The sequence below is a fragment of the Besnoitia besnoiti genome, chromosome II (assembly GCF_002563875.1).
Source record: "Besnoitia besnoiti strain Bb-Ger1 chromosome II, whole genome shotgun sequence".
NCBI classification, from domain to species: Eukaryota; Apicomplexa; class Conoidasida; order Eucoccidiorida; family Sarcocystidae; genus Besnoitia; species Besnoitia besnoiti.
Genome location: NC_042357.1, coordinates 3,764,538 through 4,035,342, shown reverse-complemented (window position 1 = coordinate 4,035,342; position 270,805 = coordinate 3,764,538). Strand labels below are relative to the sequence as shown.

At 56.7% G+C, this 270,805-nt stretch overlaps 31 protein-coding genes across 31 annotated transcripts; 14 read left to right on the top strand and 17 right to left on the bottom strand.

Annotated features, from left to right (window-relative positions):
- Window positions 1-1,641: 1,641 nt before the first annotated feature.
- BESB_039250 (uncharacterized protein) lies at window positions 1,642-2,713 on the top strand (the record flags this gene model as incomplete). The annotated part of the gene is made up of 2 exons (XM_029362511.1): window positions 1,642-1,725; window positions 2,300-2,713. 2 exons carry the CDS (start codon window positions 1,642-1,644, stop codon window positions 2,711-2,713), a joined length of 498 nt encoding a protein of 165 aa, XP_029221476.1.
- A 4,513-nt stretch (window positions 2,714-7,226) lies between these two features.
- Window positions 7,227-11,176, bottom strand: BESB_039240 (zinc finger protein ZFP1; the record flags this gene model as incomplete). Its single annotated transcript, XM_029362510.1, has 3 exons — window positions 7,227-10,335; window positions 10,646-10,848; window positions 10,973-11,176. 3 exons carry the CDS (start codon window positions 11,174-11,176, stop codon window positions 7,227-7,229), a joined length of 3,516 nt encoding a protein of 1,171 aa, XP_029221475.1.
- Window positions 11,177-14,734: 3,558 nt separating this feature from the next.
- Window positions 14,735-17,564, bottom strand: BESB_039230 (zinc knuckle domain-containing protein; the record flags this gene model as incomplete). The annotated part of the gene is made up of 5 exons (XM_029362509.1): window positions 14,735-15,006; window positions 15,406-15,487; window positions 15,889-16,073; window positions 16,658-17,449; window positions 17,534-17,564. The coding sequence occupies 5 exons, from the start codon at window positions 17,562-17,564 to the stop codon at window positions 14,735-14,737; spliced, it is 1,362 nt and encodes a 453-aa protein (XP_029221474.1).
- A 3,772-nt stretch (window positions 17,565-21,336) lies between these two features.
- Window positions 21,337-47,800, top strand: BESB_039220 (uncharacterized protein; the record flags this gene model as incomplete). Its single annotated transcript, XM_029362508.1, has 42 exons — window positions 21,337-21,499; window positions 22,180-22,533; window positions 23,124-23,159; window positions 23,660-23,980; window positions 24,369-24,400; window positions 24,495-24,677; window positions 25,386-25,473; window positions 26,131-26,248; window positions 26,951-27,045; window positions 27,649-27,885; window positions 28,422-28,457; window positions 28,902-28,996; window positions 29,478-29,676; window positions 30,166-30,284; window positions 30,915-31,071; window positions 31,406-31,549; window positions 31,925-32,016; window positions 32,455-32,800; window positions 32,953-32,985; window positions 33,603-33,806; window positions 34,395-34,418; window positions 34,724-34,816; window positions 35,313-35,411; window positions 35,602-35,759; window positions 36,226-36,450; window positions 36,924-37,769; window positions 38,440-38,581; window positions 38,983-39,150; window positions 39,492-39,713; window positions 40,047-40,170; window positions 40,653-40,948; window positions 41,610-41,954; window positions 42,465-42,550; window positions 42,922-42,985; window positions 43,486-43,671; window positions 43,998-44,429; window positions 44,803-45,177; window positions 45,525-45,572; window positions 45,902-46,095; window positions 46,583-46,697; window positions 46,900-47,031; window positions 47,310-47,800. The coding sequence occupies 42 exons, from the start codon at window positions 21,337-21,339 to the stop codon at window positions 47,798-47,800; spliced, it is 7,917 nt and encodes a 2,638-aa protein (XP_029221473.1).
- A 2,777-nt stretch (window positions 47,801-50,577) lies between these two features.
- Window positions 50,578-55,784, bottom strand: BESB_039210 (zinc finger (CCCH type) motif-containing protein; the record flags this gene model as incomplete). Its single annotated transcript, XM_029362507.1, has 5 exons — window positions 50,578-52,585; window positions 53,001-53,095; window positions 53,373-53,453; window positions 53,934-54,066; window positions 54,448-55,784. The coding sequence occupies 5 exons, from the start codon at window positions 55,782-55,784 to the stop codon at window positions 50,578-50,580; spliced, it is 3,654 nt and encodes a 1,217-aa protein (XP_029221472.1).
- A 3,379-nt stretch (window positions 55,785-59,163) lies between these two features.
- Window positions 59,164-66,538, bottom strand: BESB_039200 (WD domain, G-beta repeat-containing protein; the record flags this gene model as incomplete). The annotated part of the gene is made up of 12 exons (XM_029362506.1): window positions 59,164-59,193; window positions 59,935-60,095; window positions 60,397-60,754; window positions 61,090-61,890; window positions 62,105-62,416; window positions 62,639-63,318; window positions 63,704-64,063; window positions 64,249-64,472; window positions 64,586-64,868; window positions 65,026-65,268; window positions 65,751-65,987; window positions 66,310-66,538. 12 exons carry the CDS (start codon window positions 66,536-66,538, stop codon window positions 59,164-59,166), a joined length of 3,918 nt encoding a protein of 1,305 aa, XP_029221471.1.
- Window positions 66,539-69,735: 3,197 nt separating this feature from the next.
- On the top strand, window positions 69,736-74,367 carry BESB_039190 (putative eukaryotic porin; the record flags this gene model as incomplete). Its single annotated transcript, XM_029362505.1, has 9 exons — window positions 69,736-70,337; window positions 71,168-71,267; window positions 71,536-71,723; window positions 72,169-72,317; window positions 72,464-72,540; window positions 73,008-73,077; window positions 73,411-73,496; window positions 73,911-73,982; window positions 74,173-74,367. 9 exons carry the CDS (start codon window positions 69,736-69,738, stop codon window positions 74,365-74,367), a joined length of 1,539 nt encoding a protein of 512 aa, XP_029221470.1.
- Window positions 74,368-75,887: 1,520 nt separating this feature from the next.
- Window positions 75,888-76,781, bottom strand: BESB_039180 (uncharacterized protein; the record flags this gene model as incomplete). The annotated part of the gene is made up of 1 exon (XM_029362504.1): window positions 75,888-76,781. The coding sequence occupies one exon, from the start codon at window positions 76,779-76,781 to the stop codon at window positions 75,888-75,890; it is 894 nt and encodes a 297-aa protein (XP_029221469.1).
- Window positions 76,782-78,685: 1,904 nt separating this feature from the next.
- On the top strand, window positions 78,686-79,096 carry BESB_039170 (histone H3.3; the record flags this gene model as incomplete). The annotated part of the gene is made up of 1 exon (XM_029362503.1): window positions 78,686-79,096. The coding sequence occupies one exon, from the start codon at window positions 78,686-78,688 to the stop codon at window positions 79,094-79,096; it is 411 nt and encodes a 136-aa protein (XP_029221468.1).
- A 1,444-nt stretch (window positions 79,097-80,540) lies between these two features.
- On the bottom strand, window positions 80,541-87,631 carry BESB_039160 (TAP42 family protein; the record flags this gene model as incomplete). The annotated part of the gene is made up of 13 exons (XM_029362502.1): window positions 80,541-80,588; window positions 81,110-81,157; window positions 81,672-81,738; window positions 82,274-82,328; window positions 82,825-82,882; window positions 83,391-83,485; window positions 84,203-84,248; window positions 84,678-84,720; window positions 85,036-85,160; window positions 85,676-85,730; window positions 85,986-86,146; window positions 86,739-86,826; window positions 87,186-87,631. 13 exons carry the CDS (start codon window positions 87,629-87,631, stop codon window positions 80,541-80,543), a joined length of 1,335 nt encoding a protein of 444 aa, XP_029221467.1.
- Window positions 87,632-91,074: 3,443 nt separating this feature from the next.
- Window positions 91,075-95,838, bottom strand: BESB_039150 (uncharacterized protein; the record flags this gene model as incomplete). Its single annotated transcript, XM_029362501.1, has 2 exons — window positions 91,075-92,001; window positions 92,368-95,838. The coding sequence occupies 2 exons, from the start codon at window positions 95,836-95,838 to the stop codon at window positions 91,075-91,077; spliced, it is 4,398 nt and encodes a 1,465-aa protein (XP_029221466.1).
- A 2,760-nt stretch (window positions 95,839-98,598) lies between these two features.
- On the bottom strand, window positions 98,599-100,377 carry BESB_039140 (putative histone lysine methyltransferase, SET; the record flags this gene model as incomplete). Its single annotated transcript, XM_029362500.1, has 1 exon — window positions 98,599-100,377. One exon carries the CDS (start codon window positions 100,375-100,377, stop codon window positions 98,599-98,601), a length of 1,779 nt encoding a protein of 592 aa, XP_029221465.1.
- Window positions 100,378-105,358: 4,981 nt separating this feature from the next.
- BESB_039130 (putative cell-cycle-associated protein kinase CDK) lies at window positions 105,359-108,430 on the top strand (the record flags this gene model as incomplete). The annotated part of the gene is made up of 6 exons (XM_029362499.1): window positions 105,359-105,497; window positions 106,110-106,253; window positions 106,509-106,668; window positions 106,963-107,096; window positions 107,774-107,943; window positions 108,275-108,430. 6 exons carry the CDS (start codon window positions 105,359-105,361, stop codon window positions 108,428-108,430), a joined length of 903 nt encoding a protein of 300 aa, XP_029221464.1.
- A 10,498-nt stretch (window positions 108,431-118,928) lies between these two features.
- BESB_039120 (uncharacterized protein) lies at window positions 118,929-123,754 on the bottom strand (the record flags this gene model as incomplete). Its single annotated transcript, XM_029362498.1, has 5 exons — window positions 118,929-119,157; window positions 119,486-119,574; window positions 120,002-120,125; window positions 120,540-120,755; window positions 121,026-123,754. 5 exons carry the CDS (start codon window positions 123,752-123,754, stop codon window positions 118,929-118,931), a joined length of 3,387 nt encoding a protein of 1,128 aa, XP_029221463.1.
- A 3,652-nt stretch (window positions 123,755-127,406) lies between these two features.
- BESB_039110 (putative Chromosome-associated kinesin KLP1) lies at window positions 127,407-133,103 on the top strand (the record flags this gene model as incomplete). Its single annotated transcript, XM_029362497.1, has 6 exons — window positions 127,407-128,025; window positions 128,724-129,022; window positions 129,593-129,829; window positions 130,314-131,579; window positions 131,943-132,094; window positions 132,650-133,103. The coding sequence occupies 6 exons, from the start codon at window positions 127,407-127,409 to the stop codon at window positions 133,101-133,103; spliced, it is 3,027 nt and encodes a 1,008-aa protein (XP_029221462.1).
- Window positions 133,104-135,766: 2,663 nt separating this feature from the next.
- On the bottom strand, window positions 135,767-139,987 carry BESB_039100 (UDP-sugar pyrophospharylase; the record flags this gene model as incomplete). The annotated part of the gene is made up of 8 exons (XM_029362496.1): window positions 135,767-135,972; window positions 136,313-136,392; window positions 136,597-136,937; window positions 137,184-137,270; window positions 137,612-137,761; window positions 138,040-138,142; window positions 138,413-139,205; window positions 139,897-139,987. 8 exons carry the CDS (start codon window positions 139,985-139,987, stop codon window positions 135,767-135,769), a joined length of 1,851 nt encoding a protein of 616 aa, XP_029221461.1.
- Window positions 139,988-148,267: 8,280 nt separating this feature from the next.
- On the top strand, window positions 148,268-148,936 carry BESB_039090 (uncharacterized protein; the record flags this gene model as incomplete). Its single annotated transcript, XM_029362495.1, has 1 exon — window positions 148,268-148,936. The coding sequence occupies one exon, from the start codon at window positions 148,268-148,270 to the stop codon at window positions 148,934-148,936; it is 669 nt and encodes a 222-aa protein (XP_029221460.1).
- Window positions 148,937-156,189: 7,253 nt separating this feature from the next.
- BESB_039080 (zinc finger (CCCH type) motif-containing protein) lies at window positions 156,190-157,155 on the top strand (the record flags this gene model as incomplete). The annotated part of the gene is made up of 1 exon (XM_029362494.1): window positions 156,190-157,155. The coding sequence occupies one exon, from the start codon at window positions 156,190-156,192 to the stop codon at window positions 157,153-157,155; it is 966 nt and encodes a 321-aa protein (XP_029221459.1).
- A 1,555-nt stretch (window positions 157,156-158,710) lies between these two features.
- Window positions 158,711-162,109, top strand: BESB_039070 (uncharacterized protein; the record flags this gene model as incomplete). Its single annotated transcript, XM_029362493.1, has 6 exons — window positions 158,711-158,866; window positions 159,306-159,533; window positions 159,983-160,142; window positions 160,847-161,100; window positions 161,404-161,495; window positions 161,923-162,109. The coding sequence occupies 6 exons, from the start codon at window positions 158,711-158,713 to the stop codon at window positions 162,107-162,109; spliced, it is 1,077 nt and encodes a 358-aa protein (XP_029221458.1).
- Window positions 162,110-167,035: 4,926 nt separating this feature from the next.
- BESB_039060 (uncharacterized protein) lies at window positions 167,036-169,377 on the top strand (the record flags this gene model as incomplete). The annotated part of the gene is made up of 4 exons (XM_029362492.1): window positions 167,036-167,167; window positions 167,489-167,583; window positions 167,870-168,003; window positions 168,941-169,377. The coding sequence occupies 4 exons, from the start codon at window positions 167,036-167,038 to the stop codon at window positions 169,375-169,377; spliced, it is 798 nt and encodes a 265-aa protein (XP_029221457.1).
- Window positions 169,378-170,720: 1,343 nt separating this feature from the next.
- On the bottom strand, window positions 170,721-171,143 carry BESB_039050 (pantothenate kinase; the record flags this gene model as incomplete). Its single annotated transcript, XM_029362491.1, has 1 exon — window positions 170,721-171,143. One exon carries the CDS (start codon window positions 171,141-171,143, stop codon window positions 170,721-170,723), a length of 423 nt encoding a protein of 140 aa, XP_029221456.1.
- Window positions 171,144-172,174: 1,031 nt separating this feature from the next.
- On the bottom strand, window positions 172,175-181,818 carry BESB_039040 (uncharacterized protein; the record flags this gene model as incomplete). The annotated part of the gene is made up of 13 exons (XM_029362490.1): window positions 172,175-172,456; window positions 173,254-173,577; window positions 174,163-174,234; window positions 174,671-174,769; window positions 175,019-175,159; window positions 175,588-175,750; window positions 176,308-176,378; window positions 176,837-177,001; window positions 177,462-177,833; window positions 178,248-178,390; window positions 178,756-178,862; window positions 179,081-179,298; window positions 179,755-181,818. The coding sequence occupies 13 exons, from the start codon at window positions 181,816-181,818 to the stop codon at window positions 172,175-172,177; spliced, it is 4,221 nt and encodes a 1,406-aa protein (XP_029221455.1).
- A 1,640-nt stretch (window positions 181,819-183,458) lies between these two features.
- BESB_039030 (uncharacterized protein) lies at window positions 183,459-184,316 on the top strand (the record flags this gene model as incomplete). The annotated part of the gene is made up of 1 exon (XM_029362489.1): window positions 183,459-184,316. The coding sequence occupies one exon, from the start codon at window positions 183,459-183,461 to the stop codon at window positions 184,314-184,316; it is 858 nt and encodes a 285-aa protein (XP_029221454.1).
- A 2,306-nt stretch (window positions 184,317-186,622) lies between these two features.
- On the bottom strand, window positions 186,623-195,054 carry BESB_039020 (uncharacterized protein; the record flags this gene model as incomplete). Its single annotated transcript, XM_029362488.1, has 7 exons — window positions 186,623-189,761; window positions 190,063-190,133; window positions 190,399-190,908; window positions 191,338-191,680; window positions 192,014-192,091; window positions 192,590-192,663; window positions 193,186-195,054. The coding sequence occupies 7 exons, from the start codon at window positions 195,052-195,054 to the stop codon at window positions 186,623-186,625; spliced, it is 6,084 nt and encodes a 2,027-aa protein (XP_029221453.1).
- A 2,590-nt stretch (window positions 195,055-197,644) lies between these two features.
- On the bottom strand, window positions 197,645-210,782 carry BESB_039010 (uncharacterized protein; the record flags this gene model as incomplete). Its single annotated transcript, XM_029362487.1, has 9 exons — window positions 197,645-198,346; window positions 198,753-198,832; window positions 199,177-203,179; window positions 203,722-206,010; window positions 206,075-206,305; window positions 206,886-208,132; window positions 208,610-208,713; window positions 209,118-209,209; window positions 209,655-210,782. 9 exons carry the CDS (start codon window positions 210,780-210,782, stop codon window positions 197,645-197,647), a joined length of 9,876 nt encoding a protein of 3,291 aa, XP_029221452.1.
- A 3,655-nt stretch (window positions 210,783-214,437) lies between these two features.
- On the top strand, window positions 214,438-217,494 carry BESB_039000 (uncharacterized protein; the record flags this gene model as incomplete). Its single annotated transcript, XM_029362486.1, has 3 exons — window positions 214,438-216,762; window positions 217,079-217,140; window positions 217,308-217,494. The coding sequence occupies 3 exons, from the start codon at window positions 214,438-214,440 to the stop codon at window positions 217,492-217,494; spliced, it is 2,574 nt and encodes an 857-aa protein (XP_029221451.1).
- Window positions 217,495-219,635: 2,141 nt separating this feature from the next.
- On the bottom strand, window positions 219,636-226,614 carry BESB_038990 (putative methyltransferase MTA70; the record flags this gene model as incomplete). The annotated part of the gene is made up of 11 exons (XM_029362485.1): window positions 219,636-219,826; window positions 220,354-220,439; window positions 220,997-221,214; window positions 221,520-221,600; window positions 221,876-221,996; window positions 222,560-222,652; window positions 223,133-223,244; window positions 223,852-223,885; window positions 224,047-224,229; window positions 224,576-224,861; window positions 224,945-226,614. 11 exons carry the CDS (start codon window positions 226,612-226,614, stop codon window positions 219,636-219,638), a joined length of 3,075 nt encoding a protein of 1,024 aa, XP_029221450.1.
- Window positions 226,615-231,673: 5,059 nt separating this feature from the next.
- On the top strand, window positions 231,674-242,255 carry BESB_038980 (uncharacterized protein; the record flags this gene model as incomplete). Its single annotated transcript, XM_029362484.1, has 11 exons — window positions 231,674-234,619; window positions 234,799-235,017; window positions 235,580-235,789; window positions 236,257-236,507; window positions 236,789-237,038; window positions 237,262-237,420; window positions 237,771-238,085; window positions 238,456-239,431; window positions 239,799-240,106; window positions 240,575-240,975; window positions 241,283-242,255. 11 exons carry the CDS (start codon window positions 231,674-231,676, stop codon window positions 242,253-242,255), a joined length of 7,008 nt encoding a protein of 2,335 aa, XP_029221449.1.
- Window positions 242,256-244,226: 1,971 nt separating this feature from the next.
- BESB_038970 (uncharacterized protein) lies at window positions 244,227-247,547 on the bottom strand (the record flags this gene model as incomplete). Its single annotated transcript, XM_029362483.1, has 1 exon — window positions 244,227-247,547. The coding sequence occupies one exon, from the start codon at window positions 247,545-247,547 to the stop codon at window positions 244,227-244,229; it is 3,321 nt and encodes a 1,106-aa protein (XP_029221448.1).
- A 2,129-nt stretch (window positions 247,548-249,676) lies between these two features.
- Window positions 249,677-259,206, bottom strand: BESB_038960 (uncharacterized protein; the record flags this gene model as incomplete). The annotated part of the gene is made up of 18 exons (XM_029362482.1): window positions 249,677-250,122; window positions 250,281-250,471; window positions 250,726-250,759; window positions 250,868-250,928; window positions 251,453-251,829; window positions 252,487-252,683; window positions 252,866-252,902; window positions 253,125-253,185; window positions 253,506-253,750; window positions 254,559-254,752; window positions 255,107-255,140; window positions 255,389-255,446; window positions 255,683-256,071; window positions 256,240-256,433; window positions 256,864-256,897; window positions 257,211-257,268; window positions 257,905-258,284; window positions 259,002-259,206. The coding sequence occupies 18 exons, from the start codon at window positions 259,204-259,206 to the stop codon at window positions 249,677-249,679; spliced, it is 3,195 nt and encodes a 1,064-aa protein (XP_029221447.1).
- A 5,575-nt stretch (window positions 259,207-264,781) lies between these two features.
- BESB_038950 (uncharacterized protein) lies at window positions 264,782-270,327 on the top strand (the record flags this gene model as incomplete). Its single annotated transcript, XM_029362481.1, has 8 exons — window positions 264,782-264,887; window positions 265,393-265,571; window positions 266,083-266,188; window positions 266,559-266,726; window positions 267,239-267,304; window positions 267,895-268,109; window positions 268,411-268,876; window positions 269,312-270,327. The coding sequence occupies 8 exons, from the start codon at window positions 264,782-264,784 to the stop codon at window positions 270,325-270,327; spliced, it is 2,322 nt and encodes a 773-aa protein (XP_029221446.1).
- Between the last annotated feature and the right edge of the window lie 478 nt (window positions 270,328-270,805).

Here is a 270,805-nt window from a genome sequence, read left to right as displayed (position 1 = left end):
CAGGATCAACAAGAGCAAGCTGGGACGTCGTCAGGCGCGCCGAGTCACAGAGAACAAGAAGGCAAAAAGGTAGAATCTTCGCAGGGCCGCTCGCGGTGCATATTCGTCTGTTCTTGGGCAAAATGTTCTGCAGGCGACTCGTCTGAGCACAGACTCTCACGCGCGATCTCCAAGGCGCCAGCGCCACGCGGGAAAACGGATGGACTGAGAGATCTGCGCGTCTTCGGGATCGCGCTTGAGCGCCCAGAATTTCTCTTGAAGCTGCTCTTCAAAGAGGCAAAATGCGTCGCAGTTTACCTCGTTGCCAACACGGGCGGGCGGAGACCTCGTCGCGCCAGCACGAAGCTCATCGCGGGCTCCTGCCTGTCTCCTGGCGCGCATTGCACACGGCGAGTCGAGCCAACGGGCTCGAAGGGAACAAGAGACTCGGCCGCATTCGTCGAAGCTCGTGGCAGATTCGTCTCTTTCCCAGCGAGGGCGTCCGCTCAAGGCTTTTCTGCGCGTGTGTCAGCATCGCTACATCGCCTCCGCGGCTCGCTCGACGCGAACATCCGCTGCAGTCCGCGGCCCGCGGTTGCAGCCTCACACCCCCGAGCGCGCGAAGCAGACAAAATGAAAGTCGGGGACGCCCAACAGTGTGTCTACGAAGCTCTGTCGAGCGTGTCTGTGGAGACCAGCAAACGGGAGTGCGGATTGTTTCTCAGAAGATGTGGGAAAGCGTCGTGCGCCGGCGGCCTCACGGTCGCCCTTGAGCCTGTCGCGACGCATGCGCGCGTCCTCCAGCAGGGACGCGGTCGGGGAAAACGGCGACGCTCTTTAGCGGAGACCTCCATGGGTAACCACAGCAGTCAGGGAAACGAGGACGAGCGTAAAAGTGAGTCTGTAGAAGGGCACAGAGACGAGAGAAAGGGGAAGGGGGGGTGCGCGATCTGTACAGAGAGCATAGCAGGACGCAGCGCAGGCGAGTCGCAAGGCCGCCAGCAAGACAAACGCGCGGAGTCCTTCTCTGTCTCTCACCGTGCATCTGGGTTGCGCGCTGCGGCAAGGAGCGGCACTTTTTTCTCCTTCCATACGTCCCGTGTTTTTTAATTCTGTCTCTCCTTCTGTGTGACAACACACAGGCGTCAGTCGTGATCATCTCGCACTCCTGGCTCTGTCTCGGAGTCGGCGCCGATGCATGTACGCCAGCGCGCGGCCTGTGTCGCTTGCCTTGCGCTATGAGTTCCTCTCTATGATTCCCTCTCATACTAAGTTATCGTGGTTTTTTCCTTCCTCAGGGGACCGCTAAAAGCTGTCTGAGGCAGTACGCATTCGGCCTGACCAACTTAAACCACGAAAAACTACCGACCGAGTTTGTTCGAGGAAACTGTCTGATGCAACGATCCACGCATTTCCGGTCGAGAAGACAGGCTACGTGTTGATGCCGCGTCTTTTCCCTCTCTCAGTGCACTCGCAGGCCAGTCCTCTCACCCAGACCAAGAGACGTTTCGTGTGTTTCGATGCAGTTTCGTGGAGGCTCGAGAACGGAAGGGCGCACGCATTCGCCTCCACTGCGGTTTTTGGAAGCCCCTCTTCTGCGTTTCTGTGCTGCACGACGTTTCCTGTTGTAAGCCCCCGCATTTGTCAAAACGCGCTTAGAGCATGGCGGGACAAGCCGACAAGAAGCGCCAGCAGAAGGCTGCGGCGTACTTCCAGACGCACGCGGCTGGAGTCCTCATTGCCACTGTACGTCTGCTTTCACAGCAGAAAACTTGTCTGTATGCGTTGCCAGGTGTCGCGGCACAGCGAAACCGAGATTATTGCAGAATTCGATGTCTCAGATCCCATGATTCCCAGTCACGGTTACGTGCAATCCACACAGAGGAAGCCCGCTGGAGTCCATCTCATAGACGTTCTATATAGAGTATATGTATATATATGCATATCCTTAAGGGGACAGGATGGCGGGAGGTAGCCTCTCGTCGAAACTCTGCTCTCTTGTTGGATACGTTGTGCTTTATTTCGCTCCCAGTCACGGGAATTCGTTTCCCGGAGGTGTTTTCCTGCGGGTAGTTGGGGGGGGGGGGGGGGGGGGGGGGGCCTGCGTACCTTCCTGTTACAGACAAGCATTTTGCGTGAAAGTGTGCGTGCGCATTTGTGGTGAGTAATGCCATTGGATATGCTTTGTAGTGTCTATATCCAATCGTGCACCGGCGATCCCTAGAGGTTCATCCTGCGTCAGCCAGCTGTGCGTAGTTTCGGCCCCCCCGGCACCCGAACCGTCATTGCCTTTGTCTTCTGGTTTGTTGTTTCGCTTCAGGTGCTCTTCCTGATTTTCCGTCTCTCTGTGTTTTCGGGGAATTTTACTGTCGCGCTCTTGCCGCTGCCGGAGTTCTGGGAAGGCTTTTTGCTCTCGTGTACGTACGCGCTGTACTACGGCACATACAATTCCATCGTGGACAGCTTGAGACTCGGCGTCTCTCACTCGCTTTCCACGGACTTTTTCATCGTTGCGTGCGCGGCCCAGGTCCTCGGAGGCGTCCACCCGCGTGGCTGGTTTCTCTGGGCGGTCGTTCCTGCCTACGGAGTCTACAAAGTGGCGAGGAAGATTCTCGACTGGGTCTTCACGCCCGAGGGGCCTGAAGAGGGCAGCGCAGAGGCCGCCGCACTTAGAAAGAAGGAGGAGAAACTGCAAAGAAAACTCAAGAGCGGACGCGTCGCCCTCATCAGATAAACGGGGACGAGGCACGAAGGGGAAGCCCAGATGCTGAGAGGCGGCCGTGTTTGTATATGTATACATATGCATAGGCATATATTTATGTGTACATCTAGGCAGATATAGTTGGGTGTGCGAACGACCCGGCTGTGTGTGGTTTGTTTTTTGCCGTTCCGTCCCTGCATCCACGTTTTCGTAACCGCAAATTTCTCGAAGGCTGGAAGTTTGTTTTTTGTGGTTCATCAAGGAGAAGCGTGCTCCTCCGCTCGTGTAGTAGACGGGACGGGTATTCGACGACGTCCAGTCGTTGCTTTCTTAGTCACTTAGCTCACGCGTACTTGAAGATGAGATGGAAGGATACCAACAGTGCACGGTTGCAGAAATCCCGAGCGCGCACGTGATACTGCGGCTTCCACGTCTGCTGCGGGTGCAATACCTGCTTACAAGCGCAGAGTCTTGCGAATCTCTGGTTTCAATATCGCTAGAGGCATCCGTACACCGCTATGCGGTTTTCAGGTCATGAGAGGGACAGTCCTACTCTGGCTCATGACGGAAAGAAGCATCCTAGCCGGCGAGCAGCGCAGCGCTTATTTTTCGGGGAGCGTATCTGGACATGAACATCTCCAGCGGAGCATACGCGCACACCACATTCTCCTAAATCCCCTGTATGAACAGCAAAGTTTGTGTCGTCGATCTGATGTTGCGCTATTTGGTCTACTCTGGGTCTGGGCACAGTTGGCAGTGCCACACAAAAGGGTTGAATGAATCGGAAGCATGTGGCTATCATCAACGCGGGGCTGCTTTCGAGGGCGTGCGGTGTGAAGACGATGAGCATCCACACTGCTTGTAGATCGCAGGTGGGCGGGTCGATAGGATAAGGCGGAGAAGGCTATGTGAAGCTTCGACGGTAAAATAAGAGTTACCTAACTTCTTTTATACGGTGCCTTCGGGAGTGAAACGTCGGTTTAATGAAAACTTTGGTTCTTTTCTGGCACGCCGATATGTAATTATTTGGTCGACCGCCTGGTCGCGGACTGCGTACAGGCAGTGCGGAGTTGCGGCCGTACGCGTCTGCCGGAACGGCGTCTACAGCACAAGTCTGTCGTTCCTTCTCTATTTTACCCTTTACATTTGGTTTTTTTCTGCCGGGATGACCTCTGGATTCAAAAGGCTTTCAAATGTCTAGATGTCTCAGTGCCCCAGACGCAAAGACATCATAAAACGGCATGCACAGACTCAACACAAACACGGTCGCTCCCAGACGCCGAGAGGAGAGCGCCAACGCGTAGAGCCAAAGAGGGGATGCTGCATTTTAATCAAACCGTCGTTGCGATAATGCCGATCATTTACCCTGCATCTAGGGAGTCTCGTCTTCCTCAGTTCTCTGAGGTCGCTGTCTTCGTGGATATCACCTACTTGGTAGTGTGACCTCGTTATGTACAGTACGGTTTTAGATTTGTTACGTGACGAACGGTGTGTTTAAGACTAGTTAAACTCCAGTCCTCATGCTGAAGGCGCGTTTGTGTACCCAGTCATGTGGGGGTTTTCGCTATCCAGATGAACCGGTGATTGCTTCTCTCAGCTGTTTCCCGCTTAGATTGCAGCTTTCCTTCCCCCATCTCAGCCACGTCTTCCTCTTCGAAGTCGTCCTATTCGCCTTGGAGCGTGAGATGGACGCCGCACGACGATTCACACCGCGTTCGAAATGCGCCACAACTGCTGTACGCTCTCAGTGAGTCTATCTCGCTAGAAAAGGCTCGCTTTTCTGTCACTCGAATATATCAGTGCCGCTCGTATCTGCGTGCATCTAGATCGTTTTTGGTCACGCGCGCCAGGGAAAAGAGGACTGTTACAGCTGCAGACAAAAAAATCTGTGTTCATGCGGGAGATCGAAAACCAAAAACTCTGCCTTGCATGGAAAACAGGAGCGAGGTGCAAGAAAGATTACGAAAAAATCAGCACGCACGGGCACACATGAACATACACATGACGAGTACGTATGCATGTCCCTGAAAACAGACAGCAGAAGTTGGGAATGAAAAACCGGTCGGTCTAGAGGGCCAGAAGATTTTCTTTTCATCGATCAGCCTCGCTTCCACGACGTTGAGGAAAATCTGAACGGTTTCACATGTTCGTTCCCTCGCGCCTTTTTCAAGAATACTCGGGACGTGAAGTTACCCGACAATCGGGCACCGCTGCTGCAGCCCTATCTTTTAAAGGGTTCTTTGACTTGCGGTGCCGTCTGACTTCTTCACGTGGCGCGCCGGAGCAAATGCCAGCGCAGAAGGGCTCCGAGTGCGTCTCTTCGAACAGAAACAAGGTTGTTGACGTTGAAAATGGATACTTGTGGACACTCTACAGAAAAAGTTGTCGCTCTTTTGATGTTGCCCCTGTTACCCGCCCCACCCCCCCCCTTACCCTCTGCTCGTTTTGCACCGCACCGCCCATCCACATTGCCCAATCATCGAGTTTCGCTTATTCGTCTCCTCTCTGGTTTTCGCACCGGTACCCTTCCTCCTTATTCCGGGCTCCCGCTGCTTTCGCTGCTGCATCTCTTCACTGAAATTTCTGGGAGGTAGTCTGTCGTCCGCCTGGGCCTCTCTCGTTTCTGTCATCCTTCAGCCCTAAGGTGATCCGTCATCCCCAGGGGCTGATTCGGCTCGCGATTCAGCCACCGAAAAAACACCCTGCGAAAACTTGATCTTTGCGAGATCTCGCAGGGAGGACGCGAGTATTTAGCCTGTGCCGACTTCGGGCACAGCTGCCTCGCGTCTTACATCCACACTGGTGGTTTCCTCCACTGTACAGAATGCTTCAGAAAAAACGCGCTCTTTTTCAGCGTACGCCTGAGCCTGTACTTCGCCACACTCGGGCTTCTCCGGGCGGCTCATGCTGTCTGGCTGTGAACGCGGAGCCTAGTGACCTTGACAGCAAGCCCTCTTAACGGTGGTCGCTCCACCGGCACCTTCACACTCCCCCCCCCCCCCCCCCCCCCTTCCCCCGGGTCCCTCCCCCCATCAAATGATAAAACACGTATTCCCGCTTTTCCGTTTCACCCGGAGCATCTCCCACTTTTGACGAGAGTTGCGACCCGCCACCGAAGTACGAACATGCGTATACTCAGAGATGCGCATACAGTTAGCTACGCGTGTCTTTGGCGCTGCGTCTTACTTGGGGGCGCGAGCGTAGAGCAAACTTGCTAGGCCGCGGATTCTGCTAGAAACAAGCAACACATGCCGGCAGCTGCCTGGCATGATCTGGAGCCACTGAGGGCGATGGCGGCGGGGGACTTTAAAAAAAAACAATACAAGAAGGCCTTTTTTCCTCTCACAACCACATGCACGATTTCCACAAGGGTTCCCTCCCCGTACTCCACTCATGGCGCCAGGCTTCCAACACACTGTGCACAGCCTCACCGGCGCGCTCGGAACGACGCGTTTTGTATCTCTGGCGGTATCCATCGCCACCTTGCCGACCTAACCGGAAACCCGGGTGCGGTGCAGACTCAATGTGCACGCTGCTCCCGTGCAGCTGCGCAGCTGCGGCCCTGGAGGGCGGAGCCAGACAGGGAGTGGGTTTCAGAAAAAATTGACGAGACGCCGTTTGTTGGCCGTCGGATATTGCTAAACTCGACACAGGCGGTGGACGCCGGCGCCCGCGGGAACGCGCCGCCGCGTTAGTTCACCATCCTCGGCTTCTGTCGCTCGCGTCCGGAGACCCAACACATACGTCAGAGAACGATGTTTAAGCAACGCTTTCGCCCGTACGCAAATCGGAGCTGAAACAGATGTCGACACGCAAAGCCGTTTCATCGCTCGACGCAGCTTCCTTATCGAATGCAATGCACGTACGTATACGAGAGATGCACAGATGTTTAGCCAGACAATTAGGGGAGTTCACGACCTTTGGTGAGCCCTGACTCCAAATGGATCGAAAACCCAATGCGATGAATGCCTTGGAAACAAGAAATCTGATTTTGAACATATCACCAGTCAAGCGCACGTATATTCGCTGTGAGGCGCAAACCTTCCACTGTTCGGAAGCATCCCGGGACTTCGCTTTGGAAGCGCCTCCCTGAACACGTCCGGAAGGGCTTTGAAAGCCCTCCCGACGCTGCCTACCTAACCAGTTCACATGCCCAGTTTTTCCGGTGTCATCTCTTGACACTGAACAGATATATGTGGCCGCTTGATACACAAGAGCTGTCAACCAAATTTTTGCGCCGGATTTGATTTTTGCTGACGGGAGCTCCACACCGGCGCGGCAGGCGTGGCCTTGACCAGCTATGCCGCGGAGGAGTTTCTTGCTCATAGCAATCTTCACTCGCGCCTGAAAGGCAGTCTTTTCGGCCTCCCAGAGCTTGTCTCTTTCTCCTGGTCCTGCCCCTCCGGTTCTCTTCTCTCCGCTTCCGTGTGACGCGCGTTTCCGCACGGCACCACTCGTAGGGATGTTTCGACGAAAAAAAAGGAGGAACGCGTTCTCTCCAGCCCCAAAGAACGGACCCGACCGAGACCCCTGCGCGTCAACTCTGTCACACTTCTTGATCAAGTGCGCGGGATCCGCTGACGCAAAAATCAATTTCCTGCCTTGACGAGAGTGAAAAAGCGCTTCCCTTTTCCTCCTTCGGCAGCTCTGCGAGGCGACCTGCCATCTGCCCTACGAACGCAGCCCAGAGTCCGCGGTTTCTCGGACATCTCTCTGGGCCCTGACCGTCGTGCTCCGCCGGGCACTGGTAGCCTGCGCCGCCGGTCGGGATGTCTCCACCGTCCCGCTCCTCTGCGAAAAAAAGCGACCCGTTGTCAGTGAAATCAGCTCCTCTCAGGGCACTCAGCAAGTCTTCACTCGAGCCTGAGCTTCCGCAGGTCACAAGCGGAGGCCCAGGCTCTGTAGTCGTCACAGTGGTGAGGAGGGATGAGCAACGGTCGAAGTCGCCTTTGGTGGCTCCCTCCACGGAGCCGCCGCCCTTCGGCTTCCCCGCGCCCGTGCCGTGCTTCGCTGAAAGCCCCAGCGAGGCGACAGAGGCGAAGAACTCCGCCAGCTCATCGGCGGTGACTGAGCTTCGCCCCTCGGGTTCTCTCTCCTCCGCCGTCGCCTGCCTCAAGAATTCTTCCAGAGGGACTCGCTCTGCAGCAGACCTCGCGCGGGGGCCCTTCACGTGCTCCCCGACGCTCTTGCGGGAAAGCAGTGAAGACTTCAAGTCCCCACAGAAAGAAACCTCTGAGCCGCGACGGCCTTCTCCTTCGCCCCCGCCTGCAGCGGTCTCCTCATAGCTCTTCGGAGAGCCCACTGAGGAGGAAAAAAAGGACTGCGTTCGGGGCCCCAGCGGCCAAGGAACACTCGACAATCCTGAGAGAGATGAGTCTGCGTAAGAGAACGACGACGGATTCGAACCCGCGTCGGAGCTGTCGTCTGCTTCCGCGCGATGCGCCGAGGCGCGTGGTAGATTCAAATACTGCCGGAGCTGCTCCAAGTGGTGGAGCGAAGACGGCCCCCCAGTCGCATACGGCGCATGAAGGCCCGAAACTGCGGCGAGAGGCGCAGATGCGAGACTGCCAGAGTCGCCTGCCCCCCCCAGCCGCAGGAACCGAGGGAGCGAAGCCACGACGCTCCGCGTGGCCTCAGCCAGGGAAGGCGCAGCGCAACTCTGGGCTTGCTGAAAATGATGCGCCTGAGCCGCCAAGTAGTCGCGGAAGGCAGGATAGTCATGCGCGGCGGGCGCTGCAGGAGTGGGCGCGACGGCGGGGAGGCGGTGACCTGTCCACGTCGCCCCTTCCGGGGGATACCAATCGGCTCCTTGCGCCTGTGGTAAGCGCATCGCCGGAGCGGAGCTCGGAGGGACAGGCGCCGCCGTGCCGTGTTTTGCCAAATGAGGTGCCATCGCCAAGAGGGCCGCGGCCAAAGTGAAAATCGCGTTCGGATTCGCGTCTGTCTTCTCCTGTTCGGTGCGCGTCGCTGAGGCAGCGGGCAGCTGTTCCGGCGCCTCAGCGTGACGGAGATGCGTAGAGCCGCCAGCGAGAGAAGACAGCGACGAGCACGAGTGATAGAGATGCGCCACGCCTGGGGGGTTGATTGGTGGCGGAGGGACTGGCGGCGGAGGGATTGCCGAGTGAGGGACTGCCGGCGGCGAAAGGAGACGTGAAACCGCAAGTAAAGCCACCAACGCGGCTGCTCCCTTACTCTCTCCTCGCTCGCCCCCCACTGAAGTCTGGATGCCTGGAAAGAGCGCACTGTCCACCCCGGCGCTGCCTGCCACGCGAGCCGCGCCTGAAGCGCCTGCAGAGCCAACGTGGCTAGGGCCCAGGGCAGCGGCGGCCTCGCCGAACTCGCGGAGAAACGACTGCAGAAAGCGCTGTCCCTCTGGCGAACCTCCGCCAGAGAGAGCGGTCAACGTCTCTTGCCGGAACCGCACGAGTTCGCCAGGACTCAAATTCCCCAGCGACGCAAGCGAAGACACAACAGGAGACGCGCGGGCGCCCTGGCTGGCAAAGCCCGACGACGTCTCCAGAGGGACGCGGGAAGGCAGTCCTCTCGAGTCGCCGCCAGTCGCGCCGAGCGGGGGGGGTTCGCAGGATCCTCGCTGGGCTCCAAGTCGCGGATTCGAGGCGCCTGGGAAAAGAGATGGCACAAACGGAGCAGCCTCCGGATTCAGAGAACTGTTCAGGTTGCTCAGTGAGCAGTCGCTGCCTGACGCGGCTGTCATGTCTTGGACAGAATGGGCGTCAAGAGAGTCCATAAAGTCATCGGGCGAGCAGACTTGTAGAGCGGGAGCCACATCACCCTCGGAAGGAGTCGTTGCCCTCGGCGAGTCCGGACAGTCGCTGGCGTCGTCTTCGCGAAGGACTGCGGCAATCCGCACATCGGGAAGGCCCCTTTGAGAATGTCCAGCGCCCTTCTTCCTCGCTTTCTCCATTGCCTGCTTGTACGCCAGAAACGTCATCTTCGATACAGCCACAGGTGTGTTGGCGCGCCGCCCGCGGCATCCCTCCAAGCTGTCCCTCCGGGCTCCGCCGTGTGCCTTGTCGCCGTTCGCATCCTCGCTCGAGTGGTCAGTTCCACAAGGCTTCACTTGCCATACCCGCAGTGCCTCTCTTTCTGCTTTCTTCAACGAGGACTCGCGCACAGGTGTGTTCTTGAGCTGCGTCCCAGCTGCAGGCTGATCTGCTTCGCGTGCCGCGCCGCAGCATTTTGCAGGCCTCTCGCGCCCCTCCGTGTCGCTTCCGTGATGCGGCTCTTCACGCGGAGCGCCGCGCGAGCTCGGCACGAGGTGCGCGCCCCCGGAAGGGTGTGGCTTCGAGACGTGCCGCGGCCGCCGCTGGGCGGGGCGGGCATGAAGCTCGGAATCGCTTCCCTGCGTCGCGGAGACGACGTCGGCGCCTCCGCGATGCACGTCCTCCTGCTCACACCGCGGCGCGGGTCCTTTCGAGTTCGCCCTCGCCGTCTTCTCCAGCGAAGCGAGGGCGGCACGCAGGCCGGACGCCACCAGGTCGTTCACCGGCGGGGACTCGCCGCTGTCCGCAGCCGAAGCCTCGCTGCGAGTGCTGATAAGGCTGCCTCGTCTGGTGGCGTGGGTGCGGCTGTCTTCGCTGTTTGTGTTGAGCTCGTCGGTCCCCACACGCAGCTCCGCCATCGTGTGAGCAAATCTGAGGGGCGAGACAAACGGACGGCAGGGAACGGTCGCGGATAAAGCCAGCGAATGTCCTAAGGCGGAGGCGCTCGGGCGACACGCTAGGCTCCACACAGCTCCCACGTCGATTAATATATATATACGACCCTCGGCGCGACATCAGACACCTCAGACGCACTCACGCGAAGGCGCACAGGGCACCCCTAGAGGCTCCTGGTGGAGACGCACACAAGAGGCTTCAGGCCACCGCGACTTGCACTTCAGCAAGGTCACAAGGCAACGGAGTTGATCCAGCGGATGGACGAATGCATAAGAGAGGTGCTTACCGGCATTTTTTCCCGCTGAGGCAGGCGCCCTTGGCGTGGAATTTGCACATTGCTGTTTTGAAGGTCAGCAGCTGATGGCCGTTACAGCGAAGATCGTCTTTGCTGTGGGCGTAGGGACACTCCGGAGTATCGCACACTTGTCCGCGGAAAACGCGACGACACCACTTGGTACAGCGGAGGTCGGGTGGCGTCCGTAGCTCCTCCTGAACATCCACAGAAAAAGCCCATTGGTCGTTGCGCGCGCTGCCGCGTGTGTCGCGTCTCTAAATGTCATGTCGACTGCCAAGCGAGATCTGGCATCTCTGAGCGCCCTGAGTGTGCGCTTACCTTGGAGTGTGCGAAGCTGCAGTGCTCCTTCCGCGGGCACACGCCGGTGGCCTGGAACTTGGGGCACAGCTGTGTTTTCCAGAAAATTTTCCTCGTCAAATTCGACTGCTGAGCAGAGGCGGCTGCGCAGCTCGCGGGAGACGAAGCGGAGGCTCCTCCATTTCGTAGCCGGGTGCGGTTGGAGCGTTTGACGCGAGGCTCCATCTCGTCTGACTTTGCAAGCTTCGCCCGACCTGAATGGCCTCGCACGGGACTGGGGGTTTCCGTTTGAGGTGCTGCAGGTGAGGCGCGTGCACAGCCGCACAGGGAGAGAAAATTGAAAAGTATAGTGGAGAAGTATGGGCGGGGGTCACGAATACCCGTCCGGTGTACGTACCCCTTCCAAGCCCGAATCCGCAGCGCGCTCGCCTCCCTCAGACTAGATGTCCTCCGCCATGAGCAGAGTCACCCTCTCGGCGTTTTCAAGTCGGATGTGCCCTGGTGTCTCGCTGCAGACGTTCTTCCGTTTTTAGAGAGGAAACACTGCACACATTCAGTCCATTGGTGGTGGCAAGACTTTGCCTAGAGACAAGTCTCCGCCTCCACAGACGACGGCAGCTCTTACCGTAGGGGTAACGATGCGGTGCTACAATGGGCACGTTCACTCCGCGGTAAAAAATTCCAGCGCTGTGCGCATGAGGTCCCTTTAGTGCTGTATACCGATCGATGATTGCTGTTGAACAGAGACCGGAAAGGCATTGCGGACAATCTCCAAGACAAGACGACATAGATCGCTTTTATGGATCGCCCGCGCGCGGGGCTTCCTCGGCTCTTCGCGCAGCGGACTCGGATGAAATGACACGGGAACGAAACGAAGCGACACCCACAGAAATATTCACCTTGACATGTGGAACCAGCTTAAAAATAAACAACACGAAAGCGTCTAAGGCGTCAGGCACTTTGTCTCCCCGATGGTGTGTAACGGCGCGAACGCTACAGCGGGCCTGGGCACGTCAGCGAAACGCCCTTCTTTTTATGGATGGGACTCCCTCCCTCCAGAGACTGCTGTCTCTTCCCGTCACGGACACCGACAGCTGTGCAGAAATGGCCACTTTATGCGACCAAGGTTGCTCTTCCTGTCGGGGCCGAAGGAGTTTGGCTGCACTTTGAAAAGCACAAGGCCGAAAATGACGGGCCGGTGCAGTCGATCTTCACCACACCACCACGAAAAGGAGCACGGGGTTGATCCCGGTCTAAAGTGATCCCGCGCTGCCCCGGAAGGAGGGGGTCAGTCTGCGGAGCCGGTAGGTGCTGCAGTGTCTTCTGTTGCTTCCGTCACATGCGTCGCGCTGCAGGTCTGCACCGCGACATTGCGCCAGTTTCCCCTCTGAGCAGTGCAGGCTGGGTAAGCTGTGGGGGCGCTCGGGGTGGAGGAGGAGGCAAATGCGGGCTCGGAAGACAATTTTCGCCGTCTACCCTCTCGGTCGGGGCCTCATGCCTCAAGATCTGGATACATGTGCTTTTTTGTCTCCGAAAAACGTGCGCAAGCCTGCAAATGTGCACGCGCGTGCCTTGTATTGGAGATGCCGGCTGTGTCGCTGGTGGAGGGTACGCGAGTCTCGACTGGAGGGGGTGGACGCGGGGCTGGGCAAAAGCTGCTGTGTTTTTGCACGCAGACATCCGCCACAGGACGAATAACAGAACTGTGCGTCTTTTAGGTAAAAAAGAATCTTTGGCGGAACACTAAAGGGCCACAAGGCCGAGCGCTGGTAGTGAGACGGGAAACTGCATCGTTAGTCCAACACGAAAGGGCATCCTCGAGAAACTCGAGTAGAAAGGATCTCAGAAAAGATCCTTTCTTGACAGTGACCTGTCAAGTAGAACAGCGGGAGAGAAATCTTTGTCTCGCACACAGTTCTTGCATTTAGCCACATCTGCTTTTCCTATTTCGTCACCGGTGAGAGTACCGGAGACCGTGACGATTATGGGTCTGGCAGCGAGCGTGGGAGTCGTCCGAGACAGCGGCGACAGAAGTCGAGTCTGCTCGTCGAGATTATGGGGCCCCCACTGCTCTATAGGACAGACCGCTCAGTTCAAGGATGCAGCAGCATCACGATTCCTACCTCTGCGAGTGGAACTCACCGGGCAAACTACGCGCTGATATTTGTGGAGGCCCCTGCCCCGTCCATCTGATAAAGACAGCATGTTGCCGGAGGAACTCCCAAAACTTGATGGCGGTCACGACAGGGGCACGTCTGCCGCCGCATTCCGGCGTCTAGTACGTGCACCGCTCTTAATCACAGGGTCTGTTGCTTCCGCTCGTCGTCGGTCCAAGTCACGATTCGGCTGTCCATGGTCACTGCAGGGCGGGATAGACTCTGACATTTTCTGGGCTCAAATGGGAATAGTGTTGTGTCACTGTCTTTCGTATATCATGTATTTTCGCTCCAGCGTAGCGATTTCGGCAGAGAACAGCTGAAAAAAGAGGGGAAAACTCCGATAGTGCGAAAGAACGTTCGAAGCCAGATCAGTTCAGAGACGGAGCACAGGCAAGAAGCCCTCTCTTCTGCCTGCCGCTGTAACGCTCAATCAAAAGAAGCGGCGGGAGAATCATCTGTAAGACGCCTAGTTAAACACTTGCACGACACAAATGCAACTGCACAGAAGTCATGCTTGTTTCCTTGTGATCGAATGGGGCTTCAGGAGGCCTGCAGGTCTTCGCGGCCTTCCCGTGGATCCGTTCGAACCTGAAGCTCACAGATGCATTGCTGATATCTCAACAGTAGGCGATGTTACGTAAACAAGCTTCATACGCAAATGGTTCGACACAAGTGGATGGTTGTCCTCTTCCCTGCAGAGGTTCCTGTGTTCTGCCGAATGGGTCTTAAGATCCCGGTGCTCACCACAGAATTAAATTTGTATGCCGCGTCGTTCTACGCCGCCCCCCGGCCCCCCCCCCCCTCCCCCGCCCGCCCCCCCGCAACCCCCCAATCACAGCTTCGTATAACAGAGTACGCCGAGTCCTCTTTCCCGTCTGGTTGCACTGAACGGCCTTTACCTTCATCTGCTATAACAGTACGGCCTTACCTGGTGTTGTGGTGGTTTTCTGCGCTGTAGTGGATTTAAAATCTGCCCGTTCCAGTGACTTCTCGGGCAGCAAGGGCGGGGCTTCACGCACGAGGCTTCCTACCTGCCAGTACTTCGCATTACCCAGTGCACCACACAGAAGCTGCTGGGTCATTACACCATCTCGCGACAGTTGCATTCCTCAACTGATTGTGACAATTATTGAATATGATGTGTGAGGCAGACGTGTTGATACATTCTCTGTTAGGTGTAAACACTGTATACTGCAGAGTCACCTCTTTCCTTTTTCCTCCGAGGGGTGAACTGAACTTGCATTACTGGTCTAGATTTTGACGGTCTTTTTCTCATCCGATCCAACAGCCCATCTGCATCTGCTTTTCATGACGCAGGTAGTGAGCACAGTGAAGTGATATTCGGCAAACATCTGGAAACGCAGTGCTTGTAGCTAAGCTTTTCGGATACCCCGGCTGCACTGAAGCAGCCGCCTTGATATGTTTGCACGACAACAGCAGATCAATTTCTTCGTGGTCCAGGAGCCGGTTAGTAACAACATGACGCAAGGGCGTCATACGCGACTTGTTGCCGCACAGACCGTGAAAGATGTTCACCCCTTAGTTACTGTTAAGTCACCAGTTGAGGAAGTATACAACCGCACAGAAAAGAAGCCCCACTACAGGGCGTATGCAGTTGCAGTGACTATGCGTTCTGCCAGTACTCGTCTGGATCGGCCTCCCGTGTCCTTTGTGGCGTCTTCCGTTCAGCCTTATTCCCACTGAAACTGCGTGGTTTCAGTCGATCTCCAGAGTGCTCCTTCCCGCCGTCAGGCCTACTACGCGAACCTCCAGACGCGCCCCCCAGTTTTTTCTGATCAGCAAGCTCTTTCTGCTGCTTTTGGAACTCGGGACATTCGATCTGGAGGTGATAAATTGATCCGCACGTGCGGCAACAGCCGCCTTTTGGGTATTTTCCTGCAGCACAACAGGGAGGAGACTCACCAAAGAGCATGAGTATTCCTCACAGTCTATAAGTTCTGTTGGGCTTGAAACATGCAGACGAAACGCGAACCGACGGCGAGCACAGTGCTGCACCGACAAACCGACGGCCAGCACAGTGCTGCACCGACAAACCGACGGCGAGCACAGTGCTGCACCGACAAATACCACCTGACACGCGCTTTCTTGAGCAGACTTCGTCCCACACTGCAGGGCCTGTTCTGCTCGACGCCGTCATTTATTTCTCCTCGAAGTTTCTGCAACTCTGTGGAAGCCTGCTGGCACACGCGGAGGCTGCTGCCGTACGCAGACACAACACGTGCACCCTTACGTCCTCACACAGAGATGAATACGGACGCCAATTGCGACTCCTACCTGTTGTAGACTGGGGGCAGCCGGCCGAAAGGTGGCCCTTCGCGCCGCAGATAAAGCAGAGTGCGAAAGGCAAAGATCCGTCCTGACAGACACAGACACACCAGACAGAGTGGAAGTCTTGGCGTGCGCCGGCCTCCCAGGTCGAGCGCCGTGAAGTTCAAGTCCCTCAGAGGGCTCACGGGAGCGGCGATCTTCCCACCCAGGACTGCTCTCTACGCCGGAAGCGCGGTTCTGCCTTGTGACGACACTTTGAAATCAACTTGGGTTCAATTGCAGATGTCAGAACTACAGAACAAAACGTAGTGCGAGTCGCAAGCGGCTAGCTGTAATCGCCCACAGAATCCTCAACAAGACGCCGTCTCTGCGCGCTGCAGACCAACGCGAAAGGCAGCCTCAGCCCAAAGCGGCCCATCCCCCTCGATAGGAGCCTCCACGAATTCGTCGCCCCGAGTCCCCCCGCCTGCATGAGCCGTGTAAACCTACGGGTTTCCGTTTCTTTTTGCAGTTTTTCAGCGTGTGGTCGGTCGCGCCACAATTGAAGCAAACGCCACTCATCATCGGGCGAGCCTTCGCCTCACCCTCCTTCGCTGCGGCGTCGGGAGAAGCCGAGTTCGGACCGGTCGCCGTCGCCAGAGGGCAGTTCTCGAGGACATGGCCTTTCTCGCGACCTGCAGTGCAAAATACACGACACAAGGCTCCCTGGCGGCTGGCTGCCATCAGCTGACCCAACGACGTTTTGGCGCTGCAGGCGAGGAACCGCGACGTGCTTTCGTCACCGCGCACTCCCCTCGCCTTCCAACGGCCCGCTGCCGCGCCCTCCCACGCACGCTTCAGCCTCAGAAGCGACAGGACAGCCCGGATCCCGTCGCGAACGCATCAAAGATTCGCTGGGGTGGCGCACTCAGCCTCACGACCCCTGCGCTGCCTCCGCTGAAGCGGCTACACGAGAACTCCAACAGATACACGCATCCATTTGCTGCGGCTGCGAGAGGGAGCGCCACGCGGGTGAGGTCGAAAGAGATTGCAGCCGCCCGAGGACCCAGCAGTCTTGGCTAGAATCGCGCCGGGCGGCGAATGGGTGTTGGGTACCTGACGCAGCTCACGCTGCAGACGGTGAAGCACAGCACATCCTGAGAAATACTCCTTTTGAGCGGTGACAGATGCACTCCGGCATCCATGAGACGGGAGGTGCTGCGGGAGGGGAAGGAGGCACACGCGCGGAATCTGAAAGCCACGACTCAGCAAGACTTACAGCGAAGACAGATCTTGTTTAGCTTTTTCTTCTGAGATCCGGTAAGCTTCCGCGATGACTTGCTCGAGTCGCGCCTTCCTCCTGGGGGCTTCTTCCGCTTCTCGCCCTCCCCCTCGCTGCGATCTGCGGATCTCTTCTTCTTTTTCTTCGCCTTTTCAATCTGGCCCCCGACTTCGATCTCACCACGCTCGGCCTTCGCCAGCACTGCGAGTCGTGCGCGAATTCGCTTCAACCTGGACTTTGTAAGTTCATCGCGTTTTTCGAGTTCCGCCACTAGCTCTGCCATCCTTTCACGCACCTGTTCAATCGTCCAGCATTCCCGCCGTTTCCGCTTTCTCTTTGTAAAGGGCTTGTCTTTCGCCTCTTCACCGAGCGGCGCGTCTGCGTCCTCCGCTTCGAACGCATCACTGTCGTCCTGCTCGCTCTCGTGAAGTGAAGCCTCGTCTCGGTTGGCACAGTTTTCTTCCGACTCATGCATTTGCCCCCTGCGTGCCTTCGTTGCGCAGACGGGACTAGCATCCTCATTGAGGGCTCGGCTGCCCACTCGGGTATTATCCTTCGAAGTGTCGCCTTCCTCAGCCTCGGCGGTGGCGGCCCGCGCGTCGCGAGAGTGCTTTTTCGAGGACTTCTTTGCGAGCGCCCCTCCAGACTTTCCCGTGCTGGAGCAAATGGCCTGCTTTTTCATCTTCTTTGTCTCCGCGCCATCAGCGGTGCTACAAGCTTCATGCGTCGGAGTTTCGGCGTCCTGATCGCGCCTTCGCCGTTTCTTGTGGCGAACAGCCGCGTCAACGCCTGATGCGGACGAAGCGGCCCGCGAATCGAGCCCGGGGGCGGCGCCATCGCTTGCGCGTTTACTCCCGTTTCAGCGGAAATTACCTCTGTGAACATGCGAGGAGTAGATCGTCATCTACTCCCAAGGAGACTCGGCGAAGAACTCTCCGCCCGAGATGACCGAGGTCCGTATCGAGGCGGCCCACAAGCTTCCCTCACGATGACATGCGAGTTCGCGGCAGGGCCAAGGAAAAAAACGCGTCAACGAAGCACGGACAGAGCAAATACATTGGGCGTCGGACTCGGGGCTTCGCCACCTTCGGTTGCGCATTCAAAAGAGGCCCATGCGCGAGACTGGCGCCGCGTACACCGCTGCAACGGCCCTCGACTGCACCACGCCGCTCGCGCGCAGGCGTCCAGATGGAAATAGCCCGTCGCCTTGCCAAAACAAGTTCGAATAAGACACAGATGGCGCAAACAAACGCGGCTTCCTAGTGGGGAGGGCCGGCAGATGTGAAGAATCGAAGCATGCGAAGACCGCGTGGCTACCGTGGTCCACAAGCGGGACTTCGCTGCATGCAGTCGGCGCGCCAGCTCCTCTCGACCTTTGTCTCTGCCCTCACTGGAACGATTCACTCGATTCACCGCGTCCTCTCGGCTCCGCGAAACTGGTACTCTACGTTGTCCAGCACAGATGGCAACAAGGCGAGCTATGCTAGTTGCAGGGAGAGCTCCGGCAGGAGATGTCTTCCAAAAGTTCCTCGACGCTCCTGACCGGGGCTCCACTGCGGCAGTGTCTGGCCCCGCGGCGAGGCACACTGCCACGCCGAACCCCCCGATTGTATGCGGGCTCAGTCGAGCCTGTTCTCGCTCGCTGTCAGACCAGGAAGGCCTAGGGGACTTTGTAGTGCAAGCTGTGTGGTTCAGAAACTGAATACAAGCGAACCGTATCGGTGCGTTAGCCGGGGGCATGTATGTCGGCTACAAGCTGTATCCGGTTCTAGTGCTGTCAGAAAGAGATAAGGCGTGCCGGCGCTCTCATTGAAGAGGCGCGTGCAACGGGTCGGTAAGCAGTCACAGAAAAGGGAAACCCTTCTCGAAACATGCTATTTTTTTTAGGTATGTCTTCCTCCTTGGGCCGTCAACTTTCGTGAGGAGGTCCTGCCGGAGCATTGCGACCAAAATAACTCCCCTTGCTGTCATCTGTGCGGGGAAAGCTACGGTACTCCATCTAAGCCAGTAGTCCAACTCGTAGTATATGCTCCTCAGAAAGAGCTGACTGATACTAATCCCTCAGATAGTGAAAACAACTCCTCTGACACGACGGGGATCACGAACCCACATAGAGCACGGGCGGGTCGGCCGGCTTCTCGATCGCCCGCTACCTTTGCACGCTTATCTTTGCCGGAGATCCAGTATCTATCGTCTCCAACACGGAGCCCTCGACGAGGGCAGCTTGAATGCCAGGCAGAGCGGATTTGCTCGGCGGCGGCGAGGCACTCGTAGCAGGGGAAGCGGGTTCGCCTTTCGTTTAGCGAAAACGCTGGTGTCTCTTTATACATGCATGTGGTGAGGTTTCCCGGGTTTAACGGAATTCTACCTGAACATCGCATCATCGAGAGGTGGCTGGAAGCGAAGGAGATGCCGAGCCTGTGGAACTCGTGCGACTCCTGCGCTGAAAGAGCTTTTCAGCGTGAATCGGAAGACATTGCCTGAACCCGAATGGCCATTGACACGCCGGTGTTTTACGACTCACGACAGACGAAGCCACGAGCGGCATGTAGGACGATGTACCGCACCTAGATGACGTAAAGTGCCAAGCTCGGCGCTCCACAGGTGACGCCAGTTCCGCTAGGCCCCACGAGTAATGAAAGGGAGCCTCAATTGGATGAATCAGCGAAGCACGACAGAAAAAGAAGATCTCTGGTGCACTGCTCCTCGCAGCTCTCCATGGGAGCCGGGCGTGATTCCATGGGTCGGGCAGAAAATGCAGCATCACAGGCAGTAAAGACGTACCCAACGTGAATGCCAAGGGGACCATGAATTCGCCGGTCCGGATAGCGCGTGCGACCAGAAGTAGACCTCTCACCAGGACAACTTAGGAAAACAGAACTAGCAATCAACGGAGGCACGACCACTGTACGAGTGGAAGTGGTCAACTAGATTCCGAAGGTAGCCTGTGGCTGGACAATTGAACCAGTCTCCCGGCCCGCTTCACCGACTTTGTTAGTACCACCTGTCTGCAATCGATTACTGCGCATTCCCGTCGAGAGAAAAAGGGCCTAGGCGAGTGCTAACACTCCCTCTTTTCTATGAGCAGGTACGTTCTAACAGCTTCTTTCCCAGGGCCACACGGACTGTCGATAGGTCTCCCCCTTACCACTGGTACTGCTGTCATCAAAGCAGAAGTAGCTCTTAAACAGAGGCTGCAATGCCGGTGGCAGCTTGATCTGAGCCATTAGATTCACTAGCTGCTGTGGTTTCTCGGTCGGACTGCCAGCTGTCCGGAGATGTACCGAAGCCTGTCGACGGGCGGTGCGCGTCGCAGTCTCAGCATTACACAGATTGATCGTGCCCGCCACCAGTGACCTTCTTACTCTACTTGAACCCGGTAAACAAAGATTGTCAAGGTCGAAACCCGGATAGAACTGCAGCTGTTGCTGTGTAGAAGCGGAAAGCACGGCCGTTGCTCGGGCCGCCACCAGTGAACAAAAGATCGCACCGCTATAAGGCGAGCAAGAATGCATTGCGCCCCCACGAGAATACAATATCGCCAGATGAGTACAAGCGGGAGATGATCCCGTCACTTCAGCCGTCTTGCCTTGCCAGTGCATGCGGTTCAATTGGACGGGACTGTCTGCCAGCCGTGTTTAGGTATCATTCGTAAGCACAGATGCCTACGAACTACAGAGAGATGGTTGCTTTCTGTCTTTGCGCGAGCTCCGTTCCGCGGACGTAAGCAATTCTAGTATTCGTACGCCCAGAGGTAACCCTCCACTTGAGGACGGCGTGCCTTCTTTCATGTGCAGCTGCCTAAAAGACCTGTCAGGCCTTGTCTTGGGCTCGACGACCCCGGCTCACCGGCCTTGCCGCTGGGGAGGGGGCGCCGGTCCCTGCGCGCCATAACGCACCAGAGGCCAAGGGCCTAGACCTCCTGGGCGTTCGACCCGCATGCGTGCGCGCCGCCGTTGGACCCTAGACCCGAAGTGTGCCAAACTCAGCCGCGTGCCCCGTAGTGATATTCGTAGGTTGGCTAAATAGTGAAATTGGCCTGGCTGGGCTTTTGCCTCTCCTGCATGAAGCAACGGCGGGCGAGCTTTGGTCTCTGTCTTGGGGCCGTAGGCCTACGGCTTGCCGATCTTCCAGCGACGGCGCCCTGCCCGTCTCTCCCAGAGTTTCTTTGACGCAGAGCTACGTGCCTTTCACTTGGGAAAACTTCCCTCGTCTCCTCCTCATGTGGAGCTCGTTCGGTTTGAGCTTTTGTCTGTGGTGCCACTTCTGACTGTTCGTTGGATCCCTTGCTTCCCAGGTCCGCACCTGACGCCTTGGGCACAGCTTTCTCGCTACCGCAAGAACTTCGTTTGTCAAATGTGTCTATGGAACGCCGTCCAGCCACGGTCCACGATGAGCGATCGTCACTAGCAGACTGCGCCTGCGTTCGGCTGCTTTCCTTTTCGGAACCGCCTGCTCCCCCATCTCTGTCGCGCTGCGACCTATTCTGCACTGCGCGACCATTGCGGTGTGCTCCTTGCAAACAAATCTATGGCTTTCGGGAGTGAGAGAACTGACCAGGAACTCCTTGCCTTTTTCATGAGATGTGTAGAGCCAATGGGTTCCCAGAATTAAACTTATCGGCGCCCGTCCTGTGTCTAGGTTACGGCGCGAATTGGTTACAGCTTGTCGCCTCGATGGCAGGGTGCGGCGCACGGCGCAGCGGCCACGGGGGGCGGCGCTCCCAGTTGGCGCCCCTCCCCCGTCTTGCCAGGATTTTAACCTTCGCGGTCCTTCTCTTCGCCTGTTTGGGCAGCGGCGCAGCGGCTCAGCATTCACTCTTAGAAGGCTCACAGAGGGGTAAGAACTGCCCGCGCCAGCGTACATCGTTCGTCGCTCCCGTGCCGGACGTGTGATCGTGGAGGACCATTACGGAGAACGATTTGGTTTGGGCTTGAAGGTGGCAAGACTTCACCGTGTTCGCTTCGGACACTCCGGTTATGCCGCGCGTTCCAGTGAACAGTGCCGCCAAGTTGCGCGACTGTGGCGCATCCGAGGATTCACACGGCATGTTTTTCAGACCCGGCTAAACTGTAGAAGAGTCGAGTACTATCCATGCATACCAGGTGTAAAAGGCGTTCATCCAGTCACTAAACGCCAGGCCAACACTAAGCGTGTGGTGCCCTGCGCGCCTTTGAGTGTCTCTGGCGCCAGCTGTCGTGCGCGCGTTACCGGACTCTGCGCCACACGTTGGGCGCTGGTGCGAATATCGCCCGGTACTCGAACTATGGTATACGAGAAATAAATCGCTGACTTTAGCGCGCTGCGCCCTCGTAATACCGGCCGGACTCAGTCTCTCTGAACGGGCTTCGAGCGAGGTACTTTACGATGGACAGCAGAGCGGTCCCGACTTGCGTCCAGGGAGAGCCTGGTCGGTTACCAACCTGAAATGCACACTGCTGCTCATCAACCATCGAACTGCCCTGAACCCTCCCCTCTGTTTGAAAGAGGCGTCTTTTCGCGTCTGTTTTTGCTTTTAGCGAGGCAGCTCCGCTCTCCGAAGGCGTCGCGCCAAACTGAGGCCGTATTAGACCCCGCTCTGACTCGATCTTCTGGAACTGCCAACTCTGCTCGGCCCGGGCCATGGAGAGGGTCAAAAGACTCTAACCACGGTCCAGACTGCTACGCGTTGACAAAGCCTCCAGGAGTTGTGCACAAGGATCTCTGCACTTTCGTCTGCAAGGCCATGTGGAACGCCAACCAGAGATCCTATCTTGAGTGCGACAACGCCGCAGAGTGCTTCAATGAGGACTTTGCAGTGGCCTCCCGGATTTCTCAAATCACTTCACTACCGGTGGTGACTACCCTGTACCTGAGCACTCAGTGCAGCTACGGTGAGGTCTTCACTCCTGGCTCCGCCGTGCGATGACAGCGAGTGAAAGTCATGAGGCGTGCCGTGTGACGCAACGCGGATGACACCGTTACCCACAGCGCAAACGGACAGTTGTTTACCCAACAGCTCATTTGTCATCATTGAGGACTTCATAGACTGTGCAGGGAAATCAGCCTCGGAGCAGACTCCCTGCCCACGGCAGATACACTGGGGGCGGCCTGCAGAAAAAAAACGCTGCCTGCGGATGAGAGTGTCCCGCCGAACGTGGAATCAGGGGTCGCTCACCTGAGAGAACTTTTTTTTCTTTAGTTTAAAGGCGGGATACTACTGTCGCCCTCCTTCTTGCAGTGAGCGAAACTAGTTCTGGCGCTTGCGCCAGCACTAGATACCGACGATGTGGCAGTGATGCCGCAAGACACGTGTGGAATTCAGAAGGGAGAATACAAACGTTTGTGCTTCAGCCCTGCGTTCGGTAATCCTCCGATTAAGTGGCCTTTCTTGTGGAGACTGGACGGACCCCCACCCCGTTCCTCCCCCACCCGAAAGGAGGATTTTCTTCCCGAATATCTGTTATTTTCTGCTTACCTGCAGAGCCGCGATCGCCTCACATTGCGGCCGGACAATTTGGTGAGGAATTTGACACACCGGATACACGTCTTCAGATGTCTCATGAAGAGAAGGGGGGCACCTTGGTCCGCCACAGTTCCGGCTTGAGCGAGCCCGCCTGGCACTTCAGACCTTCCTTCCCCTGCACACAGGTGCACCGGCGATCGATATTTGTTGCAGCGCGCCGACGTTTCTCCCTGATTGTGGCGTGAAGTATGCCGATCGGGACAGAGGGCCTTGGATCAGAGAGTAGCTTTAAGACAGGGGGGCGGTGTTCATGCACTCGTATGCAGATGCTGCTCTCCGCCCTCGAGCAAGCCTGTGCACGCTGCCCGCAGGCAGAACCGTTGCGGCGCTGCCTTTCTTTCAGCGCACTACGACACAGTTGCCACACTGGATACGCGGGAGAAACGGGTGTTTGTGTCCACGCCACAGGCGACAGCGGCGACCCAGGCTGCACTGAGCGACCCAGGCCTGCTGATGCTACGGCAGAACTTTTTGTTTGTGCTTGTGTGCCGCAGAACACTTCATTCCACTGAAGCTGTCTACCCTCGGCACCCGAGGGTGGGACAGCACGACGGTCTGCCCAAGTAACGCCATAGTGGACGTAGTTGGCGCCTACGTTGGACATCCCGACGTAGTTGAGGGCAGAGTGGCTAGGACATACGAGTGCACGTATTTGAACGTGACACGGAAGGTCCAGAGGCACTGCAGAAACGCTTACAAAAATCCGGGCGTTGCGTGCGTCATCACGCGCGAGGACTTCCGGGAACTCCAGCAGAACTACAGTTGCATATCTTATACGCCACCGACCCTGGCACTCTTCATCAACTGCAACCTCGGTAAGTCGTCTGCGACTGCACAGTGATCTTGAAGTCCTCACTTCGGAACCTTGAAGTCACCAGAATATGCGAGCCTGTGGCTTCCCGGCAGGAAAGACACCGATAACTGATTGCAGAGGGGTGTGGGGGGGGGGAGGGGGGGGCAGGGGGGTCCGGGGGTCGCTGCACTGTAAGGCACTTTGCCAGAAAGGTGACTGGCCCAAATGCTGCTGAACTAGATCAAGGGAGAAACCTGGTGGCAGCATGCTCTAAGCGCGGCATGCGGGCGTTTAGTCACCTGCTTGCTTAGTTTTCATTGCCGGGAGCAACATATTTGCCCGCGGTGCCCTGCGCCGCCTGACTCTTAGCTCTTTCGTGGCGTTTGCTATGTCGGCCGTGATTTCTATAGGGCCCCGCGTGGTGCAGCTTACTGCAAAGAGGGTAGCGCGTTCTAGTACTTTTTTCCGGAAGCGATGTGTTATACAGAGGCTTGTGTTTATGAGAGGTGACTTTCGGGGGCTGCGGTTTGCGTCAGTGGATGCTCACCAAGGCCTTCGAGACATTTCGCTTGGGAGTCGGAGGGGCGAATGATGCGGCACCCTACTCCCGGTCTTCACCAGGCTTCCCTAGAGACTGCTGCGTCATCTCATGGGTCTGGAATGGCACTGAGTGCGGTGTCTCTAGTGTCTTCGACCATCGAATTCGGGCAGAAGGACAAGTGCGGGGAGCGGCTCTCACGTCACGGGGTAGCTGCGATAAGTAGTGTAGCGTCATGGGCTCTAAAGACAGCTGATGCACACACAGGCCCAGAGTTTAAAGTTGGAGCTGCTTAGCGGGTTCAGCTAGTTCTCGGTAGAGCTGCGGGGGCACAACCGGAGATCGGCCGCAGTCGGCGGGAAGCGAGTGGCTACAGCAGGACGTAGCCTGCGTATCAGCCTTCTTTGTTGTGCCGTGGGCGATTCGCGGGGACACTCTTCAGTGCGTTTCTGCTCCATAGATTTTTCCGTGTGCGCGCCGACGTGCTCTGTGTCCTGCACCACCGGATCTTTGACATGTACCAAACTACTCATGTGGTGCGCTGCTGCAGAGGCGCCGTTTCCAAAGGGCCAGCAATGCTTGCCCGTCACTCCGGCAAGCGACGACGTCGACCTATGTGCGTACAACGAAGTGGGACACCCGAGGAGTGTCGCGGGCTCTACACACCCTCCAATTCGCTACCTCCGGCATCTGGTTGAGAGCGGATTGTAGAACCACAGCGGACGTTCTGACAAAGCCGCTTGAAAACGAATGCGGCTCGTATTTCTGTTGTCGAACGGTCTCTCGAATCGCTTTCTCAGAACATGCGCCTGGATACGGTGTTGCCAATCCACGAATCTCGTGCGTACGTACAACGCACTTTGTAGGCTTGCGTGCACCACCATGCCAGGTCGACATGATGCGTGGATTCCTCATGCAGTGGCTCCCGAACACAACTTGCATCCACTTCTCACAATGCCGCCTCGCTGCGATCCTCGGTATGCCTGTGGTTCCTTTGTGCTTTTCCGCAGCAACCGGTTCGTCGGTAGCAATACGCGTGAAGTTGCCATCCCCCCACGCTGAGAGCGCCTTCTGCTGAAGCCATAACACAGCTCATCGATGCTCAGAAGCACGATGTGCAACGTTCGGGAGGGTTGTCTCAAAGCTGCGTCTCACCTCAATAAAGGGCTCAGTCAAAAAGTGATACGAATTTGAGAGGGATACACCCAACGTGGAGACAGCAGAAGTTCCATCAGCGCGACAGGCCTGTATTGGTCCTCCACCTGGAGCCGCACTCTCTTTGCTGCGGAGGTTTGTGCAATTTCAAGTTGCATTGCCTCTCCGTGGATCTCTGCCGAAGGAAGCTGCCATGTGGCCTTGCTTTTCTCGCAGTCCCCCGTCTCTTGAATTTTCTGGCAGCTCTCCTGTAGCTGGCACTCTGACGAGCACTCCATGAACTCCGTGTAGTAGCTAGGTCGATACCGGCCTGTTCACGGACAGCCTACTTCCATGGCTACGCAGGCCCGCAGGCAGACCATCTGCGACGTAGCGTGACCCTGGGTGGTGTTTAGTCTTGCTGGAGACCGAAGGACAGGATCGCTCCGTTGTTCTACGTCTCCAATCTCGCAAGCGCGTCTGGCTTGTTTCCTCTGCAGGCGGGTGCTACTGTCGAAAAGATATGACGCTATGCAGCGTGGAGGAGGCGATACTGTCCCCCGAGATCGTCAGGGCCTCGGAGAGGGGGGGCGTTATCATTGCTCGAGGCAACCGAGGGTACGATATCTGGTTTGGACTGTGTTTCTACGAGATCACTGGTCTCATGCGAGCGTGCAACCAGCGTTTGCACTCGCGTTGTGTGTGCACATCTAGCCTCTCCTGGGAACGCACTTTTTGGTAGCACTGCAACAGGTAGCAACCTTCTTCCTTCTCTGTGACTGCCGGAGTAACAACGAGTGCACCTACTTTTTCCGGCATGACTATGTTGCTTAGAAGTGATAATTGCACGCAGGTGCTCCCTGGCGCAGTAGCTGTGGCAAATAGAGACCCAAGAGCTGAGTTTTTGCACTGGGGCCTCGCGGTCGCAGCTCAGGTAGCGGCAATTCCTGCAGGCCCGCAGTTGTGGCTCGTCATGTTGATCGTCGAGACGCAGTTTGTAACATCTTGTAGTCGCTCTGTCAAGGATCCCGGGTTAGCGCTGGTCCGCCAGTGGAGAAGAAACAGGGAAACCTGGGTTTTTCCGGAATGGCTTGAGAGGCACGTCTTATGCAGTCGAGAATTTACGGCCTTTGCGAGTATGACGCTTCATTCCCCCGTCCGGGCTGCAAACGACTTTCTGTCTGACAGGGAGGCTTCAACATCACTACGGGGAGGAAATGCTTTTGATACGGTCGTCCGAGTAACTCGTTTTTATTATTCTGTTATTTTCGGTTCGCGGTTTCCTTTGCTATCCTGCCCCTTTTTGCTACGTTTGTACAGGTTTTCAGGAGGGTTAGCGACGGCGTGGCTGCTTGCAGATTGCCACAAAGACAGAGTCCAGACGGCATGCAGACGGACTGGAACGTTACTTGCAGGTGGGTTGGTGGTCAGCCCGTACTATGCTTTCTTGGAACCGAGATACTGTGCTTAACCGTGACCCAAGGGCGCTTTGGCACTACGTTGAAACGGTGGCGTTCGCGCTGCCCTTGTGATCACCAGCGTCACCTGAAGGCGGCGCTGTCCATTATGTGCTGCGTGAAACAAGCACTGGACTTATGGGTAATGAAAAGAGGCGCAGAGGGACTCCAACTGTTGTGTGGACCCGTGGTCCATGCGGCCCTACGTAATGGCAGCAAATGAGCGACCCCATCGTTACTTCATAGGATACTGAAACACGAGTGTTAGATAGCGATGCACAAAGCCTCTGCTCAACGCTTCCTTTTAGGGTTCGGAGTCGTCTTTTTTTCACGCGTGGACCGTAGTCACGATCTCCTCCAGCGAAATTTAAGAAACTAACCGTATCTACACAGACTGGACCTACACTGCAGCAAGCTCCGAGCGCCGGCTCGTGCGATACGCCTTTTACTGCAGTCCTCAGCGAAGAGTTGTACACAATCTTCCCATGTGTCATCCCTTTGCTTCCATTCCGATGAACCACTGATAAACTGGCGCTGAAAATGCATGTGTGTGCTTTACAGGAACGGAGCCAGAAACGAAGTGGAAGAATCGAGGTCCCGATTGTTACAAGCCGCTTGGATCGGTCTCGAAACAGCTGTGTACGTATGCGTGTCTGAAGCTATGGAACACTGAGGGCGACTACATCAGAGCAACAAATCCGTACCAAGACTTCCTCGAAATGGTCCAGGAGGACTCCCTGCAAGCGTTGTCAGAGCTGACATATTCCGGGAGAATGTCGATTCGCGATTGCACGTGGGGTACGCTCCAAACTCGAACAGAGCCCTTGGCAAGGCGATCTCTGAGCCCCGTCAGTTCCCGCTGCCACCGTGGTCCCGTCGACCGATCGTGGCACAGTCGTGGGCAATGAGCGTATGCCTTATGAGGCACGGTGCACCTCTACTACTGTTCACTACTCTCCTGCATGCGAGATCCGCTTTCCCGCTAGGCAGGCAGCTGAACAGAGAATATAAGCAGTCAGTGCTGACGGGCAGTACTCACGTGGGCTTCCCTGTAGTCAGGCGACAGGTACTATCTTGGGACCGCAGCAATGTAGTACCGCACGACTATTTCTTTCCAAGTCATTAACGTATTTCGCACAGGGGCGCTATTGCAAGGATATTACCACCAGATAGCACCACATAACACCAAGAGGCTTCCGCCCGTCGCAATCCTGCCCACCTTTCGCCGCAGTGAGCACTAAGCCGCTTGCTTCCTTTGCTTCACCTTGCTCCTCCTGGGGACTGGACTCATGCATTCACCTACTCTGTCACCCCTGTGAGTGTCTGTCTCTCAGAAAAGAGGAATCGCTTCGACCCGCCAGAGCAATACCGTGAGTGTGGTAGCACTGGAAGTGCATACTCAGTGAATGACCAGTGGCCGCCTGGCAGTGACCGCCGTTCGGCACCCGGCGCCCAGTCTCCCTCGTCATTTGTGTCCTCAACCTGGCACTTGCCAGGACGGCTAGTAGTATTTCTGCAAAACAGACCGCAGTTCCGTGCTGCGCGTTGGGCGCTTACGGCCTGCTGCGACGGGACCGTGTGCTTGCTACTCTGGCCTCGACCGAAGATGGGTCCAAAGTCGTGGCTGGTTTCCACCGGCATCCGCTAGGCCCTCACCCAGGGGAAAATCGGCGGAGGCGTACGGTCGAGCGTAAATGATCCCGGACCCATTCGAGGCCTGCACATGCGACCATACACCCGAAACGTCTGTCCATACATTGCTGTGACACGTGTTGCGTTCACGCTCACACTGGTGCCCTCTGTCCGCTGCGCAGGATACGACACCTGGTCTACGACGGGGACGCTGGAGAAGCTGTGCCCAAGTATCGGAGAACCGCAACTTTTCCAGGCTCTCATTGGATGCTCAGATGTAAGCGATGAACGGCCATAGGAAGAAGGGGAGTTGCTCCTCTTCAGGATGCTGGGTCATCCATACCAACCGTTGCGCGGATAGGCGGCTCGAACTAACTTGTTCACCGAAGAGCGTTTCTGACGGCCATAAAGATAAGCATTCTCCACCCCTGTGGATGTTCCTGTCACCCGTGACTAACGCGCGCTCCCCCACCCCCCCCCCCCCCGCCTCCCCCACCCCCCGTACTCCCTTCCCCCTTATTCCGCGGATGCATTATTGGACCTCTTCAGACGCATGCCAGGACGTCCACGATATTGTACATATTCATGCAAGGCTTTGTACGCGCGTGGTACTTCTTAGCTACTAGAATCAGGCTGCACTGAACACCGCACGTCCATGCTACCTGTGCAACGTGACAACGCTTACGTTGCTCAGTCAGCACATGGAAGGACTCGCAAGAGAAAAGAATGCATTCGTGTGGTTGTGGTTTTTGCTTCAGACGATTCGCTCCGGTAACGTGTCGTCCATGTGCAACTATGCGGACGTTACAGAAAAGGTCCGTGATACCTGCGGAGCCAATTTTCTCAACGGCAGCGAGGGCTGTACTCTAGACTTGAACGCCCTTCTGCCCCGAGAGGAGGCATGCAAGTCGTGCAAGGGAGAATGGGGCATCCGCCTCTGGTACAACTGCTCTCCAGGTACGCACATAATAGCCCTTCATTGTGTATCGATGCCACCATGGCCTGAGAAACTACACATTTCGCGCAGCTGCCTGAGTGTCAGCGGCGGACACCGTGCTGCGCCTTGCGTGGGGGAGGGGGGGGGGGGGGCGGGAGGGAAGGTAGAGAAGGGGGGGAAGGGATGATTGGATGCGGTTTTGCAGCTTCGCACGTGAATAGATTGAGGCGAGTCTCCAAATTGACATGCAGTTTATAAATGTCGACAGTGCCGCAGACCGATTTACCGTCGCGTGATGCCCTCGTACCTCTTCATCCACTACAGCCTGGGGATTCTGTCTGTTGCGTGGCTACAGTTCCGTCTTCTGCAATAAGCTACATGGCACAGTTCAGTTGCACCAAACATGAAAGCCCTGTGTTACATACTTCAGTGCGCAGAAGCCCCACGCGTGGAAGGAGGATGGTTCGCTCGTTTCCCCATGCTCAGGCATTGTGTCCGGTGCTTTTCAGGAATAGACCCGTCAAAGGTTCGCTGCAGAGTCCAGAAAGCCATCCCAAGCTCAAACCAGGAAGACAGTCTGTGTCGCTGTGCGTCCATGGGCGACCCGTGCACCATGGATCAAGCTGAGGTGAGCAAACACAGCTCCGAATAGTTCTGAAAGGTAGTTCAGTCACGCTTTGTGCCTGAGTGCTGCCACCGTGGATCCCGTGTACTTCCATCTGAGGCACGTGCCTCATTGAGCGCAGAGTGTGAACGCACTCAACGTACAGTGAAGGCGGCCTGTCCTTCTCCGGCCCCGCCCCGACGCGCAGCAGGAGACAATCTCGGTTTCGTTTCCATTTGCCCAGAGCTCTGTAGGACTGTGACCGGTCGATGCTCAGTGGCATTCACCAGCCTTCTTGCCTCATTTGTTCGAGACACATTTCGCGAAAAACTCGCGGCAGAAAGTGTACTGTTCGCGAGGAACGGTGACAGTCATGATTCTCTCGGAGTGCTGCACTGACGGGGGAGGACCCGTGATGGAGCGGTGCTCGTAGAATGAGTGGTCGCCCCCTGAGGTCAAGCCCCTGCGTTCGCGTCCAGAATCTGCGCGGGAGTATGCCCTTGCTAGAACGCCACGCCTGAGGGCGCAATAGACTGTGGCTCTTCATGGAGAAGCTGCCCCGAGACCCTGGTGTGATGGCGCACAGCAGATGTGTCATCGGGTCCTTCGATCGCATTTGTGGTCAACGTGTTGCTTTTGTTTCGCGCCACTTAGGCCGATGAGACGTGGAAATCGACCGTGGAGATGCAGACATCCGTCCTCCTTGCCGACGATGTATCCTACACGTACTACACCAGAGGCAGATTCTATAGACAATCTGCGATCCGCGGCAACACCTGCCAGTCATCGTGGCTAAGAGTCCTCTGCAACGGTATGCCTGAACACGCAAGGACACCGGCAGCAGCCTCAGAGCCCCAAGGGGCCGTAGCAGTGCTTGCTGGGAGCAACAACGCCGTGACCGTCCAGTGATGGTGGCGAGGACGGAAAAAGCGGGATGCGGTATGATGCTGCTCACAAAGACGTCCTTGTTTGTTCGCATCTGAACGTGGCCGCGGCGTACTTTCACTAGTCGAGCACGATGCGCACGGCACCGACGGATAGTGGCCAGGGGGGCGCCGGGGCAGGCTTCTCGTCTGCAGGTGTGTGCCTGTGTCCCTGCCTAAGCATGTGCGTGACTTTCCTCGTGTGTGGGGTCCTATCTGCAGAGCCTCCGTCCCAGATCAGCCTTCTGCCCCCCCTCAAGGTAGGCCCAACCAGTGCGTCCGCGAGCGCAGGCGGTCGGTCCTCTACTCGATGCACGAGCAAAGCAGCGGGTGGCTTTTTCCGTGCGGCTCATCGTATGGGCTGGCGTGAGGCGCCCGCGCTTCTCCTCGTTTCACGGGCACATGCGCAGCCTTGTGGCGTTCGCAAACAAGTCGGATCCAAGGGCTTGCTCCTTCAGTTGCGCTGGCGGCAAGGAGGGCGAGACTGGTACCCAGGCCTAGTGCCGTCTCCATATACAAGCATTCGTGGCTCGGTTTCCGCACTCTGTCCCGCGTAACTATCACCTGCTTGCTGGAGGAAATCGCGATCCTTGGGAGGCGGCAGCTCAGCGGCCGGGGCTAAAAGCGACCCCCGTTTGAAGCAATATGTGCTCCAGGGATAGGCAGGGGTGCCAGAACTTCTCTCGTTTCAAGTCAAATCTTACTTGCTTACATGTCCTCTTGGTGTCGCCTCGCATTCAGTCGCAAATTGCAAGAAGGCCTTCTCAGTCGAATCCGACGCAACGTCCGTCGACGACGCTGTATGCATTGAGGAGTGCCAGAAGATGCTTCAGGTACGATTTTTGTTCAACGAAATAAGTAGATCCTTTTGTTATGCGGCACAAGCACAGGCTGAGCGTGTGCAAGTTCGTAGGGTGTTTCGGCGATCAGACTTCCACCCTTCCCAGCTACGCGTGAGGAGGGTGCCCCATTATAAGACGGCGCCACATCGTAGCCGGCCGCGTGTGGAGAGCAGTAGTCTTAGACCACATGCCAGTTAGTGCCTGCGGTAATACAGGAAAGGGGACAGTACGCCTGATTGTCCGTTAGACGTCAGAGTGGCCGCTGACATCCGTGTGAGTCTCTAAGCTACAGGAGTCCACCTCTTGCACGGGGCCGCGACGAAGTTGGCATCCCCTAAGACCGTAGTGGAGATGTCCAGATATCCGTTCTTCCGCCCCCCCCCCTCCCCCCCCCCCCCGCCGGGGATGTACTGCCTGTCTTTCCTGCAGACGGAATGCGCAGACTCGGCGAACTCCTGGCTGTGCGCAGCGAGGTCCTTGACTCACTGCTACATCCCTAACGTGGCGAAAACCACGTGCCTCGTTACCAAGGATGTTGGACCCTTCGTCGAGGCATTCAAGAGCTGTTCCTGCGCGGATGGCTCCATGCCTTGCACGACAGAAGAAGTCGCTGCGACTCAATATGAGTGGGAAAAGATATTTACAGCATCAGACGCCTACGCTGTCCTCAGCGGCCAACGCGTCGTTGGACCGAGCAAAGCCATCCAGGCCGACTACGGCATGGGGACGAGCCATGGCTGTGGCAACCCGCGCTACAAGCGCGTGTTTTGTCGCGGTAGGTGTTGTTACAAGTTAGGGGGAACGCTGGAGGACTCGCGGAAAGTTTAATACCTGGATGCCAATGCAGTGCACGTACGTGCCAGGGTGGTTTTTCCAACCCGGGTTTCAGTCCACAGAGAGATGTGCTGTGGTCTGACTCCGCTACAGGCACTTCCACGGTGACCGGGGTCGTCCGTTATGGTGAGTTGATATTCGGAGAGTGTTTACGACGAACACGAGAAACCATGTCATAAGAGAGACTTCCCTTCCGCCATCGACGCTCTTAACGTAGGACGAACTTTCCTGGAGGATGCTATTGACGACTGCCTCTTTGGCATGACCTCTCGAGCAGTCGGCTTGACTTAGTAATCGCAGGCGAGCCCGGATGCAGCTCAGCCCAAAGGGGCCGCTGCCGCCTTTGTGACTGCGTCATGATTTCTTGTCGAACGAGGGCAGCGACACCTTGTGTGGATGATTGAAGGTGACAGCGAGCGAGTTGGAAACGGCGGAGCCAGACGTCTCCCAAGAACGTTCTTTTATATGCTAGTTATACGTACAACGGGGGGTTTTGCTGACCGTATTCCCGCTGTGCTGAGATATTGGATGTGCTTTGGATGGGCGTTCCACACCCGCGCTGTCCTCTGGCAGAAGTGGAGCAGCACCAGTGAATTACAACACGGGTTCGTTTTCGATTGTTTTGCAACTCTGTGTGGCCTGTAGTAGAGCGTATTCACAGTCGATGAAGCACGCTCATGCGAGTAAGCCATCAGCGGCTCGATCCATTGCTACACTGTCTTTTCGCTCGGTTGCTCAACCAGATGAGACTGCAGACTGCTCCAAAGTGGAGTCCCTGTACACGGAACTCACGTCGAACTTTGAGTGTCGCTTTGGATGCGGCGCGGTGACCAAGAAGTGCAAGACCATCATGAAGCAAAACCCCAACCTGTACGCCAGCGAGTTCCTCTGCTACCAAGAGCAGGTGTCCACAGTTCCGGGCATGGAGAATTGCTCAATACACCGGAGTAAGTTATGCTTGGCAGCTGTTTCTTTTGAGGCCCAGTGTAGAAAAACTGTCCCGCTTGTCTTGCGTTCTTTTGTCCCTGGAGTTCCCGTACCGTCGCAGGGCCCTTGCATGGCAGGACATACACCCCGCACTGGCGGGGGGAAGGCGGTGGGTAGGGGGTGGGCATACTTGGGGAAGAAAAGTTCGATTGACTCATCGCTTCCCCAGATCGTGCCCAAGGCTGGCAAAATACAGACGGAATCTGCCAACCACAGAATGAATGGAAATGCCAATCGCTCCGTGCTGGTGGTGACGAGACGACTGCTTTTTAGAGACAGCGAAGGCGGGCGGTTCACCAAGCGTATTTTATTTTCGCTTGTAGAGCGCTGGACCTCTGGCGCCACCTGTCCGTGCCGGATCTGTAACGGCGGTGCCGATGTTGGCAAACCGCATGCGGCGTCCCTTGGCACCACGCGAGCTGAATACATTTTTATGGTCGGTATTGCCTCTGTTTCTTTTGTACCTTCGCTGTCGGCAGCGCTAAACATCCCGATTGACATTCGATCTATTCGCAAGTTCTGTGTCCTGTTGGCTGTGTGGCGTGCAGAGCTCGTGGACCCAGATATTGGAAGTCAGCATTCTTTCGCCTGCTCAGGCGATGACTTTCTTGCTCAGGGCCTGCCCAGCCTGCGAAGGGAAGGTCTTCCAGTATCGTAGCTTCACTGTCTCTCAGAGCTTCTGCCCTGAGCTCAACCGCCGCACCAGGGAGGCAGCATACACGCAACGCGCCCGTGTGCACGTAGCTCTGCAGCTGCTTCGGAAGGAGGAACACAGAGGTGCCTAGACCATCACGGCATCAAATGCAGTCCTTCTTTTCTTGATCGTGCTCACGGTTAATGTAGCGGGACACTGAAGGTGTGGTGTTGCTCTGTGCAGTCGGGAATATGGAGGGAGGCTACGTTGTCGCTGAACAGACGTGGACGCAGGTTACTTTCAAGAACCACATTGATAATCCGGTCGTTATCACTAGTAAGTTTCATTCAAGGGAGCTGGGCGCTGCGGAGAACTGCCTATTGTCTTCTCGGGTCCGCGTGCTTCTAATGGCCCGTGGGAGACAGCCTGTTTCTTTGAGGATGTTGTGTAGTTCTAGCGTCGGTGATACTAAAATGCAGTTTTTCTGTGGACGTGAATATATGTAGGCCAGACCCGATTCTCTAGTCCAAAAATCAGCTTAAGTGGAGTCACGGTGCACATCCTTCGGATACGGATGGCGTTTGGTAAACGGCGTGGAGGCTATGTCAGAAACTACATCGAGGTGTGCTCCAGCGCTTTTCTGTCGCAACTCGTCGCTTAACCCCTAGGAAGGGCCCTGATTCACTATTCCTGTGATACGCGTTGCTTGGTCCTCGGATGCATCGTATTAGTGAGGCAGCCTCGTCTCTGCACCTTTCAAGGTGCAGGCTGTCACGTTCGATTGCTTCTCCTTGTGCTGAGGCACTCGCACTCTTGCCTCGTTCCTGCGCAGGTATACCGGCGTCCACGAACGCAGCAGGCTTCGTTCAGATCAGAAACGTCAAACCGACGGGCTTTGAAGTTCGACTGAGCAACGATATCTGCTCTGTTGGTAAGGTTCCCTAGACGCAACAACGATGCTGCACATCCACAGCGCTCGCTACAGCGCAGGCCTCGCAGCCTGAGAGTGCGGCCGTTTCAGTTTAATAACCAAAAACTTGACCAGGCTAGGCTGCTGGACGTAAATCGAAAGACTACTCGGTGCGGTCGTGCGCGTTCCACATGTTGTTGTGTTCCTACAGGCTTTGCGTATCCGTATACCATTGTTGGATGGCTAGCGTCGAGTGAAGGAAATTTCGTCGTCTCAGGGTCCGAAAGCTACGTGCGAGTCGGCGTCGCAGTGGCTTACGGGAATCACGAAGGCGTAATACGTTATTTCGTCCCAATGCAATCAGATTCAGTAAGTTCGCCATCAGTGTATCAGTGGTTCCAGAGGCACACAAAAGCTCCCAAAAAACTGTGTTACGTCGGGCGTGTGTACCAGCATTGAATAAGGGGTTAAATCGAAAGCGATGCGTCTAACGACGGACGGCTGGGGTTACGAGTGCAGAGTTTTCCAGCGCATCGGACTGTCGAACACCGCCAAACGGCGCTGCGCATACTCGGACTTCTGCACGTGCATGTGCGATTGTCGAACCCCATGAGTCTATTCCATCAAGGCATTATGTTTTACTTACAGGTGCCAGTCGTGGGAACTGTTCCCGCCCACGTGCCTGCTGGTGTCTCTTTTCCGCTGGCTGGTCGCTGTTCCCGTGCCGAAGTTTTTTCCATGAACAAAGCTCGCAAGGCGGGAGTCTTGTGCGACGGGATAGCCACGCTCCTGTGCTCCAGGTATTGCCGCTGCTTTTTTTTACTTCCATGTGCAGCCAGTCGTTCTCCTACAGGCGCAGAGCTCGAGCGCCGACGACGAAGAGAGATACATTGCTGCCCCCATTGTAACTTCTGCCACGAACACCGAAGCTAACTTCCGCGTGGCCAGCGTTGGGCAAATTCCAGCCACAGACGCCATCCATGTGGGATACATGATATTTGATGAAATCCCGAAGTCAAAGTGCAGCGTGGGCTGCAAGCTCAACGGCATATCTCTACAGGTGAGCCAAGTGTTTTCATGGAGAGGGAGGAAAGCAGGTGGGTCTCAGCAGTCGCAGCAACAAGGCCCTCTCGGGATGGAAGGGATGGAAGGGCGGAGCCGAACTACACAGTGCAAGTTGGATAGAGGCTTGCACAGCTGTGCTGCGTGGTAAGTTTCTCTCGGTCGCGGGGCTAGTTCTCGACTCGGTTAGCAGGTCCCGCTAATCACTAGGATGCTTCAAAATGCCTTCGAGGAGATGCGGCTCTCGCGAGCGGCTGCGTACCACCCGTGGTGTGGAGTGCATCGCTGTAGCCCTGGGCTTTGGAGCTGAACTAGGACGTCCGTGTATTAAACGCGCCTAGTACGCTTCGCAGTCAACTGCGAGAGATGGGCGTCGTTCATTCTACTTCGCGAGGGTGCTGACAACGACTTTCGGAAGTGGCCAAGCCACAGCAAAATCGAAATCTCGCACCCTCCTTTGATGGCGTGCAGACGATTGTAGGACAGCGTCCTCAGACTTGGGATGAGGAACGGACGGACGGAGTCATGATAGGCGGCAATACAACTGTTTTTGGCACCTTCATCGCTCCTATAACTACTTCACCCACCGTAGTCTCCCGGCAGGCGGTTGCGTGGTCCGCTGGGGAACGTCTCACACCTTCAGGCGGCGTTGTGTTTGACTGGGATTTCCCTGTGGGCGGGAGCGAACGAACCCAAGCCAGCACTGGCGCCCACGAGGGAGTGCGGTCAGTGCCGCAGGCGCAGAATGAGGGAGGCGACGACTTTCGCGGGCGCACTGCCGCCATACAGTTGAGGATGAACACGAAGACACGCCAGGTCGAGACGCCGGAAGCTGAGGACGAGGACGCAGCAGTTTTCAGAGTGTCGGACGCTGACGGAAGCGCAGCGTCCCGGTGGTTTCCTGTCATCGACACAGTCTTCGACTCAAACTGCGAACAACGTTCCTTCCGGAGAAGCAATGAACTTCCGGCTAAACAGTCCAGCGTGCGGCTACTGTACGTGAGAACCGGTAGGTCCCGCCTGTTCGTCGTTGGCCGAAGGGCCCCGTCCAAGCGACCGGCCCGTCGCCTCCAGCGCGCCGACGCCCAGGACGGCCTCGACCTGCGCGACCTGGTCTCAGTGCACGGCGGCGGTCAGAGCTCTCCGCTGGGGGCAGACAGCCTGCGTCGCCAGGCCACGAGAGGCATTCGCGAGTCCCACGCAGGCCTCCCTCTGCGCGCCCGGACGCGGCGTGCGCAGCGCAGACGCGCGTGGCTGCGCCGGCGTGTCTGTCTGTGCGCGCAGGAGCGAGCTGGCCAACTTCCGCGGACGTGCCCTGTAAGTCTGCGGCCCGAGCGCCTTTGAAGGCAGACGTCCTTGCTCCGTGCTGCGCCTCGCGCCTGCGGCTGGACGCGCCGCTAGTCACGCGCGCTCTGAACCTGGTGGTTCTCGGCGTTGCTCCCTCCTGCGCCACGCGGGGGCCAAGAAGGGCAAGCCGCAGTCTGTCCTTTACGTTGTCGGCCGAGCCGCTTCTCGTCCAGCGAATCCTTTTTAGGTTGCAGGCTAGCTCCAGGCACTGAGTTTTACGGTCGCCGCGAGCCACGAAGAGCGTTTGGACGCTGGAAAGCGCTTCTGGTCTATACTTGCTCTTTTCGACAAATACCTGCCTTTCCCGCAGCTTTTCGTCCCAACTGTAGTGGCGCAACAAGCAAGGTGAGCCTCGCAGGACCACTGTGGGCGAGCCGACGACGACGATCCGCGGTTCTGCTGTCTGTCAAAACGTTACCCAAGATAGGAGCTCGTGCGTGCAGTGCAGGGCGCGCTGCGCCCTGATGTGTTCTCCCTAGATTGAAGAGAGCCCGTTTCCCCAAATCAGCGTCACGACTTCGGGCTGAGACAGCTGTGGGCTTTCAGATTCCACACTCTCTGTTCGGAGAGCTGTTGCATGTTCTGAGCGCGTCGCCGCCTAGCTTTGCTCCTGCGCTAACTTTGTCGCTGATGTCTTCAGGCCAGTTCCCACACGGATGCGAAGTGCTCAGAGGAGTGCACTGCAGTCACGGAGGCCTGTAGCGTAACTTCCGAAAACATGTGGGTATGCTTCTTGCGGCGTTTTCCGCATGCACTCAAGGACGCATGCCGCGTGCTGCCCGGTAAGAGGTCCTAACAAGCTTCCGATGCGCTGTTGATCCCGTCCAACTGACACAGACGATGCCGCTACGCATATGTTCTCCCGTCTTTCTGCACTTTTTCTCTGCAGCTTCTCCGAACATATCCATCACAAGCACCACGACCGTCGGCCCAATCGATAGTAGGTTTTCTTCTGTTGGCTGGTGGATCAGCCAGCATCAAGCTAGTTGGCGAGGAACCCGGAGTCCATCTCCGTCGTTTCTGGCTTCAGATCTGGAAGCAGGCAAGCCTGAGGGTACTCAAAGCTGCTCGGTTCACCTTGCGATTTGAACGAAGTCTGCGTTTGCTGGAATCAAATGTGCTCATCGCCGCGGTTCATACGTGGGAGCAAAAGCAATGCTAACTCCTGTTGCTGTGGCCGCAGAAACTGCCGCGTGCATACTCGTCAATATGGAGTCAAAGGAGTACTCAGCCATGAGAGGGTGGGATCCCGTAACGATGACATGCAAGTGCCCGTACGACGTCCCTGCATGCTCTAAAGAGCAGGCTACGTTCGACCTTTTCAACTGGTCGTCTAGTGTTGGCCACAGAGGTATGTTTCAGTGCAAGTTGTCTGAAACAGGTAGCGCTCACCTATGAAGTCTAACTAGACGGGACCGGAAGAGGGAGGGAGCCGAATGGTGATGGATTAGCGTTGTTGCACCTGTGGCTACGGCGGGACTTGCTCGCGCACCTGGATACCTCCGAGAAGTCTTAAAGGGTTCGCAGTCTCTTGCCCGTTAATGCCGGAACTCACGGTTTGTTGTCTGAGCGACGAAACCACCACTTCCTGCTTTCCACTCGTCCAACCCCGTGATTCGTGGGAGCACTCCGTTGGGATCAACTCGACCGCAAAGGTTTTTGCGTGGCTCCGCCCTTTGTTGGTTCCTCCAGGATCGCTTTGTACAGGCCAAACGAAAGTCGTGAAAGGACTCGCACGCGGATTCAAACTGACTTCGGTAGACCTGTGCGGCAGCCTGCCCGATTTCTCGAGCTCGACTTGGCAGAACCTGCCTTTGCCTCCTTATATGGCGGATGACGTCACTGTGGGGGACACTGTCCTCCGAAGCGGACACCACTTGTGCACCCAGGAGTACGACTACGTTTTCTGCCCCAGTAAGCTCCTACCACAGAGCTAGCGAGGTGTGTTAGGCCCTGTACATACCTGAGTGCAATACTTCTGGCTTACGAGAGCTCTGCCTTGTAGAGCGACCGCTGCAGTGACTTGCGCACGCCTGGCAGTGGACATTACTCTGCGGTTCCGTCAAGAACCGTCCCCTTAACCGTCAAGTTGGATATGCTGCCTTTTCCTATGATTAGGGATTTGCTGGGCCTAGCGAGCCATCTGCTTTCTTCCTGTATTTCGACGAGGGGCAGATATGCTTCCGAGGGCACGACGGCTGGAACAAGCGGGAACCGCCTGCGCCATCGTGTGTGATTGCTTCGTAGGCAAGCTGATCACCACTACAACTACCGCTTCAACATCGAAATGGGACTGGCCGGCGAATCAGGACTGCGTCGCAGGGGAATGGACCAGCTGGAGCTCATGCTCAGAGCATTGTTACTCAAACACGTGAGCATTCAACTGCCGCGCTCCTTCATATATACAAATGAGACGTTCGCACTCCCAAATTTGTCTCCAGCGCAGCCAAGGAGCTCGCACAATCTGTTGGAGCGGTAGGGGGCAGTGACGAGCTGGGAGGCAGTAAAGCTAGCAACGCCGGTGTCGCACTTGCGTCCTTGTACGAGTCACTCCACAGAAGAGCTTTGTGTGAGCACTGCATGCTGTGAGTTCTCTCTAAATGTGGTATTATTCCTGTGCCACTACGGTCCACGCTGTACGGCATGTTTCAAATATGTTTTCTTGAGGTTCACCTTGCATCCTCCATAGAGAAACTAGAGAGCCAGTGGCGAGAGTCGATCTATCCATGCGGGATGTCTGGTGGTTGGGCAACGCGCGAGAGGTTTCCCTGTTCGAGAGGCCAGGCCCCTTGCACGCAGTTGCAGATGCGTCAGTGTGGCGCACCTTTCCCGTGACCGGTTCTCTTTTTGCAGTGGACCAAGGGCGATAAAGAGAAGGACTAGAGAAGTTTTCCTTCCGCGTCGCGGTTCAGGCGAAGACTGCACATTGCTGCAGCACAGATTATGCGAAGTAGACGAGGAAGTGCCGCTGTGTTCCAAATACTGCTGGAGAAGCGAATGGGGTGACTGGAGTGACTGCGAGGAGAAAGTGTTGAAGTTTGGGAAGCCGCCTGTCCTAACTCGTACGAAGCAGCGACACGTCTTCATGGACCACAACGGCGTGTGCAGTGCCGAGGAGTTGGTCGCGTACGACCAGTCCACGTGCCGAGGTGAGTTCCACATGTTTCGTTCGGAAGCGGCAACCTCGCTGCAGTCTTACAGAGATACATGGCGTAGCCGGCAGCTGTGATTGACCGCGAGCGCGTCTCGTCTGTGTAGATTAGATCTGTGGTAGTTAACCTCATGCAGTATCCTGAGCTGAGCTCCCCCTCCCTCTCGAGCAGCTGCATTCTTGTGTTGGCCTTTGGGGACCTTGCTCGCGGAGAATGAGCGACGCTAAAATCACCATTCCATATCTGCTGCTTCGACGCGCGGCTGCCTCACCCGACTGGGGTGGGGCCATAGAAAAAGGCCGAGTCCAAATACTGAGCCGCTTCAACCCTTGGCGCACCGCTCTGGGCTCTGCGGGTGCGGCGAAGGGCCCTTCGCGGCGTACGTGTGGTATCAGAAACGAAACCTGTGGGGGGAGGAGATGCGTCGAAGGTCACAGAGGGGCCTTCGGTCGGTACCGTAGCCTGAACACTTGGACCTGCCTCGAAAACGGCCGTTCCCAAGCCTCGCAGTGCAGATTTACTGAACATATCCACTAGTTTAGCTGGTTTCGCTTTTTAGCGGATCACTGTCATCAGGGGAGATTGCTGAACGCTGATGCTACTGCGCGAAGGGAGCCCGCGGACTAACGTATAGTACGAATAGCTGGTTGTGTTTCAGGTTCGAGGTCTGGGCCCGCGGCGCCGTCACCTACGCCTGTCCCTTCTTTGGCTGAAGTCGGGCACTCTGTCGCTCGAGGATTCGGTGAGGGAGGTGAAGCGCAGCGCAGCACTGCGGAAGAGGAGACGCCAGGCTTCAGCAGCGGTGAGGAAGGCGAACGAGACCCGAAATCCGGGGGCGCGGCGCCGGAGCATGAAGATGTGGAAAAAGAAGAAAGCAGTCGTTCGCCACCGTCAGAGGGTGCAGAGGTTGCGGACGATGGAGCTACTTTCTCCCTACGGTCAGCGAACGCCGGGACCGTGAACGCAGACGACGAAGATCAAACCCATGCGAGTCCGCGGTCACGTAAGATGGTAACGGCGTCGAGATCAGCGCCATCATCATGCAGTAAACGCTCCGGCTGGTCCGGGTGTACGCAGCCGTAAGTTCTGGGCGGTAATCTGTTCTCGTTCCGCATGTCGCACGGTGGCCTCATTCCCACGCGTCTCGATTGACGGCGAGCGAGAATGCGCGTGTCAAGGAGCTGAGGAAAATAGAGTGCTGTCTCGTCTCGGATAAATAGGCACAGAAAGATACAGGCCATTGGGTCTACAAAGCCATCGGGAAAGCACCCGCTTGCCGGTAATTGCCACTTTACCAACCGACCGCAACCTCTGTGCGAATAACGATGCGCTCCAACCGTGAAGATTGGGTTTTGTCTCGATCTGAAAAGACGGAAAGCGGCCACCGTCCGGGGGTCCATTGCGAAGAGTGGAACGCTGTGTACCTTGCTTGCTTGCTGCTTCCCGTTGTCATCAGCTCTCGCTTCAGCTTCGCGTGAAGCAGCGCGTGTTCTCTATTTCGTTGCTTTTGCAGATGTGCACAACCGGGAGCGAGCTTTACGGGAAGACAGTTTCAACTCGGGCTCCCAGAAACTCTATCTCAGGACAAAGACTACTGCTGTGAGTTCGACATCAGTCCATCATTGGACAAAGAGCTGTTAGTAACCGTAAATCCAACAGTCGCACCGTAAACATGTTCGTCAGACATCCTAACCCGAGCTTGCGGGAAGACGTAGTACTTTCCTAGGACCGGTATTACCCCACTGTACGTGGAGCATCCCGATTGCAGCAGTGCAAAAGCGGCATTTATCAAGGAAGATATTGCCATTTGGTTTTAGTGTTTTAGTCTTTGCAGTACCCGTCTTCCCCTTACCGCAGTGGCCCCTGCCAAGGCGATGCTTACTTTTCTGTTCACTTTGTGCGTAAACATCGTATTTCCCCGTATCCTAATACGTCTTACTTCTGATTGTACGATAAATGTGTGCCTTCAGCTAATTATGTACGCAGCTGCGAAGGACAGATGCCGCCTTGCAAGCTCGACGTCGAACCGAGTGAGTGAGACTGACACAGCCGTCAGGGTATGAGACCCTAATAGTTCTTGGTGCACTGTGGTCTGGAGAGACTTTCTCCGCTCATGCGTGGCACGAAGACTCTTCTGGCGACAGTGCCGTGATGAGCCCAGCCATATGGCACAGCATGACGGCTAGGGCAAATTTGGAGCTGGGCAGGCTGCAGATGAACGTGTGGAACTGTTGGTGTTGAATGAAGGTGGCTGATTGATCTAAAATGTCCTTTGTATGCCACATGGCACGCGTAACTGCTAGCGCGAGGAGTTGAGAACACACTTCAGCCAACCGGCGTCCATAGCCGCTTCTGGGGGATGAGCGCAGCGCAGTGTCATCGAAGGCTCTCTCCTGGCACTTTGATTCCCAATCCGCTCTAGGGCAGACGGCCGTGTTTTTTCAATGCATTTTTGGTCACCCGCATCCCTGGGTCTCGAGCACTCTCGAACGAGGGCTGCATTTGTGTATTTGTGAGGACGTGAAATTCTGCAGACTGCAACCTAGTGGGGCCGCGATACTCTTCTCCCGAAGATCTCCTCTACTGCCGGCAGCAGTGCGAATACATCGTGAAAGAGTGCAAGAAGACAGCCGCGTTGAGGAACATGACACAGTGGGAATGCGTCATCGAAGGTCTTGGTGGTATTGGACGCTGTCGGTACAAGAAAGATGGGGCTGCAGGTATCCAAAAGGCGAAGCTGGCGTTAGCAGGACCAGCCAGAGACAGCCGTACAGGCGCAGTACGACAGGAACTTAGCACATGAGGACAGCCTACAGCCGTTGACAGAAAGGAGATGACGCCTCACGAGCTCGCGCAATGGCAGCCAGTGTTCGACGCTGATTTCAAAAGCGCTGCCTTCCCTTCCGCCGAGTTGCTGCTCAGAGAAGGACAGCCCCTGAGTCTTTGGAAATGGGACGCGCGAACAGCAGGCTGTGGCTCGACCATGAGGGTCAAGTATATCCGCTGCACGGTGCTTGCTGGAATTGTCCCGGTGTGTTTTCTCCAGCACAGGCCATGCGACCTCCGGTTTGCTTCCTGAGTAGGACGCGCCAAGTGGATAAGAGCAACCCGCTTTCATTTCTGGCGACGGGCAAAGAGTATGGACGCGGCTCGTGCATGTGCGCCTCGCCAGACAACGTACCTTGCTCTGCTGAGGAAGCTGCGGCATCGGCGGACGAGTGGACTAAGCTCCTCAATACGTCTGTTTGTCCCTTCGGGACTTTGGGAGCGTTTTTCTCGAGCCCTGATTCGAAGGGCTCTGCGGATTCCGCCGTCTTCTTCGGAGCTACAGATCTCGGCCGCGTGCACTGCCCCATCAGCCAAGGCACAGAACCGGGCGGCGACCAACCAACTTATACTGATTTCGCGTCTCCTGAGGCGATGAACGAGTTCTGCGAGCATGGCCTGCCTTTCTGGAAGAACACGGCACTGTCTGTTGGTACGACATACACGCCTTTTTACGTGAGATACAGGACACGCTGGGGTCACCGCGTGTCTGCGTCAGCCCCAGTCTGGCCGTTACTCGAGTAGCAGCGAGTCGGCTCAGGACGCTATTTTCCTCCGGAAGGGCGCTTGCACAGAGAGGGCTTCCGCTGAGGGGCTATGACTCGCCCGTTGTCGTTCCTCGGCTTCTGGTGGGTTCTCGGCGCGCCGTCGTCGGGCAACCGCTGGCGTGACCCTTCAGAGACTGTCGTCTACTTCAACAGGCACGGCTATCACAAGGCCACAGAAGCGTCGCATTCCGCACCTGGTAGAAATGCAGGGAATCATACGTGAAGCTGGAGGCTCGTTGTTTTCCTGCTGTGTGATAGGTTCGCTTGACTGCCGCCAGGCGAAGTCCAAGGCAGGGAAGCAAAAGGATTGCCGAGCAGCTTGCCAGAAACTATTGAACGCTTGCATCGCTAGTGATGAAGCATGGGAGAACTGCGTTGCGAAATCCATGACTGCGCCTGACTACGCGGACAACTGCGAGATGAACATCGAAGCGAAACTCGGCCATGGCATGATGCTGTGCAAGCAAAAGGCCGTGGACTGCCAGTACTCCGAGTGGTACGAGTGGAGTGAATGCAGCCTCACCTGCAAATCTGCAGGAGATGGCAATGATAGTTATCGAATCAGAGAGCGCAGACTTCTGTCCTCCGCTGAAAATGGTGGCGTTTGTGACGCAGAACGGGACTCGTCCAACGGTAAGTGTCTTCCTCACATGGAAAACTAGCAGATCGTGCCGCCTGGTAGTACGGTTTCTGCCTCCTGGTGCAGGTGTTGCCTACTAAGCGCGTATGAGCCGGACCTGCTTCCGTCATGAGTGAATGCTTCAACGATGAGATGCCTTCAACGCAACTCAGCGGCGAACTGGATGAGCTGTGGTAGTTGAGGCTGGTAACTTACACCTTATTGTTTGCACAGCGACACACGCGGACCTCGCACTCGGGTAATGCTTTGGTTGTCGCTCGAGACATTGGGGGTAGCCCGAGACTCGCCATTCACTTCAGTTCGTATGTACTCTTCCGGAGCGTGTGTGAATCTGGTGCAGGACAAAGTGTGGTCGCCATTGGACTCTGTGACTGGCTCCCCGACTGCCGTAAGTCAGGCTGGCGTCAGCCGTGTTTTGTGGCTCTTGAGACTAGAGCCCCGCCTGGCCGTTGGAAGTTGCACCATACAGCAAAACACACAAGACAGCGGCCGCCTTGCACTGAGCGTTTTAGTCTTCCGCTCCCTGGTACTGGACAAGTGTCTACATGTACGCGTACGCCCCATAAGGTTACAGAGGGCCAGTTCTTAGTTTTTGTGACAGACATTTTATGTGCCGCACGGGACTGCGTGAACGGACCACCATCCACGCGTGATGATGTTCTGGTGTGACGCCATTTGTGTACGCCGATACGGTCGTCTTGCGCCGCGTTGCCGCAGCTGGCGTGTCAGCACAAGGGGACATTCACATCCTCATGCCCAAGGAGGAGCCCAAGCTGAGCCCGTGGACCCCGCACCGCACAACGACGTCAACAAGGGATCCTGACACGCCTCTACCGGGGCAAGAGGATACGGTTTGCACGATCGTGAACATGGCCGACTTCAGAACGTCGGAACGAGGTTATGACACCGCGGTAAGCGCGTGCCCCCGAAGAGGAGGGGAGAGCGAGTTGCTGGTTAGTTGGGGCGAGACTAAGTAGCGAGTTTGCTTGGGACAAAGGTATCGGTAGGTGTGCCTGGGCCTACTACAGTCGTCCCCGTTCGCCTCCAGGTTACCGGTGCCTATCCACAGGGCGCCGCCGTCAGTGGCCACACGGGAAGAGCCGAGTATCGAGAACACGGGCCGCTATTGTGTTTCCCGGGACCGACGTGTCGCACGCCCGCACTGTTCACAGTGTTTCGGAAGGGCAGTGGAAGGAAACGCCATCTGGCTCATCTCGCAGTCTCAGCTGCGGAGCCAGGGTGAGTGCTTGCAGATTAGAGATTTGAGCTCTTTGCTGCACGTCTCGTTGCAGTACTGCCCGTGTGGGGATGGTGTCACGTGCACGAGGTACAGTGTTATGACGATGCAGCCATCCCCTCTACACACTGACGGCGAGTATGCGTGGTGGTGCAATGCAGGCCGAATCGTGTAAATGCCCGGGAAAAACCACAGTCTGTTCTCGCGGAGAAGCGTCCAACTCCCGAGAGAAATGGGAGTCTATCATGGAGTCCATATGCGGCCGAAACGGTGCAGGTACGTCTCTCTTCTTCGCTCTTCCAGCAGTTCGTCGCCAGCGCCGCCCATCCGCTAAGGCACCGCTGCTCTACCCTAATGCGGAGACAAGCGCGGGCCCTTTCACGGTTGTATGAGGAAGTGCTCGACCTTAGTGCCAGAGCGGTATGAGGAGGAGGCGTCACGCTGGAGCTGCCCTCTGCTGGGTGTGTGTGGTTTGCAGGGCAGATATTCGCGCAAGGCATGGAGGAATTCAACTGCGGCAGTCGCAGCTTTCAGTCGTTCTCTGGAATCTTTAGCGAATCACCTGAAGAGGACTGCAAGAGTGGTGACCTCGCGTATATCTTTTGCAAAGGTGAGGTCAAATATCCAGAAGGAAACAGCCCCTCACCGGAATAGCCTACTTGCCTATCTAGCGATGAGCACTCATTAGTAATATGAAGAAGAGGTACCAAGGTGGCTATTGACAGTTCCCCGATGTCGAAATGCTTCGCCTTAACTGTTGCCCGCGTGATAAGGAATAGGATTTGCTCCGTGTGCATGAGTCTCCAGATGGTATCGGCATTTGAACTACTCCTTAAATGTAGAACACTGGTGTCGATCTCGATGTGCGTGATGGATGCAACTCTGCAGGTGAAGGCCCCATCCAGAACGACACCGTGATGACTCACATGACAATTTCATTGATTCTCGGGATCGTGTTTGGGTTCATCTTCATATACTGGGCGGTGCAGTACAGTCTGGATATCCAGAAGGTACTTGGCATTACTGGCCGTTACGTTGAATTAAGCAACATGCTTGAAGAGGTTGACAAGCAGGATGAGGAGAAGGGGGCGGAAGGCGAGCAGCAAGAGGGTGACGACGAGTTCGATAAGTTAGAAGGTGAAGAGGATGGGGGGGAGAACCAATACGAAGAAGGTGCCGACGACGCAGAGGGCACGTATGGAGAGGGGTGTGAGCAGGAGGAGGCCGACGAACAGTACAACGCTGCGGATGACGGGTCGCTCGATGACCGAGCGCCTGACGACGCAGGTGAACTCGACAATGATGCGGAGCAGGATGGTCAGGAAGAGCCGGAGGGTATGTATGGTAGTGACGAGGAAGGGTATACAGAAGAAGAATAAAAAAGCCAGGGACCGCTGGGTGATGCAGCCAACACAGCCTAGGAAGCAAACGAAGCGCGTATGGTGAGAGATCTGCAGTTAGGGACTTTAAAGATGCATTTTTGAGGCACAGCGGGCGAGGACAAGCTGGGTGAGAAGGCGCTAAAAAGACGCTATAACGCGGCATTTTCGTGCAGATGGGTTGAAGTTGAGAGCGGATAGCGACACCAGCGGATAGGCTCTTTCAGTGCAGAATGCATGCACAAAAACGTAAGCGCGTGACATCCAACCCGTCCGTCCACCCCCGCTTCCCCCCCCCCCCCCCCCCACCGCCTCTCACCGAAGGGGACACGCGCGGGGACCAGCTGCCGACATGTTTTCCTCATATATATATATATATATATATAGTGTGGCGAAGGTGCAGCACGCTACATTCCTGTGGAGAGTTTCTCCAGAAGGTTAATGCTGCGTGGAGGGAGAAAGTGGGACGTTTTCATGTCACACTCTACAAGAGGCCACTGGTATGGCGTAATGTGTCAGTTTTCTTGTAAAGATCCGCAAAGCAAGTCCCCTGCGGCCGTACCTGCTACGCACGCAAATCAGCCTAACCAACAAACTGAAAATGGCTCTAGGAATTTGTCGATGTCAATGTTTTTTTCTTGTCTTCGTGATTATGAGGGACTGACTCACGCATAAGCGTCGCGTACTGCCGCCTTCTTGGAGTGTCACCTGCTGCGTGCCCGTTCACTTCCTGCTGACGGGGGGTGCTGCTTGCATTCTTCTGTGGACACAGTCTGTTTTTCAATCTCATAGAGGCGTGTCAGAAGACTGTGCGGCAGCGCCGAGGTCATTGCGCCGTGCGATGCTTGCGACCTCGGCAAACTGCGCTTGGCAGCTGACTGGAGTATTCCAGCAATCAACACACACGTAAGGGCTGGGCACAACATGGGCCGAACAATCAGTGCGGGATGTGGACTGGGGCACGGTCATTGCCCCCAAAACGACCTCCCAGTTGCCGTGTTGCCCTCCGAAAGTGCAGACGATAGCTGCTGACACGGATATTCATTACTATTGTGTAATTTGGCCGTAAGGTCCCCTGAACAGAGAACGGCGTTAGAAACACCACTGACTGCCGAGTTTACGCAAAGCACGGATGCCATAGACGAGACAGCCGCTCTTGAGACACAACGAACCCTGTATATCCCTGCATGCAGGTGTGAATCGAAAATTGCAGCCAGCGGGTGCTGTGTTGTCCCTTTCTTCCCCCCTGGTCGATGCCGTCTATTGTTAGACGTCGAATCTAACGTAGACACATGTGCGGGTAGGAGCATCCTGACCAAGCGACGTCTGTCAACACGCTTGGGTCAATATTCTTCAGATCATAGAGGTGGCAAGACGCCCCAGCTGATTGGAAACGCGATTCCCGCTCCCGCTGCATCAAAAATCGTGAATGGTGTGACGTGTGGAAGGGTAGCACAAGACAAATTAGATTTCATGGTGTTACGTTTACGATAAGACAGCATAACGGTCAGTTGTCTCTTATCCGGATGTTGTACCAGACCGTAGTTCATTGCGGGAGGTTGTTATGTTTGCAACTAGTGCCTCTCCTTCACACCTCAGCCCGCAGCTGGTTTACATTCGCGCCACAAAACATGAAGACACATAGAACTTGACGAAACTGAAGTCGATATTGCGCGAACTCAACGCATGGTACGAAGTCGATACGAGACGCCACGATGTCTTGGTATCTAAGAGACGCAGCATCAGCGAGTTCTTTTCCCGGGCCTTACAATGGGGCATCCCTCGCTGTTCAACAAAAGCTCTCCATCAGGATCGCGCTGCGTTTCCTTGATCAGAACCATGCACGGCACCATGTAGAGAGTGGGACAAGGCAAGAAAAGGGACTTCGCCGACCGGTCACAATGCGACGGAAAAACAACTGCTTCTCGATGCACTTCCTAACTCGGGGACCGCCAACTGTGTCTTCACTTGGCGGTGTGCACCTTAGGGCGCTTTTGGAAACCAGCCCTCCACCCGTGCCAGTGGAGAAACGTCCTTCGCCGCACCTCAACATCCGCGTACGCGAGACACAATGCACGTTCGCATGGCCAAACACATCAGACCTGCATCAGGAAAGCGTTCCCGACAGGCATTGAAAAATGTGCACAGCGGCAACGACTTCCAGGCACGTGGACACAAGGGAAGCGGAGCTTTTGGGAACAACGGAAAGGATAACGTTCCATACGACGTCTCCTGTAGAGACACATCATACGTCGCATCACTGTTTAACCTGTTCACACTTGTGAGTCACAAAACACTGCAGACGTGCCTTGTCCAGAAGCCAATGCCGCGTCGGCATCACGGAAGTTTCTGGAACAAACACGACTGCAAACGGCCTATCACACGCCGTCCCCATGTCTCCACGACTAATTTTCCGCCCACCGCGCGCCAGGATGCACGAGAGCGATCGTTCTACTCATGCTCTGACAAGAATCGAACACTTGCACGGGACAGGCAGTGCATACCTTAGAATGACGCTGTCACATGACCCTCTGGTCCGCTACGGATGTAAGGCGACTCTCTCAGCAGAACGAGCGGCTGTCCTTCTCACACCCCAAGTGCCCAAAAAAACCGCATTGCGATGCCATTGAACGGGATTGTACTTCAGATGCCTATCACCCACTCTCCACCCTATTTCGGAGGATATGGGCACACCTGCTGGGGTTGGACACGGCTCAGAATCTCCTGCCCTCCCACGTCATCCTGTCTTGCGGGTGGATCACCACCGTTCCCTTCTCTTACATGCCCGCGACACCGGTGTCTCTTCCTGCAACACTCTCAGTTTCGTTTAGCGGCACACCCACAACGGGGACTGCGTGTGACGCCGCGGCCGGATACACGGAGTAAGTTGACGCCGGCACGTAGCAGGGGGACACGGCGGGCGATGCCCCCCCCGGGAGACCCCCGAGGGCGGTAGCAGGCGCACCGCCGTACTGGCAAAACGACGTTCCTGCTGTCATATTTGGAACGGCACACACAGCCACTCCCTGGTGCTCGGGCGAACCCGGCCTTTCTCCCCCGGTAGTGCAATTGGAGGATGCAACTGGCAAGCCCGTCGCTGATATGGGTGGTCTAAGTGGCGACCCATCCAAGGTGCCTGCCAGCTGAAGTCCCTCGGTAACTTCGGCGCAGGACGGGTTGTTCCAGTCGCTGCCCTCAGCCCCTGAATCAGCGCCACCGCCAGCAGTGGCTGCTTCCCCATGGCAAGTCCCCGGGGTCTCTCTGTTAGCGTTCATAACAGAACCCGGGAGTGCGAAGACAGCGCTGCTCGGCGCTCCTATCAAGGGTCCCTGTAAATACTCCTGCTGCGCCGTGGAAGCGAAGCTCACAATATCCGCTGAACCACTAGCGCTCCCCGCAGCCATATCAGGCGCTGGGGTACTGGCCAAATACGGCGAAGTCGCTGCTGATGCGGCGTGCAGCACAGCCAACGAAGTCGCTGCTTCCCTCCCAGGAGACACCCGCGGGCTAGTACTCGCGCAAGACGGTGAGAAGGGGACCGCGCCGGGTCCACTGAAAGAGGTCTGTGGAGAAGGCGTCGCCCCGGCGGTGGTCGGTGTTCCAGCAGAAAAGGGACCAGCTGGAGGGGAGTACGGCCCTGAAGCCGGGGGAGTGAAAGGGGCAGGCGTGCAGGCTGGCGTCCCAGACGAGCTAGGCGCAGCGGCCGCGTACGGCGCCGCAGCCACGGGACCCGAGTACGGAATTCCCCCTGCGTAGGCCGAACTATACGGGGCACCGAGGTACGGACTGACGCCCTGGTACAACGGGGTGCCCGCAGCCTTCGCAGCCGCTTCCAGCTGCTGTTGCTGCTGGGCCACTGCCGCCGCAGCAACTGCTGCTGCCGCAGCGTGGATGCCGCCGCATGCCGCTAGATTTGCAGCGTAGTTGTTTAAGGCGTACGGATACGCTGCCTGCTGGTGGCACGCAATAGAGCCGTAAGGTCCCATGCTTGGCGGAATGCCGTACGAAGGGCTCTTGGGTGCAGCGGCGGCTAAGACCGGCACACCCATGGGTGGCCCTTTGAGGCCATCTGCTACGTTTGGCATCGCATGAGGCTGCTGCAGATGCTGCTGGGAGGGCTGGTTGTCGAACCGATTGCGGAAATGCTGCCCGTGGCGCTGGCGCCCTCCTCGCCCTGTTCCTCCGTGGTGTCCATGTCCTGGCGCAGAGAAACTGTGGACGCCCCCCCGATTGCCCCCGCGGCGTTCACAGTCCGGCGCCTCTCCGCCAGACCCCACTGCTGAGACCGCCGCACCGTTAGCAGCACATCCTGAACACGTCGATCCCTTCTGTTGCTTGATTGAGGAGTACGCTGGCCCTGGGGCACCCCAGGTGCTGCCATTCGCGGTCATCTCTCTGGCTCCTACCGCAGCTGCATCGGAGGAGCAACTGAGCTCTTCCGCAGCACCCCTGCCCGTAGCAGCCGTACTGGCTACAGTGATGCTCTCCCCAGAGATGCTTCGCGGTTTCCGCTCGACACACGAGGCCGTAAAGGAGAAGAATCGTGGACGCCCCATAGTTCCCTCGTCCGCACCTGCTGCATACGCAGCTGACTGCATGGGAGCGCTCGACGGAGACGCCGCAACATGGCCTCGTCCCCCGCCTGATGACGTCCCTGAAGAGCCGCTGGTGCACACGAGCTCCTGGATGGCCGCCGGGACACGCCCAGTGCGGAACTCATCTAACAGCTGTCGCATATCCAAGTGGTGCCGGAGAGCGAACTTCTCCAACTCCGTGTGACGGTAGCTGCAATTGCACATTGGAAACCGCCAGACACCTGTGACGGGGTCCCGTGGTCGGCGTGAGCCCCTTACACCTGGCCCTAGAATAGAGACGTTGGTTCACGCGAAGCTCTCGACACCATACCTCAAGAACAAAAAGCGAAAGTCACTCTAACGCAACGCGCGTGCACGACGACTCCACAGACAGCAGCGAGACAGCACTCGGTGCACAACTTGTGAAAACGTAAAGTGTCGGAAGCTCGGAAGCAATGCCAAAAGCGCAGAACAGTGTTAGGGCACGTGGACACGAAACAAAAACTCCAACCAAAGTGCGCAGCCCGCGGGCCCCGCCGGCTTCTTTGTGGGTGTTGTGGATGCTGCACTCGTTATTTCCGAAGACCGCCATACAACCCAGCACGACAAACGCAGCCGTGGCTCACTTTCTTTTGCGAAGCTCCTGGTCGCCGTGCGCATGTCGGCAAGCTTTCCCCGCATCACACCGTCCTTCTCGCATCCAGAATTTGCACAATTTCGTCTGAATCACAGAGACAATCAAAGATCGGGACAGCCGAAACAGCTGCTACACTGGCCCGCACACTATACGCGTACCAGCACGGGAATCATGCGTACGAGAAGCCCCGTGGGATCTCTGCCTCCTCCCCTCCTCCGATAAAGGATCCAAGGCGTGGCAGCGCGCACCAATTCCAGCGATCTGGCCTTTTTAAAACTGAAATATCCGTTGCCGTGAGCACATCCTTGCCAACGGTCTCTATTTGCTGCGCACTGTAGACACAGCCCCGTACAGTTCTTACCTTGTAGTAGTCTGCAGTAGATCGGAGCTCCTCCTCACCATGCGCATACGGGCAGCTTGCTTCGAGCGAACACGGCTTCCCCTGCACAAATGACACAATAAAGTAGCCAAGCATGACTCATGCTGTTTATTCCTTCGGGATTTAAATCGCAACGCGAACCCGGGAAGTGGATAGGCCAACACCATACCACATACAACTGACCCCTAACGAAGTAGTACGGGCAGCTGCACCGCAGCCTCCAACTGTTCATCTGCCTCAGCTTGAACAGGAACAGTCGCGGTCGCGCGCGTGTCCCGCTGGTCATACCATGAGGGTGACACCCGGCTTGACGATGAAACAATGAGAATCTACTCTCGTGACTGCGCATCGACCACCAAAGCAGTAATCGTGCCGTAAGGCATTGGATCAAATCGCATGGAGAAGTTCCCCTGAGCGCACAAGGAACGGCTTGCGACGCTCACTCACGCCCCAAATGTCCCATTGGTGGCTGAAGCACTTCGCAGGAAGAGACTGCCTGGGATGTGTATCGTCGCCGTCTTTTCAGCCGAACTGTCCACTTACAAGACGGTAAGCCGTGCACAGTTTCGTCTTCCATAGGTTTGGCACATCGCGGAGCTCCTCCTGAGCATGGGCGTAGGAGCAGCGCGCTCCTTTGCGGCATAAACCGCGCATATACTTAGGGCAGAGCTTGATTCTGAACGGACACACACAGAAATCCACTGAGCACTGCTACTCCACTGAAGTTTCCATCCTGCAGAAGTCATACATCAGTAGCGGGCCATCGAGCGATCCGGAACTGTATAACTCAAATCGAATAAACAAAGACAGTATAGTTCCTAGAATACTGAAGATGACTCCGGTTATGAGATACAGACCCACCGCGTTTCCGTGCATCTCCCTACACGCAGCAGAGGCGGCGGAACTGCCTACGGTGGGCATTTGAGGTCTGGAGTTAGCGTTGAGGCTCACCACTACACACAATGTGATCACAGGACAAACCTGTGGCGTGCTCAGAAGGCAAATGAGTGCAGTCTCTGGATCCTGCATCATCGCCTTGCGGGCAGGCGTCGCTTACCTGAAAAACTGGTCCTCCATCCGTCCACCCTTTTTCTTAAACGTGCCATCAGTGAAGTCGCTCTGCGCTCGGCATCGATTTCCCACGCGTCCCCCCTGTCCTAAAGGCCTTGCCGCACTAGGCGCCGCAATGCCTTCTACGCCGTCCTCAAGGTCTCGCAGCGGCTCCTCACACACGTAAATCACATCCTTGGCGCACCTACCACCATTGCTCGCTCCGAACTCCTGTGCGGAGAAGCCGGCCGACCCGGGACTGCTCGCCGGACGATCGCCTACTGAAACGTCTGAGGGCCCAGTTGAGATATCTTTCTGGTAGCCTTCGTCGCCAGCTCGTCGTCCTGATTGCCTCTGCCCGCCCGCGTACTCACGCAGTTCGGCCTCTCCGGCGCTTCCACTGCGCGCCTTCACGTGGCGTTTCTCATGTTTGGGTCGGGTGTCCGAAACCGTCCTGACACGATTCGACGCATCCACCCCAGCGACGTGTCCCGAGTCTGTCACCGGCGGGCCTCCACTCTTCCCAGCTCTGTAGGGATTGTCAGTGAGGCAATAGTTCCGGCCTCCTCCTTTTGACTCGTTGCGTCCTCTCCTGGATTTTCCGCTGTCGTCTTTTCCTGCTCGGGTGTACGACGGATGCGCTGAGGCCGCTGCATCCAAGTCGACCCGACCCGCACTTCCCAGATCTCGGCCTCCACCACACGAGTAGTGCACTTGTTGCTGCTGGAGCAGCATCTGCTCCTGGAGAATGACTTTCCTTTGCAGATGGAGAACTTGGACTTGAAGCCTTTGCTGCTCGAGCAGTCTGTTTTGTTCGAGACTCGACATCGCACCGGGGGCCGACGGGCACCGCCTCATCATGCAGCCCCCGCCTTCTGCCAGCCTGGGAGTGGTCACGACGAGGCCGCCGCGCTCCCCTTCAGGCTCAACCCGCGCAGCTCCCTCCGTGCTCTGCGGAGCTGGAGAACGAGACATCGCATCTCCGCGCACTTCCCCCGCCTGTTGCTGGGAGTTGACGGCCGTGCCTTTCGCCCACCGATGCTCCGTTGCGGCTTCAGAGGCACAGCCGGTGTTGGGCAAAGCTATGTTGTTGTTCTTGGTCTCCACGCGACCATCTTCGCGTCCGGGCGATCGCTCCTGCGTCGCACTTGTCTCGCAGACGAAGCGGCTTGGCGCCTGCCGCCGAGTCCTCACCTCAGCGTCGAAGCCACGGTGCCGTCCGCACGCAGAGACGGCGCCTGCACTCTCAGGCGCGAGGCCACGCGACTCGGACCGGAAAACACAAGATCCGGAGCTCCTGTCAGCACACGAGCCCTCCAGGGATACGGTGGATTCGCAGTCCATCCCGGAGCGGTTAGTGAACAGGAATGCTCAAAATTGGCACCACACAAAACTCCGACCGCGAGGCAACGGCACTGTATCACCCCGGAAGACGTCGCTACGTTGACGACACCGCACTGCATTCCTCGAAGAAATCTGCACAGCCAGAAAACCCACTAAGACGATATAGAGCAACCCGTGTCAGCACATGCTCCTCCGTGGTGACCACAATCTGTTGAGAAAGCCTCACAGCGTAAGGTCTCAAAGCGAATAATGCTCCCGCCGAGAAAAAGGAACAGAACAAATACAGACACCTATGTCTATTCCCACGCGCGTCTCCACACGCGCCCGGTGGAGAGAGTTGACCGCGGTTGATATACCTCTCACATGCCAGGGCCGCGGCCGCCCTCCGAAACCTGTTCCGTTCTAGAGATACAAAGCTGGCCTCCGCCGTGCGGAGCGCTTTCTTTCTGACCTCTCGCTGTTGAGAGATAAGCAACGTAACCCCGACAAAAGCAGAGAGGAGACCGGGCAACGCTTCCTCTATCAACAGTCCGCGCAAAGAGAACTCCACTACAGAACGAGCGCTCTCTGCTTACACACAACTCAAAGAACCCGTTCACAAACTCGCGCAGATAACGCATTCCGAGGGTACGCGATCACCCCTACACTCCCACACCAGCACCCCCTCCAGTTACGAGATACAGACAACCAAGTTCTTTATGACTGCAGCACACCACCACCCCGATGAACTGCTTAAGACAGTTAAAAATGTTGGATTTTGCGGAGCGCCGCCAGCTTCGACAGGCCCGTCGTTTAGAAAAGACAGAATTGGCGCAGCACAGCGAAGCGGTGGCGCTGCTGAGCCAGTCGCTTCCTGGTCAGTCCCGAAGCCTCGGCCGCGTAGAGCTTCAGACCAATATCTTAGTTGAAAGCCGAGCCCCTGCGCCGGGCGTTGTGAATCGAAAAGCAGGCACACACACACAGGGAGAGCCGTTCCCAGAACAACGATCACAGAGACGGGGTGAGAGCATGTCCAAGAGTCCCCGAATGCATGTTAACCGACAAAGGCTCTGAGAAGGCCTGAGAAGCTCTATGCTACGACAAATAAACGCTACACCAGGATAAAACTCTTCCCCTCTATGCAGCGCGCGTACAAGCCGGCAAAAAAACGGGGCAGTGAGAGATTCCGTGGCAAGCGGTTCATCAAATGTCGTCAACTGTTACGAAACATGCATTCCTGCCCAACAAACACAACTGCATCACTCAGCGTCTGGACAACAAAACATTCACACTCAGAGGAGACAAACAGTATGGAGGTGGTTGAGCTTTCCGCAGAAACAGAAGCTACCAAGTCTACGACTAGGGGCTCATCACGTCTCGGCAGACGAGGACAAGATACAAAAGCCTGTGGAGAAGTTGTTCTTCATTCGCGTCGTTCCTGGAAAAACGAGTCGCCTTCATATCAAACAACTGGAAAGGAAGCAAAAAAAATTATCGGGCGTCCCTTGTCCGCGTTGCGGAGGAGACCGCACTACTGGGCAGACGCCGGGGAGGGCAGGTGGTGAGTTCGCCTGAGGACAGGAAATTCCCAGTATTCATTACTCGTAAGCAGACTCCAGAACAAAAACAATCTTGCTCAATATAAGAGACAGACGACGACCAAGAGAACCGAAAAAGACAAAGTGCGAAGCAGCGTGCCCTCTACAAGAGTCCCGCGACGAGCCGAAAACGGGCGGCGACGCTGGCTGCCGCGCCGATCCTGGGAGCAGAGCAAGGGAAGACGTCTCGCACAAACAGTCTCCGATACTGAAGAGGCGCAGATGAAAGTGTCGCGTGTAAGACGGGACAATTGGGAATTCCGCTCCACCCTTCACCCCACAAATGAAGGGGAATGCCTCAGAGAAACACACGAGTGACTGATACAAAACGTGTGCTGGGAGCTGGCTTGGCCGCCTGCGGACGCACAAGAAATTAAAAATGATCGGGCCAGGCGCAAAGGTTCGTTCGCCAGACGCGTCCCGACCGCGAACTTTCAAAGCTAGACCTCCACGAAATGTCCTTTCTTCCGTAGCAAAAACAATCTTGCAGACTCTGCGTAGCTTGAACCAGACGCGTCACATCTTGTCCGCGGTTTGCGCTTCCATCAAGAGTACAGTTTCGTTAGCTTCCTCGGTGATCACACTGGGTGCATCATTATTCCGCCCGCAAGAAATCGACGCGTCGATGATGCCTCTCTGGACGCTTGCCCTCCTGAATCACTCTGCGAGGCGCACCGATTCCGCAGTCGCCGCAGCCACGCTTCCCCGTCCCACGACGCGCGCGCCGCCAACCACAAGCAGAACGACGCCCGGTTCGTGCTTCGTCCGCGCATCATGAGCTGCCGCGATCACCCCTGGCTCCTTGGTAAGCCGGCGACACCTCAGGTGTGCTGGGGTGTGCGTAGTCTCGTGTGGAAAGCCCACAGACGCAAGAGATGGCTGGACTGTTGCGAAAAAAAGAAAGGCGGTCAACTCGTAGGTGATACGAAGCGACGTGCTTCTGCGTCTTTCGGGGAAGCTGCGGAACACTGATCGTTTCCACCCGCCAGGAGGCGCAAGCGTTGCTTCCACGCCGCGACCGAAGGCCCCGACACACAAGAGAGCGCAGGCTGAGGCGTTCAAGATCAGGCAAAGATTTTTCACAACATGGGCCGAAGCAGGCAAATCCCCCTTAAGACAGACTGTGCCCAGGGGGCTATGGCAGGAGCACGGCGACGCTGCGCAACAGATAGTTTTCCGTGTTCGACGCAGAAGCTAGCAGTGACACTGCCGCGTCCCCGTAGCAGGCCTGTCACGCCCTTGCGGCTGAAAAACAAAACTGCCAGCGTGTGCACTGCACTGTCGCCGTGCCACGGCGTATACCCTTCAAAGCTGACGATCCCTTACACAGAAACGAATTTCGTTCGTCGAGGTTACTTCGGCGCACAGAGGAGGGCCTGCACCGGCACTCTGCACTGCACATCTGCGCCGCCGCGGTAGGTCACGACACAGCTGCGGTGGGCAGCTTATATCCAGGTTAGCGGGTTTCGATACGCCCTACACGTTCCCTTGGCATCTCACGTGTGTATACTCAAAATGTGTTTTCTCGTGCCCGGGGCCTCGGGGGATCGTAAAAGAAGACGATGATGGCGAACTCTTGCAACAGCCATTTAGATCTGTACCATGCCCCGCGCCTCGCGTGTGCGACAGTGGAACCGCGAGCTGTCCGATTGTTGAACGGTATGAGTGCCGATGTTTTATACGGAGCATGAAAAAAAGCATTCCAGGTCTGTGAGGAGTACCACGTTCAGATAGAGCAATACTGGCGAGACAGGCGCAGAGCGACGGCGTGTGCAGGCCACAGCGGCACTCCGTAATCTGCGCTAAGTGATGCCGGCTCCGCGCAGGGCGCGCTGAAAAACCAGGCAAGCACAGGGCTGGGTAAGATGCGACTCAGCAGCGGTCCATTGAGGGCATATTTCTAATGAAGCGTTGAAAACGCGGTTAGCATGAGCTGCGACAGATGAGGGGACTCCGTAGGGTTCCTGGTTTTCCTGTGTATTCGACGCCACTAGCACTCTAGCAGGTCGTGAGCCCCTTAGTCCGCACATGTGCAGCGCCCACAAGAAGCAGTGCACGCTTCTTAGAAAGCAAGATTTTCACGGAATATGGAATGCCCAAGACTTTAGTAGTGCGTACAAACAGATGTGTTACCTTGCGTACGGACAACTGGGTGCCAGATCACGATGCTAGCGCTGGTCACGAGATCAGTCCCAACAATGATTCTACATCGACTCGTGAGTAGTAGTCGACTGCCATTAATAGACAAAACAAAGTCAGACAGTCAATTTGGCTTCACTGCACATGGGGCAGGATCGATCGTCAAGAATATATTCTTCTGTTTTATCCAGATCGAAGATGTGCGCGCAGCCCGCGCAGACCGCTATTCTACTCTTCTTCTGCTCATCCCCCACTGCGGAGCCTGTAGGAGACTTTGCGTCAACAGCCGCAGGGCATTCGTCACCCACTAATCTTCTCCCACGCGCTGGGTCGAGGCAAAGCAAGTAGTGAGACGACAAAGTTGCGGAAATACGGCTATAGTCGAGTATGCGAACCGATTCTGATGGAAGTTCACGCAGCAGCGCAACTCCCACTCGAGGAGGAATGAGGGATGCACCGGGTCGTGGAACGCTTCCGGCCTGGGCAGCCTCCAAGAATGCATCGACGAACTGATGAGCATCTTCAAGCCCCTCTTTTGCCTCTGACGCACTCCTCGCTTCGGTTAGGAAGGAACCGCGTTGTCGGTCCTGTTGAACTGAAGACAAACCGCAGATATGCAGGCAAAGAGAGTGCAAACAGTCGAGCCTCTGGCGTGTGCGCAGTGGCGGTCCTTGTGCCTATCTGTATGGGGTGCCGCCGGGTGGAGGGAGAAGCAGGGGAGGCGGGGGGAAGCGGAGGGGTGTCCTCCCGCCGTACTGTGGAGCATGTTGAGAGAGGCCCAGCGTCGCCGTGGTAGGTAAACGACGCTTCTACCTCCACCACCATGAAAGACGAAATGGAATCCGAAGGTATGCTGAACCAGATAAGTCACTGTAGATCGATCCAAGAAAACTTACATGGATGTCCGCGGCAGGGACTGTTGATTTTCGTCGAGCTCAGTATTGACTTTGCACGTTCACCAGTAACGTTGAGTGGAGGAAGAAATTCGATACAGTTAACGACGCTGAATCCGCCGAACTCTCTCAGCCTCAAGTGTCCGCAGTTACCACACGCCTCAGCGTATGGGAAACCCAGTCGACCGCTAGCAAGAAGAGGTACCGGTGTTCGACACCATGCGCACGTGGACGTTGACAGCGTGTGATCTTCCTTTGCTCGGGGAGCAGCTTTTAGAGCGAGAGTGAGGCAGTCCACCACTTCCTGCATTCGATCTGAGACCCGCAGCCGCTGCAGGCTGTGGCAAGCGAATCGGCCGACCTGAAAGCACGCACCGCTCGCGTCTAGTGTGAGAGGAAGCGGGGCCTGACATCGCGCCGCAGCGGAGGGATATAGTGTTCGCTTCGGTGACTGGCACACAGCCTAGCCAGCCGCAAAACTACTTAGCTGCCATTCTAGTGAAGCATACACTCCTTCCCGTGGTAGGCACGCGCATATTTTCCCTCGCTTCTGCGGCTTGACGAGGCACGAGCTCAGTAGTCGTGAGACGTGCAACAACGTCGGAAAAGGCAGGCCGTGCGTCGGGGGGCTCGGAAGATGGTGAGCATGATTTTCGACACGCCCTCTGCATCCGTGTACATGTGCGGCTTTTTTACCTTGTACGCACGAAGCTGGAGGGAGGTTTCCGCCAAGGCATACAACACTTCCACTTGGCTTACACCAGGGACAGGCCCGCCACTCCGCAGAGAGCACACCCTGTTCAGTACGATGCGACCCATTTCCCCAGCAAAACTGCTGGCGAGTTCTTCGTTAGTGGGTTCAAGCCCGAGCGTCCCTCCCAAAATTCTGGTCGAGGGGCGAGCAGCTTCTGCGACAGAGTCTCTTCCCGATTTGTCACCCGCCGCGTCGTGGCGGCTCTGCTGGCGGTTCGAGGGATCCTGCGGTGTACCGCCACGGGCGGACGCCAGCGGAGAGACGGCACAACTCCAGAGGAAGCAGGCTGCGTTGAACACGATTTCGTTGCATACTGCGCCGTCCTGGCGCCCCGCCGTCCCCACCGACTGCGTTCGCGCAGTGTAGGGAAGGATGCCATCATTCCGGCGCAGCACAACATGGTACGCCAAGTATATCTCAGCCAGCTTGCGAAAGACACAGAATAGATAGAGTGCGCAGGAAACGGTTAGAGATGGTTGACAGCTGGCCGCGTTTCCTTCTGGTGAGTCAGAGCAGCCGCGTCCTGTGACGCGCCATATGCCTGCGGCGACCGACCACGCGCGTCGAGCGGCTTCCCGGAACATTCGTTCTTCGACGCAGAATGCCAGGAGCTCGATCTGAAGGAAAAGCGCGACGTCTGACCTTCCAGATGCCTTCAGAGCGTCCGCGGCTTCGTCAAATCGATCCGCTCGAATCAGGTGATCAGCCCACCGAATATAGACGTCTCCCTGCACATCAGGGCGCTACCAGCACGCAAGCACGTAGGCAAGGCCTCGGAATGAGCGTTTGAAACTGCTGTGAGGAAATCGAACAAATGCTACAGGCTATAGAGTGTATAGGGTTTAGGTTTCGAGAGTACGGAGAAGGGCGTGAAAGACGAAATAAACCATGAGCGAAGATACCCATACCAGCGACATTCGTAAGAGAGGTCGCGTGGAGTGGCGGTTCTTCGCATACCTGCTGGGCGAGCAAGAAGGCCTCTTCCCATCGACCATTTTCCGCGAGAAGACAGACCAGTGATTTCTTATCCCCAAGTTTGTGCGCTGTTTCTCTGCCGAAGGCGAAGTGTCGGTGCTCTTTGAAAACGCCGAGTGCTGCGCGAAGGACATTCTCGGCCTCGGCAGTTGGAATATTCCCCCGCACAATCAAAATGATCTTGTCTAAAGCGCCACTCTGTCCATAGAGTTCCACAGCACGGCGGAACTGCTTGGCCTTTGAATACATTTCAGCAGCAAAGAGCAAATCTTTCTTTCCCTCGGCTGAAGCCGCCTGCATGACACCATTACCACACACCTCAACCGCAGTAGGCAGTTGCGTTGAAAGCTGGGCGTCCAGCAGATGCAAGAAACGGCTTGCCATCTCCACACTCCGTTTAAGTTAATGCCACCTGGCGGCTGAACAGCCGGGTAACCGCTACTCCCACACGTGAGGCGCAAAGCGAGACGTGCAAGTGCGGAGTTTGCCTCCTTCGCCGCCAGTGCGGTAGCCTACCTGATTTCTTACGGGCTGCAGCGCCACGCCGTCATCTCTGTTGACGTATGTATAAAATTTTTGAATCTCAGACTTCATCGCGCCTCCGTGATCACCAGTCTGGAAGTCAAGCTCTGCATCAGTGCGGAGAGCCTCGACGTCTGCGTCCCGCCTGGACGCGGCAGCTGCTGCGCACGCTTCTGCCTTGGCCGCCCACTTTTTCGCATCGTCTCCCCTCCGCAAATCGGTAAACATCTCTACAGCCAAATGCGCCTGGCCAGCTTTCCACCAGCACTGAGCAGCTTCGTCGAAGGAACTGCGGAACGCTGCCACAGCGGCGGCGGCGCTGAAGGCGCGCTGCTCTGGCGACAGCGTGCGGTCTTCAGTGGAAGCGCCTTCAGCCTGCTGGACGAGTCGGAGGCCTCGGAAGTCGCGTATCCGCGAAAAGGCCTTTCGAGCGTAGACAAAGTCGAGGCTGGCCAATGCACTGAGCGCCAGCAATATCCAGTCGGCAGTCGTCACTCCCAAGCATGCGACTTCGTAGGCAGCAGCAAAATTTTTCCTGGCAAGGTACGGGTACAAGGAGGCTGACTGTGGGAAGTCGCATGTCTGGATGAAGTGCGACTTCAGGCAGTAGACTTGTGAGCCCCGACAGCCGATCACAAACCCTTGAACACGTTGCCTCCAGGGCTCGAGAGATCCTAAAAATACGCACGAAAGAAGAAATCAAAACGCTTCGAGACAGGACAGTATCGCAAAACATGCTCAAAGGTGACACGACCTGAATCAGCGTCTAAATCACTCTAGAGCTGCCGACCCAGGACCCGCCGGAGACGCGGCACGATACGCCTGATACGTAGGGCATGCAGGTGGCGTGACCTCACAGCGGGACGTACTGACTCTGATGACTTTTCCAGCTACAGGGCATTCCCTTCTCTTTGGGCGTGTGCATGTGTCGTCGAAGATGCATGAAAACTTCCCGATGGTACACTCTCGTCTCTTGGAACTAGACCCCGGAAAATGGCGAGTCCGGTTCCCGGTTGCGTTAGCCGCAGTGCTGAGGTCCTTAGCACCTCATGCGCTTACCGCACCGGATGGAGAGAGTATTGTTGCCTGCAAACGCCAGCATGTCGTCCTTCAGCATATTCCATGCAACCGATGTGACGTTCGACTCGACGAAAAGCACCTCTTTTGTAGCGAGGTCGTAGACTGTTAAGCGCTGAGTCGAGTCAACCGCAGCGAGTTTTGTCCGCAGCAGGGAAACATCCAAGCATGCGATCGCATGGGCCTGCTTCACGAGAGTGACTGGGAACGGGTTATTCGTGAAAATCTGGACGACCTCGCCGTTCTTCAATCCCGCAAGGATGCCTTCTGCTGCGGGAGGCCCGCCGACGACCTTGATGTATCGAATCACCGACCCGAGGTTCCATTCTCTCTCGAAATGACCTGCAGACAGACTCTGGAGTAGCGCAGCAGGACTCTCAAGTATACGATGCCGAAGAGAACACATGCCTTGTCCTGAGTAGACCCCCGCTCGCACACACGACCAGCCCACAGCGCACGAAGGTTGGATGAGGTGCGTCGACATGTGTTAGGACTTCAAATTCTTCTCCGGTTTCGCTGGGACTCACCAGAGAGAGTATAGAGCTGAAGCTTTGCCTTGGTGCAGCGAACCAGGTAGGTCGACGTAACAAGCATCAAGGAGCAGTCGAAAGGTTGCTTAATTCGGTGCGTCTCTTGGTAGTTCATGTGGTCGGGATTCTTCGGATTGGAAGAGTAGATGACGACTTCGCCCGAAAGTAGAATTGCAAGTGATTCTTTGAAGACGGCAACCTTCTTCACCAGACTGCGGCACCTACGAAGACGTTTCAGCACATAGCGCGGATTTTTAAGGAGAGACATGTTTTCAAGAGTCACGGACAACTCAAGTTGAGAATGAGAACGAAGCTACGATGTACGTTTGCCTACCGTATGCGCACGCTTTGTTCCAGCCGCATATGCTGAATGACAACCTCCGTGAGCCTGTCGCGGTGAGCGTAGCGCTCTTGGTACAGACCGTGAACGATTGGAAAAACGAGTTTATACATGTCTACCTCTCCCGCATTGCTTCCTGCCACTATTTGCGAAGAACTAGGGTGGACGGCAGATGCCCAAACCCAGTCCTGCATCTGACTGACAGGTCCAAGCCAAACCCCCTCGTGGCTCCATATAGAGACAGAGCCGTCTGAGCCTCCGACCACGAAGAAGTTGCCTGCATACGGCCCATACACAAGACAAGAATGCCCCTCGTGTTTTAGAAGAGCTGGAACCTGAGGTTGCGCCTTTTGAGTCCAGGTAGGGGACCTGCGAGCGTCCGGGATCGGACGCCCGTTCATACGACCCCAGCTTGGGTGTAGACGGCGGCGTACCATTTTGGGCAAACGAAATCGACAGGGGATCGCAAGCTAGCGACTGAGGCTTGAAACATGTCTCGCCTGTTGCGCGATAAAAGACGAGTTCTGGGGAGAAACTACCCACAGCGAGGAAGACCGGACTGCTCCCCCCGGCTACGTCAGGACTCCACGCCAGGGTCCACACAGGGGCACTCAGCGCCACACTCCATTTTTCCGCTCCTGTTGTGTCTCGAACTGATACCACGCCGCTGTAAAGACCTGTAGACCAGTAGAGACACACGAGCAATGCACAGGGTGCGCGGGGCCACTGACAACACTTCAACCGTCTCGCTGCCGGACGACCCGCCCAATACATGTTTTTCTCGTACGCCGCAAAAGAATAGACCAGCGACTGCGTAGGTACGTCGCGCTGTTCCGCCCATGCCGGGGCGCGTAATAGTTTCTCACAAAGTGACGCCATTACGCTCCTCCTCGGACTGACTGTTGCATGTGAATGTCTCAATCCTTCACTCCATAAGAGTAATACGCGTGTCATCTTCATTGAGTAGCCGTGCCGACCCCGTACAACTTGCGAGTAGTGACTTCGTTTTCAGCCCTTGAGTGCGTATGGTCTATTTCATAGCAGCAGTTGGCGTCTGGCCATGCTCTAGTGAATAGTGGTAAAAGCATATAACCACATCTACACACGCATGAGCACGGCTTCTTGTCGACGATTCCCTCACGCTGCTCCTTAAACCTACCCAGAGCCAGTAAGTTGCCGTCAGGCGTCCAGTCCATGCAGCATGCTTTAGATGGAAGCTTCTGCTTGCCAACGGAGGAAAGCTCTGGCGACCAGAGTCCGAGATCGACAGCTGTGGCGCTTGCAAGCTGCAGGGTCACGGGATTAAATGCCAGACACTGGATGCTATCGCTGTGAGTATATTTCCGCCATCCTTCGCCGGGCTCTGTCCATATTATGACAGCCCTATCGGCCCCGCCTGCATACACAGTGCAGACAGAGGACACGAAAAATCCGCGGCCTTTCCTCCGTGTACGGGCGCTGCTTCTTACGTCATACCTCGTGCCACGACTGGGACCTCCTGGCTGTTAGCTGGCCTGGTGTGCGTTGCCACGGCAGTGACCGAAAGTATTTTGCTCATATCATTAGCAGACCTTCACTGGGGACCGGTAGCTCATGTAGATAAATATCTAGCATCGCAGAAAGCCCTGCGATTACGCGGCTGGATGTCTCATCACAAATCGGTTGAACATTCGAAGCCGTCCCTCGGAAGCAATTTGCCGCTTGACAGACCGCGTTACCTGAAGCGAACAGTTTCCCGCTTTTGCTGTACGCAACAACGTACACGGAATCCCTGTGAGATTTGAGAGTCTGAAGAATCTTCCCAGTTGTGGAATCGTAAACAAGGAGACAGCTGCCAGCAGCAACCAGCAGACGCGACCCATCTGGACTGAATGCCATACTCCAGATCACGCTAGGCGATCCTTCCCGCTGGGGGACCACTTCATGCCACATTCTTTGAGCCTCCATGTTGCCTTCGAAAAAAATACGCGAGGCCACCGGCTAACTTCGTGAGTTCTATCTGAGATGAGTCCCTAGCTGAGGGCGATAAGCCCTTACGGAAAAACTCTAGCGGAATATACGGTGGTAGCAGCGATTATCCTCTTGCTGGTGCTTGCACTTCATTTCAGACAGGAATTATTGCAGCTTCAAAGAGAACCCTGACATGTTTGTCTGCCATTAGTTAGCTGCATTCGCGCGCCTGCGATTGTGGCATAGTGCATTCGTCTTGAAGCGGCGAACTCCGCTTGTAGCATTCCGCTGGCACCATCGCTCACGGGGTACCAGCACGCAGAAGGGAGCACTTCCAGAATAACTTCCTGCAGGGGAAGACAAACATCGGTGAACCCGTGCAGAGGACTCACCACCGAGCTTTGACAATTACGCCCTACGCGGAGTTGCGCATGCACCCACAGGTTTGAAGGTGTAGCTGCCACCCTGCGCAAGGTTTAACCTTGCGCAGGGTGGCAGCTATAGCGTTTACCAAGGGCTTCCCTATCGGTCTGAACCATCAGCAGTTGTTGGGTAAGAGTGCCATCACGCATTTGGGTTGGACACAGAGACAGTTTGATCCATACGAAAAAACAAGGACAGAGACGAGGGAGAACTGCGTCACGAATTTGACGATAGCGGAATATTAAAGCCAGAGACACCGCAGCGGATGAGTCCCGAATACGTGCAGAGGGCGTGCGGTCCCCATGAGGTTCATCTCATACGCCTTCTCGCTGGAATTGCACGTGATAGAGTCACGCCCTAGGATTCAGGAGAGATTTTTGAGCGGAGGCACGAGATGGCTTGCCGCACACGGAAGCTGCATCCGCTTCCACCTCCAGCAGCAGCAACATTGGAAACTCAACGTTCTGGCTGCAATATTGTATTTTAGGCAAACTGGCGCATTGCCACGTCAGTGGCACAAGCATCGCTTGTTCCCTGACGCGCCATACCGTTTAATAGCTACACCCTAGTGAGAGCAAATGTATCTGTTTACTTGCCACAGGCATTTTCGAAGCACGCTACCAACATCAGAAGCGAAGCGCCGCACAAAAGCGGAACAGTTGCTTTCCGGGAGACAGGCACAGGCGCGCAGAGAGCAGCATCTTCGGGCAAATCTCTGGTTTAACCTTCACCTTTGGGGGCCGTATGGCAGGAAGGAACTACGTGCTGAATCTTCCCCGTAGGGATTGTACGTTTTGGCGGCCCATAGGCGCCGATTGGGTGTCACAGTTTTGCCGCTTTTCTAATACACACATCGAAGGATACATATACAATCCACATTTTGAAGGACAGAAAAAAGTTGAACACAAGAGTTTAGTTCGCCATGCAGTGACCGCTTAACTGGCATGAAACAAAGCGTAAGGTAGTGGCTATGCCACCAAGGCGGAAGCTGCCAGACCTTCTTGTGGTGCAAAGCTGCGAAGAGACGCGCCAACTATACTTGCTATACTGACTGCAGGTACCATGTGTGGCTACTTGGCAAGTCCCCTTTTGCAGCAGCCGCCCCCCCATATGGTAGAACCAGTCCCGCCCCCCCATGGATATCTGTGGCAGTCCAAATCCATCCTCACGCACTGGAGCTTTGAGCCAGTCTGGCAAGCAAGGCGCCTCTTTGTTCGTACTCGACAGCACCTTTAGATCAGGCTCATGGATCAAGCACGCGATGGCGCCACCGCCAGGCTTGCGGCATTGTGTCCATGCGCCAACGTCATCACGAACGAAACTGCTGCTGCTATGTGTGTATAGCGTCGTGGCGTCCCACACAACCATTTGGTGCACACGGTGACACGTCTAGCAGCACAGCAGTGCGAAGCTGCTGTCTGCTGGACATGCTGAGACCGTACCCAAGGTGAAATGCCCTCTTCCTGTGTCGAGGGGTGACAACGTGTCCACTATTCCAGCCAACACTGTAGTCGCCGTGTGATCGTACATGTGAGGCAAACTAGAGACGGCGGTTTGACCTAAGCTTGAGTTTGGAATCCAGAATGGTAGATACGCTGTTCCGACTCTAGTGCGGCGCTTGAAAAGCAGGGACGCTCCCGCGTTTCGCACGTCAAGACGCCAAATTGTTGAGTCGCACGGGCTGCAGACAACTGCAACGGGACCAGGGAATGACCCAACACTAACCCGTGTCAAAATAACACGAATATTCTCTACTAAAGGTAAAAAGTGATGTGCAGGAGTCCAACTGAGTGTCGCGCTTGCGTGCTCTGTGCATGAGACAACCATCGGCGACCCGGAGGAGATAAGCCCAAATATCAAATAGTGCAAGAACTCTGGACCCGAAAATAACGGCACTGCCGAATGGATTTTCATTTCAACCCCCTCTGGTGATCGCCTGGAGTGCTCCTGGGCCTGAGAAGACAGCTTCTAGAGGCTTCAGCTTCTCACGCATGCACAGTGAGCGTACTTGCGAGCTCTTGCACGAGTTGCGCCAAGAAAAGTAGAGACAAGCCGCTGCCTGTGTTGCCAATAGCTCTTCTTCTTGACGTAGCAGGCGCCCGCCCCACAGCCCGTTATTCGGCCTCAATTTTCGCCGTTCTGCTTTTGCCCGTATGTAGCAGAAGAAACCATCCTTTTTTAGTGAGTCTCCGCAAAAGTCGTGTGCTCCGAGGCCCGTTTAACTCCGTAAACTCCCAGGGTTTCAGGGAAAACTATCAGAGCACGAAGGGCCACGCAGAGGGCCTCCAGCGTGGTCTCGACGAAGTAGCAACTCGACGCCCGATTTTCTTCCGGTCTCTTTCCCCAAGTCACATTGTTCATGTTGGTATTGTTTCTTTTTTTGCGTGAGGTCACGCTGAAAGAGTTTCCCGGATCTTGCGCTGGACGGAAAACTGAGATTCCGTGTGCAGACACTAGTGGAACGCCGTGGTGTAGTCCCCGAAACACACGTATCGTCTTTTCTCTTCGGAGTAGTACAGTTAGTTCAGTCTTTTCCTTGTCACCTCAGTTCTGCTTCCCAGGCTGACGCTTTTCCATCCCGCGCGATTGCCGTCAGTTGGGAACTTCAGGCGCTTTTCCCCTACAGCAGGCTACCGGGTGCCTCACCGTCATTTTTCCAGCGTCACGTTCAATCGCCTCTTCTGCAAAGAAAGCAAAGCAGTCAAGCGGTCAATATCTGCTTTGATCCTGACGCAGCGGTACAAGACTCCGCAGAATTCTGGACACAACGAATGAAGACCTCGGCTTTCTCCGTTGCCCAAGAAGCAGCTCTGGAAGGTTCAATGGCGTCTGTACAAGAAGCGGGTCGCGGGCGCCCTTTGGGCCTTCCGATTTTGTTGTCCAAGCCCGTTGGCTTCTCTGGGGATTCGGCTAACTTCTTTGAGGGAGAGCAGAAGCATCAGCTTATCAATTGCTTCTCGCGATTTTTTAGGGGATATGCATCGTCCGGAAGGCGGGTGACAGAGTCGCCGTTGTTCATGTCTCTGCGCCCTAGGGCTTTGCAAAATCCAGTTGCGTCATGTGCGGAGAAGGGCGAAGAAAAGTCTTTCTTGTCCAATTTACCGTCTTTCGGACTCTTTGACAAGAAAAACCACACGAACGAAGCCAGTTCGGCTGCTCCCTCTGCTTCTTTGTCGGTGGATTCCTCTTCATCTTCGCTCCAAGCCAACACGATCTCTTCAAACGACATAGGAGCGGCGGGAGTCGCTGCGAGCGATGCCGGAATTGCATCTCCGGTCTTTCCTGGAGGCCTCTCCGCTGGATCGCGTAATCACAGTGACGCAGCCTCTCAGGCTGTCGTCCCTTCTCGCGTCCAGGAATCCAGTCCTACTCGGTGAGCACACACGCGAATGCTAGGGGGCGGGGGGGGCGCCATTTGAGCGCGGATGCTCCACCGAGCGCTAAGTTAGTCTTTCGTATGGCACTGCGTATATGCCTTTGGCCATGTGAATTCGAATTCATGAACGCCGTCCAGCATCAGTATACGTCTGTATGCAAGTCCGCTGTACTTCAATAGCGTGTGGCCTAGTGGGGAAGCAAGGCCCGGTCCTGCAAGAGGTGAAGGGTCGCCTGGGGCAGTTTGGGGGGGAAGAAGGCCTGATCGCTGCGGTAGGGGCGCAAGCCGCTGGACAGGTGTCAGATCAAGGCAGACACCAACTTAGTTTTAGCTGGATCACTCTCTCGCGTAGATGATGGGGCGCTTGCGCCCGCAGGGTCTCCGCGCCCCCGAGCAACTTTGGGGGGGTTCGAGACGGCCCCTCGGAGTTCCGGTTGCTGTCATCTTGCTTCACTCAATTAGAAACGACTAGAGCTCAGACGGGCGAAAGCAGGCAATGCTTCGAGCCCGCCAGGATACACAGAGAGAGAGGGACGTCTAGAAAGGAGGCGGAATAGTTCCCTTCGATGTATTTTTCCCCAAGCGCGCAGTTTAGAGGTTTGAAAGGCTCCCGCTTTCGCATCTTTTGAGAGGATGCAATACGTGTCTGCCGCAGTGCATTCGTGTGGCGAGCGAACTTCTCAGGAAAGCTGCTGTGCGTGGATGCTTCGATCGCCTTATTTTAGGAACCGCAGAAGCGTTTTGTTCGCGGCTAACACGCGGCAAGCTTGCGCAGGAGTGTGATCTTATGCAGTTCATCGCGTAGCGGTGTTTGTTCATGCGCTCAGGTCAACGATTCCAGTGCCCTACGAACAGTTCTCCCGCGAGTGGATGGCTGTGGCGGGGCAAGATAACTTTGATGGCTTTCGCCTCGAGGCCACGAAACAGGTGAGCAGGCCCCCTGAAGTGGGGGCTTGAGGGTACATGCCGGGGCTCGCGTCTTGGGGAGTAGCGGAGCTGGACATGCGTCGGGTTTCGGCGTGAGTGCCTCCACGGGCTCCCTGTGGGTTGGTTCAGAGGGGAATGCTCTCTTTTCTGGCCGCGGGACTGCTGCTCCCGAGGCAGAGCGTCTGGGGATGGAGGGACAGTTTGCGGGGCCTGAGCACATCAAATTGGTGTAAACGCGCGCGATGTGGGCTGCTGTGGAGTCTCACAGGTCAACAAGGTGCTGACGGCAAACCACACGTTCATGCTGGGCACGCAGACAAAGGAAGGCGGCTGCTCGTACAGCTTCGGGCCTACCCTCGTGATTGGCGAACCGGATGAAGCTGCTCAGCAAGAGGGGCAGATGCCGAGCTTCTTCGGCATGGCAAGGATGAACTCCGATGGCTTCTTGCAGGCGCGGTACGAACACGTACAGCTCAAGCCTCCGTCTCTTGCGTGACGCTGCTGCGTGTGGTGTTGCGAGGCCGCTCTCCGTCGCATTCTGAGGATGGCCTCTTGTTCGCGACGCGCTGAAACAATTTCGGTGCCGAGCTCTCCCCGCACCACCGGCGCGTGCTCAGCTGGGTTCCATACATCGGAACACTACCCTGTTACACATGTGGTCGTTCGCTGTATGTATGCGCCCACGTCGACTTTGGAAAGCGTTGGCCTGCGGCTGCTTTTAAGCAGGGGGTTCATTCGCCTGTCCAATAACGCACAACGTCGCGACCGTCGCAGGTCTAGAGCGTTGCTTCCAAATGAACCTTTCGCAGGCCGGTGGTGCGCTGCCGGCTACCCTCACTGCCTTTGAGCGTGGACTGACACAGCGACCGCGGTGAAGTCTTGTCTTTGCGTTTGCGTGCAGGTTCATCAAGGCCATCACAAAGACGTTTGATGTTAAGTTCAACTCGAACTCGTCGCTCAACGAAGACGCTAGGGACAAGGCCATGTATGAGATCTCCTTTGACAAATTGGGCAGCGACTGGGCGGCGAATTTGAAGCTCGCATGGCAAGGTACGGGCGGCCTCTCGCACTCGTCATCTGCTTGCTTTTTCGCGGGTCGAAATTCCAGCAGTCGCTCCAGCGCGGGCTGTCTCACGCAGCGGACCCGAAGACTCGCTCACAATATTTTGCGTTGCGGCTTCCTACGACTCTCGCAGGCACTTGGATCTTGAACGGCCTCTTCTCCCAGGTCATCACCCCGAAGCTTCAGCTGGGTGGCGAGCTCACATGGGTGGTAAGCGAGTCTTTCTGAGATGTGGCCATGGCTGAATGAGAAACGAAGCAGGACACCACTGTTGTTTCTCCCTCGACGTCGCGTATGAGCACGTGCACTGCGGTGGCGGCGGGGGGGGGGGGGGGGGGAGAAAAAAGCGGAGAGAAGCCGAGCGTGATCTGTGAGTTTCGGAGGTGACGCCGCGGGATTCATTCCTGCAGGTTACACCGCCGTATTCCGCTTGCCGCTTCTCACAGCTGAACTCCATGAGCGGGCGGCCGGGGTTCTTGCGGAGAATACAGACTCGTGTGTTTTCATCTCGTGAGTCACACCTACCGACGCGGCGCCCGTCTCCATAACGGTCCAGTCCGCAAGGGCGTTACTCAGCGAAATACGCAAAAGCGAGGTTGAAACCGCTGACTAGCGTTGCTGTAGGGTATGCCCTCAGGGACACTGAGTTCATGTTCCTCCCTTTTTGTGCCGTGTAGGCGGCGACCGGCATCTCCATGGGTAGTTTCGGCGCGCGCTATACGGCTGATGAGAACAACACCATTACGTGTAAGTCTTGATAGGTGCCCTACCCCTGAGCATCACGTCAACAGTCTCGATAGCGGGGGCCGCGTCTTCGTTCGGGGATGATCCAGACACTTTACCCGGCGCCAAAGCTGCTGGAGTCCGGTCACGTCTCTTATGAAGGTGCTGTGCTCTCCCTGGGCGAGGGCTGCGTCGGAGTTGAGGAGCTGGAAGCGCTATGGAGGCGAAGCCCGAGGCCGTCGCCGCGCTGCGGAACTCCCATCGAAGCCGATGGACCACAGCGGGCTCGAAAAACGACTTTCTGCGACTGAAACCTTACGAAACCGTCAGCGGGCCTCGTGGCTTTTCTGTGTTCAGGTCAGGTGGGCGTGGGCCCTGATTTCAGCTCGCCGATGGGCTTCGCGAGTGACGTGTACTCGACAAAGGCTCAGTACGTGCGGAAGGTAAGCAGTACGAAGAAAGCGGAGGCGACACAGCTGGAGGAGCTCGTTCGCGACCGATTCTCCGTCTGGAAAGCGGCAGGAAACGGCACCAAAACCCCACCAGCGATGCGCGGAGCTTGATCAGCAGCCGGAAACTCTGACTACGGGGGCGGCTTTGCTTCTCCTAATGCCGGTCTTCGTGCGTCAATTTATGTGTCCTGGTAGCAGGAAGGAACTGTGACGAGAATGCGCGATAGCGCGAACCGAGCTAATTCATGTATGTCAATGTTCGTGGCGGCTTCCCGTGCTAGGGCTTGTGCCGGCGTTATACTTTTCTAGTCAACGGGCAGATGGTTTCCGACCCGAAACATTACGTCTTAGATGTGCTTGAGGATACGTGAATGCGCGGACGGCTTCTTCCATTCCCTTTTTCAGGTGACAGACAGGCTGTCGATGGGCACCGAGCTTGAGTATTCCCATCCCGACATGTCATCCGCCATGCGCGTGGTAAGGCTGTGCGCCAAAGGGCGCTTCGCAGACCGGAGCAGGCGCCGATATTGCGCCAGTACATCGTCAAAATTTGGAAGTCAATCAGTGTGATGGCGGTTACCAGAGTGCACAGCCATGACCCGAAATATGTTGTTAACTGCTCAGCTCATGCGTCTCTGTTCGGTGTGTGAGCGATGTCATTTCACAGGGCTGGCAGTACCTTTTCAGACAAGCGCGCGTCCAGGGCTTGGTGGACACAGCTGGACGCGTGTCAATGTTTGCTCAAGATTACAACGGGTTCGGCCTGAGCGGGATGATCGATTATTGGCATGGCGACTACAAGTTTGGCTTCCAGATGAACGTCGTGCCGCCGCCGCCCCAGCCGGAGCAGCTGCCGATGTAGACAGACTAAGACCATATTCCACACCGCCGAGGGGATGCAGGAGTAGACGGCGCGGCGCTCACAGGAGCAGCGGCGAGTGTTCATTCGCGGGCAATACGTGAAAAAACGTCGGTCTTTCGGAGTTATTCGCGGACTGGTGGAACGTGGCGCCGCGGGGGCCCTGCAGCCGCCCGACTTCTGTCGACGCCCGCCGAAAAGTTGCCTGGAGAGTCCCCTCTACATTGTTTTCCTCCTTCCTCTTTTCTGCCTATTGCTTGTCTTGTCTCCAGTACTGTTTGTGCCGTATTATCTTGTTGCTCACAATCTTCGACAATGCATTTGTGCAGGAAGCGGTGCCCAATGAACCCATGTTTGTGTGAAATAACCACGTCGGACGAGCTGAAGTAATTCGACGTGTTCCGCTGGCCTGAGGGAATTTTCCGGCTCTGAAACCACGCTGCAGAGAAATTCCGACCCGTCTTTATACTTCAAAAACAATTTGCTTCATGCATAAGCGGTGCATCTTGTATACCGCACTGGCAGGCGCATGGCGGTTCACTTTGGCATACTGTATTTGATAGGAACGCAGCCAGCCCTGTACCAGACTACGTTAAAAACTACAGCGAGCTCAACGCAGCTGACTGCCACACGGGCAGGGAGGTGACTGGCGTGTCGCCCGTAATCTCATCTCATGGAATTCGCAAGACAAGATTGGCGACGGCTCACATTCGCGAGCAATCTTATCTTCTACGCCTACGTCTGCTGCACTCCACATGCTACAAGGAATGCGCGTTTGAATGGGTTGCTTATCTACGCTAGCGACTCATTCTCCCTTGCTCCTGGGGCAGCTACACTGCGGCAGGTGAAATCATCCCGTTAATTGCAGTAATGACCCATGCACGGCTTAACCAGCATGGCTGTGTTCGAGAGCGGGAACCGGTAGTGACCACAGTGAATAACGCACAAATCTCTAACCCCATTCCCAAGGGAAGGGAAGTTGTAACTATATATATATAGTCCCGTTATTACTGGACTAAGCGGCAATACATGCCTACCGGGGCCACGTGAGAGAGGTTCGCCACGAAAAAAGTCTGACGGTGCCGATAGAGGTTGCATGCAAAATGGCAGTAACCGGTATCACGCTTGCGGCTAGGTATTTCGTTGGGGCAGAGGTACTGACTCCTTGTTTGGTTTCATGATTTTGCTTGTGTTTCATTGAATCAGAAGAAGTTCTAACACGCGACAGGGTGCCACATGCCCCCCCCCAGGCAAGCAAATATTACCAACATGGCTGCTGCATTTTAGAGGTAGCAGCCCCGGACACACCCCAGTGTTTGGCTCTTGCGTGAACTCATCAGAGGCCTCGTTACCTCATTGAAAAGCAAACGTGGTGACAAGCAGCTCGCCTACGTCAAGCCGTGAGCGTGTGAATTGACTCCGCTTTGATTTGTTTCACCGTGCAGAGCATTCATCCCTTAGGGTACTCACAGAAAAAATGCAACCAAAAAAAGATATTCGACAGGAGCACGTAGGATGCGCCGTCATGCTGTACCCTCGGCCGAAATTAGGGGAGCAATTTCTGGGAGCTCATCTGCTGGAGATTCGAAACCCGAGCGTCCCTTGGCTTTCGCAGCGATCAGCCCGCACAGCGCGCGACATGCAAACCAGAAGCAGATGATACAGACGTATTGCTCCATGACGCTGAACTGGTTGGTAATAAAGTCTTCAACCCCGATTTTCCCTCGCGAAAGCAGAACATTCCACCACACAACAACTACCAGCGCAAGAGGACCCACCGTTATAGAACAAAACAGAGATATAAGAAGCGCGAATGTAGACGATAGCACAGTGCCTACAAATGCCGCAGCCGCGAGAAAACAAAGCACGAGTCCCTCGAGCATAAAAACCCAACTGAGCTGCCGAGAGCTGTAAAACCTGATCATATGTAAATCCCAGAAGCTCCTGAGGTTTACTGCAGCCATTACAAAACATACGCCGCTCCACAGAAGGACCCCCTGTCCGAGAGACACCCCAACGGTCCAAGTACCAACACGACTCCAGCCGGCGGAGCATGTGCCCTCTCGGGACTTTTCTGGTGCAGGGACGGTGATCCTCTGTGGCCCTTCGAAACCCGTACTGCCAGCGCTCTGGGTGTTAGCCAGAGACGCGAGAATCACTGCTGCTGGCCAGGCAAACAGCGCCGCGAACCACAGGTCGGGGTTCATGCCGGCATTGTGTCGTTGCGCATCTTGCCTGGTGGGCCCATCAAAAATGCTCCACATGCCAACAAGAAAAAAGGCACTGTAGAGTCCTTGTGCGACGACAACTGCCGCTGAAACACGACACAGCTTTGGTGATCGCGCCCCTAGAGCAAGTGCAATCAAAAAGACCACCGTGAGGTTGAGCACAGAAGCGCCAGCAAAAGACAACGACATTGCCCCAAGAGCAAGCCTTGTCTTCGCCTGAGCATGGATGATGGGTGCGAGAATGTGCCCCGAAAAATGTATATGCTCTGAGGCTGCAAACGCCTGCCAGATGGCACAACCAAGGGCCAGTCCACCGTACAAAACCGCGGCACTGCCGAGGGACAAGCAGTAGTCCCACGGCTTACGGCCCGCCAGCAGACAGCACATGGCGACAACGTATACAGTAGAAGCCCTTACGGGTTGTATCGGGAGAGGAAGTTCCAGCAGCAGAGCAAAGACTTACAGTGTGAAAGAGGGGGTTTCGTAACTACCCGACAAGTAGCGTACGCCGCTGCTTCTGCAGCGTGTCTTGCGCAAGACAAAGTTGGCTGCCTGCCAACCCTCTCTCCGCCTTCAAAAGTCTCTCGCAAGGCAGCAGCAGCACTGTGCAAGTGCATGAAAAAGGCCACTCTACTGAAGAAAGAATGTGGTGGAAGACGAACTGGCACCAGCAGTCTACCACAGCGTTTCCATGACTAGCTACCAGCGAGCCCCCCGCGTGTGAGTCCCTGGCCCCCAATGAACCAACCACCAGTACGGCGGCAGAGACATGAACTGCAGGTTACTAGTGCCCACGCGGAAACGCAAAAGTATGATTGAATCGGGGTGAGCTGGACAATATCATGACTTGTTTGCAGGGCAGTACTACGGCATTAACACGGTGACTGGGTCCTAGCAGCAAGGTCTGGAGAAATATCGTTAAAACCGACGAGTCCAACGGATGCCCTCCAGAAGTAGTTCCGCCGGGTTTGTTTCAGTAATGATAAAGTGAACTTGCCACACGCAAAGCTTTCAGCCCTAATTATCGCTCAACGTTGGCTTTCTTGGCCCGTTCACCCTGGGAACGACTGGCATTGTAGTCTGCCGCAGCCGTGCAGACACGGTGTTTGTGCCCAACTTAGAGGACCACGCGAGCACGCTGCACTCCTGTGTACGATATGGTTGATGCTCCCATCAGCAGTGCCTCTGACATTTGCAAAGATACTTAGAAGTTAGTAACCTTGCACTCTCCAAGGGAAGGGAGCGACAAACCAGCACCATAGAACTACAAAACAACTCGAGCTGTGCCGCTGTCTCTGCCCGCCAAGGCTTCGCCATACGGGGACGCCCTACCTCCAGAAACTATCCACCTACGTCTTTTTCGTAGCTGCGACTATATCCAAAATGTTCTTACAAGCTTCGATCGTGCATCCCTTAGCAGACAACGATTGTCATGCTGCCGTTGTCGTGTACGTGACGGCACGAGTGCTGCCAATGAATGGATCCCATTCTTTCAGCTTATATTCGGATACGTACATAGGAGGGCTCATGGCGCCATTTCCTCGTGGCGTTCCCCCATTTGGGCACTCCGAAACACTGGATCCTGGAGGACACGGCACGAGACGCGGGCTCGGGGTTGATGTTTCCGTGCTGCAACCCTACGTTCCTCTCCCTGTTTTCGCTGGGAAGCCTCCCCGTAGTTTGCCACCAGGCTTTCGAATGGCAGGAACCCATGCGTCTGCTTCACATTTTCCTTGTCAGACTGTGCGACTGGCGAGAGCTACTACAGAGAACTGTGAACCCCCGAAGGTCTCTTGATGACTGCGCCGTCTTTTCACGGCTGGTGTTCGGTAGACGGTTCGGTGATCTGAATTCTTCGGTAGCTGGACTGCCCGTGCCTTCCCCCTCCACTTTATTCTGTCATCGCAGGCTATCTCGTACCTCTTGATTTTTCGTGGCGAGTTTCCCGATTTTTCTATGCCGAAAAAAGTTTGCTGGTGCACGGTTTTTTGACGTGCCATCTGCTGGGTTTCTATTCGACTTTCCATTGCTCACAGTTTGCTGCCTCCAGCTGTCCAAGCGTATAGCTCTTGCGGTTTCAACTGTAAACGAAAATGGCGCGTACTAAGCAGACTGCACGCAAATCCACGGGAGGAAAGGCTCCTCGTAAGCAGCTGGCGTCGAAGGCGGCTCGAAAGAGTGCGCCGATGTCCGGAGGAATCAAGAAGCCTCACAGATACAGGCCCGGAACTGTCGCTCTGCGTGAAATCCGCAAGTTTCAGAAGAGCACGGATCTCCTCATCCGCAAGCTGCCTTTCCAGCGCCTCGTGAGAGAAATTGCCCAGGACTTCAAGACGGACCTTCGTTTCCAGTCTCAGGCAATTCTCGCCCTGCAGGAAGCTGCCGAGGCGTACTTGGTTGGTTTGTTCGAGGATACCAACTTGTGCGCGATCCACGCGAAGAGAGTCACCATCATGCCCAAAGATATCCAATTGGCCAGGCGCATTCGCGGCGAGCGATCTTAGGCGAGAGACTGACGACGACATGACTGCCCTGCCGTCGAAGATTACTCGAGACGGGGAGGCACAGTTCAGAAGACAGTGGTGGCGGCGCAGTGGCGTTGCTTCGGCAGGCGCGGGAAAAACCAACACGGCCGTACTTACGTATACACCGAAACGGGGGTGCTCCAGGCCGAAGTGAGGGTTTGACAGTCGGTTCCCTCAAAGGGAAGGCGGGCAACGACGTGTCTCACAGTGCGTGTCATCTTTGCCCTTTCGCCATGGCCTAACCTACACAAACAGCAGACTTGCGATTGACAGTGCAGAGTTTCTACTGCTTCATTTCTGCGGTTCCTGGCATTCCCGGCCTTTCATTCGATACCACCCAGCAAGTGTGTCCGCGTTAAGGAGAGGGAGAGGTGCAGTGTGGGATGTCTTCCCCTCTGTGCGGCTCCTTAAATTGCGAAACACGCCAGTGCTAGCGCTCGTTATGTGTACGCATTCAATGTGGGACTGTATGTGTAGCTGTTACTCGCGTCGGTGCAGGCGTGTGTAATACACGTATGTGCTTTTTTCAAGGAACCAGCTTTGAGAGGGTAGGGGACGGTTTGGACCCTGAACCAAACGTAAGAGGTCTCAGCGTACTCTCGAGAATAAAACAAACTGCTGCGGGAGGCGATCGCTCGCGAGAGAGTCTTGTCAGGACTTCGCCAGAGAATACGGTTGCCCGGTCACCGCTCGAGAGACCTGACGAGCTGTCACTTGAGGCACGCGCCGCCTTCCACGTGCATTGGATTTCTTCTTAACTGTTGCCTGTCGAGCTTTGCCTTGCCCTGAGGCTTGCGTGGTTGGAAGCACATGTAGATCGCCGATATTTCCAAGTGTCTATGTCAACTTTCACTATTGGCATCAATCGCGGTTGACCTAAACAACTCTTGTCCATGGCACAAGTTTCTTGCATCTATTATAAAACACCTCGCGGGCGTCGCGTGAGTGATGGCTTCCGCATTATCAGGGCCTTTCCGACGGACTGGCGTGGCCGCCCACGTTACATTTCTTCCAGAGATCCAGCCGCAAGTTGATGTGTAACTAGTAGCTGTGACTGGCAAAGGGAACACGTTTGGCTCCAACCGAGTTGCACCTCAAAACTTTCCAGAAACAGCACATGAAGCAAAAATGGTCTTTGTTGGGAACTTGTCAGCCCGGACCAAAGACCTTGTGCAACAACCGAGGCGGGGAACACTTCCTATGCCGCAGTCGGCTCAGCGGAGAATGGCACCTAATCCTTAATATTGCTTCACACCATCGGACGCACATACATATGTATACTTTCTGAGCCAGTTGCAGACTGTGGTCGCGGCAGCTAGATCAGCCCGGACCCGAGCACACTTCCCAGGAGTCCTGAAACCGCCCCGTTCGCACGCCGTTGCCTCAGTGAAGCGGTTGCTGTCGTATCTGACGCGGAGAATCTCTAGCCTTTGTTAACCATCTTGTTACCAGAGCCTCGTGGATTCTCATCCTGAATGACGCACCACCGCACATCCTGAGACTTTGTTCGCATTGCCGTTGGACGCTTGCGCATCTAAATTCACAGCGGAGAGGAAAAACGTTGTTCTCCGATGCATACTCTGATGTAGATTCACGTACTGACATACAGACGCGCACGCTTTTGGATGCGACTTGGAAATACGGGGATGCATACGCAGGTGCAACCTGTGAGGCTGAGGACTGAAGCCTTGTTTCATTGGTGTTCAGGATCATCACACCTAGCAAGAGAAGACGCCGCCGCCCAACTGAGAAGCCGTCGCTGTGCGGTCGCGGCTGGCGGCTGAGACCAAGGCCGGCGAGGAACCCGTCCGGAGCACTTGATCTTGCATGACAACTACAGGTTTTTCCAGAAACTCTGGAAGCATGTCTCCAGTACTATGCATACTTTTCCACGCCAGCACTCTTCGGAAAGAGGCGACGCATGCCACAGCATTCTCAGGGAAGAAGCGCCTTGCGGATGAGGTATGCACACTCGACGGATGCCGCACTCACCTTCCAGTCATCCCAGGCCCGCTCTTCCAGTTCCTCCTTCTCTTCGCGCTGTGGTGCACACACAAACAAGAGAAAAACGTTTCCACCGCTACAGTGGGAGGACCAGCTGCCGTCGAAATCTGCAAAGCTGCCCTCGGGCACCACAAGCGGTGCAGGCAGAAGTATTCGCTTCCCCAGCCTTGCGTGTAATTCAGTCCACAGGCACGCCCTCTCCACACGCGTTAGCACACTGAAACGTGGCAACGCCGACAGAGGATCGGCAACATGCGCAGGCTTTCCTGTTCATCCGAGCATCTCCGCAGCGATTGCGGTTTCCAAGTCTTCACGAAAAGTGAGCGGCGCGCCAAAGCCAGTTGCTTCCAAAAAGCCGGCCATGACATAATCGTGACATAAGTGCGCAGTCAAGTATGATGCGTGTGACTTTTTCGAATGCCTGCCGTGACCCTTGGCTGGCGCTCCCTCAATCGAACTTTTCCCGAACTTGAGGACGGAGTTCAGATTGATTCGGAGAAGCCGCCTTCTCGTATCCTTCTCGCGCAGGACTTTCTGAAGTTGCCCTTACCTCCGCTCGTGCTTGCGTGGTTGTATACTCTTCAACGATTTTCGGCTTTGTCGCGCCGATCTGATTGCTGCGAAGACGCGAACCGCGACCGCAAAAAGAGAAGGGAAAACTAAAGAAGGCAGTAACTGGCGTTTCGCTTTCCCCACAGCGACGGCACTGAACTCGGCCAGGGCGACCACAACATGGAAAGGCACAGCGCGTGACAGCGAACACACGCCCATCGCCGGCGCACCGTGAAAGGTGCGGAAACACGCTCAACGGCTCCGCTGTTGCTTCGCTGCTCGACAAACAACTACACGTTTGGCTCAACTGGGGTTCGGAACACCCATCAACACCCCCACGTGACATCGGCCTGGAACTACGGTGTGCTGGCACCCGCGTGTATTCGTACACCGAAGGCATGCAGATGAATCTCAAGCGCCAGTCTGAAACGCAGCTGACCGCCTTGCCAAGCAGGTGGAGTCGGGTGACACCGTGCGTAGGCGCACGGTGTCGCTCCCTAGCCGTCCAAACTGATGCGTATGCACTCATGCCCGTGGAGACTTGAATCTTTGGTTCCGTGGTACACGCTCGACTGCAGGCAACTGCTTCCAACGACCTACACTTCCATCTCCATTTCGATGGCGGCGCACTCTGCGAGACTCATCGTGGGCAGATCTGCACGCGCACACCAGCCAGCATCACGCGACAATGCAAGCCCTCAGCACCCAGTCAAAGGTACTGCTTGCAGGCCCGCCAACCTGTGACCTGTACCTATGAGTATTTAGAAAGTGCGCAACGCGAGGTGGCGCCTGGGCGCAAGTCATCGCCTGCCGCTTGCACGGAAAAGGAAGGCGATGACACACACTGCGGTGAAAAACCCACGCGCGCGCCGCGACGAGAAGCGACATCACGAGTTCGCCCTGATACCCCTGCAGGTGTACAGTCGAGGAAGCTAACGAAAGTCGCACTGCAAATGTAGCCAGCATGCCGAGTTGAAAAGCGCGCTGATCTGTGAGCTGGCAGCTACCTCTCACGTCAGTGCGAGTGTGTGTGTCTGCAACCTGCGTAAGCGCCCGCTGGCGTGTGCGCATGTGTATGCGCCTGCCGGGGGCGATCGTATTTCTCCGCTGGACGCGTCTTCCCGACAGGGGCGCTGAAAGGCGCGACTCACTATGGCCAGGCGTAAAGACCTTTTCTCTGTAGAGCCGCCGCAGGTCGGACCTGTCTTTCTGCACACGCACGCCGCACACAAGTTGAAGTTGTTTGAATCGCAGCAAGCGGACTGCACGCCGGGTGCGAAGTGCCCAGTCCAATCGCTGCCCGCTCTTGGCAAGTGGCTGCCAGTGTCGTTTACGTCGACGCCGCCCAAACACACATGTGAACGCGACGAGCTTGTGTGCATGTCCTATGAACTGTGGACCAAAGAATTCAGTCCCTTAGACAGCGGGCATGGGAAGGCAGCCCACATGAAACTCCCCGCCTGGCGCGCGAGAGCTTCCCAGAAGACAGCCTCCTCACCGCATCAACACGTTGCCGGGGGAGCGCGTCAGCGCACACGGACAGAGCCGCGGAGGGTTCTCGATGCGCAGCACGTGAACCCGCAGTCGCAGGGTGCATGCAGTCATCCCAGCGGTGGACCGGCGACAGAGCCTTCAGACGCTACAGCCCCCTAGCGTCTTCCCGCCACGGCTCCAGACTCGGAAACAGCATCAGCACTGCGTCACTTCTCACGCTTACAATTGTGTAGACCCAAGGCTTGCGAACGGCTTCACCCGAGCCGGCAGCTCCTGGGCGCCCCTGGAACAGCCGGCTGTCGTTGGCCTCTGACCCCCCTGCAGACAGCTCAGACAGAAAGCAGACTCCAGGCTATGTATAGCGGCTGTGTGAAGCTGACTTGGAAACCTTCAGCAGACGGGACTCTGCGAGGGACGAAGGCACAAACTCACCTAAAAGTTGCCTTACTAAACAGCAATCAAGTGATTTACTAATACAATATATTTTTATTATATCATATACACAGACACTAAAGAAGACACGGACTCCTCCGGACCCCGACTCAGTAAGCAAGACTGCATAAACTCCCACATGAGCTACGGTCGTCCACATACGCATGTGTGTACGCGTCCACGCAGGAATAAATACATATAAATAGACAAGCATATGTAGACAGATATATATAGAAATATTCGCATGTTGGGGAGGACCTCGGGCGCAAGTAGACCTGGGCGACATATGTCTACGCATGTGACAAATATTCCTCGTGCAGTGAAACACGTTTCTATTTTAAAGACGGTGCTGCGTGCAGAGCGAGATCGCCAATCAGCCCTTCGACTTGCCTCCTGGGATTTGTCAAGAATCAGACACACGAGCCTCAAGCACGCGACTACGCGGCTGTGGGCTGCGTCTCTCATACACCGCATATACCATGAACTATAGAGACTTCGGGACATGTAGGCTCGTGTACCTGCAGCTTGGCAGGCAGTCAATCCTTCTTGGAAGAAACGCCGTGAGACACGCCCCACCCCGAAACGAACGCCTCGCACACGTACCGCGTCTCTCGTCGTCTTGCAGTCGCATGGTGAGCAGCGGCAACTCCTGAGGACGGAGCAAGCACGAAGGAAACTGAAATGGACAGCTCCCATCTCTCTTGAAGACTGACACTCTGCGTGGAGGCACGCCGCGCTTCCTGAGCCAAGCGCGAGACGCTGGTGGGGTCACGGCGCTGCCTCACGCGTCCCGCCTCTCCTGATGCGTGGACCACGTCTATACATGCAGGTGCGGCACAAGAACCCCTCCTCGCTCGTGTCGCGTATTTCTACGCAGCATCCACCAGTCACAGATGAATACAGTTTGCACGAAGGCGTGCCCACCAGAGGTATTTCCTTCTAACGCATGTGCAAGCATGCGTAGGTAGGTCTCTGTCCCTGCGTGGCTGGTGCACCCGAGCAACGCAACTGCAGAGTTGAAGACGTCTGCTTCTTCGCCCCCCTGAGATGCGTTTTTGATTGTTTTGCTTCCACGTACCCGGATGACGAGGCCCATCTGAGTGACCGTATCCGCTGCGGCTCTGCAGAGAAGACAGTGAGGGCACGCAGCATCGGAGAGCAAGGTTGCTTTTACTACTTTCAGCTCGAAAGGAATCGAGGACTTCGAGTGCCCCTCCCGAGCTCTCGAATCAGCTACGGCCGCGCGGAAACCCCCAGCGTCTCACGCGCCACCTTCCACGTCGCTGCAGGCGAAGAGGAGAGCGAGTTGAGCGCACGGATTGCCGTTAGCGCCTAGGGAAGACAGTGCGTCATTGTGTGGCGTTTCGATTTCAGCGGCAGCTGTCCTTCGCTCTGCGCTAGGCCTTTAAAGCTTCGTCCCCCCCACCTCTTCGCACCTGGAGAGCATCGAGGCCCAGAAGTCTCGCTCGTCCTCGTCGTCGACGCCGAGCAGACCGCCCTCCTCTTGGTCTTCTTGTCCAGCGTTTCGCCGAGCGGCCTCCCGTCGTTTCCGCAGCAGCGCCTATACAGCAGGTCTCCGCAAGCGCAGCAAACGCAGCTGAGCGAGACCCGTATGCCCCACACAGAGACCTCCCCAGGCGCCGGATCTGAGCGCTCCCTTGAGACCATTATTCGCCAGAGGCCCTCGCAGACTGGGGACTGCAACGAAATTCATAAGCCTGCACGCGCGGGCAGACTGCGAGCGCGGACCGAACTCAGCGAACCCGCCGCTCGAATGCGCCGGGATACCTGCGCCCGAATGCCGCGTCGCGAGCTGTGGGAGACACCCGGAGGCAGCACTCCACAGTCAGGGCGAGGCGCTGCACGCATGCGGGTGCGGAGGCCTACAGAGATCTCTACAGAGCACACACAACCGTGTCATGCCGACTGACTGCGACGTCTAGGAGACAGAGCGCTCTGTCGCGCCGGGAGACCTCGACGCAGCAGCACGAACTGACTTGCGTGACACCGAACCTCCAACGCATGCGAGGGCGCGTCTGCGCCCGTCTGCTGGATGCGTTGCGAGACGGGCCTTACAGCGACTTTTGCGTCGACTTCCTTCTCAAACTTCGCGCGAGCCACCAGCTCGTCCCTACAAACACGAACCAGAGAGAGCCCACTCCCCAGCGACTGAAGGGCCCCCGCTCCTCCGCTACGTCTCCATCTATCTGTCTACGCCTCCATCTACGTCCACATCTGTCTACTTGTCTACCTTTCTAGCTTTCTCGCACGCATCTCGTTTTCTACTCCGAGTTCCACGTCGCCTCTTCACATGTCTTCGCGTAAGCTGGATGCATCTCTGCTAGCTCCAGCACGCCGCAGGCGGTTTCTGTCGCGTCGACGTTACCTTCGCGCCGCCGGATTTCCCGCAGACGCGCGAGGAGGACCGGCTTGGCCCCCCGCAGCGCTCTGCTGCAGTTCGTCCACTAGCGCGTCGAATGCGCGCACGTCGTCGCGCCTGCAGATGCCCAGGCGCTCCACGTCCGCCATGAACTCCCGAAAGAAAACCTGATAAAACGTGCAGAAGGCCTCGGGAAAACGCTGGCACGCTGAACTGAGGCGTTGCCACTTCCTGCAGTGGAAGCGCGAAGTCGTAGAAGCATACAGCTATATAGATACATATTATTACATGTACATGTGCTTGGTACTCTCCACGCCGACACCCCTCTCGCTACCGTGTGTACCAATGCGCACGTGGATATCGGCATGCGTGAATTCGACAGGGGTTTCGCACTGAATACTCACACATATATGTATACATTTATATATAGAATACAAATATTTATATATAGATATGTCAGCTGAAGCATTGCTGATGGCGCACTGGCTGACACACGGACAGAGCCTGCGCCGCCACGCACATCTGGGGTCAGCACTGCATACGCGAAACTTGTCAATGGGAATGGGCGCCAGCAAACTCAGCGCGAAGCCTCGCTTGCGCCGACTATACGTGTGTGTGTTGAAACGGGCAGATACTGCGCGTGAGCGCTCTTAGGGAAGTCATGAGAAGCGCAAGCGATTCTCACGTTGGCGTCAGCACCCTGAAGCGGAGCTTATTTGACGCGAAACGCGGCAAACTCCGCCCCCTCTTCCTCCTAACCTGCGTCTCTCTCAAGCTGTTCAGGCGCTGCTGGAGATCTGAGCACTCCATCGAAAGACGGCCCAGGAAGTACGGAAGAAGAAGATACCTGAACGAAAGGAAACCAGAGGATCGAAATAAAACCTCACGTAGAGTCTATACTAACCATAGAGCGCATCTATTATGACATTGACACCGGGAGTCCATATAGGTGAGTAGTTCGCAGATACCGGAATCCATCCACGTATGCAGAAGCGAGCACGTATCTGAACCATGCTGTCCATCGGCCTGCTTGCATCAAACGCATGCGTACAAATGCACATCTCTGTACGGCCTCAGAGAGTACGTGTATCCCCTAACCTCCATACGTCAACCCACGCCGAATTCGATTTGTATGCGACTCTGTGCACCCACAGGGTGCTGCAGGACAAGTCGGGTAAGCTCGGCGACGCAGGGGGGGGCATTTACCTGAGATGTTTCGTGGCAACTTCGTCCCAGTCCTCGCCGGCAGAGAAAAGAGCGAGCTTCTCGACTGCGCCGGCGCACGCCTTGAAGCAGAGCGTGAGTTTCGCGACTGCATCTCGGCGCGCATTCATCGCTGCGCTTCCGCCCTGCGCGGGGCTTGTCTTCGACCCCCCGCTCCCTCGCGCCTTCTCTGCGTTTTCCTGCAGTTCTCTCAGCCCGTCTGCGCCGAGCAGTTGGGTGAGAAGCGCGACCGGGAGGCGCATGATGCCACTCAGAGTCGGCTCGGCAGAGGAGGAAGCATCCTCCTCTGCATCCTCTTCTTCGTAGGCGTCTGTGAAGCTGTCAATCGTCTTCCGGTATTTGGTCAGCGCAAAGTCGAACAGCCGCTCCAGCGCCGCGCCCTCCGACAGCGCAGAGCCAGCCAGCTCGCTGGCTACAGCGCCCGCCATAATTCAGAAAAAAAGAGCAAACACACACGAGCTCGAGTGGGCACACAGGCGCGACGCACTGCGGAAAAGACGACAATCCAAGTCGCCGACAGAGGATCGCACTGCCGACTCGCGCGGGAATCTGCAGGAGAACGCTCAGAGAGGATGTTGAACCCAGGGAAAGGAAGCAGAGGAAGGCGTGAGCGCGTCTGTCGACTGGCAAGGCGCCAGGAGCTCCGCAGATAAAATCGCAGGTGAAAGGCGAAACCCCGCGAGAGGCGTAAAGGAACGAAACGGGCTACACACAGTAGAATTAAGAAGAATGCAGACGCACGAGATTATCCTGTTGCACGCCCTTGCAGGAAACAAACAGAGACAAACGGTCGGAGATTGTTCAGCTGCGAGGAGCGGCCTCCGGAGTCCACACGGGGGCCAAATCTTCCCCGCAAGAGAGGGTGAGTGATGTTCAGCTGCCTTCGTGACGTAGCCTGATTCAAAACAGATAGGTGTGACTGCTGGCTGAACCTCAGCTGACGATGATAAAAGGGAGCACGTGAGATACGGGGGATCCCCCCCGAGAGAATCCCTGGAATTCGAGAACGATTGCGGCGAGGATACCGAGGATACATGCGCGAGGAGACGCTTTTCAAACGCCGCCCCAGCCGAGGGTCCGAACGCGCTACAGAGGGCGTCCTGTACTAACGAGCCACGTGAACAAATTGAAAAACGATGAATCACGGGGGTTTCAACAGTCAAGATCCTCGAGAAGAGCGGTCAAAACACCCGCGAAACCTTGAGGCTGCGTGCCCTCCGATTGGCGGCTGAGGACCCGTCTGCAAGAAGGCTCGGCCTCTGTGTAATCCCTCTTTTCGTCGAAAAATACGAGAAAGAGTAAAAACGCCGCTTTGCTGCAGATACCCTCATGAGCCTGGTTGAGAATCCCCGGCGTCCAGCAAAGGCACACTGGCAAAGCCAGTGGAAAACGCTGCAAGATGGGGAAGAGACGCTTAGACCAGCTCCGACTTGACTCCTATGTGGTTCTAGCACGGAAAGCACGAAACAAGAGATGGACGACTATTGTGTAAAGCAGAACAAGGAACGCAAAGGAAACGTACGCCAGCGTGTGCGCCTGAGCAGCTCAACAGATACCAGCTACGAAAACCGCGGTTTTGCGCAAGACTAATGCAGACAAACGCGCCAAGAAAAATAGCAAGCTCCCGTTTTGAGGAACCGACAGAAATTCGTCCTTGTGAGTGTAACTCTCCAGCGTATCATGCGAGTGCACAACATCGAGAGTCCGCGATGAGCAGAGCCCGCATGCATATGCTTGGCTGGCGCGAAGTTGTTCGCGGCAATGTGACGTCGTACGAGGTGGCGACACGTCGTGAATTCTAGACTCTCCAGCGCAGTTTTAAGGCCATTTCTTCCCCACTGGGAGTGTTGCTCACACAAGATTCAACTGAGTTGTTGAACGGGGGCAGCTGCTTCGACACCGTCGCACAGGATGACCACCCGCTTGATCTTTCCAGCAAAAGTCTATCCTTCGTACTCCGTGCTCTCGGGCCATGGCGCGTGCGAGACTAGCAAAGTCAAGCCACGTCACTCTTTTTTACCTGGGCTACTGTATGTGATGAGCTGAGAGATTCTCAAACACGAATACACCCCTGGCTGCAAGTAGCCATGAGTGCCCACTCGGTGAACCGAAACCGCCACCCGTCCGCAGTGTGCCGGCCGATCGTGTCACGTTTTCTTCTTGAACACTACGTTCACACACGTACAGCTGTACCGCTGGAGTGACTAGGCGAACTTGCGAACGTTGAGGCCTACTGCCATCTTGTAAAGGCCGTTCTGCCCACGCTGGAGAGTGAAGCCGCAGCACAGCGGCAAGGCTTTTAAGCAACCCGCATGCGCCGCCACCGGCAGACCCTCTTCTTGCGCAGATACACAACCTTCATTACATGAGAACATCTAGCTTCACAACCACTCTGTGAGTCTCCTTTCTGACGGTGCATGAACCCGCAATACTACTGGAACGGCTAGGCGTAAAGCTAGACGTACGTTATGTGCTTGCGATGACAAGTTTTTCAATACGCACGCGCGCAGGACCACGTCCCCTGCAGACGAAAAAGCCTGACGGCATAGAGTCTGTGACGCGACCAGCCGCACGCCGCCTCTTCCCCCATGAAAACCAGATCAAAGCATCCTGGCTCCACCCTCTGGAGTGTGACTTGGCGCCAACGCAGAGTTCACTGCTTTGCTGTCAGAGTCGTGCAGCCGCATGTCAGCTAGCCAGACTGGAGAACGTACAGTGCCCAACCACGTGCCTGGGCGTCTTGAAGCGGCGAGGCAGGCAGCAATGTTTGCGGAGAGAGAGCTGTGCCACTCCGCTGAAAGTGAAAATATCGCAGTGGCTCGAGACGAAGGGTCAGTCACTGGGCTGCCGTCGCCTGTGAGCAGGGATGGGCTTACTCGACGAAATAGACACGTTCAAAAACAGATATAAATACCAGTGAAGTCTGTTACACAAGCATAGCGCGCACATGCGTGAGCGTGAGAGGACGGACACATGCGTCAGCAGGAAAAGCTTCCGCATTTTTCTGCAGCCACACCGAAGGGAACAGCCGCGCACGAACAGAAGCCCAGGCAGAGGCCACAATGGAAAGACGTGCTTCTGCTTCCTCGGGCGGGGCTTACAGACATTTCTCTTCAGCCCCCAAAAGAATTGATGAGATCCAGACATAGAAGACAAAACACTCTGCCAGGGCATCCGGCGTGGTACGAGTAGGAATGGAGCGAGATAATGCCAGCTGACTAGGCGCAGCACCTTGAGTTGCTAGCGGGATCCAACTACGAGAGCTTAGGTGGAGAGGCGCTAGTCCCCCCGGCAGAAAAGGAAACGAAGGCAAGCGCTGACGTGAGCGCAGTGGCGTGCCCCGTCGCGAATACAAAAAGACATGTGACTCAAAAATCGGAAAAAAAAAACACGAGTTAATCCGTAGCGCTTGACAGAACACGAGGCCCAGAAAAAGCTCTAACTTGCACGAGAGGCCCTCGACGTTCTCGAGCTTGCGCCACTGTTTCACACTGAAGCAATTTCGACAGATGAATACATGCACCGATCTCCGCTGCTGTATGCGTGATATCAGACACGAGGTCTACGTGAATATGCGTGGCGATGTGCATTCATTCACTTCGTGCATGCGCGTGCGCACTCGTGTTCCACGAGGCTCTCTCCACTCGGACCTCGCATGCAGTGCGACCGTCTCTTTCATTCGGCCTTGTCCTTCTTCGGCCGCGACCTCCCGCGCACAGCGAACGCGCGTCTTCACCACACCTCGGCACGGTCTCGCAGGACAGAGCCGCGGGCGCCCGTGCGCGACTGAGCAATCGCGTTCAGGCTTTCGCTTCGCAGCTGGAGGCCGGCGCGCAGCGCCAAGGCCCCTCGCAGCCTCCTGACCAGCCTTCTACTCGACTTGCGCAATCAGCGGCTGGCGGTTGTCGTCGGAGCAGCGGCTCGCGACGGCCGGAGAAGAGCCAGTGCTCGGGGCGAGGTCGTCGTGCTTGCTGACCGCCGTCGACTGAAAGAACGGCGCACTCGCGTACTCGCCCCTCTCGATGTCGCCGCTGCCAGCCATGCCCTCCCACTGACCGAGCCGCCTGCCAAGCACACAGAGAATGAGGAGCCCAACGCCGACCGCGATCAGCAGCACAGGCCACCAGCTGAAAAAGGCGCTCTCAACGGCTTGGTCTGCGTCGTCGACGATTTCGCGTGCCGAAGACTTCACTTTCTCCGCGCCCGCCTTCACTTTGGAGAGCTCCGCGCCGTCGAACACCGCTGCTGCCGCGAGGGCGCTCGCGTCGGCGGCCGAGCTCGCGCCTGCGGTGTTTGCGGAGCTGCCGTCGCTCGCCGGCTCGGATTCCGCCTTCGACCGCCAGGACCACCACCCCGACGACGCAGAGGCCTCCTCGGCGGCAGCCGCGCTGCTCTGAAGCAGCCCGAGCTTCTTCAGCACCGACAACGGCTTCGCCTCCTGGGCCGGCGACCCCGCCTGCGGCGGCTGCGTGAGCGCAGCCTCGCCTGCCACCGAGGCGAGCTCGGAAGGCTCTGCGGTCACTTTGCGGCCAAAGAGCCGCGCCCACAGACTGCTGCCCGCTGCAGGCTCGGGTGTGGAGACCGCCTCAGTTTTGCCCGCGGAAGACAGAGACTGACTGCCGCCTCGCAGCGAGAACGGGAAGCTGCCTGAGGCCTCAGCGGCCTCCGTGCGGGTTCCGGAAGGCTCTGCCTGGGGAAGGAAGCCAAACAGACGCGAAACGGAGAAGCCCCCTTTCGGGAGAACGGTAGTCGTCGACGTCGTGGTTGTCTCTGGGCGCTGAAAGATGGAGAAAAAGCCCTGGAGAAAAAGCGACACACAGACGCGTTCGCGTTGAGCAGAGAATGCGAAAGACACGTGTGAGACCCTCCCACACGCGCAAAGGACAAGCGAACTCAAAGCTACAAGACGCTCGCCTGTGGTGCCGCGAGTGACCAGCCACGCAGCTTCCTCCTACACAAACTGGTAGGGATGCGTCCCTTGGAGCAAGGACAAAGTCTCGAGAGCAGGGTCAGCAGACCCCGCGCTCCCGCCACTTTACACGCAAGTTAGACTCTCGACGAAGCAGCCACATATGCCGCCCTGCCCACAACTCCTGGCTGGCGTTCCCAGGCACCGCGACCGCCCAGCTCTCGATTGCCGCCTCTTTCGGCATGGCTCGCGCACCTTTACTTCTGTCTGCTTCTCGGGCTCTGGCGCCTTCTCGTCCGCCCGCGCCCAGAAGGGTCGGCTGGCGGGGGCCTCGCCCGACGACGGCGATTTCTTTTGCTCCGGAGAGGGGGGGGGCGGGGTGGTGGTTGTGGAGGTCGTCGTGGTGATTCTAAAGGCCTCGACAGGGGGGACGCCCTCGACTTTGACGCCGTCTTCCCGCAGGCATCCGGGCAGGTCGGTGTCGATCCACTTCTGCTTGCAAGAAAAGTAGCAGCTGCGCAGGTTTCCGTACTCGTACGAGCCCAGCGCCTCAGGATCCGCCGCGGAAGTCGACGCAGCCGCTTTCTTGGCGCTGCGGTTGTCTCGCTGGCACTTTTGAACGCATGCGCGAAAGGGCGGAATAGGGTCGCAGTCTAGCTGCACGTCGCGCGTGTAAATGGGCGCGCGCGTCATGGTCTCCGTCCCCGCGGCTCCAGCGCTGCGCCAGTCCCACCAGTGAGCGCCTCCAACTCGCGCCTCGTGCGCAGTCGGCGCCGACCGCGCGGCCTTCTCGCTCCCTGCGGGAGTCTCCGCAAACATCCATCCCGCGGCTGCGGCGTTCGCGTGCTGAGCCACGAGCTGCGACGCGACCGCGGCAGCCGACGCGACAGAGGAGGCAGGGGAGGCAGGCGGCGCCGAGGCGCGCTCGGCCGACTCGGGGGCGACCCCGCCCGGGCCTGCCAGCCACGAAAAGCCCGCGGACCACAAGGACCCAGCTTTCTGGACGCGCGGGACGCCTGAGGGGATCCTCTGCGACTGACCGCCTCCGAGGAAGGGAGGGCCATGCAGAGGGGCCGTCCCAGAGAAGACAGACCACTGGGAGGCGTGCTGTGTGGCGGGCTCCTCGAGCGACGCGCTGTCATGCGGTTCATCGCCAGGGGCGGGCGGCAGGTCAAACACAGATGCGCGCTCGGACGACGCGGATCCCGAGGACGAATCCGATTCAGACGACGAAGAGGTGCTCTCCTCGTCGTGGCCGGGCGCGCGAGGGCCTGCGAGAGACACCAGGTCTGGCTTCTTGTGGAGCGCAGAAGAGGAGGCAGAGGAAGCCTCTGCGGACTCCTGCGCGGCTGGCTCTGTTTCTGTAGCGTCACCAGACGGAGATGCGCCGAGCCAGAAGCGCGACAGGGCGGAATTTTCCGAGACATCCTTCGGCGTGGCCTGCCCAGATGTCTCCTGTGAAGCTTGCCCCGAGGACGACCCCACGGCGAACCAGCCACGAGACGCGGCGGCGCTCGTCGCAGTCTCATCTTTCGCTGACTTGTCACTGTGTTTCTCCGGGTTTCCCTCTCGCGAAAACCATGAGTTCAGCCAAGAGACGAAGCCGTTTTCCTGGCGAGCGGCGTCCGCCTGCCGCTCTTTGACGTTGGACCACAGCCAGGCCGACTCGGAGGCCGGGGGCGAGCCCAGCCCCTTCGCCTTCTCGTCCGCAGTCGGCTTCGTCGCAGGCCACCAAGACAAGAGGGAGGAGGCAGCCGCGCTGTGTTCCGCCTCTTGGTGTGCGGCCTCCTCCGCGCTGTTGTTAACCTCGCCCTTCCACAGGGACGCCCAACTCAGACTCGCACCCAAGCGGCCTGGGTGTTTCGCGTCCTTGGTCTCCGCCTGCATCTGGGCTGCATCCTGAACGGCCTCTTGTTGCTTTCGCCAGAACCAAGTCAGGGCCGCGTCTGGAGGCGGCACCTGCTTGCCCTCGGGCTCACTCCGCCAGAACCACGACGCAGCCGCTGCGGCGGCGGCGGCCGCGGCCTCAGGAGGCACGCCGTTGACCTTTGCGCTGTCTGTCTTCGCGGCAGCTTCTTTGCTCCAGAACCACGAGGCGGCGACTGGAGCGTTCTTCTCGCGCTCGTTCCACCAAGAGGCCAGCTCCGCGGGCGCCAGGAATGCCTGCACGAGGTCTAACTTGCGCACGCCCTTCGGCGCTGGCGTCGCCTCAGCTTTGCCTCCCCAGAGCCACTGCTGCAGCCAGGAGCTCTTGGACGGCGCGGCGCCCTCTTGCGTCTCGGCGTTAGTCGGGTTCGCAGAGACTAGACGGCCTTCTGCGGCCACTGGCGAAGCCGGAACAGGCTGGGGATTCTGCAGGCTGCGGAGCCACGCCGCCGCCGTCGAGGCATCCAGCTCCTCCAGGTGGCGTTTCTGCTGCCGGAACCAAGCGGCAGCGCCCTCGAGCGCCTTTTGAGCGAACTGAGTGGCCTGCTGCCCGCCGCTCTCATGCCACCAGGACTGCGCTGCAAGTGACACCACGGCTGTGGCCTCGCGCACGTTCTGCGAGCCTTGGTCTGCCAGCGACATGACCAGAGCCTCGGCTTCACTCTCGCGCTCGGAGAACCACCAGGCGGCCGCGCGGACTGCCGCGAGCGGATTGGCGGCACCTTCCGCGGCCGCGACGTAGGACCAGAGCCCCTTGGCGACTTCCGAGTGTGCAACGGCCTTCGCAGCGTCCTTCACAGGCTCCTCGCCTGCCTCCACGAGCTCGTGCACGGCTTCTCCGGCGCGTCTGCTAGCGTCGCGGACGCCTTCGGCTGCAGCGTGCGCGGCTTCCTCAACGTTCTCGAGAGATGGAGGGGCTCCAAACCAGAAACGCGCCGAGGCCGCAGCCGCGGAGAGCCCCAGAGCCTGTTGATCTTGCCCCGAGAGCTTCGAGACGTTTTCGCGAGCGGGCAGCCACCAGGCGCTCTGCTTGCCGACCTGAGAAGTCCGTTGTTCCTCCACCTCAGCCGCGGCCCCCCGTTCGCCAGTCTGGCTTGGGGCGGAGCGCCAGTTGAACCAGCTGCTCGCCGAAGGCAGCGCGAGTGCCGCGGGGGCGTCCATTACGTGCGAAGGGGGAGCTTGTGGCAGCGGCTCCGGCGACGAAGTCTTCTTCCAGAAGAGGAAAAAGGAAGAAGCGCCTCCGACCACATGAGACGGCAGCCGAAAAAGAGGGTGGTGAACTGGAAGCTCCGGCTCTTCTTGCCCCTCGTCTGGCTTTTCGGACTCTCCCCCCTTCGGGCGCTGAGCAGCGTCCGCGTCATCTGACGGAGCCGCCGCGGGGCCGTGCTGCGCGGCTTGCTGACGCTCGCCATGCTCGGAAGCAGCTGCCAACAGAGAGGACAACAGGGACGCGGGGGAAGCCGCCGACAGGAAAGGCGGCGACCAGTGCGTGGCTGGCGCAGCATCTAAGCGCGCTTCAGATGACTGCGGCGAGGCAGAGGTCTCCGCACGGCCGGAGCAGACAGCAGAGACGATCGCTGTCGCGGAAAGCGCCAGGAGGCAAGCCCTGGTGTATCTGGCGCGCCAGCGGCCGCGCCGCCCGGGCTGCGCGCCGGAGAGTTCAGCCCGCAGCATTTCCTCGAATCGAGAGCCAAGATCCCGCGCGGTGTTGCGAAGGAAGAAGGTACAGAATCCTGTGTGACCCTGCAGACGGACAGGAACAACCAGAACGCGCAACGAGGTGTTCGACTCTACGAACATCGGTGGGAGTCAATGTCTGGCCGTTGCAGCTGTAACGCAGGAGCCGGCGACCATACATGCACGCCCCTCGCAACTCCCAAGGCCTCCCGGTGGAACTAAATCGCAGGAGCTTCGACAACACCAGAAGTGCCGACCAGCAAAGAATCGAGCGCGCCTATTGCCAGCACCGGTCCTTCGAGCTACCAGCTACAGCCGGATGAGGCTGACGCGGCCGAATGAGCCTGGGTGCACACAGAGAGAGCGAGATTTGCTGGGTTAGCTAAACTCAACAAGACAAGCGCTGCTCCTTGTCTTGTCTCCAGGCTGAGGCGCCACTGACACGACTGCTCCATGCAGAAGACCGCACAGGCGAAATAGACGTAAATCCAAGCGAACGAGGGTTGAGCCACCGAGTAGCCGAAGCGCTGCGAAGGCTGGGACGGAATCGATAAGGTGAGAGAAAGAGGAGAAAGACTGTGGAATTGATTTGCGCGGAGGGGGAGTTTACCTTTCAAGAACACGTACAACCTGAAAGGCAGGCGCCTAGCGAGAGGGGAGCATACCGAGCCCGCCAGCACTCCGCCGATGGAGCAGACAAGACGAAAGACGACGAAGTCGACAACAGAACAGGAAAGCAAGCGCCAAACCTAGAATGGATAAGCAAAAGTAAAAAGGGAGTTCCGAGAGCTCCGAGAGAATGTTTCTCCACGAATAAGGGGCGCTCCACGAGACTGGCTCGCAGGGGGTTCGAGCTTGGTGTAAAAATATACCGCTGCAAAGGACTGCTCACACACAAACACTGGCGCATGGAACAGACTTGCTGATAAAAAGCAGAAATGTGTAAGTGAAAAATAAGACAGAAAAATTGCTTCGTGACAGTTCGTAGATTCATGCGGAAGAGCAGATGGACCCCTTCGCTAGTTTACGGTGACGGCAGCGCAGGCGCCACAAATCACAGACTCTAGGGGAAAAGGGGATGACTCTGAGACGGAAAAGAACGTAGATACGTTTCCTGAGTTTCCATGGAAAAATGCATTTGTCATGTTTTTAGGGATTATCTGCCGCTCTGCAGACTCGGAAGGTTTCCACAAGACACAGAGAGCGTCGACTCGGGCAGCCACGCTCCTTGCCACCTACTTGTCTGTGGCATGTTCTCCCCTCACTCCAATAAGGTCTTTGATCTCGTTCTTCCGCTCCTTACAAAGAAGGCAACTATTTTAGAAAGAGGCGACGTATTAGAAGAAGTGGTCTTTCCCGAAGTCTGAGGACTTGCCACCCGCCGCCTCGTTCACGCAGCAACTTTTCTGTCCTCGCCACTCGTAGACACACATGCAGGTCACCTTACCTCATGGCGGAAACGACTCGAGAACAAGGCCGAACTAGAACCCGCCGGCGGGCACGCCCAGAGCAGGAGACAGACGCATCTCTAGAAGATACCACTGGCTTGCAATGATGGCTCCAGAGAAGCTTGACACGGAGGCAAAAAGAAATTTGCCACAGTAAAATAACGTATTCACACGGCGTGACAACTGCGACTGTGTCACGCGGGGACTAAATGTGCACCTTGACTGTCACGCTTTTTTGACTGTGCTGCTTTCGTACCGGAACAAAGGGACCGATGTCTAAACATACTAATCCAACTTCGTCGCCGTTACAGGTCACTTCAGTCTTCTTGAGACCAAGAGGGAACCGCGTGTGTCTTTAACCCATGCCAATCCAACAGAGCCACTATAGACAGATTCGCATTTGCCCTGTCGCCACGCACCACGACTGCGCCACCGGGGGTCTCAGTCATGGCCTACCTTTGCTGCTTGCACACAAATATTATATAGACCGGAGTCGGGAATCGGAAATACGATTTGATAACGATTTGCTGTGATGCAAGTCGTTAAGAGGAATGCTATGCCAGGAGCGATGCGTCGTCCGACAGAGAGGCTGGGGCTGCCGCGAGAAACAATGAATGCAGCAACATGGTCAATGGTACGTTTAAAGCTGAACATGGTCTTCTGAAGCAGGACATCGCACAGAACTTCCATGTGTTTGTTTATTTGTCGGTAGACATGAGTTGTCCTCCAGCGAAAACGACTTCCCTGTGTCACTGTATGGTCGACAGTCGTTGGGCGTGCTGTGTGGATCTGTTCCTCGTCGCTGTTGTGACAATTCTTAGTCTTCTCAAGACAGCTAAAAAACGCGCTCAAAACTACAATAGAGTCGGAGTGAAGTAACAGATGATTCAAATGGTTCTTAGAGTGCGCTAGAAGCACCATATCTCTCTGAAGCTGACCCTGTACTAATCTTGTCGATACAGCATTCCCTACTGTCCTCCGCTTCAGCAATAAGGCTGACTCACTCTACAGACATCTCAGGTAGGCCTGCCATAGGCTCCGCTCGGGCAAATGCAATCCTATAAGCGGTTTTGGATGTGTAGGGTTCAGCTTGGTAGTGTTGCCTGTCGGAGTTAAGTTGCTCAGAACTCGCTCACGAGATAAAGTTCTGCGAGCCTCAATGGCGATGCAGCACGCGCGCCGGGTGCAAGAATTTCATGTGTTCCCAAGCAACACCGTCTCTCCAAAAGACGACACATGCACAGCTACGGTTTGGCGGTCCAGACATCACGGATGCTTGAAGGCATCGCAATAATATTTCAGTAGCTGTTAGTTTCTTGACAAAAACACAGAGGGATACCCGTGTATTTGTGACAAGCAGACGGGATGATGGCCCCCTCTCTGCAGCGTTCGTCAGCAAGGAGCCCAGTGAGACTTATAGAGTTCTTGTGACATCTTACTGCAACAAGGCCCAGTACTGGTTATCATAGCTAGTAAAGATTTCCTCTCCCTGAGCAATATCTCGCGTCGCAACTACGTAGACACGGTCCTTTGCACGTTTTTTATCGTATACAACATGGAACCTTGCGGTGACGCCGGGCCCCTTGCGTCCGTCGGCGAACCATCGGCCGTCATTCACAAAGGCGCCGGCGCCTCCGAAAACGAACGGCAAACGGTATCCAACCAGGTACTGATATTGCATGCCGACTCTCATTACATGGGTCGACGTCCCCATCCCTCGAAGCATCATCGCGACTTTCCTGTCGACGCAGACACCGGCGTACTCACCGATCCGCGACCGAGCGGCGTACGCTCTACATGAGTACACGCCGAGTCCGCTTCCGCGGCCTAGCGAGGAAGCAGACACAGTCAAACCGCACCCGATTGACGGCAGAAAGACCGGCTTCACTGTCGACTCGGAGAGTTGCGATGGCGACGCGCGGGAAGATGCCTCAACCCCTCGCCTTCCTCCGAGCGTTGCTGCGCGACGAACAGAACACGAGTCCTCTCCGACCTGGCTACTAACCCGCTCAGTAGCCAGATGCGCGGCCTGCGGCCTGGATACCGGATGCCGGGCAAGCGATGCACAGGACTGCTGAAAGGGGCTGCTTCTACAGCTGTCGTCAGTTCCTTGGGTCTGGAATTCCGCAGCTTCCCCTTTGATACGCATTCCCGCATCTGAGCACAGCGCCGGCGACACGGAGGCTGGAGGCTTCGCAGACGAGCCCAGAGACTTCTCACAAGAGCCAGGAGCAACTGAGCTTCGATCTGTTCCATCCGCGGGCGCATGTGGATGGGGCCCTTTCGACGAGGTAGCGGGTGAACCTGCCTGCCAGAAGCTACACTCATCAGTCACGTTAGATGGACGTTGTGGACCGCCCTGACACAGACTGGTACCACTGCGTACAGGACTCGTGGCACGCGAACCCTGCGCAGGCATCGACTCGCACGCCACGGGCTCGGTGGGTGGCGTCGCCTTCTCTGTAGAGGCGTCATCTTGATGTTCTGTGAGGCAACCGGATACAGGTAAGGGTGACGGGTGTACAGGAGCGACTGGATTCGAGCAGAGTCCAGGCGAGTACTCGTCTGGAACCTGCCCCTTCGGCTTCAACAATGTCTTCCGCCGCTTGCGGCTGCTTATGACAGTCGAAGGGTTCCGAGGCGCCTTCGATCCTGCGTTGCGGGGATCTCCGGGTGGCGCCACACACGCACGGCCAGGTGATGCGTCTTGAAGACCCCGTCGTGGCTCGGGGCTCGGGTGAATCGATGATCTCGACGACTCGTGCGCGAACGAGGCCGTATGCACGGCACCACATCTCGCCCCCGCAGAGGGCACCACCCCACCGGAGCATCCAGCAGCCAAATTTCGTTTCTTCTTTGGCGTGGGGGGCCACGACGGATTCTTGAAGACGAACCTGGAAGGGAGCAACGGCAGCAGAAGGGGATGAATGAACCAATCGGTGCCCGGTGACTCACTTTGAAACGGAAGGGGACTGTTCTCTTGAACAGGAAGCTGTGCAGTATTGCCGTCTTCGGTTTTACCCTGTCTCAAGGGACCGTGTGCGGAGTCCTGCTCATCGGACCGAGGAGAATCCGACAAAGGACGGTGATTCACCTCGTTGCCCAGCCCACCGTGCCAGCGCGCGGCGGCGCCGCCCTGGGTCAAGTCGGTTGGCTGGCAAGAAGAGGCCTCTCCCTCTTGAGGCGTAGTTCCGGAACTGAGACAGTCACACATATTGCCAGCTTTTTCTCTTCGACTCGTAACACTCCCTTATCTATGGGGCGGCGTTCGCTACGCGGAGGAGTCAAACACCCGCACGGTGCTGGAAAGCCTCAAAAAAGCCACGTACTGTCACGCGCGACATCGAAAAGATGTCCATCGACGATGCAGCCACTTGGTTTCACGCAATCCTCGTTCCAAATACTAGTATCAGACGAAAGGGAGCGTTTGGGGGGAGCCTTCGCGCCCCGAGTTTGCTGAACGGAAAAACCTGGAAGACTGGATGAATCCAACGGGCACACTGCTTGAACCCTCGCGCCTGTCCCCCGCCGACTCACATATACCGCAGAATGAAAGGAATAATGCGGGACTCGGAAACGGAAAAGGAGAAGAGGTTATGAAAGGTCGCCGGAGTCACCGGTCATAAGGTGTTTGATTGGAGTTAGGACCTGTTAGCTAGGCATGAAAAAGTCCGCTGGTGTTCAACTTTGCACTGCCAGGGCGGTGCTGTCTCGCGGCATCGAGCAACTTGCAGCGGGCTTAACAACGTACTACTCTCATTTCGAGCTTCTTACCGCCATCGTTCATTGCTGTGTGCCACATACTCAGCAGTTTGGGAGTTTCCCACTGCATCGCCACTAGGTAGCCGATGGTCGCAGTTTAGATGCGCAGATGGACACAATCCTCGTACAGTCTGTGCGGCCGGACAAGCCTGTGTTTGATTATGTTGTCTTGACTCCCGACAACCGACAGTTTTGCTTACTGTACCTGGGTCTCTCCCTCCAGTAGGGAGTTGCGAGTCGTAAGACAATCTCCTAGGCGCTGACCGAGGATACAGAGCGACTCGTTGCCTTTGTCGCTGAGATCTCTTGCCACGACATACCCAGGACTGACGGTGGGTCCATGACTTCCCTCACACTACCGAAATAAAGCTGCATCATCTTTTTCTGGGTATCTCCGGTAGCGTGACTGTTTGATGGATGCCGCAGGGGATGCCTGCGACGGCGAACTGGGCTCTGGGAGGGGAGGAACCATCATTGCTCGACTGGGTTGGAAGTGGGGTTTGTAGGTGTCCCGCTCGACAGTGGCTTTATCCACATGTACTCAAACTAACCATCTGTTTCATCTGAGTAAAGTCGGCGCTTGTGGTCGTTCGTATATGCCTCGCATAGTTGTGCTTGCGATAAACTGGAGCCCCCGTCCCGGCACAAGGCTGTGCCGGGGGCTGTACCGGGGGGGGGGAGGGGGGCAGGATCATGGAGCGGATGCGCTTGAACGTGGGAAACGCTACATGCCAATGCCTTCTTGTAGCTCAAGCCTGCTCTCCGAATTTGGTCACTTCAGAATTCTGCCCTCTCCTCACAAGCCATGAACACGTGCAGCCCCATGTAACCCGGTGTGGGGTGCTGCACAGGACTCGGCGCTCGCACTGAGCTGTGCAAGAGCCTGCAACAGCTTCTCCCTTTCTTCTTACGCCGGACTTGCTAATGGAGCTCGCAGGTCTTCACGCCTTGCAATGTGTGTCAACTGTGGTGGTTTGGGACGCCGCAACGTCGGTCGGTAGTTGTCATATGCGTCGTCATAGTGCCCCAGAATCCAGGCCCCCCTGCACAAGCGGAGTGGTGGACACCTTCACTTCCTCTGCCAGTCCATTTCCAAGAACAATGAACATGTCTTGACGTGCACTGATACCTGCCTCGGTACTGGCAGTGGACATTTCTCTTCAGTTATTTTGCAGACGGGAGCAAAAGTGTTCACATTCATGACATATGAGGCAACAAAGGCAGCGCCTGGGAGACCGACTCGTCACACAGTCTCTCGCGGAATTGCAAGGCCGTGTGTTCCTTGGAAGACAGGAGCTGCAATGCATGCCATTTCTGCGCGCGTCGTGTGTACGGCGGCTCACACACCGCAAAGCCGACACGCGGTTCAGTTTTCCTTCACCAGTTAGCGGCAAGGCGGGCATCGCAGCCATAGCACTTGGCGTTAGGCATTTTGACAGGACATACCAACAATCTTTTCTGTCTCTGCCGGGGGTTTTGATTCATTTTCAGTCGGTGAAGGTAGTATTTTGAATGGTAAACCCATCCGTACGAACGTGTCAGATCCCCACTCATGCAGCGAAGCCTATAACCGTAAAGCTGCAGGACCCCGTTGGAACCGACCACAATGCGCAATGCATTACGGTCTAATTCGCAGAGGTAGAGTGTTCCCTGGCAGTCCCCTCGGATTTCTAGCGACACGGTTCCTATGCTCTCAGCAAGCTAGGCGGCCGTAGTCCATCAGTAAATAAAACCCTGAGTTGCCGCTTTAGTAAGCTCTCACGCAACATGGTACTGAGAAGTTTGGGTGATGTACCGCTCACTTGGTGTAGGCGCGTGTGTGAATTGCAAGCACGTTAGGGAGTGCGAAGTGTAACATGAAGGAACCGCTCTACGAGTGTGACCGCCGTCCATAGACCGATCCCAACGTTTTGCTTCACACGCCAGACATCCCTTCAAATGGAGATTTTCCCTCATAGTATTTATTCGCAGAAGGAGATCACAGAAGCACGGCTTCGTTCCCAACGCCACAGAGGGGCAGTTTCTGCGGAAGAATGTGCAGCGAATACCCGTTCCATTGACCTTGCCTGGCGATCCGCTAACGGGACGACCACCGCGCTTCCTGTCACGTAGTATAGGACGAGGCGGGCAGACCCGCGTATGCAGTAACGCGGCCCTCTACTGCAAGCGGCCGCGGCCTTCCTGGGAAAGGCACCACGGGCCTGAAAATGGCTCTCCAAGCGGAGCGCTGCGTACCGGCATCCGCGCCTAAATTTGTAGGAGTAAGTCACAACGGAAAAGGGCCTGGTTGGTGTTTTGCTGATTCGTCTTTGAGGTGTCTTCTGCATTGGAAAAACGGATTTTATCAACTGTTCCCTACACGACACGCCGACACTTGAGAGGCGACGTTTGCGTTGCCTGCAGTGTTGCCACAACAGAAACGTAGAATTGCCCAGTTTCCGTGGCAGAGGCAGCCGCTGCGTCTCCCTTTTCTGGAGCATCTTGACAGCAGGGTGGCGCCTCGCCGTTTGTGAGTGTTACAAGCTTCCTCCTACACTACACATATCCGGTGTGTATCTTCTCCAGATTTCCATTTCCAGATTGTGTACTACGTGATCCTCTCGGACACTTTCTGTCACTACCACAGGATACGCTCACAGAGAATATTCTCTGTCTCCAGCGCAACAGACAGGATCCTCTCTTTTATTTTTAGTCTTATATCGTCGTCGGCGAGACCCGCGCTCTTCTATCTAATTTCTATGTGACGACAGCTTTTTTTTTTGCGCTTGGAAGCACCACGGAAACGGAACGCAGAACCGAGGGCGAACTTCCCTCCTAGAAACCGTCAGCATAACGGAGCGTCTCGTTCTTAACTGGGCGTGTTTTGTTCGCGGCATTCCATCCTCTGTTTTTTTCCTTGAGAGAGGATCGGATCCGGCTTCCGGTTTTTCGTCTAGGCCAATACTTCGCTTTTGAAATCATTCTCCAATTAATTGGTACCCTCGTCCGCACGCTGTTTTTTCTGCGTCATCCTGTTGACCCACAGTCCCCCCAGGCACAAGCTTTCTGCTCGTCTTAACAGTCCCTCGTTTTTTTCTTGTCTTTGGCGAGCTTCCGAAGATCGTAATATTCGCATTCCTTGCCCTCCCTTCTCTCGTATACCGACTGATTTGTCCATTGTCTGTCTGTCACAGCGGAAGGGCATCACCTGGTCTGGTCTCTGCATGTTTTCCCTCCGACTCTCCGATCGTCGTACTGCACAACGTCGCCTCCTCTAGCTCTCTCAGTTCCCCGTCTTTCTGCCCTTGGCATCTTATCCCTCGGCCTTGAAGGCTACCGGATTCTTTAGTCTTTGCGGCTGGCAAGGGGCTCTCGAGCCGCAAGCTGTATGTAGCCCAGTTGTGTCGCGTCGTTGTACGGCAGCCGTCCCGATCACTGGTGCAGAAACCTCCATCAGTCAAATTCCGCGCTGCGAGCCTTTTCGTTGTTTCCGAAGCCATTGAGAACGCACAAAGTGCAGAAAGCCGCGTGCCCGGCAGAACGCACGGACGTGAAAGTCCCGTGGACTGAAGTGGAGAGGCGTGACTTACCGTCTGAACAACAACCAATTTGGGCATGAATCGCGATCTCGAATTCTTGGCGACAGAGACCCGTGACATGGTGAGCTCGTTTTATATACGTCGAACAGAGAGAACTGGAAGCAGTGCGCCACGGTCAGCGGCCCTAGTGCCGAGGCCGAATCCTTGTCAGTCGCCCTGAACTTCCTCTTTCGCCTCGCGGCTGACAGGGCATCTTTTACATCCCCCGGCGTCTTCTCCAGCGGCGCAAAGAAGTCGAGAGCAATCCTTCAGGGTTAAAATACCTCTGCAGCTGCGCACTCGCGAAGTTGCCGGCGAAGCGGTTTTTCGTCGACTGGGGGCGGACTGGCGTCGTCGCTGCGGAGGACGTATAGAGAAGAGAGGGCAAGGCCTCGCAAGAGATGTCCTCTATCTGCTGGCTGCGCTGAGATCACGAAACTCGCGAGGTGCTTTTTTCAAGACAACCCAAGGGAGACGTGTCCTGCTGTGTGGACTGGTGGTGGCGACCATCGGCGGCGCGGGCTAGAGGAGAGACGAGGGCGTAGACAGCTGCCTGAATCGCTTTCCTCGTCTGTCTGCACGCGGACTCAGCAGCTCGTTGCGTTCGACGGAGCGCCTGCTGGCGAGTGGCCTGTAGGAAGGCGGCAGAGGCAGTCTGCGCTGTCACATGGTGCAGGGCCTGCATTGGGTCTCGGAGCCGCCTCACGCACTGTGCACACCCTGCGCAACTCAGCCTCCTTGACAGGCGTTTTAGCGAGAGGCTGTGGCAAGCTGTTTACAAATCAAACCCGCTCTGTGGGGAAGAAGGCCCCCGGCAGTGGCTCGCTCTGCCTGCACACGTCACTCGTTCAAGCTTCCGCAGATCTGTTTGGCAAGATGGAAAAATACCAGAAATTAGAGAAAATTGGGGAAGGCACCTATGGTGTCGTGTATAAGGCGCAAGACCACACCGGAGAAATCTCTGCGCTGAAAAAGATCCGCCTTGAGGCCGAAGACGAAGGCATTCCGTCGACGGGTAAGCCTTGAGCGGCAGTTTACTCCACATAATGGAAGCCTTCTCCACAAGTCTTTGCTTTTTTTTGCGAGATTGAAACATCGTCGCCCCTAAACAGGCCCGGGGAGAGCTGTCGAAAGCTGTGTGCATACGCCTGCAGGAGGACCGCTTGCACGCGCATTTGAGCATCAGGCCGTGTGGACTCTGTCGTACACCCTGGGCTTGAGAACCGCTGCAGGCGAACAAACCTGGTGGAAAGAGGGCGTTCAAGCCGTCATACTTGTTCACTGGGGGGTTGGGATGGCGTTGATAGACGACGGCACTCACATAACTGATGTGTAGCTGTCTGCTTAGTATGCGCGTGACCATCGTTTAGAACTCTAGCATGTCCCTGAAACGGCGTCTTACCACCTGTGGGCTCGCTCACCAGCACATCCCTCAGAGCTATGTTCTGACAGGGGACAGAGTTCGTGTGTGCAGAGACCCGAAGCCCCTCACCCGTTGACCTGCATGCGTGCGGCGCAGGCCGCTGGCTAGCTACGGCCTTTGGCGACGAACGGACCTAGACACAAACAGGTTCCTGCGGGTGCCGCGTTGCCTTTTCTTTTTTCTCCGCTCTGTCTGACTCTTCAGCGATACGGGAAATCTCTCTTCTCAAGGAGCTGCACCACCCAAACATTGTCCGGCTGCGCGACGTTATCCACACCGATCGTCGGCTTACGCTGGTCTTTGAGTATCTCGACCAGGATCTCAAGAAGCTCCTAGACGTTTGCGATGGTGAGGCCCGGCGCGTGCCCTTCTTTTTCGTTTTTCCGTTCCGACCTGCGACGCGTGGTTGTGGGTCGCCAGAGAGCCTGAGGCGTGTGTTTTTCTCTTCACTGCCTGCTTCGCTCCTGCTTCTTCAGCTTTCCGCTCTCGCTCTGTTCTCCGCGGGGCTGAACTGGCCCGTAGCTCAACGATGGCCACGTCGCCGCGGATGTCTAAGCTTGCCAGTCTGTACGGCAGGCTTCCTTTGTATTTTTTTCCTTGCAGGGGGTTTGGAGCCGAGCACGACCAAGTCTTTCCTCTTTCAGCTGCTCTGCGGTATCGCGTACTGCCATGAGCACCGCGTGCTCCATCGCGATTTAAAGCCCCAGAACTTGCTTATCAATAGGGAGGGCGCGCTGAAACTTGCGGACTTTGGACTAGCAAGGTGCGTGGAGAGTGCAGAGCTTGCCCGCGTTTGCGAATAATACGCGGCACGCTCTCTACTGAAAAAGTTCGCATTCAAGTCTTTATGGATGCGTTCGCTGTCCTGCGTGGACTGATGCGTATGCAAAAGCGCATCCATTCACATGATGGCGAGAGCATCGAGGGTGTGTCTTACCCAGCGTTTGATGCAGGGCGTGCGTATGCCGGTCGACCGGCCGTTCAATTCCGTTTTTCGTTCTCCACCTGTCTGGAGACTGAACATGTGAGCATGGCTGTTTCTTGGGCGTTGTTTCAGGGCGTTCGGCATTCCCGTTCGCAGCTACACGCACGAAGTCGTGACGCTGTGGTACCGCGCACCTGATGTGCTCATGGGATCCAAGACGTACTCGACTCCGGTCGATATCTGGAGTGTAGGGTGCATTTTTGCAGGTAAGGACCACCTGTGGCGACTGCGGAGGCTTTGACGCGTTTCTGTGTTGCAGCCGGCGCGTTTTTTAGAGACGTGTTTTGTTTACGTCGCTGTCAGTCGGCTCCGGCGAGGATGATGGCGAGGGCCTCGTCAGGGCAGGCTCGCGGGGAAAGCAGAGCTTCTAAGAAGTTCCTCTCGCCGGGTGCTGATCCCTAAGCTGGCTACTTTCTGCATCGATCTAGTGGGTTTCTGCTGGAAGCAGCCAGTCCGTCGCTTCGGGGAGCACACTTTGTGAATTCGGGCATCATTCCCGGAGTGCGTTACAGTAAACTGTGGATAGTGTCCTCTGTATTCGTATATGTATCTATGTATCGCTATCCATGCACCTATCTATCTATATCCAGATATACCCGTAGATAGATAGATACATAGATAGATAGATAGATGTAGGCGTGTCTGCGTGCGGCGTCGCTTGTCGTTCGTTGCATATCTGTGTGCGCCGTCAAGCGGCTCCGCTTCTACGTAGAACCACCAGCTATGGCTCGCTCTCTTGGCAGGACGCGGGCGTTTATAGATGCGTGCGAGATTAAATATATATATATATATGAATATGTGTCTATGCACATTGTTGGGTGGATTTTGGTGGCGCGTCGAATCCGCAACTCCGAGGTTCCCGTCTTCTTGTTTGTCGCTGCAGAAATGGTGAATGGCAGGCCGCTCTTCCCAGGGACGGGAAACGAGGACCAGTTGGTGAAGATTTTCAAGATCCTCGGGACACCCCAGTTGTCTGAGCATCCGCAGCTGGCTGAGCTTCCGCACTGGAGTCATGACTTCCCGCAGTATCCGCCCCTCCCCTGGGACCAGGTGGTGAGTTCAGAGAAAAAGAGTCCACACACGGGCATGAGCCCGTGCGTGTGGGCAGGAGAGCACCTCGCGCATCGGCGCCTCGTACGCTCGTATCCATACCTGCATTTATATATCTATATGTATATATAAGGACACTCGCATATCCGTGTACGTATCAGTAGAGACCCAGCGACAGCGGCTGCAGGGCGTAAAGAATCTTTCCTGCCAGGCGGAAGGTCTCCATATATGAAAAAGTGTATTCCGAGTCTGTGTGAATGCGTGCGCTTGCATGCGCCTAAATGTTACTGCCCGATTGCATGCTGCGGTCTGTTTCTCCCTCGTGGGCGCCCAGGTTCCAAAGTTGGACCCTCTCGGGATCGATTTACTTTCCAAGATGCTACGCTTCGACTGTAACCAGAGGATTTCCGCGCGACAGGCAATGCATCATCCGTATTTCGCGGATCTGCCAGATGACATCAAACGCCTTGCGAGCTACAGGGGCGACTGACCGGGAGGCGCAGCGCGCGTCACTGGCCCTGCGCCGCTCTGAAGACACTCAAGACAGAGAACAGAGGAACGAGCTACCTTGCTTTATGTATTGTGTATGCATGTATGTGTGCATGTATGTATGTGTCAGGATGGTGACTTCGTGGGCGTGGAATCGCTTCTAATTGCGTCGCCTTGTGGCCGTGTCTTGCCTGTGAACTTGTCCGTTTCCTTGTTGGCAGCAGCGTTCGATGTATCCAGTGGCAAACGTACGCATGTGCGCGTTTGTGGATTTCAACGTAGACTGCAACATAATCCGCGTTCTGCAGGTTACGGTGCCGCGTTGACGGACGAAACGTCGTACATTTGGACTCGCTTACGTTTTCCGCTCTCAGGACGCCGTAGCGGACAGGCAGTTCGTTTTCCACGGGGGGACACGTGGAGCGGACGGAGGGGTGCGGGAAACGAAGACTTTCGGTACTTCGTGTACCATAGAGGGAAGCGTTGCCAGCACATGGGCGCTTGCCTCACGTGGGCTCTCCATACGTCACGTGCCGCGCGCACGATTAACGCCGAGATTGTCCTTGTGCCATTTTGACGGTTTCTGCGGATCGGCCATGAAGCTTGCTGAATGGGGCGCTGTCTGTTGTCTTCCGCCTCTCCGTCCCGCTTCTTTCAGTGCGCTCTTGCAGATTGTTCGTGTCTGCCTCTTGGGACACGCGTCGCCCGGATCCTCTTGTGTCCTTAGTCGCAGCTGTATCTGTCCAGACACGAAGTTGCAGTCACTCGTAGTCGTCCGGACAGGACGCACGTGTGCATATATATACATAAATATTTTTTTTATATGTGTGTGCTTCTATACGGTGGAGGTGCCACTTTCATGCACTTAGGCGACCATCGGGTTTGCGCAGTCGGGAGTCTCGTTGATTCCACTGTGTGCATCGAAGGAAGCTCAGTTACGCTCTCCTAGAGGTGCTTAAAACAGAGGTTGAGAGATTTCTGCCTTCCCGCCTTGCGTTCGGACAAACTGGAATGTCGCCTCGCGGGAGCCCAACAATCATGTTGCGGCACTCTGGGCTGCTCTCAATTTCGACTCATTTTCTCGGTGTGCAGAGTGCCATATGCCGTCTGCTCCTGTGCGTGGCGCATGTTGGCAATATCGCAGACGCGTGTACTCTGACCTCTTGTGTGCAAGAAATTAGTAATACATATTAAACGCTTGCAAGCGTATACACATGCCGATCTGTGTATATGTGGTGCCGCAAATGTATATGTGCGTCTTAGCACGCTAGCACATATTTGCATGAGTTGTCGCAGGACAACCGCTCCAAGCCGTCGGACGAAGTAGATGCGGGAGGGGGGATGAGGGAGGGGGTTGGAAGGGGCTTCTTATTTTTCTATTGGGCGACACAACATCAGGGGAAAACGCAGATCCTCATGTGCATGTCGTCTGAGACAGCGTTTTCACTGGCAGCGTATATGGGGTGCAGGACGACTCGGGCAGATGCCGCTTTCGTATATATACACATCGATTCAAGCATATCTATATTTATACGTGCGTATTTTTTCTTAAATGGAAGTATATACGTACGCGGGTATTACGAGGGCGTCGACTGCCTGTTTCTTTTCGGATAGTGCCTTGACCAGTTTCTGGATGCGGCTGAAGTTACCGCTTGCCGCAAGAGATCTTGGTGATCGTATATATTAACGCGCAAAGATACACGTCCTCGGTTCCCTCTCCTTGTTAAAACGTTCTAACTCTGCAGCACATCTAGCCATACGCGTGGTTGTTCTCCAGTCTCTATTTTCCGTATCTGTATTTACACGTCAAGTATACATAGACGTGCAGGCGTGTATGTGTTCAGCGTGGCGTTTGCAGGGGGGTCTCCCCCAGTTGCTGCGGATATACATACACAATTACACACTCATGTATGTTTATGAATAGTTTTGCTTGGGGACATTTGGAAGAGTACTGGTTTTTTTCCCTCGCGGATGGTGCGCCTCTTCACTGTGCGGGAGTCTGGACTTACGAGTCAAACCGACGAACGTGTATTGACGTATGCTGTCTGTGTACCTGTCGGCGGAGTGCATTTATTGCCATGTGCCTTCTCATCTATTCTGTTCGTGAATTCGGTTTCCGTGTCACCACATTGTTGTTCACTTGACTAGAATAAGTGTGACTCCGCCAGGAGCTAGTGCACTGTCAGGAAACAAGTGAAGCAGATTAGCTGTTGATGCTTTTGTACGTTGGCCATCTCCCCGAATCCGTAACCGGAGAATAATGTATTTTTTTTTTGTTACGTATTTGCTTCTTCATTGGCGAGATCATTCCAGTTTTGGTTCAACCGGTACTGAGAAGTCGGCAGGCTCCCGTTTAACTTGTAGTGGCCCGGCAGCTGCAGACGTGTACAGCGTCGGGTAGACCCTACTAGATGCGCCTCCGACTTTGTGTTGCGATGCAGACAGTTGAAGGTACCACATTCTTTCGTTAGACATGCGAGCACGGAACTCAATTCTTCTCTGTGGAAGGTGCCCATACTACACCATGAGCCCAAGGTCAAGTATGACGTCAAGGGCCGCGCACAGGAGTGGGGATGGAAAGACCAACGTGTCTCACACGCCTCAGCGTACTGACGGCTTTCGCATGCCTCCACCTTCTGTGAGAGCGTCGCCCAAGCGGCGGAGAGGCACAGACGCGAATTCCACACAAAGCAGCATGCCGGAGTTGTTACTCCACTCTGCTGTATTACAGACACACGCTGAAACGGCGCCAGTAGAGCACCTGACTAGCTACGTCCCCGTGAAAACTCGCCCATGTCACCGACCAGCGGCCTGTTGCTGGGCTATGCAATATCATGGGTCGCTTCTGAGACAATCGAGGAGGCGTTAGATCGCCGGTTTTAGTTCACTTTGCACCGTCGTGTCGCCGCAGCATTGGTCCGCTCATTCCGTGTGGGGAAGTGATACGGGCCCTGCCGCACGTTGGCAGGTTTCCTGCCTTTTACCCCCCCTCCTCCCCTTCGCCTATCAAGGGGCTGGATATGGACTTCAACCGAAAGAGGGCGAGATTATCAGGGCAGCACTCGCCCTTCTCCTGCTGTAGTCCTTCCCCAGGGTGACCGGGAGCAAGAAGTGCACTCTCTTAGCCGACTGCATCAATTCCACCAGAGTTCCTTCTCATTCCGGACACAAGCTGTTACCGATGTTAGGACCGTTTGAGCAGTGTCTCTACTGCCTGCTTCCGGGACCACCTTCCCATTAGAAGACTCGAGCAAGTCAGCCGTGCACACTTTACTAGGCAAATGGGGGGGAGGGGGTGCGGGGGGGTCAGAGCCACGCGGTCCAAACCAGCTGCAGGCCATTTCGGGGAAGGGTTTAGGGCACGAGGAAGGCGAGCGCTATCGTCGCAGTACCGGTAGTCCTCTGTTCTCTTCGTTTTCATCAGGAAAGAGGAAGACAGACCTTGGAGTTCCGTCTTCGCTACTCGGCGCCGTAGCGGACCACTCGCTAGAGCCCTCTGCCTCTGAATCCTTGCTCTGCGATGAAGGCGGGCAAAAAGTCTCGAACCAGAGCGCAGCGCTAAAACGTTTCTGGAGGTCCCATGGAAGGGCAAGCAAGCTTCCGAGGCTCCAGCTTCGGGCATTCTCTGTGTCGGTCTGCGGCGTATCCCTATTTCCTTGTGGAAACGATGCAATACGTAGACGCGTTTCTTCCATGGCGGTCTCGCCATGGTTTACCTCGTTGTTCCCTCTGGCACCTGAGTCTTCGTCTCTGCGTCCGTTGTCTGAGACAGCACTGGGCAATGCGCGTCCCGCAGACAGTGATTGCCTCATTCTTGCGAAAGCAGATGCTCTGCACAACAAGCTTTTGACAGTGCCAGGAGTCTGAGGTGAGTCCGGCGAGCACGATGAACAAGACATGCTGCTCTCGTTTGCGCGTACAGAGAGCAACAGGGAGGCAGACACCCGAGTTTTCTGAATATCTGCAGGACACATAGTCATGTCGTCACCCCGGACTGCTGCCCAACTCTCGTGTGTGCACCCAAAACCGCTAGTCCTCGCGATGCCGTCTTGCTGGCGTCTGGCGGCACCACTGAGGCACAGCAACGGACCGTGCAACGCCAATCCTCCCGTCGTCTCCACAAGGTATCGCCTTTCCCCTTGTGCCTGTCTCCATTCACGAGCCCGCTGGAGGAGTCCAGCTTCCATCATATCACGACGGATTTTAGCGAAAAGCCCCTGGTCAGCGCCCGAGCCCGGGTAGCCTTCGCGGCCTCTCTGTGCGCCGGCAAAGCGATTTGGTTCCCCTACATCGGAGAGACTCGATGCTTGCGTGAATCCACCACTTTCTTTTCCAACAATGAAACCTGCCAATGCTTCGTCCGGTGCTTCCCTCCTCAGCGCATCACCCAATACTCTAGCCGCGGAACCACCGCTAGTGACGGCACGAGTGGCCCGTTTTAGGCTTGCACTATGAGCAGTCGGATCTGACGACCGAATATTATTACTGTCTTTGTTGAGCGGATTAGAAACTTTGAACAATCTGGGCGGAGTTAGGCTACTGCTTCGCGTGGTGCCCGCTACGTTAACTGGAGCCTCTGTGTGGCAAAGGGTGCCCATACTGTCGGGCGTCCAGGTTTCGCTACGGCGCGAGTGCCTCCGTTGGAGGCTTCCTCTGTCTTTTCCCTTCAAGATGTTTGCTGCCCCTCCTTGCTGCTTCCCAGACGCGAAAACGGAACATTCCCGCTGTAGAGGCTCATACTCCATTTGCCATTTCACTGCGGGAAGAGGCCTCGGATCATCGGGAAGGGGAGTTTCAGCCGATGCGTCTGGGGCACCGCTCCCAAGCCGCCGTCCCCATAATCTCCTGCTCACTGTGTCTACGGTGCTACAGCTATCGCAACCAGCTTGGCAAGAAAGTGGATCTGGATCCCGCTTAGTTTCTTCCATAGCCTTGCAAGGCGCACTCCGAGACTCCGGGGAATGCTCACTGGGCTCCTTTGAAAAAACGGCATTTCCGCACGTCGTTGTATATATAACCTCATCTCCTTTGTTTCCTTCTCCCCTTTGCTTTTCTTGATGCCGCCAAAGGTCTGCCACGGGGGGCAGCGCGAGGGAGCGTAAAGAGGGAGAAGCGCACCGTCCATGGGATGCCTTTATGGCAAGCCTATCCAGGCAACTAAAATGCGTATTCCCCGCAGTTTCCGTAGGCGGCGCCTTGATCGCAGCGGCGCTGACGGCTGGCGTCACATTACGGGAGACGGCTGGGCTGACTGCGGTGTGCGAAGACGAGAGTGGGAACACAAGAACCTCGGCCGTGGACACGCGATGTGTGAAAGGTCCTGGCAAGTTCCCCGAATTCAGATCTTCAGTTGATCTACAAAATCGCGTAAGAGCATTCCAGCCGCGCCCCTTCATCCGCGAAGAGCCGCCTGTCGAAGAAGTAAATCTCTCAAGAAAACTCGCCTCCTTCCGCAGAATGTGTCCCGTTCCGCGGGCAATGGGACAGGTCTCTGCGCTCTTCACCCCGTAGATCCCGTTGTCGCTCTTTCGGCTTTGCGAATGACCCCTGGAGTGACTCAATCCAGGAACACACGATTCGAAAGAGGCTTCGGATACCGCGCCACCACGGACTGTATGGCCAACAGGGTCAGAAAGGGGTGATGCCTCCCCGGCAAGTTTTTTATTTTCCTCCCACACCACTATATCGCAACCGCTCGTGTCCAGCTGGCAGACAGACGCGGAGAAAGAATCGTCATCTTCGTCGTCTAAACTAAAGGGAACCTCGGGGCTCAGCGGCGGCCGGTACTCATCACGCGGAAACATCCAGGAGTGCTCGAGGATTTGCTTGAGTAAATCCAGTTTCTCTATCATTGTTCTCTCCATATTACTGCTGTTTTGCGTACCCGTGCTCGCACTCTTGCTCCTGTGTCGAGGATCGCGCTCCTCTATACTGGTGCGCGGCAATTCCACTCTTCCTTTTTTCGTCTGCGGCGAGCAGCGTGTTTGCATTTGCGGATCCACGGACGGCGCCGCTTCAGGCACAGACGCCGAACGCGGAAAATCCACATTTGTGTCATCGACCCTATTGCGACGAGCTGTTTTCAGCTCCTGTCGGTCGTTCTTTGGACGCGCAGCACTCAGAGAATCGACTTTGACCGGAGGCGCCCCGTCGCGCTGGGAGCCGGGTGGCTCAGCTGTAACGTGGACAGGGATTCGCGCGGAGCGCCCGCTTTTCTGGCGAGACGCACCGCCCGTTTGGCTGTGCGCGATCTTAGTCACGTTCACGGCTGTATGACAGGCTTGCACCTGCCGCCTCGCGTCCGACGGAACAGAGGAGGAAGTGCGGCGCCGTGGAGACGCCTGAGCCCCGATGCACCCTACCGGGGGAGGCGCTGATGCGGGGTGCCTGGATGCATACAAACACCCACGTCGTCTTCCCTGAATTTCACTCGGGTTTCGCGGCCCGCAGAAAAGGACAGCAGTATCCACCGGTCGCCGTGGTTTCGACAGGGCTCCAGGCAGGGAGCTTCGGCAGGGTGCTGCGCGCGGACAGTTAGGCAGAAACACACATGGAGAACACGTATAAACACGGTTTTTCCCAGAATCGCCATGTACCACCACTGTCCACCACGGAATTTTCTCTATGGTCTGACAACTATGAGCAGGAGACACCAACTGAGAGAGGCGCCCTCGCTACCATCTCTTTTGAATAATCGTCTGAAGAAAGGATTGACCACAGACAGCGTTCACTCCGACATGCCTTGGGGACGAGGCAGATAAAAGAGTCCTTTTTGCGGCGCTACTGAAAAGGTATTCCACGGAACGTGGGATGGAGAACCAGTGTCACATAAAATGAAGGGCACACTGTATGTAGGCGTTTAGTAAATGAGCATACGACGTGTCCAAGTCGACATCGGCCCGGGGCTACCCGTGGAACCTCATGTGGCCGGGGACGAATCTGACTTCCGGACAAGGTTGAGATCAGCGGCGGGAAATAGTGGACTGTATCTGCGTAATCTCGCGGACGATGCTGTCTACCGCGCGACGTTGGGCTAAGCTACAGAGGAAAGTCCGCACCTTGAGCTGCACATGCTTGACTCGGACGCTCTCTAGACGGACTGAAACCACAGGATGTTTGGCTACAGATGGGTTGAAATGCACGACAGAAACGGGCCGGGGGGACCCCCGAAGGTGGAGTAGAGAAGAAAAGTCACTGTTAGCGTTGTTGTTCCATCTCTATAGACGCGTAAAAGGTACCTCCGAGCAACTGGATCTGGCAATCGCTTACGGCCCCCGTTTCCAGCTCGTGAAAAGAGTTGATTCGCATTTGCGTTCGGTGTGCTTGTCACGCCAGCGATATTCGCGGCGTTTGATGCCGTGTTTCTCCTTTCCGACAATGGTAATGAGGTCCTCCGTGGACGGCGAATGGCAGGCCGCGTCACCGTAATCGCCGTTGAGGATTTGTGGAAGACTGATACGCCTTCGTGAGATTTCAACAGCGAAGAACTCAGCATTTCCGGTTCGTTTTCGTGAACTCTTGAACCGCTGTTCGGTGGTGTTCCTACAGATTTGCTAGAGGGCAGAGCCCGAGGCAGTCGAGATCGCGTGGAGGTTCCCTCATACGACGACGACAACTGCGCTTCTGCAACATCAGCGCAACTGTGACTCCTCGCAGGAGCAAGTCTAGCCAGACAGGGGCGTAAGTCCCGAATTGCCTTTCTATCCGCAGTGTGTGGCCGGAATCGGCATTGAGTAAACACTTCGGATGGGCGCAGGTGCAGACAGACATTCTGGCACTCCGGATTGCTTGATCCTCCGTCCTCCGGTGACCACGCTGCAGGCGTCGAATGGAAAGGACGCCGTGTCTTCATTGACGGTAGCCCGGTTCCGCACTTTTCATGTTGATTTTCTCTCCTTTGCTGGCGACGTGGATAGAGTTGAGTTTCACTAATGCCTTGACCTAAGACAGGCCCATCTTTTCCCATCACTTCCATTAGAGAGCTACAGCGCCTGCGGGACAGTCCCCCATCTAGATTAGGTCTTTTCTGTTCTCCTTTCTCCGTCAAGCGGTATAAATTAGCGTGCTGTGCCTCGCGTATCTCTGCTGATCCCAACTCAGATACTCTCGTGCCATCGGCTTCCACGTCGACTATATCGTTAGGAAGGTTTTCTCGAGAAACAGCGGTCCCGGCAGTGACGAAGGACGCCTCAGACGATTTCAGGGGTGCAACGGTGTCTACATCCGTGGCCCAGATGTGATGGGTGTGTATCAGGCCAGCTTGAGCAAGTGGATGCTCCCCCTCCGCACTGCCTACAGCATAGGCGGATCCTACAGCACAAGCATGTGGAAGGAGGATGCGGTATTGACCCCTCTGGAGACATAGAGAGGCCGTCGAACCTCTCACCCGTTGCTTCAAAATGTGTTGGGGACTGCCGTACCTTCCCTTGTCTGGAACGCAAGTGACGGCGGAGCCCAGGTTGCTGTTCCTCTGTTTCCCCCATGTTTTAAAGGCTCTCGAATAAGGAACCTTTAATTTCGACGTCTTGGGAGAGGTTGTCCCACCAGCCAGGACCGACGACAGACGAAGCCCATGCCGAAGGGCTGGAGCTCTCTCTGCCTCCTGCTGCATTTGCAGCGATGAAGCGCTCGCGGAGACGGAGCGCTTCATGGCGTGTGGTAGCTCAGAGGTTCTCTCGTTCAAGCTGTTGCATCTACCGTCAGCGTATTGCCATTTATTTGAATGTCTGCACCCTTCTGCCTCAGAATTAGGTGCTCGTGCAAACCCGGAATTGAAAGCAAGCGTGGAAATCCCCCTCTCCTGCAAAAAGTTGATCAGCACAGTCTTTTGTCTCGCAGCGCATGGCTGCCATGCTGTATTCACTGTACGTTGGTACGTACCACTAGTATTTCGCGCTGACCCCCCTGGAAGTACGCACAACGATATACATGAATCAGTTTGTGTAACTATACGTTCGTACCGTCATTATGCGCTCACCAGCGGGGGATACGAGACACGCGAGTTCCAGGACATGCAAGCGGCGGTAACTTCACACAGCGGGGGACTTCGACTTTATTAAAGGGGCAGTTACTGACGCGACAGTCCGGAGAGAAAACAGGTCAAATTTTACGCCGAAACACAGCAGATTCAGACGACGTGCAGATGGCATGTCGGATGTCACAGCAAAGGTACAAAATCCCGATTGTATTCGTATCGATGGTGTGGGGCCCGAGTTTTCGCGTTGCTTCCCTTTCTGAATACCAGTATCGATTTGACGTCCCGAGTAGCGTACTAACAGCCGAGTGGCTTGTGATGCTGCAAGTGGTAGCTCTATCACGAGATGAAAAAAAGTACATCGAGGAAGGGAAGCACAGCTATAAGTGTGTCTGGGTAATATGCCGGGGGCGATTTGCCTATCTAAACCGTACACACAGCTATTTCAAACGCTAAAGAAATTGTGCTGTTCCTGTTGCGGAAGCATTCTACTACTACACACACAACGCGTATGCACTGAGCTTGCCATGGATGCGCGTCAGCTAAAGAGACAGCCAGACGAATAGTCATCGACCTGCCCTCAGGCCTCCTTGCTCCCTACATAAACGGTACTGGTTGTAGGCATATATCTGCCCATTACAAAGTACGAAGATCGCATGATTTTGTGAGGCGGTCACGTAGTACTCAGCAATTCTCTGGATGCCTGTCATTTTCTGCGCATTTCCAACCCCCCCCGACATACCTATAAATACCTGCTTAAGGACACCGTTACTTATTCTCGGTGAAGCTACTCCCTGGCAAATTCAGTGAGGAAGGGTCTCCTTGAAACGCCGGAGACGAGCTCAGCTATCTCACTTGGAGATGGAACTCGCGCACAATGTTCATCGCCTCAGCTCCTTGAGAGGTCCTTAAAAGACTACAAAACCACTGACTCGAGACACGAAACATGCGGGGCAATCGGGAGCTGTCATTCCAAGTCGCATTCAAGGACTGTAGCAGGGATGCACGCGCAAGCACAGCGCTGGTGTTGGCTGTAGTTTCGCGGTTGCAAAGGGCAGGCTTTTGAAAACCGTAATGTGCCAGAGCGCCACACTCGACCCCGCGGCAATAACGGCGCAGTCAACGTGAGTCACGCGCGCTCGGTATGCAAGCAGATCTCATAAAAAACCTGATTTTGAGAAACGCGTGTGAAAAGCCGGCACACGGTAGCATGAGCCATAGACACGACACCAGGGACTCGGAAAAGCATCACAAAGAGGGCTCCTGAATTACGGAAGCAGTGCATTTCGAATCAAGGATTCTCCCACTACCATAGCGCTGTGAGAGCGACGAACACATGTTTGTTGATCAGGGGGCTCATCACAAGAATATTCCCATCGGCGATTTTACCACAAAATTACCCATGGGGCCAGCACAGCAAGGCATGACCTCGGGCTAAAGAACCTTCTGACCACATCCGTCTGGTCTTGATTTTCTAATGCTGGACAGGAGGTTCTAACTCTGAGGCGTTGTACATTTGGTTCCTCTAAATGAATCCGGAAGTATTTTGCATTGCGGCCGACCTCTGAATGAGCGCATGGCCTCGTTCCCGCACTGCAGTATACCATCCACGGCCTTCGGCAAGGAGCTCGTCAAGCTCCTCACACGTGATAATTGGGAACAAGTACTTCTGGCTTATTTGATCCAGATACTCTCTGACCCTTCCTCTTGCCTCATACTCCGACTTGCGTACAGCTACTGCAGCAACGTCTTTACTGCAGGAGAGCACGCACACATTGGTTCAAGAAGATGGGAGTCAGTGCTCCCAGAACCATGATCATTCCACGAGATTCCTGCACTACAAATATGCTCAGCACAACCAGAAAGAGCACCCCCCGCTGCACCTCTCTTCTTTCGTGTCTCAATCTGAAAGAAGAGAGCTCTACACTTCTCTGCTGCAGCTGGCGTCAAGTCTGCGCGTACGACAGTACACACTTGCGTCTTATCTGTGAAGAGAAACGGCCGATGGCGCTGGCGGTGTGGAGGCTCGACATGCAAAGCTCCCTCTAGTCCTTCACATTACTACAAGGCAAAGGAACTCACTTGAGGTCAAGACCGCCGTGTACATGGAACTGCGGCAGCTTTTCGTCGTCGAAGAGCTCGGGCCGGCCTCGTCTTCCGTTTGCGATGTCCTGCGATCCGGAAACACCGAGAAACTCGAAGCCTCGCTTACAGCTAGCCAGCCGAGCCGTCGGCACAACTCGCCGGATATACGTATCGCTTATTCTGGTACTTTACCTCTATCTTAAACCCTTTGCACTAGGGCTCTCGTCATACGAAAAACGCGGATGTGTATGCGCATAGGCTTCTACACCAGTGTGGTTTATGCCATCGCGATGTCCTGCTTGCATGTAACGTGCGTGAGAAACGTACTGGACCTCGGAAAACCGTAAACAGCCGACACGACGCTCTCCGTGTATGCATTGCCAACGAAAATCATGCCTTGCTGTGTACGCCGGACAGCAAGCCTCTTGAACCATGCAGAACCCTCGATACACGTCATCATGGAGAAGTGACATTGTAGCAAGGACCAGGAATCGAGCCCAGACGCTGGCTCACCAAGATTTCCTTGATCTGTCGATTCCCCAAGAGATCCAACACGTGCCACATATCCGCCAGTGTACCAACGCGCTGCCGCCATGGCTTGGGGCGATTTCTGGACGCCGCTACCGTGACTCGAACCCTGTATGGACGGAGGCAAGAATGAGCCAATAAGATGAGTGACACAAATTGGCAAGAACGGAAGCTAATGCTAAAGTGCAGAAGCGCCCTGGACGTCAAGTGGTCTTGGAACAACAGCGCCCGGATGTGTGAGGAACTGACATTCGCACCGACGTGGATGCACGCATGGATATAACTACGCTCATCTGTGTACATATTGCAGCAAATAGGATTCGAATATGCAAGCAGACTCCAACCTAAAATAGTCACTGCAGTCAAATATGAACACGAGTATACATTGAGAACCTTGTGGACGCTCGTCAGTTGTTCCCGGTTTAAATAGGTAGGTAGTATGGAGGGGGAGCTGCCCCGAAAGTTCTCCTGACTCGGGTATCTCGAACTCTGTCGCGACATATCGACAGTGGCTGCATCTTACCGCACGTGTTCCTCCAAAAGCAGGAACGCCTGACTAGGTGAGTGAAAGCGCGAGTCAGCATACGGGTAAAGGTAGACGTTTAGGAGGCCGTGCTTCGGTCGGTGTTCCGGCCGGACAGAGGCGTGATCATAGAAACCATTGAACAATGCCGCTTCCGATGTTCGTCTCTCGCTGGCTTCCGCCAGCTGTGCTTGACTTTTCAGTTCAAATCTGCTCCTGAATCACGCGCACAAACGAGAAAAACTCTTCTCCTTTGCTGTCAATTTTTCCTCAGACGGTCCACACCGGCAGCATAACCGACACTACATTAGATCTGATTAGAACCTCTGAGCCCAGGCAGTGCCGGACGGATTTCCACACCTTCAAACGCCTTGGTTGCACAATGCAAGACCACCCATTGCATAGGTCAAGATATCTACATACTAGAAAGCTTTGAGACACTGCCTTAGAACGAATGAGAAGACATGTGAGCATGACCTTGCTCACCTGTAGTGATTGTCCTCGAGTAGGTGCGGCATGACGTTGAGGAGATCGACCCCGATTGTAAGTGGCATTTTGCTAACCAGATAGGCCTCGACGTTCTCTAACTCGTCTCTTGAAATGTTATTCGCTCTGAGGCAGCGTTCCATCCTGAGTCTAGCGACCGCGCTCTCCACTATCGCCTGCGTCGCGACATGGTTAATGACGCATTGCTGAATCTGAGTTAAGGCCCTCAGTTCCGCGTTGTCTTTCTCGCCGGTCAGCAGGGCAGAAAGGCGTTGAAGTGCTTTCGGCAAGGCAGGAACCCCCGGAGGGAAAGATGAATAACGTTGTGAGGTTGATGCGCGCTCTTCCGTGTGCCGGTGTTTTCCAACAGTGGCACCAGTGCCTTTGAGAGTGGGGCAGCTGTGCGCCGAAACTTTTTTGTCGCCTGTGTAGGAACGAGATCTCTCTGCTACATTCTTTTGTAGAGAGATTAACTCGATAGTTCCTTCCTCGTCACGCAGCGAAGCTCTTTCATGCGAAGACCCAGCATGCCTGCTGCGAAGGGTTTTTTTTTGAGCATCAGCTGTCTCAGCTGAATGAGGCGCTGATTCGTGAGAAACGCCCATCGATCTCGACGTGGACGAGCAAGAAGTATGGGACTTTGATGTGAAGTAGAGTGCTCCGTCTTCGTCACCTTCGGGCACGCTTCTCTGGCTTTCTCTGGGCATCAGACGGCACTCACTCGAAACGGTTTCTGCCAGTATCCCTGGTGATTCCATTCCTCCTGCTGCCGAACACATCTTAGTAGGACGCTTCTCGGCCGCCGAAGAGGGCCGACCTGAGAGGCTTAAAGAAGACCGAAACGAACCAAAAACATTTTCTTGATATTCACGTGTCGCATACTGAAGCGATCCAGACTTTATTGAAGAGGAGCGTCTCTTAAAGGACGACACAGAACACGTATGTGTGTCCTGACACCGCCCAGACGGCGTTGAAGAGGAGAGAACAGAAGAGCTACTTTGCTCTCTGCTTTCTGAAGGAACGCCATTGGCATTCGAAGTTCGGCTGCTGTCTCTGCTGCTGGTTTGCACAGCAGCACAGATGTCCATTTCCATGTGTTCGGCGCCCTTTTCCACACGACGTGCCAAGTCGCGGGCGCTCTCGCTTTTCTCTGTCTTTCTTCCGTGTGATGAGCTCGTTCCCGTCCTCTCTGCTTCAGTGTTTCTGCCGTCCGCTCCAGCCTCTATACGCCTACCCTGTTTCCCTTCCGAGCTTCGGACGCTACCAGTACATGTCGCGTCCTCCTCTCCATCTCTGCTCCCCCGGCTGCTCTTGATTCCGCTCCCTGCGTGTGATTCATCGCCCTCTCCTCGCGCTGTACTGCCGCGCCCCCTTTCCATCTCCGAGTTTTGTGGACCTCGTTCCCTCCTCGTTTTTCGTTTTTCGGAAAGCCTTCCCTCTGTCATTTCTGACTTAGTAGAGCCCATGAAGGAGCCATCGCTGCTACTGTTCCGAGTGATTTCCCCTTCGTTCATGCGCATTTGGCTCCCCCTCAGTAATCTTCTGCTTTGGTGCTGTGTGCTCGACTCGTCCTTCTCTCTATTTAGCCGTCTAGTGGACGAGGGAGTCCCAGATGATGAAGCATCCAATTTCACACCGGTTGCCGTGCGACTCGTCGTCGAAGAAGCAAACAAACCGGAGAGCGATAGCGATTCGCTGGCATCTCCGCTATGTTGAGATGCAAATGCCCCCGAAAATGTTGACAAGTGGATAGATCCGTTCAGGGTTCCCTCGCAGCCATCGCCTCTCTGAATCAAAGGAGCGGTAGGTCGCGATTGCCGAGAAACACCCGACTCTAGTTCAGCACTGTTGGCGTAAGGGCGACAGCGTGGAGAACATATCCTTGACCTAGTGTCCGTCACGGTTTCAGTCGTTTTTCCACTCTCAACGTCCCCCGGCCCTCCATCGCTAACGCTCTTATGCGTGCTTTGTGTGGTTAGCTCGTGAGACACGAAGGCCCTCGATACTCGGGCTGATATTTGTTCGTCTCTCTTGATGGAATGCTCTTTGTGCCCACGTGTGGGTCCACACTCTCGTGAAGCTCCCACCAACTCGCCAGCCATTGTCTTTGGGCATAGAAGTTCCTCTCTCGACTTTTCATGCTTTTTCAGAAATCCAGAGGGGAAGAACCTCCCACTGTCCAGTGCTGTGGTTCCACTTTGAGAACGGCGAGGCACCGCGGCTCCATCAGAATCTATCACTGCCGTTTTCCTCTCGCTGGTACATTTGTTTGAAAAATTAGCACCGGTGCCAACTTCTGTAAACCTTTCAGTCTCAGCCACTTCAAATTCACCAGGCACCCCTTTCAGGGCTACGCCCTGTTTGCGTTGGCGACGATAGCTGCTTTCTTCCAGTTGGCTTGCTCCGGACGAGGACACGATGACAGGCGCACCCGAGTCTGCAACAGTCGATGGCTGCGCCCTTTGGTGTGTATTTTCTTGCCTTTTCTGGGAGGCATTTTCCTTGGTGCACTGTGTGTCCCGCGCGGTGTGCAATACTAACATGCTTGTGTCCGCCTCAGAGGTTTTCTTTGCGGACGACTTCACGATGCCCTGTTGCAGTGAAGACCTAGTACAGGGCCTTGTCTCATGAGGCACGAAGTGCGACCGAAGGACCGTCTCTGTGTCTGCAAAAGAGGAGCTTTCCTCGTTCAGAGCTATACTTCGTTTTGAGGGCAATACAGACGCCATCTCAGCAACACAGTCTTCCACGCGTGTTGCAGATTTTGCGGTGTCGCTCCCGTCAAAACTCTTAAGACTGCCTTCAAGGTGGTCTTCAGACCCTGGGAAGAACCGTTTGTTACTCCCAGGCCCCGTGGTGCTTGCACCGATGGTGACGCCAGGGGATGACGGCCTCGAACGGCCGCAAGGCGAACTATGAGTAGACTGGCTTTTTTTCTGGATTGAGGCGGCCGGGCCCAATTTTCGGATTCGTTCGTCATCGCCGGAGCCCGACTCAGCTGCATCATATCTTGGTTGCCATGACGAAGTGTCTAAAGAACACGCCAGCAGTCGCGACAGTCGTTCCTCACATGATGACTGCGTTCCGGAACGATCTGTTGCGCGAGCGACTGCGCCGCTCTCCGAGTCGTCAAAACAGGCTAGGGAACCTGATTTGATTCGGGACTCCGACATTTTCACCAATTCTTGTTGCCCCGTCTCTCCAGTGAACGATTCCACAGCGAGTGTTTCAAGACTATCGCCAGCAACTGCATTCGAAGTCAACGTCTTTGGCACCGACGAGTGAGATACCTCCGTTTTGTAATGAGTGCTTCCTTCATCTTTGTTGGTAGCCGAGGCCTTGCCAAGGGAGACACCAGTTTCGCTTTGTGTAAAGGTGGAATCTTGCGTACCTTGGGATCCCGAACGATGCGCTGCCGTGTGTTTCCGAATGCCAATTTGCCTCGATATATCTGTCTTTGACAGAACGGGAGTGCTCTTGCCTAGGTTGTCCCCTGAGGTCTGATGCCCAGGCAAAGAATCGTCGCGTCTCTGAGAAGCTCCACTTCTTCCTTCCTGCTTTGCCAGAGCATAAGCCTGATCGCCAGCACTGGGACTGCCAGTGTGCGATGTGCTGCAGCCATTCTTTCTTCCTTCTGCTATTGAGACAGCCGTCGAAATCGTTGAATCACTTTCAGTCTTTTCAGCCTTGACGTGGATGCCGCCATGTAAGTGGCTCGCCTTTTCCGTCAGTATCGCGGATGCCCCATTCGCAACCGGTGTTGTGCTGCTATTTGATATATATAGGGACGCAGGCAGAGGCTCTGGCCTTTGAGTTGCAGTTTGCCGCGTGTTATCAAGGCACTGAAATGAGTTCCCCCCGGAGTTTTCGTTTTCAGAACATAGCGGCGGCAGCGAGGTGCAGGCAGAGCTTTGCCTCTTCTCCTTTAACGGGCACGGGTGAGTCGTCTGCAATGACTCATACATTGTCAAAGAGAACGATGCCTCGTTATGGCTGCCTCCCAACACTGGCTTTTTCGAAGGTATATCCATGTTAAATCCAAGACACTAGCCGTGCCGAGTTCGAGTAGTAAGACAACACAAACTGATGGGGCGTGAGACGCACCGCTAACCCGAGGAAACGATATGTAAGCGGGATGCAATACGTATGGCAGCTGCTCTGTTTCGTTAGTAAGCCTTGGTTTTGGCTTGTTGTGGAGACAGTAGAGTGGCAACGCCAAATCCAACACTGACAACAACTTGTTTCAAAAGAAATAATGCCTTAGGAATGCAGTTACCCAAGACAGGGTACACAATGCCATATATAGACCTGTAAGGCGCCAAACGCAAAACGAAAACGCGAAAAACTAGCTGAAACGACAACAGGTGAAAAGTATTGGGCGCAAACGTGTGTTATATGAAAGGATGTGCTTTCAGCTGGACGACCAAACCCTGGAAGATAAATATGGGTTCGCACAGTTGCAGTTTGTGGCTGTGCCGGCTCACGTCCTCCTAAAACACGGCAGCGCACTTTTGAGTCGAACAAAGCACACCTTACCCTTTTCGCATGGAACAGACAAGTACTGCGTATGTGTCCGACACGCGTTGGACATTGTTCTAACCACTTGAAAAGCTCTAACAAGAGCCGCAATGGCCAAAAGATTGAACTTTTATTCACCCGTAGGGAGCACTGTTTAGTGCTGGCTAGGGGATGGGCTTCCGCGTCCGCGGCGCCTTCAGGTGGAGCACAGCACATGGTCACCGTAGGGTCGCCTTTTCAAAGGCAGCTCAGGTTAGGCCTGTGTTTTGGTTAGTGGGCGGTTCTAGCGGATCGAGAACGTTTCTGGGAAAAGCGGGTCGCTGGCGACGACCAGAAGTGCCCCATGATGAAAGCGCACTGCAAAACTCGTGCAGTAGAGACGCAACCACAAATCCTGCTGTGGAGGCATGAAGTGCTCTACAGTGACGTTGTTACTAGACATTTCCTGAAACAACCTAGGCCTAGAGGGCCCTCAACCGGGCCCTACGGATGCGGCCTCACTTTGTCTGCTGGAGACTTCGTCGTGCCGCAGGCGAACGATTATTTCGGGATCCTATTAGCAAAACGCATCGTCGGTCCGTCTTCGGGTTTAGCGCCTTGATGGCTTCTAATCCACTAGTTTCCACGTATGACCGTACCCTCTTGGATAACACATTCTGTGACAGACTTCGTGGTGCCGTTGGAGCGGGCCTCGATAATTCGAACAAATGAGATGGGTCAATCGTGTGAACACCACCAAAAAAGTGCGTATGAAAACTGAGTGAAGTTACAAAGACGGAGGTGTTTTGGGCTTGGGTGCTGCTGGTATTGGAGTTGCAACTGAGATCGAGTTCCAGTCCCGATCGCCGACAACAGCCCGAAGCTGAAAAAACCAGCTCAGGGCCAAGCTCATGGCAGCGATTCCAACTTCAGGAGGTAGCCTGAGAAAAACGTAAGGTAGGTGCGACTTCATTGTTGGAGTTTTATGAACGGAAATTGAACATGATGCGGCGCAACAATTAGGTGATGTTCCCTGCCACACGCCCGAAACCAGTTTATACTGGAAAGTGCGTCTGTTGGTGGCAAACCGATCTCTTCGTTTTTCGCCTAAATTGATTGAACCCTTTTAAGCTGCACCGCATTCTGAAAACCAGACGTTAGTTGTTCTGTCCTGTTTCATTTCGACAAATATATGCAGCATTCATGAGCAGCGAGGTAAAGGTGCTACCTGCGACGCGTGTCCTCAACTAGGTCTCGTTATCGAGCACGAGACATCCTAATCTGCAAGGGTCGGCCTCCCTCTATCCGGCAGAGAAGACACAGTGAGACGTACGAATAATGTAGTTAAAAAACGCGTTCGCTTTGCGACTGCGTCGGTTCGCATGCAATAAACTTACATGCACTTCCTGAGTATGATGGGTATACAAATTCCGTTTTGAACCCAGCCATCCGACCCGTTCCCCCCGAGGCCTTCAGATGTGGACAGTGCTTCAGAAGGACCGTTCCTTAAATGAAGTGATGCTGCGAACACCCCCCTGCAAGGGAGGTCTTGTTGCTGCTTCCTTTATCGCACCTTGCTCGAAGCGCGTCATCACACACTGAGTGACGTGTAGCTTCAACGACGGAACTTCGTAACATGGCGCGCAACCTTCGATTTAGGATCCAAACGAACGCGTGAGACTTGAGGCGTGCATTGCTTCAAAACAAAAGGCGACAGCATCCCTCATCGATCCTGTAGCAGATTCGAAGTGTCAAGAGAAATAATTCCTCCACAGAGATTCTTTGCGATTCACACAGTTTGGGTGTCCACAGCTATAAGTCCGTATACAGCTTCTCTTAACTAACTTACTTTATTACGCTGTATGTTTCCTTGAGTCGTTCACAATGTCTTCCGTCAAGGTGGCCGTCCGCGTCCGGCCTTTCAATGACCGGGAAAAGACTATGAACGCCCGCCTTTGTATCGATATGAATGGGAAAAGTACAACCATTACAAATCTTGACGATGAAAAACAGAGTAGAACGTTTGCCTTCGACTACTCCTACTGGTCTCACGACGGATTCGTCAATGATGAGAACGGCTATTCTAAGCCTGTGTCGGCCAAATACGCCGATCAAGAAAAGGTATTCAATGATATTGGGAAAGATGTGCTGAACAATGCGTTTGAGGGGTACAATGCTTGCCTCTTTGCTTATGGCCAAACGGGAGCAGGAAAAAGCTATTCTATGGTGGGCTATGGCGCCAACAAAGGGATTGTCGTCCGTGCATGCGAGGAGATATTTCAGAGAATCAAGAGCATCAAAGACCCTTTGCTTCGTTCTGAGGTGACAGTTAGTATGCTAGAGATCTATAACGAGGCGGTTCAGGACCTCCTCGTAAAACCTGATCAGCGCCCCAAGGGAGGCTTGAAAATCCGTCATACTCCGCAGCTCGGCACTTTTGTCCAAGACCTCAGCAAGCATCCTGTCGATACATACGACGCGATCCAGGCCAAACTCGACGAAGGTATGGGGCATCGACACACTCCAACGGTGCCGCGATAAGCTCGGATGCTACAGAATGACAAAGACCGCAAACGAGATGATATCAGATACTGCTTCAGCACCCACAGTAGTACAATGGATGTATGAAATTCCAGGCTTCAAGACGCCTCTTTCGGGGAGAGGTTTACTGCGCATGATCATATAGACAGAGCAGGGACAGCGAAGGCTGCCAACGCTGAAAACTTGGAGCTTGCGGCAGTTAACGGACTGTATAAATTTCCTCACAGACCCCTAGAAACGCAGCGGTTTTGCGCAGTTCAGCGAACGAGGACCTGACTGTCGTCCAGCCTACCTGAAACAAGGGTGGCGTCATCGGGCTTTGTGTTGGCTGCAATGCGGCCATACAACGTGAAAGCTTGCTTGTGTCAAGCTGTGAGGACCACTTTTGCTTCTGCGGGCGGTTAAAGTGCCTAACATGGGCGATATTTCGCTACTGCTGCTGACGATGCGTTTCCAGCTCAGCTGCGCCGTGAGACCTCAGTGCTCCATCCATGAGATTGATGCGGAGACGGCGCTTCCTGTAGATGCTCGAGGCAGCCTCGATGCTGTGTTTCGCCCGTTGGCAGGCGCAGCACCGTTTCTGATGGTGTGTAGTGCGCTGCATGGAGGCTTTGAGCCAAGCACCTTGTTCGCGTCGTTGCCCTCTGTTTTGCCTTCTAGGAACTAGCAACAGAACCGTCGGGGCAACGCTGATGAACGCAACGTCGTCTCGAGCGCATACTGTTCTGCAGATTGTTTACAACCAGGTGACGCTGGATGAGGCCACGAAGGAGCCACTGAGCCAAAAAACCGCTGAAATCAGTTTGGTGGATCTGGCTGGATCGGAGAGAGCCGGGTCGACTGGAGCCACGGGCGACAGGCTGAAGGAGGGCTGCGCCATCAACCAGTCCCTATCAGCTCTGGGAAACGTTATTTCTGCGCTTGCAGACAAAGCCTGCGGTAAACTCAAACCCGGTCAGGTGCGAGCTCCTGCCGATGCGTAATGGCGACCCTCGAGTCCGTTGCGCTGGAGAAAATGGCTTAAGTGCACCCAGAGAGCCTAGCTCTCTCTTTGCTTTCGCTCATATATATAACCAGTCTAGCGTTGTCTCAGTTGTGTCCAGACCACTTGTGAACGAGGATCATGGACGTAAAGAAGCAGCGAATGTTACAGGCGTAGGCGTTCGAGTCCCGATGCTGTCCCACGCCTCCTCGATGTCCTCGTGCTTGCTGCCTGTGAGGCGCTCAACTTTATGAAAAGATATGAGCTGAAATGCTTATTAGAGCCCAACGTGTAATGGTATTGCGGCCGTAGCGTACTAGACGCGGGGCAGCAGCACCCTCATGTAGGCTTTCGCAGTCTCAGAGTTCCAGACTGCGCGACGCAGACCGCGTGGAAGGGTACACATACGTGGTCACATATTTGTGCTTGCATCCACGAAAGCCAGGCCTGTCGCTAAGTGGAGGTACATCCAGGCGACGAGTAAACCTCCGTCGTGAGGGCCTCAGCGAGCCCAGTTGCGTGTCTGAGCTCTGCTCGCCGTTCGCAGGTCATCCCATATCGCGACTCAGCGCTGACGCGTATTCTTCAGTCCGCTCTTGGAGGAAACAGCAAAACGTGTATGATTGCTGCCCTCTCTCCAGCGTCTGTTAACTATGAGGAGACTCTCTCCACGCTCCGCTACGCTGACCGTGTCAAATCCATCAAGAACGAAGCCGTGGTCAACGAAAACCCACTCGAACGGTTGATCAGAGAGCTGAAGGAAGAGAATGAGCGCCTCAAAAAGGTGAGATGCGGCGAAGACCATGAATTGGGTCTCGAGTAGGCACTGCCTTTCTGAGGCCCATGTTTTTCGTCGCCGGGGGGGGTGGCACATGTCGAATCGCTTCGTGCGTACGCATGTAGGTCACGCAGCAGGTTCCGTAGGACATACTGACACCCACGGAGTCGCCCACATTTCTTGCGGTACGTGTATGTGTATCTGTATGTATATATATATATATATATAGATATATGCGCCTTTGCACACGTGCGTCTGTGAGTACCTGAAACCTGCTAGCTGCGGAGCGCAGCTCCGCTTTACTCCCTTGACTCGGGTTTGCTGGAGTAGCAGTGGAGCCCCGCACTGATTGAACTCTACCCCTCGTGAACAGGTTTGTGTCCCCGCTCCCTGACGTACCTGAGCGGGACCGGCCGCACATTGTCAGGTGCGAAACGCCGTATCACACAACATTTTCAGCTTCGATTGTCGCGCGTGTTCCTTTTCGCAGGCCGCCGGAGGGGAGTTGGTGTTGTCTGACTCCGGGAAGACGCAGGAGGAGATGGACAAGATGAAGCAGCAGTACGAAGAAGAGCTGGAGGCGAACCGCCGGGCCCTGGAAGAGATGTCGAAGAGTTGGCAACAGAAGCTCGCGGAGGCGCAGGCACGCGACGCAGCAGCTGGCAAGGAGCAGCAGGTCGAGAACCAGGCGTGCCTGAAGAACTTGAACGAAGACCCGCTCCTGTCGGGGAAGATCACCCTCAACCTGCCCGAGGGCAGCAGCAGCGTCGGGAAGCCAAACAGCGAAAACAAGCCGACTTTCCAGATTGGCGGGCTCGGCGTGACTGTGAACCACGCCACGTTGTCCTGCAGCGCCGGAGGATCCGAGGCCAACGCGACCTACGAGGTGAAGCTGAAGGCGAACGGGAAGACACTGGTCAACGGGCAGCCGTTGGCTGCAGGGGAGGAGAAGCTGCTGGCGCACCGAGACCGCATTCTTTTTGGCCACGCCAACTTTTTCGTCTACATGGATCCAACAGAGGCGGATAAGTCGATGCCCTCCTGGGAGGAGGCGATGAGGGAAGCGAACAAACAGAGTCTGGACGAATACGGCGACGCAGTGGGGCTCGAAGCCGTGGCAAGTGCCAAGCTGCGGGAGATGGAGGCGAAGATGCAGGAAGAGCGGGAGAAGATGGAGCGCGAGAAACGCGAGTGGGAGCGCAGAGTGAAGGACAACGAAGCCATGATGGTCACGGCCGAGGGCGCGGACGCGGTGGCCCTTATGAAGCAGTTCGAAGAAGAGCGCCGCCAGCACGAGCTCGAGCTTGCGAAAAAGCAGAAAGAGCTCGACGAGAAGCTTCAGAGACTGAGTGCGGAACAAGAGGAAGAGAAAAAGATGCAGGAAGCAGAACACCGCGCGCGCGTGGTGCTAGAGGAGATCCTGACCAAGACCATCATGTTGATTGAAGAAGCAAACTCGATCGCCGAAGAACTCGGCGTCGGCGTCTACTTCTCCCCCAAACTCACCATGCGACACGACGGCCTGGACATCTCTCGAAAAGGAACCGCAACGAACGTCATGCAGCAGACCGAAATTCAAATACGCGTCGAGCGCCTCGATTCTGACATCGTCGAGGCCTGGAAACTTGAACTCTTTGAACAAAAAATCTTTGAAATGCGAGAACTCTACAACCAGTACATGGCCTCGGTTCCTGGAGACTTCAGACTGCCTGAGGGACCCGACGACCCGTTTGCGTCCGACCCAGACTCTTACCAGGTAGGAGCCGTTCCAATTCCGCATGTCTCTCTGCTGCGTATGCACAGAATCATACCGCAACACGTTCATAGTATGCATACATGCGACAGCTTGCCCTTCAAAGTCCGTTTAAAAAGGCATCAGGCGTACTATCACTGCGCCACACATGCGAGTGAACGACGTGGGAAAGGCAGTATCACGGCTCGGGAAAGTTGCCTGATTGATGACAGCGCAGCTGCGACAGAAGCGCACGAAAAAGACAGAGTGAATGCGCGCCAGACCCGCTTTCTTTCGTCACTTGCCCGCGGGCACGTTGTGTTTCGGCGGCTGTGCTGGAGCGCGGTTTGTAAGGCGTCTGTTGTGTGAACTGTGTGACTGGATTAGGTGCTAGGGCAAGCGTATTTGTACCTGGACGTTCTGTTCAATCTGCTTTCGGTGGAGAACGAGGCGCTTCCAATTTTCGACTTCAAGGGGCAGAGGCAGGGGACGCTGAATCTGTCAATCGATCTCGAACTTCTCGTGGATATGGAAGAAGTGTACGCGACCGGCGCACGGGGGCCCAAATGATTGAAGGCGTCGCGAGCGGGGCGTCGCGGCGGCGACCTGCGCGGCGTTTTTAACAGAATTTTTCGCCGCGGATCTAGGCATCATTCTGGGGGGAGACACACGACCTAGCAGTTTGGTGGAACATCAACAGTGCAACGCGTCAATGAGCACAGGCGTAAAGGGCTCCGTGTCCTGCCTTTAGCGCCGATGTACTCGGATGAATAGGCCTTTCAGGCACATACGAAGCAGGACGCACATCTGCGGCAGCACGCGCAAACTCACTGTCTGCCATGAGCATGCGTAGCATGAGGCGTGAGCGTCGCCAGACGAACGGGGCCAGCGGAGGCTTGGGGTCGGATCACATCTCACGCAGAGCCGCACGCAAGGCAGTCTGTCGCAAACGGGGGCGACGCTCTTGGGCATGCGCAGAGCGACTGCAGCTCTGCTTTCCTGCGGCTGAAAGAACGCGCGTCGCTCTGGTGTCGAGCGACTAGCCAAGCGTTCATCATCAGGCGGGGCTCGGCGTCTGCGCTGGACTTTTGCAGAGCTCAGAAAGGCCCGCATGTGAGCGATTTGGACTACTACGACACGGTCGAGGACATCAAGGGGAAGATGTTGAAAGTGACTGTGAAGGTGGACTCTGCGCAAGACCTGCGAGAAAACTGCTGCCGAAGACCGGAAGTGAACTACAAGTGGATAGACGGAGTCTCTGAGGTGCGGTTCGCGACGGACGACTTGTGCAACAGAAACCCGACTTTCAGCAGCGTGAAGGAGTTCGACGTGATGATCACCGACGAGGTCGTCAGCTGGTTCAGGGGCGTCCTCGTCTTCGAAGTGGCGGGCATGATGACCAACAAACAAAACAAGGAGCAAGCCTCCTCATCCGCCACGGGCACCGCGGCAGCCAAGCTAAAGGAGAAAGAAGCGCTCCTGGCGCAAATCGAGCAGCGACTCCAGGCACAGGGCAAAACGCTGGAAGATTTCCTCAACGAAAACTAAGCGCACTCCGGACCTGTAATGCCGCTGCGATACTTCTTGAGAAGACGCCGATGCGTTTCGCGTGCTGCGAATAGCACGAAGGATCGGCGATCGGGAGCTTCGCTTGACTAAAGACAAACACCCATGCGTATATATTTACCTGCAGTTGTTCGCACTGTTGTCAACGAGAGGATGAGCCTGCACCTCCGTCCTCTGTAAAGCGTCTGTCCGTGTCCATGCCCCTCTCCGCCACCCCTACATCATTTGCTGCTACAAGTATATATATATATATATATAGTGAATTTTGAATCTGGGGGGAGGGTTATTCGTTCTTTTAGAGGAGCAGGTACGTGCCGCCATGCTCTGTTCTGCATAGGTTTTTGACTGCCAGACCTCGCGTTGGTGAATTTTTCGCGAAAACTACCGCGCGTCGCCTCTCTGCGCCTACCTTTTGTAGCACCTGCGGATTCCACGCCGCCCTCTTCTTCGTTGCCGTACGCGTTTGCTCGTTTTGCCTCCGCGCAGTCCGACGACTTGACCGGTGGTGCAGCCCAGCGCCGGGCACACGCGGTCTGGCCCATTCCACCTCTGTCCTCATGAGGCGTCTCCTGGGGACTGGGCGCCGTTCCTCGTCTGTGCCTCGCCTCACCAGCCCCCGTCGAGCCTTTCTGAGTGGACTCGCTCACAGCCGCTATCGGCACGCCCTGAAAGCACAACACAAACAGACTGTTACCGACACTTCGGGTGCATCGCACGCGAACAGTGGCTGTGCGGCGCTCCCAGCTGTGAAACGCTCACGTACTTACCGCGACAGGACGTGTATCACACTCGCATTGTGCCACGTACCTAGCTTCAGAGAACGATGTCTCTCCACTGGAGACCTCACAGCGGTGGTCGAGGGTAAGGGGTAGCGTCAATGCGAGTCTCTACGCTCGGTGGCCACCCAGGTACTGTACGAAGCGGATACGAAGTCAGTCGCCGAGCATGCCCTCGAACGAAGCGCTTGGAGCACAGGCTACCGGACTACGGTTTTCGGCGTGCGCTACTCGTCTGTTTTAGCATTAGTCGAGGTTATGCACCCATCTACCCAAGCGCGCTTTCATGCATCTCTCCATCTTCTGTGTCGGGTACAACTGCTGCCAAGAATGCCTGTGAAACTAGCATTTCCACTGTCACCTGCGCCCAGGAGCTGTTCGCCACTACCATGCCACTTAATTGCTAGCTTCTGTGTAGTGCCATTCCTCGTTCAATATATATATATATATATATAGGCACTCCTATTAGCGTGCACACACATGTCAAGTCGACAGGCGGACGTTCGTGCCCCGCGAGGGCATAATGGTGCAGGGGTAGGTATCGACTGCGCTGGCATTGCTTGCGAGCGATGTGGCGTCCTCTCCACGGCGGGAGCCGCTCTAGTGGTCTGCATGCGCCGCGCGGGTACCCTCCTCAGCAGCTGTGGAAAGTTCGTTTTTCGTCTTCTTTTTCGCTTCACACACTTTCGCGGCTAATCGGCGCCTTGCGGCGCACTAGGATGAAGAAAAGCTCTCCCTCGACGTGATGCGGGACGACGCACAAATCCCAAAACTCCTTATCGTCGCCACCCGGGAGAGAAAACAAACACGCAACAAAAGCAATCGTGCATACGAAAAAGTGGGCAGCGTGCTCGTATGGCACGCCGCCGTGACATAGTGAGCAGAACAAAACAGTCAGAAATGGTGTGTCATACTCGGCTGGAAAACGCTTTCGGCCTGACGCGGTCACATGTCCGGGGGCGTGCACTTCACCAGAACGCTCACTCGAACTGCGACCCGCACACCGTACCTGAGGGGTACCTCTTAGCACACACGGGAAGTCACGGCATTCCCCAACTACACACAAATTTCCACACACAAGCCGACTTGACGGTTGCTTCCGCAGGCGTGTCCATCAGTCCGACGCTATAGACATATAAGTTCATGCATTGAAATTGCCACAAAACACCCCAAGCCTTCAGGATATCGCTTCTTTCCTCCTCGGCGAAGACCCTTTTTTTTGCAGGTCTTGTCGCTAGAGCTCTTCCGAAAGACCGCTCGGTGTGGTCCATTCGAGCATCCGCAGGCCTCTGGGCTAAATTCCTCCCCAGCCTCTCGTAGCCGCCACCACGTCCCTGGATGCAGCGACAGCGCCGACGAATCTGTGCCTTCGAGACTCGCTATCCTCAAAAATCTCCTCGCTCGGTTCTTCCCGTTGCCCATCCAGCCACAAGCCCCAGCTGCGCAGAATCACGAAGAGTCAGCCCCCTCTCGTTGAGGCTCTACAGATCCCTGAAGTTCTTGAGCTCTCCCTTCATCGAGCATCCACGCGGCCAGTCGGGCGCCACCGGCTCCAAGTCACCGCCTCGTCTCCTCGTCAGGTTCGGTTTCTGCGTTTCTCACCCTCGCTTCTCTCCAAAGCAGTTCGATCCAGAAAGCCACGGGGCATGCATACCGACATACGATACCAGCGTCGTTTGAGGACTTTTTCGAGTTGCAGATGACTCACAGCAGAAACCTTGCAGCTATCGCATGCTGCACTCCCTGTCCACACCCAACCCGGATTCCCGCGGCGACCACGTGTGTCGCTCGCACTCAAACAGACGGAACGTCCCTGCTGCCCTTTCCGTTTCCACTCTCGGCGAGGGGCCGCTGGGTGCCGCAGGCGATCTAAGGCGCCTGCGCGAGACTCTGCGCCTCTTCAAAGATCACCTTCACGGATCCCGGCTCTTTGTTTTCTCCGACGAACGTCTGCTTGCGCTCAAACACGAAGCCACGCATCGCAGTCGTGACCGGCGCGTCTTTCGCATGCTCAAGCACTTTCAGGGGCCAGCCTTCGTTCTTCACGACCAACTTCTCGACGACGAGTTTCGCGCCTGCGACACGCTCACGTCGAGAAGGTCACGCGCGAATTCGTCGGCGTCCACGCAGTCGTGCGTCTTCCAACGCACAAACCAAATCGACACGTTCTGGGGCGCACGCGCGGACGAACCTCCACATGTGAGGCATGCACGACGTGAAGCTTGCGGCGCATGCAGACCAGGCGTTGGCGCGTCGCGTAGTTCCAAGGTAAAACGAGAAAGCCGCATGCCTCTACTAAACTGCCGGAGACGGGCAAAAGTGCACTTTTAAAGGACGCGGGCTTCTACATCCCTCGCTGGACGGACGCACACCAGGCGTGGAGTCGCTGCATGTAATACACGAAATAGCCCTTACCTGGAGCAGCACACAGAACTGCGGCACCGTCTAGCTCGAGGTGCTTGATAAAAACGTCCCCCTCAACGACCAAAGTCGACCTGCGCGAACCAAACGGCAGAGACAGAATCCCAGACTTTATATCTCTACAACCTTTTTTCGCTCCTCGACTCGACATCGCCCAACGCATCAACAGGCAACCTAGAGCCCGACACAGCGCCTTCGCGTCATCTCTGTAAGACCGTGGCCACAAGTACACCGTGCGGCTCCTCTCTTAATCGACATTTCGACCCTTTTTGACTTACGTGGGCGAGATCCTGAGCGTCGTCGCCCCCTGGAGTCTCGCGCGCATGTCTCTCTCTGCTACCGCCCACGAGGGCGCGAGGACGATGCGCGGTCCCATGGGGTAGGAGAGGCCGTTCGCAGACACCAGCTGCGGCTGGGCTTCGTCTCCAACTTGCACGGTCGCGGCGCCGGCGCTCTCTGCGGCAAACGCGAGAAGGCGGGCGTTGTTTCGGTACACGTCCGCCTCTCCAGACAGCGCACACTCTGGTGGAATGCCCTGCTTGACCTTCGCCGCCGCGTCGGCAACGTTGTTCTTCACGCAGCTGTAGCAAAACCAGCGCTCCAGCTCCGTGAAGCCAACCTGCAGGGGAAAACACGAGACGAAACTAGAACGCATGGATGAGTGCGAGACAAACTCGTGACCCCGTCGCAGGTGCCTGCGATGCCGTTGCCGCCCGCCTACTCGCCCCTCCCCCGCCGTCGCGTGACTGGCTCGCGAGCCAGCGACGTGTCGAGATGCAGGCCGTTCGAGACGCACTCTCTACCGGACTCTGGCTGCGTCAACAGAACCCCAACAGTGCATGCAAAGATGGAAGCCGCGACGTACCGGATCGCTCGCCGAAAAGAGACGAGGGAAGTCTTGCATCATGCACTCCAGCCGCGTGGGCGACTTGAAGCTCGTCTTCGCGCTGTCCTGAAATCCGCAGACAGGTCACACGGCTCATGCACACCTGCATGCATACGCGTATACACACCCATCTCGCTCGCTGCACGCAAGACACTGCCTATGAGGAGGCACACATACGCATGATGATATATATATATATTCACGTTTACAGTATAGATACGGCTGAACACTCACGTTCTGCCAATAGCCTGCAAAGCGAATGCATAGCAGGTTGCTGCCTTGATAAACACGCACAATATATATAGATAAAGATATCCTGCTAATTGAGACAGTGCGATTTCAACTCGACCCGGACTCTGTACACCATGTGTTGATGGGCATGCATGCAGCCGTCAATCGTGTGTCACCTTGTACTTCGGGTTCACAAACTCCGGTACAGTGCCGCCGGTTCGTTGGAGAACTGAGCAGTAGGGCTCAACGGCGAAGACAAGCGCGTTCGTGTTGCCGGGGAACTGGCTGAAGCCCTCCTCGTTCGCAACGTCTGCACTGCCTTGGGCCTGCACACAATAACAGAAAAAGAGCGAACCTCAGCGACGGCGGCCGCGAAGAAGCGAGGCGCGGAGGACGTCGCAAGCACACGCAACAGGCACTCCCAAAGGGATCTAGGCATATACCCTAAACAAAAGAACTCGGCGCTCGTCTCAGCGGTGCAGTCATGGAGGCAATCGAACTGCTAATACACACAACCAACGATGCGTAGATGCCTGAGGCGTCAAAGTCACGAAGGCGAGAAGCGCTGGGCGACAGGAGACGGTGAAAAAACTCCAGCGCTTACCTCAAGAAGAGGCCCCAAGACGTTGTACTCGACGTTGATCGTGATGCTCGAGCCGTCCACCTTTTTCAAGTTGCAGATGGCGCCCATGGCCTCTGCTGCCTTTCTGAAAAAAAAATAAGATTACACAAGGGAAAACGGTATGCAACCGCAGCTCAAGCCAGCCTCTTCGTGCCTGCCCTAACCCTTACGCATTACATGAGGTTGTATATCTCGCGTCTGTCGTATCGTGCCCAGGTCCGGTGCTTACTCTATTATAGCATGTATGCACATGCATGAACAGGCATGCAAATGTACTCATGCGATGTCTGCTGCTGCAGGCCCTTGGCCATCAAAGCTGGCAAGGCAACCATCACGGCGGCAGTCTGGCGCTCACCGAGGGACGGCGACAGTGTTCATCGCGAAGTTGTGTTCCTTGGAGACGCCTAGGGTCGCAGCCAGCGCCCTGAAGATGAGAGGATTTGTGTCTTGGAAGAAAATGATCCATTTCTTCCCTTCGTGCTTCCACTTCTCGACGAGGCCGTGCTGGTGCAGCAGGGTGTGAACATCGCCGTGTCCGTGCGGCTTCATGATCACGCGGAACGGGTCCTCTGCGCTGGTCGCGATGTTGGCATCGTTGTCAAGCAGCGCGGGCACCTTACCCTGCTTCATGAAGACGACCTGGCTTCTCTTCAAGCCAAAGAAATCGTGCGACTCGAACAACTCGATGGTTCTGTCGTGTGTGTCATCGGACGTCATGATTGCGAGGGGGACCGACGCCTCAGCGGCGTTGTGGCCGTTCTGCTGAGTTGCCCCGTGTGCCTCGGGTGCGTTTTCAATGGCAGCGATGTACTCGCAATATAGCTGCGCAAAAGTCTTCCCAGTCGTCGTCTCGCAAGGCAGGCCGATTTTGATGCCGCTGTACCCCAGGCGCTCACCCAAGCCCCCCGCGACGAGCACAAACGCGCACGCCTTAAGCTCTTTGGAGCCTACCGTTTCCAACGTGTCAAACAGAGGTGAGGGCAAAGTCACTTTCTCTCCCGCCGGCTTATAAGCGGTAAAGCCCTCGAACGGGTTCGCGCCAGCCTTGGACGCCGCCAACAAGTCCCGCGCGCGCGAAATGTACGCAGACAAACCGCCCGGGTAGGTGTTGTCGGCCTGCTGCAGCTGAATACACAGCCGATGAATGTCTGCAAAGACAGGCCGCAGCGAGCAGCGAACAACACGCACACAGCGACACACGATGCAGGATGCGTTTGCAAGTCTGCTTGAACTCATGTATGCATGCAGACAGGCGCCTTCACAGCAGCCCTTGGGGCGACGCAGCGTGTCAAAAACCCCCACTGAGGCACGCACGCTCGTCCACGCCCTCAGACCAAACCCGCGCCAACACATACACATATAAACACGTATATATATATATATATATATATATATATATATATATATATATATATATAGGGTTTAGGGTTATATATATATATATATATATATATATATATATATATATGTGCTGCGAATTTAGGGTTTGCAGGTAGACTCATAGAGATACATGCATTGCCGAGGCCGGACGCACAGTGGGAGGTCACGCGACAAGTTCTCCACGCAGCTACGCATTCGCGCGAGCTCTGTCGCCTGCCAGCGGTCGCGACGCGCAACCCAACACGACAGCTCACCGGCGTGCACGGAGGTGCTAACACACACACGTTTTACACCTTCAGACGAAGCTCGTCACTGCGCATGCCTGACGCGACCCTACGATACCCCGAAAAAACGCCCGACGAGGGCGCAGACGACAGCGTCCGCGGCGTGGAAGGGCGATCGAGCGCGACGCCGCCAGGCGGAAGACACGCGGAGGCGACGGCCGAGCAGCGTCCTTACCTTCTGGCGCAGCACTGGAGGGCAAAAGGTGCGCCTGACTCATGCCCTGGAGGCGTCTCTGCCACTCTTCGTCTTTACAGATTGTCGCCATGGCGCCTGGCTCGTTCGAACCGCACGGAGTGTCGGATACGGTGGCTCCGTCGCCGCTGGCCGTCGTCGCGCCAAACCGGGGCACGATCTGGAAAAGGATCTTTGGAGCCAGCGTGAGGCGGCGCTGAGCGGTGAGAGGTCAAAGAAGACTAAAACTTCTCGCGTGCGCACGTCCAGTGGTCCAAGCAGCAGCTGTCCAGCGGAATCGAACACGGAGAGGAAGAAAACTCCACAGCAGCCCAAAGGGACTGCAGACGAAGCCGGACGCGAGGCCGCGGGTGCAGACACAGCTGAGGAATTTACACGAGTGCCTAGGGAAGCGCAAAAGGCTGTTGAACCCGGAAGCGCCCTGCGTGGGTTTCGCCGCGATTCACGCGTTGCTTCGCGGCCACTCAGACAAAGACTCCTTCGCGTTCGAGAATGAGACGGTTCTGTCTCATTCGAAGGAACCGTTCTCGAACAAGTATGTATACGTTATCCCTTTGTAACGTACAGAGAATCTCACACAACACACTGGTTTTCTCTACAAAGGCATCTGCATCCGCTGTGCGGAAGCCACACCGTATTCGCCTGAAAAGCAACACGCCACTTTCCACGTACACTTCCACGACGCACGAACTTCTGCCAGCAAAAGAAGCGCGACTTTGTCTTTTCTTCCAGAGAAGATTCAGTCGACTCTTCAAAAATGCTCGCTTCCGGTACGCCCCAAGGAGCAAGGCGCGAAACTGGGTGCGGTGCAAGGTAGATATGAAGGGGTCTGCGTACCGGCTTCCCTCCTCTTTTCGTATTGAACGTTCCTCAGCTGTTGAACATGGCTCGGGAACGAAAGAGAAGAAACTCTCGGAAAGCGAAAAAAAACCCTGTTTTCCCCCGGTTAAAAGCGTCAGAGAGGTGTAACACCAAGAGATAGAGTGCTTATCACTTTCTAAGTGAGCACACGCGCGCAGCCCCAGAACACGGAGATACACGGATGTCTCTAAGTGAACGTTTAAATATATGAGCTTCATAAAAATGTGAATGAATACTCACGTCAAAAAGCTGTTGCAAGTAGGCTGCTGTCACGAACGTGGAACGGGCATCGACCGCGCGACTCTAGCGAGGCTGGTCCCCGTCTGCCAGGCCGTTGCACACGAGTCTCTCACACTCGAGCCGAACTGAACGCTACGCGAAAAGAACGAGTGTGGTCAGTGCGTTTGCTGTTGTGCAGCGAATGAGCCTGGCAGAAAAGGCTTGTGCGGCGCCTGAAGATTTCTGGCCTGTACCCGGGGTTGCTTCTCTTGATCCTTCCTTCCTAGTTAGGGCGCCTAACAGTCGACAGGGACACTATTATACGCAAAGAAGCACCAGGCGACCAAAGCGACACGCGATACGGTTCGCTAGAACAATCGCACGCTCACAATCGGCTGCTGGCCTCCATATTCCGCGACATTCCTTCTTTCCACACAACACACAACCAGACATCACGGGGGTCCTCACGGGCTATCAGAGAGGACGCGGCGATCGGGACTAAACGCCAGCCGCCTGCCCGTAAGAGCGGAAACGGGGTTCACCAAACAACGGGGCCCCGGAAAAAGAGGACCAAACACACACCAATTACGCCCGCTGCCACAGAAGGCGAGCCTGAAGTGCACGAATCTGGTTTCAAGAATGGGTTGTGGAAACTCACGTTCAACAGCCTGGCGGCCCCAAGGGAGAACTAAGCAAGGTCATGCTTGGGAAAGGAGCCAACGGTAGATACCGGTGAAATACCGAAACGACCGGAGGGTATGTCTGCGTTCGATTTTCACGCGAAAGGGAACATACAGGGAAAGCCGTCTTCGAAGCACAAATGTGAAGCCAAAAACTCGCAGATCTCTTCTACAAGGTCTGCTGGACTTCTCCCCATTCTCAGTCACTGGTGCATACAGAAGTGCATGTATAACCGACCTGGCACACTGCCGAAAAAACGAGAGGCATCCCGTGGCAAAAAGACGCCCGTCCCGACGAACATGACCTCATTCAATCCGCCCCTTAACCCCCCCTCGATCCCCCCGCGGTTTCGCGCCGCCCTGGTCCATCTTCGGCGACTTCCCCCGAATCCAGATACCATCAGTAGTTACAAAACCACAGGCATAAAGTGAAAGAGTGTGGAACCTTAGCCCTGCCGTACAACAATAATCACGTGGAGCCGCCGTCCACCTGCCACAGGTTGATCGGACTTAAACCCTCGTTTTTGGCTCGACATGGTGAGTCTCCCTCCGGTCAGCTAGACCCTGGCAGCGCACGATTTTTCAACGGTCGCTCGAACGCTGATGACCCGCCTTTATTCGTAGCATGTCGCTGCAATCGGAACAAAGCGCCAATCGGTGCCAGACACTCAGATATAGGCACCTGAATATTCAAGAGTCATGGGTCTGCGTCCCTAGCTCGTGTGACACCGTCTCAGTCGTCAGGAGAAACGCGACACGACTCCTCTCCGTGCTCCGGCGGAATCGCCCTGACGGGTGCAAAACCGTTATGTACGGCATCTTTCTCCGCACAAACGACTTCTTGCGAGGTATCCGGTCAGGCAGTCTTACTGCTCCTCACAAACAATAATGGCGCGCACACGCGAACGCACGCCCTCGACGTCATAGTGAGATAATGCCTCTGAGCACTGCGCTCCGACAGGTTGCAGGCAACGAATGAGGATGAGATGTACTCCTCAAACTAACATGAGCAAAACAAATTCAGATGTATCGATCTGTGTCTTTTGTGGTCCCCGCACCAAGGCTGGCCTCTGCACCACCAAAGCATGCCATGCACAGGCACTCCCACGGACGGAAAAAAAACTTCCAACATGACCGCGTGTTCAGCTGACTAACGCTCGGCTTCGCATCGTGATACTATGTGAGGATACGAATCCGACCACGCACTTCTATGAAAGACGCGTAACACGTTTTTCTCTTCGTGTCGCATACGTGAGAACACATTAAGATGCATATCGCCGCCCGTCACGATCGGAAGCTTGCTTCGTCTGCATTTCACCATCTACAGAAGCTGAGATGACATATCAGACTATTTCCCTACGCACGGAGGCCCCGCGGTTGGGTGGTGGGACTCCTAGCATGAATGGGACACACTCAGACAGTAGTAGATAGAGCAGCTCGTTTCTGGCAGATTCCTTGCGTTCGACCCCCGCGCATGCGAGTTTCGCCGGTATCTGCGGAAGCATCGACGCTTTGACTCTAAAGCAGGTGGGTCGACCTCGCCTCGGAGCATCACCGGCTCGCTTGGTCGTAAGTTGCCATTCATACCCTGCTGGTGGTAAAAAATATACATAGACACCCTCATTCACTTCAGTGTAGCACCTCTTCGCCGCCGCAGCTCTTCGTGCTCATCTTCTTTTGCAATTCTCAGATAGCACCGCCTCACTTTAGTTCCATTGATGATATGCACAGTGGGGCCACAGGCAAACCAGAATCTGCATTTTAGTAGGCCACACAGACACTAAGCATTGAGAGCTTTACCGTAACATCTGTGTCAAACGCATGGCTCCAGAGCATCTCCGGAGTTGTTAAGCTGTATACGCAATACCAGAGACTCGAGTAGGGGACGTATTCAGGGGAAATCAGACATTGGGAGACAAGGTTCAAAGCAGAAGAGGGCATCAGCATTTCCATGGCGCCCTGGCCATCACATAAGGATGAGACATAGAACACTTGACGACTGAAAGGCAAACAACAGTCCCGCGGCGTCAGACGAGGACAAAACGCACTCACGCGGCAAGAGACCGTCACCTGTTGGGTAAGAGTGGCGAGCATAAGGAAGGCACCCGTTGGGGATTCTATATTGGTTCCCTTCGTATGTTTACTCTGGTACAGGCGGAACCCAAGCGAGACTCACCGACACCGCGAGTGTGTACTCGCAAGACGCTATGTGGACGGGGCATCGTCGTAACGCATACAGGCGCTTATGGCAGCAGCTGTGCAGCTCGCAGTACCACGGTCCAGTACGCAGTCTGCTAGCAGTGCGGTTACTGAACGAGTGTCTACAAGACACGCTCCATGACGAGAAAGAAGACGAGGTTTTTAGGCGCAGATGCCCGGGGTCGAATATAACTGGACGCAGCGGGTAGCGTCTCTGCGCGACAAGGGGCGTGGAGCCTCATGTCGATGGATGCGTCGCGGCACCGCGGGCCGCTGCTCCTCTCTGCCACTAGCGCCTTTTTTTTACGAAGTTGCGTGGTCCTGCGTCGCCGGAATAGTCGCCTCAAGAGCGTGTTCACTCGCTAGATAGTCTCTAGCTCTACACGTACAGTGCTTGTCGGTATATACCTACCTTTGCGCGTCGCCTGGCAATCCTCCGACGCCAAATCACACACGGATTTCTTGTTCCCGCTCTACAGACGATATCCTTCGGTCGTGACTGGCGCCCGCCCGGGCCGGGCTAAAACGCGACGCCTCCCCCGTCCAGTAGCAAGGAGGCGTCGCGTAGTGCCCGAATGGACCGTGAGTGCCGTTGTGTGTCTCCTCATCGAGGTAGTGACCCATCCGTTCATCCCCACGCCGCACGTAGTTAAGCTTCTTTCTATGTACGGACACGTGTGTGGGTGACGGGACCAAATACCGACCATAAATAGGGATATAAAGGGCGTTCTCACCTCCCCCATTCGCAGCAGGGTCCGCCCCGATGTTGCGACGCGTGCGGTGGCCGCGCTATTCGGAAATATGACGACGCGAGCGTTTGTTTTTCCGTTCCTTTTCTTGGTGGCCCTAGAGACAGCAGAAGCCATGAGAATTCACCAACAGTGACGAACGAGATCGCAACCACGACGAGGCATCAGAAATGTAACGAAGGGTAAGGCTAAAAATCCATAACGAAACAGAACCACATTTAGAAGAAGGTCCCGGGAACCAGCAATATTTTACTCAATTTTGTGTAGAGAAAGGCACTCTTCTGCCTCTCAACGCGCGTCTTTCGGTGTCATATCCGATTTCGTATGTGTGATATCAGTACAGTTTACACAGATGTATGCGAATGGTGTAAAACAACCTGTACAGTGCCACGACCATCTTCACTTAAGAACGTCGCTGCTCTGACTCGCGGTTCCACATAGTTTTTTTGCGAATAACCGGCGACCCAGAATACTCACCAGACGTTCGTGCACGTTAACGAAGTTCGGTAAACGACTGGGTCCACGACCAGACTCCGCACGATGGCTTTCGATGTGCCACCAATCTAGGAAACGATTTACACATGCAGTGGCTTAGTGGAATACGTCCTGATGTTGTTACGCAGCGGCCGTGGTCCGATGTTACAGAAGAATATCAGACTTGCCCAGCAATACCTCACCGCGTGCTACCACCCGCGGCTTTTGTCGTAAGGTAATAGGGTGCATGGGGAAGGAGGCGCTCTGTCAGACGACTTGTCGCGGCGGTGCTGTGCAGTCCTTCGTGAGCCAAGAGTGTGGAAGGCGTCTGTCACAAGTGGACTGGGTGGAAGGCATACGCGTCTTCGGTGCAACTGTTGGTGTTCCAGTGCCTGGGTTTCTGTAGAGTGCGTAGATGCGCATAACGCCGTCCGCCGACAGGGGCTTGGAACTTCCGCCCTCCCGGAGGTTGCCGAAGACAGGCTTACAGTTCGCGCCGCACTCGTGGGCGGTGACAAGACGGTCAGGACGAACTGCTCGAGCCCCCCAGATAGGGGCGAACTATCTCGCCGTGGGGTAAGAGAGCCAGCATCTTTCAGTTTAGGCAGCGACGGACTCCGGTGCAACATCTGCAGCGTGCTTCGTGCGCAGACGGGCCTCTCATAGTGAATCACGTTTTCTTTTTCAGAGCTTATATGTTATGTGCATTCGTGCTTTCGTCTATCAGCTTGGATATAACATATTTGTAACGGAGCAGGAGCCGGCACCATGCAGCGTGGCGGTCACTACTTGGTTCCAGGAAGGTAGAAATTTCAAGCGGTAAGAGTACGCACCGAGTTCCGACTAACGTGCGAAGCTTCATCTAATGCGGTGGCAAACCAATGCTACCGCTCTGGTGTATTCCTATAACGGCAGACTAACTTCTACGCGCATGGTGATGACAGTTCTGGCATTAGCGAGGTTCTCGACAGCACACACGAGAACTTGTGACCACTAGAAGAGGCATCTATCCGTTGGAGAACCAAAATGCAAACTCTAATTGATCCAGATAATCTGTGTCCATGCTTAGAGTGAGGGCATGTCAGGTTGTTCCTGTGTCACGAGAAGCAGGCACAGAAGAAGTAAAGCGGCCTGCATCTTGTGAGGGGTCCAAAAGGGCTCTACAGCTGCGAAGCGATTGACGAAACGGCTCGCTGACACGACAAGTGTTGTTTAGCCTTGCAACCACTCTCGCTGCAGTACTCACAGCAGGGTCGACTAGTAGGTGAATGCTGATACTGTGAAATACGTGTGTAGTAACGCAGTTGAAAGTTGGCTGACGGCCCTTTCTGTAATGAACAACCCCACACGCGCCTGCCCCGGCTGACCACAGGGGTGTCCGTCTGTATGGAACTCGCTCCACCAGGCAATACCCAGGAACCGATTGGGATAATCCCGAGATCACCGCCAGTGTGGCCGACTTTCTTCAGCTGATGTGGCACGACTCGACTGGACTTGGATGCGCGTCAATTGATAACTGCAAAGGTGGCATCAGCATCATATACTGCTTCTACAATCCGCGCGGACTCCGTGCAAATGAAGCACCCTTTTCGTAAGTTGGGCAACGCATGGAACGCTACAATGCCCGCAAGAGTTCCTTGTGTGTCACGGCTGCTGGTGATGGGCCCGAAGGTTGTGCACAACTGTCGGCTACAAGCGCCCAGCCATTCATGTGATAGTCTCCCATAGTGTGGAAAGGAGACGTAAACATGCAGGCACTCTATGAAATCGTCAAGCCGTTCGGTAGCCACACCTACCTGCCAACAGGTGACATGTGAATCAAAATTTTCGTTCTGGCCAAGAGGTACATGATTAGTACGGTTTTCAAGGCGCGCACTCGAGAACCCTCACTCTGGCGCCTTACTGTCGCCCTTTCTTGCGAAAGAACACCACTACATGCTTGACCGGGCAAACTTTGGGGTACGGTGAAGGTGGAACCTGAGCCTGCGCTCAGGTCCCGAGCTTTAGAGAGTGCTTGAATGTGCCTGTACCACCTCGACGAGATTGCTCCGTGCGACTGCGCTCAGCAGTCTAAACGTTACAGTACTCTTGTAACCTTCATGCAAAGGGGTCATGTATTTCTGTGTATTGCTGCACTGACTCCGTTGATTAGGGAGTGACACACAGCGTCTTACATTCGTATAGACGTGCCTACGTTGCTAACGCACCGGGACACTCGCGTATCACTTGACTTCGCGGTAATTGTAGACCAAGTCGCAATGAATCTTATTGTGCGAGGGAGGGTAAGACTGCATATCTCGGCTGATGTCGCGATGCGCTTGACGATTTGGCCGGCATGAACGCAGATGTATTGTGTGCTGAGTGTGGTGTGTTTTTGCTGAATGCGCCTCCCATCCGTGACGACTATATCGGCGAAGAAACAGCGTATGGCAGGCACTCTTCCAGCGTAAGGTGCCCGGCACACTGGATCTTCATGCGCATACTTCTGCTGGATTAGGCCTCAATTTTGAATCGGCACTTGTTCCACTGCTGACCTGGAGAGCGGCAGGCGGAAGTTCCCATCCGATTGGCAATGAAACGCCGAGTGAAGCGGGAAGGCCCCCATCTTGGCTCCAACAGGGGAGTGTGTCGTCCGCCGGCAGCGACAGAAGTACAGGGGAAAACATGACCCCTTTCGCGGTCGAGCAGAACGGGTCGTCGGCGCTACATATTATGCACGAGAGAGCGGTGCGTGGCCCTTCTCGTGATGAGTTGGATAAGCCGTCGATCGAGGCACAGCCGATCCAGGAGAAAATCATCGCCTTCCAACGGGCTTTAAGGACGAGTTATCGGTCGACGAAGAACCGCACATGACTTGAGTTACAAATACGCCATCTGGTGCTATGGGTGGGTCGTCGGCCGCCGACGGTGTGGATCGTCCACCGGATCCGACGGACGTGCCACCGCTTGGGCCATCGCCGGACAGAATTCCCCACCTCCAGCCTGCCCAACAGGAGAACCTGGGTCCGTAAACCGATGTAAATCAGAGCGATGAACAGGACAGGCAGAATCTGACCCAGCAACGCGAGTCATCCACTGAGAGTCGGCTAGGTGAAAATACTCACACTGCGTCTTCATCTTCTTCTATAGAAACCGAGGACTCCGACAGCAGCGCACCAAGCAGAGGCCCACATGAGGTACCGGCATCCACCACCACGGGGCCGCATAATCGCTAGCCAGCCCACACAAGGCCTGGCTTCTCCCGGCTGGACGAATGCTGAATCAAGCCACAACAGCGCGACGGCGACGTCGCCGTCAGTGATTCTGCAAACGAATCTCACCACCGTGCAACCAACTGACAGCAGCGCGATGCCCATCGAAAGCGCCGAGGTTTGGGACAAGTGCCAGGCCGCCGACTCGGATTCCAGCAATTCATCTCACTCCAGATCATCGCACCCAGCCAACCATCACGCTGCAGGGATAGATCCCCGCCGCGGCCCTCCAAGTCAGGAAACCTCCCCCTCAAATCCGCATCCGACCTCTGAGTCAACGACAGCTCCTGGCAGTCCGGATGGTGAGACCCAACCTGTTCTGTCTGGACCCGAGATTACGACAGATGACGGCAGCAGCAACGCAATCCCACAGGCCAGCGAGCACCCACGGGGCGGAGCGGGAAACAGGGAGACAGAAAGCGGAACGCCGGACGCCGGCGACGAAAAGCTGAGCGGCGATGCCACTGCGTCTGGTGGAGGTGACGACGACCTGCCGCCAGGCGCCAATAGTGCGTACGCATTATGGGATCCCCAGTGCGTGGGAGTTGCCGCTGTACTTCCTGCGTTCTGGCTGCTCACGCAATGGTGAAAGGAAGTGCAGTTGTTAAAGGCCCCCACCGGGCAGCGCTTGAGACGGTAGCAGTGGCTGTAGTGGTGGGGCATTCGTTGATGCACAGCAGATGGAAGACTCTTGCTTGGGAGTACATGATGCCAAAGCATGGTTGGTGCACAGGGCGACTTCATGGCAGTTGTCCTCAAACCTGGGGGGCATTCACTAATATTATATTTACTGGAATAGGCCGGGGCTAATGGGTGTCGTACTGTTTCACAGTTGTGTAGCTGGCGGCTGAGTCACCGTCACGGTCAGAGGACGCGTCTGAGAGGCCATATAAACGAGCAGCGACGGATGTGACAGGCACCTAGTCCGTCTCGTCGTCAGTGCACCGCAGGAGCTAGTACCCCAACGAATACTTCACATGCTAGGGGCGTGAGACGGGGTGAGGCACAGAGCGCTCGAACGCGACGTGTGCGATGGAAGAAAGCATGCGGGGCTGAGATGAGGCGACGACTGACGGCGCAGGCAAAAACTCCGACAGGACGCTCACGTGGAGCATAGTTTAGCCCCGCCCTATGAACGCATGCCTGGCTTTGTATCTGGTGCACTCGACTGGAACACATGTTACGGAAAAAATCGAGGAAGGCAGCCAGCGGCCGCGGGTGCGTGCAGCAGTCACACGGGAACAGCGCGGCATCAGGAGGGGAGCGAAACGAATGTGTGCTCTCGTATCGATTTGTCGTGGGTCGGTGAAATAACAGATTTAGTGGTAGGTGCTGCCACAGAGTGCTGTTCGCGCAGGAGGCCTGCCCGAAGGAGTGTACTGTCACACGTGTATATTCAGTAGGCCAGCGAAGAGGTGCTACACCGTCGAGAATGGTTTTCAGGGGGGTTGTGCTGCAGAAATAGTGCGGGGAGGCGAAATAAGAGAACTTGTGGACAGCACTGCAGCTGAACAAGACGAGCTAGAGGCAAGGCAACTAGTGACAAGGACAGGTGGGGATCAGATACTGGTGGTTCTGCGGTGGGTTCACGCAGCTACGATGTAAATAATGGAGACTGCATGCAATTTGCCACAGCCGGAAGATCCTTCTGCCCAGCTTCCTCCTCTTCGAAAGTCACGGTCGGCAACTGCAACTGTAACCACGTGCCGCCCTCGTTAGGTTGCAGGGGATGCCGCGAGTGACTTGATTTCACCTTAAGGGGAAACCCATGACATCGGGCCGCAAGATGGCAGCGTTGCTTAAGGTCCTACGGCTCCCCAGCTCCATTAGAAACGAGCGGGTCATCAGTAGAGCGGATCATCAGTAGAGTTGGCTGGGCTCTGGTGGCGGGCGCCAAAATTTGGAACGGGTCCCCAGTACTCAATGTGCGACGTGGCATCAGGCAACAGGGGTCGGGAGTGGGATACGGGAGAGGGTGGGAGGCGACGGGAGGCAGGACCGCGTCAGGAGACTCAAGCTGTCGTGTATACCGTCGATACGGACCAATACTGAACTCTCCCTACCTGACCGGGGAGCTATATAGGAACGGTATATCTCATGAATATGCGTACAAGGAAAAGCCGTGAGAAAGTCAGCGATTAGCCATGCTGGCGATCAAGCGGGGCATGGGCAGCCAGTTCATACCAGGAAACCACCGCAGGCGCCAGCTGAATGTTCTGTACAACGCCAACAGGTCCGTCAGGGTCCTGCATTGCGGCACGACCATCGGGCACACTTCACTGAGGTCGAAGGGCATGGCGGTATGGCGTGAGACCACATAACTGGATAAATGCGACGCCAGAAATGGGTGCCTGGTGGTTGATGCCGATGCGCAGCATCCGTCAAGAGTTCCGAACTCAACAAGCATCCTGCGTTGTACAACAACTGTATCTACATATATATATAGGTATACATCGGCATACACGCTCGCACACATAGCAAGCACAGAGCGGCTTTGAGTGGTGGGGGGCGCGGAGTAGTAGACGTTCAGAAGATCCTTGCCCATTGGCAGTTTGAGGCACGGGGGCCTGACATTCTGCGCACACCCATTTGCTGGAGTGCCGACATGCTCGATGCAAGCTATGCCGGGAAGAGCATGATCATTGATCACGGCACAGTCGCCAGATCACGTGCATCGACGCGTCACATGGGGCCAGTTCCTGGGTATTGATATCCGACACTGTTCGCTGTCTTAAGCAGGGCCAGCTTCGGGCGACCCGAGCCAACAGATCGCACGTAGCGAGCGTTGTTGTTAAACCCATGGCTCGTTTCCGCTGCGCGTCGGCGTCTCAAGTTAGGTAGCAGGGACGCAGAGAACGAGTATCACTATGGCAGCTCGGCGCAGCGGCTGAGAAATTTGCGAGCGGACCCTCCCGACAAAGCCTGGCGTCATCCGCGTTTCCGCCGGCAGGTGAGTCTCCATGCCACCGTTGGTGTCCCTTCGGAAGGCCACGGTTCTCCAGTGCAACACATCTTGTTCTCTTACTTGATGGGGTACCTACGGCTGGAGGGCTAACGTTTGACTGTTGTTTTTGTGAAGAAGCAGTGGGTGTCATTCTTCCCCTGGGGTATCCCATGGGTCGTCCGATGCAGCAGTCATCTGCACCCGTGAAGGACAGCCGCACGTGGCCTATAAAGGACATAAACTACACGCACATGGCATCAGATGAGCGGTCATTATCAGGACCACAAAAACACGCTGCCACCTTCGTGACGCATTTCGACTGTGACAACTGATGTGGCCACATAACTGTGTGGCTCGCCGTTAGGCTTCATACATACGAGTGGATACCCATCTGGATATATACGTCCTAAATGTGCAATCATGTGTACTGCGATGACGGTGTCCTGCTATGAATGTATCAGTGTTTCGCTTCTCCTGACCCTATGACACACTTCCAGGTACAGGATAGGTCGGAGGAACTGCATGACGGGCGGCGTCACTAGCCCGATGAAAGAGGGAAGGCGGCTGTGACGGCGCTGACTGTCAGTTCTCCGCATTCACGGAAATGTTTCCGTTACGCAGTGAAACTCGGGGCGTCTAGTTGTCGCAGCCCCACGCATGGTTGCATCCAGGAAGGTGAGCCGGAGCGCTCGTTCACACGAGACTTTGAAAGGACCAGCCGGCCCATAAAAGTGTCTAATAATGGCCTGTTGTGGCGCCGGGCAGGTTCTAGTTAACGCAAAATGGAATGAAACTGCACGAGAGCAAAAACGTGAACGCGGGTATATTCATATATATAGATACGGACAATAATGCGCACGCATATACATGCATACGGACGCACAAGTCCAATGCTTGGCTGCTCCTGTGGTAAGACTTTGTGAGAGATGCGTGCTCACCACGTTTGCGAGGCACGGAGCCCAGATTGTCCGCGCAGAGTGGCAGTCTCAGTCCGAGCAGAAACCGGCGCCGAAGAGAAAGCCCGTCCCGGTGTTTACAAATGACACGTGAAGGGGTGATGGTGCCTCATTCGCCGTGATCAAACAAGGGTGGCACCACATTTCGGGACCACCAGCTGGCGTTCCAGTGGCCAGGGCTCGAGTGTCTCCCATGTCCGCGCATCAAGCCGCTGGTCGCTGCTTCGCTACCCTGCCCCCGGTCTCCGGACATGGGCAGGCGGCGCGAGAGTTTCCCGCGCCGGACGATGCCTGCACGGATGAGACGACTCGCCGAAGTCTCACAAGAGACGCATTTGAATGGTCCAATCGAGGGAGTGCCGATCCAGTAGTCAGGAGTATACAGGGTTCTACGTCGAGGCGCACGCGGTCACGTCCCTGCGAAATTGACATACGAGCGTAGCGTTCGATTCAATATGTTCACGCGCGTCTCTGTTTGGGCGGGCACTGGCAACTGTCATAACTAGCGTCTGATAGGACTGGGCGGCGAGGGGGCGAGTATTATTCATACTCTTTGTTCCTGCGCGTGTCGTCTTTTGCGAGGTCGACGAGGTGGTTCAGCCTGTCTGTTAAATGCGCACGTGTTGTTACCCGTTTCCGCAAGAGGCATTGCTTGATACTCAGGCATAGGCCTTAAATGAGGCGACGCCTTCACGCGTCGTTCGGCAATTCCCGTCCCCTTTTTTTAAGGCGCGCCCGCACGGGAAGTTCCTTGACGTGACGCAATGGCCGGGCCGTCAGGAAGAGGAATCGTAATCTTTGTAAACAGCCTGATTTTTATTGTTGGGGCCATACGCGTAGAGGTCGACGCTAATAATAAACACCATGCCCGGCCGCAGCTGCGAGAGGTCACCGTCAAGGACCTTACAAAGGGTAAGCCTCACAGAGACGGCGAACCATCCAGCTCTCATCTTAGCACAGTTGCATACAGATGGTGGAATGACCGTAGCATCGCGGTCACGCGCCGGCGAACTGGTTGACGAAAGCCCCAGGGTTATTCTTACCACGGAATGCATTACCGTACGCGATCCCTGCCGACGCTGCACGACAAGAGATGGCGCGCCACTTAGAGATTCGATGCTCCTTGGGACGTAACCCACGCGGCCCCCACAATATTGTAGCCCGACAAGGTGAATGTGAGTTAACTGCTGCCTCCTCAGTTCGTCTCCCAAAACGTTGAACAATGTCCAGTTCGGGGGGACTACACCTAACTGAGATTCATACATCTGACACCCTAGAGAGGCGACCCTTGGGCAGTGGGTTTGATGACCAACCACATGGAAGAGTGGCAACTCTCTCATGGGTCACCAGTATCGTTTGGTTTCGCATGTAGCATGCCACCGTGTCAGAGCCGCAGCTCGGAGGTATGCCGGAACTGTCGACTGCCTCAACTGTAGATATGTACTGCTCAGCCAACGTCTGATACTCTGGCGGGCGGTGATGCTTACACCTGAGGACAGGCCCGCAAACCGTTGCTTGCGAGGTGTCCGCGACTCCCACGCCTATTTCACAAATGCTCTGTCGTAGAGTTTCTGTCGCTCGTGAATGGGGAAGGCCGCTGGAAATGTGCCGAGGCAAAATGTCCTTCGGGGTTGCGTGTTGCGCCGCGGTGTGTCGGCTTGCTACGGGCTGCCTTGCTGCGTGCGCCATTTGATGAGATGGCTCTACGGGAAGAGCGAAGCACAGACATATCCGTCAGGTCGGTGCGTATGTCCACTTGCGTGCGTACAGAATGCATCCTTATGCACAACATGTTCCGGAAGGCAGATATTACATCCGTATATCTACCGGGTGTGACACGAGATGAAGCAGCTGCCGAACTCGCCCTACAAACTGCAAGAGAGGAGGCAGGCAGCAACTGCGCGGAACTCGTGCGAAAAGCGGCAGCGTCCGAAACCATAGTACGAGCAATACAATAGCTCCCCCTGCCCGGTCTACTCAGCTCTGAAACTGGAATAGGGCCTCAGGAGCACGCATTGAACTGGCACGCGGAAGGAAGTAGCTCTCGTTTCGATTGAGACAGTGATGGTGGAATGATGAGCCTTACGTGTCTACAAATAATCGCTGATGCCACTCCATGGCTTCGCTGCATCCGCGAGCGATGTGTGGGTAATTTGGAACGATTCAGCGCGAGCAGAATGATATTAACACTCCGTTGCCCACCTCACCGTCGGGCAATTTCCGTGTCTACCCGTTGTTGTGGTACCTGGGGTTGCCAGCCAGGAGAAAACATTTTCGTAGGAGACAAAGACGATGCCACCTGCGCATCAGCCGTCGACTCATGGTTCCGGAGAGGGTTTTTACTGAACGGGTAAGGAGTAAACGCATGCCAAATGGCGACAGCACTTCTCGAGGATGGAATGCGTATCCCGTTGGTGTATTGCGTTCCTCTCTCCGTACGCGCGTGAATATATGAGTTCCCAGGTTTTGTATTCGACCGGGGTTGTACCACGGAGTCTTGCCACCTCGCAAGGAGGGCACGTGAGCATTTTAGGCCTCACTAGCTTTCACGCTGCGCAGAAGTGTAGCGTTCGAGTGGTTATGGAGGGCAGAACATTCGAACGTCCAAACCAAGAAGGCTGGACATCTTCTCTTTCATTCCGTGTAACTTACCATCTAGCCCGCGGGCCGTTGGCATGGGACAAAGCGATTCATAGTAGATTTCGACCCGCCACAAACAGCCACAGGACATAGCAACAGAGAGTCGCACGAGACGATGGGAGGGACGTACCGGAAAACAAGTGACTGCCGCGTAATGGTAGCAGCTTGTTTGCACATGCATCAGGCGCTGGGCGGTTCCCTGCGCGAGTCTCCTGTCACGAAGACAGGGGAGGGAGCGTTGACGCCGAGCTACGGTGAGCGTTTTGCGCTCACCTCTAGAATAGCAACCGTTTGCCTAACACTGGGAGACCGGGCTACCGGACTCCCCGGACATTCCCCGGATTTACAGCGCACAACGCTTCTGCGTCGTTAGGACCGACCATCTTCATGCAATATCGCATGAGCCTGTCTTCCGATAGAAGGACTCACTTTTCTAGTTGACACGTCAATGACGTTTTTGTCCTTTTTAGGCATTATCCAGGACCGAACTGGGCCACCAACTTGCAGGCACGTACATTTCCGTTCCTCCAGGTCATGTGGCACACAGCAAGAGGACTTGGGTGTGCTCTCATCACAAACTGTGGCGGTCGACGAGAGATTGTCTACTGCCGATACAATCCCCCGGGTATGCAAGTAGGGGAGCCACCATTCTCGTAAGCACGCCTGAGTATAAGAGCGAGTGCGTGGCGTCGCAGTCTTCCTCGGTAGCAACCAGGAGCGTTCCGCTATGAGATTGACAACGTGCCAGCGAGCGGCCACAGTGATCCGCATCGTCGTTCCTTGTTACAGTGGCCTAGTCGACACTGATTCACGCATTGCCTGTAGTGGGGCCTTAGCTCAGAGATTACGAGACCAGCCCCATAGGGGCAGCACAATTCGGACAGTCCAGAGCCGCTTTTGCTGTTTAGTATAATGGAGGCGCAGAGCAGGCCTTCTTCAGATAATACGATACCGTTGACCGGTGTGACATGACTAATTTCCAGTTCCGGCTTCAAAAATACTCGTTCGCGCAGTGTCCCTGACCCAGTTCACTTGAGACAACCGGCCGGATTTCGTCGCACTGGCAGCCCCCCTAAACCGGCCGGTATAATTAAACTCGCTTTCAGTTCTAGGCTCTGCAGAACCACGCGCATATATCATGGCCGCCTCACGCATGTGGCCAACGCAATGTTCCGTGTGTCCCTATGTGTGTGCTATCTCCTTGGCGCTGTTTTTTCTCCGTTGGTTGAACTCGCCCTGTGCGCGATAAGAGCGGAGGCTTGGCGAGCACTTTTGGAACGTAGCAACTCAGTTGAAACGCAGATGGTGGTATGCCCTCCTCCGATGGACATCAGCTGGGAACGCGGATCGCGAGGCCTCGCTGAACCTTCCGGAGGTGGTACCTTACTTCCAGTGGCCGGCGATGCCGGTATGGGCTCTCCTAGTAGGCGCTCCGGGGTCACAAGTGCCGTAACGTCTCTCCAGACTTCGCCCATGCGCCAATCAACCGCGTCGCCTGCCACGGCCCCGTCGCCTGCCACGGCCCCGTCGCCTGCCACGGCCCCGTCGCCTGCCACGGCCCCGTCGCCTGCCACGGCCCCGTCGCCTGCCACGGCCCCGTCGCCTGCCACGACCCCATCGCCTGCCACGGCCCCGTCGCCTGCCACGGCCCCGTCGCCTGCCACGGCCCCGTCGCCTGCCACGACCCCATCGCCTGCCACGACCCCATCGCCTGCCACGGCCCCGTCGCCTGCCACGGCCCCGTCGCCCGACACGACTCCCTCACCACGCACGACCACCCAAGAGAGAACCGAAAGAACGTTGGACACGCCACACTCCAAGCATTCACAGGAGCAGAAATACCATGGGCAGGGACCTCAACGGGACAAGCTCCGCAGGCCCCGGACCCAGGGGCACCCGCACGGCCCAGTAAGTCAGGAAACCTCCCCCTCAAATCCGCATCCGACCTCTGAGTCAACGACAGCTCCTGGCAGTCCGGATGGTGAGACCCAACCTGTTCTGTCTGGACCCGAGATTACGACAGATGACGGCAGCAGCAACGCAATCCCACAGGCCAGCGAGCACCCACGGGGCGGAGCGGGAAACAGGGAGACAGAAAGCGGAACGCCGGACGCCGGCGACGAAAAGCTGAGCGGCGATGCCACTGCGTCTGGTGGAGGTGACGACGACCTGCCGCCAGGCGCCAATAGTGCGTACGCATTATGGGATCCCCAGTGCGTGGGAGTTGCCGCTGTACTTCCTGCGTTCTGGCTGCTCACGCAATGGTGAAAGGAAGTGCAGTTGTTAAAGGCCCCCACCGGGCAGCGCTTGAGACGGTAGCAGTGGCTGTAGTGGTGGGGCATTCGTTGATGCACAGCAGATGGAAGACTCTTGCTTGGGAGTACATGATGCCAAAGCATGGTTGGTGCACAGGGCGACTTCATGGCAGTTGTCCTCAAACCTGGGGGGCATTCACTAATATTATATTTACTGGAATAGGCCGGGGCTAATGGGTGTCGTACTGTTTCACAGTTGTGTAGCTGGCGGCTGAGTCACCGTCACGGTCAGAGGACGCGTCTGAGAGGCCATATAAACGAGCAGCGACGGATGTGACAGGCACCTAGTCCGTCTCGTCGTCAGTGCACCGCAGGAGCTAGTACCCCAACGAATACTTCACATGCTAGGGGCGTGAGACGGGGTGAGGCACAGAGCGCTCGAACGCGACGTGTGCGATGGAAGAAAGCATGCGGGGCTGAGATGAGGCGACGACTGACGGCGCAGGCAAAAACTCCGACAGGACGCTCACGTGGAGCATAGTTTAGCCCCGCCCTATGAACGCATGCCTGGCTTTGTATCTGGTGCACTCGACTGGAACACATGTTACGGAAAAAATCGAGGAAGGCAGCCAGCGGCCGCGGGTGCGTGCAGCAGTCACACGGGAACAGCGCGGCATCAGGAGGGGAGCGAAACGAATGTGTGCTCTCGTATCGATTTGTCGTGGGTCGGTGAAATAACAGATTTAGTGGTAGGTGCTGCCACAGAGTGCTGTTCGCGCAGGAGGCCTGCCCGAAGGAGTGTACTGTCACACGTGTATATTCAGTAGGCCAGCGAAGAGGTGCTACACCGTCGAGAATGGTTTTCAGGGGGGTTGTGCTGCAGAAATAGTGCGGGGAGGCGAAATAAGAGAACTTGTGGACAGCACTGCAGCTGAACAAGACGAGCTAGAGGCAAGGCAACTAGTGACAAGGACAGGTGGGGATCAGATACTGGTGGTTCTGCGGTGGGTTCACGCAGCTACGATGTAAATAATGGAGACTGCATGCAATTTGCCACAGCCGGAAGATCCTTCTGCCCAGCTTCCTCCTCTTCGAAAGTCACGGTCGGCAACTGCAACTGTAACCACGTGCCGCCCTCGTTAGGTTGCAGGGGATGCCGCGAGTGACTTGATTTCACCTTAAGGGGAAACCCATGACATCGGGCCGCAAGATGGCAGCGTTGCTTAAGGTCCTACGGCTCCCCAGCTCCATTAGAAACGAGCGGGTCATCAGTAGAGCGGATCATCAGTAGAGTTGGCTGGGCTCTGGTGGCGGGCGCCAAAATTTGGAACGGGTCCCCAGTACTCAATGTGCGACGTGGCATCAGGCAACAGGGGTCGGGAGTGGGATACGGGAGAGGGTGGGAGGCGACGGGAGGCAGGACCGCGTCAGGAGACTCAAGCTGTCGTGTATACCGTCGATACGGACCAATACTGAACTCTCCCTACCTGACCGGGGAGCTATATAGGAACGGTATATCTCATGAATATGCATACAAGGAAAAGCCGTGAGAAAGTCAGCGATTAGCCATGCTGGCGATCAAGCGGGGCATGGGCAGCCAGTTCATACCAGGAAACCACCGCAGGCGCCAGCTGAATGTTCTGTACAACGCCAACAGGTCCGTCAGGGTCCTGCATTGCGGCACGACCATCGGGCACACTTCACTGAGGTCGAAGGGCATGGCGGTATGGCGTGAGACCACATAACTGGATAAATGCGACGCCAGAAATGGGTGCCTGGTGGTTGATGCCGATGCGCAGCATCCGTCAAGAGTTCCGAACTCAACAAGCATCCTGCGTTGTACAACAACTGTATCTACATATATATATAGGTATACATCGGCATACACGCTCGCACACATAGCAAGCACAGAGCGGCTTTGAGTGGTGGGGGGCGCGGAGTAGTAGACGTTCAGAAGATCTTTGCCCATTGGCAGTTTGAGGCACGGGGGCCTGACATTCTGCGCACACCCATTTGCTGGAGTGCCGACATGCTCGATGCAAGCTATGCCGGGAAGAGCATGATCATTGATCACGGCACAGCCGCCAGATCACGTGCATCGACGCGTCACATGGGGCCAGTTCCTGGGTATTGATATCCGACACTGTTCGCTGTCTTAAGCAGGGCCAGCTTCGGGCGACCCGAGCCAACAGATCGCACGTAGCGACCGCTATTCCTCCCGAGAGTGGCGTGGCCGCAATCGTTGCCGAAAACGTGGTGTTGCTCGCGGCTTGGCTGGCCGGGGCTAGACCGTCGGCACCGCGCCCCGCTTCCTTCCACTCACGTCTGGAGACGACACCGAAGGCTCTCGGCGTCCGGACGATGACAGCCCAGAGCGGGCTACACGGTCCAGTAATACACGAGACGCATTTGGGTGCGCCCACGCTCACGGCCAGGGAGATACAAATGCAAGCATGTAGTCAAATGTACACTGTCTCCAGCATGATGATGCAGTGTGTTGTATACTTGGGAAATTGACGAAAATCTGGCTTTCAGTGTGTGTGTACGTTCACGTCTCTGGAGTGCGGGGCTTCGCTTGCCCACCTGCCAGTTGGAAGGGAAGCCAGTGCTATCCCAAACGTGTGACATCGCATCAAAAGTGAGGCCCATTCGAGCTCGCGGATTGCGTCTCGTAGTGCTCACAGATCCGGCTTAAGCAGGCATGTGCGCATGGTGAGCCATCATCGTGACCATTGTTGCCTAGTTCAGAGTGCCAGGTATCCTTGGCTGCCAAGGTGACCCATCGCCCCGGGACTACTCTGCTTCCTGGTAAAGCGTTCCATATTTGAGACGTGCCGCAGGTATGCGAAATGGCGAGTTCGCGGCCGAGTGGCGGAGCGTCACTGCTCTGCTTTGTCGTCATTCTGGCGTTCGGAGGCGTAGTTAAAACCCTTCGAATACAAGATCAGCAAAGCCCATTGTTGAAGGAGTCACCTGCGGGCGACGAGAAGTGCACGCTTGGTATGTCATTCAGTGGCGTTGGCCGCCGACGGCCGGCCCGGCTTCGACCGGCCAAGCTAGCATAGTGGTGACAAGACGCGGTTAGCGTGGCCCGCCCTGAGACAACAATGGGTGACGTCCGGAGCCGTCGCTCGTGATTGAACTTGAGCCGCGGCATGTGTATCGGTATCTCATTCTCGCGTGGCACCCGGTCGAGTCGGGTTGTTGATCTCACCGACGAGCCGTCTGTCTTTGCGTGGATTATGCAATCAGGGCGCCACTTTGTCTCAGTAGGCTCTTTCCTGCTCTCGCGGCAAATCTGCCATCCCCCCGCAAGTCCCGGGAGCATACTGCGTTGACCAACCGCGTGGATGCGTCTCGCCACACTCATGGTTCATTGATCACCTGTGGGGTCGCAAGCGGAATGCCACCATGGCGTAGCCGCGGCTCGGAGGTTTGCCTGTGGATTGTTTAAAGTGCATCTGTATCGCTCGGCCAATGTCGGACACTCTGGCGGACGGTGTTGCTTGTATCCGAAGACGCCCGCAAACCGTGGCCTGCGAGGTCTTTGCGACTCTTGTGCCTGTTTCACAAATGCACTCTAGCAGGGATGGGCCACACGTAGAAGCAGTCGGCGGCTGCGAATGCGCCGAGACAACATGTGCTTCGGGGCGCCTAAGGCGTGCCGCGGTGTGTCGCCTTCCTGAGATTAACCGCCCTTTTAGGCACGACAGCTGACGACGAGTGCCGTGCAGCAGTCGTTGTCAATGAGTTCGCCCTCATTTTGCGCGCTTCCTGTTATCCAACAGATGTCGCGTGGGCGATGGAAGTCTACCGTGGAAGAGGAATGGAAGGGCATCCGCTTCCAGCCGTGTCAGTCGGCCGAGGCTTAATACCTGAGGTGCGCAAGTTGGCCATCGATGAGAAACGCCAAGCCTGCAAGGAATTGAAGCGCGCAGCGTTAAGTCCCGACGCCGAGGTATGTTCAGGATCAGACAGGAAACGTCAGCGCATAAGTCAAGCGACACGGCATTGACACAACAGCCGCGAGCAGTAGTTAGCGAACAGTTTGCCCAGAGGCTGGGGCCCGTAGTTCGCTGCAGCTGCGCTTCAAGTCTATATTTATTCATGTGCAGTTTAACTGAGCGCATTGTGCAGGGAGCCCGAGGGATCGCCTCAATTGACATCACTCTGCGCACACGTTGCACATCGCCGCGGCTCCTCTTTCTGTGGCTGCCAATATTCCTGTCTTCCCCCTCGTTTTTCCTACCGTTTGTTGCAGAGCAAAACTCTCGTTTACCTCACTCACGGACGTATACTAACCTGCTCGGAAGCAGTTCCAGCCTGGTTCAGGGGGGTGTTCAGTTTCAATGGGTAAGCGTCAGAGCGATCCCCTCAACCAAAACTCTTCCAGTGATATCTGTATTCCACAGTGCACGTCATTCGATATTTTTGTATCGTGTGAGCAGCACGCAAATCGACGAAGTCCCGAGCATTTCATCGGGGAGGGTCAGTCACCAGTTCGCTGCGGTTGGCGTTCGCGCCGCTCCGGGAGGTGGAGCGCGGCGGCGACATCCTCAGCCCACTACTGCAATTTGAGAGCTGACCCCCCAAGTGTCTGGCAAAGCATATCACACGATTGGTGAAAAGTAGTATCATGAGGGTAAATCACTGCCAACACAAGCGTAATCGTGAAGCCGTGTCGATGCTTAAGCCCCCCACTCTTTCTCCTGTGTGACTTCGTCCGTGCGTTCCCTGTGACCGGTGGTGTGTGTGGCATGGTAATGTTGTTCTTTTCCAGAATCTACCCGGAAAACAACTGGGAGGCGTATCGGAAAGTACCGTTAACTGCGGAGTTTATTAAAATGATGCGGGAGGCGCCGATGGATATTGGATGTGCTCTCATAGAAAACTGCGGCGGGGTCAACGCTGTTTTATGCGTTACCAACGCCCCACAGTTAAATGTCGAAGAAGCGCCTTTTACGTGAGATTGGCGACCGAAAGGCTATGACTGTAGTAGCGTACGAAGCACGATGCTTTCTCACCTACACGTTAGATAATTGTGCAGTGGGCATGCCTTCCAAGAGCTTGCGCGTGGCACTACCGTTGTTCAAGTACTGGACTCCCTGCCTCTGGGTAGACACAGAGCTGGGGAAATAGAGATTGATAATATTGAGGATTGGAACTACAAGGGACAGGTGGGAAAAGTGTACGCTCGGAGAGGAACACTGTACGACACCCCACGTTGTACAAGCATGGTACGACATGGCAATCGTTATACAGATTCGATCCGGATGATGCACACCCTTGTCAGCAATCGGTTAGGTGTGTGAACGTGGCTAACAGGCAAGTCCACAGAATGCGCGCTGTTCCAGGAGTCAACGTCAGCTGTTTCGCTGATACCTAGTCAAGCGGTAGCTCACGGTGTGCCACGTACCTCCTGGCATCATGTGTGCATGTGGATGCGAGTATCCGGCATGACATTCCATGCATCGAATGAGACTTAATGATGTCAGTACAGAAGCCCTATTTACGCCAAGCGCCAATGCCTCGCGACCGTAAGGTGGCACAGTTAATATTAGCCGTCGCAGACGGCGGATTCACACCCATCTGCACCCAAGGTTTGTATGCACCTCAAATAAAATCGCACGTCCCAGGCTTTGTATGTTTGTGTGTGCTTTCGTTTGTACTAATCCTTTGTCTTACCGTCAAACACTCTCTACCAACACAGGAAACAGACATGGGATAGGCTTATCGAAAGAGGCGTCAATTCACTGTCGGTGCTTCTGACCTGCGATCTGCCCGAAATGTACAAGGACCGTCTAACACAATAACGTGCCGGGAAGAGTCTTCGTTGTCTCAAGCCAACTGTGACGATGGATATGGGCCGCCTGGCTGTCCGCTAAAACGTGTAGCCCCATGACGGGCGTCGACAAGACTTCCAGATCATGTCTTCAGCAGACACCTGTCACGCTTGTTCCGCATCTGCCTCGAGGGAAACGTGAATCCAGGCGGTACTGCAGAGATGTCACTGGTTTCCCCAACCACCGCGTGCAACTGCGCAACTTTCTCTGATTCAGTGCCTCAACATGATGCAGAGAGGCGGACTCGGATCGTCGTCAGGAGTCAACTGGAGGGATGGGCACGGGGTGAGTGTGGGCGCTGAGCCAGAATAACGGTTTGGGATCTGCAGTCACAAAAGAGACAAGAGATGACACGAAACTCAGGCGGCTCCCTGTCGACCGCCTACGCCGTTCAGACTTGCGCGTTACGGTGTCGCTATGAAGTGCGACACATACCAATGCCGTCGAAGCGAAGGAACGAATCGAGACCAAGCAGCTCAAGTACCACAATGAGACTGGCGTGAGAACGGTGCCGCAAGAGGGTGGCTTTTATGCTCCTGGGTACGTAGTCAGCAGAAGATCTAGCCACATCTGGGCGGTGTTCATATGCGACGATGCGTCAGCAGCGGCTATAGAATGTGGGGACGCGAGGCCGGAACCTGAGTCTTCGCCAACAGGGTCCGGCGAAGACTCAGGGCGCATGTACATTTACACTCCTACGGTTTCGTGAGGTTTTCTTTGACCTAATTCGCGAGCCTTTCCCGACGGTCCTGGAACGGCAAGGTAGGGGAGCTTCGATGGAACGCCATCGACTGCCGGAAGTGGCCGGAAGAGCCCTCTATCTCGTACTGAAGCGTGTCTAAGGCCTGTCGTGGTTCCCAGTGCGTGCACGGAAGTGTCTGCGACAGCCCCTCCCCCCCCCCCCCCCCCCACCCCCGCCCCCCTGGATGTTCTCGGAAAATACGGTTTGGTACTGTCAGGTTGCGTCCAGAACCGCTCTCTCATGCATCCGCCATTGGTCTCTCTGTAAGCAGTTTCAGCAGCAATTGGCAAGCAATTCGTACCGACGCTACTGAGCGGGTGAGCAAGCACCCGTCAAGAACACGACAACCAACAGGAACAAGAACGCGGTGGAAGGCCGCATAGGGCACGAACAGCGAAAATGGCATCGGAGCGGGTATATGTATAATGACGCGGCCGCATGTTTGGGCCAACGGGCCTGGCGCAGAGACCGAAGACTTGACTCCACTAGTGCATATGCATTCTGGGTTTCCTAGTCTACGAGAGCTGCGGGTACACTTCCTCTATATTATCGCTGCTCACAGAAGAGTTAGAGGAAGTGCAGTCGTTAGAATCCTCCACAGGCCGTGGGTTCGATCCCGCAGCACTGATCTTGTTGCAGCCGCGCATGTACATCGGATAATGAATAGAATTACTTTTTAGGACGCGTGGGCAAAACGTGTTCGGTGCACTGGAAAAGTGAAAGCGGCTGCAGCTTTGCGTAAGGCCAGTGACCCATATGAAACACCTATGCCAAGTCGACCGCTGCACGCGTGCGTTGTCCAACGCGTTGGGCATGAACATAGCGTTATTCAAGACGCGAGGCCAATGCTACCTCTCATCACTGAGTGCAACGCCCCACTCACGTCCCTGCCGAATCCACTGACGATTTTCAGAGTGTCTTGTGCATCAAATCCCAGCATGAACGCAATCGTTGAAACCATCGGGGCTCACCAGTTGGAGGAACCTTTTTTGTAGCTCTGGCAAAGAAAAGACATGACGAAATTATGCGCACCATTCTGCTGACCTCACAACCGTTCCGAGGCTATATGAGGTGTCCGAGCAAAGGCGAGCCTAGCTGAGAATGCTGTGATATCTCATAAAAACGAAGGACGGCGTATCCGTGAAGAACCTCTCCGACGTGATTTTCAATTGGCCACCGAGATAACTAGTCATTCAGTGCTTTCCTCGCACCTTCAGCTCTGCGCGGGCTTACGGTGTGTTTTTACACGTACTCTGGGGGCACAGGTTTCTTGTTTCAGGGGATGATGCAACCGAGTGATCACTGAAAAGGGCAGTCGAACCAATCACGTGAAGTGATCGCCGTTACGTGGGATCCGTAAGCGCACAGGCTGAGTGCACATCCGGCTAAAATAATGGTGACAGTGGAAAGGGGAAAGCAAACTGACTCGTCCAGACGGGCTTGACGATATGCAACGGGAAACGACGATCCTCGTCACAATCGATACGCTGTTCCACGCCCACACCCGCGATTGACCACAGTAGCCGTGCAAATTCACCAAGTGATCGGTAACATTCCAAGAGGAGACACGACTAGCACAAGGGGTGAGATATTATTTTATTGTTGTACGTTAAGTTGACCGTCGATAGGCGGTTCGCCTATACAGCTACTACAGGTGCAACGGGGGGACTATGTCAGCCGCCCTGCTGCACCCCTGTGCTACTGAGCCCCCCCAAGCAACTGTGGCTGTGCTTGGCCCGAAACACGGAGAGCTAGCCGACTGCTCCCAATATGGTGCTGGCCAGGTGAGAGCCAGCGAAAGTTGAAAGCGCTGAGTCAAGATCACGTGGGGCACGAAACGGGTGGGACGGGCTACGGAGTATGGTGGAGACGGGGCAAACATGCTCATCTATATGGAACAGAAGCAACGAATCAGAAACTCCCGAGGGAGAGAAGAGGAGGGGGACGGGGGGGAGCGTGATGAGGGGGGTCGTTGGGGAGCGCGCGGACGTGGGGGTCCAGGAGGAGCTGTATGCAGCAGCTCAAGCGCAAAAGCGGATTCCAACTAGCTATCCACGAATGTGCCAAACCCCACGGCTACACTGTTCGTCTCTGGTTCCTGCCTTCCCAGTAAATAATTCCCAAATGCAGTTCGATTTGCAGCGGCCTATGATGAACGGCTGTTGGTGACTTATTCCGTAGATCGCTCGCGCCAACATAAACGTGTCGTGCTTCTGTCCTGTTTACAGCCGGACGCGTCTCCCTGCAGAGCCGACACTACGTGCAGCAACACACACTGCAGACCTGTTACGCTCACGCACAAACCAACACTAAATTCCACTGTCCGTCGTGAAGGTTGTGAGACTCAATTCCTGGATAGGGTTTTCTGCCCCGCTCTTCCTGAGACGCTTTGCCACGTGTCGGCGAGAGGTCAACATGGCGCAACTCACTCGAGGCCCGAAAATTTCGTTCGTCGCAGTCTTTGCTTCCCTGCTAGTCGGCACGGCTCCGGAAGCAGCTGCGGCGTATGTCCTCAAAAGGATTACAAGCGGTAAGGCTAACCGGCAGAGTGGCGGTAGTGGTGTCGGGCCCATTTTGGCTGTTCTGTTACGGACGAAGCAGCAGTAAAGAAAAGACCTGCACAAACGTGAAGGCGTACACGAAACGAGCTATGCAAACGCTCGCTATGTTTCTCGAGGTTTCCCTGCCATTGCTGTGACCGGGGCACAGCGCGTGAAAACTATGGAGCGCAGTTTTCATGAGCTGATGTTTGGAGTCAGGGATGTGCTCTTCGCTTCCTATGCCTACGTCTCCCGTAGTCGGGCGAGCCACTCGTTGCTGCGTTTGGCCATCTGAGTTAATAGATGCTCTGCCGGTGGAAAGGTGGCTGGTGAGGAATCCACATTTGTCGTTTCAAATAGTCACGCGTAAATGCTGAAGACTACTTAGACTCTCCGACACTCTTGGCTGTATGTATAGCTGAGTGTAGGGCTGTACATTTTGTAGGCGTCGACAGTCTTTTCTCCACGCACAGGTCCAGCATCAACTCAGATTTCAGCCCGGAATAGCCCAACCCATTTCTGTGTAAAACTCAAACGACGGCCGGAAACTGTGGGACCCCCGTGCACTATGCGTACAGACATAAATCATGACCCCGATGTAATCACTAGTGGTCTGCTGGTGGATGGACGCCTTTTAAGATACCGTGCTGACTGTCTCTCTGCAACTGACTGCCCTTGATCGAAGCACGGCCCATCCATATTTCCCACCTGCCTTTGTCTGTGTGTGTAGATTGTGTCCAGTGGCATAACGCCTACCGCCAAGTCAAAATGGAACCTCATCCACTTGGTGCCATGTCAGCAAACAAGCAAGCAGAAGAGCTCGCCTTCAAGATTGCCCAGAGTGCTGCCGAGGGAGGGTGTGCGGCAGCCGGACATTTTGCGAAGACATCGAACATATTGGTAAGAGAGCTTGACGTCACACATAGCCCGTTTCACAGGGAAAGGTGGCATTATGCCAGCCGCGGAGTGCGTCATACGTATATGTGGTACCGCCCATATTAAGCACGGAAAACGTTTGCAGTTCTTAGGTGCAAAGGTACCTTCCTGCCAGCAAATGCCCATAGGCGTAAGAACACACACACCATTGAATGTCGAGAACTGTGTGCGAAACATCTTTGTGTACGTACAAATATTGCGCCACACGATTATTCGCAGTCTCTTAACCGAAGGAGAACGTGTGCGCCAGGATGTTGTCCGGCAGCGCTCGTTGTGTATTGTCAGGGTGGCGAGAACATATACGTGAAGGAGTCCAGCCCTTCTGGAACCTGTAAAGAGGCCGTCGAGTCATGGTATAATACAATCGGGATATTTGAGAAGTAAGGACTTCACGGCAGGACTAAACGCTTTTCATAGGCTGCCTCCCGCGCCCCCACCTCTGCGGTTGTTCCATGCTACAAAAACGAAAGTTGCTTATGGCATTACATGCCGTACGGTGGAGGGACGGTCACCAGTCAGCATCCCGGGTCACTCGCAGAAATGGAGAAACCTGCTGATTCCTACCTCGCGCTTCAGATACAGGAATCGGTAGGCGTTGTTACCGCCGTCGTATTGTGATGTTGAATGCTGTGTTTCGTACCGGATGAACCCTCCCGCTACGCGCAGCAAATTCCCCTCGACTACATGGGAAGAAGACGATAAGGCGCACACTACTTACCCCTTTCTTCAGCTCATGTGGGAGAAGACGACCGGAGTTGGGTGTGTGTCCATCGACAAATGCGGTGAAGGCGGTAATGATGGTAATGGCGTGTACGTTATCTACTGTCACTATCATCCGAGAGGCTTGAACGCCGGTCAACAACCGTTTTCGTAAGTCTTTAGAAAGACTCAACAGCACCTCGCGTATCTGACTGGTCTGCGATTGTCGAGGGGCGCACCATGTGTAAAACTGATCCCTGCCGCAAAGTAGTCCGGTCGAACGTTCATTGGGGACGATCAGATGGCGAATGCGCGCTTAGAGAAAACGACTCTACGCATATTTACGACACCGCTAACGTGAATCATTCACGCTATTTCGGTACTTTGCTCTGTCGTGGAGCAGTGTAACGTTTGATGGTCGTTTTGCTGTAGGGGAAAAGTCGGATGTCTGCTTGTCTGATATCCCGGGCTCCGCCTTCCCACCTAGTTGAGCGGTTGTTTCCTAGCAGGTTGTGTGCAGCAGGAGAGGGCCGCATTGCCGAAGAGCAGCTTTCTTTGATTAAAAGATTCCCCGTTCGTTTCGCATATAGATGGCGTATGCTGAAACAGGGCATGCGCGGCCTCTCCTGGCTGTGTACATCCCCTTATTGTGAGACATCGGAAACATGCATGCTGCAAGTGACGCCAGGTGCACAAGTCATGCTTATCTGTGGGTTCGTAGGAAGATCGCTGTGGCTTGATCGTGGTGCAGCATCCCGCGCTCTGCATCACTGGCCCTGCCGTCATGCATATAGTGCCACAGTACATTTGAATTTTGTCTAACGAGCAGGGCCTTTGCCCCGCCTGCCCGGCACGACTTAAAATGTGTTGCTGTGAACACTGTGCCCACTGTGACACTCTCTATCGTTACTGCGCTGTGTGTCATTTCTTTTGTCTGCTCGTGCACTGCGGCTGTTCACGCCACGGCTTCCGTCCCCGCCTTGTTCCGCCCTTGACCTTTGAAAAGGAAAGACGTGTGGGACGCGATTGTCAAACGAGGAAAAGACCCGAAGATCGATCTCCCGGAGACTCGTAGCCAACCGACTCCGGCTCCGGGGCGGACTATCCGGAGTCGCGAAACTCCAGGGACCGATACCCTCCAACCAGATTTGTATCCACCGGAACAAGACACTCAGGATCGCTACGGACGCGAGGTTCAGGATCACTACCGACACGCAAAGGAGCATCTAGCGAATACCAATGTCAGTTCACCATCGGAGGACACTGACACGCACGAAGGCCTCCAGGGCGATGATACTTACGGAAGCCCTAGTGGTGAATCTACGAACGAGGCCGCGAGCAAACATGGCGCAGGAACCTCCGGAGCAGGAGCGGGCAGCACATCGGACGCGTCTGGCCTGCATGCTCTCTTGGCCTCCGAGGGAGCGTTTATGGCAGTTGTACTTTCTTTCCTTTCGCATGGGATACACGCGTAAGGGATGCACTCGGCGTATGCGCTTTCCTGTGCGTCATGTTGACGAACGCATGGAGGCGGGCGCGCCAGTGTGATGACATCAGTGGCTTGGCGAGTGCGCTCAGCCGAATGTCCAGTCGGCAATGCGGTGCCGCACTGCAGCGGAGTCTTCAGTGTGATATACGTTGCGTGCGCGCATAGGGCCGGCATCCGGAAAAGCATGGAACCAGTGGAATATTGGAACTGCGGTGTGAGCAGTCCACGCCCTTGGCGCACCAGCGAAAGGCCGAGGCTCTGCAAGCGACTTCGCGCGCATTTGTTCTGGTTGCAAAAGTTTTTTCCCGACGATTTGTTGCACCGCGACGTCTGCGGTGAGTGCTCAAAGAGGTCGGGATCGGATGCCTGGGAACCAACGTCTCACTTCGACGCGTGCCACTGTTTGTCTTTGGAACGGAAAAGTGTGATGCGCGCGCAAAGCCGCTCACGCCTTCCTTTGTCGCGATGGAAGGGGCCGTGTTTGTGTGGTTACGTGTAGCACGCTTGTGCTTGCAAGTGAACGCGGGGCACTTGGGCGCTTCCTTCAACTGCGTTTGATACGCGATGTGCAATCGTCTGCTGCACTTGACGATTGGCAGCAATGGGGAAGCGCGCGTGATGTGAGAGAAGAAAAAACATATTTGGAAGACGACGAATAAGCGACTCCGAAGAGTAACAAGCGTCTTCACACTTGCAGGTTGTTTTTCCTCTCTAGGACGCGTTCGAAATATGCCTGGCCGCCTGCAAGCCGCCTGCAATATCTGTGCATGAATACGACGCGTGTTTGTATATGTGGTGGTACTATTATATGCGTATGATATGCTCATCCTGAAGCATAGAAGATGTATTGGAACGTACCATAGCATGTAAATATCTAGCATCAATCATGTGCATCATGCCAGTACGGATCTATCACACAATGCAGATCTTCGACCTGCGGCTTTACGGCAGAGGATTGCATGTGCGATGAGGGGGTTTTGGCACTGGGACAGAGCGTTGCATCAGTTCGAGCCGCCTGACGCGAGGAACAGTCGCCTCTAATATCCACGCACGCCAGCATGCACCATCTACACGTTGATTTATAGACATATTTAAAGGTACTGATATATCGTTCATAACAGGTAAATCCACATACGACGCTCGTTGGCCACCTTCCACACGAGAATTCTCGAACGTATCTGGCATGAGGTTCTCCTACGCAGGTCGTTTCTTAGGCATGCGCAAACGCCGTACGGTTCGTTGAATCAGGACTCGTTGCACGCACTCTTGCCTCTCCGTTCGTGCGTGTTCCGTGGGCGGCATGGAGCGTGTTTTCTACCTCAGCCGCCCCTAGGGGCAACCCCCGCTTTGCGCCTGTCGGACGCCCAGATGCGTCGCTGGGCTCTGAGCCCTTCCCGCGCCAGTCCCTTCCGAGACTCCTGTCCCCTCCTTCACTGCACCAGGCTGACTGGCCACGGCTGAAGCCGCGCTTACGGAGGAGTGTGGAGGAAATGATGCCATTTTACCGACTTCGCAGACACTCGCACCAGACGTGGACCGAAGCCTGGAAACGCGTGGGGCATGGGTGAGGGATGTCGCACGCGACAGCGAGGAGCGCTGAGACTTCGCCTGCGTTGGCGACGGCTGCGAAGAAGCCGAGGAGGGCAGCGGCGCGAGACCAGAAGGCGCCAGCGAGGTGCGGGAGAGCGGTGGACGACCTGGGCAGTCGTCACTCGCGCGGCTTGAAGTCGAACTCGCACTCGAAGGGATCATGGCGCTGCTGGCTCCACAGAATGTACGTGCCGAGGGCGGACGCGAGGTCCAGCAAACGCCTAGCAGCACACCCAGAGGGAGAGTCGGGTCGACGAGGCTAACATGGTGGAACTATCCATGTTACAAGCAACTATTCCGCACCGACTGGAGATGGAAACTGAGATGAAACGCATATAGGACCACGCGGGTGGGGATGACATCAGGAATCAAATTGGCTTGAGCGGTGCCTGTAGATGTCCGCCTCACAGCCTCCTTTTCGTTTGCATCCTTTTTCTGAGGTGCTCTGGAGGCCTATAAAATGACGTGTGTGAGTCCGACCCGCCGATCCTCGCCTCGGCACCCTCCCATTGCTTGGAAGTGTCGTGTGTTTGTTGACTATATATCATGTTTCCTATGCGTTTCCTTCGTCCCCTATCCAGCCGCGCTGACAAACCGTGAGCGCTGAGGGCAGCCTTGACCTCTTCGGGCGCTCCGTTGGGGTGGTCCTCGAAGGCGGTGCTGCATGACAGTCCGAGCGGGGCCAGCCGCGAGGAAGTTAGAACATCTTTCAGTGATTCCATGGTAACGAAAAATCACCAAACTGCAGTACCATAAACGTCGATCGTATCAGCCCTACAGCAGGCAGCGCAGGGCAGGTGTATATTCCGCAGAGCCTGGCCGTATCCACGCTGTACAGACATTAATCCACCTCCTCTCGAAAGTCCAGCAGCCGACCTCTCCACATATAACCGAATTGTTCTGAACATGGCAGATGCATGAGCGACAACGGAGGCGTGCTGAACGATAGAGTGTCGTCCGCGTCTCGCCGCGATACCTGTGTCGTCACAAACATGCGGCAGTTGTCCAGATCCCACTATCTTACGATTTCTCTACACACGCTTGGACGTGGAAGCAGCTAGAGTTATGGACCTTCCTCAGTACATTGGCAAGTATATATATATATATATATATGCTTTTGCCTACTCTGCTGGCACTACATATATACCCCGTGGCGCACATAAATCGACCCTAAGTCTGCACTCCACGCATGGTCACTGTCCGTACGCCATCACTCTTCGGAGCGCGTCGAGATGGTGTTTGAGGCTCTCGAGGTGAGGCTCCATCTCGACGTTTGTCTGCGTCGTGGGGTCGAACCCTAGCGCAAAGGAAGGCGAGGCGGGACGCGGCGCAGCGGCGTCGGCTGCGTGGGGTGGCAGGATATTGTTCTGGCGGGCGCGTTTCAGCGTGTGTCGATGGCGCTCCGCTGCGCGGCGCAGCTTCTCGTGTTGACCGGCTACTTCGTGGCGCAAGGCCTCCAGGGCGACAAGTGCGGTCTGAGCAGACGCGAGGTCCACCGGCGCAGACAGAACGCGCGAGGTTCCCACGAGAGAAAGAAGAGAAGCAGCGAGAAAACAGCCAGGAGAAGAATCACAGAGAGTCCCAGGAAGGAGAACTCGGCCGCGCGCCCACGACCCTTGCCTCGGAAAACTCGTCAAACGCAGCCGGGGGGCTGTGGCCGCTTGGGCAGATAGTGACTGATGTACCGAATCACTTTTTAGTCCGTTGCGCTGCAGAGAGTACTGGACCACGAGTTCAAATATTGCATGCCATACGCCTCCTGGTAGGATGTGCAGAAAATATGTGACCCGTCGATAGTGGCTAGTTTGCACTATGCGAGAGAGCGGACGTGAAAAAGCCTCTCCGGACATTCACTTTGGTAGTCGCCGTCGTGATGTTAGAGTCTGTACGGAATACGTAGGACTACGCCTTCTTCACGTTAATCACAGCGTGAACACGCGCTTCGCCGCCCAGAGTGAGGGGGAGCAGGTCGCGTGTAGCCGACACACGAGCGTAGGCAGTCGTCTGCGGAGGAGATGCCTCCGCTCTCGGCCATCGAATGCTTGTTTAGATCTGTTTTCTCGGGTGTGTGTACAGCGGGATCTTGAATCGTCTACGCTCTGTCAAAACGCTCTGTGTCCTGTGCAGTGGGCTGCTGTCTGAATCCCCAGACCTCTTTTGAAAGAAAATGCAAAACAACGACTGGGTCGCATCTGTCCATAGTCTCACTGTCTCAAGTGCTTACCCCCGTCTCGATGCAATGCATGCGTCGAGCCCCCCTGGCAGACCATACCTGTTTCTGCGCCACGAGGACCTCGAAATATTTTTCTGCTTCCTGCATTCTGGCTCGCTCGGCCTCAAGCTCGCCTCGTAGGCCCTGTAGGTGCTGATGCTTTTCGAATTTCGCATTGTGAGCATCGTGGACTCTCTTCTCGAGTTCATCTCGGCGAGCTCTCTGATTCTTAACAAACCCCGTCTCTTCGCTCAATGCATGCTTGAAGCGGCCATTGGTCGCCCTCAGCTGCTCGAGCGTGAGCGCGAGGGCGCGGATTTCAGACTCCGCATTTCGAATCCTCCGGTCGAGCTCGTCGCCTATGCGCTGAAGCTCGGCTTTCTCCTGTGGACGAACAAGGAAAGGAGCACACGGAGGCAAACCTGACACCTGGTGCACAAACAAGTTTGGGCTGTCGCGTGCGCGTGCGTGTAAATCGGGGCTGCGCGCAGCAGGCGGAGGTTCGCATGGACATCGGCTTGTCGCGGTTTGTGATGCGTCTAGGCGCTTCCTTGTCCTCTTGTTGTGTCTCCCTGTCCGCGAGAAACAAACCGAGACAGGTAAGCAGAGAAAGTGAAACAGAAGGAAGGGATGCAGAGGTGTGAGAAGGAAGAACCGCGGGTCGCAGCATGCCGCAGCGTTCATTCATAATGTAAAAGACACGCAACCTATCAGGCCTGTTTGGAAATTCATGGGGGCGTTTCCCTGCTGTGGAGCGATACACTTGAGCCGCACAGGTGAAGGAAGACGCGCACACAACATGACGACCTTAACACATGCTAGTGTGAGGTAGATGACGACACCGAAGAATTGTTGTTTCCATCGAACGATCCTGAAGTATCGCCTTTGCATGTGAACGCGCCACATCAACAGGCAGTGATCGTCTTGACGCTGCCACGACAATCGTCATACCTTCCTTTGCGTCCGTACCTGACCAGCTTTGATGATGTAATACACCTGAGACCGCTCCGTGCCCCCGTCGCCGTCGACCTGCTTGATTTTCTGAGGAAAATAGTGAACGGCGAAAGTGATTCCAGACACACGAAACTGCGACACGCGCCCGTAAAGAGCCGAGGCACTGACAGACTACGCTTGCCGCGACACGAGGGCGTAGGAGGCCACATGCAGCACGAGAAAGAACTCCGCTCGGGACGAGGGCCGGAAGATAGTGCGCGCCTCTCCAAACTGTGTCACGCGAATTTGACACGACTGGCCGAAAAACAAAATATCTCTGCTTTTCTATTTGTCCATCTGTCTACTTGCCTATCTAACACTATGTGTTTATGTCTAACTATCTATATCTCTCTAGGACTACACCGGTGCCCTGGGGTCGACACCAGTGTTTACGGCTTGGGATTTGGATATGAATACGCCAGAATGTATATATATTTATGCGTATGCAGATTTATATACATATATGCATATGTGTATGCCTCACCTGAACAATGACGGCATACTTGCTTTCGAGATTCGCTATTTTTGCCTTGCGAGATGCAGTCTCCAGCGCCAGGCGGTGCCTCTCCTCAGCCACAGCCCGCTGTGCAGAACGAAGATGGAGACGGCCGACGGCAGAGCTCGCCCGAGGCGATGAAGCGACGATATTCAGACAGGACCTCACATCGCCACGAACGGCCCCGCGCGGCAGAGCCAGAAACTGATCGCCTCAGCAGGGAAATAACGGTGATGTACTGCTGTGGAAGGCAGTCGCGCAACCGGCGACGTGGCTCCCGCAAGTCTCCTTTCCTCAAGCGGCAATTCGCCGGCATCGCCGGGTTGTGTGTCTCACTGCTGCAGTCTTGGCAATCTCCAGCCTGTGCTCGGCCTTTAAAATCTCCTCCTCTATTGTCTGCTGCGTCTGAAGCTTCCCATTCTCCGCCTCAGTCAGAGCCTCCGTCTGCGCCCGCAACTGCTCGCGCAGGCGGCGCGCCTGGAGGGACAGAACCGTGGCTCAGAGCAGCTTGGCAAGACGAACTAGCTTAGACGCTGGAATCAGACTCCCAACCGGCGGGGTACACATTCACACAGCAGCTGATAAGCATCGAGATATATGTATATATCATAGAGAGAAAGGGACGGCGATATACATACATATATATGTCTATCAATGCATACGTAAATTCAGCAATGGGCACGAGTAGTGTGCATCAGCACCTGTGTAGTCTGAAGTAGAAGGAGAGGATGGCATTGCCGCGAAAGAACGCGGGACCAACAGGAGGCCTCTGACCTCTCTCTGCGCCCTGGGGCCTTCGGCGACGGGAATGTGCATAGATATCGCGACTGAAAGAAGGTGTCCTATAAATAAGTGCATGCATACGCTTTCCGTGGGCCGTGCGACGATGTCATCGTTTTTCTTACATCCAGTTTCAGCGTGTCCTGCTCGACCGTGATCAGCTCCTTCTCCCTCTGCGTGTTGTGCACTTCGCGCGTGAAGAACTCGCACTCGACCCCCAAGTCTGCCACTGCGCTCGCCAGCGACGCGGCAGCCGCCTGGCGTGTTTGAAGCACACGTTGAGACTTTCTGAATCGGCAGCGAAATAAGCACGGAAACGCCCACACGCTGGGAGGGAGCCTGAGGTGAACGGGGAACTGTGTGCGTGTGCTTACGCGCGTGGCTGCAAATACACACGATACGTAGGCAAGATGTTGCGCACCTTGCTGAAGGGCATTTTTGTATCGCTAGGATTTATATATCGCAGGGACAGTGACGGCTGTGCAAGAACCAAATGGCAAGAAATCTTTGGGAGACACGCTCACAGCTAAGACATCATATAGTCTCACCCACGTTCACATATATATATATATATATATATATATATATATATATATATATATATATATATGCATACTGCACCCTAGACGCCCGTGTTACGGAACCATGCGTACAAGGTTGAGATTTCCCCTGGACAGAACTATGAACAAATGCAAACACTTTCGCACTACATCTATATAGTACACTTCTATTTATATACATGCTATACCTACATTCATACTCAAAAGTGGTAGGGCGGGACATAGCGGCACTGAAGGTAGCATGGAAGGCACAGCGATGTGCAGGCTGTCTCGGGGTGCCCTCACCTCAGTTCGCTCTCGAGGCGCTTCATCTGGGAGTGGAGCATCTGACACTGCTGAGTCTGATCGGCGAGAATCTGAAAAACACGTGTAGAAGGAGACGATTTCGAAAACGCGTCGCCCGCCGCGGGAGCCGCGGGAGCCGCGCGACGCCAGACGTTCGCCACCCCAGCCGCGCAGCCAAAGCTGTCTGCGGCGCGCACAGACCACCACGTGGCTTCAGAGACCAGCCTCCCGCGAGGTCACCACGGCACCTGGGAATTAGAGGCAACGCAGTCTCTATGAGTCGTTCACAAGTCACACCGCTCCGCGCCGCGCGCGCATGCGACGATGTTCGCAACCAGACCTCTGGCGGGCAGGGCCGTCATCGCAGTTTCGACTGAAAGGGTTGAATTTCTGCGTCACTCGGTACGCGTCGAGAGGGGAACAATAAAACTACCAGTGCGCACGCCGCCACAACTAAGGCGCTCGCCGTTCCCTCTTGCGCGAGAGACTGTTTCGCAAGCGCGCCGCTCCCCCGCACCCGTGCGCGCACCGTCTCGAGTTTTTCAATTTTCGCCTTCAGCTCCTTCTTCTCCGCCACGCCGCGAACGCCCGCCGCGCGAGAGACCTTCCGCTGCATCAGCTGCGACTGATACTCCACTGCGTAGAGCAGCTCCTGCTGACGCTGGCGCTCCTGATCGAGCCGCGTCAGCTGCGTCTGGCAGGCGCAAGCGAGCGACATACGGGACACAGGGACGCATGCATCGCAAGGCGCCACCTGCACAATGCGAGTTCTATAGGCGCCTTCAGCGCCCGTGAAGGTGCAGAGTATATTCGACTTACATGAAGTGACGACTACCCACACATACATATACATAAATATACATGCATACTACATTTATGTATGTGTATGTACGTATACATATGAGTTCGACATGCACAGCTGCTCATGCCGATATCTGCTGAGTGTGCTGAGCTGCGTTTCTCGAGTTCTCGTGCGCACGCGTGGCGACTCAAGGACTTGGCGTTGGCTGCCTCCGTCAATGTGCGAGCCCCGCAGATTCACACAGGGCTGTGCCGCGGCCGCGGACGAGCCTCGGCCGCCTTTAAAAGGCAATGCGCCTTATATAACGACCCGGACATGGCGGCCGCCTTTGCGTTCGTGTCGTGAGTCTCACCCCGAGGTTCTTCAGCGCAGCCTCGGAGCTGCGTATCTCCGTTTGCGTGGTGTGTTGGAGCGTCTCCTGAGCGGCGTGCTGCTGGGCAGCCTCGAAGAGCTCGTCGCGACCCTTCTTCAACTGCTTCTCGAGACTCTGACACAAGGCTTCAACCTGCCTGCAGAAGGCCTCCGCTTGCTGGAGGCCATCGTCGCGCTCCTGCGAGTTCGCGAGCTCGTTCTCGAATCTCTTCTTCATCTGCACCCGCCGATGCGTCAGCGCATCCAGCGCCTGACGCTTACCCTCGAGAAGCGAATTCAAATGCGCGATCTCCGCTTTGCTTCTGAACGCGCTCGACGCTGCCGCAGACAACTGAGACCGAGCTTCCTCGCCCTGACCACCAAGCACACGCACACGCAGGTATGCAGGGCAGCGCAGGAGGATGTTGAAAAGGAGGAGGAGCGAGGCGAAGCAACTTATCCGCGATGCAACAGGGATAGAGGAAGGAAAAAATACAGGGCATGCAAATGATCAGTCCGCGAGAAAATGCACTCGCCGGCAGAGGTCGCATCGCAGAAGGATCTCTCAGAGCGAGCGAAGCGAGGAGCGAGCAAGGGAGGGCGACCGGCGGAATGAGACCGTGGCTGACGAGGCAGTCATGTATCTTCGCGTCCGCAAGAGGTGTGGACCATATCGTCCAAAACATGGTTTAAAACAGACAGACGCGTCAGCGAGCCCTGCAGACAAGTTGCGGACGCCTCAAGGAGGCGAAACGACTGCCAGTTCCCCCCCTTGCCGACGACCTACAGCCTCGTGGATCTCCACCAGCCGCATCTTGGCCTGGGCGAACTCGTGTTGAACCTTCTCGATTTTCTTTTCGAGCTGCTGCAGCTCTTTCGCCAGATCTGCGTTTGCCGCGCGCTGGTCAGCCGAGAAGCTTCGAAGATGCGCTTCAGACCAAAAAAGCCCGAGAGACGGAACACTCGCGCGTGGGCGCACAGCAATATGCCAGAGGCAGACGCGGGCTCCTGCGGCCTCAAAGAGACGTGCGCCAACAGCTGCATCTCGATGCAGGACATATCCGAGCCCTGGCAAGGCGCAACTAGCTGACCTTTGAGACTGGTGTCTCCTCGGATGCCGGAGTCCTACGAGTAACTGGCGACTGCTGCGACGCGACGGAGCCCCGCAGGCGCGCCCAGACATTCTAGACAACGCGCCGGCGCTATCCACTGAAAGTCTGGAACCAGCAGACATCCCCCCTGAACGGTAAACGAGGGAGGCGTGGAGGCTGAGAGGCACTCGGCGCTAATCTTACCGAGCTGGTCAAGCTTCTTCCGCACTTCCTCCTGCGCCACATCGTATCGCGCAGCGGCCGCTTTGATGGCTTCGTCGCGCTGACGCATGCCCTCGAGCGCAGCTTCCCTACACACGCGAAACCGGCGAGGCGGAAAAGGGAATAAAAAGCACAGACTCTCAACCCTCACTCGGCAGGAGACGGGCGGGACTCGGGATCTGCGTCTTCGCGGTGCGAGAGTCCCTTCCCCCCCGCGCCCCTCCAACTCCCCCTTCCCCCAGCCGCAGATTGATGCTTCCGTGTCTCGCTCCCCCTTTTTTTCTTCGCGTCTGTTAATGGGGCTGACCACTGCTCAATCACTTGGAGCCGGTCCTGCTGGATGGTGCGGAAGTGTTTGGCCGTCGTCTGCAGCTGCACCTGGAGGGCCTGCGCGTCCGTGGCGCGGCCGTGGAGCTCTCGCTTCTTCTCGCTGGTCTCCGCGCTGAGTTTCTCGACTTGCAGATTCAGCTGCTTCACCTCGCGCTCGTCTTCGCGTTGCAGGCGCTCAACCTCCAGGCGATCACGCTGCGAGGACAGGCCGCAAATCACAGAGAGAACGCCAGCAAAGGCGCGGCGATCAGTGAAACTGAGTCAGACAGCCACACGCATGCATACATTTAGGGCGACGCAACAACCGAGACTCACAGAAACCACTCCCGGTGGTAGGTACACATGTACATGGGCATATATATATATATATATATATATATATATATATATACGCATGTGTATGAGCATATATATATATATACATATGTGTTCATACACATGCATTGGTAAATATATGTATAGGTATCCGTTTCTGCTCCACGAATACATCGGTAGGCGTACGCCCAAAACCGATGAAGCAAAAATTAGTATATGATGCCTTCCACTGTTTTCGTTCGGCTTCGGCATCCCTTCGTGCCTCGCGCGAGAATCACGACCCACGCAGGCCTTGCCGCGCTCTCCGTTTCGCGTCTCCTGCCCTTGTTGTCTCACCTCCTTCTGTCTCTCTGCCGCAACCCACTGTTGCAGTTCGTCTTCGTTCCAGTTCATTTTGAGTTTGAAGGCGTCCATCTCGGCGCCGCCTGCGCGGGCTTCGGCCTGGACAGCGAGCAGCCGCTCCTGCAGCGCGTGGAGTTCACCCTGCAGTTGCTTTCGCTCGCTGGCGATCTTTCCGTGGTGGCGTTGATGGAGATCTGCGAGGAGGCGCTCGCTGGCGACACTCTGCGACCTGGCCGCGAGGATGTGCTCCAGCGTCTTCGCCTCCGCACGCAGCTGCCGCAGATGAGCGGCGACCAGCTTGCTGCGGTCCGCTCTCTCGGCGAGCCGCATATTCAGCGCGTTCGTCTTCGCCCGCAGCTCCAAAATCTCCTGGTGAACGCGCCGGTTCGTCGCGTTTGCAAACGGCGGCAGAAGCTCCGCCTCGTTCAGCGCAGTTGGATACCGGTCAGCCGTCCTGCTCGCGCGCGCCACCAGACGCGCAAACGAATCTTCGCTCCCGACGGACGCCTCCGAGGGCGAGGCAGACCGCGCAGAATCCGGCGGAGAGCCCAGGCAGCCCGCAGAGCCCCGGCGGGGCGTCGAAGCCTCGGGGGCGGCCGAGGCGCCTGCGGGGCTTGGAGACCCCACAGGGACTGGCAAGGAGGCAGACGCGGTGGCGATGCGTTTGTGGATCTCTTCCTCGTAGCGCAGAACTGGCGACAGCGGCGGCGATGGCGGAGGGACGGTTGCCGCGCCTTGACCGGCAAGGGGGGCACTGCCCGAGAACGAGAAGCCGTCCCGAGAGCCGTAATGCGGCGGAAACAGAGGAGGCGAGGACGCGAAGAAGTCCGGAGGTTCGTCAGCGTTTTCCGAGGAGTCTTCGCGGTCAACGCGGTAGAACGGCGATTCGTAGAAGCGCGTGCTGAAGCCGTCCACGTAGGCGGGAAAGCGCGTTGCCACTCGGGCGCGCTTTGGACTTTCAGGCAGCGGGTCGCCGAAACTCCGATGGTAGCGGAGGAGCCTCGGCGCTGGCTCGTGGTCACGGCATTCGCGTCCGTCATCCAGTTCAACATCAACAGCCCCTTTCTCTTCTCTACCCTCTCCGCCGGTTTCTTCCTCATCGCTGGGGCTTCTCTCTTCTTCTTCCGCGTCCCGGTTCCTCAACGCCTGCCTTGAGCTCATCCGCTTTCCGCCGAGTTCCTCGGTCTCTGCCTGGACGCGTCGCCGAGCGTCCGGAGGCAGGGTCGAGGTGAGGTCTCGATGGATGGCTTCTGTCGCTTCGCCGTAGTCGTCTCGAATTGGATTGGCCTCCTCTCCAGCCTGACATCCGCTCTTGTCTTGCTCCGCAGCCCCTTCAGCGTCGTGGCTCTGCGGTCGCTCGCCCCCTCGCCAGTCGCACACCATGCCGTCGCCGTCCTCCCGTTTTCCATCCTCGTCTGCGGCCTTGCCAGCTTCCTCTGCGTCACTCGCACGCCCTACGCCGTTTGCCGCTGCATCGAATCCACCCCGATTCTCCGCCTGTTCACCCGACCAGCCGCGGATCTTGTTGTCTCTGTCCACGCAGGAGGGAGCGCCTGAACAGGAGGAAGCGACGCCATCATCCTCGCTGTCGCTGTCGCAGGCGCGTACCGAGCGGCGCGCCCATTCTTCGTCCGCAGCCTGTCCCAGCATCTGTGTCTCCACTGTTTCGTCGCCCCCCGCCTCTCTGAAGCACTCTTCCGGCGCGCCATCGTCGCCGCTTGCACGCGGCGAGAGACGTGCGGGATCGCCTCGTTCGCCTTCCTCTATCCTTGCAGAGCCACGCGCGTCATAACGGCTGTGTTGGGACTCTGCGTGGCTGTCTGCCGCGGCATGACGCGCCTCGCTTTCCTCGTCGGAGTGCGATTCGAGATGCGTTTCCATGGGCACCGTCGCGCCGTTCTCAGGGTTGCTATGAAATGGAAGGTGGGAGTTTTCCGCCTCATCAGACGCCTCCGCAAGCGTGGGAGAGGCCGAAACAAGAGGAGGAACTACGGGAGAGAGAGGAGAGTCAGAAGGCGAAGAAGAAACCCCGGGGGCCGGGTCGCCTCCTTCCGCCATTCGCGCTGGGAGACTGGACATACACTAGGAGGGAAAATGAAAACCAGGTAGCAAAGCCCCAGATGCGTCACTGGAAAAGGGGGCCTGAGAAGGGTGCAGAAAAAGCCCGCGTCGTGGGCGGCGTAAACGCGTTGGAATTAGGGTGCTTCCAGACGACGAGCTTGACGCCTTCCGCGCCCCCGCCCTCCAACCACTCGGCGCGAAAAACAAGATGCGAAGGAAGCGACGACAAGAGCGAAAATGAGCAACTGGCAAAGTCCCTGCGGGAGCTGACAGAGGAAGATACGAGTGTCGTTGAAATGACAGCAGGACAAAACAAAAACCAATGTGGATCGTGAACACGTCAGTGGACTGCTACTGATGCGAAAATGAAGCGCAGCAGATATATCCACTTTCCCAGCCGGGCAGAGAAGCGCAGACTTCGGTCAAGGAATATGTCGCAGCTCGAGATGAGAGTTTGCAACAGTTATCAACTGTCGTTCGTTTCGGATAACTTCCAATTCGCGCTCTCCAGACACGTGCGTGACCTGCTCGGGAGTCCGGTGAATCTGTTCGCTGTCTCCCCTCGAAACAAAGTGAACTTATTCTCGTTCTCAAAGGTGCTAACAGCTGTATCCTAGTGCCGCGTGAAGCGCCACCTACTCCGTTCTATGAAAAGATGGAGGTGTCCCACTTGGTAGCTGGCGCCATCTACGTTTCGTCCCCTGTTTCGTACAAAACGGGGACTGCCCGAAGCGCCCTCGACAGTGGAGGAGAGAAAGCAGGAACCGGCTCCGCTTTGTCTGAAAACAGTACTCGTCCTGATTTTCCGCGGAATGCGAACGGGAAGCAGAGCCTGGAACTGCTATCACTTTTCTCGATCGCAGGCAGGCTCTCTGGGTGTTTGTAAAGCGCGCTCGCCCAAAGTGACCCTGCGAGCAGAGGGGAACTCCCTCGAAACGTCGACGCATTTGAGAGGTAGAAAAGGGTGCAAAATCACTCAGCGAGTGGTGTAACCGGTACATTAGGTCTTTAGAATGCGAGATCCAACTCAGCCTGTCCGTATGGCTCACTGGAAATCAGAATAACATTCCGACCGTCTCTCACATCTGCCATTTTGGGGGGCCCCACGGGACAGCAAGCCGCTTCTTGCATGTCGTGCCTTGTATTTTTTAACCCGCGTGCAGACACACAGTGCAGTCTTCACCGGTACACTCCTGGTAAAAAGAACCAGGGTGCTTCTTTACTTCCTTTCTAGGCACCGTAGACGCGCTGAGAGCTGCAGAGGTCACACTTTCTCTGTGCTGCGCAGTTTGTTGCGCAGGGGTTTAGGGCTGCTTGTGCCGTGGAGGCTGAGCAGGCGCGAGTCTCTTGACCGCTCTAGTTTCGTCCCCTGCAGCCTGTCTGTTCTCCATCGCGTCGCGTGCCTTTGCTTTCTACGTTGCCGTTTCTGCTTCCTTCCCGCCATCTTTTTCGGTGTCTTCTTGAGCCAGCATCCTGCTCGGTAGAGCGCAGTGGCTCGCTGCGTCTCCGCCGCCCGCTCGGAGGCTCTGCGCCTTAGACGACATCCATCCGGCGCCCCTGCCTTGCGCGTCTCGCGCTCGGTTGCTTCGTGCACAGCTCGCGCGGCGTCACCACCGTTTTTTCCCTGGGACACTCCCATGCGGACTTCCTCGGGAGGCCTCAGGCCCCGGTCTGCGGCGCCCGCTGGGCCTCGCGCCTCTTCCCCGTGTCCCGTCCGCCCGCCACGCCCTACTCCGCATAACCTCCTGGAGAGCAGCGGCCACTCGTTTGGCGCGCAAAGCGAGCAGCCGGGTCGGCACAACCCCACGGCGCTTTTCGCCCTCGAGCTCCCCCGAGAAGTCTGGAGACTGCACCAGGAGCCGCGCAGCTCAGGGGACGACCCCCAGGCAGAGACGCGCCAAGAGGGTATCTCTGGCCCGGCCGCTCTCCCCCACATGGAGCGCCTAGTCCTTCACCACCGTGTCGAGTGCGAGGTGTCGGCTTATATTCGGGAACTCCTGGCCACGGAGCAGGGACGCCAGGCGCTGCGCGCCACGCTGCACCACGCGGTCGACATGGGCCTCTTCGATGTCTTGGGGGGGGCGGCGGACGCGCCAGGCGAAGGCAGGAGGCCTGGTAGACCGTGGGTGAGCGGCGTACACGTCTTAAGCGGAGAGGAGGCCAGGCGTGACGAGAGCGAGGCGCGAACGGGGGGTGTGTCGTTCGCGAAGGAGTCCGTCTGCGATCCCTTCCTCCACGGGTTCCTGTCGCAGTGCGGGGCCGAGCAGCGGCATGGAGAAGAAGAGGAGGATCGTCCTCACTTGCTGCAGGATCTGTGGAAGCAGTATGTGCTGCCGTTGCAAGAAGAGCTTCCCCAGCGGACGAGGGGAAGTCGCGGCGAAAGCGCGGAAGTCGGCCTCGAAGGCCCCCACGTGTGCCGTCTGCGCAAAAACAGAAACATCGTGTACGTTCCATACACGCCCTACAAGCCGCATGCGTCGCAGAGACGGCGCTGAGGTAGCTTTTAGGGCAAGGTCGACTGAAGGAGTGGGAAGACGTCGGGCGCAGCACACAGAAAACATGCTTATCCGGAGCAAGACGACCGCGGCTTGAACGTGTGGGGGAAAACAGAAACACAAAGATAACGAAGCTCAGCGAGCGCGGAAGTATGATGCATGCGGAAAGTCAGTTATAAACGGGGAATACGGCGCAGGCAGCCGCAGTTTGGATAAGCGAAAGTTGGAGCAGTCCGTGCACAGCCTGAAAAACTGATAGACAGTCAGAAAGGACTGCAGAGGTACCAGGAGCAGAGGTCGGAGGCGAACAAAAGAAATCTCAAGTCGCGAATGCCGGGGGCGTTACGTCCGATGTATATACAGAAATATACTCGGCGCAATGCAGTTAGTTGTGTATCAGTTGTGCCAAACGCAGTCTAGAAACGCTGCGCTTCGAGCCCTCCCTGCGCTGGTCTCGGGGATAGAGTGTATTTGGAGTCGCATCACAGGTCTTGTAGAGAAAGGCATTCAAATGCTGCGTGAGGAACAGATGCCGAGTGTCGACGACACTAATCAGTATGGCGTTTTGGAGCGGGACTCCTTCTCACAGCTACCTGCTGGAGTCTCGAAACAGCACCGCAAGCCGTGACTGCGCCGATGTCGACCGGAGCGCAGAGAGTCGCGTACTTCTTTTTCCCTCGAAACCCCAAGGCTGACTCACATACGCACGCGGGTGGGCGCATCACCTCTGACGCGGCCTCTATAAAAGCATGCAAGGCGCCGTGAACTGGAAAAGTCCCGAAGCCTGTTTCGATTCCGGCGACCGTGAAAAGTGCCCCTCCCCACCCCATTCCCGAGAGATATACGCACCTTACGTCATCATATGTACGTATATGTTTATACACATACGAACACGTAATTATGAAACTGAACAACCTCCCGCACCTTCCAGTGCTAAGATTTCGAGCAGCAACTCGTACATGTATATACATATAAAGAGATAGAGGAACAGGAAGATCTTGAAATGTCACCGCGGGGCATTACACCTTCCTGCGACGTCTAGGAGGAAGACGACGGTGGCAACAAGTCGGGGGCTTGCCAGTCCCGCCCTGGGATCACAGTGCGCCTCCCACGGTATTTGCTGTCGTTTGGCAGGCTGTGAGCCGCCTTGTAGAAGATGCTTTGCTAGCTCCATTGAGTAGGCCTTGAGGCGTGATGATTCGTGACGCAATTACCCTGTTTCAACGAATGTGCACGTTTGTGGTCGCCCAGCATCAGCGAAAAAGTTGCCAATCGGCTGAGCCAATGAGCAGCACGTTGCGAGGTTCCACACCTCCTTGAGAGCGCGATATCCAACTACTAAAACGATCGAGGACACAAATATCTAGATATTGGCTCGGGCGTGCTGTGGCCCGACGGGGGTCTGCAGACTGATTCTACCGAAATCCCTAAACCCTTTTTATGATGAGGCCTGTGTCCCCTTGGAATCGCATCGCAAACAATACGAAATCCACTTACGCGTTTCCGTCTATGTATGGCGGCGTATTCGATTTCTTTATGAAGCATACACGCCGGGTGCCGTGCTGACGACAGCGTTCTAAAGCGTGGAAGCTCGAAGGCAACTCACACATCAACAAGCGAATTCAGCGGCCGTAGCGCGCCTCCTGATTCTCGTTCGTTCTGTCGCCCAAAAGGCTGGGCTTTTTTTTTTGCGAGTAGAGGCAAGTAAGAAGGCTTTCGCTTGCGAGGCACTGCACCCAGCGCTTTTGCAAAAGACGAAAGACTTGACGCGAAATCGAGCCCAGGAAGTGCGCTTACCGCCAAACTGTGGTGGAGCAGCCCTCCGGAGGATACACGCCGCAGCACGGGGCCTAATAACACGGGGAACAAATCGCAAAAAAGACAAACAGGAAAAACCCGAGGAGACAGCCCGACACTGTCAAACCGAGACGTGAACCAATGACCAGTACACAGAATACGACGGTCAGGAGCCCAAAGAGAATGACAGCACCCACGGGGCTTGGCATGATACTCAACGCCAGCGAAAGGCAACTGAAGTTAAGCCAGTCCAGGAGACACACAGGACAACAAAAACGATGCCGATGCTCCTATGGTCACACTGCGTGTGGACAGAACGATAAAACTCGCGCTCCGCGTGCGCGACCTCGAAACAGCCGGCCTCTGCACAAGCGCAGGCTCTAGGTGTGTGCACTACGAAGCATGCGGCGCTTAACTCCGAGGCACGAGTCGCCGGATTCCTCAGCAGTTGAGGGTTTGTTTGCTTTTTGTTCTTGGACCGCAGCGCTCCAGGCGCCTCCCCAGTACTTTCACTGTGGCATCTGCGGCGGCTTCGTCTGCGGAGGCGACGGCGCGCCCGCCCGCGAGGGCCTCGCACTTCCCCCGTCCGCTCCCGCAGAGGGCGCCACCGACAGCGGCCGAGGCAACGGCGACGAGGAAGGACAGCGGAGCGGCGAACGTAGAGGCGACGGAGAGACGCGCGCGCCAAGCGGAGACGCCTGCAAGGAGCCCGCGGGCGAGGTCGGGTGAGAGACAGAAGGCTGCGAAAAAGGGCGCGCGAGGCCGAAGGCGGTGACAGGCTCCTTCGAGGTCGACTGGCGCGGAGGCGCAAGGATCGGGGAGCCCCCGGCGGAGGCGGAGGGCGGCGACGAGGGCGACAACCCCCGTGACGCCAGCGGAGTGCGAGGCAACGCCCCGGCGCCCGCAGACGCGGACTTGAGAGGAGACAACGGGCGGCGACAGGGGACGGTTTTCAGGCCGGAGGAAGGCACCGAAACCCCCCGTTCGCACGCGCGCCGCTCAACGGCTCCAGCCGCAGACGCAGGCGCCGAAGACCGCGAAGAAGCGGCGGCGGACGCGGCCGTCGCACATGAGGCCACCGGCGCAGTAGGCAGCTGAGGGGCTGCAGCGGGCGCGTGAGCAGACAAGCCAGGCAGCGCGGCTGGAGAGGACGCGCGCGCAGAGGACGACGAAATGCAGGTCGGCGCGGGCGCAGAGGCAGATCCGCGGGCCGAGGCGGCGGGAGACGAAGCCGCGTGAGCAGCGGACGCCGCCAGCGAATGCGAAGGGTGCGGAAACGCGCAAGGCCGAGAGGCGCCGGTCGGCTCGTGACTCGAGGCTCCCGCGTCCTGCAGGCCTGGCAGCCCATCGCCGGCGCTGCGCCGCGGCGACGCAGACGAGGAAGGCGTCGGCAGCGAGGAGACAGACGGCTCCGCGAAGGAGCACCCGCCACGTGAGGAAGACGAAGGCCGCGCAGACGGCGAGGCCAGCGTAACTGGAGAGGCCGAGACGCTGTCTCTCGCGAGTGCGTTATGCGACTGAGCAGAAACGGCGTCTGCTGCACTCTCGGAGACTTTCGCCTCATCAGTCTCGCACGCAGGCGAGAGAGCGTCTCGCCGGTTTCCCTCCGCGCCCAGCGACCGGCGCTCGCCTCGCCGCTCCGGCGACACCGCGGGCGTCGATGCGCCAGTCACTCCGGCGCCCGCCGCGTCGACTTGCTCCTCCTCGATGCCTTTTTGGCTGTCGTTCGCTTCGTTTTGCGTGCCTGCCACAGCCCCGCTTTCCCTCGACGCTTGACGTTCATCCTCTTTGGTCGTCTCTCCTCTGCTCTCTTCATGTTTCCCTTCCTCCGCGCAGTTCCCGTCTGTCGCGGTTGCTGCGGCTTCGCTGCCACGATTCTCCGCTTCGGCTTCTCCTCGGTCTGCCGTCTCGACAGCTCGAGGTTCGTCTGCTTCTCTTTCTTCTTCTGGTGCCGCCCCGCGTCTCTCTCCTGAGGCTTCTGCGGCCGCTTGCACCGCGAGGCTCTCTTCTCCCGTCTCGCTCGGGGCTTCCGGGGCCTCTGCAGGTTCGCCAACATCCGCCTCGAGAGTTTCGTCACCCGCGTCGACACGCGGCGGACGGGAGAGGGGAGAGCGGCTAGCACCGCCGGCTTGGGTGTCGCTTTCCTCCTCTTTGTGAGCACCTTCTGCCGTCTCGGGGTGTTTACAAATGTCTTTCCTAACCGCAGCCGCGTCTTGTGGGTCGGAGTCCCCTGTCGCACTCCGTCGCGGGGAGACCGAAGTGGCGCTGGGGCGAGATGCATCGCCTGCCGCTTCGTCTCGTCTCTCGCCCTTCTGTACATTTCCTTGTTTTTGTGCTTCTGCGGCTGCTTGTTCACTGACCTCGACTTCTGCGAGGGGCGGCAGCGAGCTGACGGATGCCTCGCCTCCATTCTCGATCTGCCTGTCGGCGACCTCTTCCTCTTGGCTCTCCTGTTCATTGCGCTTTGCTCCCCGTCCACAGACCTCACCTTCCTGGCTCTCTGTCGCTCCATCGTCTTTATCTTTTTCTTCGTTTTCAGCTCCTTCGTCTTCGTCTCCTCCCTCGTTCATCACGTCGCTCTTGTCGCGTCGTCGCTCCTTTTCTCCAGGCTCTTCTTCGCCACGCTGCGAGGCTTCTCCTTCGGGCGTGGCCTGCGCGCCTCTCTCCATCTCGCCCTCTTCTTCCTCGGCCTGAGATTCCCGTATTCCCTTCGGCAAAATGATTTCGACAGACGCGGCTGCGTCTGCGTCTCCCTCTCTTGCATCCTCAGTCTGGAAAAGGCCTGAAGCCTCCCCGGCCGCCTCCTTGGCCACCTTCAGCTTCTTCTTTTTCTTGTTCTTCTTCTCTTTCTTTCCAGCTGCGGCGGCGCCAGCCTCGCTTACCGACGCCGCACTTTTCGCGGTCGCGGTCTCCTTCTCTTCGTTTCCGTTGTCTCCTTCGTCTGCCTCCTCGTCGTCACGCTGCTTCCTCTTCTTCCCCAGTGTCACGCCTGCAGTGGTTTCGCGCTCGGTTAGGCAGGGCACATCTCGCTGAACGCTAGGCAGTCGAGCGTCCTTCGTCTTCTTTTTCTTCGCCTTCGCTTCACCATCCGCCTCGCAGGCGCCAAGGGCTGCCGCAGCTGGTGCGACATGCGCGGATTTGTTCTCTTCACCGCGGAGTCTCTTCCCGGCGCCCGCGAGGCTGCTCGGTGCCGGCGTGAAGGCAAAGAGGAAGTCGAGGAAGTCGTCCTCCTTCCCCTGCGCAAAGAAGCCAAAGTCCTCTGCGGTGCAAACGTGCTTGTCTCTCCGCGCATCGGCGTTGCGCAGGGCGTCCTGTCGAGGCTTCTTCATCCCCTTCTCGAGGGCCTCAAGAAACGCGCGGCTGCGCGCCTCCTGAACGCGCCTCCGGTCTTCTTCCTCTTCGCAGACTCTTCGGGTCGTGTCCTCCTCCGCGTCCCCTGAGAACGCGAGCGCTGACGCTTTGGGAGGCGCCCAGGCTGACGCAGGAACTCGAGCGGAAAAAAACGAATCCTCTTTCTTCGTGAGGGCGCGAGAGAGATCCTCGTCAGCCGAGAAGCATAAGCTTGTAGATGCCGAGTGACGCAGACGCGGATGGATGTGCGCAGAGAGGAGACACAGCGGATAATACAGGGACAGCGCGGCGCTGCGCCTGCAAGCGACACAAGAAGAAAATTGGAGGCCGCAAATGAGAAGAGTCGACGGTGGAACCAGCAGGGAGGGGCAACGCGCGCCTGAGCTACAGGTGGTTTTTTCTTTTGAGTTTTGTTCTTTTAACAAAAAATAACTATATATTTCTTATGTAGCACGGGTGTTCGCTTTTGTTGTGTTTCCTTGTCGCCACCTCTTGTCGTTTCGTCTCGCTTTTCAAATCGTTAGTTCGGAGTGTCCGCTCATGCTGGCGCCCTCGCTCTTTGGGCTTTTCCGCTAGTTCTTTTCTGCTCTATTCTCACCCCTTGAGCACGACGCCTTCACTGTCGACTGCGCTCTGCAGCCGCGGGGTGTCCGCTAGGAGCTGCGTCACCTGAAAGACAAACAGGCATCGAGACGTGCAGACGCACATCGAAAACCAAAAAGTTGCAGGTCGCCCCGAAAGAGCGCCATCCCTCGCTTCGGCCTTCTTTCGTGGTCTCGCGCGTCGCTTCCCCTCACCCCCTCTCCAGATCACTGTCTGTGCCGCCGCGTTTCCCCGCGCGCCTTTCGTCTCTCCCTTGCGCGCTTCGCCTCGTCAAGCCTCCCCGCCCGACTCGCGCCGGCGTCCGTTTCTGCATCGTTCGACCGCGACCTACCCGCTTCATGACGGCGTCGCCGATGAAGATGTCGCCGAGGGCGGCGATTCTCACGAGCTCTCGGAGGGCGAGCAGCGCGCCGTCGAGGGACTGTCGCTGCACGCCGCGGCCGAACCCCGCGCGCCTTTCCCCCGCGGCGAACAGATCGAGTTCATCGAGTGGGCGCAGCACTGCGGCGTGGCCTTTGGCGGTCGCACGGCGCTGCTCCGCGGCTGCGCGCAGCGACGCGCTGCGGTTCTCCTGTCCCGCCGCCCAGAGCTGCGGGCACTTCAGAAGCAGGTCGAGGCACTCGAGGCACCGTGAGGCGAACTCCGGCTGCAGCGACGCGAGGGAAGACGAGGCGAGCGAGGGAAACGACGCGGCCGTCGACGCGAACGGCTGCAGGAGAGTGGACGTGGGCAGAAACGACGCGCCGGGGGCAGACGAAGGCGGAGTCGAGCCCGAGGCGAACTGCGACAGCGACGCCTGCACCAGGTCGCACAGCGCCGTCGCCAGCCACGAGACGTCCATCTGCAGAAAAAACACTCGCCACGCAAATGGACAACATGCAGACCCAGGTGGAAGCAGCAGAAAGCCGCGCCGGCCCTCCGCCGTGCGCGCCCGCGCGCTGTCTGAACGCCTCAGTCGCCAGCTCGCAGGTTGGGCTCCAAGCCCAACCTGCGATTTGTCTCTTGCTGGGGACGGAAGATTCATCCATCTTCTCTCCTGGCGTCCGAAATGCGGCAGGCGCTCGCGCAGCGTCTCAAAAGACCGCAGACGCGACGCGCGGAAATCCCAAAGAGGCCTGTTAACGTGCGAATCTGCCGGAGCTCGAGTGCGCATGCGCGGGAAACACGAGACGCAGCTGCACGCCATACAGGCGGTCGTACGAACCGAAGTATTCATTCAGATCAACTGTCTGAGTCAGGGTTTGCGTCGCTTGTGTCGACCTTGCCTCACCTGGAGGATGACGTTTACTCGCTGGAGAAGCAGCAGCGGCGTCGCGACCGCGGCAGCCCCGACTTCGGGCGACCGCTGCAGGCAGGCAGCGAGTTGTTCCTTTTCTTCGTCATCATTTTTTTTCGCTGTTCTTCCTTTCTTGCTCCCCGGCGCTCGGTCGCCCGACGCGTTGCGGGCGGCCAGCTGCTGCGAGGCCGTCGCATTGGGACGCAGCAGCATTTCTTGGAAGAGCAAAAGAATCTCCGAGAGGAGCTCCTCGTTGATGTGCGAGGAGAAACAAACCAGCCCGCGGAAAGCAGACGTCACCAGAGGCGGTGGCTGGCGATCCATTGACTTCAAAATTCTGAATCAAATACACGCACAGACGAAGAGAGGGAGGGGCATCCACGGGCGTGTAGACGCCTCCAGCGCCTGTATGCCTCGTTCTTGAGTTTTTGTTTCCCCAGCGCATGCGTCACTTCCGTGTTCCGCCCCCTCTCCACGCCTGTGAGGCAGCCGGCCGCGTTATTCTTTTTTCGCCTTTTCCAGCTGCGCCGCTTGACGCGTTTCCCTCAACCTGCCTGCCCCCGCCGCGCCCTGTTCGCAGCTCTGTGGGCTGCAGTGTGTCATCGCGGGAGTTCGCCTCTGTCGACCTACACAGCAGCGGAAGCCATCATGCTGTTTTGTGAGAGCTTACTTGAGGTAGATGATGAACAGCCGCTCCAGAAGCGACGCCTCGCGCTTTTTGAAAACCTTCTTCTCCGTGTGAATGAACCTAAGAGACGCAACCGATCCGTGTGTTCCGCACAGATTAACATCAAAAAGGCGAGTGCGAGAGTGAATGCCATAACATTCGTACTCCTTGTATACAACTGGTGGTTTGTAGACGCATGGAGAGGCCTGCCGATGGGCGCCCAGGCAAGCAGCATTTCGAAAAAAAATGGAAGCAAGAAACGCGCGAACGCCAGCACCTCCATCGCGTTGCAGGTGGCAGACTCGCCCATGGCAATTCATCGATCCCCAGACTTGCTATCCGCTGACAGACTCTGCATGAACATATCGGTAGAAATGCACCGCATGTATACGAAATGCAACGCGCAGCGATCCGAGGGACTAGAATTGCGCAGCCATGCTAAAAGTGTTGAACCTGAGTATCCTACTACACTCCAAATACACAAAATCGGCTGTCCCCTAAGCCTACTATATGGATTGACCTAACAAGCATGGATGAAAATGAGAAATGCACATCTCGCGATACGCTGTGATCGCCTACCCGAGACGCAGATTTTGCTTCAGCTGCTGGTCCGCCTTCTCCGGCAGGCGGTCGTCGCCACGGAGCGCCTCCATCTGCGGCGTCGCAGAGACGCAAAGAGCGAATAAAAGTCAATTGCATGCTCTCCACTGAACTACACCAAAATATGTTGCAAATATGTCTCACAGGTGCACAGCTATCTCCATATATACAAATTAGATATATAGCATGCATATATATATATATATATATATATATATATATATCCGCATGATAACTGACCACCATACGCTGTCGGCCAGCACACTACAGAGAAGACACTCTCCTCCGTCTTCACGGATATTCCGATGAGACTTCTTACACACCAGCAGAAGGATGAGGAGAGAGTCCAGAGTGAAATCAATTACGAAATAGATTAGGACGCGTCGTCAGACGACAGCAACTACAAAACAGGCTGCTGTAACGAGAGAATGCCATCGACGAACAAATAGAAACATATGCAGACGGCGGACCCCGGCAGAGATGCGCGCGGCCTTCCGAGCCCAGCGACTTCTGCACGGGGGCTGTCTGCGACTTAATTTTCATGGGTTTCCACCCCTCTCGCGTGGTGTGCTCACCTCTTTTTCTCTGAGTCGCAGGCTAAGGAAAATATCGAGTAGCGGCGCGCTGAGCCCTGCCAACTCATCGCCTGCCTGTATGCGCGCCTTGGCCTGGGCTGCGCCGCCCGCCGCGTCCTGCGCGCCTACCCAAGCCTTCTTGCGCCGTTTCTCTGCTTCGTCAAGACTGTGTGAAATTTCCTCCGCGACGGCGAGCACGACTTCCAGAGACGAATCGTCCTGAATCAACTCGCGCAGGCAGTCGCAGGCCTTCAGGCCGCAGTGCTGCAGCGTGCGCCTCGCGCGGCTCCACTCGCGCTCGCGGGCACTCTCCGCAGCCTCCGCGGCGCCTCGCGCCTCGAGGACTCTCGTTCCCGGCGCGAAGGCCGCCAGCAGGACCGCGGCATGCATCAGCCGGTCGCTCTCGTTGAATTTAGGGCTTGCGCGAATCAGCTCACACAGCGCAGTGGTCGCTGCATCCAGACTGGCGAAGGAAGAGGCCAGCGCAGCACGCGCGCCCTCGGGCCTCGCGGCGGCGCTACCGCTGGGCGACGAGAGCCCAAAAGCCGCGAGCGCGGTCGAGACTTCCGTCTCCAGCAGCCGCTCCGCGTGTCTATACACCTGGAGGAGCTGCGACTCGAAGGAGTGCAGCTTCTCGACTTCCTTTGAGAGCCGCAGAGTCTTCAGGGCGCTTTTTCCAGTCAGAAACGCGGGCTTCTTCCGCGCGTCTTCCTCCTCTTCCTCCGCGCCACCAAGTCCCAGGCGGTAGGCCGGCAGCACGTCCCTGACGACTGCGGCGAGCGAAAGAAGCGAGGCGCTCGCTATGTACGCGCCTTCTTGAAACGCAGACCGCAGAAACGCCTCCTTCAGCGCCAGCGCAGCGACCGCGGCCTCCGCCTGACGCCTCTTCAACGGCGCGCACGAGGCGGCTGCCTGCTGGCGGCGCGCGCGGGCGAAGCGTGCCTTTTCGTGCGCGAGACTCTCCAGCGCGAGCGCAGTTTGTGTGCACCGTTTTTTCGCGTGGAAGAAGAAGGCAAACAATACCTCAAAGTCGGCGATGTGGACCTCTGGCGCAGCCAAAATCGCGGACGACGTCGCGGCGAGCTGCCGCTTCCGCTCCTCGAGCGACCGGCACTTCCGCACTGCCACCCACGCGTCTTCAGAGACCTTGAAAGGCGGCGAATACGACGACGCATCCTGCGCCTTTTCCGCGTCCTTCCGAGCAGCCCGGACGCGTGAGGCGTCTCCGTGGGGGGCATCCCCGGCTTCAGCGGCCTGTCGAGTCGACGCCTCCTCAGCGCGAGCCGCCAGTTGCTGCCGCTTTTTCTTCTTCTCCTCCTTGCCATTGTTCTTGGAGGCTTGCCGCAGGAACGCGGCGGCGTCGAACTCGCGAATCTCGTTCTGCAACTCGCCTTCGTCTCGCGCCTGCCACGAGCCCGTCGCTGTGAAGACGGGCAGCGAGAAAGCGGCCTCCGTCAGACTCTTCCCTCTGGCTGTGCACTTCGAGACGCGGAATTCGTCCACTGACTTGCGCTTCTTTTCGGCGCCAAAAGCCGCCGCTCCACCCGCCTCGTGAGACGAAGAAGAGGAGGAAGAGAAGGCTGCGAGGTTTCGCTTGAGGGCAAGGAGCGCCGCGGAATTGGGGGCTTTTGTGCCTCGGAAGAAGTCCCGTCTTTCGCTTTTTTCAACGCGAGCAAGGTCGTCCTCTTCCTCGCGCTTCTGCTTCGGTTTGTCCACTGGCCTGCCCTGCTGAGGAAGCTGCGCCTGCGCCGCACGCCACCGGCGCTCGGCGGGCAAGAGGCATTCTTCGTCGCAGTCCTCCGCTCTGCTACGCTCCCTCTTGGCGGGAGAGCTGCCTTGCTTCTTCTTCTTTTTCGCCGGCAACCCCATCCTGCCTGCGTGGCCTGTTTACGGTTGTTAAAGACCTCACTCTTCGCGTCTCTTCCTCGCCTCAGGCCCTCGAGCGCGGAGACACGCTGCACTGCCCGCTGCCCGTCCTGCGCGTTTCGTCTTGACCCTAGCTCGCCGGCCGCGACTCAATCTCACGTATTTCTTGATACTCTGGGTGATATCTTCAATCAAACCCGCTTGTGTCCTCTTTCCTTCTTCTCCGTGTGGGGCTAGTAACCCAGCCGCCGGGAACACACGCAGGAAAACGCCGCGCGGGAAGAAGGAGGGAGACCGGCGTACAAAAGGACAAAAAATAGAGAAATGCCCTACCAAACGGGTAGTCGGAAACAAAAAAAGACTTCGGGTCACGCTAAGAGAAAGAATGTGCAAAGGACAAGCCAATCGGCAACGAAAAGGAGGCCCAGCAAATCGAACTCTGCATGCGGGAATCGGCGCAGCTGATTTCCACGTGTGCTTGACTCTGGATTCAAGTGTACAGACACTCGAGCCGGCCGCTCCAGACGCCAAAACCCGTCTTTCTGCCTAATCAGATCCGGCTTTATGGGCAGCTTCGTGTCGAGCAGAGGCTGTCAAGGAGGATTAGCGCCGTGAGGTTCGTGGGACCGGCGTTGCCAGCGCACGGATTCTTCCTCCTCTGTCTCGCTCCCGAAGACACTAAGGCGACGAAGGGGGATCTCGACGCATATCTATTTGACTTCCGATTTGCTTCTTCTCTCACCGCACCATCTTGCGCTTTTCATCTTGTCTCTCCTCCTCCTCTCTGGACCCCTGTCTCCTTTCTCGCTCCTTCTCTCCTACAACTCGTCCGCCCTCTCTGTCTGTGTATGTCCTCCGCAGTTGAGTTCTCATTAGACTCTGTGTCTCTGCATGTGCTCGCTTTCCTCACCTACCGAGACACACCGCTTGTAGTAGTCCTTTCAGTCTCAGGAGCTGCGAGAGGGTCTGACAGCAGGCAGTAAACCGGGACAACTTGAGGATACAGGGAGGACGACCCCTTCACCGGGCGCGAACACACACTGCTGCTGCGTCTCTGAAACGTGCAAGGGAAAGCGCAAATGGTTTTTGTCTCTGAAAGCTCTGCAACAGTGAGAGCATAAGTTGCTTGTGTGTCTAAACCTCTCATAAAAGCGAGAGCCGAAGGAAGTAGCGCTGGCCACGTTGTAGTTGCCCATTCGTCAAAAGGTAGAGAACTTCATCCTTTCGGTAGAGAGGCGCATCCACTACATAAAGATATATGTCGTTAGAGTGATGGAAATTACTAAATAGTGCGTAGAGACAGAGGGTTTCATGGCGTTTCTAGACATATGTAAGTAGGTAGATGTTACTGCGTTCAGTCCGTGCCCTGATACACCCTGCCGGGAGACGGAAACAGAATTACGTTGACATATCGAGTTCCGCCAGGTTGTATTTCCGAACGAATGGGTAAGGAAGTGTGTATAGTGTGCATTCGTATCTTCAGTTTGTAGGACCCGCGTGTGCTACATTAATATAGTTCGTACTCGTAAGCGCCGAGACTCTCCTTCACTCACGTAGCTGAAAAACGACTTTAGGACGAAAGGTCAAACCCGCAACCAAAGTCACCGTTATTGTTCGATTCGTCGTGACATTTCACAAAATTCATGCACCTATCACAGTGTGATTTCAGTGTGTGGACTCCTGAGCCCGATGCCTCGCCCTGCATACGGCATGCGAAGTCCCGAGGCATGCTGGTCGCGTAGATCCAGGGACACGAAGCTCACCAGCCTAACTAAAAGTGCATAGATGTATACGGTGTATGCAATGAGTTTGTTTTTCTGCCGATATATGGCTGCACACGTCTCTCCATCGTTTCAAGTGTGCTGCGTCTGCAGGCGGCGGCGCGAACGGCCTCCACGCTGCAGGCGAACAAGCTTCTGGCCGCCGCCGGGACGCCGTATCGCAATTTGACAAGATACTGAAAAAACGCATGTCTTTAGTACTCCCATCTTCTCTCACTCATGCCAAGCTTGCCTAGATGAGAAGATGCGACAGCCTACTCAAACCGGCAGATGACGTCGCTCATCGCCTCGCTCGTGTGCAAGGCAGTGCCGCGAGCCTCTAGCCTGGAGGCTTCGCTTCCTGTATAGGTGACACACATGAGGCACTTTGAGTCAACCCTGCAGATGACATCGAAGCCTCTTTGCCTCCGTCAATGCTGTTTTCTCTATTTCATTATGGCGTGTCCCCCCCTCGTTCGACGGTTCCTCCCCTCACCACTGCCCCCCTGACTCTTATCCTCGCTGCTGTGGTCTCGTTGCTCGTGCGCAACAGAGTTGTCTGCGCAGTCCGCTGCTTTGATCCGACTATGGAGGCTTCCTGTGACTGCCTCAACGCTGATGAAGAATTCGAGTGAATGCACACTCGCCTCTGTGGTTCGTAACAGCCTCGACGTCCTCCTGCGCGCCTTCAGCCTCGGCACGTGTGTCATCCCTGTGTCTCCTCAGAGCGCGGCTCGTCCGCTTTTGTCTCGGATACGCCGTCCGCTCGCAGCTCGCTCTCCTTCGCGTCCCTCTGATTCCTTCGCGGCTGGACGCTGCCTGCGCACTTCCTCCTACGCTTTTCGCGGAAGTCTCTCTTCGTGCGGGTGCTTCGCATCACGCTCCGTCCCTTTGTCGCCAGAGGCCTTCTCTCGTTTCGCTTCCTTTCGCCTCTGCTTTTCCTCCTTTCGCCTCTGCTTCTCCTCCTTTCGCCTCTGCTTCTCCTCCTTTCGCCTCTGCTTCTCCTCCTTTCGCCTCTGCTTCTCCTCCTTTCGCCTCTGCTTTTCCGCGTTCCGCTTCTTTTTCTCCTCTTTTCGCTTCCCCGCGTCGTCTTCCTCCTCCTCTGTGCGCGCCACTTCGGCCAACGTCGCAGCATGAATTTCTTCCACCCGCGCAGTCCCCTGTCTGTCTCGCGCCTCCCGCCTCCGCCATTCTTCGCGCTGTCTCTCCTTCCGCTCCCGCTTTTCGTGTCGCTTCTTCTGCTCGTCTCGGGCGTACTCCATTTGATGCCATTGCCCCCACGACCCCGCCATAGACAGCACTCTCTTGATGCAGTTTATATCCGCATAGCCGTTCTTCTGCTTCGTTGATGTTCTCCGCCTGTGTCGCCGCGCGTCGGGCTCTTCTGTCGCCAAGCCTGGCTCCTCTGCTCCCGCGGTCAGCGCGGCCTCGCCCTTCGCCTCCCATCCCCTCTTTTTCTTCTCCTCGCCTTCTGTCTGCTGCTTCTCCGCCTCGTAGGCCCGCAGCACCAGGGCGTGCTCCATGGTGTACGTACACTGCGAAGCCAGAGACAACAGAGCGCGCGCGACACATGTGCAAGCGACGCGACAGCCGAGGCGCATGGGGAAGCTGCTACACGCGAAGACGCATGTGCGACGAAAGAGCAAAAGGGATGCAAAGAGGCAAGTTGTTCGAATGCAGCACACGGGCAGCAGAGCCGCTGATACACAACTCGAAAACGAAGCACCGGCATCTGTGCGGACGCGATCTGCAGAATCTGCGACCAGAAAGAGAAAGAGCGAACTTGAGGGCACATGTGTGGCCCGAAGCAGAGGAAACAGAAAACCGGCGTGGGGGGGGAGCGGTAGCACACACAGGCCAGCCAGTCCGAGCCTACTCTGACGGAGGCCTCCTCGAAGCTGAGAGCGAAGGACGCGGGGGCGGAGATCCGAGGAGCCTCACCTTATGAAGTTCGTTCGGATGGATTCCAAGGAAGGCCGCGACTTTATAGAGAAGCACGAGGTACGCCGCCGGAAGACAGCCTGGAAACCACGCAGCAGACACACAGACAACGAAACCGGGTGATGAAGAAATCGATGCTCGTGTCCATAGCTGGCGCATGCCTGCTATACAGAAGACACAGCAGCACACAGGGATCCGCCATGCCAACGCCCACCCCACTCCGCTACTGTGCAAGCGAGCCTGTTCGCGGCACAGCACATATCCGCACGCCTCTGCGCACACTTACGCATTTAAGCGCACCACCGTCTGCGCAGTCATACACGTATTTGCTGTGATCACCTCAGCGACGACATGCGCGGCGCTAGAGCGCCCACATATGGCGAGCTGGCTGGGGATCTCGAGAGCGAATAAAAGTCTCTCTCACCTTCTTGCGCGCCCATGCCGTCCAGCGCGGGAGGCAGCCTCCGCGCACCGCCTGTGAACAAGCCCTCCTCCTGGAAGGCGCTCGGCGCCGCCACGCTCGCCGCGAGGTCGGCCGCAAGCGCCTCGGGCTCCCCCGCCGCTTCCGCAGATGTCACCCCTCGGCTCGGCTCAGCCGTCTGCGTCTTGTCGGCGGCGGCGCGGCGTCTTTGGGCTCTCGCCGCTGCCAGAATGGGCTCGTCTTCGTCGTCGCTCTCCTCCTCGTCAGCGGCTCCCCCGGAGGGTTTTAGGGCCCCGCTGCGCGCCCCAGAAGCGGAATTGCAAACCCCGGCCGAAGGCGGAGGCGCCGAGAGACGAGTCCAAGAGGGCGGAGGCGGCACGTTGTTGGCCGCCAGGAATCGCAGCGCGAGGAGCTCAGGCAGGGACGGCGAGGCGGGCGCCGCACACCCCGAGGCGCAGATCTCCGCGGACAGAGGCCGCAGGACGTCAGCAGATACCGGCGTGAGAGGGTCGCCTAGCCACTGCCAGGAGGTCTCTTCCCCGTGGGGACCAGGCGAAGATACCGTCTGTGGATCCGCATGCGGGAAAGGCGCCGCGAGTGGACAGACCGGAAGCAGAACGAGAGGCTTGCACCGCCCGGCCTCACCCACTTCGTACCCGTGGCGTCCTTTCGTGTCTCGCTCATCCGGACTGCGCGTCGACCTCCGTCTCCTTCTCTTCTGACGCCAGCCCGCTCCTCGACTGCCTCGCTCCTCGCTCTCAGTTCTCTCTCTCTCAGCGTCCACCTCCTCGCTGGCCTCGCGCACGAGCCTGCCGAAGCTCGCAGCCACTGAGCCTGCTGCGCGCTCGAGTTCCTCCGCGAGGGACGCGAAGGGCATCGTGGAATTCTCCCCGCCGTCTGTTCGCGTCCGGCTGAGGTCCGCCGCCCCGGGCCGCGCAGATCGCACCTTGCGGAACGCCTGCGGCGCCTCCTCGTCCTCGTCGTCCTCCTCAGAGCCGTTTGGAGTACCGGACGCTCTCCGAGCGCCGCCACCGCGCCCCTGCGCCGGCCTCGCTTCGTCGCTGTCTTCTTTCTCCGTCTCCGCGTCCTCGTACTCGCAGGAGAGCGCGGCGACGGTTGTGGCGGCGGCCGTTTTGAGCCGCGGGCGGTTGACAAGGAAGTCCTTCAGCTTCTTGCGGACGTCGCGGCGATCGGCCTGGCTCAGGTCCAAGTACGGATGAAGCTGCAGGAGGTGCGCCAGCGAGGGCGAGAGCAATGCCGAGAGAGGCGACGACGAGCACGCGGCGGCACTGGCGCCCGGGGTGTCCAGCGCACATGCCGGCAGCGACGACGAGGAGACGAGACTCGAAAACAGCTGCTGGTTCGTAGGCAGACTCGAGAGAAGACTCCACTGCGCCTGATGCTCCCTGTCCAGCAGGCGCAGCAGCCGGTGCCTCAGCAGCGCCCTCTCCGTCTCCTCTCGCGCCGAGTCTTCGCGCGGCGCCAGGCCGTCGCCTCCCTGCGCGAGTCCCTGTGCACGTACTTCTTTGCCTCCATTGCCGTCGCGGCTCCGCTCTTCGCCCTCCACGCCTTCGCCCGCGCAGCTCCCAGCGCCCGCCGCGGGCTCGAGGCACGCATAGGGAAGGGCGAAGGGGGCTTCGACGTCGAGGGAAGTGACGCCGTCCCCCGAGTGCAGCAGTCCCGACAGAAAGGCCGCATCGCTGTGCCGTCCCCTGCCCGTGCCGGAGGGCGGCGAAAACGACACACATGCGGCGGAGGGGCGGCGCGACGGCGTGGTGGAGGGCGAGGAGACTTTCGCACCGTTGGCAGAGACATACGTTCGTGCGAACGACGCGGCGACGCGCCAAGAGCCGGACAGCGCGCGCAGCCCCGAGAGGCCCGCGTGGAAGTCCACAGACGCCTGGGCGTCGAGGAGGAACTGCATCACGGGCGGCGGAAACGCCGTGAGGCCTGAAGAGGCACGCGGAGCCGATCCCCCCGAGGAGAAACTCGCCTCTGCGCGAGTCTGCGGCGAGTGGCTCTCTGCGCCTGGGTGCTTGCCGCGAACGCTCAGAACGGCTAGGAAGCGACTGAGCGCATCCGAAGCCGCGAGCGACGAGGCGGGTAATGCGAAACAGTCGTCTCCAGAAGGCGCGGAAGAAGGACACGGAGGCGTGAAGAGCTCTGAGCAGAGCCTGCAGAAGCTGTCGACAAGGAGCGCGAGAAGCCACAGCGCCGCGCGGCCTGCCGAGCGCCACCCCACAGCGGCGCAGGGAACTTTGAAAGAAACGAGAGGGCAATGGCGACCCTGCGTTTCGTTCTCGTTGCCTTGTCGCGCCGGCGCATCGTCGGCACGCCCTGTCTCCGTCGGGGCTGGTGGGCGCTCCCTGAAGGACGTCCTCCTGCGGCCGCGCCCGCCCGGGCGCAGCACGCGAACCGAGATCACGACAGGCAGAAGAGGGAGAAGCTCAATCTCGCCTTCCGCCACATCCCACGCAGCGCCTTCTTCGTGCTTCGTGGTGCTCAGGTCATCGTCCTCTACTTGGGTCGCCTTCCTTTGCTTACGCTGCGAGCACGGCCCCGGTAGCTGCCCATTCCCGCAGGCACCGGCGCCAGCCGCAGCTTCTGGACTCGCGCGGTCGCCCCCAGCCGCGTCTCCTCTTTCGCCCTCCTCCAGCACGCTCGCCTGTCCCTCTGCCTCGCCCGGCTGCGTTTCTGCGTGGTCGCCATCGAGGCCCATCGTTCGCGTGACTTCTTCCCTCTCCCCGGAGTCTCCGTCTCCAGTATCGCTGTCTCCGGTGTCTCCGATTCGGGCGCCTGCGGCACTTCGCTGCGCCGCAGCTTCGCCGCACAGGAGCGCCGTCCAGGCATCGGTTTCGCAGTCGTAGCGAAGCGACGCGCCCAGAAGCGAGAAGACAGAAAATTCCGCTTCCCCGGCGACCGCGGCATGCCCGGTGTTGTGCGGCACGCGAGCCTCTCGAGACCACGAGACAGGCGATGGAGCAGCGGGGGAGCGCTCACGCCGACGATTCAGCGACCGCGCCTGAGCAGACGCAGGCGACGGCGGAAAGGCCAAGTGAGGCTGAGCGCAACAGAGAGGCCACAGCAGCCGCGCGGCGAGGAGGAGCGCCGCGCCGGCGGCGACGGGCGCGGGGAATCGCCTGAAGCAAAATGTGCCGAGAACTGAGGCCATGGAGCGCGGCGCAGACGACGAGGTCTCACGCGGGGGGGCAGACGAGAGACACAGGGAAGCGGAGCCGAACGCGGCGGCCGAGGCCAGAAGTCGCGAGGATCGCTTTGCGGATTGTCTGCTCAGGTCGCCCTCGTCCCCCGAGCTGCTGCTGAGCGACGCATCCGCTAGCTGGGCGTCTTCGTCAGTGAGGAGACGCCGCTTCTTCTTTCTTCGAGCCTCGTGCTCAGAAGAAGACGAGGCCCATGAGGAGGCAGAAGAGGAGGCACAGGAGGAAGAATCGGAGAAGGAATCCGAAGCGAGCGACGCACTGCCACGCCGCGCCCAGCCCCCCGCAGTCTCCGCCTCCGAAGTCTCTCCCAGGGGAACCCCCGCGTTGCCCTTGACGCCAGACGAACAGGCGGCGCCGGCCTCAGCTCGACGCGCGCCTTCGGCGGCCTCGCGCCTGCGACGTGCACGTCTGCGACGTGCGCGTCTGCGCGCGCGCGCTCTGCGCCTCTCCACCTCGTCCGCCTCGACCCATTCCAGCACGCAGCGGGCGAAGTGCGCAACGAGACTGCCGGCGCCGGCCAGCCCGCTGCGGCTGAAGACTCCGTGGGCGAGCCGCGGCAGCAGCGCCGTGGGCTGAATGGGGTGTACGTACACCCCAACCGTCTGCGTGAGGAAGGTGGCGACGCGGTGCAGCACCGCGGCGGAAGGCAGGCGAGCGACCTGGAAGGAGGAGGAAAAGCTTGAGAGGCGGTGAGACGGGTGCAGCAGAAAGGCCGAGGAAAGGCCGCAGGACGCAAAGAGCGCAGGTGGGAGGTAGCGCGGCAGGGAGATGACTGGAAGAATGTCCTGCAGGCGCAAGAAAGAAAGGAAACTTCGAGAACAAGAAGTACAGACACGCGAGGCAGGACCCTTGAGTGCACCCCGAACGAGCGACAACCGCACACCGAAGGCAGCCGTGGCGGAGCACGGCTCCACCGCAACAAGGGGCTGAATAAAATCTCTGCAAAGCGAGGCGAGGAAACGCCGCCCAGTAGAGATATGGAGAGTGGTAATGCAACGTCGAATCCCGGCGAGATAACTCGAGACAGGAGAAAACGGGATAGACGAGAAACGCGCCGGCGAACCCAAGGCACACGGCCGGCGAATGTCGGAGCCACAAACAGGCAGACGCTGCGTCACACAAAGCAGCCGCGAGAAAATGGAACGAGACAGGGGCAGCGCAGGAGTCGAAGCACGCCCCCTCGACACCGCCGAATCACGAAACACACACAGGCGCTCCGCCTGGCACGCAGAAAGGTCAAGGGATGTCAAAACAAGAGGGTGAGTGCGGCGCAGGTTTGATAGAGATGAAAGCGACGAAAGCAGCAACGAGGTGGGCGACGGCGCACCGTGAGCAAGAACTGGAGGACGTCGTGCGCCGTGAGCGGGAGTCGGCAGTTGAGGATGGCGATCCAGAGAATCGTGAGGAGGAGCGAGAAGTCGATTGCAGGGAGTTCATCGGGTAGACTCCGGTCAAAGAGTCGCGAGGCGAGCAGCAGCGCGGAAATCTCTTGCCTCTCGCGCTGCGCCCGCCTGCACGCCGCCTCTGCTGCGTCTGCCTCCGCTGGCGCAGCGACGCTTTCGAGGCCGCCCTTCAACCCCCCCGCAGACAGAGATGCGGTCAGCGGGCGAGGCGACGAGGCGGAGGCCGACGGTGCCGAGGCGCGAGCGGCTTTCTCCCTACCCATAGCGCTCGCTGGATCCTTGTCGCCTGCTGGAGGGGACAGACTCGTTCGCCCGCCCTCGAGAGGCACCGCTTCCTTCGAGACGTGGTGCGCCAGGAGTGAAAAGACTGTGCGAACTGCGTTCGTCCTCAGGGCGCGTAGACGTCGCTCGGGCTGCATCCGGGCCACCATCCACGTGCTGTGCTTCGTGCTCGGCTCCCTCGCCCCGCGCGCTTCTGATTTCGCCTCGCGACCGCCGCCGTTGGCGCCCGGCTCCGCCGAGTAGCTGTCCCTGGCCTCCGCCGCGCCGAGGAGACACCGCTCCAGCCGCGCGAGCTCCGCATCGATCTGCGCGCGGACGCTTCCCATCTTCTTCGCGTGTTTCTGCGGCGCCTCCGTCCCCTCCGCCCCGTCCATCCCGACCGCGCCCGCCTGGTTTTTCCTGCTTTTCCTCGACTCTCGCTTGGGCAGCAGCAGCAGCTCGAGCTGCGCAGACGTGACGACGCTCAGCCACGGCGGCAGAAGGAGAAACGAAGGACAGAGGCTGCTGCTGCTGCTGCAGAGCGGCCCTCGCGTCAGCCGGTCGCGGCCGTGCCACACGCCGCGCGTTGAGACGAGAGAAGGAGACGAGCGCGCCACCGAGGCCACCGACGGCGCGAGGGCCGAAAGGCCCGACGCAGCGGCTGGCGCCGCCGCGACCGGAGACAAAGAGGTAGCGTCGGAGGGCCCCTGCAGATGGAGGAGTGACGCAGAAGACGGAGCCCCGTGCTGGCCAGTCTGGAAGGCCGAAGGAAAGAGGCAGACGTCTGCGGTTCCCACAGGCACGATGGCAAGATGCGTTCCTTCTCTGTCTCTCTCTCTCGCGTGTTCTTCTCCTTCGGCCTCGACGCCGCGCTCGTCTAGCGCGCACAAGGGCGCCGCGGCGGCGTGCGCTGCGCTGGAGGCGTCGGAGACGAGCGAGGCGGAGGACGGGGAGAAGGCGGAGGACGGCGAGAGCGCGGCCAGCGAGGAGCCTGCAGGCGACGTCTGCGCGAGAGTGAGGCTGCGCGACCCGTGAGGCGGCAAGGCGAGCGGACTGAGGAAGCCTTTCCGGCCGATGCTCTTCCGCTTCCTCCGCTCCTTCACTGTGCCGACGACCTCCGCCACCAGTGCGGCCTCCGAGGGCGGCGCACACGCCGCGGCCTCGGGCCCCCCGCCGAACGCATGCAGCAGAAAAAACGGATCGCGGCTGAGAGCCGCGGAGGAGGGCAGAGCTTCAGGCGAAGGCGAGAAGCCTGCGGCCGCGGCGGTTGCCTCGAAGGGCAACGGCCGCCCCGGAGAAGACGACGACGCAAACGAAGAAGACGACGAAGACGACAGCAAAGAAGTCGACGACGCAGAGCCGTATCGCGAGGGTCGGCGACGGCCGGGCGAAGCGGCCGCGCTGGCCGCTGGGTACGGTGTACATACACCTGAAGCGTTCACGTCGACGAGCGCGGGCACCGCTGCTCCTTCCTGCGCAAGACAGAGACCGCGACTCCCAGGGGCGTAAAGAGCATTTGACGGTTGCCGCCTCCGTCGTTTCCGCGAGGCGAAGTCGAGCACGTCGCCCTCGTCTCTGCGCTCTCGTCGCTTCCTCCGCCTGGCCTGCTCGACTGTAAGCTCTGCAGCCCAGACGAGCAACGCGCGGGCGAAGGGCAGCGAGAGGTACTTGCGGACGAGCGCCGACGAGGAAATCCACAGTAGCGAAGTCGAGGACGTGGGCGACGCCGCAGAGAAAGATGAAAACGAAGAAGATGAGGATGCACCAGAGACGCAGGCAGAAGAGATGCAGGCCGATACAGAGGAGGCAGACACTTCTGGAAGAGAGGCTGAAGGAGCTACAGCGAGAGCTGAGGACGGCGGCTCAGGCTGCGCCAAGGCGCCACAGGAGCCCGACGAGACCTCCGACGCGCCCGAGGCGGACGACGGGGAAAGGGGCAGTAACGCTGCTTTCTGCAGGCGCCGCCAAAAACGTTTTTTTTTTCTCATTCGCAGGTCGTTCCACCCGCAGCGCCACGACGTCAGCCGACACAGATGTCTCTTTCTCCTCCGGGCGATGCTCTGCCCCCTCGCCTCCTCCGATCGCCTGGCTCCTATCCTCCTGCGGCGCCGAACGCGGCGCCGGCGCGTCCGTGTCTGCGCCGCTTGCCTCGTGAGGAGGCTGCAGCGAGGCCCTCTCGTTTTCTTTTTCGCGCGCGAGGTACCGCAGGAGCAGCGCAAGGAAGTCGTGCTCGTAGATCGCGTCAATCTGCAAATCAAAGGAAAAAACGGAAACCAGCTCGCAGTTCGAGGCAAAGGCGAAAAAAGAGGCGGCATACGTCTAGCCGGAGAGAGGGGGCACAGTTTGACAACGAAAAGACGAGATCCGCGGCACAGCGCCACCGGGAGAGGCAGAGGAAAGCCACAGACCAGTCATTTTCAAACTGAACCCTCGCGAGAAGGAAACAAACACACGCGTCATCAACGGCAGTTTTAGCGACCCCCCTCAGCAGGCCAATGGACGCGTGAGGCGTTCTGGCGAATCCACTCAAGTTCACGCACAGAATCAGGTGGAACTAACGAGTCAATGTGTAACCCCATCACCGCACAGACACGCCTCTCCGCGAGGCTGACTCCCGCCGCGACTCAAGCAGCGACATGCCGCTAGCGAAGCGCAAGCTGCCGAGCAGGACGCAGCGTCACACAGCGCGCAGAAACAGAACGCCGGCGAGGGTCCGCCGGCGGAGACAGTGCAGGGGCTCATCTTGCTGAGTCGACTGCGAGAGAGCGAGTGAAAAGCAGCGAGTGCGGTCTCGCCGGTTTTTCTTCCGGCGGCGGTGCACGCTAACCAGATAGGCGACGCGTTTCTCAGCCCGCGAGGACTGTGTCAACTGTGGCACGCCTTGACTGGGGCCAGGATTCTCGACAAGCCCTCGCGCGACGCTCATCAGCTGCAGGATCCACAGCGGGAGCGCGCTGCAGTCGCCGAGGTCGTCTCGCTCCTGAACGAAGAAGCCCTGTCTGTGCACCATGTGCGAGGCGATCGGCGCCGCGTTGTTCTTCATTTTGATCGGCTTGTTTCGCGCAGAGGCCCGCGAACTCGCGGGATTGCGCACTCGCATGTCCATGTGTTTGCCGTAGCGACGCACCGCGACGCGATTGAGCGTGATCAACTCGGTCCTCTGTTCCACAAACGCCTCGAGAAACGCCGCTGGGCCTTCTGCATGCGCCGGCTCCACAGCGACACTCGCCGACCGCCTCTTCCGCGACGCCGGACGCCCCACCTCACGTGCCTTGGCCTGCTCGTCGACGCACGCGGCGCACTTCGGTGCGCAGACAGCCTGGCTCCACGCACCGCCCTCCCACCCCTTGTCGACGAGTTTCCGCGCATTTGAGCGCTTCTCCTTCAGCGCAAACGGCTCGCTCTCGCGCCCCTTCGCTGCCCTCGACGCACGCTCCGCTCCGCCGCCGCCCGCCGCGTTCGTGAGCGCCGCCTGCCGCCGCGGCCGCGGGAGCGGCAGCGGCAGAACTGAGAAGGGTGCGAGGGAGACCTTTTCCTCCTCGTCGCGCTTCGCAGCGCCGGAAGAAGCCGCCGCAGCCCACGCCGCGCTCTCAGTCTCGCGCGGACCTCTGCCTCCCCCGCAGGAGAGCGCGGGGACGACGATCGGAGACGGCGAGAACGGCGACGGCGAGAACGGCGACGGCGAGGCCTGCGCCGAGGGAGAAGAGAAGAGGTGAGCCGCGCAGTCAGTTGCGATGGAAAGCGACAAGGCGGACGCAGGATACCAGGAGCTCGGGTCGGCGGCGCAGGGCTCGCGATCGGCTTCGTGAGGGCGAGAGGAAATCTGGGAGGTCGAGGAGGGCAACGAGAGCGGATAGTTCATTCTCTGGTCTCGGTCTTCGTCGTCGTCTGCGCCGCATTCCGTGCGTCGGGAGCCGCCCGCGACGTGGCCGGCTGGCGCGGCGGTCACTTGGCGCGCTTGCGGCGGCAGAAGCAGCGAAAAGAACTTCCGCGAGTGGCTGAAAAATCGCCCGCGGTAGAACGGCACGACTCGGCGAACGTACGCCGGCCGGTCGAGACCCATCAGCGCGACGACTGTGAACAAAACAGATGCGAGAAAACAAGAGGATGCAAACGCGGAAAGCGAGCATAAAACCCGTCAAAGTCTTCGTCTGTGACACAGGCAGCCAACGCTTCGGCTCGCTGGAGCCGCCGCCGCCGGAGCCTGGCGGCGAACCGCGAGAAAAAAAGCGAGGCGCGCCCCGAGGGGAGCACGCTGAAGCGGGAAAAAAAGTCCGCAAGAGAGAAAGAGAGAGACGGCGGCGGCGCCTTATGCTGAAACAGGCCTAAACACCTGGTTGTGCGCCTCGGATCGTCTTCTTCGGGTGTGTGACAACCGGGTGAAGCGAAATGGATTGGCTTGAAGCAGGTACGCTGCCGATTGTGAGGTGAGGCGGCTGCCGCCCCAGAGAAGCCCGCGCCAGCGTAAAGACAGTAGAGCGCGAACTGAAGCTCCGAGGCTAGAAAGCGACAAGGCTCGCAAGCGCGGGACGAATTGCATGCGGTACCTACCGGCTTTGATCGCCGGCGGCAGGCGAGGGTGGTTTAAGATCTCCCTCTGCTTGTTCAAAATGCGTCGGCGCTCCGCCAGCGAAGACGAGACACACCGATAAAACCTGAGACAGGAAAACAGCGACACACACCGGGATGCGACGCGGGTGTCACACGCCGCGTAGATACACGCAAACGCATGCAGCGAGAAGGACACAGATATGCTTGACGGATGCAAATATATGTGCGGACGTGCTGGCATATTACATATATATATATATGAATATGGAAGTGATCAGCATATGCGCACCGATACACGCACAGACAGCTGCGAAGGGAAGGAGTGACTGAGCGTGGAAGGCGAATGACCCGTGGAGTGACAAGCGAGCGCCGCAGACAGAGAGGCAAACAGCTAACCCGGCATATCGCTAAGTTCACTTCACTTCCACATTCATATAAGATTCACGCGTCCACAAAGGCGCACGCACGCCTGGATAAGATGCGCAAAAATGCACTGCGAGCTGCTTACGGAATTTTGAAAGAGTGCTTGGTCACGTTGCAGAAGAACGTCCGAACCGGCAGCTTATTCGACGCGAGGAAATTCAGGTACATGCTCCAGGCCTGAAAGCACGAAAAGAGAGTCTCGACTTCACAAGCATCCAACAGAAAACCCGGGGCACAAAATCCGGAAAGGTGCGAAGACAAATTATCAAAAAACCTGAAGCGGAGACAGTCACACGTCACGCGCCTCCCGCGACGGCTGACGCACGCTCTCTTGCTTCCCTGCTCTCTTTTGCTCTTTTCTTGGCTTCTAAAGCTCCTTCCCTCTCCCCTCCACAGTGCTTCGATGCAGCACTCATCTAAGGTTTAGGAATTAGAGCTTATCCTCCGCCTTCTTCTCTCTCATTTTCGTCACCCTTGCGCGCGCTCGCTCTCTCTGTCTCAGGCGCCAACCGGCTAGTACGCAGTGAGCCAACTAGATAGTGGAACTAAACAAAAGTTAGTGGATTCACTTGAACGGCGCGAACACGCATCTACTGAGCTCTCGCGCACGAAGCTGAAGCACGTCTGGATACTCGGCCTCCCTCATAACGCGAAACTGGTATCGGTCTTCTCTCGCTTGGTTTTCTAATCTGGACGGGCAGAAGCTTGCCTTCCGGGCTTCGCGCTCGATGAGTCCAGCAGGTAGGCGAAAACGCCTCAGTTTTCTGCAGCAGGAGAGCAGCAACGTCTGCCAGGCTTGGAGGAGAACTTCTTCTCTCTCGCACCCGACGCTGTGTCCCTTCGCGGAGAGTCCGCCGCCTTCGCCTAGCGCGCCGAGGAGGCCCTTGGCCTCTTCGAGGCAGAGATGGAAGAGCGGCAGCAGGAAGTCTTCTTCCTCGCCGGCTGCGCCTTCGTCGTCTCCGCCGCGTCTGGTCGCCCTCGCGCCCTTTGCCTGCAGCAGCAGAAGACGCTCTTCTTCGCGCAGGAGCTCTCTCGCCCGCTCGTCGCCGCGCCGCCCCTCCTCCGCGACTGCGGCGAGCTCTGCGCGGACCTGCGCCTCCTGCGCCTCCTGCGAGAAGAAAAAGTCCTGCGAGGCGCCCGACTCCCCAAGGTGAGTGGCAAGATCGTCCTCGCGTCTCCGCTTCTCATCCGCCTCTCTCTGGCTCTCGGCGAGTGCGCGAATCGCCTCCCCGACGCCGCCCGCGGCCGTCGCGCATGCACGCGTGAAGCGGAAGGACCCCGCGGGCGCGCTGCCCTCGCCGTCAACGCCTGCGCCGCCCCCCCCGAAGAAATCCATGCACACATCGTGCTCGTCGCGCTCGAGTGTACGTACACCCTGCTGCTCTACCCCGCACTCGCCGCAGACGTAGTGCCCGCTGTCGTCTAGGCAGAAAGACCGGCTGCTCGCGCCGCAGGACGGGCACGCGAGAACTGACACAGCGAACGAAGAGGAAAAAGAAAAGGGCTGAGAAAACGGAGAGCGGGAGCCCGACGCAGGGTGAGACGCGGAGAGGAAGACCGAAGGCGAGGCGAAGGACTGCGAGTCGTTATGAGACTGGGACTGCGAGTCGACGGAGACCGTGGGCTGCGAGGACGAAGTCGAGCGCAGCAGATGCTGAAGCGCACGGAGAGACGAAGAAGTGCCTCCGCCCTCACTTCCCTCCTCCTGCGAACTCCCGAAGGAGGCGCCGCAGCCTCGCGACCCCTGCATGCTGCGCTCAGCCGGCTCCTCCCGAGGCTGCCAACCGAAGCCCGATGGTCTCTATAAAGGCGAGCGGGGCATGATGAAGGCTGGCATTCTAAAGAGAAGCAGACGGAAGGCACCGCAGAACGGCAACGGGGGCAGTCTCTCTTCCTCTCTCTCTCCTCCCTCTCTCCTCTCTCTCTCCCTCTCTCTGTCTCCCTCTCTCTGTCTCCCTTCCTCTCGATGGGGTGACCCGCGGAGAAAAGCCAGGCTGGCGCTCTTGCGACGTGTTCACCCAGTTTTGAAGCACTCTTCTTCCCTCCTGCCTACAGCTGAGATTTTCTAAAAACTGCGCATCAGCTCGGCGGTTTCCTTGCAGGTCACCTCCTGCATGCTTTCCAAGCAAAAGAACTGGTCAAGTCTTTGAAGCGAAAGCGCGTTTCTCGGAAAAAAAAGTAAAACGAGGGCAAGATATTGGATGTTGCAAGAGGAAGGGGCGAGGCGGCGCTGCGGAGAACGCATGACACAAAATCAGACTTTTGCTCGTGTAGAGAAGAAATCGACGAGAGAATGTCAAGGCGTAAGAGCCATCTCTTTTCCGCCAAAATGACCGCGCTAGCGTCCCTAGCAAGAGAAAATATTGCAAAGCTCAATCAATTAAACTGGATGGAAGAGAAGGCGTTCGAGTGCCGAATGCCGAGAAAGAAAAATTGAAGGAAATACAGTGGGCGAATGTTGATTGTCTCGCATGCACTACTTTTGCGTGTCGCTGCGTGTACGAGTTCGATTTCGGGCAGCGTGTCACATGTGGCATTGCGTCGAACTGGGGGAGCGGCCTGCAGCATTCGCCTGCGTTACATGGCAACGAAAGGACAGAAATTTCCCATATTTTCGATTTTGAAGGGAAAACTGAACTACCTTCAGGTATGTCGGGGTACCGCCGCCTTAGTGCGGCAGTTATTTGTTAGAGGTGCACCGCCAGCGGCAGTAGATATTCGCGTGAGCTTCTATATCTACAAGTCTCTGAATACGTATACATATATACGTACATATATGTACGTATATATGTATACATAAATATCTCATTATCTGCTTACTTGAACTCTGCGTGGACCTTGTATGCAACGCCTTCATATTCAGGGCACGCAAGTTGTCTGCACATGAACGGCTCTGGCGGCGTTGACTTGGCGCCGTAGGAATCACTTCCATTTGCCGAAGCGAAAGTACTCAGCTTGACCTCAAAGCGCCTCCTGCGGAAGATCTTTCAACCGCTGTCGGTTGAACGCAACCCTATCATTCGAATATCTCTACATCGGTGACCCGATTGTAACTTCACGATGTATCACACCTGAATGGAAGTCTGAGCGCAGCATGCCTCATCCCAGTGGGAACTCATGCTTATGAATACAAAGTGAGGAAGACGGAGAGACACAAACCGCCTTCTATCCGTCGCTTATATTCATATATCTACATATAAATATGTATATGCGTGTGTACCTATTTATGTATGCGGGTGTTCTTATTTACGTGAAGCACTCCCTGATTGGAAGTCGCGTGGCCCTGGCAGCAGGTCAGAGAAATGGACCACGGAGGGAACACACAGGCGCAATGTCCTTGCATAGAGCGTTAGGCGCGTGCAAAGAGGATTGGGCTCTTTCTGCAGAGACACCCTCTGAGAGAATGAAAAAGTGACTGGCGGGTGCACTGGGAGTGCGACCCCGAAGATTGAAGAGGCCGAGCGACGCCGGGGACCAGCACAAAGCGGGAGGAGATCTAAGGAACTTTAACTAGAGGCAGAGGAAAGCAGGGGAAACAGCGGATATGTGCGGCCTGTGGTAGACGGAGAAAAGTGCGAATATTGCGGAACGAATGCGGTGTACCGAGTAGTTTTCGAGTGACTTGCAAAACTTCTCCATTCGAGCTACGCGTTGTGGGACCTCTCTGAAAGGCAATGCGACAAACTGGCCTCTCGCTTTTCGTGATTCGTTTCTTGTAACATGCTGTCGCTCTGGCATACAAGCGCCCTGCCTGGGGAGGGAGCTAGCCATACAACTACAAGAACTGCGGATCTTGTTTTATCCTCCTGTTTACTCTAGGTGGTTACGGAGAGCCCCTCGTTCCCCACTCCGACCTCCAGAGTCTCGTCCCACGAAAACGGTGCGTAGCTCTGCCATCCACATGCATAATGCACAAGACTTTCAAGCAGAAGCATGGTGGATGCCATGTCGCGACTCCGAGGAGACATGAGACGTTGCGGTATCGGAGATCCGTGTATCTGGATTCGGCAGTATACGGGAGAACAGGGGCGGGGGTGGGTAAGCACCGAAAGTGCCTCACAAATGCAGATGTATCCGTCTGCAGCCGACTTGCCGCACCCCAGGCAAACGCCGAGTAAAAACTCTTTTCAACGTCTATCTACCCGGACGCTGAGAAGCCAATCGCTGCTTCGCGTTGAACGCGTTCTAGGCAGGTGGCTGCGGCTCGCTGATCGCAGGCGCGACTGCAGACGCCGAATCGCCAGAATCGCTCAGAGAGCGACGCGGAAGTGAACAGCGACAGAAGTGATTGCGGAACGCACAGTCGACGCGGGGAGCTTCGCACGAGGCCTCACTGGCGGGAGGGAGACGCGAAATCCGCCAGCAGTTGTGACCGTCTCAGGCCGTCTCCTCCCTACGGACACGCGCGCGCACGAGTGACGCGAAAAGAGAAAAGTGAGTCATGTTCATGGCACCAAAAAACGACGAAAACCAGATGTCACGTATATTATACTTATAAGCTCGACGTAACGCTTTTCGAAAGTCCTCTTGTACCGCTTTCTCTGTCTTTCCGCGCGCTCGTTCCGCAGTTCGCTGCGTCGTTTCCGAGGGTCTGGGCGAGCTCTTCGGCGAGCATTTTCACAGACAGAGGAGGTAGAGCGCTGTTTTTCTTTTCCTCAGTGCTTTTCCGTCTCTTTTTCTTCGAATCTTCCATCTAGTCAGACGCCCAGCGACTGTTCCTCTAGCTTCGTCGCGCGCTGTGCTCGCGCTTGTCTCGTCTGCCTTTCTTGCACGAAGTGGACGGCTGTCGCTGTCTCTTCTTTTTCACAACGGTTTTCGAAATTCCCAGGGTGCCGCGCAGCCACCTCTCTACTCGGAAGGACGAGGGTCTTTTGCTCTCCTCTCTCTCCTGTACATATCTGGCTCTGCAAGCCCTTGCCGCTGCATTTTCTTTGCACCCTTCACCTTTCTCGGCGCCTTCGCCGTCCAGCCGCGATCTTCCGCAAGGCCAAATTCCTCGCAGTTTTCTCTCTTTTCCGATTGCAGCGCGTCTCCTGGCACCAAGGAGTTTTCGGGGGCGATCTCTGCAGGGGAGTTGTGTCGTCTGCCGTCGTTATCGTATTCCGCTTTTTAGGGTTGCAACCTGGTCCTCTTTACGGAAACCCTGTTTCCTCTTACTGGTTCCACTCCCGGCTGCTTTCTGGGTGCATGCCCCAGCAGGCGCCTTCGCCGTCATTTTTCTTGCTCTCGTTTTCCTCTTGCTGACGTCCGGCATCGACCGCTTCTCCTCTGCAATTGAGCAGTCAGAGGTAGCTGCCAGGAGTTCTCGGAGAAAAGGTGTGCGAAAACTCCATCAGTTCTTCTTTTTCCCTTCTTCTTCCTGCCGTTTTTGACGCGATTTTCTCCCAGTCCGCGTCTATGTCGTGATGTCGGCTGCGGCGGCGGCCGCCCTAGCAGCTCAGCGAGCGCCAGGCGACGGGAGGCAACCCCTTCTTTCTTCCTCTTCGCCTTCGTCCCGCCCTCGCTCGTCGCCGCCTTACCGCCGTTCGCTTCTGCGCGAAGTTCTGTCAGAAGCAGAACTGACGGAGTTGGGCCTCGACGCCTCCGTGGACGATTCCCCCTCCGTCCCCCCTTCGATCTCGCGAAAGCAGTTCAGGCGCCTCTTTTTCTCTTCATTCCTCTGGATTCTGCTGTACTGGGGCTCGCTTCTCGCTCTTCTGGTGTACGTACACCGGGACGGGTGGAGCGCCCGGAGAGCGAACGCCCCGCAGAAAGGGGTGTATGTACACCTCGGCGCTGGCCGAGGGGACGGGGCAGACGACGGAAAACATGCCAGCACACACAGTAGTGCGGAGCACGCGACTGCCGACCACGAAGACAAGACCGGGAATTTCTTGTCCACGCAGAAGAATGGGGGAAGGCGTTTCTTCGAGGCCGAGAAGCAGCAGGAGGCCCTCAGCGGACGGCAGGCGGCGTCGGCTCTGCCGGATATAGTGACGCCCTCCTCAGCTTCTGGTGCGGCTTCTGGCGCGTCGTTTCCGTTTCTTGAGTTGGGAGGCGCGTACACCACGGCGGAAGCGCTGAAGGGTGTCGTTTGGCAGGGCGAAGGCATCGCACCCAGTCCCTCGGCCGTCGTGCCGGAGTCTTCTGGCCCCGAACTCGAGGAGCCCTCTTGGAGGGCTTGGCTGTGTCTTGTGTGTCTGTGTCTCGCGTCCATGTTGTATGAAGTCGGCGTCCTCTCATTTCTACGATACCTCACGCCTCCCCCACGAGATAATTTGTTCGCATTTTGCCAGGCTTCGTCTTCGCTCGCCTCCGCGGCATCATCTCCGCTTCTTGCGACGGGGTCGGGTTGCTTGACGCTGCTTCTCGACTTCGTCGTGCACTTCTGTCAACTTGGGGACGTGCTCTTCATCGCTGCAGTGCTTCCGCCTCGGTTCCCACTCTCTCTTTTCCTGTGTTGCTTGTACTCGGTCTCCCTCAACTCGCTGCTCCTGTTTCTGCTTCAACTTCGCGCTCTTCTGTCGGCGAACCAGAGAGATAATTTCGCCTTACACGACGCGCCCGCGTCCTGCTTCTACGTCCCCGCGGCCCTCGCCTCGCGGTCGGTGTCTTTCCTGCTTTCGTGCCTCGACGTCGTCCTCTTTGTGTGCCTGTTTGCGCTCCGCCTGGTCTGCCTCTGCGTCGCACTTGGCGCTGTGCTCTGCGCCCACCTCTGCAAGGCCTGCGGTCGCGCCTCTTGTCTCCTCCTGCGGGCGCGGCCTGGAGCCCAGACGACCACGGCCCTCGCGCCCGCGCACGCCGCCGGGGCGCAGCGTAGACTCTTCCGCAGAGCCTTCGCGTGCTGCGGCGAGGGCGACGCAGTCTCGGCTAGAGACGGGCGCGAAGGAGACAGAGGACAGGCGCTCCTGTCGCCAGGCAACATTGCCGCGCTCGCAGGCGCGAGCTCTCGCGGTAGGGCGGCGGACGAGGAAGGCGAATCCAGCCAGCCGCAGGGATCCCAAGGACAGGAGAGGGAGCGACTCCCCGGGTGTGAAGCGCCCGCAGACGTATCCTCTTGCTTCATATCGCCCTCTTTTTTCCGGGGCGCTGAGTTGGCCGCGGACGAGGGCGAGAGCTCGGCGCCTCCTCCGTCTTTCTCGCCGCCCTCACGGCGTCTTCGAGGAGGCAGGGGCGACGGCGGGATTCTTCAGCAGGTGCTGCACGGATTCCTTCACGCGAAAACGGCGACGCACGCTGGGCAAGAAAGCCGTTTTCCTGTTCCTTCGCGGTCGGCGGAACCGGAGAGCCCCAGCAGAAACGCGCCTCGCAGCTCTTCGATGCCGCCTTCGCGTTCGCGTGCACATCGGTCGTCGCGCCTGCCTCTGTCTTCTTCTCTCGTTTCGGAGTCGCTCGCGTCGCCCTTTTCCTCTGCCTTCGGCGCCTCCCTTCCGGCACTTCTCTTTCCAAGCAGGCGCGGCGCCCGCGAGGCGACCGCCGTCGCGCCAGCATCAGAGGAGGCCCTCAAGGCCGAGGACCCGCGCCGCGCAAGACGAGAGGAGACCGAGCGCGCGCGGAGACGCAGAGACGGCGACGCCGAGGGGCCTTCAGCCCCTCCTGGGGCGAAGGACAGCGAGGGGGTCGACCGCGAGAACGGAGGCAGCGACGAAGTCGCGACCACCCCAGACGTCGTCGAAGGCGGCGAAGTCCTCAAGCTCGCCAACCTCTTTCTCCTCCTCGATATGGCTTCATCCACCGATGCACTCAAAAATGTACGGTCGGCGACATGCCGAACGCAAACAAGACGGCGCACGATGCATTAGCTACAGATGCTGAACGGATGTATTCATATATATCGACATCGAGAAACGCGTGCGGAGTCCGCCGTGTGTCGGAATGTGTTTGAGACGCCCTGTATGCGCCCGGTTCATCGCGGGTGTCGCCTGCTGTGCGTTGTTGGGCTTTGAATAGGTCGCTGCGAGTGTGGTTTCTCGTTGTGCCGTGCGTCGCTAGAGCATGACGTGTTCACAGGAATGTCTGCAGGTTTAGTGTATATAGTTGGTGCGTTTCTTGTCTTTTTTTTTGCAGCGTTTTCTGCCGGCGGACAGCTTGGAGACCTTTGAATTCGGTGCCTCGATTCTTTCACTCAGGTTCGTTTCCATTCCTTTCGTCCGCTGTCGTCACGCAGTGCCGATCTTGTCTCGAGTGTGCAAGACGAGGCGCCTGTTCAGCGTCTACCTGTGAGGCTTTGCGTAGAGAGTCGCGGATTTTATTGAGGCGCGTTACGAATCGTCTGCTTCTCTGTGTTTCTCTTCAGCCGCTTCTACATGGGGGACTTGTGTCTGCTGTTCTTCCTGGTGTACGCGGTCGGCGCATTTGGCTCCGTGCCTCTGCCCGCGGTCCTTCTCTGCGTTCGCTGCTTCAAGCTGACTCTGCAGAGTCTCCTCTTCCTTCTCAAGAGCGACGCGTCGATATGGGAGCTCTGGTGCTACGACTTGGAGTGACTCGCAGCAACAACGTCCACCGACCGCGCGCCCGCAGCGAACCCTGGGGCGAAGCAGCTTCGGCTGGGGACCGAAGCCAACCTGCTGCTGGCGCTCAGAACCTGACGTTCGCCCGGGTGCATCCGGGGCGATCCTGCGCCTGGTTCGCGGCTTTCTGTGTCCACAATGAGTTTGAATATGCAACAGATACGCCAGAGGCGAGGGAGAGACTTACTCACGGGCGAGTGAGGCGGAGAGAGAAAATTGTGGAGCGCCTGCGCTTCTGTCTCCTGGGCTGGCGTCCAGGGGCGGGCAGCTTGGCAGGCACTCACGGGAGGGGACGATTTTCTTCAAATTTTGAACAGGCCCTCCTTTTTCGCGCGTGCTTCCCGTGGCGCTCTCTCTCTTTGCGGGTGAGCAGCACGGTCGCTCCGTTGGGTTTATCTGCTTGTGCGCCTGCTTTCAAAACGCTCTTTTTTTCGGTCTTCACGCCTCTCCTGTTTTCCGTGCCTGTGATCAGAGGCCAGCTGGGGGGCGGCGGCGAGTCTTTTTTCTATTTCCGCTCCTTCTAGCGGCGTCTTCGCAGGGTCGGACCCGCGCAAGAGACGGCCGGCCTTCTCACGCAAAGTGACAGGTGAAAAACAGCGTTTCACGTCGCATGCATCTGCACGATGTTCAGGTTCGCTTCGTTTTTCCGTTTTCAAACCCACGAAACAAGCTAATTTGCAGATGTCCAGTGTGAGAGGCGTGAACGTGACCGCTCTATCGCCTTCTCGCCGTAGGCCCCGCTTCTGCTTCCTGCCGCGGCTCCAGTCGTCATAGAGTGGCGGAAAGGAGCCTTCATATGCCAGGACAGGAGTCTTAGGAGAGATACTTTCGGCAGCGTCTGGTTTTGGATTCTGCGTTGTATCCAGAACAGAAACTTCTATGCTGCCTACACTGCATTCAGCCATGGCACCTGAATTCACTCGCACCGGGAGTCGACACCCTCAAGATGTGAACCAGCCATGCTCCTCAGAGTAGCCACACTACACCGAAAAGCGATACCCGGCTCGAGATTTCGTTTGCTCTCGCGGCTCGTTCTCCGCCGGGCGACCGAGGAGCGACTACCTCTCACAGCCCCGTCCGCTGGCTTCAGCACACAGGCCGCGACCTCTGTCTCCTTCTGTCTGTCTCGTTTAGCCCAGGCTTTTGCCTGCTGTCGACCGAGCTACGTCTGAAGCGTCTACTGTTCCTATGATCAGGAATCCCGCTGCATAACTACGGGTGCGTGTATCTCTGCGAAAGATGTGTCTCGTCCTTGCTTCACAGCTGCAGATCTCCAGGTCGGCCTGCGTCGCCGCCAAGCAGAGTTTCAGGCGAAGTATCAGCGTTTCAACCTTGGCTTTCCGCATTCTCTGCAGCTCCGTGAGGCTCAGCGGCCATTCCGCCGCGTCGCTAGCTTTGCTTAAACCTCCGTCGCGGCTTTTCAAAACGACCAGGCGCTCTTCCCCGTTCCCCTATATCTGTCTTTCGTATCTGTCTCTCACGCCCGTCACTCACGTCGTCTTCCCGCGTGCTGCGTTCGCCGCGGCAGTCCGCACACGCCGCGCGACAGAACTGCAAGGCAGAGTGAGAAGTTGCGATGCGCCGGGCGCTGCGTCGTCGCACGTGGCGCTCACCGGCGACGCCAGAAACGCATGCCGCTTTGATCAACGCCGAAGTGCGGAGCGGCAAGTCGTTCGAACCCCTCAAAGGACTCGGCACCAGGGGCCAGAAAGCTGCCACTTCGAACGCGTCTGCCGCAGACGGCCGACACACAAACGCAGAAGTCTCGAGCCAAGACACAAACTGGAGAGCACCTCACGGCTCCTGCAGTTTCCTCCGTTAACCACACATGCATAAATATATATATATATATATATATATATATGAAGATATGTCATTTATATAGCTTACATACACGCATATATATAAATACATGTGTACTGATACACAACTGGAAGAAACTGGGCGCAGAGTCGACTCCAGATGAACCCTGAACTGAACCAGGGCATGGAAGAGGAGAAGGAGGAGGGAGACAGTTTTAGGGTGTACGACAGAGCGACAAGAAAAGCTAACCGACTTCACGGTAAAGCCCTGGCGGGGAGCCCGCGGCGCGTGTCGCGCGGCCGCGTTCGATTTCATCCTTGAACAGCCTCTGGAGATGGCGTCTCTTCGCTTTTTTCACCCTCGTTCGCCTCGTTGTCTTCAGTCTCTGCGCCCGCGGAGGCCGAGGGCGGCTCTGCGCGCGGCAGTCCAGCGTTCTCTGCGAACGCGTTATACCGCTCCAACAGCAAGGGGTGCTCCAGTTTGACGCCCTTGAGCTGGTTGCCTGAGGATGCAAAAACGGCAAAAAAGACAAACAATCGAATCCCACGAGAAAGCCAAGCGTGACACATTTTCAAAACCACGAGCGGACTCGAGAAATAGAGGCTGTCGAAACCTAAAGCCGATGCACAGGGGCACGAAGACAGTGGAGATCCACACCGCAGCAGGATAAGTCAGTATCCGCCAAGAACGATGAATAGACAAGTAAAACGGAGCGACTGTTGAAAGAATTGCTACCTTCACTAATCCGACGTCACTCGTACGAAAAACGGCTACAACAAGGTCGTTGGTATGATCGACGCGAGAGAAAATCGACCCGCATTGAATAGATGGATAAGATACGAAGAGAGATATACATATATATACATATATATACATGTATGCGTTCACACTGAGGCGGTGAACCTCCACCAGATGGAGATGCACCGAAAGCGTCTGCTTCCACGAGAGACGCCAACGCATGCAAGTACAAGCTGCAAACGCGAATCCGAATGAAGTTCTGAATGAGTAAGTCGCCTGCGGGGAACTGACCGAGAGTGATCCAGTTGTTGCGAACGTTGTGCATGCGGCCAAAGAGCTCGACTTTCAGAGAGTCCGGCGCCATTCGCTCGATGATTCTGAAGGGAAATGCGAAGAACGCAATCTCTCACGCCATGACAGAGCGCTGAAAATCCTGGCTCTCACAGTGCGTACGCACAGCCCCGTCCACGCGAGGAGTCGTTACACCGCAGCGAGGAGGCGGCAGCGACGTCGTAGGTAATGCAGCGGGAAACTAACAAACCGGTGCTTATCCGCCCACCAACCCCCTCACGGCCTGTTGAGTCGCTGGGCTTCCTTCTTGTGTCCCGTTTCCCCATGCACGCGGCAGCGGCCCCACGCCATTTTATTCCGACGTCGCTACGCCTCCCCACGCTTCTGTCACCTCCTAGAAAGCGCCAGTTTTCGGCGCATTCGCTGAGTGCAGAGAGTGCTGCATGCAGAGGACACTTCCCTCCCCGGTGCCTCCAGAACGCGAAGGCGGTCCCTAGCAGGGTGCTTTGGGAGCAAAGAGTCTCAGGTGAGAATCGAAGGCACAGAGAAGTCGCGGCTTCTGGCTTCGCGCACGGGCTGGGAGGCGCACCGCGCGTCTGAAGAGACGCGCGGCCGTTCCGCTGGGCCTCCGCCTCCAGCTGACCTGTAGATTTCGTCGGGCTTTCGCGAGGTCTCGCGAACTTCGCTGACGATGACGTCGCAGTCGATGTTTCGGTTGAACGCAGCGTTGCCCTTCACTGCGACGAGGCAGTGCTCCTTCGAGTGATTCAGCCAGTGGCCCGTCCGCCCCGTGCGAATGATGCGCTGCAGCTGGTTCGTCTTCACCCACAGAATCTCCTCCACACGCGTGTAGCCCCAGAGCTGACAAAACCAGACAGACCACACGAGACGGCCACGCGTCGTCGCCCAGCAGCCGCAGCAGCCGCCGCAGCTGCCGCGCCACACCGGACGCTGGGCGAGACGAGAACGGAGTGTCCGCCGCGTCTCACGCAGAAACCTCGAGTCGAGCGGAAGCAGACGGGCGCGACAGCTGTCTCGCAAGCGACGCAGTCGCACGCGTTCAGCTGAGCCGCAGCAGACCTGCACTCGAGGTCGTCCCCCCCCCCCCCCCCCCCCTCCGAGGAAATCCCAAGAACAGCCTTCAAAGAGGGCTGAGCCACGCTTACTTCCAGACACTCGCGGGCCAGCTCCATCGCGCGGCCCGTCACCCACAAGAAGAGAAGTCCTTCTTCCTGAATCAAATCCACCTGCGAGACGCGCGCACACACACCGCAGCAGACCACGCGGGGGACTCGAACGCCCGCACAGACGAAGGCGGAACGAAGCCGCAGAGGCAGCCCAGAGACGGAGTCGAGAGACTGGCGCGCCGTCTCAGGTCCGAAGCGAAGGAGCACGGGAGGGCGCCGCCTTCAGTAGATTGAGAAGTTGACGTAGCGCACGTGAGCGGGGCGGGGGGGGGGGGGGGGGGGGGGAACGAGTCTCCCCCCCCTCGTCCCCCGAGTCTCCTCCCGAATTCCCTCACTCGCAGATTCCGCATCTCCTGATCTGTCATCGTGCCATAAGGCAAGTCCATGTGGATGTCCCACGGCGGATCCGCCATGACAACGCGAATGAGCTTCCGGAAGATGCTGAAGTCGAACGTTCTGAAAGAAAACGAAGAGGCCGGAACAATACGCGTTAAAGGCGCGAACCGACACGGGGAAGAGGAGGCGAACCCGCCCTTTCCCCTCACGGAAAAAATCTACAGAAGTGAACCACGTCAAGACGAGAGAGAAAGACGAGAGAGAAAACCAGACGGCAAGAGAGGCATCTGAGCAGGAGAGACTTCTGAGGAAGTGGAAAGCGCGTTTCGGCCGGACAGAACGCAGAGTGCATGCGCTCTACAGGATGGCGCGCCTTCCAACGCTGCCCGCGCAGTCAGATCTCAGGAACCAGACTACTAGAGAGAAGGCCCGCGCCCGCCTGGAGGGTCACACACCCGCCCACGGAGACGGTCATTCAGAAGTTCATTTGCACGGAACAGATAAAGGATACACGACGAAAGCAACAGAGAAGAAGGAGGGCGGTAGGAGAAGCACGACGGACAGGACGAGCTTGCGAGGAGACAGGCAAGGAGACGATGCAGTCGACTCGCAGAATCAAGCAAGGCCAAACCAGTATGAAAAACTCGGCGACGGACAAGCGGAGAAGCACGCCGCCTTCGCACCTGATATCGCAGCGAATCCACTGAGCAGGGTACTCCGTGCGAGCGCCGGCAGAGATGGTGCCGATGGCGTACGGATCCGCGGCATCGCCCTGCCTGAACCCGAGACAGGAAAACCCGAAAAAGGCAAGGTGAAGCGAAAATGACGCGCCACGGCACGACGCTGTAGCGAACCAGTGTCACTCGAAACGCTTCGCAGAGCAGAGGAGGCGACCCCCCGCAGCGAAATAGAAAAACGCGCCACCACTAGGCAGTTCCGCGGCCAGGCGCCACAGAGAACAAATCTGTCGCACGCGTGAGCCACGCTGCAAATGAGCGAGAAGCGGGAGGAGACAGCGCAGCGCCGCGAGGAGCCAACGACAGCGTCCCCATCGCTGCTACCGCTCGACAGCACCCAGAGGTGGGGACACGACGAAGCGACTGCAAACTCCTGCAGAGACAGAACGCCCACGAAGCGAAAGGGGCGACCCCAGGACCCCGGCGCAGATACGGTACGCAGCGCGTCGCGTGGAGCCCGGAAGACAGCCACAACAGGCAGTGCCGCAGCGATGCGTGCGGTCCAGCCACAGATCGCACATTTTCTTGAGGACATCGCCCTTGGAGGCGTCGTCGACTTCGTAGTGCACGTAGCGGCAGGTCTCGATGTGGCGGCACGTATCCAAGTAGCTGCAGTCTCCCAAGCTGATATCTGGAGGAGAAAAACAAAAACGGAAGCAAGGTCCGCAAACAGCAAACCAAAAAGCGGAAGGAAAGTGCGGACCGGGAAGGCTCGACATGACGGAGGCCGTGAAGGAGGCAAACAAAGCGAAGCGCCGTGGGTGGCCGCATGCGCTGCAACCCTAAACCCTAAACTGAAGCGCAAACGCATGAAGTGGTGCGCGGGCGTTTCGCAACGAAGACGGGCATATAAAGAGAGAAACGCGCCACGCAGGCAACTGAGCGCATGCAAATACCTGCACACATGCATGCACAGCTAAATGAACGTAGCTGCAAGAACAAGCGGACGACGAGCGTAACGAGCAAACTGGTTACGCATGCAGAGACACACACACCGAGACAGAAGCGCACGGCGCGCAGAATTTGAGAAAGAAAGAGCTCGTCGAAAGTTGATCGGCGACTCGACTGAGAAAGATACTCCTGAACAACTCCGTATGCTGCATACATACTAATATATATGTATATACAGATGTAGAGCTGTAATTCGCGGAGGCATGGGGAGTCGAGGCCACGCTGAAAAGCAGAGAAAAGATGCCAAACGGCGGTGCAGGTGCTGCCTAACGAGCTGGAAACCGTACCGGTGTGAGCGAGGACGATACGGCGGAAGTGGACCTGAAGAGAAATGAAAGCAGAGAAAAGGTCAATGGAGATTCCTTCAGAGAACCAAACGAACAGCCACAAGCCACACGCAAAGGCGGAGACGAGGGCGACGGAAGAGAGTCACGTGTTGAGCGATCGCCCCCGAAAGGCGCCAGCAGCTGCGGCTTCCTCACCTTGGTGCAGGGCTTGTAGGCGTTGCGAGCGCGGCAGCACTCCAGGCGAGAGCCGAACGGACAGATTTCTCTGAGTGCGCTGCCCCCCTTATTCTTAAAGGAGTGAATAATCATCTGCTGCCGCGCAGTCGGGGCGCTGAGCAGCGACGTCAACTCGCTGCCCGAATCCAGATCGCGCTGTTTCTGGGAACAAAAAAGAGAGACGAGAGAGCGAAACTCGCACACAGATGGTACAGATAGCCATGGAGCGCGGCAAACAGAAAGATGCGGAAAGCATGTGCCGATTTCGAGAGAGTGGAAGGCGACAAGACGCTCAAGAAAGCTGCATGATGCGACACGTCAAAAAATAGTAACGAGAAAACCAAAACGCCTCCACGAGATTATGGGTCGCAAAGAGAGAAAAACTGCATGACATTCGCGAACGCGCGTTCACATTCCATTCGAGGCGAAACTCGCCAGAGCTCCTATCGCTTTCTCTATCTATTTTTCTCTGGGGAGCTTGAGGCCCTCTCTCACGCTTATCTCTTACCAGAGCTGTCGGCACGCTGAGAAGCTTCTCCAGGTCCTCTTGGAGCTCCGCATGTGCGTCCTTGTCTCCGCCGGTCCCGCCTTTCTTGTCGTCGAAGGCCGGGGGCGGTGGGGGAGGAGGCTTCGGCGCACCTGCGCCCGCGCCCGGGGCCGCCCCGCCGCCAGAGGGGCCGACCGCGCTGGAGCCCAACGCGGTCGGATGCGCACTGCCTCCGCCGCAGAACGGCGGGAAGCGCGGGGGGGAGGCGGCGGAGGCGGGGGCGGAGGCCCGGGCGGGGGAGGCCCTCCTGCAGGAGGCGAGAACGAAGGAGCGGAGGCAGGGTGCGCGGCAGGCGGGTGCACGGCAGGCGGGTGCGCGGCAGGCGGGTACGCGGGCCCCGAAGGCGACGGGCTCGGACCGGCTGGAGGCACCTCGCGCACCGGAGGGATACCGTGCCGCGGCGTCGGCGCTGCTGCAGCAGCCTGCTGAGGCGGGCCCGAGGCGGCGCCGCCGTTCGCGGGCGCGGAGGCCGAGGAGGAAGCAGACGCAAGCGCCTGCTGCTGACTCTGTTGGTGGAGCGTGAAGAGCACCGCGCAGATGCGCAGAGGAAACAGAGCCTTGATGACAGTGAGGGAGCTGAGAGAGGAGAGCGAGAGAAGCGGATACGGAAAGGGATGCAGGGCGCCCAGCACTGGGGGCGCCGACGCACCAGGAGAGCTCTCCGCGCCTTGACCATTTTTCCCCTCGGCGCCCTCCTCCTGAGCCGCACTGTAGGCGGCGAACTGAAGGACGCGCAGAACTGCCTCGGGTCGGAAGAGCCGCTGGCTAGCCAGAGACGAGACGCCCCGTCCACCAGCGGCCGCGGCCCGCGAGAGCTGCTTCAGGTGCGCCGCGAACGCGTTCAACTCGATGTGACACTCGGCCGTGCGCGTCAAGCAGGTCACGGTCTCCTGCGGCGCCCCGGGGACTGCCTCCGCGCGCCGGATCGACGGAGACACTGTGGGGTGGTGCAGCAGGGCCCGCAGAATGAACGGAAGCAGCTCCTCCATGGACGACGGCAGCTTCCCACCCGCCGGCGACGCGACGCTCGCATGATCCAGCGGAAGGTCCTGCGGCAGCGGCGGCAGCGCGGGCGCAGGTCCGCGCACCCCAGTCGCCTGCCGCGCAGAGCAGACACCTGTCTCCAAGGCCCCAGACCGGCCTGCGCCCAGAGTGCGGGTCGCGCCAGGCCCCACGCCCTGGTGGGGGGCCGCAGAGAGCACGGCGGCGGAGTCGCCAGGGCCGCGGAACGCCGCAGGCCTGCCTCCTGACGTGTTCGAAGACGACGCCGCACTTGGCCCGCGACCGTATGAGTCCTGCGGCTTCTGCGGATGCCCATTCGGTGCAGCGAGCGAGGACGTGTCGTCATGTCTGCGACGCGCGTCGTGAGCTGGGTAGGCAGACCGAGACGACGACGAGCGGTGCTCGTCCTCTTCCCTCCGACCGCGCTTCAGCCGCCGCGCATCCGCTCCATCGTAGTGTCCGCGCGAGCTCGACGCAAAGGCCGATGACCGATCACCCTCGCGAGCATAAAAGGCGTCCCTGCCCTCCTCGCCGCCGCGGCCCCTGTCTCGGCTTTCGCTGCCCTCTCTGGCGCCGGTGTCCCCGGCGGCGCCCCGCCCTGCTTCGGGCCTGTCGCCGTAGGCGGGCGGCGCAGCCGCGCCGCCTCTGTCGGACGCCCACCTGTCTCCCTCTCTGTCGTCTCGCCTGTCTCCTTCGTGGCCCCGGTCGGCGCCCCAGGCGGAGTGCCGGGCCTCCGACCGCGCAGGAGCCTGAGGGGGCCTGCCGCCGCAGGCGGCGAAGGCAGAGCCCGGAGCGTCGCCAGAGGGCGCGCCGAGGCCGGGCGACGGAGCGGGGGAGGCCCCCCCGCTGGCCCCGCTGGTGCTGCGGCTGAGCGAGGTCAGAGGCGGCGTCAGCAAGTTTGTGCTAGGCGCCGAAGAAGAGGGAGCTGAGGCAGGGAACCCCGCGCCCGAGAACACCAGCTTGCGCTGCTGGAAGCGCTGACGCAGGTGTGAGGACATGGCGGAGAAGAGAGGCCCTGGCTGGCGAGCAAGCGGCTCTACGACATGTCTCGACGCTGCGAAAACACCAATACAGCAGAGCGAGAAGAGAAGAGAAAAGCGCGACGCGTCGACGCGGAAACACAGTACGGGGGACAGAACGATACGAAGAAGGCAAAAGAGGCACGCAGGACAGCTCAGAATACGGGACACCCGCGCCTCTCCGAGACGAGTGCAAGGCTCTTCTTTGTCCCTCCTTTCTCGCGCCGGAGGGAAGCCAAGACGAGCGGAACGGGACAGAGGCGAAAATGCGACGAAAGCGCAGAGGGAGACAGCACAGCAAATCGAAGACGGTGATGCTTTTGCGTACGGGATGAGGGACTTAAGCGGAAGCGCCAAGGAGCCGCGGCGAAGCAGCGTTGCCGAAGAGACGAGGCAAAAGAAAAGGCAACGGCTGAATAACGAGCAGAGAGAATAGAAAAAGAAGGACGAAGCGGAAAGGGAAAATAAAAGAACTAAACGGAAACGCTTGACAACAGAGAAATTCAACACACCGAGCGCTCCGCTCCAACTTGGAAGAGCAGAGGAAAGGCTTCTTTCCCGCAGACGGAGGGAGGAAGCAGAAACAACAGAGGTCGACTTGGAAGCGAGAAGCAAGAAAAAGAGCGGAAAAACTAGAGGAAACTCAGAAAGAAAGAAAAACTTCGCGTCTCTAGCACCAAGGGCAGGAGAACAGAGGGAAACAGAGGCAGACGAGCGACAAAACGCTGAGCACAGAGACAGAGTCGTCGATTCGGAGTAAAAATTGAAGACGCTGGTGTGTCGCCGGGAAGAAGCCACGAGAGCGACTCAACAGGCGCTTGAGAAGCGAAAAGTAAATTCAGGAAACGGCTGAGAAAAAGCACACATGCGACATACCGTTTTTTTCGCGGCAGTGAGTCCGCTAATAAGGCGAGAAACCTCCTGTCTCCGCGGTCGTAGCGTAAGAGTTGCTCTTCGTGGAGCTAAGTGACATTAATTACTTTGCTTTCGCTGTCCACTGAGAAGAGACTGTCGTACTCGAAACATAGCAGCGGCCTGTACCCTTCTACCTCTCGATGTGTCTCTGTGGCGCGCATGGCTGACGTAACGTGTAGCTCTCATTGCATGTTCCCCCTCTGCATAGTCTGGTACTCACATATCAGTACGTCCTTTTTTTGAAAGCCTTAGATGCCGCATGATGAGGAGAAGCGTTATGCGTAAGAAAATTTGGCATTTACTACCCATGTGCGAGCGTCCATGGGAATTAATTCTTCATCGTCGTGACGTAGCTGATCATCCTGTAACCATCGTGACTCACTCATCATGCTATCCACATCTACGTCGCTAAAGGGGTGCGGTGAAGGCACTGTAGTGGCGCCGATACCTCAAGACTGTCGCTGTCCGAACTGTGGGGTAGCTGTATACACGCACAGGCGGTGTATGTATGTATGTAAGTATGTATGTACGTATGTACATATATATATATATATATATATATATATATATACATGAAGAGTACGATATACATATATATGTGTACATATGGTAAGAGTGGATATACGTATGTATATATGGTACGAGAGGGCTCTCCGTACTTGCCTGTCGACGCGTTAAATGGTGCAGCTGGGGGGACATGGATAGGTAGCAAATGTAGAGTGAAGTAGAATTATTGAAGGATCCGATCGGTGCGTGCAAAAGTCAGGTCTACGTGTCACGGCATGGGGCGCTGTGCTGCTGCTTTACATATAATCCAGGGGTATCTCTGCTAGAGCGAAGATCTTTTCGTGTCCGCAGACGTCTCGCGAGTTGTCCTTGACGCTCCGCTTTCGTTTGCCGGGGAGCTGAGGGCTCAGGAGCGGCGTTAGTAGTAGACCGTCCAGGACTATAAAAACAGGCAAACGCCCTCTGTTCTGTAGACACGCCAAACGCCACAGTCCTTCCCACGCACCTTCCATGACAGTGTGTTGAAACGGATGCTCACAGTTCTCAGAGCCAGCACAGCATCACCAAACTGTGGGGGTGTTTCGCTCCCTTTGCTCCCCTTTCCGCACCCCCCGAGGCACTTGATTTCTTGCGGGAAGAGCAAAGATCGAATGGCTGGTAAGGGTCCCAAAGGGATCATTGGGTCTGTTGCGTCAGCACCCCTGCGAATATGGTTTTTCTCAGTCGGTGGGGCGCACTCATTTCGATATGTGGTGTTCTGTTGTGCCGGCGTGGCTTCGAGAACGAGGTTTGGGGAGTGCTGATTCAGCAAGGGGTACCCATCAACATGTGCTCCTCGATGAACGCCGTCTTGTAGAGCATCTGCTCCCGCAGCAAATACGTCAAACAAGTCGGTAACGTAACCAGGAATCGAAGTGGCTTTCTGTTGCGTCAAGTCACTCATGCGCTGGGGCTGTCTAGCTCACGCCGGTCTCAACCATTTGAGCGTAGCTTAAACGACTTCGGCTGTGGAACACCAAAGTGCGGCTAAAACAATAAAGCTCTCCGGTTTACTTCCTGTAGGGAAGAGTGACGCACGCAAGCAGGACTAAAGGGCAACTCTATTTCCTGCAACTGTGCTCAAGGTCTGTCACCTTTCTTGGAGAACCCTTGCAAACTGCATGCGTGGGAAAGACAGCAACTGTTTGTAGCGCTGACGAGAGGTCGACAGTCAGGCACTGGAGGGCAAACAAAAGTGGGCGATCCTGCACCCAGTTGGATAGACATCTGCGAGGCCCCGCGGTGACGGAGCGATGGATCAGGGCACAGGGGTCCTTTGACTGGTGCAAATACAGACTGGAGATATTCGCCAGCAAGGCCGTTCTCAGGCGCACATCTATAGAAACGTCACCAAATGCCGAGAGGGATCAAGAAGATGTGGGTTCGACCGTACTACGAGACTCGACAGGCGCGCTGACCGTGCCCAGCGCAGCTCGCCTGGCTGTTTGCCCCGATCTCTGAACAACACGGAGATTCAGGTAAAATCCCCCTCATGCACGCTTTTCGGAAGACGAGTGAACCCTGGCTCAGGCGGCCGCGACAAAAAACTCAGCGTAGTTCACACTTCCGCGGTTTTTCTCTGTTCGCAGATCGATTCGAGCAATTGTTCAGCTGCGACACCGCGTGTGCGTTCGACTCAGCGATGCCTCCTTAGAGCTCCGCGACATTTTGAGTTTTTGGCTAGAAGAGTTTTTTGCAGCCTCGAGCAGTCTGCATTTGCATCTATCGCATTGTTTTCCTTCGTCCGAGCACCCTCCTGCAGCTGGGTTACCCAGGTCATTTCCTGCTTCGTCGCGTCCCGCCTCCTCACCCCGTTAGGAAGTTTCTATTCGTGGCTTGTTGACAACTAGCGGCGTATGCACGGCCTTTTCGCAATGCTTTATCTGCAGTAGTTCCCTGAAGAAAACCGTTAGCCTTCTTCCCTACCCAAGCGCCATCTTTTGTGTCTCGTCCGCTGGCCTCCTCGCGCCCTCCACGCGCTTTCTTCGTCCGCATCCCTTCGCGGGCCCCCTTCAATCGACAAGGCGATACAGTTTCCTTTTCGCAAACAACGAATCTCTGGATTTTGCATCTATCTGCCCCTGTCCACAGGCCGCTGCAGAGCGCGACAGCAGGAGAAAACTCGAATTGGGAGTGACTGTTTTGAAGAGCTTGGAAGGGGAATAGACGGTGGCAAACGAAGCCGATGCTGAAACGGCGAACAGTGCAGCGAGCCAGAGACGGTCCTGCCGCGCGCGGAACCCAGCCCCGTCTGGAGGAGATAAGTCGGGAGGACGGATGAAAGTCCGCTGGTGGAGAGTTGGGTCTCGAGTAGCTTCAATACATCTTAAAGACAGAGGGAAAAGAGGAAGTGTCTTCGCTTTCGCGTCGCAGGGAGGGCTCTCCTCTGCGCCTGACGACCCCCTTTTTCACAAGCACAGTTTTTTCTTGCATTCCTCACTCGCCCTCCCCCGATAGCTGGGCGGGTCTCTTCCTCGCTGTGTCTTGCAGGGGACTTGTCTGCCTCCGATTTTTTTTTTTGCTAGCCTCTGTCTCCCCTATATCGCTTGTTCTCCCTTCTTCTTTCTTGCCCTCCCTGTTGATATGAGTCTTTGTGAAACGGTGGCTGCGCAGCGGACCCCGTCCTCTTTTCCGGAGTGACCCTGCGTGTCTTACGAGGAGACACACGCGGCTCTTTCTGTCCACGGCGGCGCCTTCTCCTTCTCCAAGCCCTGACTCTGCGAATCGTCTTTTCGTGTCTACTTTTCCTTCCTTGTTCACGCCCCGCGCGCATGTGTGTTCCCTCCTGTTGGCTCTTCGCCGCTTCCCGTCGCGCCCTCCAGTTCTTTTCGGTCTCTCTCGAGACTACCTTGCAGTAGCCGTCCCCTGGGTCCTTTTCGCAATTATGGTTTCTGTGCTCCTGCCTGGACTGCTCACGTTGGCATATCTCTTGCGGGGCTTGTCTGTATCGCTCCTCGCGTCCTCTGCTGTATGTACAGCGATCTCGCGCCGTCCAAACCACCCGCTCTGTCTTCTCCTCTTCCTCATCTCGTCTTCCGCGCTGGTTGTGGCGCCCCTTCTCGCTCACTTCTCGCCTTTTCTCGCTGCCTCACTCCCCGCCCTCCTCGTGGCTTGTGCGCCGGCCTTCTCTGCCGCTCGCATCTGCTTCGCTCATCGTCCTCAACTCGGCGACCGCAGTCGGCGGTAAGGACGCGCGGCGCTGGCGTACGCGACCGCCCGTGCCGTGAGTCGTCGATTTCTGCGCGATTTTCGCCTCTTCAAACGCATTTTCGAGCCCGGAGTTCGGAAGTCCATGGGGACGGAGTCGAACTCGAAAAGGATCCGCGACGCCGCCGGAAAGCGACGGAAGCATTCCCTTTGCTGTCTGCGGACAAGACGCCCACAGGTGACGAAGAAGGGAGACAAACTGGAGGGGGTTGGTAGAGAAAAACGGTTTGAGACGCGCGGACAGTTCCCAGGCGCGCTCAGCGGAGGCGGGAAGAGGAGCGATAAGCTGAGGAGCGCGTAGAGAAGAAGGGAGACTGTGCGCTGCTCTCCGCGACACGTTCAGACCAGGAGGAACGCGGGAGGGGTCAAAATGGGTGGCGACACAGATGGGGTTTCTCCGTCGGGCGAGGGGGACTTTTTTTCTGTTTTGCTGCAAAACCACATCACAGGTGTATCTACACCTCGCTCCGACCGTCCCGCGCGGTCTCGGCCGGCTGTGCAGAAGCCTCCTCCGCCGTCTTCGTGTCCGCTAACCGCGGCTTCACTTCCTGCTTCTCGAGTTCCTTCGTTGCCGTCTGCTTCGCACTTCACCGCTGAGTCGGGCTTGCGGGCGGCGCGGCTTGTGGGCTCCTCTTTCGCGGCCTCGGCGGAGCGCCTCCAGGCGACAAATCCGCTGTCGCTTCGGGTGCCGCGGCCTGCATCAGGCTCGGCGCTCGCGGAGTGGAGGCTCCAATATGCGCCGGCGCGAGCCGAGCGCGGGCGCTTCGCCGAGCGAAGGCCCTCGCTGAACCCGCCTTCGCCGCTCTCCACCGACTGGGCCCCAGCCGAGCCCGAAGGCGACTTCGCTTGGTCCGCCGCCGCCGCGCGCCGCGGGAGAGAACACCCCGATGTTGGCGAGCACGTTTACCCCGTTCTCAGGAGCCGGACGTCCTCGTTGGAGGTTCTGGAGAAGCATAAACAGACTCTGTGGGACGGCGGGGCTGCCGGCGCGCGAGAGGCGCTTTCGGGAGCGACCCGCGACCTCGCGCTTCCGCGCACCGAGGCTTCGGCGCGAAATCGAGAGAGGCCGCAGGAGGGCGGGGAGCGCTGGCTGCCACAGAGCGGCCGACGGGACGAAGAGGGCAGGGCGGCGCCGCGGCTGAGGCGAGGCGCTCACGAGCTCCCCTGCACCGCCGGCGAGGGGCGCCGGAGACGAGCGCGCAGAGGAGACGACGCGCGAGAGGAGGACGGGGACAGAGACTGTGCAGGTCGAGAGCTGAGGCGAAGCAAGAGTGTGGTGGCACACGAGGCAGCGACTGAGAGCGAAGCCTCGGCGGAGGAGAGAGAAGAGCGAGCCAAGCGGCGAGAGGTCAAGCGGGCCTCGCTGCGACGAAGCGAGTCCGAGTCGGCGCAAAGAGTCAGCAACGCGGACGCGAAGAGGGAAAAATCCAAAATAAAGACAGGCCTTCGTCGCGTCTGCCACCTCTCTCTGCTCGCGCGCGCCGAGCACCGCCACCTCGCGCGGGGAGCGGGCTCGCGCCGCGCCCGCAGCAGCCCCGCAGTCCCTCACGACGAGGAGACAGAGGGGACTCTGGTGACACTGGAGACTGAGGAGGAAGAGGAACTGAGTACGTGTGCGACGCTTCAGTCTTGCCCGTCGACCTTGGAGGCTTTTTCTTCGCGGTCGCTTCTGGGCGCTCGCCGCAGCGCCTCCTTGCACCGCCTCCCGTCCTCTGTCTCTCTCGCGCGGGGTGTCTCCTCGAAGGCACACGGGCGTGGCGTGCATGCGCGGGCGCTGGAGAGGCGACGGCTCACCAGCGACAGCAGTGCGGGGGTTTCGCATGCGCGGTCGAGCTCGTCGGCGGCTTTCTTCAGAAGCAAGGTCGCCTCCTCGCACGGCCGCGAGGCAGCACGTGCTGTCTCCCGCGGAGACTCGCTATCGCCCGCGCCGCTGTCGCCCCTGAGCGAAGCGACGTCGCTTCAGACTGCGGGTGCGGCTGACGGCGCAGAGGAGACGCATCCGGCTGGCAGAAAAGAGCCCAGGCGGCGCACAGCTGGCCAGGGCAGACTCGGCGAGGGGCGAGGCAAGCGGCTGTCGCGGAGGAGCTGTGCGTCAGAACTCAAGAGAACCGAAAAGGAACACGCTCTGCGAGCGGCAAGGCGCCGAAGGGCGGAAGAGCGCGCCTGGGGCGGTGTCCGTACCGCGACTGAGAGCGAGACTGACGATGAGCTCGACGAAGACGAACCGACGAAGAAGGGAAGGAACGCGAGGAGAGAGAGGGAGCGCGCGACGCCTGGTCAGACGCAGAGAAAGGATGTCCTCCAGGTGCGAGGCGATTCAGAGAGTCGGCGTAGTCCGCGGAACGTCACTAGTCTCTCGCATGTCTGCACACCTCTCGAAAGTCACCCCGAAGGCAAGGAGAGGATTTTGTCACGTCAGGGTCTCGACGCCGCTGCGTCCTCTCCGCTCCTGGGTCTGCTCGCTGCGCAGACGAGCGCGACGAACACTTGGGTAGGAGGAGAGGCCTGCGTGGAACGAGGCGAGCGCGAGCAGCAGATCGTGGTTTCCTCCTGTGCGTCGTTGGCGCCCGCCCCTCCTGGTCCTGTGCAGTGTTATGCCTCTCTCCCTGATGTCAACGGCAGCAGCGAGAGCGGCTTCGCGCAGCTCCTCGACGAGGTCCTGCGCTCGTCTCCGCAGTTGCTCTCCAGCCTCCTTCAGTCTTCGTCTGCGCATGAGCTTCTTGCGAAGCACGCGCTTCAGCTGGTGAAGAAGCAGACCGCAGCGACCTCCCTCGGCGCTCCTTCTATCTCCGCCGACTCCTCGGCCGTGCCCAGCTCCTCCTCTGCGTCCCTGCGGACCAGCGCGTACACGTCTCCCGGCCGCCCTTCGTCTTCTGCGCCTTTCTATGCCTCGCAGCCGGTGCAGGCCTGCGAAGTCCTCGCCGCTGTGGGTCGGTTGGCTCTTCAGCCCTCCGCAGCGAGCCCGTCGCTTTCTTGCGCCCCGCAGCTCTGTCTGCCTCAAGCCAACGCGGCCAGCGATGCGGCGCCGGCAGGGCGTGGGGGGGTCGGCACCACAGACCAGCGCCAAGAGAGCAAGTCCAACGCGCGAGAAGGTAGAAAAACCGAAGAGGCTCGAGCGAGCGGGATTCACACGGCGAAGGAGAGACAGGCGCTGCGGCGGACTCTGCTTGCCAAGTGCCAGGGAGACGTTCAGGAGATGAAAGAGAGAGTGCTGCACCTGCGAGTCGGAGTCGAACAAAACCTGTCAGACATGAAAGAGTGGATGGTGACGGCCGCCGACGAGATCGCGCAGGTGTACGTACACCACCCTCACCCGGTACGCCGCACGCCTCCGCAGACAGGACTCGCGCGGAGACAACTCTGCTCTCTGTTTCCTGCCACCACAGAGGCCCCCTCTCTCTGGGAGTTTTTTCTGAAACTCGCACTTTTTTCCAGGCGCTTAGAGAGTCGCAGTTTTCAATCTCACGTCAGGTGCTTTCTTTCTCTTCTCATCAGGGACACGCGTCTGAAGACGCACTCGCTGTCGCCAAGCTCAAAGAGGAACTGGAGAGAGAGCGTTCGGCATTTTCGCTGTCGCAAACGCAGCAGCAGGAGCGCCTCTCCCTTCTGCAGCTCCAGGTGTATGGCCTCGAGGAGCAGCTGATGCTCGCCGAGACGACTCGCGACAAGCACGAGAAAGCACTCGAGCAAATGCGACTGCTAGCCAAAGAGGAGGTGAGCGAGTTTGGTGGAAAGGGCGAAGGGCGGCTGCTCAGCTTTGTTGCTTGCAAGCAAGACGTCCGTGTGCAGGGGTCACGGGGCAGGCGACTCACTGGCCAAGGAGCCATTCACGCCGCTGAGGGGCGGAGGGGGGAGGAAGGGTTAAAGAGGACGCTATCCACGTGTTTGTCTGTCGACACTCGAACTGAGTTCACTCAGTTCGAAGTTAGCAGCAGTTGCGGAGGCGCTCCGCCCAGCGGACGCTCTCTGAGTAGCTAGTCACGCGAGAAACGCGGCGAAAGCGCGCTGCGGGGAGACACAGGAACGCCCCATGGAGAGGCAACAGGGGGCGAAGGAAAAGAAGTGAAAAGCCCGAGCCGGAAGAGGCCCGCAGCGAGAAGACGTCGGAACGGAAAGGCAGCGTGGGTAGCAGAGAGAAGCTTTTCCGACGGGGATCGCATGCAGAGGCAGGCATCGAGAACGATGGGCATTCTCCACTGATTGCCCAGGGGCAGGGCACTCTTGCGCCTGCGAGGAGACTGGTGTGTTTCGCTTCTTCACGGCGCTTTTCTGACAGGCAGAGACTCATCGCGACAAGGTTCGCAGTCTCCGGGCGGAGCTCGAGGCCCTGAAAGAAGAGAAAGACGAGCGTGAGCAGGAGGAAGAGAAGAGGCGATGCAGGCAGACCGACGCCCTCGAGGAAGCCAAAGGCCAGCTGGAGCAGACGATGAAGGAGCGGCAGAAACTCGAGTTGCAGCTGAAGCGGATGACCGTCGAGCAAGAAGAGGTGAGAATGCAACGAGGGGGAGGGGCGGCGACGGTGAGAAGAGAAAACGACCGAGCCCCAGAGAAATGGGGGCAGCGAGGGACCCGCAGGAGGGAGAGCGGCCGCAGAGGAGCGTCGACGCGCAACCGCAGTGCGCTGCTCCGCCGCGCAGTGCAGAAGCCGCTCGAGACAGCTCAGGAGACCCTAGAACCCAGCGGCGGCCGCGGGGGGAGGGGCTGGCGGGGAGGGAGGGAGGGGCGGCAGTGCAAAGGAGGAAGAGACCGAGCCCGCGTGGGAAGGGCAGCCGACGGAGGTGAACTGGCGAACGAAAGCGCAGAAGTGAAGAGAGCACGGAACGCAGAAAGCAGGAAGGCGCGTGCGCAAGACGAGGGAACGGCTGCTAAGGCTGCAGGGTAGGCGGTCGAGTTTACTTGGAGATGTCTGTTTCGACGTGGGCTCGCGTGTGCATTTCCTCCGTGTTGGTGCAGCTTCGGCGCGAACAAGAGACGCTGCGCAGCAAGCTGAAGGAGAGCGAAGAGGCTCTGCGGGAGACGCGCGAGCGAGAAGAAGTGGAGAGGAAGAAGCGGGAGGCGCTGGGAGAGGAGAAGGCGAAGAGCGACCGCGAAGAAGCGAAACTAGTCGAAGACATTCAGCGTCTTCACGCGGCCCTGGGCGCCAAGGAGGGCATTCTCACGGAGATGAAGAAGGAAACGGAACTTGTCAAGCAAGAGCTCGAGCAGTAGGTTGCAAAGACAGCTGATTGCAGCGAGGGGCGACGGCAAGGAGGGATAGCGAGACGGAAATCGAATGGCTGAGGCGAAGCAGTGGGATCATCCGGGGCGCCCGTGTACGTGTCCCGGTCTTTGCGCCTCTCGGCTCCAGGTCACCTCTTAATCGCGCCTCTCTGGTGTTGATTTCGTGTGCTTGTCTACACGAGTGCGCTTGTGTCTGTGTAGAGGTTACGTCTTGTGTCTGATTATCGAGCTCGTGCGTGAGGCTTTCCCCTTTTCTGCGCTGCAGAGAGAAGCAGCTGCGAGCGCTGCGCGAGCAGGACAAGGCGGAGGCCGAGACAGAGCTCGCTGAGCTGCGGAAGCGCGAAGAAGAGGAGAAGGAGAAGACGCAGAATCTTCAGCAGGAGCTGACGCGCCTGCAGCGAAACGTCGAGCAGACGCACAGTCAGCGGGAGCAGGAGACGCGCAGACAGGAATCCGAGAAAGAGAGGCTGCGGAAGCAGATCGAGGAGCTAGAGGCCGAGAGGCAGGCGATGCAGGTGGGACGTGGCGAGCGTAGACCGGAATGCAGTTCGTGTACCCTTCACCAGACCTGAAAAAGGGAGAAAAGACAAGCCCAAAGCGGCGAGAAGGAGCCCCTCAAGCGTCAGCATCCGTCGGTTTGCATATAAACGTTTTTGGGAGATGTCGCGTCTTCGTGGCGGTGTCTGCGGCTCTCCTGAGAGTCCGCCTTGCTGCGTTTTTTCTCTTCTGATCTCGCAGGCCGATGCCACCGCGCGCCTGGAGGAGCATCTGCGAGCCGAGGAGAAGCTGCGAGAGGAGGCGCAGAGTCTGCGGGTCCAGCAGCGAAGAAAAACGAGTGTTGAGGAAGAGCTGCTGGCGACGAAAACCGAGCTGCAGCACCTCAAGGACGAACTCAAGGTGAGACCTCGCCGCCTGAGCAGGCGTCGCCGAAGCTGCCCAAACCCCGCGTGCTGCGGATCCTGCGTGGAGACTTCTGTCCACAATCATATATATATATGAATGTATATACATATATCTATTTATGCATACATGTGTATCTGAAAACGCATGTGGGGGGGAGGCGGCTTCTACCTTCGCGCCGCACATTCGACGGACTGCGTGCGACAGTGGACGCGCATTCTCGCCAGCGGAGAGGCGAGAAAACATGGAGGTGAGGCGCAAGAATGTATGCGCCTGGAAGGGCGTGTGGGTTGAGGCGGTGGAGACTCCTCCAGTCTGCTGGCGGCTTGCGCTGCGTGTCTGCGTAGGATCTCTTGGCGGAAGAAGTCGGAAAGCGCGATGCGCTCGCGGAGGAGAACGCGAAGCAGCAGGCGGAGCTCGAGAGCAAGCAAGGCTTGGTCCGCTCACTCCTGCAGCAGAAGTCCACGCTGGAAATCAAGCTCCAGGAAACGCAGAGGCGCGAGATGAACCTGCAGCGCGACGTTCGGAAGGCCGAAGAGGAGATCCAGACCCTGAAGCAAGCGGCCGCGGACGCGCAGCTCGAGCGGGACCAGCAAAAGCTTGCTATACAGAGAAAAGACATGGAAGAAGAACGCCTCAAGCAGCACATCAAGAAACTCGATGTAAGAGGCGCTCAAACTAAAAAAGTGCGCTGCTTGGCGACGTGCCTGGGGCAGAGCTTCTGTGCCTATACCTGCGATCCCGCTTGTTTAAAAAAGCCCTGAATCGCGGCGTCTACGTGTCGAGAGCGGCCTGAGTCCGTTCTCGGCCGTCTGAGGATGCCCTTGGCAGCCGCTGGAAGTCGATGGATTTCTCTTTTGTCGGGAGCTAGCCATCGCCTTCCTCGGATTTTGTCGTTTGTGGCTTCCTCTTTGAGCGACGGGCTCCATTCTTGTGGCGGGCGTTGGTCGGTTTTCGCGGCTTTCGTCTCGTTTGTAGTTTTACCGTCGCGGTATTCTCTCCTCCCTGGCGTGGCGTGTTTGTCTTCCTCAGCTCGCGGCGAACGTGCACCAAGAAGAACTTCTTCGGCGGCAGCAGAATTTGACTGAGGCGCTGGAGAGGCACCAAGCGACCTTGCGCGCGGCCTCCAAGTGGAAGTCTCTATATACCTCACAGCAGAGCGAGTTGCAGCAGCTGCGGGGGCAGCTTGTGACTCTACATCGTTCGCTGTTGAAGCGAGGAGAAGAAGAAGACTCGCTTCTTTTCCTGCATCTGGAAGACCAGCTTTCAGTCTGTCCCCCACAGGAAGGCCAGGAAGGCGGCGACGCTATCCTCGATGAGCTCGAGCAGCTAGAGGCGACGGATGGGCGGGGAACGAAGAGACGCGAGGGCGACGAGCAGCTGGCAGGCGACCCGCAGCGCGGCGTGCGCACAGCTGCGGCGAGAGCGTTAGCGCTGCTCCTGAATGCGCCCGTCTTTCAGCCGACCCACAGCAAGCGTGTGTCCTCTCTTCTCTTGAAAGACGAGGACCCGGCGGCAGAGGGCCTGCCAGACGCCTCTTCGCGAGAGAGGGAAGAGCGCGAAGAGGTTGAAGCCAAAGGACGTGGCAGCGAGAAATCAGGCAGTTCCCGCTCGCCTCGCCCCTCCGCAGTCGGGGGACTCTCCTTGGCGCTACTCGAAGCCGCGGGCCGCGGCGAGGCTGCTGAGGCTGCCGACGAGGCGACCGGCAGCGATCTCTCTTCTTGCTCTCCAGTTTCGTTCTGCAAGCCCTCGCGGAGTCGCGGCCGAGCGCAGGCTGCGACTGCGGTCACAGCCAGGGAGGAGGCGTATGCCTTCCACGGCGGAGCGACGCAGAGCCGCGACGAGCATGGGAAGCGCGAAGACGGTCGCGACAAGATGAGCGAGGAAGGCACGCCGCGGTTTGGGCCGCGGGAAGTGCGAATAGGCCTTCTGGAGGTCTGCGCGTCCAGCGGCATCAAGAGACAGTCCCCGCCAGCCGAAGACCGGCTCTCGTCGCGCGAAACGGCAGGTACGCCTTGAGGCATGGGTGACGGAGGGGCGAAGGGACAGAGCAGAAATCAACGCGAACAGATACTGCGAGCTTGGGGGGTTGGGGGGGGGCAGTAGTGCGAGACGCACGCATGTGCGTCTGTCGGTCGTGATTGTAAATCTGGCCTCCGGTATCTGTCGCGGAAAGGCAAGGGGGTGACTCTTTCTCTCCGGGTGTGTTCACGGCTTCGCCGCCGCAGATGTAGGCTTGTATGTGCACCTAGAGAGCGTTTCTAGATCGACTGTTACGAACGCGGAGGTATAGATTGACGGGGTTCCGACGCGACTCGGAGACACGCATCAGCGGGGTAAGCGGTTCTGTGAGCGGTTTGCGGTGGTGCGTACAGGCTCCTCTTCGTCCCTTCCTGGCCTTCCGACCGGCACCACTAGCCGACAGACGACGGCAAGCAGCGACGCATCAGACACCGTGGTTCGGCTTGTAGAGGTGGCGGGCGAAGGCCGCGGTAGAGACGCGTTTGGCAGGCGCGAGGAAAGCAACGAGAACTCCAGAGAAGCTGAACGCGGCGGACGCCCGCAGGACGCAAACGCCGGAGACGAGCTGAGGCTTCAGAAGACGAACGAGCTAATGCAACTGCGCAGACAGATCGAGGAAGTTCGGAAGGAGGAAGGCACGCGAACCCGAGAACTTTCTCAGGTAAAACCACGGGCACCCCGTGGTGCACGCACACGCAGCCGGGGGCGGGGGGGGGAAGTGGGGTCGGGCTTTGTGCGTCGCACATGAGGCACTCCGCTGAGGTGTTTGCCTCGACTCTCCCTGTGCGCTTCAGTGCATGTCGTGATATTTGTGTAACTGTCCAAATTGTGGTTTCTCACATGCACACTGGATGCCACTCTACTTAATGCACTAACCGGATGGCTCGGTCTTACCAGCTCAAGCTTCTTTTCGACGTCGGTCCTGGCGTGTCGGACGTGCAAAAACTGCAGCGAAGCGGACAGTGTACTTTGGGAAATGGCCTCCACCGTGAGAAGACTTTGAAGACTACCGCATTTCACGCCCCTAAGTTTGTATGCACATCAACCGGTAGCTTCTGTGTGTTTGTCGGTGGCGCGTTTCCCTTCTAGTTGTTTTTTCGTGCTGCGGTCTGTCACGTCTTCTTTTCAGCATGTGCACACGGTGTACACGCTGGAGGAGGAGCTGGCGGCTGCCGAGGAGAATCTGTCGCGCGCCACCTGTACCTGCGAGATCGCGTTCCACGACATCCTCGCGCAGAGCGGGCGGTATCACGTGTCGGCCGAGATTTTGCAGAAAATCGAGGCCGCCGGGAAGGACGTGAGTCTCCTGCCCTCTCTGCGGCAGATGCTACGAGCGCACCTGAGGGAGAAAGAGAAGAGCCAGAGAGGGTATGCGGAGGCGACGGCAGCCAAGCCGCGGAGGCGCGGGCCTCTCGGCAGGTTCGACTTGCGAGACAAGGCCGAGAGAGACCTGGATCGCGAACCCCTCAGCGACGACGAGCAACAAGAAATGGTTCTATGGATGAATCACTTGGTCCAGGAAACGGAGAGGTGAGGAGACAGAGTGAACCCTGCGCGGAGGCGTACGCGGCATTCAGCGTCCGACGCGACAGAAGCGAAAAAAACAGGCTTCCCTGTGTAGTTTTCTGTGCGGTTGTCGGCGACGGGGTTGCTTCTACACAAAAAGCGATGCGGCGCAGAATCGCGTGTTCTACCTGTGCATGAGAATTTGAAATATTTGTGTATGAATTTTGCGTATCTAGTGGCTCAACTTTTATTTTCTGCGTCTGCATTTATGCAGAGGCGTCTTTATCGTTTGTGTATGTGTGGCACTGTTTGGCGTTGTGTGTGTTCTCAGAGCTTGTTTCATTTTGGAGGGTGCGCACGCGGCTCGAGATGCTGCGGCTCGCGAGCGCCAGCAGCTGCAGCAGCAAGTCGAAGTTATTTCGTCGGAACTCCGAGAAAAGCGTCTGCGTTTGCGCTCACTTGACGACGAGGCCAAGCGCCTTTCTGCGTCGCTCTCCAAGCTTCGAGAGAAAGAGCGCACGTGCCTCCTCGTGATTCAAGGCGGGAAGGCCCGGTCGCGCAGTCGCCCGCTCCTCAACGTTTCCCGAGCCGCCGGAGGCGTAGCCACAGTTCTGAAGCAATCTGCGGAGACTGTCTTCTCCGTTCACGCGTGCACCGAAGCAGTCGGCGTGAATGGGCTGGCGACTGGACGCGAGCGAGAGCCAAGGGACGAAAAAAGTCAGTATTCCGCCGGGAGACGAACCTCTGACGGCCAGCGGAGGCAAGGCAGGGGACACAGAGAACTCAAGTCAATCTCCTCACGCACAGAAGATGACTCCTTCTTGGGTAGCGCGGGACAGGGCGAGGCACTCCTGCGGCAACACACTGACGCCTCTTCTTCAGGCTCAGCTGGCGAGCACAGGGGAGACGAAGTAAGGCGAATTAGAAGCGAGAGTCTATCCGCTTTGGTCGACGAAGAGGAAAAGCGGCATTCACTCTATAAGTGCGCAGAAAACGAGGAATCGGTGTTTTCTTCGTCGACCTCGGTTTTTGACCGGTTGGAGATGGAGCACCAAGCTGCCGCCAGCGCTGATGAGAGCGGCGCCCACGGAGGACGACGAGCCGGGGGCTGTACGTCGGAAGACCCACGCATGCATTCCAAATCCGATTCCTCGCGGTCTCACATTGCGCAGAGCGGCCGCGACATGCAGGCTAGCAGCGGAGGGTGTTCGTTCTGGGTTCCGTGGTCGGAGTCAAAAGGGGCGCTCGAGGGTCTCCGTGCTGGGAGCGTGCAGGCACCCGGCGTGAAACTCGCCAGCAAGTGAGTCGGCGGCGCTGCGCCCTCACTGTTGACGGAGACACTGGAGTCGCGGCGGCTCGCGGTCGCACGGGAAAACAGATAACAGCAAAAAGAAGTCCACGAAATGGGGTGGAGAGGATAAGGTGGCGAACTGCAAAGGAAGGGCGGCGGACGGCGAAGCAGCCAGCACACGGCAAAGACCGAAGGGATCAGAAATGAGTAGGCGCGGGGGGCGAGACAGAAAGAAGAACGAGCTCTCTCGTGGGGCGAATACTGCAGAGTCAAGCAAGATGTTCGCTCCTCGGCAGACTCGTCTGCGGATGCAAGTGCTATGCTCAGTTTTATCTTGGCGTCGGCCTTGTGGTTCCGATTGAATCGAGCAGAGTTGCTTAACGTACAGAGATGAAAGATAAGGAGTGGAAGTCAGGACTAAAGAGTGTAGCGCAGAGATTATTTCAAAATGCAAGGTGTGTCGTTTTTTAAAGTGTCACTCAACTCTTTCTTTCGTGTGGCGTTTCCCATGAGGGCACAGTAGAGACTTACGACGTTTTTTTATGTTCCGTGGTACATTCGGAGTGCCTCTCGAGTGTGAAAGAATTATTCGGCCTTAAAGGAAGATTTTCTTCTCACGAACGGAGCCTGCGTTGATCCTGAGTGGAAGCAACGAGACTGAGCCTGCCGGATACGCGGATTATCCACTACTCCGTAGAGCTGCAGCAACAAATGGGCATTAGGCTGAGTTCGAGGAGAGATATCGCAAGGCCATTGCCACGTGCAGACGGTACATTGTCAGTAAACCGAAGAAGCGCCGGTGAAGTCAAGCCTGCTAGTCGCGCACAGTTGAGAGGATGTTTTGCTTGTATTGATTGCCGCGTCACAATTCAGGCATCGTGCAATAAAATGAGTTATCCTCGCAAGCAGACTGTGTGTGTCCTTTGCAGGGTCACGTGGCTTCACTTGTACTGGCGTTGTGTTGGTGTTGCATCTGAAAGCATACGAGTTTCTGCCAACGCATTATAAATGGTAAAAGTCGCTCCTCGAGTAGCCGATTCCCTGACACCAAGATCCTGATTGGTTCAGCTCTAGCTTCTCAGTCGGCATGTTAGCGCAAGAACCAAAAGTGCAGCTGTCCAACGGGACCACGCTTAGCAGCCAGAAAACGGATCGGCTTCCTGTGGTGACGGGATTCTTGACTGGCCGCCTATCCTAGGTGGCTTTGAGGTCACACTTCAAGTGGGAAGGTCTTGGCGTGGTATCATCCTCGCAGTATGGACAACAGCCGAGCATCTTGAAATATTGGCAAAAGCAGCTTCATGTGCGTGGTTCGGCCAGCAAGCGATCTGCTGCATACGTCTGCCTACGGAGGGACTGGCCCCAAAGCGCCGAGCTGCCCTGTTCGGTAGCGGGATCTACATTTGTTGTCGTTCATTTGCGGTGCTTGTGTGTCGGACCTCTAGTATATCAGTTCTGTGCTATGAGTTTTTATGCGCTCACTTCCTCCCTATGCGGCTGCGCCTGTGGACAGAAGCTGGCTCATTGTGACGGGCCCTGCTATTGTGGAGACGGCGTATTTCTGGCCATGATGAGATCGTGAGTTCAGAAGCAATTGGTTGCGGTATGTTTCCTGTCACCGACAAGGATGCGATGAACTCGGGGGCTAATGTTAGGTTCTCATGGTGCATGCCGGCAACGCACGCCGGCATGCACCATGAGAACCTACAAATCGCTTCTCGATTCGTGCCTCGTGCAGCACATACCCGTGAATGTGTCGCCAGCTGTAAAGTGAACAAGCCGACGGCGCACGATGCTGATTGCATCCAAGCAAACAAGCACCGTTTCCGCCTCCCGCGTCTACCTGGATACTTCGGAGCACAGTCGCAAATGATGTGGAAAGTAGCAGGTCCCTACCGACCGCTAAAGGCACGTTGTATGTTTGCATTTCAAGAGCGGCCTCGTGGAAAAGCAAATGGGCTTCAAGACTCCTCGGCTACCCACCTCACACAGACGATGCGACTGGCCCGATAGAGATACCGGGCAGGACCAACGAATTTTCTGTTAACTTTAAGTCGCGATAAATTTCTTGGAGAAGCGCGACCCACTGCGGTCGCGGTAGGGCCGGAAGAGCCCGTGCCTTTTGAGAAATTGCACACTCGTGTGGGCGCGCGTGCTGCTCGTCTCCGCCGGTCTCTCTCTCTGCATCAGCGTCGGCTTTTTGCAGAGAAACAGAATTTGATCCTTCACTGCTGGCCCGGAGCTCTGTCTGTTCGTCTGACTGTTCCACTTGGGGTGAAATCGGCGTGGATATCTTGTGTACCTTATGGGAGCGTGGCTCCTCATCATGCTCATTGTTGTGGATTATGTTTGTTGGCGTGCCTCTGTTCGGTGTGCAGACGTCGCGGGCAGAAAGTTCTTCAAGGATTTGCTCGAGTAATTCTTGCTTTAGGTGGAGCTTCTGCAGGAACGTTCTCTGTCGAGAGTGCACTAGGCGGACCGCATCCAGCAAACGAAAGCTGCTCTCGGCGCACCAGGAAGCCGCGGGGTCGTACACCACAAATGAGACACTCTCGGGTGCAGCGAGAGGACTAACCCTGGAGCGGATAAACACAAAGAATGGGTGTGCGGATGCTCCTGCTTCTGTGGGGACTCTTTCCACGAGCTGCGGATGCCGAAACGTGAGAGTTGCCTGGAAACCTGAGGTATTTTCAGGAAGGGACAGAGTGTCCAGAAGGCCGAGTTGCTCCCCCACAGACAGCGTCCTGTGTGCTGGGCTGGGCGGCGTCTGGGAGACTGCTTCCGAATCCTCTCCTCTCGCCGATGGTCCCGGAGACGGGTATGGCAGCTGTGCCTCCTCGGTCTCCAGGTTGACGCGTTCGAGGACCAAATGCCCGTCCTCATGCCTCAGCCTAGACGCAATAAAGCGAAGAAGACCTGCTGACAAGGTCACGTCGTTGTCCGTTCGCCTGCAGGCTTTTCCAAATTCACCCGCGGCGGTAGCAGGAGCGTAAGCCGATTTACAGACGCGGCGGCTGCGCGCGAGGAATTTCTCATACTCAGTTGCGGCACAATGCGTGTCGATCCAGGCCGTTAGCAGCTGCGCAGATCGCGGGCTGAACAGGCGGGCAACCAGGTGCCTGCCAGAACGCTGGTAGAGGAAGACGAAGAAGTGGGATGGCCCTTCCGCACAGTCTGCCTCTCCACCGATATCGTGATAGCCACGATAGACGAGCATTTCGTTCGTCTCTTCGAAAAAAGACTCGTCGAACTGTTCTTGGGAGACAGGCTTGCCCGCGCATCCCGTCGGCTTTTGGTAGCACAGTGTCACAGGTTCGCTGATGGCGTGCGGCTCCCGACTACTTTCCTGCACCGGGGTTGTGATGTTTTGGTTCTGCACGTCCGTGGAGACGCCGGTTCCACATATCTGCAAATTTGACAGAACGTGCTGCACGACGCCCTCGAGAAACTCGCGACTAGGGTCGTGGGGCCATTCCCGCATATCTAACGCTTGAATCTGCACGTTGGACGACTTGGTGTCATATACGACTAAGATAAGCTGTGCCTCCTGGTCCGAGAGGCTTGTGTCGAGTTCTCGCGAAAGCACGGATCGCTGGAGGTCGTGGAACGTCCTTGGAGTGCTGTCGGCGGCCCTCGTGGGATATCCTTCTGTAGAGCTGCACTCAGGCACGGTTGAGATGCCTTTGTCCAATATCCTAGCGGCTTCTACTGAGGGACAAGGTTCTATCTTGAATCCTAGGCGACCCCTACATGTCTCGCTCTCTCTATTTTCCGCTGTCGGTCCGAGACTCGAAAGCCCGCTCTCAGCATCGAGGCCCCCGTGCAGCTGGGATCTCTGAAGTGATGCTGGGCGATTCGCTGCCTTTTGATCCCCTCTGCGCGGACAGCTTAAGTGGATGGAAACAATGAAACATCGGTCAGATGAAACGCGGACTTCTCTGTGAACCTCAGCGCACCCCCGCGGACAGTTCCACGCTGTGCTTTCAGCATGCTGGTCTGAATTTCTTCCCAGTGATTGTGATGCTGGGAAGGGGGCACCTCCTTTGGTTGATGGCCGCTGCTGTTTCTCCTGCACCCGCCGAATTGCCTGTCCCAGGAGCTCCTCGAGGTTCCGGAAACTCCGAGCCTGGGACTCGCAGCTCTCTACACTGGCATCGAACCCCTCGAGCGCCGCTCGGCATTCCGAAAGCTTCGCGCGGAGAGAGTAGTCGTCGGCAAAACTTACGTCACGGGCGGCGAGTTTTCTGCGAATCTGGAGCTCTTCACATTTGAGACGAGCTACAGTCTGTTCGAGGTTGCCTGCATACTCCAATTGGCGGAACTGCTGCTGGGTCGACCGCAGCTTGGACCGAAGTTCCATGTTTGTCGACAGAAGATTGGTTACAATACGCCTGAATCGCTCCCACTCAAGCGTCGTCAAAATCACGTGTCTGCCGTCTGCCGTTGCTTGAGCCTTTGTCAAGGAAATGCTATTGTAGGCTCCGACCCCAGAAGCAGGCAATACAGTGGACACCTGCCCAGGTGAGTCGCCTGCGACTACCACAGCTGCTGTAGCACTGACCGTGGCCCGGCTTCCAACTGAACAGATGCTGCTGCTCGCGAGATTGGCATCCACGTTTTTTCCGTTTTGTCTTGACTGTCCCGCGCAAACTTGGCTCACGCGTGGGTCACACGGACCGGTACGAGGCAGAGAAGTTGCGCAGTCTCTGTTGCTTGTCACAGTGAGCCGGGCGGCCCCGCTGTGTGCCTTATCTAGGAACACGGAGTCAATCTCCACTGGTTGAATGCGGCCGAGGTCTTCAATGAGTCTTTCTTCCTCCAAGAAGAGGTCGATTGCTTCTTCCATGTGGGAAGACGCCAGGGGCGCCCCAGCAGTGTGGGGGCCGCTGTTCGTCGTGTCGTTTCCATCACCACCGGGAAGCCTACTCGCTGTATCCGGTGAAGGCTCCTCGAGGGCAGGCACTGTTCGAGAATGGAGACGAGTTGAAGGAGATGTGCGTTGTACAAGTAAACTCGTGGCTGGACCAGGTTGGCGACTATTGTCAGTAGTCATCGGGCAGCTGCGAACTGCTGGTGAAGCCCCCGAAGAGCGTGGGGAGGTCGCCCGTGAAGAGCGGTCCCGTTGAGGCAGTTCCGGAAACAGCGGGGAACTTTTAACGATGTACTTTCTCTCGAAAAACGTCCCGTAGACTTTTGGGAGTGCCTGCCTCGGCGTCGCTCGCGATCGCGCGCGGGGCGAGTCGTTGCCGGCCCCTGATGGCTGTCCTCGGCAGTCTAGGTCAGCTCCGTCAGCTGCCGAAACCATTTTGGACTCAGCGACGTCAGGAGCGGCTGCAACGATCTGAGCGACTGCTTGGCTGCACGAGCTGGCGACTGTGATTTGTTGTTGATGCTGCCACGTCGGCCACGTGGCTCCGTCAGCGAGAATGTGACGCCAGGGCCTCTCTGGTGTGCTATGTGCCTGATCGCCCTCCGCCCTGTCTTCCCCAGGACTGCATAGGAGCAAAGTCGGACGAATTACGCTACTGCTGCTGCTGAGGCGGCATTCGGTGGCCTCGTTCTTGATGGACGATGCTCTGAAGCAGTATCCATGCAACTCCGTGCCTCACGAATTTTACTGCATGCAAGAGGAGCGCCCCACCGACAGCATGTGAACTCGATTCGGAGCACTTTGCTCAGCTGCGCGCATGCCAGCCAGACCTTGCACAAGCTCGAGCACCTTCCTCGCATTACAGGACCTACCTGGAGAAGCACGGTTTTGAACAGCTTAGTCATGCCGAGATTTTGTTGGGAACGGGATCTTTGGACACAGCAGCAACTGGGCCGGGTAGGCGACCACCACCCATACTGTAGGGCAAGGGAACATGACCGCCGCTGAGACTTTCAGGTGGTCAGAGTAGGCTGTTGTTGTTGAAGTGAGCTCTCTAAACTCTGGCAGGCGCGCCGGTTTGCATTGTTCGGCCCAACGGAATCTGCCTTGATTGGTGGTGACACCGGACACCCTGTTGAGGCTAACCTGAAAATCTCTATGCTGCATAGCGCAACCTAAAGCAGTTTCAGTTATCTGGCTGCGGAACGAGGACATATAATAGACCCAAGACAGTACGCAAAGTCTCGCCTTTTGGATAGAATCATGTAAGTCGCCCCTCCCGGACCGCCGGGGCGTGCGTAGTTCGTGCGTGCCGACAGTGGGTGCGAGCCCAGTTACGAGGGCAGGGTTGCATTTGCAGTGATGGCGACAAACAAAACAATCAGGTGATGGATACCTTACGAGTGGATACTTTTAGAGCAGAGGCAAATGCATGCAGCGTGAACTCCGACAGTTCGGAGCTGCCGCTGGTATACAGACTCCGCCAGGCGCCTCAGGAGCGCATGCCCCATCTGCTTGCCTTCTTCAGCGGCCAGTGGCTCTCTGGAGAGGGAAAGCGCCTACGACGCCTCATGATACCGCCACCTGAGGCTTGCCCACGCGTCCGAAGAACGTCCTCTCAGTAACCAGCCCTCCTTACCAAACATGCGGTCACGCACCTTCTGAGAACGGTGCAACGCCGGCCTTGGCACGGAGTCACAGCAATAGTCCAGGACATTTCGTGCGCGTGCCTGTTATGTAACGGCCAAGACGCGAGCCTGCAAGGAGGCCTAATGATTATGGGCGGGTGGCTGCCACGAAGTATTCGTGTCTGCCTACAGTAACACCGGCTCATTAAGCAGCGTCCTGATCCTCCGAACGCATTCCGATGACCGGGTGCGTGTGTGTGAAGCCGTGTTTCACGCTGCTTGATGCATCAGTCTAGGAATTCCATTGAGTGCCAGAGTAGCCAAACGACACCGGCACGGCCCCGCCTTTAGAGAACATGCATCCCAACATTTTGAGCTAAGAATTGGAGAGAATGGGGTGATACAGAAAGCAGGATGCCTGTCTACGTCCATCGCGAACTTCGTCCAGGCCACGAGCTGACCCAGTTTATGCTGCGCTTGGTAAGTCTAAGTGTGCCACCACTCCTTCCGTTACTTAGGAGTCTTCACTGCGTGCCGGAACCCGCAGCGCCGTCTAGTGACAGTTTACACAGAAGACAGATATTGAATCCAGGTTGCGATTGACTCAGGCGAGGGTGTATAAAAAACGTAGGCAGGCCGGCAGCACCGCGTTCTGACAGGAGCTCAGGGCCACGCTACTAACAGTCAGACTATGAACCGTGCACGGCGTGGCGCATGGTCGCAAGGCGAGAAACAGCACGTACAACCGACAACATCCAGTGAATTAGTCCTGTTCAAGGCCGCCTGTTTCGAACTTTCTCTGTTTTTGTTTACATGAAAGGCCTGAGGCAGCCTCGGGACTCCAGCGAGTAGTTTCAGAGGGTCGTAAATTCCACCAGCGGCTGTGTTCGTGCTATGTGATAGCAAGGCTGTGTCTCTTTCCGGGACAGCCGCTCGTCATTGTTGGGAGCCGCCATCTTCAGTGATCGTGGGTGACGTGTTTTGGGGCGCAGACAGGGCATCCACGACGAAGTTCAGAAATAGAGATTCTCTCTGAACTTGCACTGTGTATTCGAGCCGCTGGCTCTTCTTCGTGTCCCCCTCATACGCCACCGTGAGTTTAAAGGAATACTCAGTTCCTGCGTTAAGTGACAGTGGCTCCGCTGTCGCTGTCAACTGATCGTTGGACAGGGCGAATAGATCCTCGAAAGGCCGAGGATCAGTACTTGTCGACCTCCACTCGATAAGCAGGCCAGAGGAAATGTCTGTTCTCGCATGCTCGCAGTACTCCACTTCGGCACTCAAGATGACTGTTTCGTGCGTTCCTGTCTGTAGTGCCTGGTTTGACGTTGCTCGGAGTACGGGAGGGTCGGGAGAGCTTTGCAAAGTTACGGTGGTAGTCCCTGCGTCAAAAGGCACAGTACTCTCTTGGAAACCAATGCAACGTGGAGAAGCGGCGCTGACCTAGCTAGCAGCCTCGGTGTTGGACAACCAGCAAGAACTACACTTCGCTACGTGAATCCGCGGACTGTCGACTTAGCAGTGGGCGCGAGCAACTCACCTCGAGCTGCCTTCTGCTGTGAGTCGGTGACGGTCAACTCGAATTCGACTTCAAATGTGGTAACAATAGGGTTCCTCTCTTTATATTCTTTCACAGCCTGGTATACCGTCGCAGCGGACATTGTGAGGGTAAGCTCTTTTGCTGCCCTTGCCGCTTTCACAAACGTACTCGGGCACTGTCCGAGGCAGTTCCTGTTCAATCGCCGCACAGCAACAAGCGGTCATGATTGTAGCAAAAGGTTATTGCCAAGCCGGTGACCATTCACAGGGGGACAACATCTCGGTATTCATGACCCTCCCAACGATGTGCAAATTCTCCAGAAGCCCATCACGGGGCATTCACTGCCGGGTGCCGAGTGGTGTATACTAGTGCCTGCCCACGTCTCTGCACACTGTGTGGCGAGTCTTGCTCGCGGGAAGTCGACGGGGGGTTGGGCTCCTCTCACCAGCTTGGCAGCAGCATGCCATCAGCGGTATGGGCTGGAGCGGGAGCAACAGACACAAGAAGAAGGGCACACACACCGTTTCAATAGGGACGAAGGCGTACGCTCGGGTGTCAGGGTACAGAGGTTGAGACACAGCGCTCACCTTGCGAGTTTGCGCCACTCAGTTCGAATGACTCACATGTGCCTTGAATGCCAGAAGGTCCCTGCGAAACCAGTCAGTGAAGCACCCCGTTCAGAGAGCATTCCAAGTCTCATCCCCGAATTCGACCGTCTCAACTCTTCGACATTGCAATACACCGTTATCCAAGGTCTCAACTTGAAACTGCTGTACCAGGAAAAACAAAGAGCCGGTCTGTCGCTCCAGCGCCAACGCAGAGCGAACTACCACCTCCCCAGGCAGCTCGGCACCGTAGCTAGGTAGTGCTCTCACAGGGGATCTAAATGTCACGCTGTGAAAACCGGATGGAGCTAAGGCATTTCACGCAAGAACTCGGCGAATCTCCAACTGGCCGTCTGCACCGAAATCATGTGCACCCTTTGCCAGGCCACTCAGCATTGTCGCCTGCAATGGTACCGGAATGGGGCTCTTTTGTGTTTTCTTTAAAACAAACACTTTATTCAGGAATCCTATCTCTGTTTCAAAAGCTGGTCCTGTCCAGTGGAGCCTCTCCCCGAGGTATGCGAACGGTGAGTTCTAGCAGAGGACGCAGCCCCGGCAGCATCTTACAGTGACAGCTGCGGTTGGCTCGGCCCTCGGGTTTTCAGGGGGGGCAACATTGATCTCGAAGGGAAGAGAGGCGGACGACGGGAGGTCTCCATACGTCAAAGAGACTGTAACTGTGTATGTAACTCCATCGAGAAGCTTTCCCGCGTTCACCGTCGCTCTGTGCCCGTCTGGACTTCTTGTAAGTAGTTCGCTCGAGGGTCTGTTCTCGAAGTCGCTGGATATCTCCCACATGAATGTGGCGTCATCCGCATGGACGCAGTATGTTGGAGCGACCGCCATTGTGACTGACTCTGTAGACTTGATATGGAAGTCTAGCGGTCCTGCGGGTTGCATGCTGGGAGGCGTCGGGAAGTTCTCTATCTCCATGTGGACGGAGCCTGCAAGTGTGCGCCGTGGCGCGTGCACCAATCGATCAGCAGTCGTCGCGGGACCTTAACCGGCTGGATCAACTGCTACAGCCAGGGAACCTTTCGAGGCTCAGGTAGAACCGTGTGCTCAGGAGCATGCGCGTAGCCTAAAAGCTGCGCGCGTTTGATTGGCGCTTAGCCGCTAATATAATGAGTCAAGGCACATACTTTCACCGTAGACTCGGTGGATAGTGATTAGCTTGAACTGAAGAAACATAACGTAAGACTTAATTCGGTCTGTGCATCTCAGTTGATACCCTCGATCATAATTGCATTGTAGACCTCAGAATTCTCCACAGGTAATCGACTACGGAGAGGCTAGACCCTGGTCGCGAACACCTGCTTCCTAAGCCAGCTCGCACGGAGCAGATGCACAGATCGGCTGTGCCACCTCCCCTGCCTCCCCCCACAGGTACCTTCGCTCCGTGCTATGAGGTGGGCTGCGATACAAGACGAGGCTCAGAAGGGCAAGCAAAATATGCCTGCAAAACGAAGCGTGTGTAAGAGGAATCCTATTCTAGCAAGTGTGGCAGGAGACCAGCTTCGGTTGTTATTTGACAGGCACTGCACCACCGTTTCTGTCGTCGCAGTTGTTTGCAGCTTCTGATTAGGCAGTCGCTGGTGTACCTGTGGCATGGCGACGGTCCGAGTTGATGACAATCACGCCGATAGTGTGAAGGAAAGTGTTGGCCTCAGGATGCCTCTGGCGATTCTCTCTCGACAGTGTGTAGACCATGGAGGCAGGGACGAGAAGCTCCGCGGCATCCGACTGGCCCTTCAGGAATTGCAAGTAGTCGGCGGGGCATTCGGGGTCGAGACAGAGCCTACAGATAAACGCGAGCAAACTTCTTCGATAGTGCAGGGAAGAGCCCTGCCCTTTCACGGCTCATCCTCTCACCGCGCTTGAGGCAGCGGCGCGCGAACAGAGCCCGCCCAGGTCGCGCGCACCTGCAGCTATCTGCGCAGAATGGCACGGTCACCGCGCGCGACACCCTCGAGGACTTACCAGTATGTGTCGAGAGTTTTGTCGTCGGGGATGCCGGCTGGGTACAGAGAGGGGAACAGAAATCCTGGCAATGTCTGTGAAGGGTCCCGCCCCGCGTGCCTCGAGGGACCAAGTACCTGGTGTTTCCAAATGCCCCATACCCAGATTGTGAAATGCCGCGCAATATGTGGCGACGGTGTGTAATGTATGCCTCACATTCCTGCATGCGCAGTGAGAGTGACTGGGATTGACAGCTTGTCCGTCAAAGTACCATGCTTACATGACGCTGCGCTGGCAACCGAAAAGCCTTCGCACGCCGACAGGACGCTGGTCGGCGACCCCTACGCGCACAAGAACGCAAGCGCGGGTTCCCATAAGCGATTCTGTGCTCGCCGTCACGAATAACGACAGGACTCCTGGCACAAGGTTCTGCCGTATCTGTTGCCTGCTCACTCTTGAGGAGACGCCCGGCGGCTGCCGGGAAAAGGGGCAATGCCCGATGCTGGAACTGCCTGACTCCCATCCGAAGGCCACTGCGTGGCAATGCCTATCCCGAGCAAGCTGCGGGTTCCGAGGGGAACTTGATGAAAAATTAGGGCCTGTCGCTTCTTCGTATGAGTCAGTGCATGAGCGTCCAGCTGACGGACCGGAAAACACTTACGGTCAGCGAGAGTGAGGGCGCGAGAGTTCCGGCTGCGTCAGTTACCACACGAAACGTAACCGAGTTCGACAGATTTGGAGTTGCTTGGTAGAACGCCCGCGCGGTGAACTCGTAGGCAAGGCCCCGAATCAGCACATCTGGCTTGGTCGCCGCCCAGAGCGGGGGCTGGTCCGGTGACACTTGAACAAGTTCGTGGAGCTTGAAAGGCTTCCGGTCGGGGGAGACTGACCACTCAATCTCAACTTCTGGGCCACTGCCGCGAGTCAAGTGTCTGCAGCGGGCCACTGTGACCCCCATAGTTGCGGCTTGTTGGGGCTCCAGCTCGAAAGACGTGGCGGTGCTAGGCGAGATGGCGGGAGGAGCCAACTCGGTTGTGACCGTCATCGTCGCCAGCGCTGAAAAAGCGTCAATGCAGGTCCATTCGAACTCGCCCTTTGGACACGAAACGAAGCCCAACACAGCTGGGATCGACCAGCACAGCGGCCGCTTGCATGGCGTCGCCTTTTCCTGCCGCTTGGGCGCCAAACTGTCTCGATAGTCACGCCGCGGTCAGCATGGTCCGGCGACTAAGCCGTCCCTGTTGAGGGTGCATTCGTGGCGCAGACCTACGCGCCTTCCAGAGGCCTTCTGGTCTCACACCAGTCGAAACAATGCCACCGATGTTTTTCTCTCCGCACGAGAGTCGTGTTTATGCGTAATTCAGTAATCTGGACTAACTTATATTGTTTTTATTATCAAATTCACTCAAGCCACCCTTTGATTTGACTTTTTTGAGCCCACAATTATACCATCTTTTCCCAGTAATTTAGGTCAGCATGCAGACAGCGTCCCCATTTTCGTAAACACCGGTATTTTTTCTACTTTTTCAAACGAAAATACCACAGTGTTTTTGTAATGGTGTTTTTTTCATGAGAATACACGGGAAAATCTGTAGATAACTATTTGAACTTTGTATTCAGATTGTACTGTTAGAGTATTAATATTAGAATATATATTTTTTTTACTTTAGTGGATATATGCACAAGGTAATTTTGCTAGAAAGGCTGCGCTCACCTGTCGATGCCCGCATGTCTCGGTCCTCGACTTCGAGGGAAACCGTCACCGTAATGCTTTCCGGTGACGCAGGATCGCTCTGGAGCTTCTGCATGGCTTTGTAGACAACATCGTCTGGAATAACTAGTGCAAGGCTCCTCTCAGCTGCGATGATCTGTGCAAACTCCTCTGGGCAGTCTTCGGTTGCGCACTTCCTGCAAGAGTAGTGCAGTGGATTCCGCCACTCATTCGCGTCTGCCGTCTGCACAGCTCTCCCGCAAAACCGTGCGTGGCTCTGCATCCTGTCGCGGAGGCGCAGTGCTTCCGTGTCTTGAGTCGGTGAAAGTTCATAGTGAGTCACGGAGGTGACTCCTAGTCTGTCTGGCGCGCATGTGGCGGCCACTAGCCGAGCGCTATGTCTGGTCCTCTGAGAATCCAGCCGCCGGATATACGAGAAATAAGCCTAGGGCGCCAAGGGCAAATCGGGCTTCTTCAGGGGTACCGTCACAAGTCTGAGACCCGCCGATACACCCTCTGCTCCCGGTGGTTAGCCAGAGCTATAGACTCACCAGCGGGCGACCAGAGCAGGTTCGGAAGCAGATGCTTCAAGGCACGCGCAGGACAGACAAAACAATTGCTCCAAACGAAGGCATTCTGTTAGTATGCCGCAGTGGTCCTGCAGGCAGCGTGACTCGGGCGCTACGCTCTCCCCGAGCGGGATCCCACACACGCAGAACGCAGATTCAGCGCCAGTGGTCATCAGGCACGCAGGCAGTCTGCTCAAGAGGTGGTGACATGAACTGTGGGATTGGCGGTTGGCGGGCCGGCAGCGGCATGACTGCGCCACTTACAGGTTGTCCCTGTAGCGTCCAGCGTGATGGATTCGCAGTTCCGCGCTAGCTTGGGGTACTGCAACGCGCAAAGTAAATACGACGCGGTCAGGTGGCTGACGCAGCTTTCGTGCTTTCTACGGGCAGCCTCGTCTCGACCGTGTCGGCCGCGGAATCACCACCACTATCAAGCAAAGCCAGTGACCTTGCGATGATGCCGCCGCCACTGGGTGTCCAGTAGTCCAGAGTTGCGGCGGCATTTGCTGCCGGAGGCCCAACTGCAGCTTCAACGTGTGGACGGCTCTCCTCGATTACCTTGAGTCTGATTTCCGGGGGCGATCCGGGCGCTTGGCGGACTTCGAGGAAGAAGGACGCGTAGCTCTTGACGCGAGGGTCGTCGAGGTAGGCGACCGCCACGTTCACGTCGTAGGTCGCCGCGGGCTTCAAGCTGTAGGCAGGAAACCTTCCGCTGAGGCCGTTGTCGCTGAGTTCCAAGAGCTGGCTCACGTCGCGCGTGTCTTGGCTAGACCGGATTGTCCAGCGTATGTCGAGTCGCAGGTTCGTTCCAGTTGACGCGACCGGGCAGAAAGTGCCCTCCAGATTCATCGCGTACGGCTCTTTGTGAGAAATGACGTCTCGCGCCGGCGTCAGCGTGCTGATCTCCGGAGGCTTCAGATGCGCAGCAATGCGGGTGCTGCTTGTTGCTGCAGGCGGCAGAGCAGGGACTCCATCGCCGCTGCTGGTCGATGCCTGAGCAGCGCCTGCGGGCTCTGTCGCGCACATGTGCTCATGGGACGCCGTCAACCAGACACGGGCGCCGCTCGCAGCGTCGGCTACGGGCCGGTTGTTCTACTCTCTCGTGATTACCCTACCGGTAGATGTGACTCTGTACGAGTTTGTCACGGTCAGTTGGATCTGAAGGAGGAAGGTGCTGTTGCCCGTGTCTGCTTCGCGGAGGGCTTTCGCCAGAGCAAACACAAGGTCGGGATCGACAGTGAACATCAGTCGATTCTCCTGTCTCCTGAGCAGGTCGTTGACTGCGTCACTGCATCCCGAGAGACACTGCCTGCAGCGCAGCGCACAAACGCTTAAGGAACTCCATTCTGCGAGCCAGCAGAGGGAGCCTCCGAGGCCTCCCACGTGCAGAGCCGAAGGAAACGCCAGAGGCGACGCCTTCTGTGGGCTGCAGGCCCCTAACGCGGCACGTCTGCAAGCGCCCAGCGGGCGGGAAGGCTGAGGCGTCAGGTCGAAGGCGTCTATTTTCGTCTGTCGCCTCGGTGGCCAAGACGCAGAACAAAAACTGAACAAGAGGCCAAGGCCCAACCGCAGCCGCCGGACCGCGGTGTCGTTGCAGAGCCAGCCAGCATCGCGGGAATTTCGAGACGGCAAACTGCCGACCGCAGATGGTATCCTGCTTCTTGGGAGGAATCTGCCGCCCCTGGCGTCAGCTGCAGCGGGTAATTGCTGAACCTCGAGCGGCAGCGGCGTTAACGCACCAGATGGTTTCTATCTCTCCGTCAGGCGCCCCAGCTGAACGCAACGCAAAACGCTTGCCTCAGACTCGTGTCGGAGCTTCGCGCCGACACGATAAGGTTGGGGGTGCCCTCTGGCTCGAGCTGAGGATCTTCACGCTGGCGGCAGTCCCGAGTGCAAAGTTTTCCCGTGCATCGCTCAGCCGCTTCAGTCTGTCGCAGCACAGGGGCTGTGGCGCGACTTAGTCGTTAATCTAGAAGTGGCAAAAGCGCGATAGGGGCTGCCAGCTCAAGGAAGCCATCCAGGGGATGGCGCGGCTGAAGCCAGCATTACCAAGGACATAAATCAAGCCGTCATTTTAGGGGCTTACATCTCGATGATGATCCATCGATCACCATCGCGTCACACGCCTCGACGAAGTCCGGCATCTGAACGTGCAACGGAATGCAGTGGACTGCGGACACACTGACATAAAGAGCTTCGCTTTTGTTGGAAGCGTTCGATTCATCGTCATGCGCGCTCGGAAGGGCTACGCCGCAATACTGTAGCCGGCGAAGGGGTTCCTCCGCCCAGACCGACACACGGTCAATCAACCTTCCTTCTCTCTGTTGTTCGCATAAAACGAACAACGGCTTCGTTCAGTCTACAGAAGCTGAAAAAAGGTATCGTTTGTCACGCGTCCCATCCGCAGAAGACGCCACCGAGTAAGAGTGGACACGGCGCTGCGGAGCCAGGCGGCTGGAAGGCCCGGCTGGAGTAGTAAATCCTGTTGCTCGCCTAGGAGTTGTTGATTTATTTACATTTTAAACTCAAATATAAAAAACATTGACTGTGGACAGACGGGGCTCCCTCCTCGCAAAAAGCAAGACGGCGTCCGTCTAGTTGATAACTTCGTTGACGATCACTGTCTTGATTGGTTGCTCTAAGGGAGGTATGTGCCCACGTAGTTCGCGAAGCCGATCACGTTTGCAGGGAGATCTCATGTGTCGGTGTCTATGCATTTCTATCTGAATTCGCTCGCGGGCATCCCTGGAGTGTAGCCTTTTCGCCGTCGGTTCCCCTACCTGGAGGTGCGCTACCGGATAGCGAGGGCCCTCGACGTCAATCTCCACAGTCGTAGATCCTTTATAAGTTGGAGCCTCAACGTATGAAACCTCCAAAGTGATGAAGTACTTGCCGCCCGGAATGAGAGACTGCGGAGACAGAGAGACCGTGAACTGTGTGTCGCGTGGATTTTCGACGATCTCTAGGAGTTCTTCTGCTGGCCTGGGATCGTCGTCGCTTTGCAGAATCCACTTTGTCGTTTTTGCGTAGGAAGCGCACGCGTAGGCGCCGATAGTGAAGCTGAACCGCTTTTCATCGTTTTTAACTTTCCAGACGGTCCCGTCCACCACTGAAAAGTAAGGCTGGAAGGGAACGTATTCGAAAGAAGCAGTGGCCTCAACTGAGAAGACACGCAAAGCCAACGACCAAGGCTGGATCGAGGATGACGCGGTGCTGCACGTCGTTGTGCAAGTTTGGCTAGAGTGTTTTGAGAACCGCGATGTAAGCCAGTTCCGGTTGCACTCTTCATTCTACTATCCTGTTTTGTCGGGAGTTCTGATGTGAACTCAGCAGAGACGGTCATCGCCATCTAGCACGCAGTGGAAACTTTAATTTGATCTTTCGCAGTTGCGGCGCTGTCGGTGGCTCAGACCAAGCGTAAGGCCAGCCCGCCCTGTGCTCGGAGCTCATTTTAGATCTCCTTTTGAGTGGTGTCTGAGCGTGTCAAGGATGCACTGCAGACGTCGCGAAAGCGGGTGTTTTGTGTGCTCCAGCGCGCAGAGACCCTTCAAGGCGCAGTGCCTGCCCCCTTGAGAGCCCCCCCCCCCGCCCCCCCCCCCGCCGAGTTCAATGTCCGCAATGCTACCTGTTGGTAGATGTCTCGAGTCTCACGAAAAGGTATCCGTGGGCGTCAGCGGCAAGGCAAGGCGGCGACAGGCAAGCGCGAGTGGCACGTCTGTGGGCTTCAGCGTGCAAAATGCGGCCGGCAATTGCCTTGCCGCGGTTGACTAGTGGCTGATGTGCACCAAGATCTCAGAGTTAGTTCTATCTGTACGTTTCCCTGGTGTCCGACGGAGTTGCGGCAGATGTAACTTGCCTGTTCCTTTATTGAATATGCCCCAGTTGTACCCCCAGTCTACTCTCAGCGTAAAACTGAACACTTCTAGCGACGGGTTGACGCGTTTGGCGCTCATCGCTGCCTCGTAGACGGCTTCGCCGGGCACCGCGATCATCATGCCAGTATAGCCGTTCAGAACCTTTTTCAGAGGGACTTCGCAGCTCGGGCAGGACCTGGGCGCAGAACATAGCGACCGCGCGAACATCAGACTTTGTAATCACTTCGCAGGCGCGCCAGGTCTCCTCAGGGGCGGCAGCGGAGGGCATCTAGGCGAGAGGCTCCTTTGAGTCTGCTGCTGTCTTTGGCTGCGCTCCATTGATGCTCACGTTCAGCGTGCGCGTGTCAACGCGCCAGCAATTCTTACCAGTAGAGTGACCACTTGAAGAAATCCGTTTTGGCTAGCAACGCGACAACAGGGTACAGACAGCGGAAGCGGAATTTGATCCTGCGGTCAAGAGACTTTCGCAGCTAGAATGCTCGCTTCCCCATAGGATGGACGCCCGCACGAAGGGGCACACATGCGGCAAGTTGCATTGTCTGGTCTCGCCAACTACAGACAAACTCGATCAAGACTTACTGAATACTTCGAAAAGTACATCTTCGCAGTAGGACACACGACCACCTGGCCCCTGAAAACACCAAGAGAACCTGAGTAGAATACTCAAGTGATGCTGTCGTGACGATCCTTCGGCTGTCGTTCGTTTATTCCAGGGCTAAAAAAGGGGCACCCTGAGAGCGAGCTTGTTGCAGAGACTGAAACTGACCGACGCAGACGCAAGGATGTGGATGCGTAATTCCACATTCAAACCAGAAACAAACTGATGGTACTTCGTTTTAGTCTGAAGGCGGGTGTCTTGCCCGAAACGTGATTTTCCTTCCCGCGGATTTCACAGTAAACGCCGATGCCCTCCCTACGATAGAGAAGACAGGGTCACTGTACTTACAATAATAGTCGGAGGATCCACGAAGAGCACTTGCGTAGAGTGGTGGCTGCAAGCTTTCAGGCTTTTCTCTGTGCCCCTTTCCTCACTGCAATCTGTGCCCATCGTCAGCTGAGGATTTGAAGCCGCATCGTCGTCTGGCACGGCTGCCAGCCGTCTGAGAGGTGCACCTTTCTGTGTCAACCCGGTCATGGCGCTCCATTGCGGGGAAGCCTCGGCGATTGGTTCAGTAACAAGGGAGTAATGAGCCGACATGGAGGTGCTGATACAATCCGAGGAGATTGGCATGTCCTCTCTACAAATCCATTCTCCCGAATTGTGAGAGCGATTTACAACGTTCGAGAGCAGCTGCTTATTTGAGAGCCTTCCCAACCGGTCAAGGCCAGGCCTGCCAGCGCAGATATCGAGTTCGTCGGCACTTCTTGAGAGGCTGTGCCGACCCCGCCCTGGGACATGACCGGCAGCTTTGCGGCCGATGGAACGAATGGAAGCCCCTGCCCAAAGGAGACAGCTTTGCAAGCTTTGAAGCCAAGTCACTGGCTTCAAATTAGGCTGGCAACCGGCAACAGAGATCGCGTTCTGTGTAGGTTCGGGATTCGTGCTGCAGCGCAAAGGCGAGAGCCCCCCGGGGGAGGCTGCGAAGGCAACGAAGAGAGCACTCGATATCCAGCACGTAAGTGCCTGTTCTGGGGTTCCACCGTCACAAGTCACTAACAAATCTGCACTGCTTGCCGCCGATGCATCTCTTTGCCACCGCTCTAGAAAGGATTTGAAAGCGTTGATGTAAGAGCACAGACAGGTATGACGTTTTCTACTCCTTGGGATAGCGAGCGGATTGGTTTCATCTCCCTGAGCAGCCAAGCCTACGCATCCGAAACAATTCACAAGTCTCGAGAGACCGGCGTCCTGGAAGGCAGACGCATGTTTATTTGCGACTCTGCAAGAGACAAGCCGGCTGCGCACATCTCTTTGTTTTCTGCGGAAATACCGGTTTTTACCGGCATAACGGAGCCTGTGGTTGTGGCGTGCCTCTCCCGGTGGAACTTTAGAGCCGTTCTTTAGAAGGCTTCCACAAACAGCAGGGTGCAACGACGCACCCTGAGCGCGATCATGGCTGCGGTTAGATGGAGTAGCGTGGCTCAACGGGGTGAATGAGACCCCCCTTTCACCTTTATCCGCGAGAAATTCTTCAGCTGGGCAAGTCCCATGCAGAGTTAGGAATATGAGGAAGAAAATGCACACGAGTTCGACGTTCTGTGCCATTTTGGTGGGCACAACGCAAACCCACGTTCTTCGAGGCCCGCCACAATGCGACAAGACGGGCGCATAATGTTGTCGACCCACTCCAAGTCGTTACGGCCTGTTGGGTTTCTCATTGAAACCTGCAGTGTGTCTGTGTGTAACTCGCTTTCCGCATCTCTTGACTTTTTCATGAACAAATTTAACCTAGAGTGACGGCACAAGCACCGTGCTTGACAGACAGAATGGCTTGCGCGGAAGCAACGGCGGAATAACTGCTTTCTGATGAATGACGGCGTCCCCGCTCAGCGACTGTTCGCGTTTTCGTGGCTGACGCGTTCCCCGTCCAGAGCCTTCTGACTGTGGCGATATGTGGTTTGGACAGACCTACAGGTGTTCTTCAAAGTGAAACGCTTAACATGCCCAGTCAAGGATTGGTGCGTCCTATCGCATGTGCGTGCATGCCTCGGTTCAAACAATGTTTTCGTTTACTTGGCACCTAGAAGCGTGTCCGTAACGGCGGGTGGCCTGAAGCGCCTCGCTTCAAGCGGACTTTGTTTCTCCGGCGTTTAGTCGCACTTATGTCCTGGAGACGGTAACTATTTTTGGAGCAACGAGAAATATCTCCAGGGTTTTTCTGATGTTTGAAGTTCTGGTTGGCAGCAGTAACGATGGTTCTCTATTAGTCGCCGGGGTTTTGCTATGTTTTAGAATAAATCGGTTCGACATAACGCTGTCAGGAGCTGGTGGTGCGGTTGTTGTGAGGGTCATGCTAAAGCGGATCCGAGCTGCCGGGCAGGCTGTTCCCCAAGTCTCCGCCCTTATCGCCCCTCTGTCGCAGGTTTTCCTTCAAAGAAGGAACAGAGACAGACCACCCGTTTTGTCTGGGTGAGTTTTCGGGCTGACCGACGACCCATAATTCTGAATGAGTGTACACCTTTCTTCGTGAAGGAACCATACGTTAAGCTACGCGTTGAGGGTGTAGCGACAGCGTTTCGGGAAGGTATTCGGTCCCCCTTCTGCTGTTTCAGGTCCCTAAATTCTGCTGTCCCGAGTACAGGCCGGTCCAGGAGATTTTGTGCTTTGACTTGGCAACCACTGTTGGGGGGCTCTAAGAGACGAGGAGCTGGTGGCGCACGCGGCATTGACTTGGATTGCCTGTTGACGATTGGCCATGTGGCTGGCTCACGGGGTCGCACTCAAGCGTTTTCCCCTTGTGGTGGCTCATCTTGTCTCAGCCATAGCCTGCTTCAAGCGGCACCCAGCATCAGTACTTGTCGCTCATGTACGCCGGCTCGGTTCTCCATATTTAGACTGGAGAACAAGGAGGACTGACACTTGGTCGCGCTGCTCGAATATCATGCGACAACTCGATTTTCCGCTTCCGGAACGCCCCCGACGGGCGACAGAGGCCCCCAAAGTGGCCAGGTCCTGTCGTCGGGCGCACATGTCCCGTCATTAATGGCATCTTCGCGTCGCTTGATAAATTTGGTTGTGTGCGAGGAAACATGGAGCCAGATTTGGTGCTCAGAATCGCTTTGCAGGGCTACGGATCGAAGGCACGCCGTGCAGTTGCTGCTTAGATACAGCAGGATTTGCCTGCGGTGGAGCTCCAGACGGTGGCGCCACGTTATCCGTCCACTGAACAAAATGCGAAACTGCAGCATTCTGTCCATCGTCTCACCTGCCCATAGGGCTGATGTGGGCTTAATTGTTTTTAAGCGTCGCAGTTCGGTTGTACATAACCGCTTCGTAGTCCCACTAGCAAAGAAAGCGCTGCAAATCCTTGTTCTGACTTGTCCCAGCGCCGCTAGTGGCACTGGTTGGACTTGATGCGACGAAAGACGGACTGGATCACAGGGTTCAAACCTGACAAAGATGGTATTGAATTACAGGATAAAATCTCCGCGTAGCGCGTATTGCGTACGAGGATCTCATCCTCAAGCCTTTTTCCCTGAGTGACAGCAAAGTGGGCCACGGCAGTGCCGGGGATTTGCGGCTTTCGCATATATGGACTGCAGGTGGTAGGCCACTTGCTCACCAGATTCGTTTATCTACGTGTGCCTCGCCTTCTGTGAGCTAGGCCCAGGCGGAAAGGTTACGTTTTTCTTATAACACGAAGCAGAAGCTTATAAGTATAGATATCTTGTCTACAGCAAGCCGGCTTGCCTCGATCTCTGCACCAGAGAGGCGTGAGGGAGTCTTCGAAATCTGCCGTCACTGGGCGCTACGGGCTAGTTGTGCCGTACATTTCCCCGTCCACTGCGAAGGCAGAAAGATGCGGCTCAAGCTGGAGGGAGCGGAGGGCCTGACTTTTGATCCTTTCGTAGAGCCACGTTATGCGAAGTTGCATGATATTCTGTGGGGATGAACCCTCTAGCGTTCAGAGAGTTCAAAGAATCAACATAGTCGGCGTTTGCTGCTCAGCCACGGGCGACAATCGAACTTCATGTTTATTACTGAGGTATAATACGGAGGATCATCTTAATGCGTCCATATATGCTGGCGACGTAGAGTTGCCTCACGAATCTGGCAGCATGCTCGACCGCAGAGAACTAACTCTCTCTCGTAGGCGGTGCGATCCTTCGGATGCGCCACCTTGCAGCGGCGTCCGCACTAGCGTTTTCCGTTCGCAGCAACATCTCTGTTTCAGTATGTCACATTCTTTCAGCTGTTACATATGGAAGGGACACGCGAAAACGGTTCATATGGGAGTCAGTTTAATTCGGACTGCTCCGCAGCAGAACCTGCAACTGCTTGAGTTGGCCTCCACGCGCGCCCGACGGCGGCGGCCAGTTCCATCGCGCTAGACAAAGAGCGCGGGAACCCATGGACGGTCGCGAGCCATGGGCCTCGCCTCACGGCGCTGCTGAGTGCATCATGCTTTGGACAGTCCAGAAATTACTCAATACGGAACCTGTCATGCTCCGGTGGGGTTCCTTGTGTGCCAAAGCCCTGAAGCTCTTCCAAACGAGCACTTCCGACTCCCCGAGTTGCAGCCTTTTTCATGTTTCAAGTTGACTGCACGCGAGTGGGGACGGCTTTTCGTAGCGTGTCTTGTCGGGCCCTAAATCCCGTGAGCGCGAAGAGCCCAACACATTCTTATGTTTTCAGTTTTCACTGGAAAGCATACGACGTCATTTGTTTCACAATTGGAAGGGAAGAGGACTTACCCGTCAGGTTCGCCTGTAAATCCGTCGTCTGCCCTGCTCACCACAGCTCGATCCTGTGTCTTGACTAGCACAAACTAGGCGCCACGGGAGGAAAGGAGAGAGAGCAATGTATCTTTTTAATGCCCCGACAGCAGTAATTCTCGTCGAAAAGGGCTCTTTCTTCCCCTTGGGCTTGATTCTGGAAGACAAAAGTCTTCCGGGAGACCCTGATCCGCGGTGCCTCGCGCCCGCCGTGGGGTTGCCGTCGCCTCTATCGAATACCCTTTCGAAGCACGCTGTCCCCTCTACTATTCTGGCGCTTCACCTTGAAACGTGTCAAGTCTGCCAGTGTCCAGTGCAGTTTCGGATAGGCTGTGCCCAGTCCAGCCCTTCCGCCTCGAACTTCGTGGACGCTTGACCTGTTTTATTCCCTGCTTCTACATTCAAGATGACGGCACGGGGGCTGCTGGTGTCGCTGCTCCTCCTTACTTTTTGTGCGTGCCTCTTGCCGCCATCCAACTTCGGTTTGAGCTTCGACCTCGAGCATGAATCGGGTGAGTCCGACTCAAGAGACGCGTGACTCTGGCACTATCCTGCTGGATTGTCGGGACAGGGCAAAGCCAGCTCCTATTCCGCTTTAACGCTGTATGGGCACCGTATCTTCAGAGGGCCCTATCATCTTCGTCATCACGGTTCACGCCCATTTCCACCACTCTTAATCAGACTGCGGTGTTGATTGCTGCAACGTTCGCCCTGTCCTCTGCTAGGCAGATTTACAGAGCTAGTCGAGTGAAATTCATCTATAAGGACATTTCTGCCGCTGATTCTCTAGATTTTTCTGTCCCTCGTGTCTTTCATCAACGCAAGAGGTTCCGAGGGCATTCACGCCGCGGGCCTTTCCTGAAGTCTCTTCGTACCCTTACCGGCAGCACCGTCGGCAGCATTTCTCTCTCCCTCGTCTGTGTGTCAACAACGTCTTGGATTCGCGGTCCGACCAGTTTCTGCGACGACGCTCTTTCTGTCCTACTGGCTTTGGACGGCTGTTTTGCTGTCTTGCAGACCCGCAATTCTACGGAGAGCACGAGCCGGGTCTTGCGAACTCTGCGGAAGAAGACTCTCGCGAAGGGTCCCTCGAAGAGGACCCGCTGGATGAGGAACTTGAAGGACCTGCGGACCCTGCCTTCGTGCAGCTGGCCACCTCCAGGAAGAAAGCCCGCGATGCAAATAAAGTTGTATCCGTGAGTGCAGGAAGCCTTGGGGGCCGCGCGCAAGCACTAACTTTGTTCTCTAAAGGAACTTCTGTCTCCTGTTCAGCTGTCTTATTTCAGCCAAACTTGCTTTGCGGGAAAATATTGTCAAAAAATACAGTGTTCTGCCGGGCAGTGAACGCTGTGTGAGCGGCGGGAAGGGGATTTCTTGAATCACTTTGCCTTTTTGAGTTCCGAGCCGGGTCGTTGCTCTTTTGGAGAGCTGAGCAGCTCTCTCTTTCGTATGAGATGCACTTTCGACTGTTCTGGAATCTGAGCTATGGTATACGCTATTCTGTCCCCGCCTGCAGGAGCGGACCTTCTTAGCACGCCTGGGTGCCCCCTCGTTGCACAGCCGCGGTCCACAGTGTGTACGCTTCCCGCTTCTTTGTTTCGTTTAGTTCAGAAACACCGATTTCACGTGAAATATGGCATGCCTCCTCGCTGCTTACCGTCTTCGTTTTCCGCGGTTGCATCCTCAAACGTCTGTCGGTCTTTCCAGGCAGTCGAAGAAGTCATGAATGACAAGGAAAAAGTTGACGCTAAAATGAAGGAGGGGCAAGATGAGTTCTTTTTGGCGAAACAGGATGTCGACAGCGGCAATGACGGTGAGTTCCTAGATCCAAGCGGCTTCGCGTATGTACGGCGATTTTTCCAAATTGCGAATGACAGAAAAGCTGAGTGCTTTTGCCCCGCCGGTGCGTCGTCCCTTGCAGCGGATCATTTTGGAGCCACCAGTAGGCAGTGCGACCCGCGACTAAAAATAAATCCATTCCGTTAGATAGCTCTGCAGTCGGAATCCAGTTGGAAGCTCCCTGTGGACTAGGAAGTCTGCGTAAACGACTAGAAATTAAGTTAACCAGGCCTGCGACAAGGCGATTCATGAGAGAATAATCTGCTTTGGGCTCTTGGGCTGTCGTCCGCTGGCATATGCATTGAAAGCCCTCTCGCGCTCAAGGATGTGTGCCGGCTTCCCAGGCATGCTGGAGTGCGTGACTTTCAAGCCTAAGCGGAAGTGGGATTCGATCCTCTCCAAGTACTGCAGGCGCTTCAGGAAAAACAAGGACCGGTTTGCAGCCTGCCAGAAGCTTGCCAAATTGGTCATAAAGAGCTTCACAGAACAGTGTGCACAAGGATCCTTCTTCGGTGAGCGGAGACAGAACAAAAGTTCCCGCGATCGCCTTTGCTAAAGAATTCTCAAGCAGTTTGCTTGCAAGCTGTTTTTGACGACGCCCGGCCTCACGTCCCTTTACCCGGCAGGAAGGCCCACTGTGCCGATTGTGCGTAGCAGCGCGACGTACGGCCGTTAGTCCCGGACGGCGTCATGTCTGGCTCGGCTCCGTTTTCGCAAGTACTGCGTCCTGCGTGACAAAACTTGTGAAATGTGTCCTGCAGACTGAGATGGACTCACAGCGTCTCGCACGGGCCCTTAAGCCCAGAGATACGTGAATGTTTCTCGTAGAGTTTGATATCTGCACCCCGTGCGGCGTTGCGTCTGAACTGTTATTATAGGTAGTCTTCTCTGCGCGTCGATCTGTTGTTAGCATTCACCGCACTGTCGCGAAAACTGAATGGGACTTTCCCCGGCCAGGGAGCTCCTCGCAGAAAATCATGTTCTGCCTTTTCTTGTCGATACTCCCTTTGCGCTGTGTCGGCAGACTGCAGACGGAATGTTGGGTTCCCCATCATCAACCCAGCCTTCGTGCACATTAAAGACACAGGAGGTATGTGAAGTGCGTCGAAAAGGACTAGACACGGACGGAAGCTCAGCAGCATCTTCCCCTTGTTTGTCGCGACTGTCAGATCAATGCATTTTCTTTTTGCTGCGCCCACTCCGCTTGATGCCTGGCGTCTGCAGTGTGGGAAGGGAAGGCCTCGTCGTCAAGGGAGATGGGGGTGGGGGGGCTTGTACCAATATATATTGGTGGTTCGGAAGTCGTTTTCCCAAGAAGAGACTATCGGTTATATATTTTAGACGCTAACTTCCCGGCTAAACTTTGACTTATTAAACCAGCCCACTAAGCTAGTACTTAGTGGAGGATACATTGTCCAACTAAGACCACTACCAAACTCGGAACAAATACTTTGAGTTAACAACACAGAACCGAATGGTACTAGAAAATAGGAGATCGCGTTAGTTCTTGGGAAAACGACTTCCGAACCACCAATATATATTGGTACAAAGAAGTTACCATATGGGGGAGTTTTGCAGGAAAGTACGGGTCGCCTATCTTTGTTGTGGGCTCCGGAACCGCTAACGCGCCGGCTGAACCCCGATGAATCTGTGAGATATCATGTCCCCGTGGCTGTGCAGATCTCTACCTTCACGCCAAAGACGAGTACTTTAACTACATCCAAAAGCTGGCCACGAACTACGATAACTGGCAGCCGACCGCAGTCTTGGGTGACTCCTGCTTGCATGTCACAATCAATGGTTTCAGTGAAAGTCAGAACAGCAAGTTTGCGAAGAAACTTGAGAAGATCAAGGATGTTGCGCTCCGGCATGACACGCAGAACGCCAACTCCAGGGTGAGCGGCTCTGGTGGAAAGTCATGCACAAGAGATTGTCTCAAAGTCGTTCGCCCATTGCCGTGCAGTGCAATATTAGGAAGCGCCGCCGTGGTCCGGTGATTTAGTAGCATCATTCGCTATTGCCTGTATGTTTGCAGATGGTCGAAGTCATGTTTGGGGGGCCTTGAACTGGTCAGTTTGCAATATCAGATGTAACGCCTCCGACCTGCAGAGATCCGAAGCAGGCTCGTGATATTGACTGGGGGATCGTTACTCTTTGAAAGGACCTGTTTGTGTGTCTTTCCCTTGTGCTCGGCAGCTTCAAGCCCTAAGGAGTGTGATGCTCGTCTCCACTACGCCACGGGTCGACCCCCTCCTCGTGACTTTGGTCCTCGAGCTCCTCGATACTCGCAGATGCTCTGGAGGTTTCTTCCGTCGTAAAAAGAAGAGTGACAGGCCGAAGAACCACTGGAAACAGCTACTTGTTCAGACCTTAGTGTACTGGTTCACAGTGAACCCCACAAAGTGCGACGAGATCTTGAGTGGCGAACAGGCAGTTCCACCGGATCCGTGGGCAGTGAAGTGCCAAGTCCTTCAGTTCTCAGTCAAGCAACAAAAGGCCGTCGAACCTCTCCTCAGTGCCCTCGCTCAGAGAAAAACAGAAGAGCTTATTTCTGGCGCGGAGAATTTGCCGAAGACTATCGAAGAAGCCGTTGCCAGCGTTGACGATCTCGTCACTTTGAACGCCAAGGCCGCTATGGACGCTCGGAGCGCTCTTATCTTTTGTAAGCAGAACCGCGCAGCACCGAGACCCGCAAGAGTTGTTGATGTGTGGCACGTGCATTCGTGTCTAGCACGTTTGCTTTCTCAATCTCGCAGTCCCTGGGTGATAGCCGAAGAGACATGCAGATAAGTCACAGGCAGGGACGATAATGTTGAGCAAAAACCCGCACGACTTCTTACACACTACCTTCTGCCGAAGTCTGCAGCGTTTGTTCGAGAGTGTTGCTGTCTATCGTCTCAGTGCATCTGCGCGTGTCTGTGCAGTCTCTTGCCTGCCTGTGTGCCGTCCCCTGTGTGCTGCAACCTGTGCGAGTAACCGAGAATGGATTCCTCTAACCCCGAGTTGCAGCCGACGTGCGATGCGCACGATTCCCTGGCTATCCGTAGCTGATTATTTCACCGCTGCTTCGTTTCTCTTGTGTGTCCCTTGTTTCCAGTGCAGAAGAAGCGAAGGGCTTCTCTAGCTATCCTGGACTTCTTTGTCCGCTCGAAAATCCTTAGAAAGCTCCTCTCTTTCGTCGTAAAAAAGATTATCAACAACCTAATGCCAGAAGAGACCAAGCTTGTTTTGATTGGCCGCTTGTCCAGGGCACTTAAGAGCTCGGCGCTAGTCGACAATCCACTCATTCTTCTTGATAAAGCGACCCTGGATAACTTGACTGCAGGACAAGAGGCCACAGTCCTCTGCCTCACGAATCGCCCCAACATAGCGAAGACCGCTGTGCAGGCCTTCCTAAGTGCCGCAGAGGGTGCGGCAAAAAAAGAGGAGAAAAAGCCTTTGGCATCCGCCCCTGCCTCTCTTGTTCAAGTTCGGACTAATCCGACGGATGGTCAGCCGTTCGGCGCGGCGCCTGACCCTCCTGAGAACATTTACGACATCCCCTATGAGAGCGCAGACCTCGAAACAATTGGCGACGCGCTCTCTCCGAAGGCACAGGAGTTTTTGGATGTCATGAATGCTCACACAACCGACATCTTTCGACGGTCGTGGGATGAAGCGGATGGCCACCACTCCTCCGTGCACAAGCTGCGGTCCCTGCTTGGTTTTCCGTCGCAAAGATCGGACTTGAAAAAAGGCCTTGTAGCTCTCACGTGGGGTATCGCCCTCACTTCTCTGGTTTTAGGGATTGTAGGTGTAGCAATGTTTCCTCTCGGTCACTTGTTTATGTACCTGGGAGCACTCGGTCTGGCTTTCGGTCTGGGTCTCGTTATTCTCATACCGCTCATGAGCTACGGCATCATGTGGCAGGCAGAATTCAACCGGATTGCTTTCAGTGGCGGTAGGGACCTCCGTAAAGTGCCCAAGAAGCGCAAATCGAAAGAAAAAAGGCCTGTCTATAAAGTGAATGATCGTTTCTCACAGTTGTTTGAGGAGCAGGCCCGTCTGGAAGAAGAGGCTCAACAAAATACAGCCTTTGAGCTAAATGAAGGATCCGAGGAAACAGCCAACTAGTATGTGTTGCACTCGGGCCCGACGCTGCCGAGGTGTACTTCCTGTCTCCTTCCAGAGCGACGACCGCTCCAGAGAACCATTTTACCTGAGGGGCTTTCTTGGAGGACGTTCACCTATGTTCGGTGGTTTCAGATAGCGTTATCTGCAGCACAGGTGACGTGCTGACGCGCATGTGCGGTAATTTGTTCCCGTTCTGAGTGTCGCAGGGCATTTGCCATGTGGTGCGGCAGCTATTTCAACAATGTGTTTTTCCATGCCAGACTACGAAGGCGACGATGAGGCGAATTCGACGGGCGCCCCAAAAACCGGTTCTTGTTTCGTTACTTGATCGGCATCTTCCGGTGCTGCCCCGTCCAGAACGCTTGACAATATGTCTTTGTCGTCTGAAAATCTCAACGCAGACCAGCCCGCATTCCAATTGATCGCAAATTTCTGAGAGCTGTCTCGCGAGTGATTCATTCTACTGCTGTAGACCTTC